Here is a 287,595-nt window from a genome sequence, read left to right as displayed (position 1 = left end):
ATGGCTACAGTGTGAACTTGTACTCAAGGCTTCCACTTTCTGAGCCTTTTTGAGCCTTTCTGGACTAACCACGGGCAGGTATTATGCTTGTCAGGTGTCCCTAAGGAACTCCCGCCCCAAGGTTTGATGATTTGCTAAGAGGACTCAGCATTTAGTTGAACTCATGGCTGTGGCTTATTATGAAAAAGGATACAGAGCGAAGTCCACAAAGGGAAGGGCCCTCGGGGCAAAGTCCAGGGGAAACCAGGCTTAAGCATGCAGAGTCCTCTCCCAGTGGAGTCACAAGACAGGCACAGTTTCTCCAGCAACGGGTTGTGACCATGCACCTGCAATGTTACCCACCAGGGAGGCTCATTAGAGCCCAGGGTCTTTATGGGGGCTGGTCACATCCGCACTCTGCCTGGCACGCAACAAATTTCCCAGAAACGACACAAGTGTTCAGCAGAAACCGCATTGGTTGTGCAAATAGTTTAGCTACTCTTATCAGGAAACAATGGGAACCTTCCCGAAGTCCACCTTCCCAGATGCCAGCCAAGAGCCAACCTTGTAAGGAGACCTTTCCAAGGATAGCAGCCAGCCTGCTGTGGTAACTGGGCTTTGCAGAGGGAGGCATTTAAATTTCATGAACCCTCCCAGTAACCCTACAAAGCTGCACAAACATTATTCCCGTTTGAAGGAGAAGAAACTAAGGCTTGGAGAGGGTTCTCGACTAAGAGCTAATAAATGTCAAAACCTGGACGTGGGAGTTCCCTTCCTGGCTCGGCAGTTAACGAATCTGACTAGGATCCATGAGGATGCGGGTTCGATGCCTGGCCTCACTCAGTGGGTTAAGGATCCGGCATTGCCGTGAACTGTGGTGTAGGTTGCAGACGTGGCTCAGATCCTGAGTTGCTGTGGCTGTGGTGTAGGCCAGTAGCTACAGCTCCTATTGGAGCCCCTAACCTCCATATGCCTTGGGTGCGGCCCCAAAATAGCAGGGGGGGGAAAAAAAACCCTGGACGTGGACTATGTGAAATTACTATGTTCTCACCATCCCCCACTGCCTCTGAATGATTTAATTTTAGTATCTAACTACTAATGGCCAACACTTACCGAGTCTTTTCTATGGGCCGGCACTGCGCTGTTTTCCTACACCAGCTCATTTAAGCCTCTTCAGAGTGTGTGTGTTATTACCCCCATTTTACAGATGAAGAGACTGAGGCAGAGAGAGATGGAAAATGGAACATCATCAGGCCATGATCATTGTGGCTACATGTTGGCTGCTTCTGCGGTCCAGACACTGAGGGAAACATTTTACATGCCCATTAATCTTCATGCTGTCTTTCTAAGAGAGACCTCACCAGAATTAGGGGTGGGAAGGAGCTGGGATGGTGGTCTGGCTGGAAGGGAGCTGAACGTTTATATACCCTCTTACCTAAGCCTGAAGAAATCTGATTGTCGGTGTCAGAGAGGAGGGGCTCGCACCTCCAGGGGAGCAGGAGCACTTTTGATCCCAGCTTATGGTGAAGTAAGGGAAATAAAATAAGGCAGTAGAGAGTATCAATTTAGACGTTTGCCAGGGACTCTGGAGGCAGCCCTTGTGAGTGTGTGGGGTTGTTTTAAGAGCCAAGTGATGCTCAGTGGAGAGGCAACTTCTAAGTGAGGACAGCAAAGTGCCACTTTGACTTTTTTGGCCAACATCTTTGGGCACTTCGGCTCTCCCGGCCTCACTTTCCTACTCTGCAAAATGGAAGTAACCATCCTTCCTAAGGCTGTGGTTAAATGAGACAATGAACAGCAAATCTGGGGCCCTGTAGTATCTGGCGCGAGGAAGCGGTTCACAAACCTCAGGTGCTGCTAATGCTACAGTGACCACCAAGTAATACCGAGCGCACGCATGCGTGCTGCCAAGTGATGAAGGCAGGAGGAAAGGCCTCCGGATCAGCTCAGGGGAAGCTGCTCTGATTCCCACCTCAGAGCAGACAGTGGGTGCTTGGCACCAAACCTTCCTTCCTCTCCACCTTTGTCAAGCTCTTAGAATTTCCTTCAGGTAAATACCCCGCCCCAGGCAGTCAGCCCTTTGGGGAAAGCCGACTCCACCTCCTTGCTCCAGCTTGGGCCCTGATTGGCTTACAGGGATAGCCGTGTCCATTTCCTGCCTAGTCATTGGTTCACAGGTAAGCATGTGATCTGGGAGAGGGGTCCAATCAGCATGCACCTTGTTTGCACTCACGCTCACCCGCCGTGGATGTGAAGGTATATTGGGTGGGACGCAGGCAGCCTTGCTAAAGAGTCGCTGAGATGGCAAAGCTGAGAACTAGAAAAACCTGGGTCACAGGTGGCATTGTTAAGCCTCAGGACTCATCCAACCGGAAGCTCGTTTTACCTGCACTCTCCATTTACAGGCAACATCTCCGTGATTTCACCAGCCAGGGCAAGTTATCTTTCTCAGTTACTTGCAGCTAGAAACACCCTGTCGTGATGCGCTTCTACAGGGGCAGTTGTTTCGCTTTCACGTTTGTCTTAGAGAGGACAGTGACCTTTTTTAATCCTCTGTGTTTGCAGCTTCTTGGCAGCGTCTAGGACACTTCAGGCCCTTCATCGTCGTTTGTTGAATTCATAGGACTTGACTTTCCTCCTGGAACTTGTCGTCTCCTTGGAAAATGAAACACATGGGTCTGAATCTAAATAAGAAGTGAGACATGCTGGGACCGGGTCCTGGTGCTAGCTCTGTAAGCCACCGATGCTGTCATACTTGATCCTTCTTGAAGTGACCTTATAATGCTGTTGTGAATGGGCAGGGCAAACAACAGATGACAAAACCACCCATACAGACCACCTGGGCTTAGGAAAAGATTCGTGGAGAGGAAGGGAGACCTTTTTCCTTAAAAGGTGAAGTTGGAACTGTTATTGAAAGTAGAAGACAGGCCCCATGCAAGGTGTCCACGAGAACACTTTTTGTTTAAATGGGGCAGAAAAAAAAAAAGGTCACAAAATGACTTGAGCAAAAAAAGAGAGAGAGGGGGAGAAAATTATTGGTAAGTGAAAGAAAAATCCAGGGGTAGCTCCGTCCTCAGGGACACAAATGTGAGCGGAATCTGAGTGCTTCTCTGTTGCTCTGCATGCTCCGCTGAGTTGGCTTCAGTCTCTCGCTCTGCCCGGGAGCAAGATCATGACAGCATCTCCCCCTGGTCCCCATGGGCTCCCAGTAAATGGGAAAAAGCAGCATCTCCTTCTACCACCTCACTGGCCCAGGGGCTGGTCCTGGTCCCAGTCCCCGTCACTGTGGGTGATGTGATGATTAATTTAGGCTTGGCACACATGCTTCACCTCTCTGGTAGAGTCCTATTGGCCGGTCCCTGAGACATTAGGACACTCTTGCCCAAATGGTAAGAGGTCTTGGAGACAAAAGCCAGAAGTGTCCATGGTACATGGCATTTGCTCATTTCACAGTACACACTATAGAAGGCCTGCCATTCCCCAGACTCTGTGCCGGGAATAAGGGGATAGATGGGGGACAGGACCTGGCTTTGAGGAGCTCACTCTCCAGAGGACAGGTGAGAGTTTATTCCTGTCTGGGCTAGAATAAGGATGCAGCCAGAGCTGGGCAGGACCTCTGATGTCTGCCAGCCCCTCTTCCCTGCTCTTTCCGAAGAAAAAATGGACGTCCCTATAGCCTTCATCAGAGTGTCACATGAATGTGCTTAGGATGGGGCAAGCTTCTTGTCCTCTCTGCCTCGGCTCCCTCATCTGTAACCTCAGGATGGCAGCAGAGAGGGAGAAGAGACATCTTGCACGCAGAACACTGAGCAGGGAACGAGGCCCCCAGGGAGGGCGCCGTGAATGTTAACTCGTTCTCTTTGGTTGTGGCGATGTCAACGGTATTGGGACAAGTCTGCCATCACGTGCTTCTTCACATTCTTGCAGGGGAGGGGTGAAGACGATGGAGACAGACTCCAGGTTTTGCCTTTGGGTCTTAGTTTGCGTGGGCTGTCACAGTCAATTACCAGACTGGGCAGCTCAAACAACACACGTGTATTTTCTCACAGTTCTGGCTGCTGGAAGGAGGTGATCGTGGTGCCAGTATGATTGGGGTTCTGGTGAGAGCTCTCTTCCTAACCCACAGATGGGTACCTTCTTTTTTTTTTTTTTTTTGTCTTTTCTAGGGCCGCTCCCTCGGCATACGGAGGTTCCCAGGCTAGGGGTCTAATTGGAGCTGTAGCCGCCGGCCTACTCCAGAGCCACAGCAATGCAGGATCTGAGCTGCGTCTGTGACCTACACCACAGCTCAGGGCCATGCCAGATCCTTAACCCACTGAGCAAAGCCAGGGATCGAACCTGCAACCTCATGGTTCCTAGTCGGATTCGTTAACCTTTGTGCCACGATGGGAACTCCAATGGCTACCTTCTTGCTGTGACCTCGCAGGGCAGGGGTCAAGAGGGGTGGGGGAGGGGCAGGGAAGGACGGAGAGAGACAGAGGCATCTCTTCCTCTTTTATAGGTTCTAGCAGATTAGGACCCTGCACGTATTATTTCATTTAACCTTAATTACCTCCGAAAGATCTTATCTCCAAATACAGTCACATTGAGGGATTGGGGCTTCAACAGGTCAATTTTAGGGGGACAGAATTCAGTCCAGAGCAAACAACCTAACCTTCCTAGCCCTCAGTTTGCCCATCTGTGCAGTGGGGGTATTTGTGGAGCGTATCTTCCAGGTCTGCTGTGTGTATAGAGAGAGTGCCCAGTGTATCTTTAATGCTACTCTCTGCTTCCCTTACTAACTGGCAGCCGAGGACTTGGACTTATCTCAGTGGCCCCTTACAGCATCTGGCTCCATCCCCAGCACATACAAAGTATTCAGCAAACGTTGGTTTAATGAATCCATCACGTGCTGCTCGGCGTGCACTGTGCAGTGTTTGGTGGGGAGATGTTATCGTATCAGGCCACTCTGCGTGATGCTAACGTTAGCTCAAGATTCACATTCAGCTCTCATTCCAAAGAAACCAGAATAACAGTAGCTGAATCAAGGCAGTTTATTTCTTCACCACGTGACAGGCTGGGTGAGGCCACCCAGAGCTGGGACAGTGGCTTCATGGCATCAGGGACCCAGGCACCTTTGCTGTTGTGGCTCCCTGATGCCTCGGCTATGCCTCCCATTTGAATAACCACAGGTGTCTTCCTGTCATCTGCATGGTCCGCATTCCAGGCAAGGGGAGAAAGAGATGAAGGAAGAGGGTACCACCTCCCCCAAAGACATCTCATTGGCCAGAGCTTAGTTGTGCAACCATGCCTGGCACAGGACACCGGGCGGTGCACTTGTGGTTGGGTACCCCTGTGTTCCATCCGAAAGTGGGGATTGTGTCACTAGCAGTGACAAGTGGGGAAAGGCCCTCGGGGTGGGATTTGCAGCCTCTGCCCTAGACTTCTGCTTCTCCAGGGACGGGGGCCACAACTCTGCCTGGGGGATAAAAAAGAGTGCAGGTGGGGGGTGAACTGGGTTTTGTCCAGAGAGACATGTCCTTTAGGAGGACAAAGGCGATGGAGAAGGTCTTGCTTATGAGCCACATGGGATTTTCAGGCCAGGACCCCCCTCTTCTCACCCCTCAGCTCTGGGACCCTGCTAAGGCCCTTCTCAGGTAAAGGAAGGCCCCAGTTCCCCAGGGCCCATTGAGGAGATGGAGGGGACATAAGCTTTGCCTGGGGGCTCTGGAGGGACCCGAGGTGAATTGCGCTTCTGCTTCCCTCTGAGACAGAGACGTGGCTCCAAGGACAGGGAGAAATTTAGAAACTGAGAGAAAATAGCATCTCTAGGCAGTGACTTTTTAAAAGGCAAGCTTGCTTCTTATGCCTCTGGGCAGCCCCAGCGCTGGACAAGGCCTGGCACGTAGTAGGTGTGCTGTTGAACAAATAATTGCTCACAGGTTCCCTCCCCTTCTTTAGAGCTCAAAGACTTGGCCTCGGGGTGAGTATTGCCTTAGTTTTATTTTTATAAGTTCCCTCAGCAGCGTGAAGCCCCGTGCCTGGCACATAGTCATCACTCAGCTGTATGGTTTCCCAGCACCTCTATAAATGCATCATATATCATCGGGGGCCTTTCGGAAAAGGAGGGTCTCTACCCTCACAACCTCCTTGCTATGGAGTCAGGGCTGACCGATTCTTAAACATGCGGGAAGGGAGAGCAGTGAGAGCAGTTTTAAGGGCAGTGATCACCAACCGAGCACCCACTATGTGCTAGACATTGTGCCAGGCACTTGACAAGTTCTTTCAAATTGTCTACGGGCCCTTCCACGTGAGGATTATCATCCCCATTTTCCAGATGGAGCAACTGAGATGTGGAGAAGGCGAGGAATTAGCTCATCCCTCTATTTATTTAGTTATCTATTTACTTATTGCTTTTTAGGGCCACACCCATGGCATATGGAGGTTCCCAGGCTGAGGGTTGAATCAGAGCTACAGCTGCCAGCCTATGTCACAGCCACAGCAACACGGCATCCAAGCCACATCTGCAACCTACAACCATGGCTCACAGCAATGCCGGATCCTTAACCCACAGAGGGAGGCCAGGGATTGAACCTGGATCCTCGTGGATACTAGTCAGATTCCTTTCTGTCACGCCACAACGGGAACCCGCCGGCCCATCCCTTTAGAACAGAGACTGGCAAACTGTGGCTCGTGGGTCAAGTCCAGCCCACCACCTGTTTCTGTAAATAAAGTTTTATTGGCCCACGGCCACGGCCATTCATTTACGTAATGCCTGCAGCTGCCTTCCCACTACGATGGCAGCAGCATAGTTGCGACAGAGACCATATGGCCCACAAAGCCTAAAATATTTACTATCTGGCCCTTTACTGAAAAAGTTTCTCTGGCTTAGAGGAAACATGTGCATACTTTCTTTCTGCCAGGCTGGAAATCAGATCAGGAAAGGACCCGTGAGCCCTGGTAAGGAATGAGCCTTGTTGGACTGACAAAGGATCATCTGTGCAGGGCATTGAATGTGTGTCTCGGGACAGCCAGTGGCTGCTGAGTGGAGCATGGCTAGCCGCGAGCAAGGGAGACCTGTTAGGAGTCTGCAGAAATGTTCCAGGCAAGAGGAGACTGAGCTGGAAGTTCCAGGGGCGAGTGTGAGGGATTTAGGAGGGAGAATCCATGGGAGTCCAGGACTGATGATCTGGAGGGGAAGAGAGGCAACAAGAATCAGGGGAAACGTCAGTTTGGGGAGGTGTTAGAGGTGCTGAGCCAGGAGGCGCGGAAGCGGCGGTGTTGGGAGCAGGGAGTTTCACTGGGAGGTGTGGAGTTCGAGGTGTCTGTTGGCTGTCTCAGCCCAGGTGTCCACCTGGTGGCTGGCCCTGTGGGTCCGGAGCTCAGAAGGGAGGGCCAGGTATGCTCTGCAGGGTAGAGATTTCAGGGTCCCAAGCAGAGCGATGTCCGTGGCATAGAGAATGAACTGGGAGTTCCTGTTGTGGCTCAGCAGGCTAAGAACCCAGCTACTATCCATGAGGATGTGGGTTCCATCCCTGGCTTTGCACAGGGAGTTAAGGATCTGATATTGTTGTAGCTGTGTTATAGGCTGGCAGCTGTAGCTCCTACTTGACCCCTCGCCTGGGAATTTCCATATGCTGCAGGTACAACCCTAAAAAGATTTTTAAAAATAAATAAATAAATAAAAAGAATGGACTGAACAAGGGTGGGATTCAGACGTGGGGCTGAGTTTTTGCAAACCCATACCCTCATAGCCCCAGGACCGTGTTTCTCCCCCTCTCTGCCTGAGACCGTCTCTTGAGCATTGGCTGGAGCTGCAGCCAGGAGGGGAAAATCCAGAACCAAACCCAACCCAGCCCATCCCCCAAACAGCCGGGTTCTACTCCATACCTCAGAACCCAGGAGGGAATTATCTGTCTCCTAGAGTCAGAGATCCGGGAGGAGCTAAAGGCTGTCACTTCCTGAGGGCTTGACACCTGTCCCACTGATGAAGCCTCTGCTGGTACCTCACACCCCCAGCTGTGTTTCTGCTCTGAATCAAGGCTTGCGGAGGAGGGAGAGGGGGGTTGGACAGGCTGCACCCCCACAGGGACATTTCTCTAGAGTTGTTTCTTTCCATGGGCTCAGGTGAGCGCTTGCCTGTTGGAGAGGCTGGAACGGGCCCCAGCTAGCCCCAGGTACCATGTTGAGTGTACGGCGCATCCAGGAGGCGTCCCTGCTATGGGCCTGGAAACCGATGGCAGGTAGGAGGCCTGCATGCTGGAAATTCTTTGCAGCTGAAAGAAGGCCAAGGAAGTATTTTTCCTCCAAAGATAGGACTACTACCCCAGATTTCTTTTTTGCCTTGAAAGATTTCGAGGCTGCCTGCTTTTGGGGTGAGGGGAAACAGGGCCCCCAAGCTGGCTGGGTACCTCCAGCAGAGAGCAGCTCAGGAGCAAGGAACAGGCGGGTTTTCCTGGTGAAAGCCGGGATTGACTTCTGGTCTAATCTGCTGGGGAGTTTTGTTTGCCTTCTCCCCTTTCCAGCAGGGATGGTGCCCTCTGTCCCCCTGGCTGCCTCCTCCCGTGTCTCGTCTAGCCCACCGTTGACCAGTGCTTGCTAATGTCAGAACCATTTTAGGGGCAAGCGACAAATGCAAATCCTCCTTCCACCAGGGTGATCAAGGAGGGCTTCCTGGAAGAGGTGAAGTTCGGTAGAGGCTGAATGATGAGAAAGAGCCGCCCCTGAGAAAAGTGGGGGTAGGTGAGGGAGGGACAATGAGCACGGTGGCCTTGAGGTAGCAAAGGGCCCAGGGTACGGCAGAAGCAGGTAACCGCCCACATGGGTGGAACCAGGGGATGGAGAATGTGTTAGAGGCCAAAGCAGGGCTGGCAGGAGCAGAAGGGGCAGGCATGGAACTCTGGGTAAGGAGTTTGGATCCCGGGGACCCTGAATGGGAGTTGAGCTCTGCTGCCTGCTGGTCTGGATGGTGGGGGGTGATGGCGCTGGAGCTCCAGAGGCCCAACCTGACAGGAGGAGAAAAAGAAGGATCAGTATCCTTCAGCCAGCCCTGGACCAGCTGCCATGTATCTGCCATGTACCCTTAACCTTCAGAAGGACCCTGCGAAGGCATGATCCCCATTTAACAGATGGGGAAACTGAGGCTCAGAGGGATGAGTGGCCCAGGGTCTCTTGCCAGCTGTGGTGGGGCTGTCATTTGAACTCAGGTCTTTTCAACTCCCTAACTTTTCCTCCTACACGGATCTGCCTCTTTCCACACGGCATGCAGTGAGGCAGCAATCCCAAAGTGATTCATCGCTTTCCTTTTCCTCCCACTGCCTCTCGTTTCCTTTCTTAATTTCCACATTTTTTGAGCTGAAACGGGCTGGTATTTGAATTTGCCAGTAGCCAAGGAGCAGATGGGGGTGGGGGATGGGAAGCTGAACCCCGCCTGGCCACTGAGGCTGGCAGGATCCCCCCAAGGCCAGATGCTCCCACAGCCTAAAAGACGGTTGGGGTGACATTTACCAGCAAACCAGCCCCCCCCCCTTCCTTCCCAAGGTCCAGAAATGGTTTTGGAGTCAGAAAGAAAATATGCTTCTCCTAGCAAGTAAATGTCACTTTACTTCATGCCTTCCTTTTTTATCAGCGCAAGTGGAAAGTAGCTGTTATCTCCAAAGGAAAGGTGTTGGTTTCATCTTCCAAATGTGCCTCAGTCGGGATGGCGCGGGGCTTAATAGCAGATTATTTTTTTACAGCTTGTGCTCTCCAGAGCCTGTGAATTCCGATATCATCTTAGCCAGACACAGGCGAGGGCGGGTGGAAGATGGCCATCATAAATGACCCATGTGTCCCACATGATGGCGACTTTAGGGCCCCTTCACAAGAATCCCGAGTTCTGGGATTCTGGGGTCCCCGGCATGGGCTCAGGCTTGAGTAATTGACTGTGGAGGAAAGAGTTCCTATTTTATCGAGACAGTTGGTAGTAGATATCGGCTGATTTTTTTGCTTCTGCCCAGTCCCTGCTGAAAATAGGCCCTTGGTTCCTTTGGTTCCTGCGTTTGGGGTAGGGGTGAAATCTACCTCTACTCACTCAGATGTGCACATTTTGGGAGTGGCCAAATGACCCAGGCCTGGCCAGACATATGTATTCTCTCTCTGAGCTGTCTTGACGATTCAGACATGAACAGGAAACCCAAGCCAGGCCAGCAAGATTTGGATTGGGGACTTTTAACAATAACTAGGAAAAAGAAGCCTTGCTAGGAGCTGACAGAATGGGTAAGATGCAAAGCAGGAGCTGCTGGCAGCCAGAGCTGGGAGAATCTTTTTGATAATGAGCCCAACACAGAGGGAAAGCAGTGCTAAAACTTGAGGGAGAGGGAGGGAAAGATGGAGTTCTGATGACATCACTTGAGAACCTGGATCCAGCCATTCCTGAAGCACATTAGTTTTGAACTAGATAGTATAGGAGTTCATAAATTCAGTTCGATGGCAAGATTACTGACTAATACCTATTGGTGTGGCCCTGGCTGTATAAAGCGACTTTATCTCTGAGTTCCCCTACCCTCACATGTTGCCCCAAAGGTACAGCTTGTAGCAAGGAGGAGGGGTAGGAGCAAAGTGTAGACTCCACTCCTTCCTACCTATGCAAACCTCATGGGGGCCATCTCATGTCTGCAAATTTCCACTATGCCCTTGGGAGCCCTGAGAAGGATGTTCAGAGTAACAGGGCAGGGCTACCTGCTGGGACCAAGTTGGCAGTTGTGGGGGAGGGGCAGGATTCTGGGGACCACAGAGTGAAGAGCCCTTTGCTGGCCCCTTCCCTTGCTTTAACACAGGGGCTCAGTCCTCCCAGGTTGCACAGCAAGGTGGTCTTACCGACACCTTCATTCTGCTTATTCATGCTCAGAATTGCACTTGATTCAGCACAAGTTGACCAAGGACCATGCCAGGTACTCCTCCATCTTAGTGACTAAGTAGTGTTGACTGTGTCCCTAACCTCTCAGAACAGGAATAACAATATCACCTGCTTCAAAGGACTGTTAGAAGGACCCTATGTGCTGCCCTAGGGCTGGCAAAGACTAAGCCACTTATGAGCGTTTGGCAGCGTTACTGTTCCAAAGATGATGGTATCCTAGGACCAGAGGGAAACTTTGAAGTTCAGTCCAATATGTGTGTGTGTGTGTGTGTGTGTGTGTGTGTGTGTGTGTGTGTGTTGGGGTTTGGGGGGGAAGATGGGGGTGGCTCAGATTATAAAGCGAATTATGTAAATGGACTATTTCTGTGAATGGAGAGTTGCTGGTAAGATGGAAAAAGCCACGAGTCCAAACAGTTCCAGGATCCCAGAAGGAGAGCTGTCCAGCCTATAGGTGGGATGCGGGCAAGCCTTCCTGGAGGAGGGGAACACTGAGCTGAGTCTTGAGAATTGAGTAGAAGTTGAACGAGGGAATAGCAGGGGCAGATGCTTAGAGGCGTGGCGTGAGCAGGAAATGTGCCCCATGTTATATTACCGGACAGTGGCATATGATGGAACATGAGCATCAGAGGGTGAACTTGGAAAGGGCAGCGGGGAAAGATGTAGGCAGGAGTTTGGGGTCGAGCCTGGGAGCGGTGCTCAGTCCTGGGAGGGTTTTCTAAGATGATAGCTTTAGGTCTACCCCATCCTCTGTGCGGCGGGAAGATTAGAGGGAGAGCTCCTCTTTGAGGGAGAAGGTTATTGCCGGCATCTGGAGAAAAGCTAAGGAGGTCCAGGACCTGGCAGAGGTGATGGTCCGGAGGTGAGGGACAGGGAGAGGCAGAAAGAGGACTCAGCTGGACTAACTTCAAGGTGCCAAGTTTCCTCTGGTTCTTGGTTTCCTTGGGTGCTGATGTGAAAACATATCCCATGTGCCTTATAGAACAATGGGTTGTTTACCAGGATCGCTAAACACTGACAATCAGCTCTCCCCAAATTAGCCTCATCTTTCTCAGCTGATCTGCTGTATCTGAATATGTTTTGCCATGATCAACAGTTGCCTTATTTTCATTTTTTTTTCTGTCCTCAAATACTGATCCCAACTTTTAGCTGTAAATCAGATTTTTCCAGTTCTTTCTTTTTTTTTTTTGCCTCATGGTCACAAGATGTCTCCTGCAGGTCCAGGCATCACATGTATGCTCAGGCAAGAAAAAGGCTAGTCTTAGCATATCAATCTCTTTTAATCAAAAGGGCAAAACTTTTCCCATATGTCTCCCCATCAGATTTCCTTTTGGGTTTGATTAGCCAGAAGTAAGTCATGGCACCACCCCTAGTTGCAAGGGAATCTGGGAAATTTGGGGACATAATTATTATAATTGCTTTAAATTAGTCACGGCCTAAGCACATTGTCTTCCTGACAAAATAAGAGTTCTGTTAACAAGGAAAAAAGGAGAATGGTTATTGGGCAGATTATTAACTGTGCTAGGTGTACCAGCAAACATTTTCTAGCTGTTTCCTAGGGGCCAAGCATTGTGTTAGGCCTTCTAAGAGATTCCAAAAAGGATAAAAAACAGTCCCCACCCTCAAGTCCTTGAATCAAGGACATGTGTCATTGGAAACAAGGAGACAGGTATAAGGGACAGAAAGACAACTCAAACTGACCCAAGAAGAAAGGAATGTATAGATTCATGTAAATGAAAAGTCAAGGATATACTGGCTTCAGGCATGGTTGGATCCAGGTGTTCATATAATACCCAAAACCATTTGCCTTTGGGCTCTGCCATTCTCTGTGTTCACTTAGTTCTTGGGCAAGCTCTCTGCATAGTGTGACAAGGAGGCTGGTAGTAGCTACAGACCTATGTCCCACACATTCAGTAACTGCAGGCACAGCTCAGGTTCAGGATTGGCACCCTTCAGTTAGATTGGCCATCTCTGAGTCCTGATCAGATCAAGAATAGTTGGATTGCCTGCCTGAAAGGAAGCAGGGTGCCATTACAGAAAAAGGGCAACCTCTTTTCTAGGAGGGATGCCAGACAGGGAAAAACAATGACAGTTTCAACCGAAGACAAGGTGGAAACAGAGAAGTCCCAGCCACTCAGCAGTGAATGGTCCAGACAAGAGGTCAGTTGTCCTTCTTGCAGGTGATAGACTTTGCTTAGTGACATAAACACACAAGGGCTCCGCCTGTCTGCTGAGAAAGCCTTCCTTTCTATTGCTCCCTTTGCTCTGGTTTGGCCAAGATGGCCTGAGCTCCCATAGCCCCATTTGCACCGGATGCCAGCCAGCAGCAGCCATGACCAGCACCACTGCCTTGAGCCACGGCTGCCTCAATGACTAAGGCAAGCACTGATGATGGCAATTTATAGTCATTTCAGCCATAAAAACTGATCCCAAGAAGCACATGAGAAGCAAAATCACGTGCCTCAAAATATGAGGAGGAATATTGATCTGGTCAGCTCAGCTCTGGAGTCTTGGTCTCCGGTGTGATGCTTGCTGCTTCCTCCCTGACCCCGCCAGGTTCATCACTTCTGCCCAGATCTGACCATTTCCCTGCAGAATGGCCCTCATCTGTACCTGTTTCCTTATGGAAAGCGAAGATACTTTAACTCTAGGGTTTATTTCCTACGGCTGAAATCTCAAGGGGCTGTAGGCAAGAGTTAATGGGATAAAGCACGTTACTCCCTTCGCCCAGGGCCCGACCCTACGTGGGCTTTCCCGTTCGGTGTTGGGAGGGAGAGGAGACGCATGTTCAGCCAGAAGAGCCCCTTACACTCAGGTGACCACAGTTAAGGAGTATTTACGTCCCTCACCTCATTTCACCCAGCCTGGCAGGTACCACCACCCCTGTGTTGCAGGCAAATTAACTGGGGTTCAGAAAGGCCAAGCAGTTTGCTCGGGGTCACATAGATCTGTACACAGCAGAGCCAGGACTAGAACCCAGACCCTCCAACGGAAGCACCAGGGCTGGGAAGAGGATGAGGCAGTGAGGCATGCACCTTGGATGCAAAAAGGAAGGGGGGGCATCCCAGAAGTCCAACGATTGAGATAAATTTTGGTTGAATGCAATATTTTTAAAAATCCAAATCGAGTTCCCGTTGGGGCTCCGAGGATTAAGAACCCAGCTAGTATCCATGAGAATGTGGGTTTGATCCCCGGTCTCACTCAGTGAATTACAGATCCAGCGTTGCTGCAAACTGCGGCATATGTTGCAGATGTGACCCTGATCTGGTGTGGCTGTGGCTGTGGCATAGGCTGGCAGCTGTTGTCCAATTCAACCCCTTGCCCAGGAGATTACATATGCTGCAGGTGCAGCCCTAAAAAGACAAAAAACTAAAAATAAATAAGTAAAATAGAAAATTGGAATCAGTGCAAAAAAAAAAAAAAGTCCAGAGCAAATATCCACAAGGCAAATATATCATATTTTGAAATGAAACTAGGCTCATTCTGCCTGATTGTTGCTTTTACTCAGACTTCACTCCAGCTGGGCACAGGCTGTGACTGACCCCTACTGACTGCAGGCTCCTCGCTAGTGGCTGAGGTGGCACCAGCAGCCTCAGGTCAGCATCCTCCTCCATGAAATGCAAACAGAAGCTGTGAGCTGGATTCTCGCCTCCTGCGCATCTCCAAAACTGGGGGCGAGACCAGCCCTACCTGATCACAGGCAGTGACCTTTGGGAAGAGGGCACACCCAGAGTGTTGGGGTGCTGTTTCAGTTCTGAAAAGAGGAATGGATGTTTAGCAGGTGAAAAGGACCGATGCAAAGAACTTTCGCTCCCGTGGCGGGGGAGCAGGCTTGAGGCAGAGCCAGACTTTGGCCTGAGATCCTGCCTGATGCCCACAGGTTGGCATGGGTCTCAGAAGCTGCTGGCACTTGGGTCCTTTTCCAGCCCTCATCCTCTGGAGTCACAGACTTCTGCTCAAGGCTGTTTAATCTGTGGTTAGCATTTTACTCTCGCCTCCTCCCCTTCCTCCTACAAAGCAATCTTGCTGAACTTTCAGGCCAATTAGTTATAATTCGAATCTCTTTTGATCAAACCTGCCTATTTTTGCTCTACTAATGAATGGGTTTGTGCCTCGGTCCCTCCCCTCAGTGAAGAATTCCCACTTCCTGGGGAAAGAGCCCAGCGAGGCATAATGAGGGGCCTGGGGCAGACATCCAGCAGCGCAGAGAATGCCTCTTTGTGCAATACCGCAAGAATGGCAGCCAGTTGCTTCTGGAATGTTGCTTCTGGGAACCTCACCTTTGCCACAAGGCGGGTGGGAGGCTTGGGACATGGAGCCACGCCGGCAAGGATGGCAGAGTCAGCGGAGTGGCTGCACTTCTGTCAATGGTCCTCGGGAGCCGAGGAGCAGCTGCCCCCGACCCCGCAGTTGGCCACAGCCCCCACCCCTCTCTATTGCTCCACATCCTGTCTGTGTTACTTGTTTATAGCGCCTGTCTGGCTGTCGCAGAATTCAGATCTTCTCTTCTCCCCCAGAGAAACTAAGCATTTGGCATTCTAGCATCAGAGCATCTGAAAACATCACAGGAACGGGGGGCCATTCGTTCTCAGACGCCCCAGCTCAGCCTTTGGGGTCTTTTTCAGCAAATGTTTATTTTCTTCCTATTTCCCCAGCCTCTGTTGAAGGGGTATATTCCCCACCCCACCGCTCTTGGGCTTGACCTTGTGATTTGGTCCAGTCAACGGCATGGGGGTGAAAGTGACCTTGTGCCAATTCTGAGCCCAGACTGTAAGAGTAATCTCATATTTCCATTTGCCCTTCGGTAGCTTCTGATTTTAACCATGAGCACAACAAGCTCTTGGATTGTTGTTGCCCTTTCACCCTGGACCCCAGAACAAACGTGTGTGGAGAAAAGCCATGGCATGGAGCTCCCCTTGTGGCTCAGCAGTAATGAACCTGACTAGTATCCATGAGGATGCGGGTTCAATCCCTGGCCTCACTCAGTGGGTTAAGGATCCGGTGTTGCTGTGAGCTATGGTGTAGGTGGCAGGCATGGCCTGGATCTGGTGTTGCTGTGGCTGTGATGTAGGCTGGCAGCTACAGCTCTGTTTCAACCCCTAGACTGGGGACCTCCATGTGCTGTGTGTGCGTGCACCCCCCCCCCCAAAAAAAAGCCATGTCAGTTTTCCTGCCTACCTTTGAGTGCGAGAATAAATGCTTATTGCAAGCTGCTGAGTTCTGGGAGGGTTTGTTACACAGCAGAAACTGACAGATACAGAGCTTAGGTCCTTTCAAGTTCAAGAGTGGGGCAGCCATGAGTCTCAGGGGCATTGGAATAAAGGCACTGACTTGGGGCCAGACCAACCTTGGCTTGATCCTAATGGGACCTAGGGTCCTATAAAACCTTGTGACCTTAGGCATCTTCCTTAACCTCTGTGTTTCTGGGGTGGCTTCATTTGATAAATGGGAGCAGTCATCCCTACCTCCAGGGGCTGTGGTGAGGTGACAGAGGTTGTACCTAAGGCATCTGAGATGCAGTAAGTTCTTGGCACCTTAGTTTCCTTTTTTTTTCTTTCCAAGTGTGGGAAAACTGTTAAGCCCTGAGAATGACTGTGTGAACCTCTGTGTCCCCAGAAGCCACTTGATAATAAGCTTTAGGTTGAAAGGCTCCAGAGTGAGGCTGTCTTGCTCCAATTCCAGCGGCACCATTTCCTAGCAGGATGATGTTGGGAAAGCTCCTTGACCCCCCAGATCTCCTGACCCTCAGCAAGAAATGGGGGGGAGGGTGACATTTCCTAGCTCAGGGCCACAGGGGTGGGAGGATTCCTAAGACAGGACAGTGTCAGGAGCGCAGGTAGGCGCTGCATGGTAACCTGCAGCCTGGCCACTGTTGTAATGAGGGCGGGACTCCAGTGTTTCCAGTCCTACCTCTTCACCCTTTCCTTCTGGCCACCGCTTCCCCAGGTTGGAACCATGCACCCCCTGCCACAATATGTTGAATTGTTAGAATTCAGACTCCTGGGCCCCGTCTCTGATCTGTAGCGACATCTCTCAGTCTCCCCGGGGATTGTTTTGCACCCTGGCCCGGGGGGCCCACTGCTCCTCAGTCACCTCACTGGCTCAGGGGCTCAGAGGCCGTTCAGGACTCAGGTTGGAGGCTCTTCCTTCCAGTCAGACCAGAGCCCTGCGCTCTATCTGCACTGACGCTGTGTCCACAGCACGTGCCTGGAGTCACTGCTTTTCTCCACGTGCCTCATGGTGTTGGTCACGTCCCCCAGCGGCTACCTGGGTGGTTGAGAGATGAGGGCAGGTTTCCAGGGATGGTCCAGGAGGGCCTGGGGTGACCCACCCAGGTGTCAGCAAAGGACAGCCCAGCGACCAAGTTCAGCCCCCTGCTGGGTTTTACACACCCTGAAAGCTAAGGATGGTTTGGCACTTTTCTAGTGGTTGGGAGCCAGTCAAATACTTGCCACTGGTTTCAGGGCCGAGGATTTGAGTGACGAGGAACAGGAATGCCGACTTCAAGGAAAATGCGCTCTCCTGCATCCCCCACCCTCCTCTTCCTCACCCCGAGTTGCTGTTTACACTGGGTTTTCCAGCGTGTTATTGGAAGTGGGCTTGGGGTGCTGTGTGGAGGCCAAAGAGAGAGCTGGTTTCTGCAACGAGAAAAGTTAGTATTGTCATATTTTGTTGTTATACAACCCTCGGTTATGATAGTATTTTGAATTTCATCAATTGAAAATATATGGAGATTCATTTTACCTTGTGATATTCGTATATAATTTCTTCAGTTTTGCCTCTCGGTCCACAAAGCCTGAAGTATCAACTCTGTGGCCCTCTGTAGAAAAATCTGGGCAACTTGCGGTCTCCTCCTCTCCTCGTGGATTATTCAGCTGAGTCTGAAGAGTCAGGAAATCAGGCCTCAACGCTCTGAATCAGAACTACTTTCTGGCCTCAACAGGATTTTCTCTCTCTCTCTGTCTCTCTCTCTTCCCCCCAGGAGTCTGTTGTATAAATGGATTTCTTTTTTTTTTTTTTTTAAGTATAGTTGATTGACTATGTTGTGCCAATTTCTGCTGTACAGAAAAGTGACCCAGTCATATATACACACATTCTTTTTCTCATACTCTCTTCCATCATGTTCTGTCCCAAGAGGTCGGATACAGTGCCCTGTGGGATTCTCTTTGTTTCGGTCCTTTCTGTAATATCTGTAGCGATTTTTAAAACATTCATGCACCCCTGTCAATTGAAAAGAGGCGTTAACAGGGCCGAATGAGAAGCATTGTTTAGAAAATGAGCTTTCAAGAGCTTGGGTGACGAGAGATGAGAGCGATGCCCCCAGCCCATCATGCTCCAGGTACCTCTACACCTGTACCCTTCCGCACATCCACTAGGCTGCAGGGTTGGGCTTTTCCTCAGTCCCACCTGCCTCCCTTCCCAGAGTTCGGGCTTCCCAAGGCAGAGGGACAGCAGGTGGTTTTAAGATGTGGCTCAGGCCGGGAAGGGATGGCGAGAAGCTTGTGGGCTTCACAGAGGGACCTTGTCCCCACTGCTGACCTCTGAGGAACCCACCCCCAAGCCACCCAGGGGCTTCTTCCTCAGTCCTGATCATCACACGTGGCCTTTCCTTCCTTTCTTTTCTCCACCTTCAGAATTTTAAGCACCCCCCTCCGCCCCCCGCCCGGTGAGAACCGACAGCAGAAAATCAACAACCCACAGTCCCAGCCGGGAAGAGAGGAGGGGGCAGAGGAGATGCATCCAAACCACTGAGCAAGAAAAGAGACGTAGGAGAGAGGGTCCCCGGGGTGGCCCTTCGGATTCCTGGCACCCTGGAGGCCTCCTGCCAGCAAGTGGATCCCCAGGTCTAAGTCCCCTTCACCCTGGCAATGCAGTGAGGCTTGGATTCTGCCACTTGACTCTGAGGTAGACGCAGTGGGTGTTCCTTCAGGGCTTCGTGTGCTTTCTCACTGGGGCTCCGCTCCCTGCACCCCTCCCACCCCTTCCCATCAGCAGCAGGTGCGGGAGGGACCAGGGGAACTGTGGGTGCAGCTGGCCATGTGGGCGGCGGGCAGGCTGCCCTGCCTGTGAAACCACCTGTGCCTCCCATGGCACGGGGTGCGGAGCCCAGAAAGCGTGAGTATAAGTAGCAAATCTATGAACACACCGCGTATGGTTCCCCCCCACAATGGAAAGGAATCATGTCATACCCTTGACCTAAAGTTTGCTGTTCTCACTTATCTTGAGTCTTCCAGTGAGTGTGGCCTCAGCCATTGAACGGTTCTGTACGTTTCCAGTTTCCTTTGGGGACCAGAAGGTCTTTAACCCACAGGCCTGTTGATGGACATTCCGGGGCCTTCTGTGCGTGTGAGTGTGTGTGCGCACAGCACAGAATCCTTGCGGTGGTGTCATGTGAACATTCTCAAGCAGAAGTCTTCCTCCAGCCTGGATTCCTAGTGGTGAAATTGTGGCATTAAAGGAGTTTTGAGAATTTCATTTTAATGGATTCTAAGTCACTCTCCAAAGAGGCCGGATCACTTGTACTTCCAGCAACAGAGGATCTGGAAGGTCGTTTCCCAGTCCCATGACAGAGACTCAGTCTGATTCAGGGAGTTCCCATCATGGCTCAGTGGTTAATGAACCCGACTAGCATCCATGAGGCTGCAGATTCCATCCCTGGCCTTTCTCAGTGGATTAAGGATCTGGCATTGCCTTGAGCTGTGGTGTAGGTCACAGATGCAGTTCAGATGCTGCATTGCTGTGGCTGTGGCGTAGGCCGGCAGCCACAGCTCCAGTTCAAACCCTAGCCTGGGAACCTCCATATGCTGCGGGTGCAGCCATAAAAAGACAAAAAAGACCCCAAAAAAGAGAAAGAAAAAAGATTCAATCTGATTGGTCCTCGAAGTTTTAGCCAATTTGTTAGTTTTTTGCTTTTCGGGTTTTTTTTTTGAAAAAAGGTGATCGTGTCAGAATTGGCCCTTTTGCATTTTGAGTCTGCTTTCCTATCTTTTTGTATAGGTCTGGCTATGGGTAGTTCTGTGAATTGCCTGTTTCTGGCCTTCGTTCATTTTTATTTCGAGTTAGTTGGAGTTTTTCTGGCTGTGTGATAACGCACTGGATTCGGAATATACAAACGTGCTCGCCATAGATTATCGCTTCTCTCTTAGGCTCTCATTTGTCTTTTATGTTGTTTACAGAACCTTTTGGTGGGTCAATACTTCAAGTTTTGGTTGTGAAGGGGCTGTAAAGCTTACAGGAGCCTCTATAGTCTGTCTCCTGCTTTGCTTAGGAAGGCCTCTCCTACGTAAGGTGATGCAATGACCCTCGAAGATGTTCTTCTCTTACTCTCACCACTTAACATTGCCATTTAAATCACTAATGGGAGTTCCCGTTGGGGCTTAGCAGCAACAAACCTGACTAGTATCAAACTAGGACGTGGGTTCGATCCCTGGCCTTGCTCAGTGGGTTAAAGATCTGGCGTCGCCGTGAGCCATGATGTAGGTTGCAGACAGGGCTTGGATCCTGCAAGGCTGAGGCTGCGTGCTGTGGCTCTAGCTCCGATGAGACCCTTAACCTGGGAACTTCCATGTGCCATGGGTGTGGCCCTAAAAAGCAAAAAGACACAAATCATGAATGTATCGGAGTTCACGTTTGTGTGTCCTGGAGCCCAGGAGTGTGTTTCACTGAGATATGACTCGGGGATGAATACAATTTCTTCTACATCAGGGATCCATGGACTTTTTCCATAAAGGGCCAGATAGGAATATTTTAGGCGTCGTGGGCTTTGTGTTCTCGGTCATAACCACTAGCCTTTGCAGTGGTAGCTTGAAAGCAGGGGTGAGATGCCCCCAGGAGGCGATTGGCAAATCAACGGGCAGCGAGGGGAGCGGCGAGCAGGGCTGAAGGATGGTGGCCGCCTGGTCCAGCACAGCACTATCCTGCTCCTGACAGTGTTTGCGGATTGTATGTAAAGAGGTGATTAAGTGGAGACGAAGTCATTAGGATGGGCCCTGCTCCAGTCTGACTGGTGTCCTCATAAGAAGAGATGAGGACTCAGTCACACACAGGGGGAGAACCACGCGACAAAGGCATAGGGAGAAGACGGCCATCGACAAGCCCAGGAGAGAGGCCTCAGGGGAAACAAGCCTGCAGACCCCTGGTTCTTGGACTTCCAGCCTCTAGAATTGCAAGAAAAAAATGTCTGTCCTATAAACCACCCCCTCTGGCTCCGGGTCCAAGCAGCCCCAGCAGATGACTCCCCACCCCCCACCCGCTGTCTGAGCAGGAAACCCCTGCCACGCACAGAGTGCATTTGTACAAGGAAACCAAAGTTACCCTCACACGAACGTCTTCACAGATGGACTCCTGCTTAACCATTCTCCCCGGGTTCATACCAGCTCTTGTCCCTGTCTGTTCACACCTGTTAGTCCAGCTTGCCCTCGGTGTTGGATGTTGCAGATACCAGGCAGTACTATATCAACGCAAAATTGGAGGTATGGCCAAAAATGTAGGATTCCATGGAACTGATAAAAGCGACATTGGAAAGGACTCGGTTTCTATCCAAAGACTTTGACAAGCCAGAATCTGGTGGATTCGGTCCACTTACAAATCAAAGGAGAGGGAGTTCCCGTCGTGGCGCAGTGGTTAACCAATCCGACTAGGAACCATGAGGTTGCGGGTTCGGTCCCTGCCCTTGCTCAGTGGGTTAACGATCTGGCGTTGCTGTGGGCTGTGGTGTAGGTTGCAGACGCGGCTCGGATCCCGCATTGCTGTGGCTCTGGAGTAGGCCAGTGGCTACAGCTCTGATTCGACCCCTAGCCTGGGAACCTCCATATGCCGCGGGAGCGGCCCAAAGAAATAGCAAAAAAAGCCAAAAAAAAAAAAAAAATCTAAAAAAAAATCTTAAAAAACAAATCAAAGGAGAGGAAAAATGGATAAATAACCGGCTCGCCTGCTTTGAATAAGACCTGCCCGAGTGTGGCAAAGTTCTTAAGAGTGTGCTTTGAGAAGATCCATCTCGCCTTGAAATGACCCTTTTCATAACATGGTTTAAAAATCAAATCTTGGCGTTCCCATCGTGGCTCTGTGGTTAATGAAGAGAACTAGTATCCACGAGGGCGCAGGTTCGATCCCCGGCCTCACTCAGTGGGTTAAAGGATCCTGCTTTGCCGTGAGCTGTGGTGTAGGTCGGCGGCTGCAGCTCCAATTCGACCCCCAGCCTGGCAACTTCTATATGCCGTGCGTGCAGCCCCAAAAAAAAACAAAACAAAACAAAACAAAATCAAATCTTGAGTAAAGGATGTTGTTTGTTTTGTGCTATCCAAAATTTTGTCTCTTAGGAAATTACTCCAAAAGAAAACACTGAGTCCACTCCTTCTGTTGTTCACACTAAGAATTTAGTACATAAACGTTAATTATCACTTAGCATTTTGAAAGGCTTTTAAACAGTTGTCTTAATTTTATATCGCATATTTCAAAATAAACCATAGCATTTGCTGTTGTTACTAAGAAATTTAGACCCAAGTTTTAAGGGGGATCTTCTTAGGAGGTCATTTTTCAAGTATGAAGAACCTGCCACACTCTCCAGCACGTGCATCAGAAAGAGGTGGACTTCATCTGCTGCCGTGCATCGTCCAACCCTGAGCAGTGATGACCACTGTCACTTGTTGGAGGTATGGATGTGAATGATGCCCCTCAGACCATTCCATCTGGTGGATGGGTGAACCTGGCCCACTGCCCAGCATCTGTACCTTAATAGCACATCCTCTTAAAAAAAAAAAAAAAAAAAAAAAAGCTATTGGAGTTCCCTTCGTGGCGCAGTGGTTAACAAATCCGACTAGGAACCATGAGGTCGTGGGTCCAATCCCTGGCCTTGCTCAGTGGGTTAAGGGTCCGGTGTTGCCATGAGCTGTAGTGTAGGTCACAGGCTCGGATGGCGCATTGCTGTGGCTGTGGTGTAGGCCAGGGTCTACAGCTCTGATTCAACCCCTAGCCTGGGAACCTCCATATGTTGCGGGAGTGGCCCTAGAAAAGGTAAAAAGACAAATTAAATAAATAAATAAATAAATAAATAAAACAAACTATTGCGATAGAATTTAACATGCAATAAAATATACATTTGTAATGTGTATTTTAACAAATTCTGAAGACTGTCACCACTGCCCCCAGTCAAGATAAAGAACATCTCCGTCACCCCCGGAGTTCCCTCATGTCCCTTTGCAGCCAGCCTCCTGCTCCCTTTCCCCCCTTAGGTAACCACGGGTCTGACTTCTGTCACTCTAGGTTCATTTTGCCCATTTTAGAACTTCATTTAAATAGAAACATAAGGGGATGTAACCCTTTGTGCCTGGCTGCTGTGGCTCAACTTGTTTTTGAGATTCCTCCATGTTGCCGTTTGAATCATGATCTCCTTCCTGTTCATCACCAGGTGGGATTGTGTGGACATGAAGAGTGACATTGGCAAGTGTTGGCAAGGACATGGAGCCACCGGAACTGCCACACACACGCGTCTAGGGAGTGCGAAACAGTACAGTGACTCTGAAAAGCCTTTTGGCCATTTCTCAAAAGTTAAACATACGCTTACTCCATGCCCCAGCTGTCCAACTCCTTGGCATTTACCCAAGAGAAATGAAAAATACAACATCTGCACGGAGACTTGCACCACTGTTCGTGACAGCATTACTCATAAGAGCCCTCAAGTCGAAACAGCCTGTAACTGTCAGGGTCCAGTCAGGGGTCAGAAGCCACCCCGGTGTGAAGTAAAATATCTTATGGCAAGACAAGAAAAATTTAAACAAAAAATATTCTCTGCCCTTTGGCCTCCTAACTCCCCACTGGGATTCATTGTGTATTTGCATTAGGCGTGGATCAAACCTTCCCCCTGGGCAGAAACACCTGCTCGACCATAAAGAGCAAGAGCAGCATTCTCCCAGCGCCAAGAAGACAGCTCCTTAAAAGCTAATGTTCCTTTTCGACCTTGTAAGGGGCCACTAAGATGCTTCGGTCTGGGTTGTGTAAACTATTGATGATACGTCTTTTAATGTACAGCCCTCTGTCTCAAAAAGCTTATATGACTGTCCTTTGACTTCTCCTGGGTGGAACGGTCCTTGGAGCTTCCAGAGATGCTCTTCCTGGGTTATAATCCTCACCTGGGGCTCAAAGTGTTCTATTTCTTTCTTAGACTGATTAATTTTTTGTCGGCGCCACTAATCTGAGTATTAATGAGGAAAAAACAATTAACTACCAAAGGCGTAAAAGAGGGCTTTGAAGCATACAGAGAGGGCAAGTCCAGAAAGCAGCAAGCAGGGCTGAGGGATAGTCAACAAGAAAGAAGCAGGAAGGCCACAGAGGCTGCCCCATGCACAGGGCAGGCAGAGACCTCGCCTAGGAGAGGGTGCAGCCACCAAGGGCCACGTGAGGCCATCAGAGGGTGGGGGTGAGATGGTCCCTGGGTTGGTCTGGAAACTTGCTGCAGGGTGTGTGGGCCAGACCTGGGCCTGAGGGTTGCTGGGTGAGTGCAGCTGTCCTGCGCATGGAACTGCTAGCATCCAGGCCACAAAAGCGTCACATGACCTGGAACCAGGACAGGAAGTACTCTCTCACTCTGGACCATGGTGCCCCCTCCCCCCAGCTTCCTCTCCTGATGAAGCCTAACATGAGGCCAGCTTGCAAAGGGGAAGTGTTGACAGGGTCCAGTGTCCCAAAGCAGGGCAGAGAAGAGCAGATTCGGTGCTGAGAAGCAATACATCGATAGTCCATAGCCCCCACATTGCATCAACAAGGGAATGCATTAAAAGAACTGTGCTATGTCCACACAGCGTGATTCCATTTTGTCCCTTCGTGTTCCTCTGTGCCATGACTCTTGTGTAGTGAGCATGGCTTTGAGTCTTGGGAGATGGAAGTGGAGAAGAAGTAACCAGCTTTCCCGGGATGATGGGTTTAGATGGTGGAGGCAGTAAGTCAGCAGTGGTGCTGACATAGCACAGAGGGCATAGCAGTTAACCCCAAGGCTCTGGAGTCACACAGTGCTGGGTTCCAATCCTGCCTTCATAGCTACCAGCTGTGTGGTCTTGGGAAAGTCACTCAACCTCTCTGAGACATTATTTCCACTCTTACTTACTCTTCCACAAGTAATAGTATTTGCTCACCTTGTGATGCTGTAAGGATTGAATGATAAAAAGCAGGGATCAAAAAACCACAGCCTGCAGGCCAACTCTATGTTGCTGTTTCTGAGACCAGTGACCTAAGAGTGTTTTGTTCACCCTCTTTTTTTAGATGGTTACCTTTTAAACAGTTCCGAAAGTACCTACATAGCAGCCTCAGTGTTTGCCTCTGGCCTATAAAGCTTAAAGTCCTGGAATCTGGGGTTAATAGATGCAAACTCTTGCATTTGGAATGGGTAAGCAATGAGATCCTGCTGTAAAGCACTGGGAACTATGGCTAGTCACTTGTGATGGAGCATGATGGAGGATAATGTGAGAAAAAGAATTATATATATATATATATATGACTGGATCACTTTGCTGCACAGTAGAAAATTGACAGAACACTGTAAACCAACTATAATGGAAAAAGTAAAAATCATTTTAAAAAAAGAAAAAGCCGATCAACCCTTGATAGAAAACACGTGGGCAGAGAAGGAGGGCTCAGGGGATATTATGCTGCTTCAGGTCTCAAGGAGCATAGGTATCCTCAAGGCCTTCCTGTGTAGCTCAGGAAAGTCAAGCGTACTTTAAAAACAGCCACGGATAACGGATAAGTACTAGATGGCACTCACCATGGCCCAGGTATTATTCTCAGTCCTGTGTATATAGCAACTCACTTAATCCTTAAAACAGCTCCACGAGGTCGGTAACATTATTATCCCCATCTTAAAGGTGGAGAAACAGAGGCACAGAGAGGGCGGTGTCTTCCTAAGTTCACCCCGCAGTGAATAAGGGAGCTAGTGTTGGATCTCATCGCTACCCAATCCTGCTACGCTTGACAGAGCTGTGTTGGCCCCTAGAGGGCGCTCAGTGGACATCTGTTGACGGCGCTCACGCGTGGGGGCCAAACCAGCACTTTGCTCAGCTTGTAAGAGAGGCGCTGGAGCGTCCTCGGGGCTTGGGTGCCTGGCGTGGCCGATGGGAGCACAGATTCACACAACCACACAGGCTTCTGCTCTGACCGACTAGCCTCTTCCGACCCGCCTACATTCAAGATGTGCCCACCTTTCACAGGCGATGGTTTTCTCTTCTGCATCCATCACGTTGCTCCAACTGTGATGTCCACTTTCAGATGGGAAAACCCAGGCACAGAGAAGTTAAGTGACCAGCCAGATATCACACAGCTAACACATGGTTGGTTCTCGACACCCAGGTCCGCGAGACCACGTGTCCAAGCCTCTTGCAGGCAAGAGAGCTGGTGACTGGCCACGGCGCTATCTGTGAAAGTGAGGGCAGCGTGAGTTTTCATGGACCCCTCCCCCCCGCCCCTACACGAGCAAATTCTGCATTTATATAACTGCATGGTTTGGGCCGCCATTCAGGTTTCCTCTGGGAGCCTTCCCTTTTAAAAGCCTGCCCTCCGATGCATCTCAGCACAGGGCTCTGTAAAAATTCGCTCTTATATACTTTTCTAGAAGCCATCAGCTGGGGCAATCAGGGTTCACCTGTGAGCCCAGAGGGCTCTGCGGGCTGCCAGGCCTTCATCTATTTTGATGAACATCTGGGAATGAGATGCTGATGTTTGGCACCTAATTCAAAAGAAGGCCTCTCCCCGGAAGGGGAGCAGCAGCGCCACCGGTGACGTCCAAAGGGAAGAGAGACATGCGTGTGTTGGAGGGAGAAGAAGTTGGGAAGGACAGAGAGCTGAGCCCTCAGCTTACAACATGCAATGGCTGGTTTGGGGTTAATTTTTTTGCACCATTATCTTGGTCAAGAATTTTATAATCACAAAGAAGAGAAACCTACGTAAAGGAAATCTAGCAAAAAGAAGACATATTTGTTTACTCACCAAATATTATTTGTGTACCTACCCTGTGCCACCCACTGTGCCCTCCAGGTTCTCATCGGGAGGAAGTAACCAGGTGCCACGCAAATAAGCCAGGCAGTTGCAGATAGTGCTACGTGCTCTGGAGGGATTGGACAAGGCATGGGTGGAGCGGGAGGTCAGGGGAATTGCTTTGGGGATGGGAACCTCTAAGCTGAAGGCAACTGATGAGAACCAGCCATTGGCAATTCGGATGAAGACCTTTCCAGACAGAGGGATTAGCAAGTGCAAATGCCCTGAGGCAGGAATGGACTCTGCACTATGGAGCCGCACAAAAGAAGGGCAGGCTGTGGCCGGATGGGAGGAAGGAAGGGTCAGGAGACCAGGTTGGGGTAGGGCCTTTGGGGCCTCAGTTTGGATTTTGTCCCAGGGGCAGTGGCAGCTGTGGGAGGTGAGAAGGCCAGTGGGCATTAGAGCATCCAGGGGAGGCACAGGAAGTCTGGAGGCAGGTGCAGGCTGGCTTTTTGCCTGGTCACTTCACAGTCCCAAGGTGGCCACTACGGCTGCCAGCATCCAAGACCGGAAGGATGCCTGTAAAGCAAACAGGAAGCAGAGCTTTTCCAGAAGCCCCAGTGAGCTCCCATGTCCATGCCCTTGACCAGAACCAGGTCAGATGGGCCTCCTGGCTGTGAGCAGGCCAGGAGATGAAGCACCCAGGGAGGAAGAGGGCCGCGGCCAGTCCTGATTTGTCACACAGCTGGGACAGGTTAGGATGCAAAGGATGAGAAGGAAGAGAGGACCTGTTGTTGATTCTAGTGGAGAAGAACCTTCAGGCCAAGTCCTCAGCTGTCAATTTAGAGGCCTGCCCTGGAGGGTCAAAGTGAGGAAGCACGGAAGCGAGGCCCCTCCCTCCCGCCACCCCACCCTGGGCTGTTGTTGGGTCAGAGGGTTCTGGGTCAGGACCCCTTGTCTGGGAGTCAGGGGTCCGGCAGGTCCCCAGCGGGAGGCTGGCAGGCGCCAGGCCTACGTGTCGGGAAAGGCAGGTGCTCCCTCTAGTGGCTGCAAGGAGGTGAGCCCGGCATCCTCCCAGCAGGGCAGGAGCCAGAGGCCGGCCATAGGCTTGATCCTTCTGCTCTCAGTACCTGGAAGGAGAAGGGAACCAGTGATGCTGGTACGAGCTACCATTTCTGGGGCACTTAGGGCATGCCCTCCCTGCACCTTACAAGCATTAGCCTGTTCCTCCTGACAGCTCTGCGAGTCAGGTCCCGTTCATGTTTCTGTTTGAATGATGGTGTCATTTGCCCAATATCAGAGGGACAAGACCTGGACCCACTCCCATCTCACAGAGATGTTGTGCTTCCAGCCGGTGAATTTAGGGCCTGCAGAATACACCCCACATAGCACCTTTGGGAGAAATCGCACAGATCCTGAATTACCTCTCTGTATTATTTTTAATGTGCTTATTTAAACAAAGTTGTTATTTTTAACTTGCTTCTTGGGGACGTAAGTGGTCCAGGGCTAGAGTCTGGGAAGCCTTGGGGTTGGATGTGAAGTTCTGGGCACCTCTTCACATCTCTTTGGAGAGCAGCCCAGAGCAGCCATGAGACAGGCCAAGGGGCCGGGACCCAAAGAAGTCACAGAGGCTGTTTCGTATTCATTTGATGTTGTGTTGACTCTTTCGAGACTTTTGGAGCGGGGAGGAATGGAACAGATGAGAAGATGTTTGTCACAAGACTTGTCTGCGCCTCATTGACTTGTGAGGAGCTTCGATGCGGCATAAACTGGCTTTTGTTTAGCTTTGGAAACATCTTGATTTTGACACCTCATCAGGGCCTCTCAGAGGCTGAGGAAGGCAAAAACTGTTTTAAAATATTTCGGTTTTCCTTTAAAGCTAGAAGGGATGTGAAGGTTGGGGTAGATTTTAAGTTTTTGTGTTTAATAAAGTCATGCTTTTCCCATAAAGGTCAGCGATTACTCATCTAAATTACAGATAATGTCAGAAGTCTGAGTTGGAGGAATTTAACTGTCAAGGTACCAAGTCGCTGAATTGCTTCAACCCCGGTGCTGGATTCCTGCAGCGCTGGCACAGCATCCACCGTCTCTCCAGTTTCTGGAGAAGCGAGGCCACCTCTGCTTCAGACAAGTGGGGTGCTCTGGGTGGGGGCATCCTGGGGCCAGAGGCTGGGGGGTGTTGAGACCAAGGAACCCTCTTACTCCCCAAGTGGAATTCTCCACCATCCGGCCTCAGAGCTGGGGTTGAGGTTAATCCCGAGCCCCGAGCCCTCTTTCAAGGGGCGCACCCAAGTGCATCCCCCAAACAGAAGACATGGCTTTGAATGTCCACCTGTTTGGGCCATAATGGGAGGAGTTGGGCAATGGATTTGGTTTCCGTCTCTGTCCCCCCCCCCGGGGGGGGGGTCTGTGACTTTGGGTTAACCTTGAACTTCCGAGTGCTCACCTTTGGGGTCGGATGGATCACAGCCCCCTCCCCAGGCCGCCGTAGGAGAACATGGGCTTCCTTCTGCTGACATTGAGGATGGGGTTCTACCTGGCACTTGGGACTCAGGGGCATGGAAGTGCCAGCCCTGACCTCAGGGTCGTGGCGGGATGTGGGAGACACACCAGACATCAGGGTTTTGAGGGAGATCAGTGCAGAGGTGGGGAACCTAGAGCAGGGCTGCTGATCGTACCTCCCGTGGCTCCGAGAAGGGGTCCTGGGAAAATGCTGCCAGCGTAGTGAGGACAGGGGGAGCCAGCGCCCGGCGAGCAGTTCCTGCGGCCGTTCATCTCTGCCGCAGCCTGTGATTTAGGTAAGGTTTTCCTCATGTTTCGGGAAAGCTCAGGTCACACCAGAGGCCAAGCTGACCGCAGAGCAGCTCTGCGTCTCCCTGCCCGACCCCTGAGCCCCCTGGACTGTCAGAGCAGCGGTGTGTGGGGGGGAGGGTTGGAGTGGGAAGAGCTCATGCCAGGGCAGGTGTAAATTATGTGAGCTGAGCGGAAGGAGACTCTGCCTTTGGATCAGGCCAGAAGCGGGGTGTGAGCAGTAGCAGGCGCCCCTAAAGGCTCTTTACAGGGAGAGGGGGAGAAGTGTCGCCGTCAACAGGGGTAAGGCTTAATGAGATGTGTAGTTTGGAGTTCCTGTCGTGGCTCAGCGGTTTAAGAACCCAACTAGCATCCATGAGGAATCTGCTTAGTATCCATGAGGATGCAGGTTTGCTCCCTGGCCTCTCTCAGTGGGTTAAGGATCCGGCGTTTCTATGAGCTGTGGTGTAGGTCTTGGACATGGCTCAGATCTTGTGTTGCTGTGGCTGTGGTATAGGCCAGCGGCTATAGCTCCGATTGGACCCCTAGTCTGGGAACCTCCATATGCCATGGGTGTGGCCCTAAAAAGAAAAAAGAAAAAAAGATTCGTACACCCTAACTCATCTGAATGGGGTCTAGAAAGCCTATTTTTGACCCTGCTCCACAGCTTGCAGAGGGGCCCCAGGCTGCCTCCACAGGATCACCTGCTGCCCCTGCTTACAGTTGTCTCACCTTCCTGCTGGTCCTGCTGCTGCTCCAGGTCACGGTCGAGGGAAGGAGTGCTGAACTCTTGGGGAACTTCACGCAGACACGCACGCCACTGTCAAGAGGCATTTGGGAGCAGGGCGGAAGGGCTGGAACGGAGGAGGGATTTACATCTCAGGAACCAAAGACAGCTCACGCTTCCGTGTTGGACATTCTTTGTCTTCGGGCTCCCGGCTGCCTCCTGTCTCCAGCTCGTCTTCCCTCTCCCTCCCTCCCCCTCTCTTTGCAACTTTGGCTTTCTTCTGAATTCCTCTTTAGCACAGAGCATCTCAGCACTGTCTCCCACTGGCCTGGCTTCCAGGGTCCCCACAAACAGCTGGGAAGATAGAAGCCCAGAGGGCGCTGATTGCATCATGGTCCCTCTCAGGGGCCTGCAGACTGGAGCCCATGGATGCCATCCAGCCCCCTGCCTGTTTTGGTAAATAAAGGTTTTTTGTAACATAGCCACATCTATTTATTTATGTATTGTAAATTGTGGCTGCTTTCGCTATTCAGCTGACGAATTGAAGAGTTATGGTACGATGGAGACGGTATGGCCTGCACACCTAAAGTGTTTATCTTTGCAATTTGACATTTTCATTAAGTGGCTGGAAGCGGTGAGGGGGCTGGTGAAGGGTCACTGTCGTGTTCCTTCCGGTAACTTAATGTCTCATTCATTAACAAGATGTGGTTCAGATCGGCTGTGGCTGTGGCCAGGAGCTGCAGCTCCAATTTGACCCCTAGCCTGGGTACATCCATAGGCCGTGGGTGCAGCCCTAAAAGAAAAAAAGAAAAAAAGAAAGCTCAAAATCAAGTAGAAGAGGTACAGGAAGATGAGGTTATGGGGGTGACCCCTGTCAGCTCCCGTAGTGGCTGGGTTTGGCTAATAGGAGGCCCTGCAAAAGGGAGAGAGAAGCAGGCCCTCGTTTTCTGCCTCAAGAAGCACATCTGTAGCCCTCTGCGCCCAGCATTGTCAAGCTTTTCGGCTTTTCACAAAAAGCTAGCATGTACATTTTGTGTGAAATCTTCCCATTTGTGAATATTAATTATTCAGATATCATGCAGACCTTTTCAGCTTTACAGGCTGACACTCTGTAACTTTTGGACAGGAGGCCAGTGATACTGTCCCCAGTTCAAAATCTCTGTGATTCTAATACAGCCCCTGTGGAAAGTGAGATGGCATACACACGTATGTCAGGAAACGTCAGTTCCACCCCCAGTGTACCCTGGAAAACCTCACTCCCATGTACAGGAGCCATATGCTCAAGGATGCGCATCTCCGCATTGTGTGCACACAGGGATCACAGAGAAATGCAGGAAATTATCCAAGTGTTTATTGGTAGGAGGATGAAGAAATACCGTGTGACATATTTGCAGTGAAAATGAACCACGGCTACATTTATTAACACAGACAGATCTCAAACTATCATTTTAGAATGAAAAATGCATAGTATTTTATTTATGTATGTAAAATTTATTCACATGAAGTTTTAAGCATGAAAAGCAATTACGTATCTTTTACGTATAGGACCATGTGTTCTATAAAGCGGAAAGGCAACTGTGGGACTGATTGTTGTGATTCAGGAGGTGCTGCTGGCATCTAGTGGCTGGAGGTCAGGGTTGCAGCTCAACATCCCAGGGTGCACAGGACAGCCTCCCAGCCTGAAGTGCTGAGGTTGACGCCCTTGAGGGGCTAGAGAATAGAAACCCCTGGAAAAAGCTGTCATCTCATCAGATGTGCTGATGGGCTGTCATGGATTGGAAGTATCTTCTAAAGCCCAGCTTCTCTGTAGTTCCATCTGCAGAGAGACCTAGCCCAACTTCCCTGTAATTATCAGGGCTGCCATCGTGGGAGGCAGACCTCTAGCTCAGCTTGACTGGCTGCCACTGGGTCAGAGCTGGTGGGGCGGGGGGTCAGGGGAGCAGGCTGGTTCCCGTACAAAACCTTATTAGGACAAATTCCAGCATTGGCTTTCTCACGCCCCCGAGGCATGATTTCACATTTGGCTAAGCAATAACGCGTTAGATACCCATCGCGGCCAGGGGCTGGGGTGGATATTATCCTCACCATGCGACAGACAAGGAACTTGATGCTCAGAGAGGTGAGGCTCCTGCTGCAGTAAGAAACTTGAACTCAGGCCCAAGACTCTGGACTTCAGAGCCGTCCCTGCAGACACTACCTCTCAGGCCCAGCGTCTCCAGGGTCGGGACACTGGGACAGGATGCTCTGAGCCATGAGTTAGAGGAAGTGGGAGCAGATTAAAGATTTTCTTCATGTGAGCTGATGTGTAACAGCTCAGCCCTGAGCTGAGCTCACTTACACACAGGGCAGTTACTCCGGCCTCCCAGAAACACACATGAAAAGCCATGAATGTGGCTTTTCTCCATTTTCTAGAAGGAAGTAAGATGGAACCTTCCCCCATGACCCAAATAAATACAAAGGGGCAGAGGCCAGATTTGAACGCAGGCCTCCGGTTCTGTACCCAGGGGCTGACCTACCGCCCAACGTAGCCCACACCTCTAAACTGTCCCTCTGGTCCCTCTCTGGCCAGTTAGGACCTCGAAATCCTTGCCGACTCCTTGGGAAGCGGAAGTGCCCAGGAAAGAGACTTGAAGTCTTCCGTTTTGAGTTCTGCGCCTTAGCTTTTGTGCCTCTGCCGAAAGCATTTTAGAAAGGTTTCAGGGGAACTGGCTGTGTGTGTGTGTGTGTGTGTGTGTGTGTGTTTAAAGAACAGAGCTGAAATGCTCTTTGCTCAGAGGGGTGTGGAAATTTTTCCACGTTTCCTTGGCTACACGCTCGTCTGGTGTGCTAGCCATGGCTCCACCAAGTTATGTTCGGTGTATTTTATGCATTTATAAATCTTTAACCTGAAACCCCTCCACTCCAAAGTCCATAGAATTGGACACTGATCTTGGTTCATGGCAAGTCCATTAACAGCCAATTGCTTTCCACAACCACCAAATCCATCTTCGCTCGGTGCCAGAAATAGAAGCGCCTGGCTTTCGGTGGGCAGCCGGCAGGGACCCTCCCAGAGACACGCCAGGTCCGGCCTCCTCGAGGGTTGCCCTCACGTCATGTCTCGGACACAAGCCGCAGTGATGTCAGCTGCGGCCACGGTGCAGAGCTCCCCTCCGCGGTGTCTGTGGTCAGCCCAGGGCGCAGAAGTGTCTCCCTTCCTGGGCTTCGGCGTCCCAGTGAAGTCAGATTTCCTGGGCTGTGGATTCAGTTACCAGTAATTGCCTTGTGAACAGGCAGATGCAAAAATAAACATTTCTGGAGCCTGAAGCACACGGAGCTCTGGGGGTGGCCCGGCAGGCGGGCCGGGGGGAGAGCTGCGGGGAAGCCATCTGGCGATGGTGGCGCGGTGTCCGTCAGGCCCCGCACTCTGGGTCCATAACACACGCCAGGAAGAAACCCAGCCCGGGTGCGAGCAGGAGGGCTGGCTTTCCCTGACTTGGAGCTGTGGGGAGGGAAAGACGAGGCCTGGGTCCCTGGCGGAGTGTGGGCTTCCGCCGTCACACGGAAGGTGGAGTGGCAGTGGGGGGACTGTGCCAGGACCAGCAGTGAGTCACTTTTTCCACCACTTCCTGTCCCCCCTCCAAGTCTGCTGTCTCACGCTGTGGTTGCTCTGGGGAGGGAGAGCAGAGTCCGCCCTGGGGAAAAAAGGCAGATGCTGAGCCAGGGTTACAGGGATTGGCATCTTTCTCACTGGCCAGGTGTGAGGAAAGGAGGACCCCCCACCCCAAACACTCTCACACAAAAACCATCATTGCATAAGAATGGGCCTCCCTTCGCACAGAGGATAAAATCCTAATTCCCAAAATGTGGGCCCCGCCTCGCACTCCCCTGCCTGCCATCTGGGGCCTCAGCCCTAATATCTGTCCCCTGCTGTTCCTCACATTCCCTGGGCCCTTCCCACCATCCGACTGCAGGGCGTTTGCACTGGCTGTGCCCTCTGCCTAGGATGTGGGTGTCAGGTCTCCGCCCACTTGTCACCACCTCAAGGAAACGCTCCGTGATCGCTCTCTCTAAAATAGCACCCCCTGAATTTGATTCTGCTCCTCTCACCCTGTTTTTCTCCCCAGAGCTTTTGTCATTACGTGGCATGATGCCACCTAGCAGATGACTTACTGATGATCTGTCTCCCCCAATAAAACGCCAGCTCCGTGAAGGCGGGGATTTCTGCCTATCTTGTTCGCTGGTGGGTCCTCGTGCCTGGAACAGAGCCTGGCGTGGTAGATGCTCCGTAAAGCACGGTGGATGTGGGATGAGTGTTGAATGTGTAATACGCAACCAGAGAAGAAGGCACGGAGCTGGGAGCTGCCCTGTGGGGTCCTGGACAGAAAAGGGCACTGGGGGCAGATGCAGCTGTGCTCACCTTGATTTGGGGAAACCAGGGTTGGGGGGCGGGGGATGCCAGGAAGAACCTTGCCTCCCAGGAGCAGTGATATGTTATGAAACTCATCTGTGGCAGCAGGGACACATGAAGAGGGAGGGCTTTGGAGTCTGACTGCTTTGCTTAAATCCCAGCCTTACCCCTTCCCCGCTGTGTGACCCTGAGCAAGTCAGACAGCCTCTCTGAATCTTTTTCTGCATCTGAAAACTAAAGCTGATAGTACCACCTGACAAGAGACTGGGGGTGGATCTAATGAGATCATACAGCTAGTGCGTTTAGCCCCATGCCTGGCACATGGGATGGCTGCAGTAATGTTAGCTTTAAAAAGATTTGGTTGTATGAGGGACTATCTCAATCTATTCTGGTTGGTATTACAAAATATCATAGACTGAGTGGCTTACAAACAACAGAAATTCACTCCTCCCCGTTCTGGAGGCTGGGAAGGCCAAGATCAAGGCTCTGGCAGATGTGCTCACTAGTGAGGGCCTGCGTCCTGCTTCCTAGCCAGTGGGGTTCTCACTGTGGCGGAAGGGGAAAGGGAGCTCTCTAGGGCCTCTTTTATAAGGGCATGAATCCCATCCCGAGGGCTCCAGCCTCATGATCTAATCACCTCCCACAGGCCCCACCTCCTAATACCGTCACGTGGGGGCTAGGATGTCCACATATGCATTAGGAGGGGGCAGAACATTCAATCTGTAACACCACCCAACATATGGGCCGAGGAGGAAGATTAAGCCACTTGTTACTCTCTTTAGACTTTCACAGTCAGGCAATCCCAAATGTTCAACTGCTTAAGTCATGCTTCTTCTTTTTATGGGAAATCTTTTTACTTGCATGCCACTCTACTGAAAAATGCAGACCTCTTAAAAGGTAGATACAGTTATCAAACCTAACAGCTTTTCATGTATTTGGTGCATCTAAGGTCTGGAGACGGGTGTACTAATTATTGCTGCATAACAAATGACCACAAACTTAGTGGCTTTAACACCACCCAGATGAAACACACGCTGTTTGTGTGGGTCAGGAATCTGGCCACAGCTTGGCTGGGTCCACTGCTTCAGCATCTTGTGGGGTTACAATCAAGACGTCAGCCAGGGCTGGGGTCTCATCTGAAGACTCAGCTGGGGACAGATTCATTCCAAGCTCCCACATGTGGTTGTTGGCAGGAGTCAGAGCCTCAGCCCCTCCCTGGCTGCTGGGTGGGGCCCTCTCAGATCCTTGCCACATTGGCCTCCCCAACATGAGCTGGCTGTTGGCCGCATCAGCCTCCCCAACCTTGCTTCATCACAGCCAGCCAGCAGGAGAGTCTGCCAGCACGACTGAAGTCAGAACCTTTTGTAACCTAATCATAGTCGTGACCTCCCCCGCCACCCCCGACCTTGAGATATTCTGTTGCTTAGACACGAGTTACTCAAGGGGAAGGGATTACTCCAAGACACAAAAATGGGAGTCGTTGGGGTCATCCTAGAATCTGCAGGCAACAGAGAAGAGCTTGGGAGGTGTGAGCAAAGGTTCAGCTAAGTGGCCTCAACGTTATCACCTCTTTTGATTCGTAATAAGGTCCCTGAACCTGCCTACACGTTTCCTTAGGTCACCTCACAAGAAACCTTTGCTTTTTGGCAAAAGAACTGTCTCTCTTAGTTCATGTAAACAGGAGGCAGTAGATACCCATTGCTTGAGGGTGGTTGTGAAGGAACTTCTGTGACATAACAAAGGCAGGCTTCTCACCCTAAAGACCTGGTTGGTGGCGGGGTGGCGGGGAGTGTGCTGGATTACCTTGCACATGGAGCCAGGGTCTCCAGGGAAGGGAGGGACTTAGATACCCAACCATGGCCCCTCAAGAAATGAAATCAGGCAGGCACGTCCATCCGAGTAGGCTCTGAAACTCCCTCCTAACACCCACTGGCTGATAAGAAACCCACCTGCCAAAGTTCGAGAGCCCAGGTGAGCTTTGGGGAGGGCTGCTTCTGACAAGGCAAGTGGAGAAGCTGGAATCCCATCAGGACCCAGCAATCCTAGTATGATTGATTGTGTCTGGGATCCGTGGCTGACCACTAACTAGGAGAGGAGGGATGGACATGTGTGGCCCATGGCCAACAGTGACCCCTAGTGGCAAGAAGAATTGATGCATGTAGCACATGGTTCAGACTTGCCCAGTTCTGCTGTTTAGAAGCAGGTCTGGTCCTGTCTTTGGACCAAGTAAATCCCAGGGATCTTGGACAATGGGAGTGGTGAGGAAGTAGGAGGCTCAGCGGTGTTAGATTTCCTGCTGATGAGGCTTCATATATATATACTGAAAACATGAAAGCAGTAGGGAAATATTTGGGTACCTCATTGGTCATCAAGATTATAGAATATGCCAGAGGTCAAAAAACTTTTATTTAAAAATCATGTATGGGAATTCCCTGGTGGCCTAGTGGTTAAGGATTCGGCATTGTCACTGCTATGATTCAGGTTTGATCCCAGGCCTGGGATCTTCCACATGCTGTAGGCACAGCCAAATATATATATATATGTGTGTGTGTGTGTGTGTGTGTGTAAAAAATATTTTAGCTCTGTCCCAGCCAATGAACACTGCTCTTGTAACCTGGCATCAGCCATAGACACTAAGTGAAAGAATGAGCATGGTTGTGTTTGAGTAAAACTTTATATACAATCAGCCAGCCAGCCCTGGTCCATAGTTCACTGACCCCTGGAATAAACAGTTGAGGCTAGTCTTTCCACCTTTATAAAATGAATAAATAAATAAACATTAAAAAATTAATTAAATGAACGAATAAATGAAAGTTATCATAAACTGTTCTTTCCGCTTTGGGGTAAATGAAGCCCCATCCATGGATTTGCTAAGTATCCTTTTCTGCTTTAAATAAAATAGGGGTTCCTCGACACATTTTCAAATTGCTATGTCTTTCCTTATATACATGAGTTATTTATTAATTATTATTTTCTCTTTTAGGCTGATGGAAGCTCGGTTGTGGATGAGAGGAACGATGAGCTTTCAACTTTCGTGAGTTATCCTCAATTCAGTCATTTTCATACATATACACACACGTACGCGCTTAGGAATGTACTATTTGTGGTTGTGAAAGTGCAGTGGCTCATCTTCTGCCCTGAGAGTCTGGAAAAGTTTATGAATCTCAAATAGTACCCGCTGGCATTGTCCGGTACCACACATCACTTCCCTTTCGTCTCGCCGCATGCTTACAATACAGGCTCAAGTTGGCATCAGAATTTTCCACTAGACAGTCTGCGAGTTCCAGCAGCGACTCGGAGGTGTTCCTCCCTCAAAGCCACAGCCAAGTTCAGGGCCCCGGGGGAGAAACCACCTAGTGAATTGGGAAAGGAGTCTGGGTCACAGGCAGAGGAATTTCCTTCCACTTTCCCCCTTTGCTCCTCTCCGGACAGGCCTGCCTTTCCTCTTGGGTGTTATTTCTTAAAAACTTCAAGCAAAGCATTTAACCACAGGTAGATGTTCCTTACAGGGCCATAGATTCTGGATATGGGTATTTGGAAACTGTGGAGTTATTCTTTGTTAAAGTATATGAAATGAGAATTAGCTTCTAAATATTGTATAAGGGTTTGATCAGAGAAAGTAAATTACCTGGAGCCATTTCCCTGGGGAATCGGACCTTATGCAAATGTGGGAGCTGGCTCTCTGGCACATGTGAGCCTCTTTCTTTGAACATGATGCTGGGTGTCCAAGAAAGGAAGGATGGATGAGAACTGGGAGCAGGTGAGGATGAGCCAGAAGCCACAGACTAGAAGCCCCGCCCAAGTGACCTGCAGGAGAAGGTGGCCTCCTTCCTCCCAGAACCAAATAGGCACCTGCCAGGATTCGAGGAGCTGGAGGCTGCGGGCTCGTTGCTGCCCCTGGCCAGGCTGCGTGCCCCCTGCACCCACCCTCCAAGCATAAAAGCTGTAGATCTGCTTCTCCACGTCTACCTTCCAAATCTTGCCTCAAATGCCTCCTGTGGCCCATGCTAACCAGAAACTATGCAGGGAAAGGAATTCTGCAAATTCCAACTTCGCTGAGTTGACACAATCCAAACCCGCCACAATGAGTACATCAAAAAGTAAATGGCGCTAAGTGAATTGATTTGGCCTTTTAGCAGAAATGTCACTCCCCAGCTGTCAGCTTAAATGTAGACATTGAAAATATACATATGAAAAAGTTCTGCTATTGTAGGAAAGGCTTAGGGGTCAGAAAACGTAGATTCTGACTTTTAGAATTACTAGCTGTGTGACCTAGAACAAGTTACTTAACCTCTCTGAAAGTGCATTGCCTCACTTGTAAAAAGGGGGATTAAAAATACCTACTGTATATAGGTAATACGTATAAGATTTAGGACAATGATGACATACAGTAAATGCTGAATTCATCCAGGCACATAACATGTGTCCGATTGCGTGGTGCTGGTTTTAGAAGGTCATCACCCCATCTGAGGCTCTCCCTGAACTGAATCCGTGACGTCAAGGGTGAGGATTAAGTGACCAACATAAATGAACCAATGGACTATACCCCTGGGTACTAGGAAGAATGGGTGGGTTGCCCCATTTTAAAATAAGCTAAACTTTAGTAGTTTATCAATTAAGTGGCTGAGCCGGGACAAGATGCTTGACCTTCTTCTGATAGCTCACCCAGAGCCCTTTACCACACAGCCTCGAATCTCCTGCGTAGTGGAACATGTTGGGGGTACCACGAGGAAGCGGCTTTGTATTCAGAAGCGGTTGCTATTTACTTTCTCATCATTGCAAAGTTGTAGCAAATGATTGGAGTTCTTCACAGGCTGCCCTGGAGAAAGGCTTCTTAGAGACACGGAGACAACGGAGCTCTACTTCCCTTCAGAGAAGTCTGGATGTTCTGCTTTGGCCAAGTCCCCTCTGGTCGTGTTCCTTCCTTCCGTCAGTCAGCCAGTCATCCAACAAAGTAGGTTAATAATCTACTATGAGCCAAGCACTGTTCTAGAATCTGCAAACACAGCAGTGAACAAAACAGACATGGTTGGTCCTGCTGTCACGGTATTTACATGCTTCTAAGGCTGTGGTGACCAGGCTCCAAGATGGTCCCCAGTGATCCTTGCCTCCTGGTGTTCAGACCCATCTGTGGTCCCCTCCCACACTGGATAGGGATGAGTTACGTCTGCCTCTCTTTGTCTCACACACACACACACACACACACACACACACACACACACGTGTTGGAAATGCCTTCTGGGTGAGGTTGTGGAGACATCATGCCTTCTCTCATGCTCTCCCAAATCCCTCACCCTGAGAAGCCCCGGCTGCCGTGTTGTGAGGACACAGGAGCAGCCCGACGTGGCCGGCTCCCGCAGGGTGAGGATCCCACGCCGTGTGAGGGAGCCATCTTGGAAACAGACCCTCCAGCCCCGGTCAAGCCTTCAAATGAGGCTGCAGCCCCAGAGACACCTTGATTGCAGCCTTAGGAAAGAGCCTGAGCCAGAACTGCCCACCTAAGCTGCCGCCACATTCCTGACCCACAAAAGCTATAAGACAATCAGTGTTTGTTGTCTTAAGCCACTACGTTTGGGAGTAATTTGTTATGCACCAATGGATAATGAAGATGTGCAGAGAGACGCAAAAAGCCGAGAAGAATCCCAGAGGAAGGTTAAGTCCTATGGAGAAAAGATAAAGCAGGAAGGGGACCAGGCAGGTGGTGAAAATCGCAGCTTTTAATAAGCCAGGCAGGCAAGGCCTCACTAAGGAGGTGACAGGTGATTACAGTCTGAAAGGAGATGGAGGGTTTAACTGGGTGGAAGAGTGTTCCAGGCAGAGGGATCAGCAAGTGCAGAGGCTCTGGGGCAGGGGCTTGAGTGTGTTCGAGGGTCAGCAAAGAAGCTGATGAGGCTGGACCAGGTAAAAGGGGAGATGATAAAGATGAGGTCAGAGAGATGACAAGGGGCCTGGCCGTGAGGCACGGAAAGCTCCGTGATGAGCTGAGGGTCATAATGGCTTGTGACTTGGGTGTGCCTCAGTGCCGGCCGTGGCCCTTCCATCATTGCTTCCTTCAGTCCTCATCAGGGGGACTAGCCCCATTTGCCAGAGGAGGAAACTGAGGCCCACAGAAGTTAACTTACTTATTTAAGGCCACACAGTCAAGAGGTGACAGAGCCAGGAATTACACCTGTGTCTTAATCAAACTCGGGTCCTCCAGCCTGTGGGCTGGAATTTGGCCGGGGAGGCAGAAGCAGGGGCCCTGCCTGCCTCCCTGAGGCATCATGACACTTCAGATGCTCTTTGTTTAAACTGGGATCTGCGGAATCCGTGTGGAGAGAGTTAAGTGCACATGTCTCAAGCCCGGGAGTGAGCACAGGCCATCAATGACCCGCTGGGGTGGAATTTGGGGCGCGCCCACAGTTCTGAGGATCAGCGAAGAAGCTTGGAGACGCTCCAGCCCCAGGGACAGCAGGACCAGCCGAGGCCCCCTTGGCAGCGGGCACGGCGGCTCCGGTGCCGGCTCCCCACAGACATGCATGAGTCAGCGCCGGGCAGCCCCGCGCGGTCTGCCGGGGACACGCCGTTCTGCGGGGCCGCAGCTCCCACGGGGAGCCGGGGCTGAGCGGGCAGGGCCTCTGGAAAAATGCTGCGGTGGGTACACCCTGGCACTCCTCTGTGTTCCGTGCTGCCCCAAATTCGCCCGTGGCCTCCTGCCAGCCAAGTGGGTTTCAGTACATTGGTTTTTTCAAAAAGCCAGTAGAGCACTTTTTGAGAAGTCCCAGGCCCAGATGTTAGGCTTTGCTGCTTTCTCTCCCCGGGTCAGAACAGCAGCATCGTGTGGACGGAGTGCCAGGTGCTGGGTGGAGATGCGTGTTGTTCTGTCACGTTTGGCCTTCGGCCCAGTCTTGGGGGTGGGGGTGGGCTGTCTCTATTATTCCCATTTTCCAAGTGATGAAACGGAGGTGCAGAGAGCTGAGAAAACCCGACTGAGGGTAGGAGGGAGTTCTCCTGCTGTGCAGTGTGACCCTTCTAGGGACCTTGGGTTAATCCAAGGTCACAGGGAGGGGCAGGGAGGGAGCTGAGGGCACCCCACCCCTCCCGCTTCCACGCGAATGCCCTGTTCTTATAGGTGGGGCTTCTGGTTAATAGCATTCGTCTAAATAAACAAGACTCCCCTTGATAATTTGTGCGAATAATTTTTTTTTTTTTTTTTTTTTTACTTTCCCACTGTACAGCAAGGGGGTCAGGTTATCCTTACATGTATACATTACAATTACATTTTTTCCCCCACCCTTTCTTCTGTTGCAACATGAGTATCTAGACAAAGTTCTCCATGCTATTCAGCAGGATCTCCTTGTAAATCTATTCTAAGTTGTGTCTGATAAGCCCAAGCTTGTGCAAATAATTTAAAGTGTACAAAGCAGACTCTCAGTTGCCGCCTAATCAACATCCACTCTTTCTTTCTTCCAGAGTAAAGCCCCAGTTTTCATCAGTGTGGCATTGTGTCCAGTTAAAAGACCCCACTCCCAGCAGAGTCTTGACTCCTGACCCCTGGAAGCCTGAGATTAAAAATGTCTTAAGCTACTAGGTTTGGGGGCAAGTCGTTATGCAGCAGGAGATGACCTATACAGATGGCAGGAATTAGCCAAGTGTCAGGAGGGACGAGAAGGAGGGTGGGAGGCCCTTCTGGGCATGGGGCCCAGGTTGCAGGGGCCTAGAAGGAAGAGAGATTGGTATGAGCGGGACCCCAGGGGTCTGGCTGGGTTAGAGAGCAGGCTGCAGATGTCCATTCCACGAGGTCAGGAACTTGACCTGTTCACCCACCAACATATCTCCAGTGCCGGGAATGTGAAGCCTGGCCATGCAGTAGGTGCTCAATAAATGTACAGGAGGGGTGGTCAAGGAAACTGAATGCAAAGAACCCCCCCCCCTTTTTTGGCTCGCCCGCAGCATTCGTCTAAATAAACAAGACTCCCCTTGATGGAAGTTCCTGGGCCAGAGATGGAATCTCAGCTGGAGCTGTGCTCTATGCCACAGCTGCAGCAATACCAGAACCTTAACCCACTGCACCGGACCAGGGATTGAACCGGTGCCTCCACGGAGACAAGCTGGATCATTAACCCATGTGCCACAGCAGGAACTCCAAAGAAGAATCTTGAGAGGATTGCTCAGGGTACAAAGCTGAGGCCGTCCTCCTCTCTGAGCCTGGACTGGTCCTCCAGCCCAAGGGTGCCTCAGCTGGCATTTCAGCAGGATGATTGCCACCCGGGGAGGGTGGCCTGGGCAGAGGGGCTAAGGTTCAAGAAGCGGGAGCAGAGGGGGTGCTGACACAGGCCTGCGGGCCAGGGGTGGCCTGGACCAGGCTGGCCATTGGGGAGGGGAGAACATGACCGGAGGGGAAGCATCAATTAGGAGGAGAGCCCACAGGACCTGCCCACGGATGGGCTGTGTGGGCCACAGGAAATGGGAGCCCCAAGGGACCTACCTCTGTGGTACTGGGAGGATGCTGGGGCCGTTTTGGGGCGATGGAATACATTGGGGGCGTGATTTTGGGCAGGTCACTTAGCCTCTGTGTCCTCAGTTTTAGTCATCAGTAAAGTCGGGTGAGCAGATCCTACCTGGTAGGGCTGTTGCAAAAATTAAATGCGATAATGGCTAAAGACAGCTGGAAAAAAAAAAAAAAAAAAAAAACAAGAAAAAGAGACCTTCATCATTTATATGTCATGTGTGCTTTATATGTTATACGTGTGACCTTTTTTTGAAGGGTAGTTGATTTACACGGTAATTTAGTTTCAGGTGTACAACATAGTGGTTCGATATTTTTATAGATGGTATTCCATTTAACGTTGTTATAAAACATTGACTCGAGTCCCTGCGCTGTACAGGGCATGCTCGTGTCTTATTTATTTTGTATTAAATTCTGGAGAAGGAGCAAGTTGGGGTGCTGCCAGGCACCAAGAGAGGTGTTCGCTTTTGGAATCTTTCCTCCCCCCAACTTTATCACTGGGAAGAGACAAGCCACTCGAAGGAAACAAGAACCCTCTTGCTGAAAACTCACTTTTGCCAGCTGTGGCAAAAGCAAATTACATTATGTTTTTTTCCTGCCTTCTGCAAATGGCACCCTCCTGAGACATGGCCTCTGCTCAAACCAGCAGAACCTCTGAAATAGGATGCTTCTTGGAACCACCACGTCCAGGCCCGCTCACATCTTGACATCATTCAGGGTCTAACTGTTCTGTCTCGCCACTACTGATGTATAGATTTCAGGGTTTCGAGGGCTAACGGGGAACTGCAACATATTTGTGGGCTCAAGTCATTTCTTAGTTTTCAGACCCAATCGTGCTTGCTCACATAACGGCTGGCTCAGGAGCCTGACGTAGGTACCAGCTCTCCCGAGTGTCAGAGCTGCGTTATGTCAGTTTCTCCGATGCTCTTAAGGTCCCGACTCCCAGGCGAGTGTGCTCATCATCATGTGGCCGCTCTGAGACTCTAGATCAGGAATTTGGCTCCCCAGGAACATGTGGCCATCAGAGACATTTTTGGTTGTCACAGCCTTGGGGGATGGAGAGGAGAGGGGTGCCACTGTCCTCTAGAGGGTGGGGACCAGGGATGCTGCTCAACACCTGCAGGTTCAGCCGTCCAGCTAACACTGTGAATGAGACCAGCGAGTTTCCTCCCCTTCATGAAACCAACATTCTAATGGAGAAGACAGAGAAGAAACCAGCATACAGTGTGTGTCCTAAGCCCGCTTCGGGTGATGAAAATTGCTGTGGGAACAGGATCCGTGTGCGTTTTTGTATGCAGTTGTTTCCCTTGTACTTGGCTTGGTGCTTGGCAGGGGCAGGGCTCGGGGATTTTTTTTCACTGTTTTCGTAGTGGCTAAGACTCTGTTAACTGTATGCCCTTGGTCAAGGGCATCTCTGTGCCTCAGTTTCTTCATCTGTAAAATGGGGATTATCACAGGACCCGCCTTGTAGAATTGTGGGGATCAGATGAAAGGATATGTCTAGAGGGCCTGGAACATTCCTGGCTCCCGGTAAATGTTCAGCAATGTTGCCAACATTCATTCATCCGTTCCTCCCTTCGCCATGGCTCCACAGAAACCACCTCTGCTCGGACCCCTGGTTCTATCTCTGCCCTTCGCCTTTGGCAGCTGTCATTGGTTATGTGCCCAGCTGGTATAAAGAATGGTGACAAAAAGACTTGGAGAAGAAATGGGTATGATTGAGTGTGGTCCACGCCATCACTGGGGAGAGCACAGATGCAGCTCCATGGCGACAGATGGCCCTTCAGAGCCATCACGATGGACGTGAGTGACGACCATCTTTCATGTCCTGGCATGTTGGCAGCTTCCACAGGTCCCCCGCTGGCTTCTGACCTCCAAGTGAGGTTTTCTCTTCTTCCACTGCCAACTTCTTATCTGTGGCCAGTTCCCAAGGGGGAGCTGTGATCTGAGATCTCGGTTTTCTGCCTAGATGAGTTTAAGAGCGTTTTGGTCACAAGTAAGAGGAAATCAGTTGAAATGGACTTAAGCCAAAAAAGGAAATGCATCAGCTCCTGTAACAGAAAATCAGGAGATGGCAGCATTCAGGATGCAGTGTTTCCAGGCATCTCTCTCCTTTGATCTCGCTTCCCCTCCCTGGGCTATGTTCTCAGGCAAGTTCTTCCTAAACGCTGGCTCAGCCTTCCTACCCCATCCTCACCAGCAACTCTGGACTCACGTTAAACAAGTTCAGGAACCTCAGCTGAAAGAGAGCATCCCTTTCCCAATAGTTCCAGCAAAAATCCTGGGGTCAACTGTGACTGCCCCATCTTGGGTCATGTGCTCATTCCTGAACCAGTTGCTGTAGCCGTAGGGATGTGCTGTTTTGATTGGTCAGACCTGGGTCAGGTGCCTGCCCTTCTGACCCTCTGGCCTGGAATAGGGGTGACCCCACCCATACAACCTAGATTGAGAACAGAGGAGAGGTGTCCCCGCCCAAAGTAAAGGAGAGAGCTGTTACAGCCCAAACGACAGATCCTTCTATTCCATCTCATTGAGCATAAAACCCAAAGGCTCAAGTTCCCAATTCCTCCCGGCTTAACCAGATAGTGGGTTGACACTGTCAGCCAGCTTTCTTTTTTGATGATCAGATGTCAGCATGGTGGACCTTCCCACAAAAGATGGACGGCTTCAGGAAGGGTAGCACCCAGCTAGACCCGCCAGCCTCCCCAGCACCAACGGCTTCCTGGGTATGGACCAGAGAGCACACCTGACCCCACTGCATCTGCCCTGGAATGACCTCCTGGCCTTTCCGCAGAGCAAACGTTCCATGGGTTCCTTTCTCTCCATGTAAAACTCACCTAAATTTGAAGCAAACTCATGAAACTTTTGCTAAGCAAGCGATCTGGGTATGCCTGCAATTATTTTGCTGATCTGTTTTAAAAATTTAAATCCACTGGTATCTGATGTTTTTAAACTTCTCCCAGTGTCATCTGCTTTAAATAAGAACAGGAGTTAGAAATGACACTCTGGGAGTTCCCGTCGTGGCGCAGCGGAAACGAATCCAACTAGGAACCATGAGGTTGCAGGTTCGATCCCTGGCCTCGCTCAATGGGTTAAGGATCCGCCATTGCCGTGAGCTGTGGTGCAGGCCGGCAGCTGTAGCTCCTATTCAACCCCCTAGCCTGGGACCCTTCATATGCCGTGGGTGTGGCCATAAAAAGCAAAAAAAAAAAAAAAAGAAAAAAAAGAAATGACTCTCTGAACTTTCCTCATGTTCAGTTGTTAATGGACTAAATAGGTACAAACTAAACTTCTTCATGCCATTAAAAACAAACACACCACACAATCTTTTCAGGACTGGCTTGGAATAGAAGCCATGGAATAACAACAACAGTAACAGTAGTTCACGTATATTGCACACCTTCTATGAGTCAGGCATTGGTCTAAGCATTTTATCAGTTTGAGCTATCTACTAATATTGTCCCAATTTTATAGCTGAGGACACTGAGGCACAGAGAGGTGAAGTGACTTGGCTGGGGGATAATGGCTGGTGAATGACAGAACAGGAACGTGAAGCTAGCTGATCCAACTCCACTGGCCCGCAGGCCTAGGGCAGTCTGGTTCCCAGCCATTGACTGCATCTTAAGATGACTTCACTCTTGCTAGATGGTTGAGAGGTCACCCCGTTTTCAGGTTCATTCAGCAAAGGCCGCCTTTCATGACTGCTTGATGTTCTTAGAGTTAAGGCTGAGGACTCATATTGGTAAATGGGCACTCAAAACTTCTTCCTCTGCCAAAGTTCTGTTAGCCTGCAATCCTCAAAGGCACTTCGCATATACAAACTTCAAAGCCAATTACATTCAGCCTGATGTGACCGGAGGGCGCCTCCCAAGGCCCTGGCAGAGAAGACAATTGGCAGAGGAGCTGTTTTTAATGATGTTTCATTTTGATCGAAGCAGAATAAATGTGCGAGTGCTCCAACAGCTGTTTACCAATTCCAGCTATGGCCACTGACCCGCATCTAATGCTGCTAATCACATAAACACAAGTTTTGTCCCGTGGAATGCATTTCCAGCTCATCCCCACCTTCCACCCCCTCCCATTCCCATTGCCATCCCACCCTCCAGCCAAGAAACCACTTTTGTTTGTTACTGACAATTGCCCTAATTAGTATTGTCTACACAGCAATACCAAGCCTGTTCCCTTTATTGCTCCTTGTCCCAAAATGTGCCGTTAAAACAGAGAGCTTTGAATTTTTGTAAAGTCTAAACAATCCTAAATGTGTAGGGCTGCATTTGTAAAAAAAAAAAAAAAAAAAAAAATTCAAAGAATGAGCCCAACTTCAGATTTCCATCTCTAACCAATTATATCTGTTAGGATTAGGTTTCACTAAATATAACAGAACCTCCACCCCAAATATGTTATGCCTGAAATAAGATCAAAGTTTATTTTTCTCTCATAAAATATCAGAGATCCAGATGACTGTCTTTCTGTTCTGCCATCTTCAGCCTGTGGCTGCCATCCTCAAGGTCCTCTTAGGATTCAAAGTGGCTGCCTCAGCTCCAGCCTTCACATCTACCTTCTGGGATAGCATCCAGAAGAGACCGAGGAGCAAAAGGACACTCACACCCTCTCTTTTACAGAGCCTTCCTGGCAATAACCCTACCCAAGTTCCTTTTTTGTCTCCTGGGCCAACTCATAATCGTATGGCCATATCTACCTGGAAGGGATCCCCAGAAATGCAGTCTGGACATTGGCTGACAATCGGCAGTCTCTGTCACCATCAGAGATGCAGTGTGACTAGATCAGCCCAGAAGTGCTGACCCCCCAGAACAGTGCTGGGGACCAGGGGGTCCCCCTGGTACGTCTCCCCTCACTCATTGACCCCCGAGTCTTCATTACTCTGGACAGACTCCCTTTTGCCAGGTCTGGGGGTAGGAGCGATTATTGGTTCTAGATAAATCTGGCTCAGCAACACCAGAGGAGCAGAATCCTTGGGGTCAGGAGTGTCTGTCCACACCCCACCCCCGAGGCAGCCCTGATCTCCGTAGTGGAGCATCTGCCCACTTTCACAGTCTTCCTGCCTCTACCCCATGCACCCCAAAAGAAAAATGTTTCAAGGCTCTGCTTTGCATTTCTTTGTCTCCCTCAAGGTGGCAGTGCCAACATGTCGGCTTTTCTGCCATCTCCTTTACCTTCCTCCTCTTATCCTTAACCCTCCATCAGCTCTTTCTATCATCCTAGAGGCTGGTTTACAGGAGGGGGCTCCTTCAAGGGGAGCCCGGTGGGATGGCCATGGAGGGGTGGACAGTGGAGTTGATCAAAGACCAGAGGGGAGAACTTGGGTTAAATCGCAGGTTCTCATCCAGGGCGATTTTGCCTCCCGGGGAAGTTTGGCAATATCCGAAGGCATTTTCAATGGGGTGGGGGGGTCCTGGCATCTAAAGGGTAGAGGCCAGGAATGGCGCCAAATACTCTGCAGAGGTGAGCACAGGCCCCACAGCAAAGCATCCTGTGGCCCAGGATATCCAGAGCATTGAGGCTGAGATATTCTGGCTTAAAAGGACCTGAGATAATGTAGCTTCAGAGTTCAGAGCACGTGTCCTGAGGTCAAAAGTTTCGGCTCAAATCCCAGCTCTGCCACGTGGCAACTTGGTGACTTTGGACAGGCCCCCTGACCCCTCCAGCTGGTCTGCACATCTGGAGTGTTTGGGGCTTTCCGAGAGTCGAAGGAGCTCGTGGCCACAAAGTGTGCTGTACGGTACCTGCCGCCCAGACCTCCCCCAGGTTTGCAGAGTGGAATTAAGAGAAATCTATGTACTCTGGGGTTTCCAGGCTGAGGTTTATAACGCTTACATCCTGTCCTGCAACTCAAAAGAAAGCAAAAGGTTACGTCTACAGGGGAAGAACAAGGAACATATCTAACGGGATTATGCAAATATGGTTCTGGGCTGGAACCGAGAGGCGAGAAGGAAATGCTGCTGCAGACACCCACCCCCGCCCCCCCCCAAAGCCAGGTGGAGGAGGGTGCTCAGAACAGCCGGCCCCCTGTGACCCTCTTCTCCTGTAATTCTCCACTTAGGATTGTTGGGGGTGTGGACTGGGCCTTTCCCTGGCCACATTTCGGATTTGATTTGGTCTCACTGAGATGGGGTTATTGCAGGTGAGAGAAGAAAGTGAGTGTTCCAGAAAAAGCAGTCCAGGCAGAGGGACCAGCAAGGAGAAAGGCCCTGAGCGGAAGCGGGAGCATATTCCAGGTGGGAGGGGATGGGGGGAGGAAGATACTGAGGGAATCTCTTGAAGCTGAGGCCAAGGGGATTTGCTGATGGATTGGATGTGGGCTACAAGAGAGTCACCAAGAGTGACCCCCAATTTTTTTTTTTTTGGTCTTTTTGCCATTTCTTGGGCTGCTCCCACAGCATATGGAGGTTCCCAGGCTAGGGGTCAAATCGGAGCTGTAGCCGCCGGCCTATGCCAGAACCACAGCAACACGGGATCCGAGCCACGTCTGCAACCTACACCACAGCTCGTGGCAACACTGGATCCTTAACCCACTGAGCAAGGCCAGGGATCGAACCCGCAACCAAATGGTTCTTAGTCAGATTCGTTAACCACTGAGCCATGATGGGAACTCCAGGAGTGACCCCAAATGTTTTGACCTGAGAAACTGTAGTGGGTTCAGTAGTGCCCCCTGAAAGGATATGCCCAAGTTCTAATCTCTGGGAACCAGTGAAAATGACCTTATTTGGGACAAGGGTCCTTTCAGATATGATTAAGTTTCTCAGGTTGAGGTGTTCCCTTCATGGCTCAGCGGAAATGTACCTGACTAGTATCTGTGAGGATGCAGGTTCAATCCTTGGCCTTGCTCAGTGGGTTAAGGATCCAGCGTTGCCATGAGCTATGGTGTAGGTCACAGACGTGGCTCAGATCTGGTATTTCTGTGGCTGTGGCATAGGTTGCAGATGTGGCTCAGATTCCATGTTGCTGTGGCTGGGGCGTAGGCCCACAGCTACAGCTCCCATTGACCCACAGCCTGGGAACCTCCATATACTCCAGGTGCAGCCATAAAAAGACAGAAAAAAAAAAAAAAAAAAGAGGGAGAGAGATGACCCTGGATCTCGGGTGGGCCCTAAATGCAATGGCAAACGTCTGTAAGAAGCAAGGGCCCAGAGGTACATGGGAAGGGCGCGTGAAGATAGGGCAGATATTGGCATGATGTCTCCATGGGTCAATGGGTGCACCAAGAATGGCCAGGCAGCCACCAGAAGCTGTGGGTGGCATGGGATGGCTTGGCCCCAGAGCTTCCAGAAGGAACCAACCCTGTGGACACCTTGACGTTTGGACTTCTAGCCTGCAGAACTGGGAGAGGATGAATTTTGGTTGTTTTAGCTACCTAGGCTATGCTTCCTTGTTTCAGCTGCCACAGGAAACACACACAAACGGGAAAGATGGAGTCCCTGATGGAGGTGAAGAGTCTAGAAGGACGTTTGTGTAAAAACAGGTAAAAACAGGTGGAGGGGAGGCACCCTACTAAATTCTGTTCAGGGAAGCCATGAGTGCCCATGGCTTGGACCGGGGGCGGGGGGTGGGGGGGTTGGACGTGCCTGGCCTCACGGCTTGGACCTCTGCCTAGTGCCCGCCAGGAAGGCCTTCCTCATCTGCCGTCTGAACCAGCCCTGCCTCCTCCTGGGCCCCGTCATCCACCTCATCTCCCCCCAGCATGTGATACTCTCTGCAAGAATCTTATTCTTTGTTGGCTTTTTGTCATCTCTTTCCCTAACACCAGGGCGCACGCATGCACGCCTTACACTGAAATTGACACAGGGCCCGGGGCTTTCTCTGTCTTTATTTCATTTTATCTTTCATTTCTTGGTTTTGCTCTTCATGCGTTGTCTTCTTTTATGACTCCCAGGGGTCAGGGCAGTGCCTGGCCCACCACTGGCCCCTGGGGAGCCTTCCCTGAAGCCCTGAGCTGGGGTTTGGTGACTGTACAGTCCCTTTTGCATCCTAGGCCAAGGGGTTGACGGTCCCGAAGCCCCCAGGGTGGAGATTCTTATTCACCAGGACTGGCTTAGGACTCAGATATCCACAATTTTAGCATAGTTCTGATGCTGGTGGCCTGGAGGGGCTCAGGCTTTGTCAAACACCATCATCCAGCCTGCTCCGGGGAGGGAACCGCCACCGAGACGCCACCCTCCCAGGAGGCTCCTGCCTACTGGGACCTGGTGGTTTTATCACTGGCCTATCACCTTGCCAGCTGGATGGTCCAGAGCTTGCACCCATGTCCAGCTCTAGGTCCTCCTGAGCCCTGTTGGGTGGGGCTTTGGACATACATAGGGTGTTTCTGCCCATCTCTCTCTGACTCACCGGACGTGCGCTGGAGCAGGAAGGAGACTCCCAGCAGGACGCCCACTCTAGCGCCAGCCCTGCGATACCATCACCCCAGATGCCTGGTGACTAACCCACGGCCCCAAGGGCATCCCTGCGTGACAAGGGCCAGCATCCCTGGAGTTGAACCTCTCAAGACTTTCCACTCTGGGGAGAGTCAGATAAAGGCCAGGGCTTGAGGGATGGAGGCGGGGAATGGTGGGCAGGAAGTGGACTGGCAAGCTTGACCAGTGAGGGGCATGGCTTCCAGGGCTTTTGGCGTAGCTGACCTTCAAACTGATGTTTGACCCTGGAAAGCAGTGAGTGGCATGATGAGTTCCCGATGGCAGAGCTTCCAGCTTCGGGGAGCCGTAGGGCCTTTCTGTCCTGAGACGCCTGTCTGCTCGGCTGACGTCAGCTGCTTCTGCCAGAATGCCGTGTGGCATCCTGTCCTGTGAGCTGGCGTTGCTGGGGGCAGTCGGCCTCCTGGGAGGACACTGGGCTGATAAAGACTTGGGATCTGAGGGTTGCAGCTGGTCCTAGGTTTGGGGTGACTACACATGGATCCATATATAAGGGTAACTTGGGTTGGCCTGCAGGGATGAGGCTGGGGAGAAGCAGAAGCCAGAGGGATGGGAGGTGGGTCGTTGACTTATTTCTGTTTCTACTTGGACTGAGCAAAAGTGGCAGCTAGGATTGATGGAGGGGCCCCCGGCTATGCCAGACTGAACAGGGAAAATTCAGTTCTCAGTTTTTTCTCTGCCTAGTGCCTGCCAGGAAGGCCTTCCTCATCTACTTACAACACTTCAGATGCCAGATGGGTGGGTTTTTCCCACCTCAGGTAATTCTGTGACACCAGCTGCGTGTCCTGCAGTTCAATCCTGACACTAACCAGAGTCAGCACAGACCCCGCAGGTCAAGGGCTGAGTCCCGCCAGATGGTCCCTCCCCCTCTTTCAATGCTAATCTCAAGTCCAGATTGTCGCCTGTGCTTCTGACGGACTGGCAATGAATGGATGTTCCCACACTCCTGCTTGGGTTTGATGACTTGCTAGAGCATCTCACGGAACTCAGGAAAACAGTTTTCTTACTATTGCCAGTGTATTAGAAAGGGTATTTTAAAGGATCTGGGAGTTCCCGTCGTGGCTCAGTGGTTAACAAATCCATCTAAGAACCGTGAATTTGCGGGTTCAATCCCTGGCCTTGCTCAGTGGCTTAAGGATCTGGTGTTGCCATGAACTGTGGTGTAGGTTGCAGATGTGGCTCAGATCCTGTGTTGCTCTGGCAGTAGTGTAGGCTGGCAGCTGTAGCTCTGATTCGACCCCTAGCCTGGGAACCTCCATATGCCACGGGAACAGCCCTAGAAAAGGGGGAGGAAAAAAAAAGGCTCTGAACGAGCAGATGAAGAGATACATAGGGGGTCCAGAAGCCTCCCAAGGGCAGGCGCTTCTGTCCCTGTGCAGCTGGGATGCGCCGCCCTCCTGGCACACGGATGTGTTCACCAACTCTGCATCCTTTACCTCGGGGGTTTTTGTGGCGCTTTATCACATAGGCGTGACTGATTACGAACTCACTTTCCAGCCAGCCCCTCGCCTCTCTCTGAAGGGCGGGGGTGGGGCTGGAAGTTCCAAGTTTCCAATCACAGCTTGGTCTTTGTGGTGACCAGCCTGTATCCAGAGGCCACCCAGAGTCACCTCCTTAGAACAAAAGATGCTGCTTTCAGCCAGGAAATTCTGAGGGACTTAGGAACTTTGTGTCAGGAGCTGGGGTCAGACGCCACATATTAGAAGAAAGAGTGCTCCTAGCACCCCTGTTTACGAGGGCTTTGGGAGCTCTGTGTCAGGAACCAGGGTGAGCGACCTCTGTATATATATCCTCTATTATTTGACATGCCCTGCAAACATCTCACCTCATCTGTCTTCAGAGGTGGGGGAGAAGGAAAGGCTTGGGGCTAAGAATCGGAGGACTTAAGCTGAAGACCCACTTGGCTCAATTGTTGGGGAGCCTTGGGAAGCTTACAGAAACGATAGCAATGGCAGTGACCACAGCAGGGACAACAGGCCCCATTGCTTGGTCCAAGGTCTGGGCTCAGCCCTTTGGATGTACCCTCACACTGCGAAGGGCAAAGAGGCTCTGGAGTTGAACAGAGGTGAGATTCTGTCCCTTATGAGCTCATGAGGACCTTGAACGTGTCACTTAACCTTTGCAGGGTTAAAAGACAGCCATGATTTATTCACTAATCTCATTAATCTGAAGTCTAGGCAGGGCTCGGCGGGGACAGCTTGTCCTTGCTCTACATGGTGTCAGCCAGGGTGGCTTGCACGAAAGCTGGCTTCTAGAATCCCTGAAGGCTCGCTACTTACCACCGGTGCTGATGCAGATGCTGCTGAATGATGCAGAAGCTGATGCAGATGCTACTGAGTGATGCTGATGCAAATGCTGCTGAATGATGCAGAAGCTGATGCAGACGTTGCTGAATGATACAGAAGCTGATGCTGCTCTGGCTGTGGGCTCAAACAGCTGGGGCTCCCCAGGCAGCTCTCTATCTGTAGGTAATCTCTCCATGGTCTGTCTAGTTTGGTGGCTTTAATGTGGCTGGATTTTCTTACGTGGCAGCTCAGGGCTTCAAAAGTCTATGGCCCCAAAGAAACCTACAAACTGTGTGGCCTTAGAAGTCCCTCTGTGTCACTTCTGCCACATCCTATTGTTAGAGGCAGTCAAAAATCCATGTAATTTTCACATTATGAGCTGTTGCTCTTCTTTCAATTTTTTCCAACCACTTAAAAATGTGAAAACCACTCTCAGCTCATGTGTGGTGCAAAAATAGGCAGTGGGCCCGATTTGGCACTTGGGCAGTAGTTTGCAGACACCTGAGCTAGATAACCAGCCTCGGGTTTGTTTGTTGGTTTGTTATGGAATTGGGGATACAGTGAGAGAGACGGGTGGGGGCTAGCAGACCGTGCCAGGGACCACTGCCCAGGTAGAAATTACGGAGCTATCCCCTTACCCAGCCTGACTACTCTCCCCAAAGGCAAAAGTCTCTGTGTTTAGGACGTTCAGCCTGTGGGTTCAGGAAATCGAGAAATGGGGTCACTCCTCCATGGCCATGTAAATAAGCCATGGCCTTGGGTGTGGAGGCGGGGGTTACCAGTTGGTTTCAGCGGTCAGCTGGTTGGCAGGTCTGAGAAAAGATGAAAGCCACCCCTGGGCAAATGGATAAGTCTTCTTAGAGCAGCAGACACCATCACCTCTCCCCCGCACACCTGTCTCCATCTGGGAGGGGGGCTGGGGGGAGCATATCTGCTCTGTTGACATGCTGGGGGATTATGAGTTTAAATATATGCAAAGGGCCTTATTGAGCCCTTGGCATAAAGAGAGCACTCAGAAAATGGTAGCAGTTGCAATTTGGGGTTGGCAAAGTCGTGTCCTGAAGAGTGTTGACCTCAGATAATCTTGAGTTCAACTTTGCTAGCTGCGTGACCCTGGCAAAATTACTTAACCCCTCTGAGGCTCAATTTCTTCAATGAAGTTATAAAACCAACCTTTCAGGATTAAACCAGATCATGCAAGGGGTGTGCTTATGGATTGGAAGCAAGTAAGCAATGAGTAACTCTCCATTGTGAGGTTGTTGTTGTTGTTGTTATTATTATTATTAGGCTGAGTAGAGCCCGCTTACAGTGTTGGATGGTAGCGACTCAGAGAGCATCATGGTATTATCTGTTGTTGCAATTTGAAACACTCTTTCCCCCAAGCCCTGAGCCTTGTGAAATACAGACACAAAAGGCAGTTAAGGACCAAAAACTTAGCCTCATTCTGATAAAACCAGCTGGAGGAGAGGCAGCCCCTTCCCACGGCAAGTTACCTTCCTGAAGCTGGGAGTGCCCCCAGTTCCTGGAGGTCAGAATTAGTCATGTGATCACACTACACGCTGGGGTGGCTGGGAAATGTAGTCATTATTCTGGGCAGCCCTGTGCGCTGTGAAAGCAGGGAGTTTGACGGATCCTCAGCTTCAATGATAGTCTGTCCAACGTAGGAGAAAACAACAACAACAAATTCATGATGCCTTGGATGTGTGGCCACAGTCGGACCTCTTTCTACTCCGCCGGCACTGAATTTAGTTCTCCGCCAGGACGCTAAATTCTCTAAGTGGCCACTGCAGCCTCCCTGCAAGGGAGAGGGAGGAAGGGGGTGGGGCAGGGAGAGTCCAGCTAAATCCTCAGCTGTTTTCCTCTCTCCCACTGCTTGGGTGCCACTGTTCCCTTAGGAAGGGGTGTTTGTCCAGCGGGGGCACAGCTTCCTCTGCCTGGGCAGGAGTGAGGGGACGTAGATCCACCTGCTTTTGTCTTTAGACCACGACCTATCCCTCCCCTCAAAGCCCCCAGCGACCTTCCTTTGGATGGGTAGCAGTGAAAGAAATTTCTGGAAAGAGGTCATAGCCAGGCTTAAAGGCCCCTCAATTTCTGAAAGACTCTGGGGCCCGGTTCCCTATGCCATGTGGTGCCGCGGAAGTGCTGAAAGCCAAGGAGAGGCAGCATGGGGCCGGGGCAGGTGCAGGAACCACACCTGAGGTGCCGGAGCACATGGGGCAGTGAGCCTGTTGGGAGGCTGCCGACCAGGGAGGTCTGGGTTTTCTACCTCTAGGGGACGGGTGGGGTTAGGAAGGAGGCTGACAGGTTGCTCAGCTCCTCCTAATTCATTGCACGTGCTGCTGAGGACTGTGGCTTCACTTCCAGGAAAAACTCCCTTAGGGGCTGGGAGAAAATCTCCGTAAAATCCAGCTACCCGCCTTCCCATCTCCTGGCTTGCTGGTCGCGGTGCGGGAGTGAGTTCAAGGAAGAGAAGCCGGGAGGCAGGAGGCAGAGCCTAGGCCACTAGAGGGCGTTTGGGAGATGTGGCAGGTTCGGTTCCGGGTCCACGTATCTGCATGGCCTCGGATGCACCTTCGTGTGCCAGGTCCTGAATCCCAAAGGGTGGACACGTGGCTCTGGTGGACCAGGGACAGTCCTGGTGGACCAGGGTGCATTAATGGGTATGTTTAACCGCGTGGTTGTGCGTTTTTATGTTTGCCCTCCTTATATCACAGGATTGAGAGTAATGATTTTGTTTCCTTTTTTGGTCATTTTTATTTTCATTTTTGTAAGTAAAAAAAAAATGAGTCCACTTATATGCAGAACATAATAGGGGAGCTGGCAGTCAGCCATGGCCCCAATCCCAAGGGCAGGCTGGGCAATTGACCAGCACCCATGTAGGTGATGCTGTGGGCCCAGCACAGACCTGCAGGTGCTCTAGGATGGGAATGTTTTAAGTGGATTTTATAAAAGAAGGTGACAGGCATTAAAGTGGTTTTGCCAGGTCCATCCATGAAACCCTCTCCTGGCCAAGAGTTGCTAGAAAAAGGATTCTTTGGAGGCTCTCAGCAGCCGTGCCAACATTGGGAATGGGCCCCAGCTGTCTCTCTCCCATCCCCAGTCCCCTGCCTCTGCTGCCCCATCCAGAGAACCCTTCCATCCTACTCTTTGATGGGCAATTTGGGCCGGCGTGTTGCTTCTCCCTGGGGAGGTGGACTCATGGTTTTTCTCCCCAAGTGCAGGACAAAACACTTGGTTTTGGTTGAAAAGTTCACAGTGACATCCAACAGGTGCAAGAGGGGGAGTTGTGTTTGGGATTTTTTTAACCCTCTCAAATCATCCCAGAGCCTCACAGGCCAGTCCCGCAGTGCCACATGGAGCGCCCTTCCCCAGCACCCCCCTCCCAGGTTGGCCACGTAATACAGGACCCCTCAGATCTGAGTCCCTGCTCAGCCACAGACGGGCTGTGTGACCTTGAGTGAGTGACTGTGCATCTCTGAGCCTCCATTGCCTCAGTGTAAAAGGGCAGCCATAGGAGTTCCCCTTGTGGTTCAGTGGGTTACGATCCTGGCTAGTATCCCTGAGGATGCGGGTTTGACCCCCAACCTCACTCAGTGGATTAAGGATCCGGCCGTGAGCTGTGGTAAAGGTCACAGATGTGGCTCAGATCTGGTGTTGCTGTGGCTGTAGTGTAGGTTGGCAGTTGCAGCTCTGATTGGACTCCTAGCCTGGGAACCTCCATATGCCACAGGTGCAGCCCTAAAAAGCAAAAAACAGGGAGGAGGGGGCAGCAATAAAGTCAACCTCCCAAGTGTGACATGAGGCTGCCGTGACCCACGATGGACCCCTCCACCAACAGCAGCCTTCTGGGTGGCCAGGCTCCACAGCATCTCAAGAGGCCTCTGCTTCCCTTGGAAGCTGAGGCCAGACTTCAGGCTCCCCACCCAGCCTGGAAGGTGACAGAGGTGGCTACCCTAGGAGGACGGCTCGGGCCGGTTACTGCGACCACCAGTCTAGGTAAGAAAATGTAGGAGGGGTTCCAGAGATGTGTGTCTATGGATGTGCATCACAGTAGCATTTGTAGTGGCAAAAATTTTGAGGTACTCTAGATGTCACTTCTTATTAAGGTTCACTAAACGAATCACAGCACCGCTATTAAGGGGAACACGCTTTGTTTATGCCGGTCTTTGCTGTACCTGCTGGCTGACGGCTCAGCTTTCACCTCCCCTTCCTCCTTCTTGGCGCCCCCACTTTGTTTAGGTATTACCTCTTTTTTGTGTGTGTGTGTGCTTTTTTAGGGCTGCACCTACAGCACATGGAAGTTCCCAGGCTAGGGATCAAATCAGTGCTTTAGCCAACAGCCTAGACACAGCCACAGCAATGCAGGATCTGAGCCAAGTCTGCAACCTACACCACAGTTCATGGCAATGCTGGATCCTTAACCCGCTGGGCGAGGCCAGAAATCAATCCCGCGTCCTCATGGATATTAGTCAGATTCATTTCTGCTGAGCCACAACAGGAACTCCCAAATTGACTCCTTTCTAATGCAGCCATGATGCTCCAGAGAAGCTGACCCCATCCCCAGACCCAGCAGTAAGCTCTAGCTAATCAAACCCGGGGGTGGGCAAATATACCCGGTGAAGGACCAGAGAGTAAATGCCCAAGGCTTCACAACCACGCGGTGTTACACTCATCAACTCTGATGCTGCAGCAGGACAGCAGCCTCAGATGATACAGACACAAATACCCCTGGCTTCTTTTGATAAAACTTGACTAGGAAAGCCAGCGGGCCAGGTGTGGCCCATCGGCTGTAGATGGCACCAGGCCTCAGCCAGCGCTGAACATCTAACTCCGCATCGGTGATTGGTTTAGAAACCCCGTCTGAGCCCCGTCAGCACCAAGCGTAGCGCTGGTGGGAGTTACTGGTCTAACCTGTGATCAAGAGTGACTGAGAGGCCCTCTGTGGTCAGAGCAGGGCTCTCAGAAGAGGTGACAGTGGATCTGGGACCTGAAGGCTGAAGAGCCAGTGACATAGGAGTGGTGGAGGGGGGTCCCTGGTGCAGGCAACGGCAGGTGCAAAAGCAGAAAGGCTTTGTTCTGAGAAAGAAGCCCAGGGCCTGGGGCAGAGGGAGGGAGGGACAGAGAAGGGGCCGGGAGGCGGGCCAGTGCTGGGCCTGCTGGTCTGGCGGGGAGAGTCCGCGTGACCTAGGTGGGATGGGAGGCCGTTAGAGAATTCATCAGAGGGTTCCCATAAGTTGTCTTGTGTCATAGCCCTCACGAAACACCCAGAAAGCTACATGACCTATGGTAGTGGTAGTTATCACTAGGAGATAATGATCACATTCATATTTTTGCTTGACTGTGCTGCTTAATTTTTCTACAATAATCTTATCGCAAGAGTCAGAAAAATGTGGTCTCAGCATCCACTTTGTGGCTATGCAGCTTGTGCTCTTTCACTAGGCCTCGTGCTCAGAAAAGCCCCACATTTGGCACTTTTGTCGTCTTAAACCTCCTAGTAATGTTATCCTTGAATTTGCACTTTGTAAGTGACGTCTGATGGGACAAGGAGCATGCACGTGAGGGAGACACGCACACAGTGTGTGCAGTGCTCTTCCACACGTGTTTACTGTCCCCTGTGTGTTCCCTGCTCCCCATGACATCAGAATCCTGCGGCACCCACCATGCGTGGCAGGTCAGTGAGACTCAAAGCAAATCCAAGAGAAGCGTGTCACATTTGTGACCGAGCCGCGGTGGGGACACTGTCAGCCCTGGGCGACCAGGATTTCCGCCAGAACCAGAACTCGCTTTGAATGCTGAACAAAGGCAAAGGCAGAAAGAAACACAGATGACCCAGGAGCGCCTTCTGATGTGCGTTGCTTCCCTGTATCAGTGAACCGTTTACACGGAAAAGGATGGCCTGGAAGGAAAGGGGAAGATGGGGTGAAACATCCAGCCCCTTCTCCTCTCAGTCCTTCCTTCCTTCCTTGCCAGGAAGGGGAAGGCGGAGTGTTGGTCGATGGGCCCCAAGAAGTGAAAGACACTCGCCCTCAGTATCAAGACGAACTGGTTCCAGGACCTGCTGTGGGTCCCAAGTCCATCTGCTGACGGTCAATCTCACCATCAGCCCATCTCTCCTTGGTTCTACTTCCATGGATTCAGCCAACCGGGGATCATGCAGAACTGTAGGTATTTACTGAAACCCCGCCCCCATACAAGTGGTTCAAACCCTGTTGTCCAGGTGTCACCTATAGAAACAGATTGAATTCATTTGGTATGTGTTTCTACTCTTCTGGTGAGGAATGGAGTACACGTGCATGTGCAAGCTGCAAAACAGACACTGTGTCACCTGGGTGGTTCTGCTTCCAGGTCAGATGCTCTTCTATTTGAATTTAGAATTGGGATCGTGCCATGAAAAATGGTTAGTAGAGTTCCCGTTGTGGCTCAGCGAGTTAAGAACCTGACCTAGTGTCTGTGAGTATGTGGGTTTGATCCCTGACCTCCCTTGGTGGTTAAGGATCTGCCGTTGCCATGAGCTGCGGTGCAGTGTGCACATGTGGCTCGGATCCAGTATTGCTGTGGCTATGGTGTAGGCTGGCGTCTGCGGCTCCAATTCGACCCCTAGCCTGGGAACATCCATATGCAGTGGGTGTGGCCCAAAAAAGAAAAAAGAAAAAGGGGTGGCAAAAATACATGCCATCTATGAATTTAATATCTTATGAATTTAATATAGTGAAAAAATTAAATGTTTTCCTATATGTAGAACATTAAATAGCAAATAAAAAAACACCATAGCAAATGAAGGGAGATCACAGAAGAAAGAGAAAAGCTTTGTATTTTAGTGCCTTGAGTACCCGGAATGCTACTTTTTGAACAAGGGCCCTGCCTTTTCACTTCACACTGGGCCCTGCAGGTTCTGTGGTGAGTCCTGTGTCCCGTGTCAGAGAAACAAGGGACAAAATGGGGTTGGGGTTGGGGGGGGGGCACCGAGTGGTGCTTGGCTGGCAAGAAGTTGGCTCTGAGCCCGGGCTGGCCTCCTCCCACCCACCTTCCCAGAGAGGAAGGAGCCAGGAGGTTTGTTTGCACTCAATTCAGTTAATCAAGTGGCTGGCCAGGCATCAGCGGTAACTGAGACTTTATCACAATATTTTCTTTGGCTCCCGGCTTCACCTTGAAGGTGAAGTGTGGGGAGGGGAAGCGGCTGCTCTGAGCTCACTCTCTGGGGTCCTTCTGGAGACGTGCGAGCACAAAGAAAGCTCATTCTTCTGCTCTTAAAAACAATCAGGCCCTTTCCCTCTTTTATTTATTTTTTTCATTTTCAGTCCAATTTAGAAAGAGCTGGGGGCCGTGACTCAGTCCTGCCTCGGGCCCCTTGGAGAGGCCGCAGACGGGAGCAGGGGGCCCGGCTAATCTCCGGGAGCGGTATTTATGACCCTCTGGGAGGTGGAAGCAGACGCTGCCCCTCTGCCCCTGTCAGAGCAGCCGGGAGCTGTGGCCCTGGGGTGGCCCTGCATCCTTCCACAGCGACACCCTTGCCACGGCCAGCTTGGCTCCTCCAAAAGGTTCCTCTGCCTCTGGGGCTGGCGGGGCAGGGGAGCAAGGATGACAGGTGGCCTTTTCAAGGGCTGAGGGCGGGGTGATGCCCACAGTACCTTCGAACACCTTCCATGATCCCCCAGCCTCCCACTGAGGACCAGATGGGAGCAGGCATACGCTGGAAGATAAGCCCTGTGCCCGGCAGACCCTCATGGTCAGGAGGAGAGGAATCAAGAGCAGGAAACACTACCCCAGACGCTGGGATGATGTCACCCTCTGCGGGCGGGGCTGTGGCATTTACTCACTGCGCCTTTCTGAAGCTTCCTCCCGGCTGGGCATCTGTCCGTCCGGCCGGCACACAGACAGAGTCGGGGAAGGAGCTTGGCTGTGCCCTCACTGCGGGTTAGTTTGAATGTCAGCACATGGTCTGTGGTGCCCTCCCTCACACGCATAGGGGTGCCCCATGCACGTTAGTTCTGCTTATAATCAAGGTACCCCGAATCTAAAATGTCCCAGTTTTTAAATGACAGTCTGTCACAGGTTTCTCTTTGTCCCACCAATTGATTTTCTCCTTTTTCTTTGATAATAGCACTTCTGGATTTTAGCTGGGCTCATGGCCATCCTGAATCAGCTGCATCTTCAGCATGTATTCGTGGCCAAATGACCAGACTCAGGCCAACGTGCTGGCTATGAGTTAAAGTGATACGGGCAGCTGCCAGGCTTTGCCCTCAAAGGCAGGACAGCCCTTTCTTCCCCTCTTGCTGTTGGCTGAAAGCAGGCCCAGATGATGTGATGGTGGCCCTTCTAGAGGGTCACGCCCTGGAAAGGAGGCAGAACGACAAGTGGGAGGTAGCCTGGGTCCCGCGGCTCCCTGCTGCCTCCATGTCCATCTGCTTATCCTTGAACTGTCTTGGGAGAGAGAGATAAAATGAACTCTTCGTTAAAATGCTCATACTTGGGGTCTCCAGGTTCGCAGCTGGACCTGTACCCTAAGCGATTCCTTTGGCACCTGTCTCAAGTTTTAAAACAATAATATATCTGCAGGCTGGACACTCTTGGTGGGACCACTAGTTTACAACCTCTGCCTTAGACTTGAAAATCTGACCAGTGGGGGGGATAAGACAAGTAAGTCAGTTTGGTTAGAGAGGATCAATGTATAAGAGTCATAATAATTAAAAGCTCAATAGGCTCTCGTGAGCTGTCTATGCCAAGGTGGTGCTAGGTGCTTTCCCTGAAGAATTTCCTTGAGATCATCAAGCCGAATCCTCAAATAATCCTATGAGGTAGGCCCTTTCAAAGATGAGGGTATGAGGGCATGTGACATTAACTGTGAACTAAGACATGCCTTGCCTGGGGTCAGTGAGCACCTCTGGGCACCTGGGGCCAACAGGAGGCACAGGGGTCTCTGATGTGGTGCGTCCTAATCACCCCCTCTCATGTCACAGATGATGGGGGGCTGGAGTCCAGATAGAGAGGGAAGGGGACCTGCCCCTGAGCAGACACCCAGGTCGTGGCAGCATTAGTCCTTGAGAGAGGTGTCACTGCAGGGGGAAGAACAAACAGAGCAAACCTGCATGGGACCTGGCGATCCCCTTTCTCATGGGCTGGATATCAGAACTCCCACCAGCTCGTTGGTAAGCAGCCCTGACGGGGAGCCATCCAAATGGTCCCCAGGGTGTGTTGTGATGGAGTGGGGACCTCTCACTTAGTCCCCAGGCCCCAGGCCCCCATTCGCACCTCTGACTCAGGAGAGCGCTCCCCCAAAACAGAGGGGAGAAAGAGGCTGCAGTGCTCGTGGGCGGCTGCAAATGAGGGGTCTCTGAGCCACCAAACTTCTGCCGAGCAAAGCTATTTTTTCCAATTTTTATTGTTTATTTAATGGCCGCAGCCCAGCTTGTGGAAGTTTCCCAGGCCAGGGATTGAATCCGAGCCACAGCTGTGGCAATGCCAGATCCTTAAATCCACTCCGCCAGTCTGAAGATCGAACCCGAGCCTCCGCAGAGACCCGAGTCACTACAATTGGATTCTTAACCCACTGCCCCACACCAGGAACTTCGAGCAAAGGCTATTTTTAACCAGAAGAAGGAGGCTTAGGGCATTGGAAGGATGTTCTGACAAATCCTTTGTTCCCAAGTGGACTCACAGGTGGTGGGTTTCACCCCACACTGTTCCCTCCTGAACCTCCTAGGTTTTTTGCAGATGGAACATATGGGAACATATCCCGGCTCTGCTGCTTACTGGCTGTGTGACCTTGGATGATTTCTCTAACCTCTCTGAGCCTCAACTTCCTCATCTGTACAATGGGGGAGATAGGAGTAGTGCCTTGGCAGGGTTGTGAGGACTAAATGAGTAATGCACATAGCTCATCTGTTTATGAATTTGCATTAGGAGTATTGGCTGAAACATTCTAGAAATAGCTATTTTTATTTTCTTATGGACCATGTCCTTAACTAGTTTGTTAGTTCCCATGGCTGGTTTCCTGGTGTAAGCCACAAACTCAGTGGCTTTAAACAAAAAATTAGGATCTTACAGTTCTGGAGTTCAGAAATCCTGAAGTCAAGGTGTCAAAATTTCCTCCTTGAGGGGGAAGATCCCTTCTCTTGCCTATTCTGCCTCCTTGGCTCATGGCTCCTCCCTCCATCTTCAAAGCCAGGAGCATCTTGAAGTCTCTCTGTCACATCTCCCTCCCTCCGATCCTCTCATCTCTCTCTCTCTCTCTCTCTCTCTTTTTTTTTTTTTTTTTTGCTATTTTTCGGGCCACACCCAAGGCATATGGAGGTTCCCAGGCTAGGGGTCTAATTGGAGCTGTAGCTGCTGGCCTATGTCCCAGCCATGCCAGATCCAAGCCGTGTCTGCAACCTACACCACAGCTCACGGCAACACAAGATCCTTAACCCACTGAGCGACGCCAGGGATCAAACCTGTGTCCTCATGGATGCCAGTCAGGTTCATTTCTGCTGAGCCACGACGGGAACTCCGCGTTTCCCTCTTGTAAGGAGCCTTGTGATTCCATGGAGCCGACCCTGATAATCCAGGGTAATCTCAAAATCCTTCAGTTAATCGCATCTGCAAAGCCCCTTTTGCCGCGAAAGGGAACATTCAGGTTCTGGGGATTAGCACGTGGACACATTTAGGGGCCATTATTCTGCCTTCCACAACCAGTGATGGTGATTTAAGACTAGAATCGGACCTGAGAAGACATCTTTAAGGTGGCTGTTTGGACTGCAAACATTTTTTAGAGACATATGCAACAAAGTCCCAAATATCAGTGGTTCAAACAAGACTCACGTCTCATTCTCTCTCTCCCTCGCTCACTCTATCAGGTCCTCACTCTCTCGGCCCTGAGGCTGTGCCATCCCCAGGGTGTTCCAGATGCCCCAGGTGTTCACTCCTGCAGCCTGGCCCATGGGAAGGAAGGAAGGGGGGAGCACACACCCTCTTTTTTTTATGGACACGCCCAGAGGTCAGATCCTTCACTTCTTCCACCATCCTGTTGGCTAGAGCTTGGCCACACAGGCACGCCTAGCTGCAAGGAGATTGGGAAATGTAGTCATTTTAGGTGGCCATGTGCCCAGGAAAAATGGGGGTCCTCATGCTAAAGAGGAAAGGAGAAAATTGATATTAGTGGACAAAGAGCAATTCTGCCACGGGGCTAAAAGAAGAGAGCAAATTGAGAGCTCTGTCACAGACATGGGGCTGGAGGGGAGGAGAAGCAGCCCCTCCCTGGGGGGAGGCATAGAAATATCCATCACACACACGGTTAATAGCTTAGTCTATATCTCATCGCTTTCCTCCTTCCTAAGTGGAACCCTGCTTAGGTCTAGATCACGAAGGACTTGACTAAAAGTTTTAGCTCAAGGAGTTCCCACTGTGGCTCAGTGGGTTAAGAACCTGATTGACTAATCATGAGGATGTGGGTTCCATCCCTGCCCTTGCTCAGTGGGTTAGGGATCCTGCGTGGCTGCAAGCTGTGGCATAGGTCGCACATGCGGCTTGGAACCGGTGTTGCTGTGACTGCAGCATAGGCCTATAACTACAACTCCGATTCAACCCCTGGCCTGGGAACTTCCATATGCTAGATGCAGCTGTAAAAAGAAAAAAAAAAGTTTGATCTCCCAGTCTCCCTGGAGACAATGAATGTGAGCAGAAATCTGCTGGGGATTTCTGGAACAGCTTTCAGTTTTCTGGTAGGTATACCCTCCCTTCTTGCTTCTCTAGCCTTCTTCTTCCAGAAGCTCAAGGGTTCTGCAGGTGCAGCAGCCACCTAACAGACATGATGTGTGAGCCTCCAGGAGAGCCTGGGTCCTTGATGGTAACACTGAGCCCCTACCATCTGCGGACTGCCTACCTACGGACTTCCTTCTACCAGAGAAAAGTGAACCCCCTGTTTGCTTAATCCTCTTTGCTTTGGCAATTTGGGGTCTCCCTGGCCTGTGTATTTGTTATCTTCCCTTGTACATTACAGGGAGGCTTGGATGGTAGGTTCTGCCCCTGTTTACACAGCCGGTGGCTTATCCCACCAGCCGAGGGAGCCGCCTATGGAGGAGAGAAAGAAGAGACAGTTGCAGTAGAAACCCATGCTTCTTCCCATCATTAACCAACTTGATCCTTTATTTATTTATTTATAAATGTGAAAACGATGTTCAAGGGATCTCAGGACATTTGGAGAAAACAAACGGCAGAAAAGGGAAGGATCAGAGTTGATAAACAGAATGCTTCACTCTGGAGTAGGCAGAGAGAAGTCAGGGAGAAGAAGAAAAATGATTTCCATTCTACTTTTTATCTTTAGGAGCGTTCGGGAGACTGTTGCCTTGACAAGAGTAGGTTGTGAAACTGGAGGAGTCAGAGGAGAAGGAGTCATTCTCGAAAGTGACAAACATGAGTACCTCTGAAAAGCTGGGTGTCTTATTTCTCAGGGGGCTGAGAATAAGACACCGCCAGTGATCGAGTTAGTAATCTGGAGCACAGAACTGAAGAAATCTCCCCGAATAGAGAAAGACGCAGCTGGGAAATGTGAGAGAAATGTCGAAACAAAGAGGATATAACTCCAGGAGTTCAACTGCTGTGAAATGGGAATTTTGAAAGGGGAGAGACTGAAGGGGAGGAAAGGCAGGAATTAAAGAAATGAGAGGAGACACTCCCCTGCACCCCCAGAAAGACTCGCGTCTTCAATTACACGCTCCACCCGGTTCCATTTCCGACACATACTTATAGACATCAAGGGAAAATTTTGACACACTAAGAATAAAGAGCCTACCCTACAGGCTTTTGGAAGTAATAATTTTGAAAGTGGTAAACTACCAGAGACTGAGGATCAGATCAACATCAGTTTTGTCCTCTGCTCGGATGCCGGAAGTCGATAGGATGTGTCTTCTGTGTTCTCAGGGTGAAAGATTCTCAATCTAGGGCTCTTTATACAGCTAAGGAAAATTAATATATTCTTAGACAGTCAGGAATTTGGAAATTCACAATCCATGCGTTCTATGCAAAAAATTACCCAAAGATTTAGGTCAACCTGCTGACAATCTCAGAAAGAGGATGGCGTATACAATATTTAAAAGTGGCAGTTGATAATTATACAGAAGAAGCAAAGACTTCGAGAAAGAAACTAAGAATATATGTTAGATCTGGCCCTCGGGGGATTCTCCTTTGAGCGGGAAAATTTCAGGGACTCGGGGTCACATTTCCTTCTTCATGGGTCTGCTCACCCTTAACAAATATGATTTACCTGGTGATGTCGTAAGGGCTGTTTACTAGTTTTCAATTTTTTGAGTCAGCCTATTGACAGTTGAAAGAAGATTTCATTCTAAATTCTAGAACAGGATAATGAGAAGCGATAGTAACACATGGAGACATTACATATCCAGGCCCTGTTCTAAGCACGTGGCATGAAGTAACACTTTTAATCTTCATGGCAACTTTATGAAGGAGCAGCTATGCGTATCTCCATTTTTTACCAATAAGGAAACGGGAACACAGAGAGGTTAAGCAACTTGCCCAAAGGTAACACAACAAAAAGTGGCAGAGGTGGGATTTGAATTCAGGCATACTGACCTCAGGGTCCATGAAGTAAAAGTAATACGATGACATGCATAGGAGGAAAAGTACAGGAGTCAGAGGAACTTTGCCAATTTCCTCATCTTTCACTGGAAGGAATTGTTTGATATCATCTAAAGTTGATAAATCAAGAGGTGGAAGTGGACATACTGTTAAATCAGAAAAACTAGAGGAGTTCCCACTGTGGTAGAGTGGGTAAAGGATCTAACTGCAGTGGCTGAGGTCACGGTGGAGGCACGAGTTCAATCCCCCACCCCGTGCCGTGGTTAAGGATTGGGCACTGCTGCTGTGTGGCACGGGTTGCTGCTGAGGCTCGGATTCAGTTCCTGGCCCGGGAACATTCCAGAAGGGAACCCCCGGACTCCTGGGAAATGGCTGCGTGCCCCTCCCCCAGAGGGCAAGGGGGTTGGATGGTGGCACCCTGGGGGAGTCCAGAGAAGAGATTGCTGGCATTGCACCTAGAATCATCCTTACAGGCATCTGGGACATTTGTAAAACCCTGCCTGGGCCTGGCAGCACCTCCCCAGGTCCCTGGAAGATATTGGGGAGGAGGGAGCCCTGCAGTGTCAGGGTCTCTCCACCCTCAGCCCTTGTCCGCTCCTGGCTCTGCAGTCCCTTGGCCTCCAGGCCCCTTACCCCTCGGTGCCAGTCTCTCAGAGCCCCCTTTGGAGCCGCTGCCCCGGCCTCGGCCCCTCGGAGGGGTCCAGACTCTGCCCAGAGCCGCCCCTTCCCTGCGGCTCTGGCCGTGAGTCACGCGGCCAGCCGTGCCGCCTGCACTATCTGGGGAACCCGAGATCCCCTTTAATTCCCTCCAGCTGCGTCTCTGCAGGACTGAGGTAATCCGTTCTTGCGCAAGAGGAAAGCAGAGGGCTTGTTGTGTCTTTGTTTCATTCAAATGGTTTGGAGGATGACTCACTCGTTTTCTTCTTTCTTTCTTTTTAAACCAGGGCACCGTCTAGAAGTCGTTTTTGATTAGAAGTTGACCTCAGAAGTATGCGCGCATCATTTTGAAAACATCTGCCGGCACCACAGAAACCGACTCCGAATGAGAAAGGACAGAGTGGACCACGTCCAGGACCAGCGCCTTCCCACACGGCGCTCGGGGGTATCGCTGGCCTGGACCAAGGCTGGGATGTTGTCCCCGGCGTGAGCCCGGATCCCCGTAGTGACCTGGGGCCAGCTGGGGGTGATGAGAGTGTCCCCATCGAGGTCGTCATCGCCCAGGACACTGGCTAATATTATCGAGTCCTTATTATGGCCCATGCGGATCTAAGGGAGTCATCCATCCTCGGAGCTTCCTGTCAGGCGGGAGTCTACAGGCTGAGTGGCATTGTCAGGTACCGCTCAGAAGCTGGGAGGTTGGGGTCTAAGATCAATGCCCTTGACCCACCTGGGCGGGACAATCTAGTGGGTGGAGTCAGAGGTCTCCTTAGGAACAGGAAGCCGCCAGGCAAAGCCTGCTCAGCCCCGAGGCTGTGAACCTGGTACCCGGTGGGGTGGGAGAGGGCAGCCAGAGGTAGGGGGCGGGGCATGAGTGGGGTCGGTGACAGGAAAGGGGGGGTGAGAGGTGGGTGGCACAGGGGTGGAGGGCAGCAGAGCACGGGGGCTGACCGAGGACACGGTCCCTGTTACCTGCTGCACCACTACTCTGTGCCAGGTGGCGGGTAGAGACAGGTGGGGCAGGCCGTGGTCATTCCCAGAGTTCGGTGGCTGGAAGGACTCGGGCCAGAAAACCCAAGGGGGAGAGAGAAGCACCTCCAAGCAGGGGGTTCTGGAAAGCTCCCAGCGGGAGGGGCTTTGGCAGAGGACAGGCTGGCAGGGGAGGGCCTGCGCAGGAGGGGAGCGAGCACCTGTGCGCTTAGGTGAGTTGCACACCTGTGGGTAAGAGGGTTGCTCCCTTTGGCAGTTCTAGGCCATCCACGAGGTGGGTTAGCCTAGACGGGGACGATGGGTCATAGCAGAGTGATGACCGATACTGCGAGGGGGGCAGGTGTCTCGCATCTCTGCCAGGAAAGGCGTGGAGGGCTGAGCGCCCCCCACCCCAGAGGGCCCTCGGCTGGCACCCCTAGTGGCCAGGCCTGTGCACCCCTCTGTGGGGTGTTCACATGTTGATAAACCACCTGTGCCTGCTCAGGGCGTTCTTCCCCGGCATTGCCATAACAAGTTGCCACAAGCCAGTGGCCTGAAACAACCAAAATCTGTTCTCTTACAGACCCGGAGGCTGAAGTCCTGAGTCGAGGTGTCAGCGGGGCCAGGCTCCCTCCAAAGGCTCTATCGAGGGAGGAATCTTTCATCACCTTTTTTTTTCTAGCTTCTGGTGGCTTCAGATGTCCCTTGGCTTGTCACAGCAGAACCCCAGTCTCTGCCTCCATCTTCGTGTGGCCTTCTTTGTGTCTGTGCCTTTTCCTCCTCTCATAAGGACCCTTGTCACTGGACACCCCCCGCCCCCGCCGCCCAGTAATCCAGGATGAGCTCATCTTGAGATTATTAACTTCATTACATCCCCATGGACGCTTTTTCCAAATAAGGTGCCATCTCACAGGTTCCTGGAGGACATCGGGATCGGGGGCAGGTGCCATTCAACCTACTCCACAGAAAGGCCCATTTCCCTCCAGGGGGTGGGCGCTTGCTGAGAAGAGGAGCTGTATGTCTTCATTCATTCATTCATTCATTCATTCCACACATGTTGAGGGACCTCCCCTTCCACGTTCCGGGCACGCTGCTGGGGATACGGAAGCAAGGCAGACAGATCCCGTTCCTGCCCACACGGATCTGCCTTTGCACTGGGGGTGGCAGACCCAACCAGAACAGAGCCATACACACACCCCCACCCCCCACCCCTGCCGCTGCAGGTGGAGCTGCAAAGGAAGCCAGGGAGGGGCTAGACCAGCAGCACTGGGGGCAGGTGGAGCAGAGCAGCTCCAGCTGGGATGGGGGCTCAGGGAAGGCTTCTCAGAAGAGGGGGCACTGAAGCTGGACCCTGGATGCTGAGAAGGACCAGGTTGGGACCTCTCCCTCACTTCTTGGCCATGCAACCTTGGCCAGTGGCTTCATCCCTCTGCGCCTCGCTTTCATAGCCTATAAAATGGGGACAGCAGCCACACAACTGCCTAGAACCATCATCCTGAGGTCTCAGTGAGTGAACCCACGGGGAGCCTTCACACCTGCAGAGTTCCTGGGACTCGCTGAATAGGCGGGAGCGAATCCTCCGAAAAGAATCCTTAAATGTTAACATTATTGGCGCATGGGCAGAGCCATGCACCCAAACATTTTGTTCATAATTTGAGGGATATTTATTTTAAAAAACCAAACGAGGCCCAGAGGTCGCCACCACGCAAAACTCTGCGCCTTCCACCTTCCTCATTTTACAGCTTAATGTGAGGCTTGTTTGAATCAGGTTTGGGGCCTGGGGCACTGTGTTTTTTTTGGGGGGGTTAGGGCTCTATGGTCTTCACCGAGGCTGGGCAGAAGTACCTGTGGATGTTGGCTGCCACTTGGGGCAGAGCAAGTTGGGTCCTTGGGACCGGCCAGTGGAGCCAGAGGTCCCCTACATCATGCTGACTTCTGGGGATAGACAGAGGTCAGGCTAAAGGTTGTTCTGGGGTGAGAAGCGGAGGAGGGGCAGAGAAGCAGAGGAGCTGCAGGAGGTCCCCCCCACCTGGGCTCTGGGATTCCGCCCTCTAGGGGGCAGTAGGGCTCCACGGAGAGCCTGGCTCCAGCTCCCAGGGGCCTCTTCTTCACCTTAGAATGCGCCCCAGGATTCAGCATCAGGGAAATTTCTGCACAAACTTTGCCTTGGCTGGGCCGGGAGGATGTATCTTTTCCGACTCGGATGTGTGGGGGGAAATGCTCATTAGGAAGGAAAGGATTTAGTGTCTCGGTAACGTGAATGTTTCTAAAGAGGGATGCCTGACAGCTGTGCCCACTTAGGGGGCACCATGGGCACCCCGCCCGGCCGCCTGACCGTGGAAGGAAGTTGGATTCCTGAGGCTCACAATAGCCACAGGCGAAGGCATGGGTTCACGGCCAGATTCAGGGGTGTAGACCCTCAAAACAAATCTCCGTGATCGGTTCTCCCCACGCATCTGAGGAGACACCTGCTTCTCCTCCTCTCTTCTGGGGGAACCGGGATAGCCTCCAGTGTAGCACTGTGACCCCAAAGATCTGAGATTCAGGGGTCACACCCCCTGTGGCCTCGTGGTCCCCTCTGGGGGGGAGGGGCAGCATGATGCGTACATGTGCCTGAGGCACATAGACCTGGGTTCAGATCTTAACTCTGCCACTTCCTGCTGTGTGCTCATCAGCAGGGGGCCTTTCTGAGCCCCCAGCCTCACCTGAAAAACAGGGAGAGTCCTACCTCGCAGGGTGGCTGCCCTTCCTGGCCGTGGTTCCAGTGACACGATTTGTGTGGTCCAGGCACATGCTGAGGACTCGCCATCCCACTGCCTGCCGCCCTCCCTGCTCCGTCCCCCGCCTACTCCAGCGCCTCCCCTAACCTGCCCGCCCCCCCCACTTACTCCATCCCTTCTGCGCCTTCTGTTTACAGTCTGTCTCCTGCTGGAACGTGAGCTCTCCCCCGCTGTAGCCAGGACACACATTCAACACCAGGAAATCCTGTCCAGGGCTCTCTTATCCAGTTCAGTCCCAATAAATCCTGGGGCTTGCTCACATGAATGGAGGGGGTTCTTAGCCAGTTATCCAGGCCTCAGTTTCCCCGGCCGTGTGCTGAGGCTGCCGGGAGGCTTTGGAGCAGGTGAGCACACAGGTGTGCGAGCACCTGGCCCAGGCACTCGCCAAGGCAGGTTCACTTCCACCATCTTTGGGTTTCCAGGGTTTCCCACGGCGTTATGGTGCATCAGGGGCATCGCCACCCGCCGGCCCCCGAGGCCAGCTCAGGGCTACAGGCCACCGGCCACCTTCCATACAGACTCAACCAGTGAGGCCTGAGTGAGGTCTCTGCACCAGACACTCTCACACTGGCTCCTTCCACACACCAGTGGTGTGTGTGTGCGGAGGGGCAGGTCAGGGAGGAGGCCCCTGAGGCTCAGAGAAGTGGGTCCCTTGCCTGTGTAAGTGACACGTGGAACCTAGGACTGCCCCCACTATTCTGCATGCAGTACCAGGGGAGGAGGTGGCCTATGATGGGTGACAGAGGCCCCCCCCACTCCCATGGTGGCCAAGGGCAGGGGCTCCTGTGGCACATGGGTGGAGGTGGGCCTGAGTCCCAGCTTGGCAGTTTTCCCACCGAGTGGCCTCTGGCAGGTGACTTCACGCCTCTGATACCCCTTTCCTGTCGGTTGGGGTGATGGGGGCCCCCCAGCTGTGGTGAGAACGTAACTAGCCCAGGGACACACATCATTATGTGCTGAGTTCAGAGCTGAGCAAAGGAGGTGAGGAAAGCAGGTAACTGCCCCCCAAAGACGGGCAGGCCCCGCTCCCCAGCCCCTGTGCGTGGACATTACAAGGCACGGGGGTGGGGGGGATTAAGGCTACCGATGAAATGAAGCTCACTGAGCAGCTGACCTTATGATGCTGAGACCAGAACTGGGGGATCCAGGTGGGTCCAGTGGAACCACAGGGAAGTGGAAGAGGGAGCAGCAAGAAAGGCTGGACCTGCCACAGCTGGTTCTGAAGGCGGAGGAGGGGGCTGGGAGCCAGGGAAGGCAGAGTGGCCACCAGAAGCTGGAAGAGGCAGGCACACCCTCGAGCCTCCAGAAGGAACACAGCCCTGCCAATGCCCCGATGGTAGCCCAGGGGCCTCTGACCTCCCGACTGTCAGATGGTGACTCGTCGTCTTAAGGCATAAGTTGGTGGCAGTTGGTTAATGCAGTGACAGGACGCTCACACAGGACGGCTGAGTGACGGCAGCCTCTCAGGAGCAGGACTTGGCAGGATGAGGCTCGGCCTCAGACCTGCTGACAGTGGGTTAAAGCTTGTAGAACTTTACAAACAAGAGGAGATCCTTGAGATCACCCGGTTTAGCCTTTCAGAGCAGGACGTCCCCGGATTGGTCCCGAGCGCTGTCCCACGCAAAATGGCCCATGGGTGGGGAAATGCTGTGTACACGGTCCACCTTTCAAACAGTCACAGCACCCTTTTCTCTCTTAGAAGCTCCGAGAAGGTCTGCAGCAAAATGCAAGACAGGCTTTCTAATGTCAACTCAGCACTTGTGCCAAAAACCTATTTCCCCTAATGTCACCCCCCCTCCCCACCCCCGTAACATCGACCAACAAGTCACAGAGCCTGTGTTCTCTGGATGGGCTAATCTAGACAAGTCGATTCACGAGACAAATGGAGAAATTGAAGCCCAGTGAGGTGAAAGTACCTTGGAAAAGCCCGGCGGTTTGGAGGGGAATATAGGCTTCGGAGTCAAGGACACCCGGGTTTGCAGCCTGTCTTTGCTGCACCGGCCTCGGGGTCGTGGGGAAGCCACGTCACCTCTCAGAGCCTGATTCCTGTGGAGAAAATGCAGGTGATAAGAGTGGCTGCTTTGCACGGGCCCACGACGGGCAGTGTCCATCCATTTGAGCTGCTGTAACCAAGTGCCCTGGACTGGGGGGCTTGTAATCACCAGAAGCTTCTTCCTTCCGGTGTCAGAGGCTAGGAGTCTGAGCCCAGGGTCTGCAGAGAGCCCTCTCTCCTTGTTTCCTCATGGGGTGGAAGGAGAGCTTTCGGCACCCCAACACTCGCAGGCCATCACCCCGGGCCGTGCAGCTGGCAGTGGAAAAGCATCTCCGAAGCCAGAGTTCCAGAGAGAACTGATTGCACAATGTATCCATTCATTCATCAAAGACGGGCGTGCCTGCCACACGCCTGGCTCTTCTTGGCGCTGTGAGCACAGCTGTGGACTAGACAGACTGTGCCCTGCCCTCCAGGAGCTGATCTTCTCATGGGGACAAAGAACAGTCGTGGAAAAGATCGTGCCATGGGCCCTAGACGAAAAACGAGACACTGGGGTCTGGAGAAGGAGGGCGGCAGAGGGGTGCCCAGTGCACCATATGGGCTGGGAGGGGAGGGCAGTGCGGCTGAATCCTAGGGTTCTAAGTGTGGGCAACAGGGTAGATGGTGATGTCATCTTGTGAGACGGCTTCATGGGAGGAGAACGATGCTTTGCAGGTCTGGGGCCATGTGATGAGCTCCGTTAGGTGTCAGGGTGAGGGAAGACCTGGCTGGAGCCAACGCACCTGGGCGTCGTTCGTCTCAGGATGGGAATCAAAGGAACGAGGTCCCGGTGGATGAGAAGACAGAGAGTCCTGGGGCGGATGCCTGGGGAGCCTCCACTTGGGCTGTGGAGGGAGGATGAGGGGCTGGTGGGTGGAAGGAGGGAGACAGGTGCACAGGTGTCCAGAAAACCAAGGGCAAGGGCACAGGCTCACAAGGCGGAGGGAACCCAACAGAGCTGAGAAGCCCAGGAAGGAGAGAATCCAGAAGAATCCATTTGGTTCAGCTGGGGGAGGGCCCTGGTGGCTCCACAGGCCCTGGTTTTGGTGGCAGGCTGGGGGCAGAGGTGGAGGGGTGGGCAGGAGGAGAGGAAGCAGGGACAAGACTCATCAACAGCTCTTTGCTTTTCTGGGAGGCCGGGAGAGAGCCAGGCCAGTAGCTGGAGATGGGGGTGATGGCTTTTTCTATTTTTACTTCTGGTTTATTTAGACAGGGGACACCCAGCATGTTTAAATGCTGATGGTGGGGTGCCAAGAGGGGGGAGGGTGAATATAAAGGGGGAGGTTGACCAAGGGCAGAGGGGCAGGAGGGGGCTCCCCCAGAATCCTAAAACAGGGGTGGGACGGCCACCCAGGAGGAAGAGCCCAGACCAGGGATAGAGCCAGCACATGGGCACCGGCTTAGGGGGCGGGTACAGAGCTGGGCAGGGTGGATGGCAGCCCTGAGAGCCCTGGGGACAGCTCATCACAGGCCTTTAAGAGGGATGGAGTCTGACTTGAGCCTTAGAACGAACATCTGGCAGCTGCGCTAGTGGGTGGAGGCGGCACAGACCAGTTAGAAACAGGGCTCACAAGCATCCATCTGCTTTGTGGAGATGCTGGTGGGAACGTCAAGATGCAGAGCCATCTGAGAGGTGGTGTGATTTGAAATTTAAAAGCACAGGATCTAGGGGACAGGCTGGGCTTGGATTCTGACCTCTTCCAACAGGCTGTGTGACCCCAAGCTGGTGCCTCGACCAGTGTGTGTGTGTGTGCGCGCGTGCGCGTGTGATTGCTATAAAACAAATGACCTCAAAACTTAGTAGCTGAAAACAACACAGGTTTATCATCCCATCATCTGTGAGCTGGAATCAGGAGCAGCTTAACAGCGTCTTCTGCTCAGGGTCACTCCGGGGGCTGTGATCAAGGCGGCACAGGGGCCAGAATTCACTCAAGGCTCCACTGCGTAGCATCCACTTCCAGGCAAAATCAGCAGCTGTTCAGCTCTTCTTCAGTCCCTTACTGTCCAAGGCCAGAAGCTGCCCTGAGTTCCAAATGGAGTTTATCAAGTAGGCGGGGGATAAATGAGTCTGGAATTCAGGAGAAGGATCCAGGCAGGTGACATCAGTCTGGGAGTTCTAGGCATGCAAATGGTATTTAAAAGCATGCGGTCCAGGAGTTCCTATTGTGGCTCAGTGGGTTAAGAACCCAACTAGTATCCATGAGGACGTGGGTTCGATCCCTGGCCTTGCTCAGTAGGTTAAAGGATCCGGCATTGTCGTGAGCTGTGGTGTTCGTTGCAGATGCGGCTCAGATCCTGCGTTGCTGTGGCTCCAGCTCTGATTGGACCCCTAGCCTGGGAACTTCCATATATTGCAGGTGCAGCCCTAAAACAAACAAACAAACAAACAAACAAAAACATGTGATTGGAAGACATCACCAAGGAAATAGGTGCAGATAGAAAAGAGGCTCAGGGGCTGAGCCCGGGGTCTCCCAGAGTTGGGGAGATGAGGAACCCACACTAAATGGTGTGGAAAGGCCAGTGGGAGAGAAGAAGGCCTGGGGCCGTGGGGCCCGTGGGAGCCCCTTGGAGGAAGCGTGTTAGGAAAACAGGTGTGATTGGTCGACTGGTGCTGCAGCCCAGGCCAGTGAGATGAGGATGCACAACGGGCCGCTGACTTAACAGCCAACTGGGGTTGCTGGTGACTTTGACTACGTGGTGTCGGTGGGTGTGGAGGCTGATGGGAGTGAGTTCCAGAGAGGATGGGGGAGAGAGGCAGAGAGGCGTGGGAGCAAGGGGACACGGCCCGGACATCGAGGAGTTTTCTGTGAAGGAGAACAGAGGAATAAGACCACAGCTGAAGGGGGGCTTGTAAGATCAGCAGGTATTAAAGTGGGAGAAGTCACTGCACGTTCATGTTCTGATCAGAATTGACCTAGTGGAGAAGGATGCTGGGCGGTGTTTTGCGAAGCAGGGGTGGTAGGGTGGTCTAAGGTGGGACCCCTGGAAGTATCGCGAGGCAAAGCCGAGGGAGCACAGGGGCCCTGATGTGAAGGGAGCTCACGGCAGCTCCTTCCAGCTGCTTCCATTTTCTTCACTAAATAGGGAGCAGGGCTGGGGTGGTGGGGGCTGGGGACTGGGGGCTGGGGGGTGAGGAGGTGGTGAAGCTAGGAGTTTAAGGACAGAGGAGAAGCTGTGAAAGAGTCACCCAGAAGAGTCAAGAGTAGAGGTCAAGGAGCAATGGGCTCTGGTGTCCAGGTGGTGACAGAAGCCCTGCATCACTGATGTCACAGGTGCACAGTGCATTTATGTTTTTCTGTGGCCAAGCTCACGGGTACAGGCGCAGAGGAAATGGAGCATTGGATTTAACCAGCTTGGGTGGGTGGATGATGCTTGGCCATGGGATCTAAGCAGGGAAGGGGAGGAGGGAAAGGTGAGAGCAAAAAGATGGAAGGAGCCAAGGGTTATAGGTGGGAGGTGGGATTATTGGCGTCAGGAGCTCGAGAGAGATGAGTGTCAATGAGGGGGTTTTGGAGACTGAGACAATGGGGCCTCCAGTTATTAGTCATTCAGTAATTTCAAGGTTTACAGCCACGGTTCTAAGGGCTGTCTCAGGGCCGGGAGCACAGGCATGGTCTGGGACCTTGTCAGAAATGCAGGTTCTCTGGCCCCTCCCCAGACCCACTGAGTCAGAATCTCTGGGGGTGGAGCCAGCAATCTGTGTTTTCACAAGACCCTGCCCCCCAGGCTTTCTGATGGGCATGAAGCTTTCAGAACCACTGCTCTGGGGTTTGATGGCTGGAGAAGGAGGAGACGTGTCCCAAGACCAGAAGAATTTTAGACACTGAGAAGTTGGGAAGGGAGAAGGATCCTTTGTGGAAGATGAAACTGCTGAAAATTAAGACAGGAGTAGCACTGAAGAAAGTGCCCTGACCCAGGAGCTAAAATTACTGAGACGCGAGGATAATGAGTGGGTGGAGAATAGTCTAGAAATGGCAAAAAAAAAAAAAAAAAAAAGTAAGGAAGACCTCTACCCCGGAGCCCAGTGATATAAGGGCTGTGGGAGACCCCAGCCCCTCTGAGGGCATAGCAGACAGGACCATGGTCTCCAATGATGCCCCAACTCCTGGCGCTCATGTGTGTTACCTGAGGCAGCATTGGGAAGTTGGCAGGTGTGATCACTAATCTCCAGATGGGAAGGCAGCCCCACCGCCCAGGTGGGCCCAGTGTAATCAGGGTCCTCATAAGAGGAGGCGGGGGCGTCTAGAGGCTCAGTGGTGCCTGGCACGATGGGTGCTGCTTTGAAGATGGTGGCAGGCCCACGAGGCCCGGAAGCGGATTTTCTCCAAGAGCCTCCAGAGTGGACACAGCCCGGGGACACCTCGAGTGTAGCCAGGTGAGACCATTGTGGATTTCTGGCCTCTGTGAGCTGTAAGGTGACGAATTTGCGTTGTGTTAAACCACTGTGTTTGGGCCCTGTATCCTGGATGCCAGCGGGGGCGGAGGGGGGTGGGGTCTTGGGAGGGCTGTGGGTTTCAGAGCAAAAACAGCAGGCACGACTGGGAGGAAAGCTCTGAGAATGTGCGGACTTGTGTCCAGGGGGTCGTGAGAAGAGGGCGAAGGTGCGGCAACTGTGTTTCAGGGCCTGGGGGGCAGGAAGCTGGGGGGGGGGGTGTTGAAGAGCCTCCAGGGAGCCTGCAAGTGGGAGATGCGGGCAGCCTGAGGGCCTGACACTAACAGGGATAAAGTCCAAAGTCATTAGCCCTGAGGGTGAGGCCGTGGGTGGTGGGTGATGGGAAGGAGAGGCGTGTCCCCCACCACCACCGCTGCCATGACTCTCAGAGGGGCCTGCACCCACTCTGGGCAGCGTGGGTCCCTGTCAGGGCAGCAGAGGTGCCACAGCGTGAACATCTGCAAGGCTGGTGTGGGAGGCGGCCCCGCCCACAGGTGCCCTGGCTGCTCCGCATCCCCTGGGATATGCGAGTGTGGGTTTGGGGGCGCAGCAGGGCTGCAGGTGTGTCTGGGAGGGATTAGATGGAGAAGAGCTGCCTCCAGAGCACATTAACCATAGAACGTGGCGAGCAGGAGCACCAAGCCCGCCGCAGCATCCCGTTACCTTGTCAAACAGACTCCCTGGGGAGATCGTGGTTCACATTTGGCTTGTAAATGGCAGCTGGCTGGCCGCCCTGCTCTTACCTGTCCCCGAGGAGCTGTTGGGCCACAGCAGCCAGCATTTTACAGGCAGGAGGGCCCCAGGTGATGGCAGGATGCCAGAAGGCAGATAAGAGCCTGGTGGGCTCCTGCATCCAGAGGGCGTGATGGTCTTTCGGACTATGGGCAGCAAAGAGAGAGGGCTCTTTCTAAAAGACAGCTTGGAATCCACGGGTGTGTAATTAGAGGTGCATAAACTGAGCCACATGGGACAGAAGAAATGTCTCTCTGAAGAAATGTCAGATGTTCGGCTTTTTCAAATGTGTTAAATATTAGGAAATGAGGAATTTTCCATGCATTCCGGATGCGTCTATTGTTCCCACTGTCACTTGCATGTATGACTTTTGGACATGTTTGTTCATTCAGCACACTCTTCCGGAGGGCATCCCCAGGGCAGGGTCTGGGCACATGGCACTGAACCAAAACAAAGACTGTCTTTGCCCTCCTGGAATGTACAGGTGCACGCGAGAGGCTGTAAACAAGCAAATGGTTCTGCAAACGAGGGTTCTGTGTAGGTGACACGGGTGTCTGTGTGGGTGGGGTGGGTGTGGACTCCTCATTCCCTGTGGTGGTCAGGGGGACGTCCTCAGAGGATGAGATGTCTGGGGACCTGTAGGGTCGGGGAGAGCCAGGTCCACCAACCTCTGGGGTCAGAGCGTTGCAGGTCTCGGGAAAGCAGAGGCAGAGGTGGCAAGGCATTTGGACTGGGTGAGGAACAGAAAGGGAGGCTGGTGTGTGGTGAGAGGTGAGTCTGCAGAAGTGGTGGGTAGGGAAGGTTTTCGAAGAGCTCGACAGAAATCTAGATCATTCTAAAAGCAAAGGATTTTGCCCTGTGATTGGTGGGACCTTAAGGCTGTACACTGTTTCAGACCTGAGTGGCCAAGCTGCCTGCTTCTAGAAAGAAAAAAAAATAGTGTCTGCAAGATGGCAGAAGAGCAATCGTCTGCATATCATTCTCCCAGCGAACATTGATTTTTTTTTTTTCTGCTTTACTGAGGTGTGACAAAGTTATAAAGTATTTAAAGTATAACTGACAGGAGTCTCCCATCTAACAAGCACACCCATTACTTTGTTACTTTGCCGTGATCTTTTTGGAATGTAAAAACCTTCAGGCTGTACTGTCAGCAGAGTTGAATCTACAAGAGCGTTATCAACTAGTCACCCTGCTTTACATTAGATCCTCACTCAGAACTTTTATTGCATCTGAAACTTTGTACCCTTTTACCAACTGCTTCAGATTTTCCCTGGTTTCCCCTGGGAACCACGTTTTTTCTGTTTCTTTTCTGTTTCCCCCCCCCCCCCCCCGCCCCATTCCACATATAAGTGAAACCATGCGGTAGTTGTGTCTCAGTGTCTGATTTATTTCACTTAGCATAATGTCCTCCAGTTTCATCTGTGTTGTTGCAAACAGCAAGATATCTTTCTCATGGCTGAATGCTATTTTATTTGTATATATACATGTATGTGTATATATGTGTGTGTATACATACCTACCACATTTTCGTTACCTATTAATCCATTGACAGATACTTAGTTTCCATATCTTGGCTATTGTGAATAACGCTGCAATAGGGAGCATGGGTGTGCATACCTATTTTGATATTCTGTTTTCACGTCCTTTGGATACGTACCCCAAAGTGGGATTGCTAGGTCATATGGTAGTTTCTTTAATTTTTCGAGAACCCTCCATACTGTTTTCCACAGTGTCTGTACCAATTTACATTCCCACCAACAATACTTTTATAAGGGTTCTCTTTGCTCCACATCCTTGCCAATGCCTAATACCTTTGACTTTTTTTTTAATCTGAGTTTTATTGAAGTAAAGTTAATTCATGAGGTTGTGATAATTTCTGCTGTACAATAAAGTGACCCAGTCAGACATAGACACATATCCATTCTCTCTCAGATTCTTTTCCCACATAGATTATCATAGAATACTGGGTAGAATTCTCTGTGCTATAAGGCAGGTCTCTGTTGGCCAGTCACTCCATATACCTCGGTGTGCACATGCCAATCCCAACCCCCAGTCCGTGCCTCCCACCCCCCCATACCTGTCCCCTTTGGTAACTAGAAGTTTTTCAAAATCTGTGAGTCTGTTTCTGTTCTGCAGCTAAGTTCATTTGTATCCTTTTTTTTTTTTTTTTTAAGATTCCACATATAGGTGATGTATGATATTTGTCTTTCACTGACTAACTTCACTTAGTATGATATTTTCTAGGTCCATCCATGTTGCTACAAATGGCATTATTTCATTCTTTTTTAAGGCTGAGTAATATTCCATCCTATATATGCACCATGTCGTCTTCATCCATTCCTCTGTTGATGCACATTTAACTTGCTTTCATGTCTTGGCTATTGCAAATAGTGTTGTGATGAATGTTGGGGTACATGTATCTTTTCAAATGATGGTTTTCTGTGGATAGATGCCCAGGAGTGGGACTGCTGGGTCATGTGGGAGTTGTATTTTTTGGTGAGGAACTTCCATACCATTTTCCATAGTGGTTGCACCAGTTTACATTCCCACCAACAGTCTAAGAGGATTCCCTTTTCTCCACAACTTCTCTGGAATTTTTTTTAATTTTATTTTTTATTTATTTTTTTTAGGGCCACACCCATGGCATATGGAGGTTTCCAGGCTAGGGGTCAAATCAGAGCTGTAGTTGCTGGCCTACACCAAAGCCACAGCAATGCTAGATCCAAGCCATGTCTGTGACCTACACCACAGCTCACGGCAACACCAGAGCCTTCACCCACTGAGAAAGGCCAGGGATTGAACCTGCATCCTCATGAATACTAATCAGATTTGTTTCCACTGATCCATGACGTGAACTCCTCCAGCTTCTATATAATTGTAGACTTTTGGATGACGGCCATTCTGGCTGGTGTAAGGTCATGCATCGTAGTAGTTTTAACTTACGTTTCTCTAATACTTAGTGATAATGAGCATCTTTTCATGCGTTTTTTTGGCCATCCATATGTTGTCTTTGGAAAAATGTTGATTTAGATCTTCTGCTCTTTTTTTTTTATTGGGTTGTTTGTTTTTTTGATATTGAGCTGCAGGAGGTGTTTGTATGTTTTGGAGATTAATCCTTTGTCAGCTGCTTCTTTTGCAAATATTTTCACCCATTCTATGGGTTGTCTTTTTGTTTTGTTTATGGTTTCCTTTGCTGTGCAAAAACTTTAAGTTTAATTAGGTCCCATTTGTTTATTTTTGTTTTTATTGTCCTTGCTCTAGGAGGTGAATCTGAGAAGATAGTGCTGCAGTTTATGTCAGAGAGTGTTCAGCCTATGTTTTCCTCTAAGAGTTTTATAGTATCTGGCCTTAACATTTAGGTCTTTAATCCATTTTGAGTTTTATTTTTTGTATGGTGTTAGAGAGTATTCTAATTTCATTATTTTGCATGTAGCTATCAGTTTTCCCAGCACCATTTATTGAAGGGAATGTCTTTTCTCCATTTCTCAAGGTACGTTCTTGCCTCCTTTGTCATAGGTTAATTAACCATAGATGCTTGGGTTTATTTCTGGAATTTCTATCCTGTTCCATTGATCTGTGTTTGTTTTTGTGCCAGTACCATACTGTTTTGATGACTGTAGCTTTTTAGTATAACCTGAAGTCAGGGAGTCTGATTCCTCCAGCTCCACTTTTCTTTCTCAGGATTGCTTTGGCTAGATGTGGTCTTTTATGTTTGTCTACAAATTTAAAAAATTTTTTATCTGGTTCTGTGAAAAATGCCATTGGTAATTTGATAGAGATTATGTTGAATCTGTAGATTGCCTTGGGTAGTATACTCATTTTGATTATATTGATTCTCCCAATCCAAGAACATGATATACCTTTCCATCTGTTTGTATTATCTTTGATTTCTTTCATCAGTGTCTTAGTTTTCAGAGTACAGATCTTTTATCTCTTTAGGTAGGTTTATGCCTAGGTATTTTATTCTTGTTGATGTGATGGTAAATGGGATTGTTTCCCTAATTTCTCTTTCTGACCTTTCATTGTTGGCATCTAGAAATGTAATTTATTTCTATGTATTAATTTTGTATCCTGCAACTTTAGCAAATTCATTAATGAGCTCTAATAGTTTTCTGGTAGTGCCTTTAGGATTTTCTAGGTACAGTATCATGTCATCTGCAAACAGAGTTTTACTTCTTCCTTTTCCAATTTGGATTCCTTTTATTTCTTCTCTGATTGCTATGGCTAGGACTTCTAAGGCTATATTGAATAGTAGTGAGAGCAGACATCCTTGCCTTTTTCCTGATTTTATCCAAAATTCTTTCAGCTTTTCACCATTAAGAATGATGTTATCTGTGGTTTTGTTATATATGGCCTTCATTAAGATGAGGTTCCCTTTATGCCCACTTTTTGGAGGGTTTTTATCAGAAATGGGTGTTGGATTTTGTCAAAAGCTTCTTCTACATCTATTGAGATCATCATATACTTTTTATTCTTCAATTTGTTAATGTGGTTATTACACTGATTGATTTATGGATATTGAAAAAAATCCTTGCATCCCTGGGATAAATCCCACTTGATCATGGCATATGATCCTTTTAATGTATTGCTGGATTTGGTTTGCTAGTATTTTGTTGAGGATTTTTGCATCTATGTTCATCAGTGATATTGGCCTGTGATTTTCTTTTCATGTGGTATCTTTGTCTGGTTTTGTTCTCAGGGTGATGGTGGCCTCATAGAATGAGTTTGGGAGTGTTTCTCCCTCTGCAGTTTTTTGGAATAGTTTCAGAAAGATGGGTATTAACTCTTCTCTAATTTTTGATAGAATTCTCCTGTGAAGCCATCTGGACGAACAGACTTTTGTTTGTTGAAGTTTTTAAATCATATTGTCAATTTCAGTACTTGTGATTGGTCTGTTCATCTTTTCTACTTCTTCCGGGGTTAGTCTTGGGAGATTGTACCCTTCTAAGAATTTGTCCCTTTCTTCAGAGTTGTTTATTTTATTGGCATATAGTTGCCTGTAGTAGTTTCTTATAATCCTTTGTATTTCTGTGATGTCCTTTCTCCTTTCTCATTTTATTGATTTGAATCTGCTCCCTCTTTTTCTTGATGAGTCTGGATAAGGGTTTATCAATTTTGTTGATCTTTTGAAAGAACCAGCTTTTAGTTTCATTGATCTTTTCTACTGTTTTCCTCATTTCTCCCATCCAAGTGCTAACCAGGCCCGACTCTGTTTAACTTCCAAGATCAGACGAGATAAGGCACATTTGGGGTGGTATGGCCATAGACCTTCATTTCTACTTCATTTATTTCTGCTCTCATCTTTATGATTTTTTTTCCTCCTGCTAACTTTGGGTTTTGTTTGTTCTTCTTTCTCTAGTTGCTTTAGGTATAAAGTTTATACCTAAACTTTATATTGTTTATTTGGGATTTTTCTCATTTCCTGAGGTAGGCTTGTACTGCTATAAACTTCCCTCTTAGAACTGCTTTTGCTGCATCCCATAGATTTTGAGTTGTAGTGTCTTCATTGTCATTTGCTTATAGGTATTTTTTAGTTTCCTCTTTGATGTCTTCAATGATTCATTGGCTGTATAGTAGCATGTTGTTTAGTCTCTATGTGTTTCGGGGGGGTTGCAGTTTTTTTGTTGTCATTGATTTCTAATCTTATAGTGTTGTGGTCAGAAATGATGGTTGATACCATTTCAATTTTTTAAAATTTACTGAGGCTTGATCTGTGACCCAGAGAATGTCCCATGTGTGCTTGAGAAGAAAGTGTATTCTGCTGCTTTAGGGTGGAATGTTCCATAAATATCCATTAAATCCATTTTGTCTAATGAATCATTTAAGGCCTGTGTTTCCTTGTTGATTTTCTGTCTGGATGATCTGTCCCTTGTTGTAAATGAGGTGTTAAAGTCCCCCACCATTATTGTGTTATTGTCAGTTTCTCCTTTTAAGGATGTTAGCAGTTGCCTTATATACTGAGGTACTCCTATGTTGGGAGCATATTTATAATTGCTATATTTTCTTCATAGATTCATCCTTTGATCATTGTGTAATGACCTTCTTTGTCTCTTGTAACATTCTTTAAGATCTCTTTTTCTGATATGAGTTTTGCTGCTCCAGCTTTCTTTTGATTTCCATTAGCATGGAATATTTTCTTCCATCCTCTCTCAGATTTATGTGTCTTCAGAGCTGAAGTGGGTCTCTTGTAGATAGCATATATATGGGCCCTGTTTTTTGTATCCATTCAGCCAGTCTATGTCTTTTGGTTGGAGGATTTAGTCTATTTACATTTAAGGTTATTATTGATAGAAGGAGTTCTTTTTTTTTTTTCGGTCTTTTTGTCTTTTTAGGGCTGCACCCATGGTATATGGAGTTCCCAGGCTAGGGCTCCAATCGGAGCTGTAGCCTCCGACCTATGCCAGAGCCACAATAACCCAGGATCTGAGCTCAGCCTGTGACCTACACCACAGCTCACAGCAACACCAGATCCTTAACCCACTGAGCAAGGCTAGGGATTGAACCCATGTCCTCATCAATGCTAGTTGGGTGAGTTAACTGCTGAGGCACGATGGGAACTCCAGATATAAAAAGATCTTAATGCCATTTTGTTAATTGTTTTGAATTTGTTTTTGTTGGTCTTTTTTCTTCCCTTCTCTTGTTCTCCTCTCTTGTAGTTTGATGGATATCTTTAGAGTTGTGTATGGATTGCTTTTTCTTATTTGTGTGTGTATCTATTTTGCAGATTTTTGGTTTGTGGTTACCATGAGGTTTTGATATAGGAGTCTATAGATATACACAATATTGTTTTTAAGTTGCTGATCTCTTAATTGCAAATGCATCTCCAGTACTGTGCATTTGTACCCATATCTTCTCATGATTGCTGGTTTTGACATCAGATTTTTGTGTGGATGATTTCCTACCTTTACTATATGTTTGCCTTTACAGGTGAGCTTTCTCCTTTGTTATTGTTTTGCTTCTGTTTGTGACCTTTTCTTTTCCATCTAGAGACGTTCCCTTAGTAGCTGTTGCAAAGCTAGTTTAGTGGTGCTGAATTCTCTTAGCTTTTACTTGTCTGTAAAGCTTTCAATTTCTCCGTCAAATCTGAATAAGAGCCTTGCTGGGTAGAGTATTCTTGGTTGAAGGTTTTTCCTTTCATCACTTTAAGTATATGGTGCCACTCCCTTCTGGCCTGCAGGGCTTCTGCTGAGAAATCAGCTGAAAACCTTATGGGAGTTCCCTCGTATGTTATTTGTTGCTTTTCCCTAGCTGCTTTCAATATTTTCTCTGTCTTTAATTTTGGCAAGTTTGATTATGATGTGCCTCAGGGGTGTCCCTCCTTGGGTTTATTTTATATGGTATTCATTATGCTTCCTGAATTTGAGTGAGTGATTCCTTTCCGGTGTTAGGGAAGTTTTCATATATTATCTAGTCAAATATTTTCTCTGACTCTTTTTATCTTCTCCTTCTGATACCCCTTTAATGTGAATGTTGGTGTGTTTAAGGTTGTCCCAGAGTTTGTAGACTCTCCTCATTTCTTTTCATTCTTTTTTCTTTATTCTTTTCCACATCAGTGATTTATACCAGTCTGTCTTCCACCTCACTTATTCTTTCTCTGCCTCCTCTAATCTGTTATTAGTTCATTCTAGTGATTTTTTTTTTTGGTTATTGTATTTTGGAGCTCTATTTGTTTAATCTTTAATCTTCTATTTCTTTCTAATTTATCAATCCTGGCCTCCAGTTCCCCCCCCCCAAGATCTTGGATTATCTTTACTATCATTATTCTTTTTTTTTTTTTTGTCTTTTTGCTATTTCTTGGCCCGCTCCCACGGCACATGGAGATTCCAAGGCCAGGGGTCTAATCGGAGCTGTAGCCACCAGCCTATGCCAGAGCCACAGCAATGCAGGATCCGAGCCGAGTCTGCAACCCGCACCATAGCTCATGGCAACGCCGGATCATCAACCCACTGAGCAAGGGCAGGGACCGAACCCACAACCCCATGGTTCCTAGTTGGATTCGTTAACCACTGTGCCATGACAGGAACTCCTACTATCATTATTCTAAAGTCTTTTTCATGGAGGCTGCTAATCTCCAGTTCACTTAGCTGTTTTTTTCTGGGGTTTTGTCTAGTTCCCTCAACTGGCTTGTATTTCTCCGCTTTTTCATTTCACATAGCTTTTTGTCTGGTCTCCTTTTTGCAAGCTAGGGGGTTGTATCCTCTTTTGCTTCTGGTGTCTGCCTCCTTGTGGGAGAATTTAACACAGGGGCTTGTTACAGGCTTCCTGATGGAAGGGACTGGTGCCTTCCCACTGGTGGGTGGAGCTGAGTCTTATCCCTCTGGTGGGTAGGGCTTTGTCTCTGGGCATTGATTAGAGGCACCTGAGTGCCTAGGAGGACTTTAGGCAGTCTGTTTGCTGATGGGTGGAGCTGTGTTCCCACCTTGTGTTGTTTGGCCTGGGGCTTCTCAGCCCTGATGGGTGGTGCCAGATTTTTCCAAAATGGCTACCTCCAAGAGAGTGCACACCAATGAATATTCCCAGCACTTCTGCCTCCAATGTCTTGTGCCCAAAACAAACCACAGCTGCCCCTTGCTTTCCCAGGATACACTCCAAGGCCTGCAGATAGGTCTGACCCAGATTCTTAGGGAGTCCCTGATTTGCTCTGGGGCCCAGTGCACATAGAATCCTGTGTACATCCTCCAAGAGTAGAGTCTTTGTTTCCTCCAGTCCTGTGAGGCTCTTGTGCACATGCCCCAATGGTCTTCAATGCCAAATGCTCTGGGGGGCTCTTCCTCCCAATGCCAGACCCCTGGGGAACCTGATGTGGGTTTTGGAACTCTCCTGTGGGAGACCCTCTGTGATATAGTTATTTTCTAGTTTGTGAGGTGCCCACCCAGTGAGTATGGTATTGCTTATATCATAAAAGCACCCCTCCTACCATCTCGATGTGGCTTCTTCTTTGTCTTTGGGTGCAGGGTATCTTTTTTGGTAGTTTTCAGCCTATTTTATTGATGGTCGTTCAGTGGTTAGTTGTAATTTTGGGGTTTTCATGAGGAAAGGTGAGCTTAAGTGCTTATACTCCACCATCTTGTCCCAATCCCATGCTACCTTTGACTTTTTGATAATGGCCATCCTAACAGGTATGAGGTGATGTCCCATTGATCTTGACTTGCATTTCACTGGTGACCATTGATGTTGATCATCACTGTATTCTATTCCATTAATCCATGTGTCCGTTTTTATGCTAGTACAATTTTGTTTTGATTACTATGGCTTTAAATGTAATTTGAAATCAGGAAGTATGGTGCCTCTGGCTTTGTTCCTTTTGCTCAAGATTGCTTTGGCTATCTGGGGTCTTTTGTCATTCTGTACAAATTGTAGGATTTTCTAGTGCTGTGAAAAATATCATTGTAATTTCAATAGGGTTTGCATTGAACTTGTAGATTGCTTTGGGTGGAATGGACACAGGATAGCTTTCCATTTCTTTGTGTCACCTTCAATTTCTTTCATCAATATCTTACAGTTTTAAGTATATAGATTTTTCACTCCCTTGGGTAAATTTATTTCTCTTGATATGTTATAAATGAGATTAGTTTTAATCTTTCAGATAGTTTGTTAGTGTATAGAGATACAACTTATTTTTGTATATTGATTTTTTTTTTTTATCCTGCAACTTTACTGAATTTGTTATAATAGGTTTTTGGTGGAATCTTTTAGGGTTTTCTCTATATAATATCATGTTATGACTATTATGAACAGTTATACACTAACATATTGGATAACTAGAAGAAATTCCTATAAACACCCAACATAACAAGACAATCATGAAGGAAGAAAAGTCTGAAAAAACTGATGACTCATTCAATCGGTAATCAAAATGGCTTCACTGGTGACTTCTGTAAAACATTTAGAGAAGAATATGAGTTCCTGTTGTGGCTCAGTGGGTTAAGAATCTGATATAGTGTCTGTGAGGATGTGGTTTCAATCCCTGGCCTCGCTCAGTGGGTTAAGGATCCAACATTGCTGTAAGTTGCGGCAGAAGTAACATGTGGCTCAGATCTGGTGTGGCTGTGGCATAGGCCTGCAGCTGCAGCTCCAATTCAACCCCTAGCCTGCTAATTTCCATATGCCATGGGTGCAGCCATAGAAAGAAAAAAAGAAGAGTTAATGCTGATTCTTCTCAAGCTCTTCCAAAAAACTGTGGAGCAGGGAACATTTCTAAACTCATTTTATGAGGCCAACATTACCCTGATAACAAAGTCAGATAAGGACACTATAAGGAAATTTGAGGCCAAAATTCCTGATGAACATTGTGATATATCACTTTAACAAAATTAAGGATAAAAAATATATCATTATCTCGGTAGACACACAAAAAGCATTTGACAAGATCTGAGATACTTTCATGATTAAAAACTCTCAACAAATTACGTATAAATGGAATGTACCTCAATATGTCCAAGACCACATGAGAGAAGCCTATAGCTAACATTATATTCAACAATTAAAGATTTTCCTCTTAAGTTAGGAACAAGATGATTTCACTCTCACCACTTCTATTCAACAAAGTACTAGAGTTCCTAGTCAGAGCAATTAGACAAGAAAAATAAAAGGCATCTGAATCAGAAAGGAAATGAAATTGTCTGTTTACAGATGACATGATCTTATATAGAGAAAGCTCTGTGATTCTACCAATAAATCTGTTAGAGTAAATGAATTCAGCAAAGTTGCAGGATACAAAATTAGCAAAAATATTTTGTTTCTATATACTAACAATGAACTATCCCAAATTTACAAGAGCATTAAAAAGAAAAATATACTTAGGGATAAATTTAATCAAAGAGTATAAAGGTCTAGTCACTGAAAATTATGAGACACTGAGGAACTGAAGGCACAGATAAATGGAGAGATATCCCATGCTCAAGAATTTGAAAAATTAATCTTGTTTAAATGTTTATACTACATAAGATGAATGGCATATTCAGTGTAAACCCTATCAAAATTCCAATAGCATTCTTTAGAGAAATAGCCTTTGTTTTCACTATAAAAGACCCCAGATAGTTTGAGCAAGAAGAACAAAGCTAGAGGCATCACACTTCCTGATTTCAAATTATATTATAAAGCTATAGTAATAAAGCAGTGTGGTATTGGCGTAAAAAGAGACACACAGACTAATGGAACAGAATGGTGAGCCCATAATAAACCTGTGCATAAATAGTCAATTAATCTTCAATAAATGCACTAAGAATAGATAATGGGGAAAAGAAGTCTCTACAATAAATGGTGGCATTGCGAAACCTGGATAGCCACGTGCAAAAGAACAAAAAAGGACTCATTTCATACCAAAATCAACCCAAAATGGCTTAAAGACTTGAATGTAAGACCTGAAACTATTAAGATTCCTAGAAAAAAATAGGGGAAAACTTAATGACATTTGTCTTCACAATGATTTTTTGGATTTGGCACCAGTGCACAAGAACAAAAAAGCAAAAATCAGCAAGTGGGACTACATCACACCACAAAATTTCTACACAGCAAAGGAAACCATTATCAAAACGAAAAGGCAACCTACTGAATGGTAGAAAGTATTTGAAAGTCCCCATATCCTGAAGGGTTTAATACTCATAGTGTATAAGGAACTCATACCACTCAAAAGCAAAACAAAACAAAACAGAAGTTCAATTTAAAAATAGGCAAGGGATCTGAATATTTTTTCTTAAGACATACAAATGGCCAACAGGTGTATGAAAGAATGCTCAACATCACTAATCACCAGAGAAATGAAAGTGAAAAACACATTAGGATATCCTCTCACACCTGTTAGGACAGCCATTCTCCAAAAGTCAAAGACAGTTAAGTGTTGATGAGGATGTGGAGACAAGCGAACCCCTTACATACTGTCGGCAGGAGTGTAGAGTCACACAGTCACTATAGTGTGGAAGGTCCTCAAAAAAAATTAAACGACCACATGACCCAGCAATCCCACTTTTGGGTAGATGTTTGAAGGAAATGAAAATAGGATCTTGAAGAGAGAGCTGTACGCCCACGATCATTGCAGCGTTATTCACAAGAGCCAAGGTATGGAAACGACCTAAGTGTCTGTCTGTGGATGAATAGACAGAGGAAAATGTGGCAGGTGTGTGTGTGTACATACATACACATACAGAATGGAATATTACTCAGCCATAAGAAGGACATCCTGCTACTTGCAACAACATGGACGAAGTTACGCTATGGGAAATAAATCAGAGAGACACAGATGCTGTATGATCCCACTTATATGTGGAATCTAAAGAAAGTCAAACTCTTGGGGTTAGTAGATGCAAACTATTAATTTAAAATGGATGAACAACAAGGCCCTACCGTGTAGCACAGGGAACTTTATGCAATCTTCTGGGATAGGCCACGTTGGAAAATATTTTTTAGAAGCATGTATATATATATATATATATATATATGGATGGGTCACATTGCTATACACCAGAAATTGGTACAACATCGTAAATCAGTTACACTTTAATTAAAAAATAAAGTCAGATTCATGATGGCAGATGAGTAGAATAGTGGTTACTGTGGCTGGGGTTTGGGGAAACAGGGACATTCGGTCGAAGGGGACAAACTTCAATTTCCGAGACCAATAAGCTGGAAACCTAATGTGCATCATGGTGACAGGAGTTAACAAAAATGCGTATTTGCAACTTGCTAAGAGAGTAGATCTCAAGTGTTCTTACCACCAAAAGAAGGTGTCTGGGTGAGGTGATGTGTGTGTTAAAGTGATTTTGATGATCATTTTATAATTTTTAATATATCAAGATACTATGTTATGTATCTTCAGTATATATACTTTGTCGATCATACCGCAGTAACGTTGGGGAAAAAATAAATGCCAAGGAACAGGTGGAAGGCTTTACGTACGAGTGTGAGCATGAGTGTGCTATGTCGTGGCCTCTGTGCAAGCAGGGAGGGATGGAGGGAACCAGGGCAGTGAAGTGGCTGCTCTGTCGTCCAGGCTGTAGATAAAGGTGGTCCAGGGAGCGTGAAGCAAAGAGGTGTGATTTCAGAGTTGGTAGATCCACCAAAACTTGCTGATGTGTGGGGGCTTGGGGGCAGTGAGGGGTCTAGGACTACTCCCAGGTTTTTGACTATGCAACTGCTTAGATGCCGTTGCCATAAACGGCTGGGGAACAGCAGGTGTGCTAGAGGGTCAGGGTGGGGAGAGGAGATTGGGGAGTAGGAAGATGGGGGTTATCAAAGTGGAGACAAGAGAGTTACATGAGTCGAGAGTGTGTAGGTGAGGGTGTAAGTAAAATCTGCTGCCGGGACTGTCCTATGAATGCTTTTCCTCAAGAGCCGTCCTGATGGTATTAACTGCAAAGGGCTCTTGATCACATCTCCATAGCAACCTTAATGCTTTGAGGTCTGGTGGAAACCAGCAGCCCTGTGATCTGGAGGTATATTTCTTAGGAAGTCCCATCGGTAGCTCATAGCTGATAGAAAGCCCTGAGCTGCTCCCACCTCGCTAAAAGAAAGGGGAAAACAAAAAGCTACAATCAGATTGTCATTGTTCTTTGTGTCTGGAGTTCAGTGCAGAATTTAAGATTTCTAGTAAACCAAGAATTCCTGGAAACCCTGGGATGGGGCAGGGGGTTCCATCTCTTTGGTGGTAACTCCACATTGGACCGTTTACCAAGCTTTACTTCTGAATTGTACCAGGAGGATGAAGGCAAAGATTTTAGAGTAGAAAACTCTTTTGCGAAAAGCTTGGTCCAGGCTTATCTTAACATGGAGTGCAGCTTACAGCACCCTTGACTCACCCAGCTCATCCTGGCACCCAGGGCTCCTCACACAAAAGAAATGACTCTGCTTTCATTTGTGAATCGTCCTTTGGGGCTATGCCTCTTTCACGGTTTTAACTCTTACTCAAGCTGGTCCTGCAAGAAACTAGTTTCCTCCCCCTTCAGGAACCTGAAAAGGCTGTGTAGGAGTCAGCATTGTGTTTTCTCTGGGGAGGCCTGTTACTTCTTAAATTCCCATTTGTTCCTAAGCCAGTGCTCTATTCCTACTCCTTAGGACAGAAGAACACTATGCTGCTGGGTGGAGCAAAGGATGCTCACAGATTTCAAAGTCTCCCCAGGGAGTAGAGATTGGATACCCCCAAGTGTGTTTCCCTTTCATTTCAGGATTTGAAGATTGGATAAGCTCAAGTCTGGGGCTTTAACGACTTGACTAGAGTCTCGAGTAGCTATTGAGTGAGCGAAACTCAAGACTTACTGTCAAAGCTCCGAATGTTTCCTTCTAGATATTGGGGAAATGAGCCTTGGGTGAATCAAATCCATTAGCTAACTGATGGGAGAGTGTATCCATAGCTAACATTTATTAAGCATGCCCGGTCTCTGAGGTGGGGACACTTACCTTCATCTTACATCCGGAGAGACCGAGCCACAGGTGGAATTTGATGGTGTGGCTCATGTAAATGGAGAACACAGACTTATTTATTATTATTATTTTTTTTTTTTGCCTTTTCTAGGGCCGCTCCTGTGGCATATGGAGATTCCCGGGCTAGGGGTCTAATCAGAGCTGTAGCCGCCAGCCTATGCCAGAGCCACAGCAATGCAGGATCAGAGCCACATCTGCGATCTACACCACAGCTCACGACAACACTGGATCCTTAACCCACTGAGCAAGGCCAGGAATCGAACCCACAACCTCATGGTTCCTAGTCGGATTCGTTAACCACTGCGCTATGACAGGAACTCCAAACACAGACTTATTTTTTATATGGCTGTATCATTATATCTTTGTTTTCTGCTTGAGATGGTTCTGGTTCTATTCTGGTTCTGGTCCAAGATGGTTCTATTCCGAAAAAGCGGCATAAGGTTTTCAGAAAGTGAGCTAACAGCCAGTTGTAGACAACTACAGCAAAAATCATAAGGGGGCAGAGTTGCCCCCTAGGGTGGGTGGATGGGGCTGGGGAAACATTTTCCGTGGGGCTTCTGTTATAAGCAATTTGAGTCCTCCTCGAATCACCATTTCAGCACCGTTCTGGTGGCCCAGTCTTGCACAATCCCACGAAAACAAAATATACTGTGCCTTTTATCAGGAGAAGTCTGCTCAACCAGGAAGTTCTCCTGGAAACTGGCTTGAACCCTAGAGGTGTGGGTGCTGGAACTTTTGGGGGCATCTGGTTGACCTTGTGCTCTGAAGGAAAGAAATAGGAACTAGGCGGCTCCCAGCCACTGGAGGGGGCCCAGGGGTGTTTGAAGCCAGAGCTCCTGTATATGCTTGGAACACCTTACCCACGTGGTACCTCTGGTTCCAGGCACTAGAAGGGCGCTTGGAAAAATCCCCAAGAAGGTGGACCCCAAGTGCAGAGTTACGGTGGGCGGACTTGTCCCCAAAGGCTAGGGCCTGAGGCAGGGGCCCCACTTCCCTAGAGTTCGAGGGTAATGCTGAAGAGGTGGGGTGGAGTTTGAACAATATTATGTTAAGACTTAAATAGCAATGATTTCCTAACCCCTTAGGTGCTCCAGCCATAGGGGGAAAAAAGGTGTTGTTAAGAAGGAAGAGGGAGATCCCATTGGGACGTAGTGGAAATGAACCCGACCAGTATCCATGAGGATGCCAGTTCGATCCCCAGCCCCGCTCAGTGGGTTAGGGATCTGGGGTTCCCAGGAGCTGTGGTGTAGGTCGCAGATGTGGGTTGGATTCTGCGTGGCTGTGGCTGGCAGCTGCAGCTCCAATTCGACTCCTAGCCTGGGAACTTCCACATGCTGTGTGGGTGCAGCCCTCATAGGAAAAAAAAAAAGAATGCAGATGGAAACTCTAGTATTTACGATATCTAATTCTTTTTTTTTTTTCGGTATCTAATTCTGTATGCGAATTTAAAGATTAAAAAAGACTACTTTTTTTTTTTTTTTTTAACTTTGGGATTTTGTAAGACGTTCACGCAGCAGACTGTTTCTGCCTTCCAAGTGACTAGTTTGGCCCTGTTCTCTGTAAATGCTCTGTGAGTCAGCCCAAGGTGGACATGATATGTCTATTTCCCTGGGTGCTACTTCTAACGCAGTCAAGAGAGAGATTACATCCAGTGGCGCTGCCGTGGAAGAAGCAGGGGGAGAAGGGGACAAACCCAGGCTGACCTCCTTGCTCTGTCACCTTGGGCTTCTGGTATAAAATGGAAACGTCGGAGGTTAGACGGAGAATGGACAGGACCGACCCCACAGGGCAGAGACGGGCACTAAACCCACATACGGGTGCATGTACCCCCCACAAAATGTCCCATGCTGTATGACCTCAAAATGTGAGAGAGTGGAGCATCTCTAGAGAAGAAAAGGCACACCAAAGCAGCCACTGCTTTCAACTGTTTTATTGCTAAACTATCATGATACAAGCCGTATAAAAATACTTTACATATAGCAAAAATAAACTACATTAAACTGGAGATTTAAAACGTTTTGCATAGGAATGTGATGTATTCAAACTCCGTTTTTAACAGTCAAGATTTTCAAAACCTAAGCCTTCCAGCGCCACCGCATGGGAGAGACTTGTTTGCTGGAGAACGAGCAAGGACCCTCTCAACCTTTTCTCCCCTCGGGGGGCTGTAGAGGCGACAGGGGTAAGTGAGGTTTTTGACAAGGCGTGTGTCAGGATGCTTAGCTTGTCCCTGCGACAGCCCCCATCTGCTCAGGCCAGTCAGAGTGCTGAAAACACCTGCTAATAGGAACAGCAACATTTGTACCCAAAGCCTGAACCAGGCAGGCAGAGTTTATTTTAGTTAGCCAACTGCGTAAGGGCAGGCTGTTAAACCTTTCTTCCAGCACCCAACGCCCCAGCTCATTTTCAGAGGGGCCGGCTTAGGGAACACCACTAGCTCCCCAATCACCAAAAAAGTTGGTTTTTAAACTGAGTCAAGACTGTGATGTTGGCTATAACTCAATGCACTCTTGAAAGCTGAGAGAAACTGATGCGTGTGATCAGTTTCGAGTGATGTGGATTTTTCTCAAACGTTTAGTTGGAAAACAGGGAAACCACTTGGACTGGCTTGTTTGGCTCCAGGAGATTTAATGCACAAGCCCCAAGCTTGGAAGATTCAGGGTTACGATGCTTTGGGTGCCGGCTGAGGAGCTGGCCCTCCAAAAGGGAGTTCAGGGAGGTTTACCCCAGCTTGTCAATGTCACAACCCCCGCGCCTCTTGTAAACGTAAAGCGAACAAAGTCGTTCACCAGACCCCTGACACTCTTTTGATTCCGAACAAAGAAAGCACTTGGAAAGGGTCTGACATGAAAACAAACAGACTCAGCCTCCCTCTAGTCCGGAGCAACAAATGAGAACACGTCCGCTTCCCATCTGTCTGTACCTGACAGCTCCGGCACAGGCCAAGGCTGGCTTCCTGAGAGGGCTGGCTTGGCCACTGGATGTCATCAAGAGAGGCCACACCAGTGCCTCCCAGTTCTGAGAGGGAATGGACTTGACTCCTCTAGGCTGGGTCTTTGCTGGAAAACTCTGGATGTCCTTTGGGTAATGCATATGGCGGTGTACCCGCCAGGACTCGGTCAGTTCCGTAAATGCCGAGGTGCACACCTGTTCCGTGAACATGAACTGTGTTAAATCCCCCACCACAGCAAGGCGGGTTTGTTAGCTCAAAGTCACCGACTAGGTCACTTATTGGGGGCATCTAAACACTTTCCACTTCTCCTCAGTGACATGATGGAGACGCGAAGCTGAGGTCGGCAGCACCCTCAAATCACAAACAGGTGCTTTCTTGCTCTGCAGAGCCCCCCCCCCGCCCCGTCTCCCCGCCCCCATCGTTTCTCTGGAGATGCATTCTTTTGGGAGACAGGTGGGCAACAGGCTCTGAGGTGGGATTTTGGTTTTTTGGTTTTTTTCTGGAATGATTAACAAATTTCTAAGAATACATCCTTTTCTCTTAGGGAAAAAATCATCCACCAATATGTAAAAAGAGGCACTTGACAAAGATTTCTGACCACTTATAAATATCTTCTAATTCCAATAAGGATGCGGTATTTTGAGACAGATGAAAAAGCATAAAAATACAGATAAGAAAATAAAATTTAATAACATACGAATGAATTTGGGTCGCTATTATATATTATCAAGCAGCAGTATTTTTGTACAATACAGGAAGACTTGCAAACTTTGGAAATATACTACATTCAGCAACAGGCTAGGTGTCTGTCAGAAGTGCTACATATTTACATGACCTTGGCCCTAGCAAGTGCAAACCTCCACCTAATAGATCCTTCTAACCCACGTGCAACACACCCATCAATAGTTCACACATCCTTATTGTCTTTCTCTCTGAGGACCTATTGCCTCTTCTCATCCTGAAAATATTTCATGAGCAGTTTACTCTTGGCAAAACCTCCTCCTGGCATGGGTAACTGACAAAACTTTCTCGATTGCTGTCCGAGTCTTCACACACGTTCTTTGGCCTGTTTGTCTCCAAACTAATGCTTTTCTCTTTCCTTTGCTATTTGGTATAGTTGTTTATAAAAGTGCTTCCTATAATATCCAGCTGGATGTCTTAGAACAAGAGCTCGTGAGTGTATTATACACACACGCACACACACACGTACATATATACGTACAGGAATTTGAACTACTAGGAGGCCCTTTGCACTAACACGGTTAGAAGAGTGATGGAAAATGCGTTAGTCCGTTTTCACCCCATGCACAATGAAGCTGAGCAACTTTGCTACAATAGCAGGAAGGCGCTTGGGTAAAACATTCAGATAACTGAGGAAAGGCCAAATTCCCTCATGTGCAAAAAATGGCTCCTAGCCAGGTCAAGTGAGAACAGATCGCTCACCAAACACTTTAACCCTTCCCCCGCGAAGTCAGTATGGCTGGAGAGAAAGTTCTTTAGGTAAAGCTGCTTGTATAAAGGACTTTTGATTAAGGAGCAAGGATTCTAAGAAGCTTTGTGTGGCGGTCAGCTTCTTACTGGCATTCTGCTCATTTAAAAGAATTGTGCTAAACTCGGCTTGGGGTGGGCAGAAAAGTCCCCTGGTGTTGGGGGAAAAGAAATGACCAAAAGGTTACATACACATGGCTGCCAAGGCCGCAGCCTGGACATTCGGCCCTCTCCCGGGAGCTGGGGTCCCCAGGGCCCAAGTTCCCAGCCCAGGTCTCGGGAAGGTTGTACCTCTGGGTGATGAGAAAGCCAGGGCATAGAAAATCCACAGTGGGCCCTTAGCTGCCGCGATTCTCTTCTTAGCAGGAAGAGGAGGCCTAAGTACAGCCTTTTGGAGAGGCTAGGGCTATTTACACTCTGTGCTGATTACTAGGGAAGCAATTAAATAGCTAAAAAGGAGTCCCCGGCTGCTCCTGGGGTGTCCACAAGAAATGTAAACACATCTGTGTGATAAAAACTCACCTGCCAGGAACTGAGAGGCTTTTATCTATCTGTAAAAATTGCACCAAAGGAGGAAGACGCTCGTGGGTCACAGGTGCGCTCCACAGAGTGAAGCGCTGGGAGAAAAATCACGCGTCCCAGACAAGCGGTCTGAGCGGAGCGCTTCCCACTGAGGGCTGGGCGTGAGTGGGTCTGCTTCTCTTGGGGTCCCTTTTTGTGTTGTTTGAAGCAGCGAATGCAGATGTGTCGTTGAGGCCGAGGAGGTGGTGGTGGGGGGGGCGTTACATGGGTTCTGGTGAAAATAACCCGTCACCTTTGGGGTCAGATCCTGAGCTTGACCGCTTTGAGTCTAGGCCCGAAAGGGACTTCCGCCCTCTTCCCTGGCGGGGGGCGGGAACCTACCCACGGAAACACTTGGGCCCGCCAACTGCCACACTGCTTAACTATTTCACTTAGCAAAAGTACCTGCACTTATTGTTCTACTTATTTCGGTGGCTTTAGTCCTTCTGCCATTTCTTCTCAAAAGTCAATGCACAAGCTTGAGATACTTCACTGCTTCTGGAGAAGCGTTCTGGCTGTTAGAAAGCGGGAGCATCAAAAAGCCAGGGAGCCTGTTGGGCGGCAGCAGACTGGGGTTCGCCCAGTGACGGGAGCCTGTGACCTCCAGGCCGAGACCAGGCGCTGCAGGGGTGCGGGGCCGGGGCGGGGGGAGGGCATCCAGCGCCCCCACCCCGGGCCAGCTCTTGGAAGCAGAGAAGAAAAAAAAAAAGCATACACATGTCATAACTTAAGGCTGAGAAATTGTAACAGGTGATCTTGTCGGAGTCGGTCAGTTTTTGCGTCTGAATCAGACCCTTTTAAATCAGGCTGTGGACCAGGCGATCCCGATGGAGGACCGGCCGGCTTCTCTGGTTTTCATCAGCCGGGAAGCTGGGTCACGTTCCTTGGGTGGCTCCGTCGGAGAACTCCTTTCCTTCAAAGCGTACGAGGACAGCGGGGCCTGAAGAGATGAAGCCGAGGGGCTGGGGGGCAATCGCAGCGCCCCCTCCCCGCCCCCCCGCCCCCCACAGGCTGTCTACTCTCAGGCACGTGCCGGCGGCAGCAGTCTTGTGCAGAGTGCATTTGGGGTCAGCAGGCACTTGAGGATCAGATGGGACACCCGTGAAGTCAACCAGGATGCTCTTGGGGATTCAGAACAGAACTCAGCATGCAGGGGGCTCTCTGGCGTCTGCAGAGAGAGGTGGTGCTCCTGCACGGGGAGGTGGCTCGTGGTCAGTACGTGCGTGGTCCCGCGTGGCCTCCGGGCCAGGAGGTGGACCCCAGGGAGGGCGGGGGGATGGGGAGAAGGCTCGGGGGGCGGCTGTGGACGGTGTCTTGCTGATGGCTGCTTCTACGTCTGAGTCCGGGCGGGAGGTCCTGAAAACTCCTTCCTGATAATTTCATTGACTACAAAAGGAGAGAGAGAGAGAGAGGGAGAGGCGAGTGAGAGGACACCAAACACACAGATCAGGTTAGCCTTCTCGAACCTAAAACGACCCGGCTATCTCTGAAAAAGACATTTGGGTTCCTTGCAATAATGCATGTGACACTCTTCGACGTAAGAAATGCCTTCCTACCTTGTGACTTCCCCACCCCCACCCCATGATGACCTTTTGCGGTACAAGTGTATGAGTGAAAATTGCCCAAACGGTAACTTAAAAACTGCAGTGGCAGAAATGGGGTTGGGCCACGGGGCGTGATGGCATCAGGAACATTCTCCTTCTTAGTATTGAATGCTCTCCTGTTATTACGATGCCCGGAAAACACCTGCTGCCGTATGACTACAAGGCACTTCCGCGACCCACAAAACCTACGGCTCTCAAGAGAAAGACCTTTAAAAAGAGTGGGTGGGCAAAGACTAGCCACCCCAAAGACTAGCCATCCACACAAACCTGATCTCTCTCCCTTTTGGCACAACCAGGAATTCCTCCCCCTCCACTGGTGGACAGTCAGCCATGAGCCTTCTCAAGTACCAAGAGTCTGCCAGGGGCTCTGGGAAGTTCAGTCACCCCCTACCCCAGAAAGATGCATGGCATTTAGCAGGGAATCAAGAATGCCAGGCCAGCCACTGGCGTCAAGGAGCCAGCTCTCCTCTTCCATCCTGGCCGCCCACCCGACCCCCGGTTCTTAGCAGCAAGGCAGTAAGATCTGAGAACAGGGGCTGTTGCAAAAAGGTTTCCTCAGTGTTCTTGGGGGAAAAGTCTCCACCAAGAGCAGCCCAGGAACCAGGCAAGGCTGTGCCCATGCCTTAAGCTGTGTGTGTGCACCTTCGGTTTTGCAGCTGGATTGTGCTGACTGGTCCCAGGAGCAGAAAAGGAGACAAGCCCCAGCAAAGGCGCATGACTCTCCCCTGCCCTCCTTCCAACACTCAATTCTTCCCACGGGCTCTTCCCACTTTGTTTTCTCATCTCGGCCTTATCCTGACATTACGGGGGGAAGACGAGCCGTGAGAGTTAACTGCCCAGATGTGTTCGGAGTCTCTCCAAGGTCAAGCTGGGCTCTCCTACGTCCAGGGTGCTCTTCCCTGGAAAACCCCTGCCTGGATGAGTCTGCAACCCCCAGCAGCAGGAGAAAGCAAATACGAACAGCTCTGGAACTGGATTAGCCAGGTTTGGCTCTCGGCTCCCTCACGATCAGGCTGTGTGGCTTTACCTCTCTGCCTCAGTTTTCTCAGCTGTAAAGTGGGAATCATCAGCATGAGTCAGGACTGTTGTGAGGATGTTGAGCATTGGTGTCTATACCTGCTCCTAGCATGAAGCCAGGAAACGAGTGTTGAGTAGCTGTTGGCTCTGGTGGGTAGGAACGCCCCCGGGCTTTATGTGGGACTCTGTACCCATGGGCTGTTTTGTGGCAGAGGCCAGCCAGGCATCTCTCACGGTTCTTCAGGTCTGTGCTGAAAGCATGTGCAGGTTCTAGAGCCAGGGGGCCAGGGCTAGAACCCCACCTCTGCCGCTTCCTCGCCTGGTGAACCTTGCCTGGGTGATGTAACGGCTTTGGGTCTCAGTTTCCCCATCTGTAAACTGTGTATAAAACTCTGGCCTTCCTTCCGTGGTTGTGGAGGCGCTTAAATGAGATAATCCAAGGAAGGAAATACTCACAGTGCCCGCTGGAGAGCAGGCGCTGGTTCTTAGAGCGCTGTGGACACAGCCTCTGTTCCGACACATTATGCGGATCTTTGGGTGTGAACGTATGAGGATGTGTGAGAATAACGGCCATTTCTGACGTGTGGACCTGGATCTACTACGAGGAACTCAGAGGGCTGAACTCCTGTATTCAGCTAACCGTCGTTAATTGTGCACTGACTGTGTACCAGCTTCCAGGCAGCTCCCAGGGCCCCTGAACCAGGATCTGGATCAAGAAGGGCCCCATGTGGGGTAGGGCAGCCAGGGTCTTCGGGGAGGACAGTGAGGCAGGAGTGAAAGCAGAGTGCGGGGAGATGGGGGGGCGGGAGACGGGGGGGGGGGTGTCAGTGTGGCTTCAGGCGATGCTTTTCAAAGCCCGGATTCTGAAGGGTTTCCTGTTTTCTCAACCTAGGAAACGAGAGGAGTCAATCCTCAATGGAAACTTTCCACAGGCTCAGCTTTCTAAAAATAGCTGGTGGGCAGAGATGCTGGCACCAGAGCACTTGCCAAAGGGTCGGTTCCCTTCTAAGCTCGGGGCCGGGTTCAGGGCTGGGAGGTGGGAGTCTGGCAGGCTGTCCCCTCTCCATGGATGGAAACCATCCTGGCTTTCTGAAAGCTACTTTCAGGTAGGGACTAACAGTCGAATCTAGAAACATGCTGTGTCAGGACCTTCATGTGGCCGGGCATGGGGCAGTGGCTGTGCACCCCGGCCCCCCTGAAACCTCTCTGGGCAGAGGAACCTTCCCTTTTTGAAACCTCAGAGCTCGCTGTGGACAAGGAGAAAGTTCTAGAGCAGAAGCTTCTGCAACCTCAAGAAGTCACACTGGAAGGGAGAAGAGGGGTCTCAAGCTGCCCTTTCTTTGTGTCAATTTCATGATTGTCACCGTGGAATCCCTCCCTCGTAGGGAAAGGATGCTCCCCACTCAGCCCTGCCGCCTTGCGTCTCACTTCCTCACTCTGCGCCCCTGCGTGCTTAAGTCTCCTTTATCCACCCCCCCCCCACCCCCTGCCCTGGGCGGTCTTCCCCTGATCTGGTTCCTGCTCTGACCTCGCCTCCTGCTGCCCTCCCCACCCCTGCTGCAGCAGACCGCACCAGCTTCCGTTCAATGTGCTCCCCACGCCCAGCTCCTGCCTCAGAGCCTCTGTACTTGTTGGTCTCCCCCACCCCCTCCGGGTCTCCCCCCTCCCCCCGCAATGCTCTTCTTCCCCACTTCATTCAAGGCTCTGCTCCGTCTTGGGGGAGGTCTGCCTGGGGGGCCATCCCCAGCGCCCTCACCCTTGCCTGCCGTGCTTGGTCCCCCTATCTCCTGCATTGATCAGTTAATCATCTAGAGCTTTAGTTTCTGGCTCCCCCGCTATGTCCCTAGCTCCTGAAGAAGGCCTCCGTACATTAGCAAGGGCTCAGCAATTTGTACTCAGGAAGGAGAAACCTGGGATTTGGCCCCAGGTCCGACTCTGAGGTCTGAGTGTTGAAACCCGCTATTCTTGATCACAGTCATCAGCACTTCGTTTCTTTGAGCATCTAGCCTGTGCCCAGCTCTGGACCTTTCTTCTCACCTCTTCCCAAATGGGGCCCCGGGCAGTTCTCCAAATAGCATCTCTCCTTGTCCGAACCCTAACTTCCCTCCTGCCCCATTCCAGCACCACCTTCCCCCACATTCCTCTCATGGGGGTCCCACCTCCAGCAGCAAATACCAAAATGTCCTAATGCTTTGCTTGCCCCTCCTACACCACGTTACTGGAGTCACCTGTAACCCCACTGTACCATGCATAGCAGCACGCACAGAGCAGGTGCCCAATGCATGCATCTTAGCCCACTGCAAGGCCCCCACACCATGAGCCTTGGTCATTTGGTTTAGGGAGGCGGATTTTCCTGTGACCCAACGTACACATGGGTGGTCTGTTTGCCTGTCTGGAGCCTTTTCCTCCACAAAAGAATTTAAGCCGTTCACATTTTTTGAGGGCTAACGATATGGCAGGCACTATGCTCATTAAGCCCTGAGTTACTTCTCAGACCAAACCCAGGAATTTAGTCACCCTCCTTTTATAGATGGAGAAGTAGAGACAGGCAGGCACTTGCCATGGCAGGTGAAGGGGAGGGGTCAGGATTTGAACCTACGGCCCCTTTTATTAACCTGTACGCTATATGGCTCAACCATCTAGGCAAAAGGGCTGTGCTACGAAATTTGCTAGCCATCACCTTTCTTCTGGGCCCCGGGAGCCTCGGCCTCTTGTATGTGACTCAGGAAAAGCCCAAGGGCAGCCTCTAAGTTAACAAAGCAGAGGAGGCCATGTGCTGAGTGGTTAAGGTGGTCACTGAGCATCACTTTCTCAGAAGAGAATTGAGGCCAGCAGTGTTCGGTCTGCCCCAAGCACCCTGACCTTTTGTTACCCTTAGCGAGAGACACGATGATGAAAACACGGCTGCGGCACACGGCTACAACCTCAGGGGCACTGTTAAGCCTGCTGCCCAAGGCCGAAGCCAGAAAGAAAAGGCAGACAGCTCGAAGTACATCAAAATTATTATGCATTTCTCTTTGAAAGTTCAAAAAAGAAATCTAATAGTTTCAGTATATATGACAAAGGTTGTACATATATAAAGAGGTGTGACAAATCAAGAGCTATTCTTTAAAAAATGGCTATGGGCAAATACATACACACACATACACACACACACACCAGGGGTCAACAAACTATTTCTGTAAAGAGTCAGATAAGAGTATTTTCAGCTTGGTGGGCTATGTAGTCCCTTAGACCCTCACTCAACGCCTCTGCCATGGCTGTGTGCTAATAAAACTTTACTTAACAAAACAGGCCGGGGGCTGCCTTTAGCCTGAGACGTAGTTGCCAGCCTCTAGTGTGTACACCAGTGGCACAGAAGAAAGGAAAGCAGCGCATGCTCACATCCCTAGTTTGGGGGGTTGGCACTGTGGGGAAGCCAATGCTTTTACCAACATCGTTCCTCCAACGACTCTCGGTTGACTCGTGTTAAACCTCTTAAAAGCGATGTCCGCGAGCATCCCCCGGAATTTTCGGGTTCACTTGCAGGCCCGGCCGCCCATGTGCTGACTTTTAGCCGAGCTCAGAGGTTCTGAAACTTCACCTGGCAGAAGAATGGCTCTCGGGGTTACCCACAGAAACCCACACAGACAGGCTTCAGGGACCATTTAAGAGACTTTCCAGGGAATTTTGACTCTTCTAAGCCTTCTCGCCTTGAACTGCTGCCGTTGGAACTTTGTCCCCTGAGAAAGCAGCAACAGGAAGGAGAGGCCAGGCCTCATCCTGTTTCTCTCCCAAACCTCAAGCATGTTTTCTAAAGTCTGGTTACACCATGTGGGGGCCCTCGAGGGCTGTGGGGGGCCGGCCGGGGAGTCACTCCTGATCAGGGAGGCAGAGGCTGAGCTCTGGGGACCAAATGGGAGCATCTGAGAGTGAACGCCTTGCTTCATAGACCCTCGGGGCCCCTGCCAGGGCGGGAGGGGGGTGAACCAGAATGCCCACGCAGTGTTCTCTGGATGGTCCGCCCCTGTCCTAACCGCTATTACAGCAACGCGACTCTGAAGGCCAAGGGCAAACTCTGGGGCCCAAACTCTGCCCTGAGCGCCAGGCCTGTTTCCCCCACAAGAGGCTAAGGAGGAAAGTCACCCCTGTGACTTGGGTATCAAAATGCTTTCCACTCGCTAAGTGAAGCCCAACCTTCCCTCCCCTCCCGGCCCTCCCCCATGCTCCAGGGGGATTTGGGAACTTGGGAGAAGATCTTTCCAGAAGGGCCCAGCCAGGCCAGACTTTAGAGGCTCAGTGGAAAGGACAAAAAACCCTTGATAGGCCTGTGGCCCAAAGCTGTGGGTGGGGTCCGCAGAGTTACGTGATGGTCAAAATTCCCTCTGAGGCTGTGCAGATCAGAGCCAGCTCGCCCCGGTTCCCGGGCCCCCCAAGGTCAGGAGCACTGCCAACTTCTGACAGCGGGAAGGAAGAAGCGCGTGAAAAAGGCCCTTTGACTGAGGGGCTGACACTCAGCACTGATACTGCGGCTGCCTTTCTATCACCCTGATGCCCTGGGTATGAAACCCTCGGGAGGTACTCGGGCACCTGGTGGGTATCCAGCCAATGTGCGCTGGGTTCCTGCTGCCTTTTGGCTGCTAATGGGGTTGGAGAGTCACCAGGGGAGAATGTGCCAGGGACCCTCCCCCCATGAAGGTCGGAGGGTGGGGGAGCTGGCTCACATCTCCCTGGCCCCCACCCTCTGGGAAAGGCTTCGGGGATGTCAGCCCCGCTGCCGCCGCCCTGTGCACTAATGCACGCGGCAGCTGATGGTTATTTTTCCAGGGTTTTCACAATGGGACATCAGTGTGATGCTGCGGGGTCTGGCTTGGGAGGCCGTGAACCCCTTTTCACGGACAGATGGACAATTTGAAAGTCACTGCCCAGCAGGACAGCAGGAGGCCCGTAACCCAGCAACACTGATGCTGGCTGACTTCCGGCCAGCGAGTGCTCGCCACGTGCTAGGCGCAGTGGGCACCGAAGCTGAGGAACAGCAGTAGCAGCCAAACAGCCAAGGCAAAGAAAGGTAGTGACACCCTCCCTGTCCCAGGTGGACTCTTCCCCCCTCAGAGCCTCCTGCTCCCTGTGCTATAAAGTCTATGGTAGCGCCCAGGCTCTTCTGTGAGGGCCCAGAATCCGGAGTGGATGGAGGGGCTCCCCTGCTTGTAGCTAAGGCGAGGGGCTCGGCTAAGAAAACCACACTCGGCTCTAGCCCAGTTCCTGAGGCCGGTTTCACATCCAGAACCTAAGCGGTGAACGAACACCTTCCAAAGGGCACAAGAGAGCCCCCGGGGAGGTGGGGCTGAGAGCTGATGAGCCCACGACTAGAAATTACCTAAGGCCCCGGGGAATAGGAGGCTTCTGGGCTACCTGCCCCTTCTCGTTCCCCCAGTGCAGACTGTCCCACCACGGATGGAGAGCATTCCTTAACTGGGAACACCAAGCAAAGTGTACAAAACCAAAAAGGAGCTGGACAGGGCAGGAGCGGAACTTCCACAGACTGGAACCCAACCCGGCACTGCTGTCGGCATAGGGGGAGGGGCCCCTGGGAGAGCATGCAAGTTCCCAGAGCCTCCTCGCCACCCCCGACTCCCCACCCCAGCCCTGGAGAACCTCAGGTTTGCCCCCCAGGGCTGTCCCCTTACAGAGGAGTGGGGTCGAACCCTCTAGGAAATGCTGGAAGATGAGAGAGGGCCTTCAGATGGTAAAGTTTTGTTTTACTAAAAAAAAAAAAAAATTCAAGTTAAGGAAACACACAGCTGGAAAACACAAGGAAAGGCAGAAGATATCAATTACCTTTAACTTTGATTTCTCGGATCAAAGATCACAGTCATTCTGTTTCATAATATGTTTTGTATCCAGCTAAGGTGTGTGTCTATCAGCTCTGAAAAAGATTTGCAAAACCATTTTTGAGAAGAAAAAAAATCACCTTCGACCTCTATTATGCTCCCAACTCACGCTAATAGTATCCATTTCCGGAGCAGCTCTTAACCCAGGGCCACTCAAAACCCAGGATCGAACTCAACCCTCTGGCTCTAGTTTAAGCCCCGCGTCTGTCTCATTTTAACAATTGTGCCAGAATTAACCCCCGAACCAGGCTAATCATCACCGAGATGAGGGACTTTGAGTTCAGACAGAGATCCCTAGTTCTTTGCACAAAATTCAGTGGCAAGAAGATGGTGGCTTGAGGTGTTTTTTGTTGTTGTTGTTGTTGTTTTTTGTTGTTTTTTTTTTTTTTTAAGCCAGACAAAAATGGCTCAGTTGCTGGTCTATCATAGGGTTTCAAATCATGGCCAACTAAAGGGATAGAATAACACTGGCATCAGTTGCAAAGAAAATCAGAATTTCTTGATGGATCTACTCAAATGTAATCCTCCTCCTTCAGGCTTTGATATAGGCTACATTTGACCCCTGCTTCCTTATGAGTGATACAACCTCAGTGCACATGCAAATTCCTAAGACTGTACGCTTTCTTCCTGTTTTTCTTTGGTCGACAGCACCCTTCAGAAGTGTAGTTGACAGGCGTTCAATTATATCAGATTCTCTATTCCCTTTTAAATAACCCTGGTCTACAGCTTTTAAAACACTGGCTTTTCCCATTCTTTTTTTTTTTTTTTTTTTTTTTTTTTTTTTTTTTTTTTTTGCTTTTTAGGGCCACACCCACGGCATATGGAGGCTCCCAGGCTAGGGGTCCAATCGGAGCTGTAGCTGCCAACCACAGCCACAGCAACGCCAGATCCGAGCCGCATCTGCGACCTGCACTACAGTGCATGGCAATGCCAGATCCTTAACCCACTGAGCGAGGCCAGGGATCAAATCCACAATCTCACGGTTCCTAGTTGGATTCATTTCCGCAGCACATGACGGGAACTCCCCCATTCCTTTTAAATGGCCAAATTAGAAGGCCAGAGTCTGTTTTGAATACTTGCTTTAGAAAGACTTTCTGGGATTAATTTCTTGCAGGGAGGGGTCCAGCGTTTTACGAGACGCAGCTTTATCTGCATCATTAGGACAAAATAACCAGCTTCCTGCTGCTCCTCCTTAGTGGGTGGGAACGCAGTTTGGACCAGGCATTTCGGGCCATCTCCTGAAGCAAAAAGGCCCCTGGCCAGTCCCAGGTGCTTGTGGCGGGACGGCAGCTCCCGTGCCGTGCTTGCCTGTCTGTCCTACATGCCGGCCAGTTCCCAGTCTGAGAGCAGAGGCCTTCTCTGACCACTCAGAGCCTTAAAATAACACCTCTGTCCCATCAAGGGCCAAATTAATGTTTCCAGCCCAGCCCTCACTCCTGAATTTCAACCTTGGAGCTCTAACTGCCCCCTGGGCATCTCCAACTCAACAGGGTCAGAACCACTCTGCTGACTGTCACTCTTACCGCCCCCCAGTAATCCTGTGCCACTTGTTCCATCATAGGAAACAGGAACGCCCCCCGCTTCCGGTTGTTCAGGTCAATCTCGGTCACAGCCCACATCCCCTCCAGATGCAAATGCTTCTGGATTTACCCTCAAAATAGAGCCGGAAACCAAGAGCCTCTACCTCCTTCTGTCTGGCTCCCTCAACTGTCTCCCCGCCTCTGTGCTGGGCTCTCTGGTTGCCACCCAACAGCAGGCGGTACAGTTGGAATTTAAAGTAGAGCACATGGCTCACTTGAGGGGAGAAAAAAACCAGCTCCAAGGTGCTAAAATGGCCAAGACGTTTGCACTTGACCCATGTGGACCCTTCAGTTAGCAAGTGCCCTGCAGGTGTCCTAGGTCACACCCTTGGAGCAGCAGTTTCAATCAAAGTGGAACCCTGGGGACCAGGCTCTTCGTGCCATCTGCCGGTCCCCAGGAAGCCCAGGCCCGCTCTGTCTCCACCCCACCCCACCCCCCATCAAGTGTTCTGAGCGTTTCTAAAGCATCATCCTGATCAGTTTGTCTGCAGCCTTTTGAGGTGCAGCTTCATGTTTAGTCATGAAGTTTCATTCTTGAATTCTCTGCTTCCTGGGGGAAGGCTGGCACCAAGAGCCGAAGGAAGGGTCTGTTTTAATTCAACTAAGGCCCTGATCTCCACCACTCACCTCCCTGCAACCACCCCGCTTGGGAGGGGGCTGATCACGTGCTGTATTTAATCCTCCCAGCTCTCTCTGGGGAGGCGGGGGGTTGGGGGGAGGCTCATTTCTCAGGTCAAGTGTCTGAGGCACAGAAAGATGGAGTGACTTGCCCAGGAATGACCCTGGCTCTACGGGTGCCAGGCCCGGGTCAGGGCTTCTACCTGCGTTTGGAAGGTCATCAAGCCTGGGGGAAAATGCCGTTTTGCATCCGAAGGGCTTGACACAAAAGCACTGTGTCAATCCACCCCGTAAGTCTCACGACCTCTCCCTGAGCCTCAGTTTCCCCGCCAAATGGGATCAGTGAACCTCCCTGGAGAGACGGCTGCGAGGACTTGATGAGATGACGGTGCTGGCTTATTAGTCCTGGGCAGGTGTTTATGGACCGGTAAAGAAGGAGAACAGAAGAATGCGAGTGAAAAGGCAGGGAAGGAGACAGGCCAGGCCAGGCAGAGCACAATTCTATTTCTCTAGTCTCACGGATTAGAGGGTAAGTTAGGGTACGGATTGGAAACGGTTCACCAATGAATCAACACAGATAAACACGAAAGCACAAGGTATCAACAGCTAAGATACAGAAATACACAATCTGTCACCTTGACCAAGCACACAACTAGCTTCCAGCCACCTGAGAGCATAGACACATGTCTTTGAGCGGGATGGCGTTAGAGCAGAAGGCCTGTTGTACACCTGTGTCACAGGAATTAGAACGGGTCCAAGGTCCACTGAGTTTAATGGTTCTATAATGAAAATACCAGTGTCCCGACCAGTGTGGAACATGCATCTTCTCCATTCTCCACTTTTTCCGTGATGACATCAACTTACAAACAACTCAGACCTTCTCTAGGCTCAGCTGCCCTGCCTGGGAAGACTAAGCAACTGCATGAATGCAGATCTGAGCTGAGCTCATCTGCCGGCCCTTTCCTCCAATTCAGCAGAATTTCTTCCGATGACATGCAGCAAAGAGGCACCTCTCCTCTCGAGCAACCACACAGCTTCTAAGGCAGCGACCACAGGCAGGAAAGCATTCTAAACAAACCACACTGGCTTCCGCGTCCTCTGCCGTTTTATCACTGCCCTGGCCCCAAACCTCTGCTGAGAGGCAGCAGCCACCAAGCCAGCCCTGTAAAAGGAGCCGTTGTTGCCTTTTTTAAAAACAAAAAGAATAATGGTAAAAAAAAAAAAAACAGAAGCACAAGAAAAGCACTTGTTACTATATCCAGTCGAGATTCGGGAAAGAAACAGTGCTCCAAACCCATAGCTCAGCCTGCAGTCGCAAATGAGATGCTAAGATTGATCCCGAAACATTTGGGAAGCCGTTGTCCTCTCTGGGGGTGGGAGGGAATTCAGCAAGCATTTACGATAAGACATGTGCGTGTCCTTGGCCTTGCTGATGCAGGAGAGGGGGCAGTGAAGCAGGCGGGTCGGGCGCTCCAGGTGGATGAGGGGCTGGAAGCCCAGAGCAGGAGGTCACCTCTCTTGTCACACAGTGCCACAGAAGTTCCTCGTGAACTCTCAGAAGGGGCCCCAATCCCCAGGCCTGCCTCTGGAGACCTCTCCTTCGAAAACCAGCACCACCCCTGCTGCTTAGAAAGGACTCGCTGGCTATTTACCGACCCTTCCAGCCTCGTCTCTGCCTCACCCTGCCATAAATTCACCCTCCAGATCATTCGATGTCCTTCCGTACATGTCACAACCTGCTGACAGCACAGGGCCCCCCAACCCCAGCCAAGAAGGTTACCCCTCCAGACACCCACCTGTTCCAAAGCCCCACAGAAGCCCGCATCCCGAGAGGAGGCAGTCCCTTCTTCATGGTCACATAAGCCTTAGGCATTTTGTCCTGAAACCTTCCCCCAAATGATTTGAGTCACATCTGCTTCCCTCTCAGGTCCCTCCGCCCAGTTTGGTGTGAGAATTGATGGACCTGCAGACTGTCCCCAACAAGCACCTGGCAAGCCCTCACCCTGGGGCCCGCCGACTGGCACCAACACCCCCCACCAGCCTGAGGAGGGGGAGGAGGGTGCCAGGCCAAGCACCCGAGGGACAGCAGATAAACCTGGGACCCCTGGGCTCCCCAGCCGACCCCGCCCAGGCCCAAGAAGTCACTAGCTGCCTGGAAAGAAACTTCACCAGGTTCAAGCAGGAACCAGACCTGCTCCTACATCTCTCTGAAAGAGAGTCAGAGGCCCGGGCCTGACACTGATGGCTCTCAATGCAAAGGCTGCCTGGAGTGACCAGCACAGACTGTGTGTGTCTGTGACACTACTACGCCAGCTCTCCCGCAGGTACCTTAACCCTCCCAGGTCACAACAGGCAGACAGAGCCCCAACTCCTGCCTCACCCCCGATGAAACCTTTCGGCGATACAGTCCTTGCTCTGGACTGAACTGTGCGCCCAGCTTGCCATGCTGAGGCCCTGGCCCTCCCAGTGACAGTGTCTGGAGGTGGGCCTCTGAGAGGCAATGAGGGTTAGATGAGACCGTGAGGGTGGGCCCTCCTGATGGCATCAGTGGAGACACCAGAGAGCTTGTGCGCTCGGGCCCTGGGCTCAGCCGGAAGGCAACCAGTCACCAGAACCCCATCACGCTGGAGCCTGATCGCAGATGCCCAGCCTCCAGAGCTGCGAGAAGACTCATTTCTGCTGTTGACGCCGCTCAGTCTGTGGACGCGGTCATGGCGGCCTGAGCTACGACACTCCTGCAAGCCCCATTCTGCCCGAGAGCATTTCTAAGATCCCCGTGGCTCACAGGGCAGGCTGCCAGCGAAGCCGCTGAGCTTAAGAGACTTGCCCAAGGTCACACTCAGGGGCAGGGTTGGAACTGGGAGCAGGTGCGGGTGCGGCCCCACCCCCAGCCCTTCTGGCCACCTGGCACTGTGCCGGGAACGCTGCCTCTTCCCGTTATGTGTCTGAATCCTAGAATCCTACTCCTCTGCCTACATCCAGCCTCAAGGGCTGCCTGGGTTCCCCTGGCCACCAGCCCCTTCTCCTGTGCCTGCCCTCTGCTGATCTCACAGAGGCAGCCCTTCTGTGCCTGATAAGGCTGCATGGCTCTGCAGGTGGTGGCCAGAAATGACGCAGATGAGGGGCTGAAGCGCAGCCGAGAGGAGCTCACACCTGGGACAGGCTGGGGTCGAATCCAGCCTGCCGTGGACTTGATCCCCTGGCCCCATCTCCACCTGCCTACAGAAAGTGGGCAATGATGGTTCTTAATTTTAGAGGGAATTTTAACAACTTTAGAGGGAATCAATGAGTTGACCCATGATGCTGTGAACAGCATCTGGCATGTGAGCCAATTGTTTAACGTCTTGGGCCTCAGTTTCCTCATCTGTAAAATGGGAATTAACAACGTGCATCCCAGAGATGCTGGGCACTGCGTACAGTTGACACGATGCCAAGTTTAAAAAAAAAAGTGTTAATAGCTATTAATATTAACATCATCAGTACACACATCCGTCCACCCCACAGAGAACACGTGGTTGACAGACTGGATTGCCTGGTGGCCAGACCACCTTCTTTCACCAAAGCACTTTCACCATGGAAGCCATTGCTGAGTTTTCAGAACGGGTGGGTCTGAGGTCAGCTCAGCTGCCACAGATGTCACATCCTGCCGAGCGGGGGGGGGGGGGGGGGCACTCCCAGGCCACCCTACCCCGTGCACTGCCTGCCTGGGCCAGCGACACACAGAACAGCCTCTGAGTCACCAGTATTCTGCACAACCAGAGGTCCCCGGAAGCCAGCCCTGGCAGCAGGCCTGCTTGGTCCCCAGCAGCCCCCACATCTTCCCAGCAAGACCATGGGGCTTACGAGAAAAATGCCACACCTCGTCCCAACCTGTCCTCAGCTCTCGGGATGAGTAAACATGGCAGTTCTGAGGCTCCTGTTTCGAGTAAGAAGCTGAGGTGCTAACTGGCAGGAGGGCAGATGGGGTGCCGCCTGGTGGGTGGAGGAGGCCCTCTGCCTGAGCCAGCCTCCGGGGAGGCACACTCATCCTGCTCTGGTCGAGTCCACGTCTCTCATCTCCATTCCCCAGGGCCTCAGTCCCAGCAACCTCCCCCAGGCCTACCCTTCACCGAGTCAGACTTCAGGATGCAGCATTCCAAATCCACATGCAGCGCCACTCCATCGAGTCCGAGAAGGCAGTGCCTGAGCTGCTCCCCAAGCCTGGGAGCTTGGCTGCTTGGAAAGACAGGGGCAGGAGGTCAAGTCCATCTCCTCCACAGTTTCTAAAGGACCGCATGTGCACAGTGGGCGCCTTCTATGCTTGTATGCAGGGCCCACTCTCTCGCAGGTATCACCTCATTTACAGCTGCTGACAGTTCTGTAAGCACGTGCCAGTGTTCACGGAAGCTTCGCATTAGCTGGATCAGGGCGAACCCCACAGGTGCAGGCATTGGCACAGCCCTTCTGTGGCACGTGATTACCATGGTGATGGATCCTGGTTCGGGGGGAGGGTTAGCATGGCTCAGGCTTTAAGGACCCTGAATCTTGAAGCCCAAGACAAGGCAACGCCAATGCCTCACTGGGACTTCATCTCGCCTTTGCTGCCATAGCCCCAGCACCAGGGACAGAGCCCAGCACATAGTAGGTGCTCAATAAAAATCTCATGGCAAAATGGTTGAATGAATGAACGAAACACAAACTCCTAACCGACTAGGATATAATCAGAATTTGCCCAGTTAGGTCTGGTTTTCAACGGTTTCCAGGGAACTGGTCTGAAACTCCAGGAAGGAAGTTGCTGGCCAGCTGTTCTATTAGTTGTACACGAAACCTCCTCATACATGTAGTAGAATAAAAATTACCATTATTTTATTATTTATATGGCACTTTTCTACAAAGCACGTCACAAAATATTACTGTAATCCTCACAGTAATCCCAGAGAGTAGGTTAACTGTCCCTATTTTAGAGATGAAGAATCTGAGGCACAGAGAGATTAAGGAATATACCCAGCTTCTATAACTATGAGGTAGCCGAGCCAGGATTCAAACCTACCCAGTCTGGCTCAAGCTATTGAAGATGGGAATTCTTTTGCAATTATCATCTGGCCACCAGAACCTACTTCTTCTCATGCAACTCAGAACAAAGGCTGGTCCTTGGGAGACCTCAACTTTCATCGGGGTTACACAGTAGAAGTCACCCATATAGTATTTCAAGGAAAAATAGAGGTGAGATAGCATGCATCTGGGGGGATGAACTGTAAGCAGCAAAGAGTGGCCTGGCCCCTTTCGGACCGTGATGCCAAGCCTGAGGCACATATCTAAGGGGTGAGATGGTGCTAGAGTATCATCAGCCTTAAAGTAGAACCAAGTCCTGAGATTCAGAGAAAAAAGGCAGCTTCCCAGATGTAACTGGAGGCTCCCAGCTTGCTTCTGTTGGCAGTATTCTCCAGCAAAAGAGGAAAATTGAAGCTCACTCCCCACAAAACCACCGGCAACCTGTATTTCTGGACTCAAGGTGGTGGTACTCTGATTCTGGCGTTGGGCTCTGATAGCATAAAAGGCATCCTCTCTCCAAAGAAAAGAATAACCATCTCAGCCTCCGGTCAGGGACCTATCTGATGGGGAAACCCAGGTTATCCCAGAGGGCGACAGAGGTGAGTGGCCACCAGACTGCAGCTACCCACAGCTGGATACTACTGGCCTTCTAGTTAGAATTCCCCTTGGATGGATTTTTCCATCCCACCCAACCCACTGCTGGGACCCAGGGGATCCCACTTGGCTTGGAACAAGGCCACTCCTTTAAGACGGAGGATTATTTTCTTCCTTACTCTCCTCTAGTCCCTCCAGCCTTCCTTCTACACTCTAAATGCACCAAGCTCGCCCCAGGGCCTTTGCACTTGCTGTTCTCTCTACCAAGGCTGCTCTTTCCTTAGATATTTGCAAGGCTCTATCAGCCAGATCTCTGCTCAAATGTCACCTCCTCTCGGAGGCTCCCCTTATGGAATAGCACCCATGCCACCCACCACTCTGTTCCCCTCTACCCTGCTTTGCCTTTTTTCATAGCGCTTGCTCTGTCTGGTGTTATTGTTTATGTTTAGACCGAAGAGGGCAAGGACTCGGAGCCTTGTTGTTGCCTGCGGTCCCCAGCAGGGCACAATAAATAGCTGGTGGGTGAACAAATGATTAAGGAAAGACGGAACAAATGAATGGATAAGCTATGGTTTCGGAGGATTGGCAGCCCAGCATGAACGTCATCGAGGCCAAACACGGGGGCTCTAACCTCTGTCTCTGCAGAGCAGATTCCGAGACAAACAGCGACAAATCATGCTCCGCTGTCATAAGGGAGAAGCCAGGGCCTCTAAGTGCTCGGTCGCGGGTCCCCGCCTGGCTCCTGACTAGTGAAATCCCCGCTCAGAACCTGCACACCCACAGAGCACCTGGCGCCCCGCGAGGCGCTCAGCCGGCAGAGCGAACTGGGCCATGAATGGGCTGACGACACGGCTGTGGGGCTGGGCCCCCAACCTCAAGCTTTGTTTTCCACTCAGTCCGACTTCAAGGAGAAAGTGTCTCTCCACTTGCGAACAACTCTATCCTGAGCCCATTTCACATGCCAGCTGGGATGTGGCTGGAAATTGCCCATGAAAAGACTGCAGCGGGAGGCCGGTTTTAAGAGCAGCGCGTCCTCAGGAAACCGGAAAGTCTCAGAGTCGGAGGGTGGGCCTTTGCAGCCACAGCCCCTGCCATCCTGGCCCTGAGTGCACGCACGCCTGCTGGGCTTTCGGGGGCAGGGGACAGGTTTAGGGAGCAGCCTGGTGACCTGGGAAGGGTACCCCGGCCCGCGCAGCAGAGTCAGAGGCCAGAACGACAGTGAGAGGTGGCTCCAGCTTGACCTCTGTTACAAAAGGTGACCTTGAGCAGATTTTAGAAGAACCCCACAGAACGTCAGCACTGCACAAGGTCCATTTCCCCCCACTGAGGCTGAGGATTTGAGGCCATTCTGTGCAGCTTGACAGGCTGACTCTCCGTGTCTGCAGAAAAGCACAAGGATGCTTTCTGGGGAGCAACGAGCTGGAGACCAAACCTACCAGAAAATCAAGACCATCTACAAAGCGGCCGTAATCAAGAATGGTCGCAGGGGACCAACTCATCCGGGAATAAAGCCAAGGGACCGGCAACGCAGGGACGAGGCCTGCGCTTATGTGGAAGCTGTATTTACAGCATGGATGGATTGCAGGCCTGTGGGGAAGGGATGACTTCGCAGTAGATGGTCTGGGGCCACTGCTTATCCCCAAGGAAAACAATGAACTTAGAACCATAGGCTATACTGGCTACAAAACTCAAGTTCAGGGAGTTCCCATCGTGGCACAGCAGAAACAAATCCAACTAGGATCCGTGAGGTTGTGGGTTCCATCCCTGGCCTCACTCAGTGGGTTAAGGATCCAGCATTACCGTGAGCTGTGGTGTAGGTTGCAGACGTGGCTTCGATCCAGCATTGCTGTGGCTATGGTGTAGGCCGGCAGCTACCGCTCTGATTTGACCCCTAGCCTGGGAACCTCCATATGCCACAGGTGCAGCCCTAAAAAGCAAAAGGAAAAACAAAACACAAACCCAAGTCTAGGTGGATTACAAACTTAAGTGCGAAAGATAAGACTGGAACGTATCTGGAAGACAATGCAGGAGAAGCTCTCTTTATAAGGTCAGGGTGAGAAAGGACTTCCTAAGCCCTGCCCGTCCAGTCTTGAGGGGCATCAGATTCACTGCAGGCCTCACACAAGCGCAGCTTCCTGGGCCCAACCCTGGCATTGCAGATGCAGTGGGTCTATGGGTGAGGCCCGAGAATTTGCATTTCTAACAAGTGCCCAAGTGACGCAGATGCTGCCAGTTCAGTAGGACTTTTCCAGTAGCACGGTCCCAAAAGACACTCAAAAAAGCGCAAACCTTGCCCAAACTCAACTACATTAAGAGTCTGTTTGGGGAAAGATACCCACGTTACACCCAGAGCTTTGCAAACACTTTGTTATTTTTTCTTGTCTTTTTATGGCTGTACCTGCATATGAAAGTTCCCAGGCTAGGGGTCAAATCAGAGCTACAGCTGCCAGCCTGTGCCACAGCCATAGCAAAGCAGGACACAAGCCAAGTCTGTGACCTACACCACAGTTCATGGCAACGCCGGCTCCTTAACCCACTGAGCAAGGCCAGGGATTGAACCTGTGGCCTCATGGATCCTAGGCGGGTTCGCTACCGCTGAGCCATGACAGGAACTCCTGCAAACACTTTAAAGACCTTACAGAATCAAACACTGGGAGGATGCAGAGCCAGGAAATTAGCTCACTGTGGCTGATGGGAGTATGAACTGGTACAACCGCTTTGGAAGACAATGAGCATTGTCTAACCACGCAGCAGATGTGCAGCCCAGTGACCAAGCAGTTTCACAGGTAGCAACTCCTCTGTGTGGGTGCCCTGGGAGACAGAGAAAGAACATTCTGGAAAGCACGGTCTGTACCAGCATGGGGGGGAAAAATCTGGAAACAGCCAACTGTCCACCATCGGCAGAATGGGAAAATGAGCTCTCCCATGAACGACGACGCAATGGAGAAGAGGAAAGAACTACAAAAACGACAACATACGAATACCAAGAACATCCCAGGAAAGCAAGCGGCCAGAAGACTGCAGAACGGCTGCATTTATGTGAAGCTCACAAGCATGCAACATCAAGTGGTAAAACCATTTGGAAAAGGGAAAATCACAAAGGCGCAAGAGAGCGAGCAGTGAGTCTAAGGTGGGAGGGAAGAAACCACATTCCAAACGGCAGGTTACATCCGGTGCCTCCACGGGAGGAACACACGAGGGAGCCTCGCCCCAAACCTCCAACTCAGTCTGATCCAGCTGCTGGTCTCCCTCCTGAGGGACAGGAAGTGCCGAGGACAAGGCAACACCCATCGACGGCACGTCAGGGCTGCCATCAGCCAAACCCAGCCTGCGTGCAAACCACCGGGCTCCTTCGACGCCAAGACGGCGAGAGGGGAAGGACGAGGGGGACCCGGACGGATAAGAGAAACAGAAAACCCATTTCAAACAACCCCCGTGGGCGAGCCTGCCCTGGATCCAGAGTCTGACAAACGGGGAAAGAAAACTTCGGGTATGTATGAGGCAGTTGAGAATTTGAGCGCCGAGTTTGCTATTAAGGAATTGTTTTAACACACAACTGTACCTAAAATAGGTAAACAACAAGGACCTACTCTACAGCACAGGGAACTATATCAGGATCTCATAATAACCGAGAAAAGAATCTGATGAAGAATATTCGTATGACTGAATCACTCTGTTGACCACCTTAAACGAAGATATGGTAAATCCATTATATTTCAATTTCTCAAAAAAAAAGTTTTAAATACAAAAACCAATTAGGCAAAAAAAGAATTATTTTAGGTATGAGAATGAAAATCAAAGAAAAGTTTTTTAATGAATCCTCTTGTAGAGAAACACAGCTGGAAGGTTTGCAAATAAAATGTTTTCAAAAGCAGACAAGCGCAAAAGCAACGCTGGTGTTCTTTTTCCTTAAGCTCGGGGTAGGTACATGGTATTTTCCTGTGTTGTTATTTTTTATTTCTCACTTATATTTAATGAAGACAATCTGCTATTTCAAGGAAGGAAGAAGGAAGAGAAGAGGGAGGGAGGAGGTGGGGAAGGAAACGGCAAGAAGCAAGAAGGAAGACAAGACAGACCACCTCGTGCCTACCGTGCAAGAACTGGCCTGGGGAACAACCACAGCGTGCCCCGTGGGGAGTCGGGGAGGGGGCCTCCTGGTACACTTGGGGCAGGAGAAGGTCGCCTCCTCTGAGAAGCCCTCCCTGATAGACCCTGTCCCAAATCTCTCGTAGCACCTATTTCTCTCCTTCACGGCATGCCTCTCCATCAGATACATGTCTCTGTTGTATTTGTGATCCTCCCATTACACTGTAAGATTCACAGAGCAGGGACCGCCCCTCAGTGACCCAGCACCTGTCAGTTGACTCAGCTGGCCATGCCCGTCGAGTGGCTGGGGGCTGGCATGTTCCAAGCACTCGCTCTGTGCTGGGTCCTGGCCTAAGAAAGCTACATGCATTAGCCACGCCGGATTCACAAGCCCTGGCGAGTTGGCCCTATTATCCTTTATTCCCATTTTGCAGTTCAGTAAACCAAGACTCGCAGGGACACAGCAGCAGGTGTCCGGGCCAGGATTTAAACGCAGGTGGGGATTCCAGGGCGCCAACTTGAGACCACTCTACCCTGCCTTCCTGCCTCGCCAAAAAAATGTTGGCTTAATGCAAAAAAGACAGAAGCCTTTTGTTCAAGCCTAAAATGACCAGCGTCAACCACTGAGGACCTGATTGATTGGGCCAGTTTTTCCCTTCCGCTAGCCCATTCTAGGTCCTGGGCTGTTCCTTTGCATGCACATTTTCAGCTGCACTCGCGAGCCTGCACACCACACACACACACACACTCACACATGCACACAACTACATGTAGCCATATTAACAAACCATTCATGTAAGTTACCAAGTCAACACTCTTCGACTTGCTTTCTGCCTGGCACTTAACAGGTAGGTACCCAGCAAAAGCGGTGAGTGAAACTGACTAAACTGCAGGAAATTTGGGCCAGGGTGCCAAACCTTCCAACATAGAAACTAGAGGTGGCAGCCTCCGTGGGCAAACACCCCCGCCTATTCTCGCTACAAGCCCCCTGGCATGCATGAGCCCTCGTGGAAACTCGAAGCTCCCACAGGAGGGGGCCCTAACCTTATCAGTCACTCCTATTTTAGCAGGAATTACTTTCAACAGATTGCTCTCCCTCCTGCCCTGCAGCCAACACCAGCCATGCAGAGGGAACTGCTAAAGGTTAGCAGCTCCCTCGGAGCAGCAGGTGCCCCAGGGCTGTGATCCAGAGTTTGCATTCGGGAAACTCTTCCCAGGGGGGTCCTGACCACGGTCGGTGCCCGGAGCCCACAGTGGGGTGAGCGCCCAAGACCTGCACACTCCGACATCAAAGAGCAGCGGGGATGGGCTGGGGGGGGCCAGCGACCAAAGGGGTGGCGACTGCAAATGGGGCCAAAGACCTCGCCCCCTCCCCAGAAGCGACAGGAAGCCAGCCTGGGGCCGGTCCCCTCAGCTCTGGACGGGGGTGAGAGGGAGAAGGGAGTTCCTGGGCGGAGGTGTGAATTTCTCAGAAGTCTGGAAAACACAAGGCTGGTTTCTGGTTTCTGCCCACAGAAACACCTGGAACCACAGGGGGAGGGAGGCCCCGCTGGCTGGGAGAGCCCAGGCCAGGCCCGGGGTGCAAACACCACACTGTTAACAGGGGGAGGGAAGCCCCGGGCCAGCTCTGATGCCCAGTCCAGCACATCCCAGGCCACCGCCTCAGGCTCCCACCAGCTGGGCCCACGGGGATGCTGCCTTCATGAGGGTTAGGGGGCTGGAAGGCGGCAGGTAGCCAGAGCAATGGGGACACAAGAGCCCGTGGCCGGCTTCCTGGCATGCAAAGCGGGAGAGCGATATGGGTCTCCCTGCAAAAAAAAAAAAAAAAGCGCTTCTGAGTCCAAAGGGAGCCGAGGCCAAGCAAACAAGGAAACAGGGGACCGGGAGGGCAGCACGAGGCTGCACCGACCCAGCGAGAGCAGCTGCCCCGCTCTTCAGGGAGCCTGCTCCTGGGTTGCACAACCGTTTCCATGGCACTTGGTTTTGCTGTCACAACAACCTCAGGATGGCCCGGCGCTGGGCAGCGCAGAGGCTGGAGGTGAGAAATGGCTTTTCTAGCAGGCCCCGCAGCCAGCACATTTTTGAAGGCCTGCCCTACCTGGTCCTCAGACTGCCTCTGTCAAGTCCGTCGGGGGGCTGTCTGAGGCCTGGGGAGCATGACAGGAGGGGCGAGGGAGGGGGCATGGACCCACTGGAGCCTTCCAGGCTGTGCCCACGGAGGCGTGCTGCCCTCACTGCCACCCCACAAAGGACCAGCACCTTCACTTTTGAAAATGCCAGGCCGGCCAGATCATGCCCCACGCATCGTAAGATGCCCCGATTGTTACAATGAACAGAATTTAAACGTTGCCAGAGAGGTTGAAGGTGACTGGCTAACATGTTACATTTAAAGCCTATTATTAAACATTTATCACTTCACTTCTGCGATTCTCCTTTTGGATTAGTCTATTCCTCCACCCCTACCCCTGCATTTCTCGGACTTTTTCTCAGGCCTTTTGAAAAGCTCACAGCCCTTGCTTCCAAAGCTGTCCGGATGAGGCCTGATTTTAGGACCAGGACACAAACCGTCTCCCCAGGTTGTGTACGCTGTCCCACCCTGCCAGCAGGTGCTTCAGAGTTGTTTATTTGTACTCCTGAAGGAATACATGGCATCTTTCCCCCCAGAAAACCTAGACAAGGTACATCTACGTAATTACTTGCTGGCTGTGCCACCTTGGGTCAATTACTTAACCTCTCTGGACCAGTTTCCTCATTTATAAAGCGGGAACAGTCCTTGCCTCATGGGGCTCTTATGAGTATTAAATGAGTTAATACAATGATGTCTTAGAAGAGTGCCTAATAAGTATTAGGTGCTATCATCATCATTAAAAAGAAGTATTATTGCGGCAGTTGCATGGTGACTAGTTTTAAATCAGGGAAACCTCAGGCAGCACGTGATCTCGGTTTCACTCTGGGGTACTCGTTCAACTCCACGGATGTGTGGTGAGCGTCTCACATGTAGGGAAGTGCGCTAGACTCTGCTCAAAGGGGACATTGGAAAATGCAGTTGAGGGTCCCCTAGCATGTGCAGAGTCAGCCCAGGGGCAGGCAGTCCTTAGCACGTGGACTTGAGCGGGGGAGGGAAAAAATACACAGAAACACCTGACAGGTGTGTGTAATCAATAGCAACTCCAGGGACCAGGTGTGTCTCCAGGCTCCGAGGAAGAGGAGAAGCCCATGGCCGCACAGAGAAGAGCCTCAAAATGCCAGTCCGATTTCAAGAGGCACCAGAGGGAGGGGAGGGCGTCCAGGCGGAGGTTACGGTGCAGGCATAGGCTCAGGGGCAAGAAGATCGCAGCACAGTCCCGTGTCCTCCACTCAAAGCCGGGAGGGGTGGGCGAGAAGGACGGATGATTCTGCATCCAAACCGTGGGAGATGTGCCCCTGAGTGGAATGAAAACTGTCTACTTCTAAATTCCTTTTTAAAAACATTAGCTTCTAGGGTCATTTCTAGAACCTGAAATGTGTCCCTTCCTTGTAATTTTCCTTAAAAGTAAATATGAGCATATGACAAAGACGGAAAAGCATCCGGAAGCATGAGAACGCAAACATCAGAAGGTCCCCCCTTTTGCTCCTGTCCCCAGCTGCTTGGTACCCCCTGCTGACTCTTTTTTTTTTTTGTCTTTTTGTCTTTTTTTTTTAGGGCCACTCCTGCAGCATATGGAGGTTCCCAGGCTAAGGGTCTAATTGGAGCTGTTGCCACCAGCCTACACCACAGCCACAGCAATGCGGGATCCAAGCTGTGTCTGCGACCTACACCACAGCTCACGGCAACACCGAATCCTTAACCCACTGAGCGAGGCCAGGGATCAAACCCTCAACCTCATGGTTCCTAGTCGGATTCGTTAACCACCGAGCCACAACGGGAACTGCTGCCGACTCTTATTCACAGATACTTAGGTTGCTTCTGATTGTCTGCTGGTATGAACAAGACTGCAAGCAACGTCCTGCAGCCCACACGCAGCAGGGGCCCAGAGGGCCGGGGCCAGGATCCCTGACATCAAGGCTCACTGTCCTGCCTGAGCAGACGGCCTCAACCTGGAACTGGAGGGAAGATATTAAAGAAGGGTTGGCAGGTCCCAAAGGCAGAGACTAGGTCCTTTCTATGACCCTGGACGGAGGATGACGATGGCGAGGAAGACGACAAGCCGACAGGCCCTCTACCCACCGTGGGCAGACCCTGCTACAGGCGCTTTCCTAGGTCATTTCACCTAAGCCTGAAGCACTGCTGTTATCCCCATCTTAATACAGATGGGACACTGAGGTCGCAGACACTACATCACTTGCCTAAGGCCACACCTTGGGGGAAGGGACAGAAAGAGCAGGGTTGGGTGTGAGCTCCCTTTAGCTCTGGTTGAACCTGGAATTCTTGCAGGGTATCCACGCAGATGTGTCTGGGCAGGCAGGCAGCTTGGTGAGTCTGGAGGGCGAGCTACTTTTCTGGAGTCTCGGCCGATACGGCCAGTGAAGGGCCCAAGGTGAATGCTCCATTCTGTGTATGAATTGAATCCCGATCGTTCTCTCACACAAGTGCCTCCAACAGCTCACACCCCTGGGCCTCGAGCTTTGTGACCTGAGACAAACCTCGGCCTTGCACCTCCCTCGCTGGTCTCACAGGTGTGATTCGGAGATGAAGATTAGTCTCTGCCTTCCCGAGGTGCTCATTAAGTTGGGGGGGGACTGTTGTTAGGTTATAATTATTTCCGGTACTTGCCCGCCTGGCAAACACACCCTCAACCTGCAACCTTCCACCTGCCAGCAGCTTCCTTTCCCTCCCGGAGTCAAACCCAAAGTTCCCGCTGCGGCCGCTGAGGCCGTCTGCCGTCCAGCCTGCCCTCAGAATCGCCCTTGCACGCATCTCCTGGTCAAGAATCTCAGCTGCCCAGCCCTTTCTGCAACCCTCCACACAAACCAGGCTTCTTCCTAGCACTGGTCCGTTGACACGCTGTTCCCTCTGCCCGGAATGCCCTTCCCCCGGGTCCTCCTGCAGCTCTCAGCTCTCAGCTCAGGGCGCCTCCTCAAGGAGCCTGTCCCATGACTGCCTCGGCCGAAGCTGCACCCTCCCTCCATCACCTGGCTTGCTTTATTCGGAGCATTGAGCACCGCTGCAGTTCTCCTGACATAGTGGTTGGCTTTTAACGTCATCTCTGGAGGCTTGCTCGGTCCCCTGGATTCACGGCTGTGTCCCTGCACCTGGCACAAAGCCCAGAAGCAGCTGGTGCCCAGTGAAGCGTCTTTCAAAGAAGGGAGGCACGAAGGGGCACCTGTTGACAAACCGAGACGGCAAGTGCCCAGACGACATGGCTCCTGGCAGGTTCCCGAGGCGGCCAGCCTGCCCCACCCTTGCGCTAAAGGAGGCTCTTCCCGGTATCTGTGGGCAGCCTCGCCATCTCTAAACTGCTTTTCACACATGCCTCACCCAAGGCCACAAGCAAGGAAGAGGCAAAGCGGGGCTCCAGGGCAGGCTTCCTTTGACAGCGACTATTCATCAGCATCTTCTGACCCTGAAACTGCTGTCCTGGGGAACTCACTCACCAGGGATTACACTGAGCTCAGCAACAGAGACGTTCCCAGCGGCTTCCCAACCCAGAGAGCTAAGAATTCTGCAGTGTGTGATACAGGCCTTTTCTGGACTGGACCCCCTCCCCACCTCCAAAAAACCCCCCCAGCATTGTAACGCTGCTGTTTCCACCAGAATCAGACACTAAACCCTTCAGACTGGCGGCTCCTGACTGGGGGGCACTTCCGCCTGCCGGGCATATTTGGCAATCTTTGGAGGCGTTTTTGGTGGTCACAACTGGGGTGTGTTGGGGCTGGGGTGCTACTGGCACCTGGTGAGCAGAGCCCAGGGATCCTGCTAAATATCCTACAGCACACAGGATGGTCCCACAGCAAAGGACCCAGCCCAGATGTCAAGAGCGCTGAGAGTGAAAAACGCACTTGAGGAAAAAAGCTAATAAAATATTTGGGGGGCTCCTGGACTGAGCCTGAGGAGAAGGGCTCCCTGAATATGGGGAGAATCAGCAATAACTGGACCCTTACGGCCTCTTTTGTTTTAGATTGTCTTCATACACTATAACCATCCGACATTATAACATACAGTCAGCCCTCCCTGTCCACCCTTCCAAACCCACAGATTCCACAACTGCGGGCTGAAAATATTCAAGGAAAAAAAACTCCAGACATTCCCAGATGCTTGGCAACTATTTACACAGCATTTACCTGGTATCAGGTACTACAGTTAATCGAGACATGATTTAAAGTATACGTGAGGCTATGTGTCCACTATATTCAAATACCATGCCCTCTGGACTCTGGTATCCGCAGAGGCCCTGGAACCAATCCCTTGCAGGTAGAGAGAGATGACGATATATTTATTTAGCTGTTTGTTTGCTTTCCTAACGAGGAGGGAAGCTTCATAAAACCAGGGACTTGTTTCATGTACCGCTGTGTCATTATGACCTAAAAACTGCACTTGGCATATCAGGAGCCTTCAACAGACATTTGTGAAAATAGATGAAGAAACGCCTAAGGATATTAAACAATACAAAATATCCCACCTCCTTTTGGCACTATTTTCCCATTACGATCATGTTTCCTGTGCAGAGACTCCAAATCCATTCTCCCTGTCTTCCACAGGAACAGGCTTTATTGAGCACTGCACAAGGTTAGGTAAATATAAAAACTACATTGTCCAGCCTCCTTTGCAGCTCACTGCAGTCACATGATAAGGCTCTGGCCAATGAGGTATCAGGTGCAGGGCTAGAGGAAACTTGCAGGTCACGTACTTAAAGGGAAGGGGCATACATTTCTTCCTCCTTTCCTCTATCCTTTCTTCCCATCCAGGAGCCAACTTGGATGGTGCAGATGAGGGTACCACCCTAAGGATGGCTGAATGAGTGATAAGAGAGAAAGAGCCTAGTCTTGGCACCATGGAACCAGGATACCAGTCCTGGTATAAGCCCATGCTTATACCTGTGCTGTTACATGAGAAAAAAGATCATCTATTCGGTTTAAGCTACTGTACTTTGGGTTTCAGTTATAGAAGCCTTTTACATTCTCATTGATATCTAACTTCCTCCTGCCATGCAAACTACCCTTAAACCACATTTTGGAGTGCCTGCGGTGGTGCAGGAGGTTAAGCATCCAGCACCGTCACTGCAGCAGGTTGGGTTGCTGCTGTGGCATGGGTTTGATCGCTGGCCAGGGAACTTCCACATGCCATGGGTGTGGCCAAAAAAACAATATTAAAAAAATATTTTAAAACCACACTTAAAGACCCCTTAATGCTGCAAGAAATTTCTGAGCCAGCTGGCACTCGAGTTACTTTATGATTTCCCCTCGACACATGTAAGGAAGAGAACCCTTAGTGTACACAAGATTCTTCCCTTCCTGACGCCTCAGAATATCTGAGCACGTTGCTAAGCCAGAGGGGGGAGAGGGGAGGAAGTCATATTATTGAGATCCACCAAATGGTAAGGACAAAGGGACAAGCAAAAAAGCCCATTAAAATCTTAAAACATCAATTATGCTTAAATTTATGAGCTCATGATGATACCAAAAAAACACAACAGCAACAATCCTTAATTGATCAGCATTGGAGGATGTTAATGAACCAACCCATTATTTTAAAAACTGGTAAATACAGGGAAAGAATCGAGCATTCATCCCGCTTTTCCTATATGAATTCTACCATTGTTGATGAAGGCAAGTTTCTCTTTACAGAAGTTTTCCAGTGAACAGAAGAGGAAGGGAAGACGGACTTGGAACAGAATAGCACCATTTTGCAATTCACACACCACTGAATTCATGGAGTTTGGCATCGACTATCAGCAGCTGCTAATGTCACCAGGAGGAGGGCAACCTGAGGGCATGTGCTTCCTGACAGAAAGATGCACCAGCACCTGAGAAGCAGCTGCACCCCAATGAAACCTGAATCAATGCGATCACTAGAAACAACTGGGCATTAACTGGAAATAGGGATGACAGAGGAACAGGCTAAAGCTCACCATGAGGACGTAACTGGTAAAAGCCAGACTGTGAGAGGTTTTACAGGGTGAACAACCTGGTCTTTTTCAACCAAAAAAATTGCAAAATAATAATAATAATAAAACCAAAAAGGGGCTCTCTTATTTAATTGAGAGGGAAACCTCTAGATGACAGCAGTCTTAGAAACCAGGCATCCAAAAGCGTTGTGTGGGTCTGGTCTGAATCCTGACTCAAACTATAAAATGATAAAAAATAATAATAATAATAACAAAGAAGAAAAAACCTTGTGATCTATATGAGACAACTGGAAATTTCAACACCAGATATTTCATTGGTTTTGGTTTTTGTTTTTTGGCTTTTTAGGGCCTCACTTGTCGCTTACAGAGGTTCCCAGGCTAGGGAATGAATGGGAGCTGCAGCTGCCGGCCTACACCACAGCCACAGCCACAGGGGCTCTGAGCCTCCTCTGTGACCTACACCACAGCTCACGGCAATGCAGATCCTTAACCCACTGAGCGAGGCCAGGGATCGAACCCATGTCCTCATGGATACTAGCTGGGTTCGTTACTGCTAAACCACAAATGGGAACTCTGAAATTTCATGACTTTAAGGAATTTTCATTAAGTTTCATGCTGTTAATGGCATTACAAGTATTTTCAGAATCCTTTCCTTTTAGAGATATATACTGAATGAACATTTACACACAAAATTATATGGTTTTGGTATCTAGGGTTTGGGATGTGCAGGATTTGCTTCAGACTATTTTGTGAAATGGACGTGGTTGAAGACAAAGGCACAGAAGAAACCAAATTGGCTGGGAATTGACCGCAACTGAAGCTGAATGGTGGCTAAGGGGGTACCTTGTGTTAGTTTATGTATATTTACAACATTTCATCAAAAAAAAAAAAAAGATGTTTTTAAATCTTGCCCCCAGCCACAAGGAGTGGAAGGGAGCTAACACCTTCCAAATCCCCACTGTGCACCAAGGGCTGGGCTAGGCGGCCACAGATGTGAGTGATGTCACTTTCAGAAGAGTGATAACAATTGCAGGGGCCAAAGAGGGGTGGATAGAAATTGCCTGAGGCCAGCCAAGTGGAAGAGGAGCAGTGACACCGGAGTGCTGGTGAATTACTGACGGACACGGCTTCCATCTTCAGGACACAAGAGGGAGTGCGGGGGGCTCCAGGCAAGGACATGCTCTGTCTAAAGGAGGCGATCTCTGCTCCCGGCCCGCTTTGACTTTGACTCCAGGTAGCCGCCGCGCAGAATGTGGGGCCCAGGGTGGCCAAATCCTCGGATTTTCCAAGGAAAGCCGGAAATCTGCATTTTTACGTGCAATCTCCTGGTTTTTAAGTGTTGGCATCTAATCCAAATATTTTTTTAAATACTGTGTGGGCCAAACAAAATATCTGCAGGCGAAATGCAGCCCACGGAACACCAGTTGGCCGCCCCGGTTCCCAGTCCCAGAGCAGACCACAACTCAATCCATCTGTAAGAAGTGGGAAGGGTGCATTAATCAACTCTAGGTCCCTTCTTTTTTTAGGCTTCCAATAAATCTGAGAATTCAAAAGACACCATCATCTTCCAGAAATCTATAAGCGACGGCTGTGGAACATTTCAAAGGCGTTCCCCACGTCGTCGGCTCCTACAACAGAACCTCCACTCTGTCCAGCGTTTTGGAAACTGACAACCAGGGAGTGGCCTTTCAGCTTGCCCGGGATGGTGGAACTAACAGGCTTCAGATGAAACCCATTTGCTGGTTTGCTGGATGCCTGGGACTTGGGTCCAAACCACTTGCAACAGGCCATCCCATCATAAAATCGAGCTGGGGTGCTCAGCGCTCATTATGAAATGACCAAGGAGCACTCTGCTCCACTTGCCCGGCCAGAGATCTGATTCCATGGCAGGTGAAAGGGATGAGGTGACTGAAAGTGGCAGGACTGGCTGCCAGGGACCTGAACAGACTCCCTCTTCACACTCAACCCCCGGTGTGCCTTTGACTTCACCTTGACCTCCTGGATGGGCAAAACAGGCCCCTGCCCTGCCTTTACAGTCACGGGCTCAGCTAACCGATCCCAGGGTCAATAACAAATTAAAGAGGTGTCAGGAATGCAGTGGAGACGAGCCAGAGAAATGGTTTCATCATTTCCCAAGAACAAAGCTCCCCCCCCAACCCTTTTTTTTTTTTTTTTTTTGAAAGGATGGAAAGAAAGAGAAAATGGTGCTAAAATAAAGTTAAATAGGTCCAGGACCAGAAAAGAGTCCCGAACCATACTCGAGGGCAACAAAAGACCAAATGCACCCAAATTTCAACTCTGCAGAATGGAATAAACCCGAGCTATTTCGTTACAGAAAGGTGGTTTTCTAATGAGAAAAATTAACTTTACTATTGATGTGAAATGGGCTTACTGATGCAGGAGAAGGTAGGGAGTACAGAGAAAAAAAATCTGGTATTAAGATTTGATGAACTGCCCATCTCCCCACCCCCCATCTAAGTCACAGCTTCAACTAACTCAATTGCTTTTCAAGTTCTAACTGTTCTAGAAGGAACCACATTACAGCTCAAGCTGGCGTTGGGAAGTTATGTATTTTTTAACACACAAAATCACAGGCCCATCACAAGGACAGACCTGCATGGCATGAAGTTCAAAATAGTCACTGAGTCACTGCATCATTCTGAAACAGGCCACCTCTCAGGCGTGTCCAGCTCATCCGCTAAGGCAGGAAGGACGCCTGGCACTTCTGCAGGCTGTGCCAGTAAGAGTCAAAGTCTAGAAGGGCCTTGGGGGGAAAACGGCCTGGATGCTGGCCTTCTTGTACATTTTGCTTCCTTCCCAAGGACAGTCACTTGTTTCCACCAGAGAAGAGCCTCATTCTGGAAGTGGAGATTAGACACAACCCCGATGACTCAGAATAGTTAAAAGCACGGGCTCTGACAGTGGGGCCATCAGATGACACCAAAGGATGTCTCCTTTGTCCTCTTTCTTGGGCCCTGTCTGCTCTTTGTGGGTCAGCTGCGGCTCTGGAATGCAGGCTGAGTGGACAGCAAGTCTGAGAACCGACTTTCTTGTGGTTTGGTAGCTTCTGACCTCGAAATGCAAGAGCACATTCCTTCGGAAACATCTGCTTTGCAGAATTTCGAAAAGATGGCTGAGCCTCTCTGGGTGTGGAGTCAGCTGGAAGGTGGCTCTTTGTACTGATGTAGGCCAGCAATGCTGAGCACACGTGATTGGGAATGAAAGGACATCAAAGCGGATGCCCAGCTAGAAATCTGGGGTTCCGAGAAGGTAGGGAACCATCAGGAGGGGCAAAACAAAGATGCCCTTAGGGACAGAGACCTTCCTGAGGTTTTCTCCCCAGGAGGAGGCACCCAGACCTACCACTGGCTCGGTGAAGTCTTCAACCAGGAGCTCTCGCAACTCTTGTGGGCTTGTGTCTAGGCAAGCCGTTTTCTGGGCTTTGGCATCTTCCTGTGAGACATCTAAACATCCTTGGCTGAATTAACAAGTAGGAGCCCAGCAGGGGGACAAGGACCCAGACTAAGGGGCAGCCTCAGGACTCATCTCCAAAGACCAGCTCTGCCCCTACTACCTGTAGGCTGTCTTAGTCTAGTCAGGCTGCTGTAACAAAAAAAAAGCCACTGGGTGGCTTATCAACAACAAACATTCATTTCTCACGGGTCTGGGAGCAGAGACGTCCAAGATCAAAGTGCCAGCAGCCAGGGGCTGCTTCCTCAGACGGCTGCCTTCGCATGAGAACCCCGCATGGTGAAAGGGAGCTCTGTGCGGTCTCTTTTCTAAGGGCGCTAATCCCCTTCAAGTCGCTTCACCCTGAGGACCCAAGCACTCCCCCAAAAGGCCCCACTTCCTAATACCAGCACAGTCAGGGGGTTAGGCTTCAACACATAAATTGCAAGAAACACAGACACTGAGACTCTAGCAATGGCCCCAAATTGACGACAATGATACTGCTGGTGGCCGATGGCAGAAGAGTATAGGAGCAACTACTGAGCACTCACCATTCTCACCAGGTACAGGTCAAAGCGCTTTCCTTGCAGGGAGGCTCCCATTTCCACGCAAAAACCCTCACAGTTGGAAGCCATTATCATAAGTGACTTGCCTGAGGCCCCAAAAGAGTGAAGTGGGGAGGCCGGACTAAAAGCCAGGCAGGACAACTCCAGAAACGCTACACCCAAAGGCCCCGAATGCAGGCTGGACCCTCGGACCAGACATTGCATTCCTGGGAAGTGGCCCCTGACATGCCCGTCCATCCACTGAGTGACACGTTGGGTCTGAGCTGCTGGTGAGAGGACTTGGCCATCCACGGGGGACCTGTGGGTACACTCTGCTACCTTTCGTAGAATAAAGGGGGGGCGTAAGACAGTATATTGACATGTGCTCACGATTCCATACAGAAACTGCTACATGCTTCCCAGTGGGGAAGACACCACGCCCAAGAGGGTGGTAAATGAAAAGTCTTACACACGACAATGGTCTGTGGCCCTGCAAAGGCTCCCGGTCCAAAAAGAGGTATCTCGTCCAGCTACAGGCCTAGCAGTTCAGGAGGGTGGGAGTTAGGAAAAACTGCCTTAAAAAGGAGCCTGAGTGGAAAAGGTGGCAACAGTGATAAAAAGGTGGAGAAATACTGCTCTAGAAAGTTAGGGAAAACTAGTATTGGGGAGCAGGGCTGCGATGGAGTAAGTCCTTACTGGATGTTTTTAATATTGTTTTGTTTTGTTGAGCGTGTGAATGTATCACGTACATAAAATACGGATCTTTTTAGATGAACTTTTACAAGAATGCTGACCAAAGCCCTCGGCAGGGGCCTTGACTCTTGTCTGTGCCCACTAGAGACAGCTGTGTGAATTAAACTTGGCATTGGAGGTTTCGGGTGCCCGGCCCAGCCCCACATCCTGACACCGGAATCAGGCTCTCTGTGGCGCCAGAGGCCAGGTGACCATTTTGCTTGGTTGTCATCAGAGTAAGAGTCCCCTGGATTTTACTCTCCACCAGCGCCACCGCCCCCAGGGAGCAGCCGGGAGGCCCAGCCCACACGGGGCCACCATGGCAGCCGGGCACTCGGCCATGCTTGGCAGCAGTCTGGCTGTCTGTGGGCTTTTTGCACGCCTCTCCAAACAGGAGCTGCTTGTCACAGGCTTGCCGTGGGCACCAAGCAGCCCCAGTGAAAGCTCCCTGAGCTGCTGAACAAAGCCCGTCCCAGAAGGCTTTCCCACCCTTGGCTCCTCTCCTACCTCCTGCACGTGGCAGGGTGTGTCCCTCTGTCCATTCTCCCCCTGACCCGGTTCTCACGTGCTGGCACGTCCAGCCTCTGGGTAAAGAGTCTTCAAAAGGACACCCTGGGACCCTCCGCTCATGGCACAACTAGCAAAACATGGGCCCATGGTTCCCGCTCCACCAGGGCCACACAGCAGGAAACGAGCTAACTGGACCTTCCAGCAGTCCCTGGGGCCAAGGCATCACCTCCTTGTGCAGGTAGACATCCCAGGGTCCCTGAAAGAAGCCTGGAAAGGAAGCCCTAAGCCTGTGCCCTGGGACCCGGTCCCCTGCTTCTGCCCACACGGAAGAGAAGGGCCTCAGGGTCAGCGGACCCTATTACCAAAGACCAGAATAGCCAATGTTTTAATTCTCCGACGCAAATATAGTCTCAAAAATTCGAACCAGGTCCTCCAAGAAGTCTCCTGAATTCATAAACAAAAACAGCAGCTCACGTTTATCAAGGAGTACCCCTGGGCCGAGCCCTGTTCTAAAGCTGGGATGTGCATGAAGTCAATACACTGTCACCGCAGCCCCGTGAAGATGGTGCTGGGATCGTCCCCATCCCCTGGACGGGACATCGAGGCACCTCGAGGCTGGTCAGCTGCCCAAGACCCCAAGTAAGTACAATGCTGATATTCAAAGCTCCCTTCAAGGCGTCTCAGGGAGACAGGGTGAGTGAATTGGAAAACTGGAAACAGGGCAGGAGGAGTCCTACAAACAAGACCAGAGGCAGGAAGGCGCGTGCGCAGCAGCTGCACCGCCCACAAAGACCGAAAGCAGTAAGGAGCATGCGCGGAGGCGGCCCCTGAGCCCACCTTGTCTTAAGCGCCGGAGCTGAACTTTCAGCCCCACGCTGCCTGCCAGCCCCGGGGCAACCGCCTCCTGAGAGCGCACAAGGTGTGGCCAGCTCCTCCCAGTGGCCGAGCAGCTTCCCAGAGTCAAGGGCAGGCTCCTGGCGGCTGCCCACACTTCATGGGTGGGGGTTCAGGGTTCACGCTAACCAGCCATGGTCTCTCAGGGGCGGGAGGACAGCTGGCGGCAGCAGGTGAAGCTGGGGCTCGGCTGGGTGGACCGCACATCTACACTCGGCTTCTCTGTGGCCTGTAAGGCGGACCCTGTGGGCCGCAGGCCGGTTCTCTCTCTGGGGCCTTTCCCTACCCTTTTTCCACGTGGAGTATTCTCACCAAACAACAGAGGCCCAGGTATTCAAGCAGCCAAGAGAAAGGAGAGGCTGGAAAAGATACCACCAGAAACTTGAGGGGAAACATGATTATTATGGTTTTTTTTTTTTTTTTTCTTTTCCGGCTGCCCCGCAGTACATGGCATTCCCAGGCCAAGGATCAGACCTGAGCCGCAGCTGTGACCTGTCTCGCAGCTGTGGCAAAGCTGGATCCTTTAACCCAGGGTGCCAGGCCAGGGATGGAACCTGCTTCCTGGTGCTGCAGAGATGCTGCTGATCTCATTGCACCACAGTGAGAACTCCACCATCACTATTAATGGTGCAAATATTAATCGCTGAAGGTGTTTTGCTTCCTTTGCTGACAACTTCAAGTTCAGATCTTAATGCCTGTTTGGCAGGTGGAGTATCTGAGCAGGAGATACGGTTTTCATGGGTGAGAAAACAGAGCCCCAGAGAGTTTAAGTAGCTGGTTCAGGCAAAGGTCAGAGCAGCCAACACCCAAACAGCTTGAAGCCCCTGGGTCTACAGCCTGGAACCCCCATAACTAGGCACCTTCATTAGAAGTGAGGGCAGGTCCCAAAGCTGGAAGATACAAAGTGAAGTACTTTTAAAACCACTTCGTAGGATCCCCTGGCACTGCTGTGAGCGTACACACTGGTACCACCACTTCCAAAACCCATCTGGCAAGGGCTCCAGTGCCAACCTTCTGTGTGGGCAGCAAGGGAAGAGTTCAAGAGTCTTCACAGAAGGTTTATTCATTAGACTGGCAACAGCCCAAACGTCCACCAACAGGAACACAGACACAGAGGTCACAGAATATCCCCCCAAGGGAATAATCCGTGACAACAGAATGAATGGACCTCAACTACACCCAACAACATTGCCGGATCTCACATCAAGCTAGTGGCTGATGGAAAGAAGCCAGTCGTGAGAGAGTACGGCCATGTGGTTCTATTTCTGCAAGAAGGCAAAGTGAACCTCGGGGGTCAGACGGCAGGATAACGGCCACCTTTCTGCAGAAGGCCAAAGATGACATGGGGGCTCCTGGGGTGCTAAGATTCAGTGTCAGGCATGGTCCAGGTGGTAATCACACAGGCGGTCCTGGTGAAAGGCAGAACCCACCAGCAATGTCTGAGTGTGCCTATACTTCCACATACAGAGACACTCAAATGTAGTCAGTGGGTTTCAATGAGTGGCTTTTCAGTAGTTCGCATGAAGAAGAGAAAAGCAGACTGTAAGACAGCTTTGTGCTCTTCCTACAGGTACACACACACACACACACACACACACACACACACCATCTGCCGCCCTTGCAGGCTCTGGCCCTCACTGGAACCTCATCCTTCCCCTAAGACCTTCACGGAAGGGGATGGAAGACCTCCTATGAGTCCCAGGCCTCGCCCCGTCCCCTGGTTCCTCTTGCCTGTGGCTGATTCTCGAGATGCCAGGGTGGGCCCATCCCCCCAGAGCCTGTGCTCAGGTGGCCTGATGACCTGCAGAGTCCCAGCTCTTTAGAGAACCTGCTACCTGCACCACCCTGCAGGAGTCCCCTCTGAGTCCCAGGTCCCCAGTGCCTCTCCTGTGGGCCGGGGTCCTGCCCACCCCCTGCACAGCGCAAACACTCCCTGCCTGCTCAGCGAAGGCGCCCTGGGCAGGAGAGGGTGCAGCCGCCCTTCTGCTCTGGGCAATGACGGTGGTCAGAACGCCCTGGAAACTCATCACATTTGGCAGTTCCACTGATAATTCCAAATAACCGCACTAGTGAGAGGATGCATAGGGCAGCCTCTTGTAAAATGTGTCCCCTACCCCACCCCCATAAGACTCCTGCCATGGGAGTCACAGTCTTCCTATCTGGGTTTATCTAAAATGAAATAAACCCCCTGTGTGCCAGCTCTTGCCTCCCTACTGTCCATTTTCTTTCTCTGTTTTTTGTTTTTTAGGGCTGCACCCAAGGCATATGGAGATTCCCGAGCTAGGGGTCGAAATGGAGCTGTGGCCTCTGGCCTGCACCACAGCCACAGCAACGTGGGATCCGAGCTGCATCTGCCACCTACACCACAGCTTACAGCAATGCTGGATCCTTAACCCAATGAGCGAGGCCAGGGATTGAACTCGCATCCTCATGGATCCTAGTCAGGTTCATTAACCACTGAGCCATGAAGGGAACTCCCCTACTGTCCATTTTCCATATGCAGCCAGTGCTTTTTTCAAAAGGTAAAGCAGATCACAGAGCCCTGCTGCCAAAAACCCACCAATAGCAGCCCAGGCCCCTGACCTCATGGCCTATGCCACCTGCTGTTCCCTCTCCCTGAAAGACCCTTCCCTCACATCTTCCCCAAAGCCCACCTCCTCAGGGCCGGCCTTGCTGTGCACTTGGTCTGAGGGGCCAACGCCCCCCATCCAGCCTCACTCAGGCTCCTAGCCTGCATGCTCTCCTCATGGCTTTTTATCACCATCTGAAATACGCTTCTTTATCACCTGACACTCCGGAGTCTGCCTCCTTTACCAAAAAAAAAGAAAAAAGAAAAAAGATAGCCCAAGAGAGCAAGGACTTTTGACTTGCTCCAGTGCATCTCTGAGCCCCAGGACGGTGCCTGGCACAGAGAAGGCAGCCTGTTAATCCCAGTGGGTGACAGGAAGGGGGCTTGAGAGGGAGCAAAGGAGGGTCAGGCGAGGTGGTGGGGGGAAGGTTCGGAGGAGAGAGGAGGGCAGGCAGGGGGAGAGAGGGAAAAATTTGTTCCCAGTGGATGGGATCCGGCCACTGTTAGGGGCTGCTGGTCTTTCCCAGGTATAACCTGGGACTTTAGGACAAGAAACTAGTTACAAAAGGGGAGAAGGGAACAAAGAAAAAAAACCACAGTGAGTGTGTGTGCAAAGCATGCCTTTCCGAAGGACTGTGAAAGAGTGTCTGCGCTGGGGCGGGCAGAGAAACACAAGGAGGGAGGGTACGGTCACACTGGAATATCGCTTATTTTGCTATTAGCTCAAAAAAGACTCTTGGAAAATGTCTCCGAGTCCTTGGAGTGGAGAAAGTAGAAGCTGCATTTTGGAGTTCCAAGAAAAAACAAAAAAAAAAACAACGGGGCCAAGACAGACAGTGTCTGTGTGCAGGAATGCAGTTTGGAAGAAGAGAGAGGGACCAGGTGGGAGCGCCAGACAAGACGTTCTGGATCATCAGCAAAGGTCGGGGGAAGATAACCCAGCGCTGGGACTTCCCGAGACCACAGTCGAGCCACGCAGTCAGCTTCTAAGTGATCTGCTTGCATCTGGACCCGAGTCCTCTGGTGACCCCTTTCTTTTCCAGTTGGCGGAACCTTCCTTTGACCCTCAAAACACTCAAGCTCAGCTCTCACAAACTTTCCAAGGAAAGTCAGCTTTGCCAAAATCTCCAGGCAAGTGAATGGCACAGGAGAACCAGCCCCCACCTTGGAGGCGTGCTTTGCTGGAGTTTGTGCAGCCAGATCTGTAGGAGAGACCTCTTTTGGGGACTAGGTGAAAGGGACAGAAGAGGACCGAGGATGCCTCCCAAACAGACTAGAGAAATGACCCAGGGGGTTCCAGTTTATCTGTCGAGAAAGAAATGCCGAAGAGCTGGATCCCGTCTTTATAAGGCCCACGGTGGAACCTGAGACGGCTCTGTGAGCGCAGAGGCCAGAAGGCATCTGTTAGACCCGAAACCCAGCAAACCAGGGGCCAAAGCTGCACCCACCTCTTCTTGGCACCTCCATCAATGGTGCAGCTTAGAGCTCATCACTGGGCACCACAGGCCACCAGGCACCTCCCCATCCGAGGGACCCAGGCTGGGCAGAGCCTTGGGGACAATGCCAGTCAAGCACGGAGCATCTAACCAGCAGCCACTTTGCTGCCTTTTGGGGACCACATGGGTAGAAATGATTCTCCTGCCCACTCGGGGCTTGGGCTCTAGGAACGTGAAGCCTGAATCCGGCATGTGAGATGGGGTGCTGGCTCTGAACTCTGAGACTCCTTCACCTCATTCTTCCCAAATGTCGGGGAGAGGGTCCCAGGCCTGCCACACTGTACAACTCCAAGGGCTTCATTCACACACAATGTGAACAGTGCACCCCTGGAGCTGTGTGGTCTCTCGCCTGTGATGGAGTAGTGGTTTTTTGTTTTGTTTTTTTGTCTTTTGTCTTTTGTCTTTTTAGGGCTGCTCCTGCGGCATGCGGAGGTTCCCAGGCTAGGGGTCGAGTCGGAGCTGTAGGTGCCGGCCTACGCCACAGCCACAGCCACACAGGATCTGAGCCATGTCTGTAACCTACACCACAGCTCATAGCAACTCCAGATCCTTAATCCACTAGGTGAGGCCAGGGATCAAACCTGCAACCTCATGGTTCCTAGTCAGGTTCATTAACCACAGAGCCACGATGGGAACTCCGGATGGAGTAATTTTGCTAAGTGCCGCATCCCCCTCACTTTAGAGATTTATAATGTCCCCTAGCTCAGTAAAGGCTCTGAGAAGTCCTGCAGGAAACAAGTTTTTTAAAAACTGGTTTTATCAAGTATTTTTCCCTTTTGCAGCCATGGAACCCTCCCAAAAGCCCAGGAAACTGGGCTTGTGCAGAATGTATCTAAGAAAAGGTTCTATCAGAAGAAGCAATTTCACTGTACCAGGTTCTCCGAGACAGCCTTAGAGTCAGCTCAGGTTACGGACCTGCTCGGAGATCACCCTCACCGTGACCGTGAACCTCCCTGTGTTCAGAAAGACACTTAGGAGGCCCAAGAGGGTCTCCACTCTCGGCTGCTGTCTCCATAACTCAAGCTTCTGTGAAAGCAGGAGGTGCCCCGTGGGTCTGGGGCTACAGTGGACACTCAGAGGTTACCCCAGACCACCGCAGGCCACCTGGATAGCGACACATCGTGGATAACCAGGGACTGACCCCCCCCCCCTCAGCCTGAGATGCTCGCCATTGGTCTGTGGCCTGGGGTGACAGGCAGGGTGGGAGGGGCTGGCACACCTCTCGCTCTAGCGACTCAACCAACCCCCAACAGGGAGTCAGCAGGGGAAAGTTCCAGGCTCTGCTCGGGCCTCATTTATTGATGAAGCACCTCTGCCCTGACGCAGCCCCCAAGTGCACATGTGGAGAGAGGTCCGATTACAGCCGCGTCTCATTTATCCGCTCGCTCGGGTAAGGCATTCTGCACTCGCTGAATTTTCCACACGATATACCCCCCTTTCGGATAAGCACCCAAATTCTATCTTCACCATTTCAGGTGTGAATTGTTTCAGAATGGACGGCACTGGGGTCTGTCTTTGAAAACTGAACACAGTGACCCTAATTCAACCTGTATTTGATTATTCAGGATAAGACAGATCAATTATTAACTCAGCAAAACGCTGAGGTCGGCCCTGTAAAGCACGTGGGGCTGTCTGGCCCTATGCTAAGTGGTTCTAAGGATCTTTGTCGGATGTACTTGGAGGAAGTTTTTCAAAGTTAATTTTACTAGAGAGACGACATGGAGAGTACAAGTCGCAGAAGCCACAGATAACTAACCCGCATCATCAAAATTCTCTAAAGTCAAAGTCAACAATATCTGAGTGAGCACCCAAGGAGACCTGCCCCTGACAGGTCTGGGATCCAACCCCTGGTCTTTGCTTAACTACTGTGGCTCTTTCCAAGCTTTCTGCCTTATTTCCTACCCCTTGGCTGGGTTCCTGAGAGTAAGTGTTCCTGAACAATTGAGGTTTAAGGGTACATTAGATGCTACTGCCTGCAACACGCGAGGCTGGAGCTGCGGGTGGCAGCCAGCGGAGAAGGCTCTCCTTCTCCCGTTAAGAAATTCAAACCTCCGTTTTCCTGTTTCTGAGCCTTTTCGGGGAAGGCTGCTCTGTCTGCCCCGCCCTCTCCGTCCTTCACCAGCACCTGGCTGACCCCAGGTGAGTGCTGCCAACACCACGGGGCCCTCCTCCCTGCCGTCACAGACCAATGTCACATGCAGAGCCACTCCAACAAGGCTACCCTCCAGCTGGGCCCCCGCCCGCAAACTCAGGCACCTACGGACACACAAAGCTGCCTCTGCATCTGTTCCTTGGCCCAGGCACACCATCGGCCGGGCTCACCCCAACGGAAGCCCGCCGCTCCCCTCCCATCAATGAGCTGCTCTGTTCCGCTGGCACGGGGCAGATATGCCCGCAGCCTGCCTGCAAGCCCCCGATTCATGCACCCTTCTGATAGAGACACTTTTCAACGAAATTTCTCCCTCCACCCCGGCCTCCCCTAGATACACAAAAGAGGGCTATAGACTTTTTTTCTCTCTCTCTCCAGGAATAAAAGGTTGGCTTTCCTTCCTTTCTGTTTCCCTATCCTTGGTCTAAACTTGGCAAACGGAAAGAGAGTGGAAGTGGTTAAACTGACCCAGTTCGTGACCCAGGGGACACTCCTGGGGCCAGAACTGCCCTCATTTGCTCTTTGTGTTGCAGTGGTTGTGGGGGGGAGGGCGAGGTAACTAAAACTCACCACCCACCCCAAACCCCTGCTGGGAAATGATTCAGGCACCGGAGCTGGGTGAGGTTTTAAAGGCTTTCTTCTTTAACCCTTTTAAATGAAACAGGGGGACGCTGGGGCCCAAATAGGTGAATGAAGACACCCAGGCTGCAGGGTGAACTTGCGGGGGCGGGGGCGATGCTTCAGGGCACCGAACTCATGGGCAATGAGAAAAATAAACATCTTACCATCATCCAAGTAGGTCTGGTCCAAGTTCTGCTCCTGTTTGATCGTCACGCCCGAGGGTAATACTTCCTTTTGGTCACTGACTGGGGGTCCATTTTTGGCGGCTCTTTGGTTTGTGGCATTCTGCTGCTGAATGACCGTGGGGTAGGACCCGGGGCTCAGCCTCTGACCTTGACTGACAGGGGGTGGGCCGGGCCTGGTGGTGCCGGGTGCGAAGTTCTCGCAGTACATGATGTGCTGGAACTCCTGGTGGCTCCCACAGCGCAGCTGCTGGTTGGTGGGTGAGTAGTGGATCACGGGTGAGGCCTGCTGGTTGGCCGGACCGGAGTGGAGCAGGGCCGAGCTCTGGCCCTGGGAGCCGGTGTGCACCAGCACGGAGCGGTGGGCATCCGCGAGGGCCAGTGGGGTGGCCATGAGGGCCGGCTGCTGGTAGCCCAGCAGGCTGGGGCTCAGGCTCTTGCTCCGCTGGTAGAGGACGGCCGCTGGGTTCTGCTGCTGGTAGCGGGCGTCGGGGGACGAGAGCCCTGAGCGGAATTGCTGGCAGGGAGCCATGGTGGCCACGAGGCAGGAAGGGGACTCAGCCACCATTGGGTGCTGTGGGTAGTAAGGCTGGCTCCCCAGGCCCCCGTGGGCGGGGCTGCAGATCAAAGTGGGGTCATACTCGTCAGTGGGCTCTGTCTTGATGGCTGGGACTGTGAGAGGAGAAAAGCACACGCGTGCATCACTCTTAGGGCTGCAGGAGTACACAGAGGGTTAGCAGACAGTGGCTGGGCGCATGGCCTTGGGAGCCCAGGTGGGACCAAAGAATTGGACTCTGTCATCTATCAGCCTTGGGCAAGAGGCTCGCAGGGCAACTGTCTTAGGTTAGAAATTTTACCCTGGGTGATAATCCTGAACTACAGGCCTTTCTGACAGTGGGAAGTGGCTGGTGGGGTCTGAGTCAGCCCTGGGAGGTGGGCAGCCTTTCTGCCTAGGGGGAGAGCTCAGGAAAGAGCGCTTGACCAATGTAAAATGATGCCTCCGCCTCCCTCCTCTGCCCTTGCAGCTGCCATTCCTCTTCCCTGCTCGTGGTCCCTCCTAACACTCAGCATCTGAAACACCAGTGAGCACGTGCAATGTACTCGGATGTCAGCTCCCCCACTGGAACGTCAGCTCCTCAAAGGGAGGATTTTTTTTTTGTCTTCTTTGTTCAATGCTGGGTCCCCAGCAGGTAAAATACTATCTGGTACTTAACCGGTGCTCGATGTTTTTGGGACAAAGGGATGGCCAAACTGCGAGGGTCAGCCTTCCTCGTTAGTTCTGTATACTTTGGAGCAGTGAGGCTTGTGGCTTGGGCCTCAGCTTCCCCATCAGCTGGCAGGAAAAATCACATCTACCCAGTGGAGCTGTTGGCAAGATTAAATGAACTATATCCCATCTCTTGGGGTAGAATGTGATGAAAGAGAGTATGGGAAAAAGAATGTACCTCTCTGTATGACTGGTCACTATGCTGCACAGCAGCAATTGACACAACACTGTAAATCAAATACTCTAAAAAAAAAAAAAAAAAAGATGAGGAGTTCCCGTCATGGTGCAGCAGAAACAAATCCAACTAGGAACCATGAGGTTGCAGGTTCGATCCCTGGCCTCGCTCAGTGTGTTAAGGATCTGGCATTGCCGTGAGCTGTGGTGTAGGTCACAGACGAGCTTGGATCTGGCATTGCTGTGGCTGTGGTGTAGGCTGGCGGCTGTAGCTCCAATTGGACCCCTAGCCTGGGAACCTCCATGTGCCATGGGTGTAGCCCTAAAAAGACAAAAAAGACAAAAAAAAATATGAAATGAGATGGTGTGAACTGTATGCACAGCGACTGTATACAGTAAGTGCTCCCTGCTTGCTGTCATTGCTCTTTTTTCTATACTACTATGCTTAGTGTTGGTGAGGTCACTGCTCACCTCTCCCTACCCAGGACGTCCACCAGGATTCGTACTTCGCCAACATCCTTTACTGAAGCAGCAGCTGCCTCATGAGCTGGGCATTAGTTTCCTTTCACTGGAGTAAATCAGTCAGTGACAGGACTGTCATCAAGCCGGGGGACTCCCGAGTGTTGGGGGCGGAGGAGGCAAAGGAGGTTCAGCCTCTACAGCCAAAAGGCAGCTTTGACACCAACCACAGAAACCCCTTCTCAGGAAGCCACTCAAAGACTGTCCCCAGGCACCTGGGCCCTGCGTCCTCTCTCGAGCCAAGTTCAGACAACCAAGTGTCAGCGCCGCGGGCTCAGGGCGGGGGCTCGTCACCACACTGGAGAGGTGAGAGCACATGACACCTAAGTGAAAACCTCTCCATTACAAAGGAAGGCTGAGCGGGAGATTCCCCAGATCCGGGTCCCATCAGGCCTCTGCCACCCATGGTGCATCACACCAGTCCCGGGAATGCTCACAGGGGCCACACGCACCTGTGGACAAAGCCAGCCCCTGGCCTCTGTGCTTCTGGCCACCTGGAGGCGCCATGTGAAACTGTCACGGGGTGAAAGTTAGACCCTGGCGAACATTCTCAGATTCTAAGTTTCCTGGGAAGGGGGCTGCAGGCCCATCTCGGCTTTAGGACATTTGCAGCCTCTTTCTGCAGCTCTAACCACACGCCAACACACCAGTGATCTCAGTGTTACCTGAAGCCCGTCAACTCGCTATTATCTTTCATCTGAATCCCTTCGGTTAGACCATCAGCCCCACCAGGACGGGACTGGTATCTGCTCCCTGCTGCACCTTCAAGTCGAGCACAGCGCCCGGCGCGCAGACACTTTCCAGACAAATGAATGAATGAGAAGTGGCGCTCGGCCCCTTCTTGGCACCGGCGAGCTTGGGTGGGGATGAGGCCTCTGGGCCTGTTATCCACCAGTAACTCCATTTGGCCACCAGCTGACCCCCCACCGTGGGGTCCCTAAGATTCCACAGCTTTAGAGCACAATCAGCTTCTACTCCTGTCGTGACCAAATCTCATCTCAATCAGGGACAAGAAGTCGTTTGCTTTGCCACCTTCTGGTGAACAAGTCTATAGGTGCCCCTTTCCGATTCTGACCTCGCGAAGGAAGATGTTAATAACAACAGCAGCTCACATTGTTGACGTGCCCTGTGCCAGGCACTTTACGTGCATGTGATTTCTGTAACTCTTAGAATAGGAAGGCGCCGTATGACAGATGAGGAAACTGGCGCTCAGAGAGGTTGAGTCACCGGCCCGAGGTTGCCCCGCAGATCACGGGTCCTCACCCACATGCCGGAGCCGCCTCTCCACACCCAAGGGGCCTTCAGAGAGCACTCCTTACCTGGGTGGTAGGTAAAGTGCTGAGGCTGACTTCGTTTTCTTTTCCCGTTGATGACGTAGAAGTTCACCTTCACCGATGCCCGAATGTGCTTGTTCCGATACTCGGGGATCTCCACAAAAAGCATGTTCTGGAGGAGAGGCGTTGTCCACAAGGTCACTACAACCACATCTCCACTCCTGTCCCAGGCCCCAGGCTCGGCGAGCCGGCCCACCCCAAAGGACCCGGGGCACGACCCCTGTGTTTCCAGGCAAAATGCTAGTGGAGGGAGCTTGGCCTTGCAGCTGCAGAGAAGACAACGTAACCACTTACCCTCTCAAAGCAAATTAAGATGCCCCTGGCCCTGTCACAGAGCAGAGGGCCTGATAAACACTTAATCCACTCATCAACTCAGTACCTACTGAGCACCTGTTAGGTCCAAAGCCCTGGCACCGTGATGAAGGCAGGAAAAAAAGAGGAGCAAAGACAGCACAGGGGAGGCGGGGGAGGGGTGAAACAGGGCCGGGCGGGCGGCGCGTCCGGATGCTTACGGGCTGGCTCTTGTCTTTATCCACCGTGGCCTCCATCTCCCAAATCTGCTGCCCATCTGGAAAAATGGAAAAATGACCGACTTTGAAGGAACTCTCGGCAACCAAAGATGTGAGACAAAAACTCACCAACTCCTATGGGTCTTGGCTTCCATATTAGATCATTTCAGTAAAGGATATCGGTGCCTTTGTGCTACATGTGTAAACCTGTGCATATATGTATTTTTGTTTCTATAGATGAATATTCCTTTTTGCAAAGGGAATGCACGTTGATGACGGCAAACCAGGCAATGACACCAAAATAAGGAAAAATAGAAATTACCCATCATCCCTACACCATTATCTTTTTTCTCTATATCTGAATGTCTATGTATCTTTCTTTTTTTATTAAAAAAAAAAAAAGTGTTGTTATACACTTTTACTTTATAACATGCTTTGTTCGACCAAAGACCATTTCCAAAATGTTCTACATATGCCAAGACTATCACAGGGGCCCCATGACAGATCCCTGGCTGTCCCAGACACGGCTTCTTCGTTGTCTGAGAACACAGGTGGCTTACATATTCTGTCCTAAGAGGCTTAAATGACGTCCTGGCTCTGAGGCCCTGGAGAGGGTGGAAACACAGGCATCCAACCCTCCACCTTTCAGTCAACAGAGAGCCTGGATCTCCCAGGACTCATTTCAACAAGTGCCGAGAGCTTTCGCGCAAGAGTAAACGCCCCTTCCTTGGAGTGGAGCGCTCGTTCCCCAGTTTGGGGCCAAGAAGTTGGGCCAAACAAAACCCTGCATTTGAAAATAATAGAATTCTTTTGCTGACCACCTACGTTGGCCAGTGGGCAGTTTTCAGCTGAAACAAATCGTTTCCACAAGTGTTTCCAGGGTGTTTGGTGGAACACTGGCTCTGAAGAATATTAGATGGGTTTACGAGAAAGGGAAGCGAGTTCGGCAAGCTAATAAGCAGCCGGAAAGTGCTGAGTCAAAGTCCAGTTGGGTTGCTTTACTGCAGGACTTCTCAGAGCCTTTAATCTGCTCAGGTATAGCGTAACCCTCCAAGGTGGACTAGAGCATGTGCCATGTATCATCCGGCCAAAGAACCCCCTCTCTTTGTAAGCACGACTATGAGCAGCTTCTGCAGTAGGTTAGATTTGAACCCATGTGGTCTTAGCTCTTAAGGTTCAAAGACCTGAAGACATCTGGTTTTTATCATTATTTGAAGTTTCTACTACCTCGTATAAAACCTATTTCCCCAAATAATAATCAATAAAACGTCTCGTAATTGCTACCAAAGATGATGCCATCTAGATGACCGGAAGAAAGAAGCACGGAGCCGGAGGAGCGCCCTCCAACGAGCCAAGGCTGCACATCTCGGCCTTAGGTGCGATTCCTGAAGTGACTGAGGAAGACACGGGTTGCTGTCCAAGCGGGAGAAGAAAAGGGCCATGCCACCCACGCTCGCTAGAGTGGAAGAGCCCTGGGGGAGGGACCACGTTATAATCATCACCGTCTCCCCAACACCCAGCCCAGTGCCGGTGCCTAGTGAACCTCTCCTGCCCAAGCGTACGCAGGGTCAGCAGCTCCAGAGGCTGCCACTGGGGCCGGGAAAAACCCAGCAGCTGACATCAGCCACTGCGCAAAAGCACAGATGGACAGACATCAAGGAATTGAAAGTTAAGACATCAAGACAGGGTGCTTGCCGTGTGCAAAGCCCTGGACAGAAGACAGAAAATCCCCATGTCTTTATTAAAGGCAGGTCAAAGGTCATCCGAGAGACACTCCCCCCGCCCAGATGGCAGTACGCGCTAGACGCGGATCCTCATAAAAAACACACTTATTCACCACCTGCAGAAGATGAAGAAATTAAACTGCAGAGATGAACATTGTGCTGGTGTGTCGCCCTCCTTTTTAGCCTCTCACTGGCTGAACAGCTCTGCCATCAGTGGCGCCAGGGCCCCAGGGCTCCAGGGGCTTGGTTCATGACCACGTGGGAGCCTCCCTCACTTGGAAAAGAAAGGACCGTTTTCAGACGCTTCCCAACTGGGAGGAAAGAGAGAGAAGTACCTGGAAATGAGATTTCACCTAAAAATACAGATCTTGTTCTTCTGAAAAGAAAGAAACCAATCAGATGACCGAACCACGTGGGGCTCCCACGTGGGAACTTGACCATGGTGGCCTTTTCTGAGAGCGCTGTGCACCGCGCCTTCCCACAGCCCCACCCCGGCCCCGCATCTCCCATCTTCTTTCCAGGCCCCGTCTTGCGGGGGGTGGGGGGGTGGGGGTCTTTGAGGGAAAGAGGCAGGTGCCGCCCCCAGAACGGAAGGAGGGGACCCGGCTGGGTTTCTGCAGAATGGCCCTCAGCTAGGACGCGCCTGATGTGTTCTCACGATGGTACGGCAACTCAGCTGGAAAAAGCCACCCCCCAATACTATTGCGGGCAGCATCCCCCCTGTGCCGCTGCACACTTGTCCCCAAAGCGAGGAGCCCGGCCCCTCCTGTCAGGACAGAACAACCCTTCCTGCTGGACCGCAGGCCCTTGACTCCAAGGACTTGACCTTCTCTCTGCTTCAGAATCAGGAGCACGTGCCCAGGAGGCCCTCGGCCACCAGGTATCCCAGCCCCCTGAGCTCCCACGTCAGCTCCGCTAAGAAGCCTGTGAGACTTAGAAGGAAATGCCGGCTCACCCCCGTGTCCTGTGTCACATTTACGGCAACCCCAAGCCTTCTCAGCGTGTCCCAGAGCCAGAATGGACCTCTCCTCTGTGTGTCACCAGAACACTTCCCATTTCATTCCTATGTACCCCAAACTCGGGAGCAGAGAGACCCAGCTTTGAGTTCCTGTGTTGCCCCCAATTAGCTGTGTGAGCCTGGATGAGATACTTGACCTCTCTGTGCCTCTCATCCAAAATACGATCATCATGGATTATCATAACACGTGCACACCACAGGCTCATCCCGGGAGAAGGGACCAGGCAGAGTGTAGGTGTTAGACAGACTTTGACAAGCGCTGTTATCAGGGCTGGTGGGGACAGATTATTTAAATATCACCTCCTTTATCATTTTTTTGCATGTGTTCCATAATGTGTTAATATTGGGGAAAAGAAAACACAAGCATTTTTCAATCAGAAAATAATATACATTCTTGAAGTTCCCGTTACCATTCTCAGCGGTAACGAACCCAACGAAGATGCAGGAGGACGCAGGTTCAATCCCTGGCCTCACTCAGTGGGTTAAGGATCTGGTGTTGCCAGGAGCTGTGGCCTAGGTCAAAGATGAGGCTCAGATCCTATGTTGCTGTGGCTGTGGTATAGGCCGGCAGCTACAGCTCCGATTCAACCCCTAGTCTGGGAACCTCCATATGTTATAAACACAGCCCTCAGAAAGAAAGGAAGGAAGGAAGAGGAAAAAGAAAATAATACACATTCTCTGATTGTGTTCATAAACACCTCTGCCTGTAGGCGCGAGCGGAGGGAATTAACAAAGGCATGATGTCTGTGTGTCTGTGGATGGGAGACAGGGAGCAGGGTGCCTGGGTGTCTTTCCCTTCAAAAATGGGTCTTTTCACCATTATCTCAACTTTTTAAAAGCCCCATGGGTAGCTTCAGGCATCTAGCCTGGCTGTACCCCTCCTATGGTGCCTGGACTCCTTGCTGAGCCAGTAAGTCCCCGACGGGAAGGGAACCCTGCTGTGGCCCTCCTCAGTGCTCCAGCACGTGCTGGGGACACCCCAAGGGGGCTGGGCTCTAAGGGAACCGTGTGGTGTGCAAAATACGTCCAGCCCATTTTCCTGGGCTCTTCTCCATTTCCACACCTCGCAGAGAACCTCAGCTCACAGGTCCTGGGGTTTCACCAAGAAAACATAGTAATCCCATCCTCTGAACGGAGCTTCCGGGAGGCAGTGAATGCTGGCAGGACTCTCCAGTCTAGCATCACTCTGTCTGCCTTCAGGTCCTGTCACTGCCATTTACTCGCTGTGTGGCCTCTGAGTGGTAGCTTAACCTCTCTGTGCCTCGCTTTCCTCATAGGCCAACTATAAGAGTTAATTGATTGACTTCAAAGAGCTATGGCCAAAACTCAAATAGAAACAAGTATAGGTCAAATCCTTAGCAAAACACCCAGCCCATAGCAAAAGCTGTTATTGCTATTGTTCTTTGAGAATTTGGTGTCTCAGGTGCAACTTCAGGGAGAAAGACTTGGCTGACCCAAGTATTCTGGCGGGTACCACAGCCTCTTGTTTCATTTCTCTGCATTACACTTCTCATTGCACATTAATATAATGGCATGAGAAATATCCACTGATGGAGACTGGTTGAGTTCATCATGGGCCACCCATACTTGGTATGTGACACCAGGTATAGAAGGTATAGAAATAGCTTCAAAAAAGGACGATCATGTTTTCTGACCTGGAAACGTTTTCTGACCTGCTATATTACTGTTTCAAGAGTGGCAGGAGCGTGTGTGCGTCACGACATCACTTCATGAGTCTCTAAGCATCTCTGCTTGTGCCTGGGGAGCCTGCGCCCCGAGCGGCCCGATGGCCATCCCGCTCCCCCTCCTGGGACCAGAGGATGCAGCGAGACCTTCACGACTTCCTTCACGTGGCTCAAGAAACATGCTAGAATTACGGACGATTTTAATTGCTGTGCCTTTTTTGTGCATTTTGAAAATAAAGTTTTCTCTGAAGAAGAAGGTATGTTACAACTGCCTGTTGACCAGCTGGCTCCCAGGGACCTTCTGGGGCCGCGATCTTAGCGGGAGGCCGGGAGTGGACTCCCAGCACTGACCAATCTCGTACCGCACAGCAGGGCCTCTGCAGGCTGCTGGGGCCTTCATAGGAGCCACAGCTGTCTCCCTGCTCTCTGGGCCCCCCCCCCCCCCCCCGACAAGGAAGCAGGGCCCTGAGTCCCACCAGGGTTCAGGAGAGAAATGGACTCAAGATCCCTCCCCTCGCCTGGGACAGGACGCTGCTTCCTTCGTCAGCTTCCCTCCTGGCTCAGCCCTGGGACACACCACCTTCCCTTTCCCTCCAACAGCCACGCCTGCCTTTCTCCACCTTCACCTGGACCAGTTCCTCCCCATCCTTCAGGACCAGCTCTGGGAGTTCCCCATCCTCTGTCATTTTCCACGCCCACCTTCCACTCTCTGACATCATTCGATCTGCCCACTGGTTTTCCAGCTCGCCCCCTGCGAGCCTCCGGGCACCCAGAGAGTGGGCCGCACAGCTGTCTTGTTCTCTGTTTTCTCCCTGGCACTACCTCTCTGGCGCTCAATAGTTGCTCAGTAAACGCTGGCGGAATAAACGAACAGACAGACCTCAGGATTTGCCAGTGCTTGGCCCACAGCCAGGGCTCAGGAAATGCCTGACCCCTGGCCTCTCCAGCCAGAAGAGGAATCACCTACCCTTGATGAAGAGTCCTTTTGGGGAAACGCCTGAGAAGGCAGGAGCCTGGATACAGGGGCAGACAAGCAATCAGACTCAACTGGACCCACTCAGCCTGAGTTCCATATAATCCACCTGCCACTCCCCACCCCACGCCTGGGGCTCTGGGAGAAGCTGCCCAAAACACAAGAGGCCCAAGAAGACCACGTTTGCTTCTACTGCTCTGGGCTGAGATGAAATAAAGGACTTCGGACTCTCGGAGCAGATGTTCGGGCAAACTTCCCCCGTCCTAAATTGAGAGGGGCTGGCAGCCAGCATGCAATCGGCTCTTCCAGTTCTTTACTCAGAGGGGAAGAGAAAAGAGCCAACTTCTTTGGGCAGAGAGGTTGGGTCTAGAGAAGACTTAGCAAGACTCTGCAAGAGAAGAAAGAAATGGGGGGTGGGGAGCGATGCACGGCTCAAGCTTCATTACAGCCTTGGTGTTAACTTGGCCGCGGAGCCGGGAGAACCCGCCTCAGGAGCCAGCATGTGTGCAGACGACAGCCCTCATGCTTGGGTTGGTTGAGTGGTTTCTCTTTGCGGGCAGCTCTGGGACCTGATGACGGAGCAAAGCATCAGGAAGCGGCAGGGCTGGCACGGGGTCCGTCTCGTGTCGTGTCAGCGGCGGGCTCGAGTCAGCGCTCAGAGCAGAAGGGAGGGCGCTCGGACAAGGAGGGCAGCAAAGCCATCCTCGCCGGGCATGAGTGCGCCGCGGGGCTCGGGGCAAGCGGGCAGGAAAGCCAAGTGTGCGTTTGGATTAGGAAACTGGGTGTGATGCTTCCCAGGCTTGGCTCTGCTTTTACAAATTAGCTAAATGAAGACGGCTGAAGTCAAGGCCAGCTGCGCTTTACGATGGTTAACTAGCCGAGAAACGCATCCTCCGTGGACTTAACGAGTGGAGCAGATGGGGGATCGGGAGGCGCCCCTTAGTTAGAATTTCAACACCCCCCCTGCCCCGCCACAGGGTACAACGTTGGTCTTTACTGAAAGCTGGGGGGAAAACACCTCCATTCCCCAATCCCTCCCCCTCTCACCTGCCCACCCCTTCCTTGGAGGGCTCACCCACCCTATCCCCACATACACAACTGCAGCGGCTGCTCAGTCACCCCCCCAGCTTCCACTTGTCCCCGCCTCCCCTCCCCCACCCCCCACCATCCATTCTCCACCCAGATTGCCAGAGCAATCTTCAAAATGTAAATGGGATCGTGGCACTCCCCTGTTTGAAAGCTTCGCACGGCTACTTGCTTTTGGAATGAAATCCGAACTCCTCCCCATGCCTATATGGCCCAGCCCCCTCCCTCCATGACTTCTCCAGGCTTGACGGGTATCACACTCTGCCCTGGCTCTCACCCTGCACCAGCTGCCTGCATCCACTTTCAGTTCCCCAAACACCCCTAGCTCTTCCCCACGCAGGGACCCTGGCACGGGGCAGTTCCTTCTGCCTGGGACATTCTTCCCACCATCCACGTGGCTCCCTACTTCCCACCTTAAGGGTTCTGCTCAAAGCCACCTCCTCAGGGAAGTCCTCCCTGATTGCTCAGTCCATGGTTGCCAGATTTAATGAACTAAAGCATAGACCATCCAGTTGAATCTGAATTTCAGAAAACAATGAATATCTTTTAACCTATCCGTATGTCCCAAACTCTGCCACTGCATGGGACACATCCATACTAAAGAAGTTAGTTGTCTGAGATTTTAATTTAACTCCACATTTTCTATTTTTCTCCTGACCACCAGATCCTTCGTTCTTGCTCCTACTTATGGTTTCCCTGCACTCTCCCCATCTCAAGGTGGCCTGCTTACAAACAAGTTTGAGACTGTCCAGCCCGAGGGCAGGAACCTCATCTGTCACATGCCTCCCCCTGCCCCGCCAGTGCTTGGCACAGCACGTGCACACAGTAGGTATTCAATGAATGTCTAGGGAGCACCTATGGAAGTCCTGGGGGCTGAGTGAGCAGAGCGAGGCCAAAAGAGCATGGACAGGTCATTTAATGTGGAGGCTGGACTTCAGCTCCTCTTGCATCCCATCCTAGAGGCGCCTCTTCTCAGCGATGCCCCACCCCAGCTCACAGAGCCGGTCCCTCTGGGAACGAGGAAGTGGGGGGTGTGGGACCCAGTCTTCCTCTGATGTGCTCCATCGCCTCAAGCAAGTCAGCCAACCTCATTCTGCGAGCGAGCAAGTGGCCTCCCCATCTGTTAGTTGGGGGCAGGGGGTGGGCTGTCACTGAGGCGTGACAGCAGGAGCCTGATGGCTCCGGGGTGAGAGGAGGGGAGAAACTCGTGCCAGGAAAGGTTCTTCTCCCGGACAAGAAACCAACACAGGCCTGCCTTCCCTGCTTCCAGGGGACACGTGCAAGGTCAGCTGACTTTTCTGGGCACCTTCCATGGTCCGACCCTTTCAGATCTTTGATCTCCTTTTAGTGCTAAAATAACTACCGACTCCCTCTTAAAGATGGGGAAACTGAATCCCAAAGCACAAAATATGAGGCCTATCCAGGCTTCAAGCCCAGTCTGCATGATCCACAATCCAGCCTGCTTACGGCTTAGATATCTGCAATTTTTACTTTAACAACAACAACAAAAAAAGGCGTTCGACCAAACATAAAGGAAAAAATAGGACAACAGGGTGTCAGACCGTTCATTAATAAAAGATACTATGATTTTCTTGACCAGGGTGGAAATGCCCACCTGCTAATTGCAAATCACAGAACATCTGTTGGTGCCAAGAGCAATTTCTGATGGGGAAACACTACAACCCCAGTTAATTAGAAACCTCATTTCTCCGTGTCCTCTTTTGAAGGCATTTAAACAGCAGGATTCTTTCACTCCAAAGTCTGTTCTCTCATGCAAAAGGACTGAAATTTGGGCAACAGTTCAGGCCTCTGAAAATAAGGCCATTTTCTCTGTCTCCAGTGGGGCTTCAGAGCAGCGAGCTGGCCTCTGCCTTTGGAGCGAAGCTTCACATCCCAGCCAGCTGTATCTAAGTGGTGGGCTCCAGCCCAGGGGACCGATGACACTGTGGACATGAGTCACCAAGGGCAAAGGTCTCCAGAGCCTTAGTCATGGTCAAGCCCAGCTTGGAGTCTGACCTTTCCCAGAGGGGAGTCCAAGGCAGAGAGGCTCCCAGACGAGGTCTATTGTTTCAGCAAACACCAGACCGCGTGGAAGCAAAGCCGTGGAGAAAAACAGGTGGGAAGAGAAGGTGTTTTCTCGAAGTCTGTTCCAGCGTTTCCAGGGTACTAATTCATGGAAAACTACTTAATTTAGCAAAAAATTTTTATTTTAAGCCTATGCATTTATATTTATTAAACAAAGCTCAAAATACAACCTTTGGGAACCTCCAAGTCATAAAATGACTCATATTCGGATGATGACTCAGTGGGAAAGAGGGAATTCCACCACCCACGCCTCCTTTCGAAAAAGTCAGTTTGCCCTCTCAACAGGTGATAGAAGCCTCTGCCATCAGACTGTTCCAAGAAAATCGTCCAACAAAACAAAACAAGTCCTCTTCAAACAATTTAAGTTTCAAAGCTGAGTAATCCAACACAGGCACGTTTCCAACCTACGCCCCCGCGGGACACAGAGAGCCAGGGAGCTCCTTGGCGGGGGCCGGGGGCCCTGAATTAAGAAAGATTTACCAGCTGAAAAATTCCAAAACCCTGTGTCATGTGGAGGAACCTTCCAAAACACTGGATCCCACCCAGGCGCGGCGAGTCGCTCAGAGCCATGGCAACCCCGTTTCCGCTGCCACATCACTTTTATTTTTGTGTCCTTAGATTTTTTCCTGTTTTGCAATGTTTTGCTGGGACCCCCGACTCCGCCTGAGGCCTGGGTGGCCGGGGGCCAGGGTTCCCAGCTGAAGTCAGGAACAGCCTGGACTTCCCGGCGTGAACTTCGCCTGGAAGGTTACACATTTTTTCAGTTGCAGAGACTATAGAACGGCTTTTCAGCAATTGCTGAAAACAGTAAATAGGAAAGGTCCTGATCTGTTTGGTTCCTCTTCGTCCTCTTGAATGTGACTGGAGAGATTTCGGGGGGGGGGGGGTGACAATAATAAATGCTGCTTGGGATTCCAGCTCTGTCACTAGCAGTGAGCTGACCTGGGGTCCATGGCTTGACCTCTGTGAGCCTCCGTTACCTTATCTATAAAATGGGGCTAAGGCTGCCAGCCTCTCAGGGCCCATGTGATTATTAAAGGAGATGACATGTTCATTCAACAATATGTATAAGCACCTATGAAGTGCCAGGGACTGTTCTAGATTCTGCAGATACCAGAGCAAACACCAAGTCTTCTTCCTCAAGGAACCCTAACCGGGGGGGGGGGGGGACAAGAAAACAAATGAGTGAACAAATAGACAAGGCAAATCCAATAGAGCTAAGGGCTACCAAGAAAAGAGGGCAGGACAATGGGACGGAAGGGGACAGAGTGTGAGAGGTGATGGTCAAGGAGGAGCCTGTCAAGAAAATCCCCTGGGTGTAGAGAAAAGGGAACCCTCCTGCACTGTTGGTGGGAATGTCAGTTGGTACCACAACTATGGCAAACAGTATGACCGTTCCTCAGAAAACTAAATAAAGAACTACCATGTGACCCAGCAATGCCACTCCTGGGCATATAGCTGGACAAAACTATAATTCAAAAAGACACATGCACCCACATGTTCACAGCAGCACTATTCACAATAGCCAAGACATGGAAGCAACCCAAATGCCCACAGACAGATGAATGGATTATATATACAAGGGAATATTACCCAGCTATAAAAAAGAACGAAACAATGCCATATGCAGCAACTTGGATGCAACCAGAGATGCTCATGCTAAGTGAAGCAAGACCAAAAGAGAAAGATAAATACCATATGATATCACTTATATGTGGAATCTAAACTATGGCACAGATGAACCTAACTACAAAGCAGAAACAGACTCACAGACGCGGAGAACAGACTTGTGGTTGCCAAGGGGGAGGGGGGAGGGAGTGGAATGGCCGGGGAGTTTGAGGTTAGTAGATGCAAGCGATGACATTTAAAACGGATGAGCAAGGAGGTCCTGCTGTATAGCACAGGGAGCTAGAACTCCATCCAGTCTCCTGGGATAGACCACGGCGGAAGATAAAATGAGAAAAGGAAAGTATATGTATGTATGCCTAGATCCCTTTTGCTGTACAGAGGAAGTTGCCCCACACTGTAAGTCAACTGTACTCGAAAAAAATTTTTTTAATCTAAAAATAAAAAAGAAAGAAAAAGTAAAGAAAGTCACCTCAGAGCTGAGACTTGTAGGAACAGAAGGATGCAACCCAGGAGGAAATAGCAAAAGCAAAGGTCCTGGGACAGAAAGGCATGTGGGGTGTTTGAGGACAAAGTGAAGATGGTACAGCTACAGCCCAAGGAGCAAGGGGGCCGGTGAAAAGAGCCGCCATCCGAGAGGTGGGCAAGGGCCAGATCCTACAGGCTCTTGGGAGTCGTGCAAATAATCAAAAATAGTAATAAAAATAATATAATAAGCATTATTATTACTGCTGCTATAAATAAGATGCCATTTTCCAAAACACCAAGCTTTTTCTAACTTAAGAAACACCACGCTACCCCTCTCCTACTGTTTTTCCACCGTTCTCCAATTTGTCATCCCGCTGGAGTGGAAACTGCCAATTCCATTTCAGTCCACAGCTATAAAAAGAACTTTGGAGCTGGTGGTGCCGATGACCCAACACGGGGGCTAAGATTAGCCCAGGAGGCTGTCACCTTTTCTTAATGTGAGAACCAGCTGGGGTTCCCCTGCCTTGGAAAACCTCAACTGTTCCACTCCGCCCCACCCCGCAGCAGCCCTGCCGGCCAAACTGTCCATGGAGATGGGAACGGGGATGCGTTTTGGAAAAAAGAAGTTGAGCAACAGGGATTCCCCCTGCAGAAGGCGGTCCTGGGCTGAGAGGCAAGTTCTTGGGGTCAAAAGAGCAGGACCAGCTCTCTGCAAATACGAGGCAATTCCCCCTTATCTGTCAGAGCCACCGGGAGCCAGACATCCCACGAGGGAAGCCCACTGCCTGTCTGGGGGCTGGGGGCACCTCGGATACCCTGGCTTGTCTGCTGGCATCGATCCAGGAACGGCATTCACCCAGGATTCTTTTCACAGAATGATCTGAAACAGGCCCTGCTGCCCTCAGTGACCACGGCAGAATTCAAGAGCCTGTCTCACCACAAAAGCGCTTAAGTCGGTGGCTCCAAGCTGCTGAAGGATCTTCAGGCAAAGTAACCTGGTTTGGGGCTTTTTCAGAGTAGAGCAACTGATGACCAAGGGTACAGACCCCAGAGCCAGGCTGCCTGGGATCCAACCCAGCACTGCCCTTTACCAGCTGCTGCGATGGCTAAGTTCTTTAACTTCTCTGTCCTCAGTTTCTCATCAGAAAAATGGGAGAAGAGTAGCTAGCTTGTAGGAATGTCACGAGTGATCAGGTTAATATATACAAAGTGCCTAGAAAAAAGCCAGGCGCATGGTTTATAATTATTACTTATAACTGTTTTTCAATGTCTCTTGCATCCATGAGATAAACTCTTACCCGTCTTTGTCTTTCTACAGGCTAAATATGATAATAATCATAGCAGCTAGCATTTCATGAGAATCTACAACATGCCGAGCTCTACGTGAAGAGCCTCATCTGGTTCATCTTATTTAATCTCCTCATCTCAAGAGAAGTAAATCACCTGTATTTTACAAAAGAAAAAATGCTGGCTCAGAGAGCTGCCGGGACTCACCCAGGATGACAGAGCTACTACATGCAGATCATAGATTCGAATCCACTGCTTGTGGAAGTCAGAGGAAGGCCAGAGGATGCTGTCCTGGTGGGCCAGCTGTCCTGGTCCTGGAGGGCCACCAAAGCTGGGGAAGCTCACGCTTACTTGGTCATGCCAAGTAAGAACCACTCTCTCCTGCTCAGGAACCTACCATGACTCCCTATTACCTTACTCATGTGCAGACTAAACCAAGGCCATGTCTCTACCTGGCACTGGGAGACCTCTTGGGTTCTGGGCTCATCAAAACAGTTCCTGGTATGAACCAGTTCTACTGCAGCCCCACAGCTTTGCTCTCAATCTCACAAGAGCCTCGCAAATTCTTGCCACAGAGTATTTTATACTGTTCCACCACCTGAGAAATAAGGCTCCCCCAAAATGAATCAAGATGCTTAAAAACATGCATGCTCCTTGAATCGACTACCACATGCAGGCCTTAACCCTAGGAAATCAAAAGGAATATTAGCTAATATAAAACAAGCATTTACTATATATATTCACAGGTTCCATACTCACAGAGACAACCAACTACAGATTAAAATATTCAAAAGAACACCCAGAAATATCCAAAAAGCAAAACTTTGAATTTGCCACTCGTTGGCAACTATTTACATAGCAGTGACATGAGCTAAGTCCATGTCAACTACACCCTCCTAAGTCATTGTCCATGTCAATTACACCCTCCTAAGTACTCTAGGGTGATCTAAACTATATGGGAGGATGTGCCTGGGTTCTCCCAAGTACCACACCACTGTATGCAAAGGATTTGAGCATCCTCAGACTGTGGTACCCACTGGGGTCCTGGAACCAAGCCTTGCAGACACTGAGGGACCAACAGCTGCACCAAAGCTTCTGAACCCTTGATCTCATGACCATCCTGGGAGGTAGGACTGTCACCATCCTCATGCATTATACAGACGAGGAAACCATTGCCCAGAGAGGTTAAGTAACTTGTCCGAGGCCCCACAGCTAGAACGTAGCAGAACTGGTCTTTGAACACAAGCAGACTGGCTGGAGAGCATGAGTCCTTACCTGGCCGACAAAAGGAAGGCAGAGGCAGTTACACACATGCCTGAGTTGCCGACGACAGCACAAAGCTGGAAGCGGCCTAATGCCCAACAAAAGGGGAATGGTTAAATCAGGTGCCCAACAAGCAGGCGAGAGAACGCGCTGCGTCCACTTACACGTCATTCCTCCTCTCCCCTCACGACACCATCACGGCTCCTCATGGCTGCAGACACTGCCCACGTGCCTCCTAAACCACCCGCAAGCCCATCCATCCATCTCCCCTCTGCCACAGTCTGGATGAGTTTTTTTTCCTCAGTGGCTTCATTAAACCTCTTTAAGGTGTTCCTGTTGTGGCGCAGCAAAAACGAGCCCAACTAGCATCCATAAAGATGTGGGTTCGATCCCTGGCCTTGCTCAGAGAGTCAATGATCCAGCATTGCCGTGAGCTGTGGTGGAGGTCACAGACATGGCTCGGATCTGGCGGTGCTGTGGCTGTAGCTCAGGCCAGCAGCTGCAGCTCCGATTCAGCCCCTAGCTGGGAACCTCCATGTGCCGCGGGTGTGGCCCGAAAAAGAAAAAAAAGAAAAAGAAAAAAATCCTCTTTAAGATCACCTTCCATCTCTTGTGCTTTCAAAGTGTCAGGAGGCAATTCTCACACCCTGGTCACCGGGCCGGCCCACCCCGAGAGGAGGTTTTGCGTGCGTTGGGAAGAAGCAGCCCTTTCCCAAGACGCTCTGCCTCCTCCCGTCAGAAGCTGTCTTAGCAGCAGGGCTGGATGATGTGAGCAGTTTGAATGGCAGCCCCTGGGTTACTCCCACGCAGGGCAAACCCCACAGGCAGACAAGCTGCCTCTTACACTCCGGAGCATCCAAGGGCAATGAGCTAACAAACATCAACACCCCCTAGAATTAACCTACTGAAATCATGTCCATGGGGGGGGGGTGGGGGGGGAACAGGCAAGGCCCAGCGTCCGTAACGAACTGTATAACCTGCCAGTTTCGCTCCTCCAGGTCATTGTCTTTTTACCACGTCTGCGTCGGTAAACACACTAACAGCCCCTAGCCAGAAAGCAGATACACGTCCCGTAAACAGGAATACTAAATCTCTCATAGCAAGGAGTGCCACGTCAAAACAGTACCAATTCAGCCGATTTTTTTAAATTAAAAAACATGGCACTTCTGGGATAGGGTGAACCCATCACTGCTGAGGTATTAAAGGAAGTTTTCCATTTGTTTATTTCTGGAAGGGTAATCTGAATTCTGGAAGCAGTATGTATTTAAAGCTCTCATAATACCTATCCAAAATTCCACTCTAGGAATAAACTCTAAATAAACAAGAAAGATACACATGGAGATTCATGTAAACGAAGATTAATTAATCCTACAAATATACCAAGATTAACTGCATCACTATTTATAATAAAAAATATAAGCAGCCAGATGTTTATTGATTTACAGTGTATCTGGTCCTGTTATAATGACCTGACATGTATCATCTCATTTAACGTCTATGAAACCCCTATGGAGTAAGAACTCTTGTTATTATCATTAAATACCTAAAGCAATGGAGGCCCAAAAAGGTAGCAAAAGCAAGATCTGAACCCAGGATATCCAGGCCCAGAGCATGTGTGATGAATCACTGCGATCAATGCCCCCCTCTTTTTTGTCTTTTTAGGGCCACACCCACGGCATATGGAGGTTCCCAGGCTAGGGGTTGAATCGGAGCTGCAGCTACTGGCCTACACCAGAGCCACAGCAATGCAGGATCTGAGCCGGGTCTGCGGCCTACACCACAGCTCACGGCAACAGAAGATCCTTAACCCGCTGAGCGAGGCCAGGGATCGAACCTGCGTCCTCATGGATACTAGTCAGGTTCATTACCACTGAGCCACAGTGGGAAATCCCTTTCCCGTTGATAATAATAAAAAGTGGGAAAAACTGTGTCTCTTTATGTGAAAAAAATAATAATTAAAAAAAAAAGACTTGGGGTGGGAAAAACCTTATCATCTAACAAACCAGCCCAGGACCAGTTAAAATACATTAAGAGACATTCACACAGCAGTGACCCATGGGGACGGCAGATCACTGCCGTCACAGGGAACTTCTCACGGTAAGGAGAGCAGGGCAGAAAAGTCCACACAAAAGGATCCACCCCCCAAATCAATGCCCCCGGGAAGAAACAGGTGGTCACTTCTGTACAACGTGCAAAGGGCCCCCTGACCTGTGGTCTTCTCGGTGAACACGACTTTGGACTCGGCCGTGAAGTTCTGCCCCGTGAGGATCATCTGCTGGCCCCCGTAGACCAGGCAGCTGTCGATGTCTTGTCTTTCCACCATGGGCAGCTCGTGGGCGGACCGCTGGGCTGAGGGCGAGAGAAGAAGGAGACACCGTGGTGACGGGGCCGCCCACTCCGAAGAGGCGTTCCCATTCCACGGGAACGGGACACGACACGCTCTGCCCACCCTGGCCCACTTACTGTCACTGCAAAGTGGAGCCCTCATCCCTGCCCACCAGTGACCCTGCCAACGTTATGTTCTCATCAAAGTGCCCTGAGCTACTTGGGCTTGTTTTTCCTAAGGATGTTTCACTTCCATGAATCAAGGGATGGATGTCTTTCCTCTTTTTAAAAGGAAAGGAGAGTAAGAATTTGATTTTTTTAATAAATGGATGGACAGATCAACTTTTTCACTTGAGAGTTCCTTTGCGAGAGTGTCCTTTCTTCTCCTGCATTTGACGTCAGCCAACACGCGAAGGAAGGGCTCACGCACGTAAACTTGAGGACCTGATTCCTGAGGGATTCCTGACTCCTGATTCCATCTTCGCTTTGGAATTCATTCGCAGTCCTGAACATGATCTGCCCCCGTCACTTCTCTGACCACACTTCCTAGAACGACCCCCTTGCTCACTCCGCTCCAGTCACACCTGCAGCATGTTTTCACCGTCTCTCGGATGTACACAACACACCCCTGCCTTGAAATGTTTGCACTTTCAACTTGCTGTCTCTGGAAGGTTCTTCCCCAATCACCTGCCTGGCTGCCTTTCTCACTTCTTGCAGCTTTCTAGGCAGATGCCACCTGTCCTCAGAGAGGCTTCTTTACCCCTCACAGCTAAAACAGCAGTACCCACTCTGCGTCCATCTGGCTGGCTGGCCAGGTCTCTCCTTCTCGTTCCCCTTTATTTTGCTCTATCCTGCTTAGCTCATCTCCAAAGAACTTCCTACTTTCAGATACACTGCATGTAGCTCTATCGGTTCCTCTGTCTCTCATCTCTTCCCCACAAGAATGGAAGCCCAGGAGGGAGGAGCACTCCTTGGTGCATGCTGTAAGCCCAGGGCAGGGGACAGAAGACAGGACTCAGCCAGAGGTGCTTGGGATGGGTGGGTGGATGGATGGATGGATGGATGGGAGGGAGGGAGGGAGAAGATATGGATACAGATGTATCTCAATGCATCTTGACACACACACATCTCTTGCTGGCTCTGCAGGTCCATATCTACATCCTCTTCTGCATCTACAGTGAGAAATGGGACAGGCTGAGGGTTTAACCACAATGATATACTCGAATGCTCACAGCAACCTTCTGAGGGAAGAAGTACTAGAATTATTCATCCTCGGGCAGGGAAACGAATGCCTAGAACAAAGTCAGGTCAAGGGCATGTGCTGATGTAGATCTGAAGCCTCGAGACCTGGTCTGACCGGCTCCAGAGCCTCATCTCTCAGCCCCTGCAGCCCACCCCCGCCTCCCCGGATTCTTCAGGAAGGGTTGCAGGAAAGAATCAAGACCCTCTCCAGATGCCTTTCCGGGGCAGGGTGAGAAATAGGTCCCAGCCAGCACCAGGGACCATCTCCTCGGCCTCGCCTTGGCAGCGTGGGCTGAAGAGGCCGGCCCTCCTCCTGGGTGAGTCAGCCTGAGCTCCTGGCGTTCCTCCCAGAGCCCGAGAACTGGGCAGGGGGCCAACGCTCTCCGTGCCAGGGCCGCAGACCTCCCCATCCGGGAGCCAGGGCTGCAGCCACAAGAGGCCCAAGGCTCAAACCTAACCCTGCCCTCCTGGCCGGCCCGGGCCTCCAGGTCCAGCACCCTGTCCCATCTGCCCTGGAGTCACAATGAAACCTGTCCCTTGAAGAGCAACCATGAACTTGCCAACATTTACGGAGCCCGCTGTGGACCAGTCACACCGAGACACTTTATGTCGACCATGCAGCCCCACAACTTGCAATGACCCAGCCCCAGGATGGTCTTTCCCCAGCCCAGGCTCAGCCCAGGCCCTCTGTCTCCAGGGCCCCGCCAGCCAGTGTGGTTCTAAAGCGCTGCCAGTTAAGAGCACATATTAAAAGGACCTCTCTGCAGAAGCTGCTAATTTCTCCCACATGGGCTGGGCTATTAATCCTTTCTTTCAATAGGGGAGTTTTGTGTGGCTTCCTAATTGAGCTGCCACAAATGGAGATTTATTAGCAGTGAAAACAGCAGCCACACCACCCAGAAGAACAGGTCCAGGCTTTTAAGATCTGCCTTTGATGAGTTTGGGGGGCACGTGGGGGCTTTCGGTCCCGGGGATGGGTGGGGAGGCAGCAAGAGCCATCCCTCCCATTTTGCAGGTGGAAAGCCTGAGTCATCGCGCCTGGGCAAACTGGCCAATGGCTCCCAGCCAGCCAGGCCGGGGACTGGACGTGGCCGTGAGCTCTCAGCGCTGGGCGGGAGGCTGGCCTGAAGCTGCTCTGTGAATCACTGTGCATGGCTGTGAACACGACTCGGCTATTTCCTGTAGCAACCTCGTTGCTTCTCCCTCCAAAGCCTCACAGACTCAAGCACCCCACGGACTCTCCCTTTGCCAAATCGGCATTTCCCGCCCTTTCTCTTTCCCTGAAAGAAAACCATCTTTTCTAATGAACATTTAAAGAGAGAGGACGAAAGAGTCCAGTCTGGCTTCCAGTCAGCTTTTACCTGGACTCCAGTCTTGTCCAGTCCAGTGCGGGGACTTCAGCATCACTGGATCACTGGGCAGAGGGGGCCAGGGATTAACTGCAGACCCGAGAGCCCCACCCCAGACCCACTGAACTCAACTCTGCAGCTTAAGCAGGAATCCAGGTGATCCGTGTGCACCATCCAGCCCGAGACGCACTTCTTAGTGCTGGTTTACAGTCGAATCCTCTGGCCCTGATCCTAGCACAGTGTTTCTTAGACCGGGCACTCTTGACATCTGGGCAGGGTAACTCCTTGCGGGGGTGGGGAGGGGGGGGGGTCCTGTGCTCGGAGGATGTTGAACAGTATCCCTGGCCTCCACCCACCACGTGCCAGTGGCACCTCCCCCACGTGACAACCCAAACTGCCTCTAGACAGAGCTGGATGTCCCCTGGGGAAAAAATGGCCACAATCGTCCAAGGCTGAGAATCACCGTTCTAGAGATTCTGACTTCAGTGGTCTGCAGGGTGGACCCCAGCATAGTTTTTTTTCCCAACAATCCTTGCTGATTCCAGTGGCCAAACCACGTTTGACCCAAGGCGCCATCATGCTAGGATAATGCAGGACCAGGGGACCACAGTGTCCCCTCTTTACTGCCGCTCGAGCCCTGGGGTCAGAAAGTCATGGTTTCAAGTCCTGCCTCTGCCAATTCCTTGCTGTGTGACCCTGGGCAAGGCCCTTCACCTCTCTGAGTCACCCGTGCCTCCTCTGTAAAATCCTAAGACGACCTGCCCTGGCAGGTAAGCAGCACAAGAGATGCTGCGTGTAAACGTGTGCACGTGGGTGGAAAACACGTGGTGAAATATGTTATCAAGCACCCGAAGGTCCATCGACGGATGGATGAACAAAACGTGGTCTATCTATACAGAAATATTAGTCACACTGCCACACGCTCCACATGGACGAAGCTCAAAAACATGATGCTAAGTGAAAGAAGCCCGACAGAAAAGGGCACATATTGTCTGATCCCATTGATACGACGTGTCCAGGACTGGCTAATACAGAGGCAGAAAGCAGGCTGGGGGTTGCTGGGGGCTGGGGAGGGACCCGGCTCACGGGTTTCTTTTGGAGGGGGCGAAAAAGTTCTGAAACTAGACAGTGGTGCTGAGTGCACAACATTGTAAGTGCACTTGATGCCACTGAGTTGTGTGCTTTAAAATGGTCAATCGTGTGCCTCGTACCACAATTTTTAAAAATCTATCTCATATAAGACAAAAAAACAGCTAGCAGGTGCCTGACACATGGTAACCATGCCAGCAACTCGTCTTTCCCATTGTTAATTTGCAAAATGCTGCTCTTGCCTTCTCGCTGGGTCATTTTCAAAGTGTCCTTTTCATCTGTTATCTGGCTGACACCAGAGCCCTCCCAGGTAATCAAGGAAGACACTGCTGGTGCCGTTTTGCAGACAGAACGACAGGTGTTTGGAACCTGGCTTCGTGGAGGGGCAGCTCTGGCCTGTGGGAGGCCGCCGTGCTGGACAGTCCTCGGCCCCAGCTCAAGTCCCCCCAGGGTGACCCTTGCCCAGGGCTCCCCAGCTCTAAACCTCACTTTTCCCATCAGAAAAATGGGGCTGTTCACAGACCCACTGCACAGGCTGCTGTGAGGACTACGTGGGAGACAGCGCGTTAGGCTTGATAGATATTGGCCAGTATGGTGACAGCAAGAGCTGGCGTTCCTGGAGCAGCTGCCCCATGCTCAGTACCACTGCTGTCCCGTCTTCGATATTTCACCAAGTCCGTGTGGCCCACATCCACGTGTTTACACACATTACTGATCTTGTCCCTGCTGTTCTTGATGGATCCCGAACCGTAACCCAGGTTTCCTGGTCCCGACTCCCAGTATTTTTCAAAGGGAGGTTTCCAGGTCACCTGCGGCCAAATCACCTAGCGGGGCAGGGGGGAGCTTAATGAAAATGCAGCTGCCCAGGCCACACCCCAACCCACAGCCCCAGAAGCTCCTAGAGGAGGAGGCTGGATATTTGCATTTTGACAATCTTTCCAGGTGATTTGTTACACGCAGTCTGTTTGTGAGCCAAGTCCCACACTCAGAGGCCACCTGAGGCCAAGGGGACCTCCTCCAGGGGGGTGCCCAGCCTCCTCAGAGAGCCCAGAGGCAAAGCAAATGGATCCAATTAGCCTCTGAAAGAGGAACTGAAGAGAGGCAAACAGCAACCAAAATTACCCTCCTGGGGTCCACTTCCCTCTCGCTCTCTGATGCAACCTCCAACACCCATGGCCACCAATTGGGGTGACACGGCCAGCACCTAGGGGAGGATGCCCCACCAACCCACTGGGCCTCCCAGGCCTGCAGCCCCCACTGCATCCCACTCAGCTCTTTAACCCTCCGAGGGTCCAGGCCCTACAAACCCCACACCCTGCAGCACTCTAACCAAAGCCGGGCCACCATCCCGAGGCCATCCTCGGCCTGCTCTCACCTGGGGTGGGATCTACTCCCCCTGCCCCCACATAAGCATGGAGGTGGCCCTCAAAGCCAGGCGACTCCTCCAGGCTTCCCTCCTGCCCCCGGAATCCGGCACTTCATAAAGTGGCTCGGGGCTCCTAGGTTTTATGAGCTCTGAATCACCGGGGCGCTGTTGGTTTAGCCTGCGCCGGTGTTTATTTTCACTAGCGACGGTGGCTGATGGCGAGCAGAGCCCGGTGGCAAAGGGAAATTCACACCTCGAGGGGGTCCTCCAGGTCAGCCTGGAGAGGGGACATTACCGCCCACCTGTCTGCCACATGCCTGTCATGGGGCGCCTGGCCGAGAACCACGATCTCCCCAAGAACCTCAGGACGGAGGCGGGAGGGGCCGGTTGGGCGAACTGGGCTGTGCAGAGTGGGTGGGTTTCGCTAATAAGAGCGGATCGTTAGAGCGGCCACAGAGAGCGCCTTGGACTCCAGCACTGCCAGTGCACACTTGTGCTGACATGACAGAACTCACATGTGAGAGGCAATTGATGGTCACGGGTCAAAGGATGCTGCCACATGACTGGCTGCGTTTGAAGCCCAGCTCAGTGAGACCTAGCTCTGGGGCCTTGGGCAAATCACTTGCTCTCTTTGCGCCTCTGTTTTCTCACCTAGAGAATGGGACTTAGTCGTGGTGCTCAAACTCGGAAGGCTGGCTGCAGAGTAACTGAGCTAATGCACCAGGAAGTGTGCGGCACCTCAGCAGGGCTCCGGGCAGGTGGGTTGTGTTTATTTTTATTGCTAAACCTCATGAGACCACAAGGCAGGAGTTATTTCCATTTTGAAGTGGAGGGTGCGGAGTTTCCCAGAGGAGAAGTCACGTGCTCACAGCCACGTAAGGCGGACAGGCTGAACTTGAACCCAGACTGTGGGATTCCCCTACCCAGAGGGGCCCCTTTTGAGTAACACAGGGAAGGACCCAGGGAAAGCCTCCAGCCAGCCTGGGGAAGGAGGGGCCCTCCTGTCTGTCTCGTTCTGGCCCATGCACCGACCACCCCTGGCCGCCGCGCCCCAGCTGCTGTAACCCTTCTTGTCTGCACACCGGGCCCCTGTCCTTGGCTGTGAACCTGGCCGGCCTGAGCCTGGCTTGGCCCAGAGTGTGGTGCTGACTCAGGCCTTGCCCCGGGGGGGCGGCGGGGGATGTGAGCAGGGCCAGCAGACTGGCCCCTGAGGCCCCCTCAGCCCCCCACCCTGGCCACAGCTGGGTCTTCCTGGGGAAGAGGGAGGGTGGGACAGAAGAACCCAATTCTCCCTGAGAACGGGCTTCCTATCTGTAAGGGACCTGTCCACATTCGCAGCACAGGCACGGGGTGGGGTGTGTGCGGAACCAGGGTCCACGGTGCTTGAGGCCACCTTCTCTCTCTGGACCCCACGGAAAATGGAGCAGTGACAGCAGCCCTGCAAGACTGCAAGCCCCTCCTGTCCAATCCGCGCAGTCTGGAGCCGCAGGAGGATAATTAGGGTACCTCTCCAATGGACTAGCCCCTCGAAAGCCTCCAGCAAACAAGGCCCCTCCAGGGATCTCCTCTAACTAATGAGCTCCCAGGTCACTGGGGGGCCAGGCAGCCTGGACAGAGAAGAGGACGTGGGTTTAATGCCCAGCTCTGGCCCTTCCCTTGTCAGCAAGGTGACTAGCAAAGCATTCAGTCCTTCTGAAGTTCAACCTGCTAGACAGAAGCCCAGAGTCTTTAGGATATGTCTTGAGGTTATGAGGAGGATAAAAGCGAGTGACATGACAGCGGGCAGCACCCAGTAGCTCTTCGATAAAGGGCATTTGGCCTTCACCACTGCTGCAGAACCAGCTCAGTCACAGGCCATGATCACATGGCTGGGACCATATCCATCAGAGGAGAAGCCACCCCAATCCTGGGCTCCCCCAAATCCAGCTTTCCTGTAACTGCCAACCCACAGCACTGGTCAGATAATCATCTAAGTTCTTTCTTAGCAGCAGGGCACGCTGCTTGCTGCCAGCTGACCTGAAACAATCAGTGTTTGTAAAACTCCCACACAGACCTCCTGCTGCCTGGGCTGGGAGCTCTCGGCTGTGACAGAGTGGCAGCCAGAGGTATGTGACATCTGCTTTGCAAGGCTACAAGGAGGCCCATGGGTGGGAAAGGATGAGACACACCACAAGAGAGGTACTGAGGCTATTCTACTGCACCGACGTGGGTACCATGACCTTCCCCATTTTATAGAGGAGAAAACTGAGGCCCAGCACGCTCAGTCACGTCCCTGGGACTAAAGAGCTCATAAGTGGCAGAGGCAGGAAGGTGAACCCAGGCCCCCAGTCCTAACCGTCACTCGAACCTGCTGCTTTCCATCATGTCAGTTTCTGACATTTCTCAAGTGCAGTCCCTTGCTTCCTGCCTAAAAGCCACCTTGGAGAGCAAGGGCTGACAAAGGCTGGCTTACTTGCCCTCTGCCAGGTGCCCAAATTTCACCCAAGATTTAGCCCTACAGCATCTCGAGAAAAACAATCCACGGCTGAGCGGTGGGAGGGCGCCTCAGCCTCTAAGGGTCCCTGAGCTGGTCTCTCTGCAGTTTATAGGAGATGATGTCACCCGTTGGGGTTCTGGTTCAAATGAACCTGTCACTGGTGAGGGGGCTCAACCTTGGTGTCTGGCAGGCGGGGGATGTCACAGCTGGCGTGACCCTTTCTTCGCTGTGTGACCACAGGCAATTAGTTGAATGTCTCTATGCTTCAGTTTGCCCATCTATAAAATGGGAACAGATGCTGAGTCCATGGTGTCCTTACGATGACTCAGCAGCCACAGAGAAAGTGACAGATAATTGCTCCTTTTCCCTCACCTCGTCCCAGCCTGTCCCCCTCATCTCCTTGCTTCCTTCCTTTGGTCTTCAAGCATTTATTAGCATCACTCTGTGCCAGACACTGTGCCAAATGAATTTCAAAATATAAATCACAACATGCCAGGCCCTTACCTAGAACTGAAGGCTTCCTACTTCCCTTAGAATAAAAGCCAAAGTCTCCAGCTTCCTCTCAGACCTCATCCCCGACACCTCTCCCCGCCCCGTCACTCTGCACAGCCTCCTTGGCTGCCTTTCCGCTGCCTGAAGACAGCAAGCTTATCCCTGCCTCAGGGCCTTTGCACGTGCCCTACCCTCCGGCTGGGCCACCCTCCCCCGTCACTCAGGTCCAGGTTAACATGCCATCTCTTCAGGGAGCTCTTCCCTGAGCAGCAGGACCAAGGCTGCTGCTCCCCCAGCCCCCAGCCACCAACACATGGTCCTTGTGACTTTCATCACGACACCTGGCTCTGTTTGAAACGAGGTCTTTGCCTGCTTGGTGACTGTGGGTTTTCCTCACTGGAACGTGACCTCCATGATGGCCAAGACTTTGGTTCATCGCTGAATCCCCAGTTCCTCACCTCCAAAATGCACGCCAAATAGATTTGCAATTGAAAGAATGAACGCGAAGGAGCCTGGGAACTTCCATATGCCGTGGGTGCGGCCCAAAAAAGACCAATAAAAAAAAAGTTTCTGAAAGAGAAGAGAAGATCTCTGCTACCTTCAGATAGGTGGCAAATTCTTGTGGGAATGTAAAGAGAAATAGCCCCAAAGGAAAAGAAAAGAATAAACTTCATCCAAATAAAATACTGATGCTCATAATAAAAAATTGGGAACATAACCAGGCAAGACACAGACTGGCAGAAAATAGTCATGATACATAAATCTGACAATGGATTTGTATCCACAGGCATAAGGAACCACTGCACAATCCGGACAGAACTCTACTTAAAAGAGACACGTGCACCCGCATGTTCATTGCAGCACTATTCACAATAGCCAAGACATGGAAACAACCCAAATGCCCATCGACAGAGGATTGGATTCGGAAGATGTGGTATATATACACAATGGAATACTACTCAGCCATAAAAAAGAATGACATAATGCCATTTGCAGCAACATGGATGGAAATAGAGAATCTCATACTGAGTGAAATGAGCCAGAAAGACAAAGACAAATACCATATGATATCACTTATAACTGGAGTCTAATATCCAGCACAAATGAACATCTCCTCAGAAAAGAAAATCATGGACTTGGAGAAGAGACTTGTGGCTGCCTGATGGGAGGGGGAGGGGGAGAGGGAGGGAGTGGGAGGGATCGGGAGCTTGGGCTTATCAGACACAACTTAGAATAGATTTACAAGGAGATCCTGCTGAATAGCATTGAGAACTTTGTCTAGATACTCATGTTGCAACAGAAAAAAGGGTGGGGGAAGAAATGTAATTGTAATGTATACATGTAAGGATAACCTGACCCCCTTGCTATACAGTGGGAAAATAAAAAAAATTATATATATATAAAAAAAAAGAACCACTGCACAGAAATACAAGTAACAATAGAAAACAGGCAATATCTTTGAACACTTCACCTGAGAAGACATATGTCAGCCAATAAGCATAGAGGTTAGGGCTCAGCATCATTAGTCTGCAGGGAAATGCAAATTATGGGTTACACACAATGAGATACAATTTTACACCCACCAGAATGGCTACAATTAAAAAGACTGACAAACGAGTTCCCTTGTGATGCAGTGGGTTAAGGATCTGGTGTCATCACTACAGCTTGGGTCACTGCTGTGGTGGCCCAGGAACTTGTACAAGCCATGGGTGCAACCAAATAAATTAATTAAACTAAAAAAATAATAAAATCACTGACAAAGCCAAATACTGATGAGCATATGGAGTGAGTAGGATTCTCATTCACTTTTTTTTTTCTTTTTAGGGCTTCCCTGCCTCGTACGGAGGTTCCCAGGCTCAGGGTCGAATAAGAGCTGTAGCCACTGGTCTACACCACAGCCAGAGCAATGCCAGATCTGAGCTGCATCTGTGACCTACACCACAGCTCATGGCAACACGGGCTCCTTAACCCACCGAGCAAGGCCAGGGATCGAACCCGGATCTTCATGGATACTAGTTGGGTTCTTAACCCCCTGAGCAATAACAGGAACTCCTTATCCGCTCTTCACAGAGTGTAAAATGATTCAGAAAATACACAAATCGGAACGTGTATTTTCCCCAGCGATTCCGTCCCCAGGTATTTACTCAAAAGACATCAGAGCATCTGTCCACCAAACGCCTTGAAGGAGAATGTTCAGAGCAGCCTTATTCAGGATCTCCAAACCTCGGAAACAACCCGAATGTCTATCCATGGGAAAGAAACAATTGAATACTGCTCAGCAATGAAAAAAGAAAAAAAAGAATGAAGCACCGATCATGCCCTAACAGTGATGGCTCTCGGAAATGTCCTACTGAGGAAAACAAACCAGACACAAACGAGTCCGTGCTGTGCTATTCCCCACCATGAAGTTCTAGAACAGGGAAAGCAAGCTCATCTCTGGTGACAGAAAGCAGCCCAGGGCTTGCCTGTGGGGGGGCTGGGGCGGGGGCACCACTCGAGGGCCACACGGACTCTCAGGACTCAAGGAAAACACCCAAAACACCCCGAATCGTCTTCTGCTGCTCACGAGGGCGCAGGCAACTGTCCAAGCAGCAGAACGGAAGACTTGCCGTCTAATTTACTGTGCCTGCATCACACTTCAGTAAAACACATTTATGTCACGAAGTGGGTGAGACTGACAAGAGCACGTGAGAAATTCCATGGTTGAGTCCACACCTCATACCCGCGCCCCCACTTCCAGCAAAACGAGCAAAGTGAATTTACACTCCGTGCCCCGAGCAGGCCTGGCTCGGTGGTAAATTGCTCGAGATGGTTCCTGAAATGTGATGAGCAGAGGGGCCCCTCGCAGGGCAGGGAGAAAACCCACAGGAGGTTCTCGCTGGATACGTCCGTTCCAGCTCATCGCTGCCCTCCTCTCCCGCTGCACAGCCTGCGGAGGCTGGTTTTCACGCTGTCATTTTTTTCAGCAGAAGTTCTAGAGACAGTTGCTATGTGCCAGGCCCTGACTAACACCCGCTGGTCCCTAACCTTCCCTGAGACAGGCTGACAAGCAAGGTGGGCGGTCAGGGCACAGGGAGAGGCACATGTAGCTAAGACCAGGAACCAGTGCTCTGGGTGGAGGTGACAGCAGAGGCAAAGCCTAGGAATCAGAGGCAGATCGGACCGGGGAACTGAGGGCCAGAGAGGGGAGTGCAGTCGAGAAGTGCAGCCACGGGGAGCAGGGCAGTGGGTAGAAGAGCACCCCCACCAAGACTTCTCGTCCACCCAGAACCTCAGGTGACCTCACTCACCATCGGGGTCTTCGGCGACATAAATAAGGATGCAGATAGTCACCCTGGATGAGAATGCACCCTACAGGCAGGGGGAGTGTCCTGAGAAGAGACCCACAGGGCACACAGAGGAAGCCCCGGGGCGATGGGGACAGAGAGTGCAGCGTTGCATCTCCAAGCCAAGGAACACTGGGGATCAACGGCCACCCCCAGAGGCCAGGAGAGAGGCTGCAACAGAGCCTCCAGAGCGAACTAAGCCGACACCTGCCTCCAGATCAGAGAGAACCCGTTGCCATTGCTGTAAGGCTCCCAGGTGGGGGCTGGTTATGCCAGCCCTGGAAAACTCGCGCAAGGACGCCAGGGCTCCACCACCACAGGGAACTTGGCGTTGAACTTGGAGTGGACGCTGAGCACTCTGGGGAAAGGAGAACTGTCCCGTTTCAAGGGGGCCGCCTGAAACTGCCACTGTGTGGACGTTTCTTGTTGGGCAAGATGAGGGCGCTGCCTTCCGGCCTCTCCCATGTGCTCGGACAAGTGGGAGGCAGGTGATCTGCCTGGAGCAGGGCAGGTGTAGCGGCCTCTAGAGCTGGGACTACTGCAGAAGATTCGAAATAATCTCTGCCGAGATTAAGGGAGGGAACTCAGAGTAGCTCCGTGGCAACACTGAAGAAATAGTGGAAACAGAAGCCCAGGAGTCTTGACCCCTGGCACACCGGCCTGTAAATAAACATAAGGAATCTGCATTCCAGCAAGTAACTCCTTTTCCAAGAGGGAGCTCCAGCGGCTCGTGCAAGATTTTTCTACTAGATTCTAAGAATTCTCCCTTGATCTCTGAGGCATCGGATGAAAGATGCTTCCAAGGTAAATAAGTTAGCCTTGGAAATAAGTACCAGCCCAACGAGTGTTTTTCTCACCCACTCACCTTCCCCCACGGGTATACCCTAAGTCACTTAGTCCAACAACTATTTGTCATACGCACACCGTGTCAATGCATATTAGAGACTAATTTGTTTCTGGACTATTTCCCTAAGGACCACACAAACAGTAAGTCCATCAGTCCATAAATATTTACAGAACAGCCAGGCACTGATCCAGGAAAAGAGAACAAAGAAGGAGATTAAAATGACAGAAGCATCTGTCTTCCCTCTGTGAGAGGGAAAGTGGCCCTTTGGCAGCTCGGCTTGGTACTGCAAGAAGGGCTGGTGGCATAGAAACCAAAAGAAGGTGTTTCACGGAACTGGAAGGCTGCAGACCCTGTCCGTGCTGCCTACCAAGTAAAAATGAGTGAATCACTTTACCGAGAACGTCTCGGTTTCCTTATCTGTCAGAGCACAGCAGTTGAATCAGCCAAACACTTTTTTAAAAGAATCCAAAAAACAAAAAAATGAAAAAACCCACTCTGTCTGTTCAATGTGCCAACAACTTTATAACGCCCCGAGGATCTTGCTGGCGAGGCACGCAGTTCGGTGATGCTCCCTAGTCTCAGACTGACGCGAGCTAAAGATGGGGAGGGACCCAAAGATGGGGAGGAAGTGCGGATGGTCCCCCCCGGAGGCCTCCTGCACCCCACCTGACTCCAAACCGCAGCCCCATCCTGGAGACTGAGTCATTTGCCAGAAAGAAGAGACCGTATCTTCTCAAAATCCCCCAAATCACGGAGGAAGAGCCCGAGGTTCCTTCCCCAAACATCTTGAGATGCTCAAAACCAAGGCCAGGGCGGGGCAGCCACCACGACTAGCGCTTGGGGGCCGGGGTGGGGTCTGCCGGGTAGAGGAGGGGAATTCCAGTGTTTCTGAGCTGATGTTTTCTCAAACCCTTGGGTGTCCTCGCTGTCTGCCACTGGGTCCTCTGCCTCCACCATCAGAGCACAACCTCACCACCACACCGGCCTGATCCGCATCCTGACTCACCAGCTGGAAGACATCACAGGCTTCCTTCATCCTTTTCCAAAGACCAATTGAGACCAAGATCTGACTTCTCTCCCCACAAGGGTCCGCCCTCTCCCCCTGCTGCCTGAGCGCCAGCCTTCCTGAACCCTCTCTGCCTAAAATACTCACCCTTTCCCTCTCCTCATTAGTGTCTGATGAAGGTACCTCTGATGAATCCGAGCCACGTGCAGTTCCCAGCTGATCCACAGAGTATTTTTGAATTTGTTCCCACTTTTTAAAAATCAGGAGATGATTGGTTCATCTTGAAAAATCAGAAGATTTGGAATTCCCTTCATGGCGCAGCGGAAACAAATCTGACTAGAATCCATGAGGATGCGGGTTTGATCCCTGGCCTCGCTCAGTGGATTAAGGATCTGGGGTTGCTGGGAGCTGTGGTGTAGGTTGCAGACATGACTCGGATCCTGTGTTGCTGTGGCTGTGGTGTAGGCCGGCAGCTGCAGCTCTGATTAGACTCCTAGCCTGGGAACTTCCATATGCCGTGAGTGCAGCCCTAAAAAGAGAAAGAAGGAAGGAAGGAAGGAGAGGGAAGAAGGAAGGAAAGAAAGAGAGAGAGAGAGAAAGAAAGAAGAGGAAAGGAAAGAAAAGGAAAGGAAAGGAGGAGTTCCCGTCGTGGCGCAGTGGTTAACGAATCCGACTAGGAACCATGAGGTTGCGGGTTCTGTCCCTGCCCTTGCTCAGTGGGTTAACAATCCGGCGTTGCCATGAGCTGTGGTATAGGTTGCAGACGCGGCTCGGATCCCGCGTTGCTGTGGCTCTGGTGTAGGCCGGTGGCTGCAGCTCCGATTCGACCCCTAGCCTGGGAACCTCCATATGCCGAGGGAGCGGCCCAAGAAATAGCAAAAAGCCAAAAAAAAAAAAAAGGAAAGGAAAGGAAAGGAAAGAAGGTTTGGCCACACTGGGTCTACACTGCCACACAGAAACACTGGCTGCATTTGAGTAACTGCCTCCCGGTCTCGTCTCCACCACCTCCTGCTGCTGCCTGCCCACCCGCTTCACTCATATCCACGACCTCCCTACATGTCCAGTATAAAGGGGGGGGGACCTGAAATGAAACTGCATATGAAATATGATCTTAACAACATGAAAAAAAATTCTTAGAGGAAAGAGACTCAAAATAATATTAACAGCTTTTGTTTCTGAAGCAATGCTTACTTCTTTCCTTCTTTATGCCTTTAAAACTGACTTCTGAACTCTCAAAAGCTGAACAGACCATCAGCTTTGTCATGTCGCACTGCAAGATCCCACAACAAACTTGCCCAAACTCCCTAAGAGTGAGCAAAGCAGCTTCTTTTGAAGCCTGGGAGAGCCGAGCAAGGTCTCTGCTCAGAGCCCTTCCAAATGCCTCTCCATACGAGACTCTGAAAATCTTCGGCATCTTTGTTTGGGTATCTTTATCTCCACCAGATATCATCTTGGTGAGGACAGAGGAAACATCCTGCTCACCTGCAGACCCGCAGCCCCGCACCCGACACTGAGCGGATTCTCAATAAACCCCCGGGGATGGGCTGGGGATGATGGGGACGCGTGGGTCCTGCATGCCAAAGCTCCTGTTCAAATCCCAGCCCTGCTGGGACAAATTACCCAACCCTTCATCTCTCTCCTGCCTCTTCTGTAAAAGGGGCATCATGACACCAGCGATTGCCAAGGACTGCTGAATGGTTAATGAGCACTTAGCCCAGTGACTGGTGGAGTCACAGTTCTGTAAGCAAGGGCCACCACGACAGTATGATTATTCTATTGAAAGAAGAGAGGAGAAAATAAAAGAAGGACCTTAAATACCGTGAGCTCAACGCAACTCCATCTACCCTGTTGGAGACCAACACAGCATTCACACATTTCAAACCTCCTCAGCTAAGCTGTAGGCTACTTATTAGCCACATTATTTTTTACATTAAACCCTCCACAGGTAAAATGAAGCAGAGTGAAACCCTTAAATGTGCTCTGGCCCTGGCCTCTCTGGTCAGCTTGGGCTCACTATTGATCCCTGGGGGTCCTGCCCATTCTTGCTGGGTGCTTTGCCCAGGCTACCTCGCCCAGGCTAGAAGGTCACGTTGGGTGCACCTGCCAAGACGGACGGCGCCCAGAAGCCAACTTACAGCACTCAATGGGGTTAGAGGCCGTCTGCAGGGAGATGATCCTTCCGCTGGCCTCTGGAATGTGCACCCGGAAAACCAGCCTCACGCGCGTGTTCTTTCTCCCAATGTCGGTCTCGCCTTTCCGCAGCTCGATGTCCGCGTTCCTCAGCTTCAGGATCCCCGCGCAGTCGATGCTGCCAGAAAGCGGGGGACCCATTTACAACCCACCATCTCGGGGAACGGGAAAGGTCAGCCACAGGACCGGCCCAGTCAGAGGACCGAAATAATTCCACCGCCAGCCCCGCGCTGGGGTGGGGGTGGGGGGACTGCAATTCCCTGAGACAAATATTTCAGCCAGGAATTTAGACTAAGATGGGGGGGAAACACTTACCAAGTAATTAGCAAAAGTCCCCAGTGTCAAGTACTTCCCTAGGGAGATTCTGCCTGCCAACTGTTCTACTCTCAAAAATATCTGAGGCATTCCTGCTGTGACTGCAGCGGCTTGGGTCACTACAGAGGCGCAAGTTCAATTCCTGGCCCAGTGCAGTTGGGTTAAGGATCTAGCGTTACCACAGCTGCAGCACAGGTCACAGCAGCAGCTGAGATTCAATCCCTGGCCTGGGAACTTCCATATGCTCCAGGTGTGGCCATTAAAAAAAGGGGGGGGGGGTATCTGAAAACCTCAAATACACAACTGGTGAAAATTTGATTACGGACTATTCAATAGTAAGAGTGGTGTATGGACACAAAGTACCTTCCACCGGATCAGTGTGCCATGGTCACGTGAGAGCATGCTTGTTCTCAGGAAGTGCACGCTCAAGAGTGTGGCAGTAAAAAGGTATGATGTTTGCCATTAACTCTCAAACAGTTCAGGGACAAATGGAGAGAGAAGGATGCAGAGTAACAGAGCAAATGTGAAATTTGGTAGCAATTGGTCAATCTGAGCAGACAGTACAACAGGAGCCCTTGGCATGTTTCTCGCAGTTCTCACGTTCGCGATCATTCTCTAATCATGTTTTTTAAACGCCAATACGGGGGTGCAAGGTTTCCCACACTTTAGCCATAGCCATATTAGCTCTGGGAGGTTAGATCTATCTAACCTAATCATCATTACCTAATAATTTTCATTGAGTCAAAATTTTAAATGTAAATAAATTTGGCCTCATCCCAAGCAACGTAATCCGAAGTTTCCTAAGCATTCTTTTTCTCAAGGCACTTGAAAAAAAAAGCTAGGTCTAGGACTTTCAAAACAGAAGCTTTAAAAGCCAGAACTCTCTATGGGTCCATCACAGATTGGGAACTATCATCCACAGCTGCTTCCATCCGTGTCACAGCGTCCCCTCTCCCAAAGCCCTGCCACGTGGCCCCCCTCACTTCCCCACGAAGACCCACGGCCCTCGGCCCCCAGCCCTTACGTGGCCCTCATGTTGTTTTTTGGCTCCAGCGGAATCTCCAGGACTTTGGTGTTGCCCACGATCTTCTCATAGCTGGTGGTGGTGACAGTTTTCCCCGTGATTCGGTGCACTTGATAGAAGGCGTGGGGCTTAAGGATCCGCTCGTCAGCCGTCCCGATGAAGATCTGAAGCCCCAGGGGCTTGTTTTCCATGTAGCCATGGAGCTGGGGGGGGGGGAAGAGAAAACAGAATTATTGAAGGGTATGGCGGCTACTGTCCGACACACACAAAATATCAGAGATGCTCAGGGGTAGCAGAAACAACCACAGGACTGACTGCTGCATTGTCTAGAGGCATGGACAACTGGGAGCAACTGTGATGCCCAGCCAGAGGGGACTGCTCGGATAAATACAGGGATCCTCTCTAAAATAGGATATTAAGCAGCCATGAGCCATGAGCTCTACAGTAGACAGAACTGCACTTCTGGAGAAACACCCAGAAACTATGGTTGTTGGGGGTGGCGTGGCAGGGATGAGAGTGAGGATAAGCGATTGGAACAGGCAATTAACAGAAAGACGAATGATGATTAGCACAGAAGAGATGTTCAATCTGACTTGTGAGCAGAAAAATACAAATTAAATAACCAAGGGATACCATTTTTCTCCCATTAGGTGGACACCCATGTAGATATTTAAAACTGTCAAGTGTTTGGGAAGCTATAAGGACACTTATAGCCACTCTCCCGCAGCCAAAAGAAACATAAATTGGTATAATTATTTTAAATCATATTGAAGTAGCAGCTATTAAAAGTACATATTCCAGAGTTCCCGTTGTGGCTCAATGGAAAACGAATCTGACTAGCATTCACGAGGACACAGGTTGGATCCCTGGCCTCGCTCAGAGGGTTAAGGATCTGGTGTTGCTGTGAGCTGTGGTGTACGTCACAGATGCTGTTCAGATCTGGCTGTGGCTGTGGCGTAGGTCAGTTGGCTCCAGCTCCAATTGGACCCCTAGCCTGGGAACCTCCATATGCCATGGGTGTGGCCTTGAAAAAAAAAAGTACATATTCCCTATGAACTAATACATCCACTTGTTGGTATGTACCCTGGATGAAATGTAGTGTATGCAGGAAATATGCACCAAAATGTTTGCTGAAACAAACGGAATAATGAAAGAAGAGTTTTCCCTGATTGTGCTTATGAGTGATGAGATGACATGTCCAGATCAGGAAAGACTACAACAGGAAAAGAACAGTGTGGGGAAGACCCATGAATTCACCCGGGAAGATCTAAACACAGTGCTGAGAAAGTAAAGCAATTTGTAGGACAATATGGATGGCAGAATACAGCTTCTTTTTTTTTTTTTTTTTTAATGCTAAATGTTTGTAATCCATTCATTTACACTCACGGGAATACAAGACAAAAAGGTGTGGAAGGATGCACTCCAGACAGACCACACTGCCCTCATTTCTAGGGATGGAGGAGGAGATCAAGTTGAGAAGGTGGTCAACCAGGACTTGAACTCACAAAGTTAGAAGCAGCAGCTATGTGGGGAAAGAATTTGCAAGAGAATGGATGTGTGTATATGCATAACTGAATCACTCTGTTGACAGCAGAACTTAACACAACCTTGTAAAAACCCTAAGTTTTTCAAAGTCTGTGAGTCAGTATCTGTTCTGCAAAGGAGGAGACAGTTTGCGGGGTGGGGGGATGCGCTGGGGGTGTGGGATGGAAATCCTATAAAATTGGATTGTGATGATCATTGTACAACTAGAAATGTAATAAATTCATTGAGTAATTAAAAAATTAAGTTTTATTGAAGTATTAAAAAAACACAATCTTGTAAATCAACGGTATCTCAATAAAACATTAAAAATGAAAAAACTTAAAGAACGGTCTAACCAAGATGTCAGATCATTAAGAGTATTTTTGATGTAAAAAAAAACTAGAAGCAGAAGAGCTTCGTGGCAACTTGTGAAATTTAACACTGGTTTTGAAAACTATACATAAGAAAAGAAAAAAAAGGGTGTTGAGCTGAAAGATGGGTTTCTGCCTTGCCACTCCCAGCTGAGAAATGCTTGGCAAAGCATGTAATCCCTCTGCGCGCCCCTGCTCCTTGGTGGTGGTGGTGGTGGCGGGTGGGCATGACAAGTGACAACTCGGTGAGATCGCATCCGTCCACAGAGTTCTACAAAATTTCAGCAGGATCTAGTCAACTGCCAAAACCCCAAGACCCCAGGATGATAGACAACTTCACAGGGTCTAGAATTGCACCGTCCAACACAGTAAATACCACAATTAAACTGACAGTTTAGTTTCTCCGTCACGCACGCCACACATTTCAAATGCTTGGTAGCCACCACTGGCTGGTGGCTACTGGAATGGATGGATGGCACAGTTCTGGACATGGCCATCCTCGAGAAGAGTTCTCCAGGACAGCGCCGGTCCAGAGAGATGGCATCCTCGCGAGCCCTCCCAAATGCTACGCTGAGAGGCAGGCAAGCTAAGGGTGGGGCAGAGCCAGATGGCAGCCTTCTTCATCACCCGCCAGGCTGCCACCCACAAAATTTACATACGTGTCTGATACACACCCGAGAGGCACCCTCGGGCAGAGGTGGCAATGAAGTCGGTCTCTTACCCTCCCCCCATGCAAATTGAAGAGTAGGGCGCTGTTCGTGACCAAAAATCAAAGAAGAAGCGCAGCACTGAAAAGAGATTTTGTCTTTGTTGTTCTGGCTCTGCATTTGGACCCAAGATCACTACCTCTCCTCGAGTCCCCTCCTGGATCCATCAGGAGCCGGTAAACACAGTTATCACACAGCAGCAAGGAGGAGAGTAGAGAAGAGACAGTGAGCCGAAGGGCGCGCAGTTCCTCCCGCCTCACTGGGACCGGAGAGCAGAAATTGCAGGCTGTGTGGACTCAGAGGAAACAGCCAGAGAACACCTGGAGATAAAATCTGTCACGTCCCCCAGGCTCCACCTGCATCCGGCCACCTCTGTCCCCTCGCCTGATGGCACGCCAGCCCAAGCCACCACTGCCTCTCCCTGGAGTGACCGGCCCCGCTCCCTCACTGACCTCTTGCTGGTCTTTAACGGAACAGTCCACTCATCTTTAACAAATGCAAATCAGACCCAGATGTTCCTCTGCTAACAACCCTCCAAAGACTTCCTGGGGCCAGAGAATAAAGTCCAGTCTTGGTGCACGGTCTATGAGGCTTCCACAGGCCAGCCTGTGCCTCCCCGGCCTGCCACGGCACTAGGCTCCTCGCAACACCAGCTGTCCTTCCGTTCCCTGAGCACACCACGTGCTCTTCAACCTCAGGGCCTTTGCACAGCCATCCTGCTGCCTGGCACACTCTTCCACGGGCACACTGAGCTCTCGGATCTTCAGGTCTTTCCCAAAGCACATTATTTACAAACACCCAGTGCCAGAGCAGCTCTTTCAGCCTTGCAAGAGCCAGTGGGTTACAATTTCAGGAATTTTAAGAGCTATGAGATGTCACTTTGGGAGCCTGAAATCAGCCACGGTGAGAATTTCTGCACCACAAAAACTGGCCAATGCTACACATTGGGGCTCTTGATTTCCAGAGGACTGGCTCTTACACATTCGCTGGCACACCCCTAGAAGAGTTGTTCATTACCATCTGAAATTGTCTTGTTGGTTGTTTATTCGCTGAGCAGCTCTCTTTCTCACCTGAGCAGGAAGTCCATGGCAGCAGGAAGTGTGTGTGTTTTTGGTTCAACGTGATCAGTGAGCACATGGGATCCACGGTCACCAGTGACAGGAGGGCGAAAGAGCTAAGCGTACACTGCCCACCGGCCAAGCACACGCGCCCCACATTTTACAAGCATCCCCACGATTCTCGGGAGGGAGGATGGGCCTGTTTTATAGACGAGGAAACGGAGGCTGGCAGAGGCCTGGCAACTTGCCCTAACAGCCCCTGTGAGCACAGGGCAGAGCCAGATGTGAACTCTGAGCCTTCCACCTCTAAGTCCACTCCCAGCACACTGTCTGTGCCCTTGGCATCTGGTCCACAGCGGCTCTCTGATCCACAGCCACAGGTCACAGAATGCAGATCAGGTCCCCAAAGGAAACACAAGCAAGTGCTAAATTATAAGATCAAGAGCATTCTTCCTGCTGAACAAGAGAGAAAGGGAAGGAGGAGGAGGAGGAGAGAGGGGAGGGGGAGAGAGAGGAGGGAGGGGGCGGGGGAGGGGGGAAGAGAAACAGGCAACAGCATCCAAAACAAATAATGCTGCCCCTTGAGAGAGGAACCTGCATCTCTCGGCAGAACCTCTCTGAGTCCCAGAGCAGCCCCTGCCTGAGCTGAACTAGCTGACGCCATCTGAGCAGATGGAACCCCCTCACCTCGTGCGGGCCCCCGTCCCGGGGACAGCAGAAAGGAGAAAGGATTTCACTCTGGGTCACACATACCCGGCTGTCGGTCCAGGCTCTGCTTCTTACTAGCAGCTGTGTGACCCCAGAGCAGTGACCCCACCTCTCTCAGTTTCCATTTACTCACATAAAACAAGGACATCAGCATCCACCACCCGGGGCTCTTTCAAAGGCTAGAAAAGATGACCTGGTAGGGCCCCAAAGCAAGCGCACGGGAGGTGCCCACGAAATGAGAAGTGTCCCTGTCATTGGAGGATGACACAAGCCACACCATGGAGGTGATGTGACAGAATTGAATGGAGAAGCAAAGAACGAGTGGGAAAGACTCACGATAGGAAAAACAACCCGAAACGACCTCGTGCACGGTGGAAGCCCGACACTCACTCTGACTCCTCTGTGGGCAGTTAAACAGCCCCTGACATGGGGGCCCAGGGTGGGGGCAGGGAGAAGCCTCTTTGCATGGAAAGCACACTTCCCCCACCCCCATCTCCACCCTCCCCTTCCCCAGAAGGTGGGAGAAGGTGCCCAGAGCATGTTCATCCTGGAGGAGCCTTGCCAGCCCTCTGGAGGTTTGCTAAGAGCACAGGGCTATTTACCTGTGTCTAAAAACTGAGTGATTTGGGTCCTGCAAACAGAACTTAATGTCGTGGGATGGCGTGCCCTGCTCCCGAGGTCCCAAACACCCTGCTGTCCTCGTTTTAGGGAGACCTGGGTCTCGAGGCCTCTCTCCAGGCTTCTCCAAAGGTAGGGCCACCTCAGGAACGTGGCAAGCAGGGTCACCTCCCAGGCACAGCAGACGCCAGCCCACTGCAATCTAGAAGCTCAAGGTCAGCCAGCCTCCAAAGGAGAAGTGGTTCCACTTCCTGCAGCCGAGGTGAGAGCGAAAGTTTTCTGCTTCTTGCCATTTCCCAGACAGTCTACAAGGTTCCAGGAAGAAGGGGGGCTTCTGAGGCACATCGCAGGGGCCTGATGCCCAGGGCGGGGGTATCAGAGCTGCTTTCATCTGCCTAGCAACGCACAGAGGGGGACACAGGGTGGTCCCTTTCTTGGATGAGAGAGCTGAGGCTCAGCAGGGTTAAGCAACTTGCTCAGGACCCTATAGTTCATAAGCACCAGGTAGAATCCTGGGGACGTGGCCACACGGTCTTCCTCTGTGTCCCAGCTGACTCCTGACTCCCCCAGATCCTGGACTGGGTATATTAAGACAGGCAGGTCCATCCCGCCAGCTCTGCCAGAGGAATCTAGAAGTAAACACGGTCTCCGCATCTCAGAGACTGCCCCCCGCCAGGTTCCCAGAGAAACTCCGCAGGCACACCCCTAGCCCCCAGTTCAAGCTCTGCCCATTCTCAGCAGCAAGGTAACTGTCCTGATGCACAGATCGAAGGGTACTGGTGGGGCTGATACTTACTTTCCCTTCGTCTTATTATAAAAGTAATAAACGTTCACCAATCACTGTACAAACAAGAGATGATATCAAAATACATAAAGAAAATACTCCCTCAGAGTAAGCAAGCATTTTAGCTTCCTTAGTCTCTCCTTCTCGACTCTTCTTCTAGGCACAGAGAGAAACATACCTGGGGTTCTATTTTAGATATTGTTGCCACTAAATATAATGTGACCATTTTTCTTTGCCATTAAATGCCGTTTGATGAGACCATGAGACCATCTCAAACGACTGCATACTCTCCCCCTGGGCTTAGATGGACAGAAGGCAAGGGAGAAGCCTGGGCACACAATTTGAGGAAGCCCTGGCTCTCAGGGCCGAGCAGATGCAAACTGGGTCCCTGAGAGCAAGTGCTGCCTTAAATTCTGCCCCCTCCCCCCCATTTCCATCCTCTTTTGGACCCACAGTTTTAACCCCTACAGTTGGGCGTTTAGGTTGTTCAAACAGTCCCCATTATATAATGATGCAATAAGAACTCACAGATGACACTTTCTTGAAAATGATTTTTCTATCAACTCTGCTCTGAGCTTTCTAAATACTCTCAGATGGACGAGGCTGCCATCTCATCGGAAATGTGGGATTGATTTTCAAAATGGCAACTGGCCAAGGACACTGTTTTGAATTTGACTAAAATCAAACTTTAACAATGTTAAGTAGCATTTTTTTTCCTGTTGTTGAATTGGGAATATGAGGAAATTGGTATCATCCTCAAAGATTACATTCTGAAAGAAGGGAAAGCCCACGGGGACGTTTTATTGTAATTCCCAATTGCCACACAGAGCATGGGGAGAAGGATTTCACAAATACACACGGATCTCAAATTCTGCCTTTATTTTTGGGTGCAAAAATTGCAGAACATAGCTGCTACCTCAACCCCATGTCCATCACACACACACACACAGTAGCCCATGATTTTACTCTCACCCCAGGGATCCCAACAAGCATTCTGTATCCACCTAATGAACACATATTAATAAAATCATTAAAAATCCAAATTCATGATACCTTCCTCTGCCTCACCTCCATATGGGATCCATCTGAAAGTCCCATCCATTTGAGTTCCTAAAGTGCACTCACGCCTACCGTCCTTTCCGCATCCATCACTTCCACCCTGGTCCAAACCACCCCTGTTTCCTTCCTAACGAGTTCCCCAGCATTCCCTCTAGTCCCCCCCCCCCCACTGTTTTCCACCTGGTGACCAGAAGGACCTTTTGTAAATTTCAGTTGGCCATTAGTCACTTGCACTGGCTCCAAGGCCACGCTGATCTGGCCCCGCCCCACATCATGCTCCACCCCTTACCATGGGCTCCCTGTGTCTGATCTTTCAGGAACAACCCACCTCCTACACCCTGCCACCCTCACCCCACCTCCACCCTAGTTAATTCCTAGTCATACTGCAGAGTGTGGCGCAAATATTACTTCCTAAAAAAGTCTTTCCTTGTTCCCTGGACAAGGTGGGGCCTCCCAGTAATAGTCTTCTCTGTTGTTTTTCTCATAATTGGCAAGAAATAATTAGTTGCCCAAATTATTTGTTGCGTTTCTGTCCCCTTTTCATCCTCCTAAAGCTCCATGAACTATTCAACTGCCATTTTATAGATGAGGAAACTGGGACTCAGAGACATGAGGTCCCCAACCAAGCAAGCGGCAGTGTAGGAGTTTGAGCCCAGGTCTGATGGCAGGAGGGATATTTCCTTCCTCTGCCTGATGTGTGACTGATACAAAAGGCAGAACAAGGGTGTCTTCCAGGCAAAACCTTCTGGTTGAAATACGTAAACCTGGGAGCAGAGTCTGCAGAAATAGGGTGTGCCCAGATCTGTGGTAGACAATTTCGCAGTTATCTTTCAAAATTACAATGTACCCTCCCTTGGATGTAGTAATTTTGATACTAGTGAGTGGGTTATCCTATGGATGTCCTGGCAGGTATGCAGGAAAAAAACAACTGACAAAGTTATTCAATGCAGCACTTTTAAAATAGCAACAGATTGGAAACAACCTAAAGGTCCATCAAAAGAGTAGTGGTTAAATCAGGAGTGGTACATTATGGACTATAACACTGTTATTTTCAAAAGAATGAGTATGTGGGGACCAGCATGACAGTTAACATGAATGGCAACCCCTGGAGTTGTGCAGTGCACAATCTGGGCAACCATATGGGGCACCTCAAGGAAGCTGGTCATATACTGATATAGAATAATCTCCAAAATATACCATAACTATAGAAGGAACATATCTCAACATAATAAAGCCATTTATGACAAACCCATCATTAATATAATACTCAACAGAGAAAAGCATAAAGCCTTCCCACTAAAATCTGAAACAAGACAAGGATGCCCACTCTCGTCACTTTTATTCAACACAGTACTGTAAGTCCTAGCCACAGCAAGAAGGAAGGAAGGAAGGAAGGAAGGGAGGGAGGGAGGAAGAGAGAAAGAGAGAGAGAGAGAGAGAGAGAGAGAGAGAAAGAAAGAAAGAAAGAAAGAAAGAAAGAAAGAAAGAAAGAAAGAGAGAGAGAGAGAGAGACAGACAGACAGACAGACAGACAGACAGACAATCCAAATTGGTAGAGGGAAAATTGTCACTACATGCAGATGACATGATACTATATATAGAAAACCCTAAGGAGGCCACACAAAAACTACTTGAGGTGATAAATGAATTCATCAAAGTAGGAGGATACAAGATTAACATTCAGAAATTAGTTGCATTTCTGTATACTAAATAATAGAAAAAGGAATATATAAAAAATAATAAAATAATAGAAAAGGAATATATAAAAAAATCACACCCTTTAAAATCCACCAAAAAAAAATAATAATAATACTTGGGAATAAACCTGACCAAGGAGGTGACTTATGTGCTGAGAACCATAAAACATTACTAAGGAAATTAAGGAGGGTTTGAAGAAATGGAAAGATATCACATGTTCCTGGATTGGAAGAATTAATATTATGAAAATGGCCAGACTACCCAAAACAATCCACAGATTTAATGTGATCAAATTACCTGTGACATTTTTTACAGAATTAGAACAAATAATCCAAAAATTTATATGGTGCCATTAAAGACCCAGAATTGCAAAAGCTATTCTGAGGAAAAAAAATAAAACAGGAGGCATACCTCTCCAGACTTCAGACACTATTACAAAGCTACAGTAATCAAGACAGTGTGGTACTGATACAAAAACAGACATACAGACCAGTGGAACAGAGAGGACCCAGATACCTATGGTCAATTAATCTTCAGCAAAGGAGGCAAGAATATAAAATGAGAAAGACACAGTCCCTTCAGCAAGTGGTACTGGGGAAATTGGACAGCTGCATGTAAATTAATGAAACTAACTAAACACGCCCTCACACCACGCACAAAAATAAACTGAAAACGGCTTAAAGACTTAAACATAAGACATGACACCATAAAACTCCTAGAAGAGCGCACAGGCAAAACATTCTCTGACATAAACTGTACAAATGTTGTCTTAGGTCAGTCTCCCAAGGCAATAAAAATAAAAACAAAAACAAATAAATGGGACCTAATCAAATTTACAAGCTTTTGCACAGCAAAGGAAACCATTAACAAAATGAAAAGACAACCTACAGACTGGGAGAAAAGAGTTGCAAGTGCTGCAATGGACAAGGGCTTAATCTTCAAAATATACAAACAACTCACACAACTCAACCAAAAAAAACCAAACAATCCAATCAAAAACATGGGCGTAAGTAGACATTTCTCCAAAGAAGACACACGGATGGCCAGTAGGCACATGGAAAGATGCTTAACATCACTAATTATTGGAGAAATGCAAATCAAAACCACAATACGGTACCACCTCACACCAGTCAGAGTGGCATCATTAATATGTCTACAAATAACCAATGCTAGAGAAGCTGTGGACAAAAGAGAACCCTCCTACACTGTTGGTGGGAATGTAAATTGGTATAATGACTGAGAAAACAGTCCAAAGATTCCCCAGAAAACTAAATATGTAAGTACCATACGGTCCAGCAATCCCATTCCTGGGAATATATCCGGACAAAACTACAATTCAAAAAGATACATATTTACAGCAGCACTATTCACAATAGCCAAGACATGGAAACAACCTAGATGACCATGGACAGATGATTGGATTAGGAAGACGTGATACATATCTACAATGGAATACTAGTCAGGCATAAAAAAGAACGAAATAATGCCATTCACAGCAACATGGATACAACTAGAGATTCTCACACTAAGTGTAGGAAGTCAGAAAGAGAAAGACAAATACCATATGGTATCACTTATACATGGAATCTAAAGTATGGCACCAACAAACCAACCTACAAAACAGAAACAGACTCATAGACATAAAGAACAGACTTGTGGTTGCCAAGAGGAGGGGGGACGGAGTGGGATGGATGGGGAGTTTGGGGTTAATAGACGCAAACTACTACATTTATAAGGGATGGTCAGTAAGGTCCTGCTGTAGAGCACAGGGAACAATACCCAATTCCTGGGACAGACCATGATTAAAAACAATATATTTGTGTGTGTGTCTTTTTCAGGGCCGCACCTGCAGCATGTGGAGGTTCCCAGAGCTGTAGCCACCGGCCTACACCAGAGCCACAGCAACGCCGGATCCTTAACCCACTGAGCGAGGCCAGGGGTTGAACCCACAACCTCATGGTTCCTAGTCAGATTCGTTATATTGGTATAACATTGTAAATCAACTATACTCTAATAAAAAAAAATACTATAACCATGAAAACAATCATATCCATTTGTGTTTTTAAAGTGGGGGGATGGGAGAGTGTGTGTGTGTGTGTGTGTGTGTGTGTGTGTGTGTGTATCAAAAATAAAAGCAGAAATCAGGCCTTAATTGAAATAGCCACTGAATTTTGATCATTCCCAAAAAAAGGAGTTCTATAGTCCCAGGACCCATGGTTGCAGCTCTCCTGAACCCAAAACCTTGGTTACAATTTAACACAAATGAATGTAACATAAAAAATAAAGCCAAAACATTCATTCAAAGAAAGTGACCCCTCTGCTTTCCTCTTTGTGAGCCTTGACATTGCTCTTAAAGGCCACAAGGAAGAAAAACTAACGCAACCCAGGTATAGATGCATGTGCAATGTCCCATCCCATCCTGTAGGAAAAGACCCAGGACCCACCCATGGAAACCTCAAGAGCAACAGTCCAAGGTGGAGGGCTTCAGCAAAGGAAGAAGCAGGCAGAGGTGCCAGGAGGCTCCCTTCCAGGTCAGGGTTGGGGGCCCACACCAAGAGAGAAGCAAACCACACCCCACATCCAGTGGAGCAGGGTGTAGGTGGCTCAATGTTCCAATCTAGGGAGAATTAAACAGCTTCGCACAAGCTCTATCACCACCGCTAGGGTCTGAGCTCCCATCATCTCTTCTCTGAGCTCCTCCCTGGCCCGTCTCCTACCCAGACTGTTGCAGTAACCTCCTTCCTGGTCTCCCTGCTTCCATCTTTGCCCACCCTTTCCCCTCCCCTGTCACAGAGTCTTCTCCACACAATTGCTAGAATGATCTTTAAAACTGTACCCTAGACCTAGCCGCTCCTCTGCTCAAATCCCCCAAAAGCAAACATCTTATTTGGATCAAAAAGCCAATGCCTTTAACAGGACTCCAAAGACCCTATATGATCTGACGCCTCTTCTCCGTCTCCTTCCCAGCCTCCCCTCTCCCGCCACTGCAGCCACACTGGCCTTGTCTTCACACAAGCCAGGCACCCACCCCGCAGACCCCAGTCTCGTGGTCTCAACACACAGGGTCTCCTCTGCTTAGAGGGCTCTTCTGCCATCTCCCCAGGGCCCAGTCCCCCTCTTCACTCAAACCTCTCCCCACATGACCCCTTAGCAGAGAGGCCTTCCCCCTACCACTCGCCCCAATGGGTCACCCACTCCCATCTCACTCATCCACCCAGCCCGCTTTATGTTGCAATAACCGTGTATCATCGTCTGATCTTCCGTGACATGTTTATTGGATTGTTTTCTGCCTCCCCGACCGGAGCATCAGCCACTCATCTGTCTGGTTCGCCAAGGCATCTGCGGTGCCTAGGGTGCCACACAGGAGGGCTCGACACGTGAGCAATCCTGGGAGGGCAGTGAGTGACCCGGGAGGGGTCTGAGGGGCTACCAGCCCTCCCCACCCTCCCCTTCCCCATGACAAAGGGCGGTTCTGCTGCCCGCGCTGGCTTCTCTCCAGCCCCGGCGGTTACCTCCCTGGCCCACAGCGACCATTGCGTCCTGCTCAGCCTGGGCAGGACTCGGCCGGTTGGACCACTCGTACCTGGACTACCCTGTGCCCAAAAGAGGTGGCAGCATCTCCAGGGTGTGGTGGAAAGGAGCCCCATGTTGGTTTTCTCACCCAGGTGGGGATCCTGCTGGCCAGGTATGTCCGGTCCAGCCTGGCTGGAGACCTCTGCGACCAGATGCCTCTGTGACAGAGCCACGTGCTATTTTAGTTTTCATTTGAATTGGTGTCTAGTTGAGGTACAGTATTATATAACTTTCAAGAGCACAAAATAGTGACTCACAATTTGTAAAGGTTACATTCCATTGGGACGTCGTATAAAATATTGGCTCCATCCCCCGTGCGGTACAATATTTGAGCGCAGCCGTTTGTCCCTCTTAATCCTCTCCCCATCCTGCCCCACCCCGCGTTGATAAGGCCACATTTTAAAATCACACGGTGAGCCCTTAAAAGAGACTGAGACACTTTGCACAGGCTCAAAAGCAAAAGCAGTCTGTCTCTCCCGGTTATTCTAAATTAAGAATCAAGTCATTCTATATTTCTCACATCACTGGAAATTAAAAACAGACATATCTACCACACAGTGAGCCCGCTGACTGCAGAGGGAGGCTTGATGGCCTGAAACATGCTAAATTTGTTTCCAATTACCATGTCCACATTTGAAACCCCGAGGAAGCCATAGAAAACAGTGTGGGGAGATCAGAGGCAAGGCACATTAGCCTAATGGGATTCTGAGTCCAAGGCTGCACCCCACCCCCCTCCCCACAGCTCCCCGCCCCAGGGGTCTCTGAACAAAGAAACGGGATCACTTTGCCCCCCTCCCTCCCATACACACCCTTCTTTGCCATCTCTGGTCCCTCCCATCCCTCTCCCCTCTCAGCCCCCCGGCTTCTGGTCCACTCGACAGAAACATCCGCTCAGCGTGGCTCCCCACCAGCACCCCCAGCCTGACCAACAAGCTCTCCACGCCAAGGAGCGACTGAGTCATAGAGGAGATGAGTCTGGAAGTCCTGGACTGAAATACGCAAGCCTTTTCAGAGTCGACCTTTGGAAGGAGTTTTGTTTTTTTGTTGTTGTCAGACGCTAAACAAGTCCTTTTCACATCTTCTCTCTGTACTCCTCCGTGGGCAGAACCAGCGCCATCACCAGTGTGAACGCCGGAGAAGCCAGACCATCCGGGGTCACAGCCCCGCACAGGCACTGACTGTCATGGTGGGGAAGCTGGTTTACCTCTCGGGCCTCAGTTTCTCCATCTGTAAATGGGACTGAGGACCACACACATCTCACTGGGTTGCTGGGAGGCTCAAGTGAGTTACACACAAAGCGCGTCACAAGCATGCAGGAGATGTCAACTTTTTAAAAATAATTTTTCACCCACGGCTGGGTGACTTTGAGCAATTAAAGTCCCCCTCCTAGTCTAAGTTCTTGGAAGAAATCATCCTGAAGGTTATCGTTCAGCCCTAAAGCACAATGACCCGAGGATACATTTAGGATAACATGCAAATGCCTCATCACAGTGCACCAAACCCTGCACAGTGTGGCCGTTGCCCGTGTCCCCGACGTCATCCTCCCCACTCTGGTCCAGCCACGTGGGCCTCCTGCTGCTCCTTCAATGGGCTGAGTCTGCTCCTACCTCGGGCCTTTGCACTTGTGCTCCCTCAGCCCAGAACATTCTTTCCCCAGGTCTTCCCATGACTGGTACCCTCTAGACTCCTTGGCTCTCAGCCTAAATTCAGCGCCTGCTTTGAGCAGCCCAGCTGAAGTCAAGCCTCCCCACTGTCACTCCCCCATTCCTGTTGATTTCCTTTGATAAGCATTATCTTGTGCCTTTGCTCATTGGTCATTGTCCGTCCCCTGACTTGAATGAAGGCTTATTCATCCCCGTGTCCCAGCACCTCGAACAGGACCTGGCATATAGCAGATGTTCAATAAATATTTGCTGAGTAAATAAATGAACAGATTAATTCTCGGGTTCCTATGTGGCCCAACATACTGCCAAGTGATTCATCCTCCAGCGACCCTGAGAAAGGAGGCTTATTCATGTCTCGAAGAGAATCCCCATGTTTGGAGTCTGCCTAAACTCACTACCGCTTGAGCCAGTCTGCAGGAATGTGTCTCACCATGAAAGAGACATGGTACAGCAGGCCAATTCCACTGAAGTCAAAGAGGAGACAAGCTCGGGCTGGAAAAATGAAGTGTACCATCCCTTCTCCAGGCAGCACGGAGGGGTCAACCCAGGGGGAGACTGAGGTGAAAGTGCAGTGACGTGGCAGCCTCTTGGAGATGATGAGGAAAACTGGGGGGCACAGGCAAGGCCCTCTGCTGCCTGTGTGTTCTCCCAAAGACCAGACAAGGGAGAACATGCTTCAGAAACATTTCCCCGGGAATCTCTGACTCAGAGCATCGAGTGACATTGAAGATCGAAGTGTCTGATGTCTGCAGGGGACCCGGGCTCTGGGAGCAGAGAAGGGGGAACAATTGAGCCACCCTGGGGCGGGGGCAACTGAGGACTGAAGGCAGCTCAAGAAAACCTTGTGCCTGTATCTGACCCTGACCAGTGGTACCCAGATGCTGGGATGAGAACTCTGTAGCCAGCTCTGACCGCAGCCCCTCTGAACACCTTGATAAAACATCCCAAAGAAACTGCAGCTGAGCCTCACAGAAACGCTCCACCAAAGACAGGGCCATCTGGGTGAGGCATAAACTTCGGCTCCTCCTCTTTCGCTTGGGCCAAAAGCTGAAAAAGAACCCTGGGGTTGGTGGGGTGGGAAAAGCCAGACCTTGTGAAATGCAAGAGAGTCAGCTGAGCCAGTCCAGGCATTAAAAAGGTGAGTTCTTCCCATCAAATGAGCACCCTCCTGCCCCCACTGCAAAGGCCACGCAGGTCTCTCTGGATCCAGACCAAGAATTCTGAGTCACTTTTGCCACAAAGGGGAAAAAAGGAGAAGGCAGACGTGATGTGTACCTTTCCGCACTCTATTTTGGGATTTTAAGATCCAATTTCTTTCGTTTCAAAGGGTGGGTTTTTGGAGGGCCCTGCATAACTCCTGTACCGTGCACACGGCGAGACGGCGCGGAGACGGGCCTCTGTCGGTGACCTGGGGAGAGGCGGGGCCCCTTTGGCAGATCAACAAATCGCATCATCCAGGAACAAGGAGCCCGTTCTTGTGTGCAGCCGCACGGGGCCGGCTTTCATAACATGATGGAAGCATGTGGGCCGATCCGAGCTGACTCACCTCTTTCTGGAGGCAGCTCTGCATTCAGTCCCTCGTTCGTCTATTCATTCATTCAGCAGAGGCCTCCCGGGAAGGGCTCCTCAGCTGAAAGCTGCTTCCAGAACATTTACTATACATCCCTTTGGTGGAGAATCGGGTACCTCTCTGGATGGATGGCAACCTCTGCGATTATCCTCATCCCACAATTTAAGATGTGGGTTAAAAACAAACCAAAAAAAGCTAGTGAATCAGGATTTTTCAGCCTCAGTACTAGTGACCAAGGCTGACTTGGGGGCCAGATCTTTCTCTGTGGTGGGGACCGCTGTGCATGCTGGGATGTTTAGTGGCATCTCTGGCTTCCGCCCACTAGGTGCCAGTAACCTGCTCCCATTGCCCAACCCAGCTGTGAGGGCCAAAAATGTCTCTGGATGTTTGTCAAATGTCCCCTAAGGGATAAACTCACTCCATTGAGAACCAGGCTTCAATTGCATTGACATCTGCGGGGAAGGGTGTTTTTCTGCAGAAAGTCTGTACTGGAATGGGATCCCCTGTCCATCAGAAGGGACGCTGGGCAGGATCTTCAATGGACCCCTCTGATCCTTCAGTTTCTCACCTTTTCTTCCACCTTCCCTGGGTCCCACCAGCATCATCTCTTGCCCTGCCCGCTGCACCCACCTCCCCAGTTTCCTCTTGCCCTGCCTCTGCCTCACCATCCGAGGTACATTCTCTACAAGCAGCCAGAGGGATCTTTTTAAAGCCAATCATCTCACATCACTCCTCTACCTAAAACGCACCCATGGGCTTCCTGGTGCGTGAAGAATCAAGTTCAACTTCCACAGCCTGCAAGGTCCTGCACCATCCAATTCCTCTTCTCCCTCCAGCTTTAATCCCCACTGCTCCTTCCCTCATCCATTGCAGGCAGCCATACAGGCCTCCTTGTCGGTCCTCAAACACCCAAGCTCTCCTGCCTCAGGGCCTTTGCACGTGCTGTGCCTTCTACTGAAAAGGCTCCTTCCCTGGTTCTCACCTGCCTGGTTCCTTACTGTCATTCAAATAGCCGTTAAGAGTCATTCAAACTTCAATGAACCCGCACCTGAGGAGGAAGCCCCTGACAGCCCCACCAGAAAGTAAACCCTCTCCCCAGGCATGCTCTCCCATCACCGACTTTTTCCCCTGAAAACACGTCACCACAATCCGACATGGCCCTATTTACGGTTTAATCTCTTCAATGTCCATTTCCTCATTGGAATGAACACCTCATTTTTCTCCTTTACTGGGACGTAGAGTCGGGCACACAAAAGGTGCCTTATAAATAATCAATGAGTGAGTAATCCGTATATGCCAAACATCGTACAACGAGCACAAGTTACCTCTGTTACAAGAAAAACAACTTGTAGAAAGTAACGCTAGCCTCACTTGTGAGCACTGGCTTTCAAGGCCCCTGGCCCTTGCCACCTCCGTGGCTCCTAGAACATGCACCACCTCTGAAGTCCAGAAGGAGCAGAAGGCTCACCTGGGTTTTACAGATAAAGAAACCAAGGTCCAGACTCATTTATCCTTTTACTAACTATAGATAAAGTGCCTAGGATGTGCCACGCCGAGTCCTAAGTGCTGGAAAACTCAGCGCTGAAAGAGACGGGATTAGCGGCAAGGAGGCTGGGGGTTGGGACAACCTCGGTGCACATCTCCCAAAGCCCTGGTACATCTGCAGGTTTAACATCCACCGCCCTAGACCACGGGCTATGGCAAATCAGATGATACATGGAGGACCACGTCTCTCAAAACTTCAACACTGTTTTCTAAAAACAGTGTTACCCTATCTTTTTCCAAGGCCATCTGCTGTGGCAGAAACCACCTGCTCCCTATCGGGTCTCCATCTTCCCTTCCTTCGTAACAGGATCCCAATTGGGTGGCAAGGGTCCCAGCTGAGAGTCCACACCTCCCAGCACCCCTTGCAGATGAACGTGGCCACATCACTAGGCTGAAGTCAGTGAGATGTAGGCGAAAGCATGGAGGGGACTTGCAGAAAGGTTCCTGGGAGGGAGCTAACCCCGCTGCGGAGCAGGCCCCTTTGCCCTGTCTTCTTTCCTCCTTGGAATATGGATGTGATACAGAGGCTCCAGCAATCATTTTGGACCATGAGGTGACCTTGAGTAGAACAGGACAGAGGAGGAGCCTGGATTCCTGATGACTTCGTAGCACTTTGGACAACTCAGCTCTAGACTTCCACCATAAGAGAATAAGGTTTGGAGTGTTTAAAGCAACTGTTTCAGGGGGATTTCTGATAGAAGCAACTAAACCAAAGCCTAATTGAAAGATCCATCATCCCACCACCGTAACATCATTTCCTCCACACCTGCGTGTCCCTCGGCTGCATCTCAGTGGAAATAAGATGATCATGCTTAAGTTAGCCTCAGCTAAAGAAAAAAAAAAAAAAAAAGGAAAAGGAAAGAAACTCAAGATTCAAAGAGTAGGTGGAGATCCCACTGTGGCTCAGTGGTAATGAACCCGACTAGTATCCACGAGGATGTGGGTTCGATCCCTGGCCCTGTTCAGTGGGTTAAGAATCTGGCATTGTTGAGAGCTGCGGTGTAGGTTGTAGATGCAGCTCGGATCTGGCGTTGCTGTGGCAGTGGCGTAGGCCGGCAGCTGTAGCTCTGATTTGACCCCTACCCTGGGAACTTCCATATGCCAAGCAGACGTGGCCCTAAAAAAAAAGTAGGTAGTATTGCTGCACAAATCTACTTTAGAAAAGGCTTCAAAAAAATGATTTCTCTAAAAAGCCAGGACTGAAAGCAAATCTGAAAGAAACTGCCATATACAAAGGGTCGAATGATCCAACTGCTCAGAAACATTTTGGGTAACGAAACCCCAGTCAGTCTGCGAGGCCGTGAGCCCTCTTTTGCACAACTGGAATGGGTGTCTGGAAAGGCTGTCTGACACACACGGGGTGACGAAGGTGCTCATTAGAAATAAAAGTGCTGCTTACTTTCTGTCTGGTTTCCGAATTGCTTTTTCCTGGTTGAAAGGTGCCAGGCCTGGCAGCTTTCTAAAAATTTAAAATTCAAGTCAACAAATATTTGTTGAGCACTGTCTATTCACAAAAAAAAAAAAAAAAGCCATGCAGGGGCAAACTCATATAAAGGGAAGATGCTATAATTCATCATCATAATAACAAAAAGGACAACAAAAGCCACTAATCACTTAGTGAGGACTTGCTAAATATCGGGCATAGTTCTAGATGCCAATATCTTTTGACTCATTCAAGGATAACTCTGTGAGGCAGATACTATTACTTTAGATAAGAGGGAACTGAGACACAGAGAGGTTAGGTAATTTCTTCAAAGTCACACAGCCAGGAAAGGAGAAGCCAGGTTTCCAAGCAGGGAGGTCTGGCCCCAAGGCCCATTCTCCTAACCCCGATATGATATTCTGCTCCTATTGCCTCAGTATGGGGGAGACGCCACACCCGCAAGTGGCCCCAGAGTGTCCCCACATCTCAGTCGTTCTCTGGCCACATTCCCGAGCTTTTCCTGGACCATTAGTTACTGAATCTTTCTCTTTTGGCTATGACTTGTGTTTTTACTTATAGAAACTTATTTTTAAATAAATGTTCTATTTCTTACATAATATATAGCTAACAAATATTTATACAATGTATATTATATGCATACCATAAACAGTTATACGACCACTCTACATAACAAATAAGCCATAAGGATATATTGTACAACACAGGGAACATAGCCAATATTTCATAATAACTAAAAATAGGATATAACCTTAAAAAGTGACTCCTTATGTTGTATACTTGTAACATATAATACTGTACCTCAACTAAATCTCCAACTTCAAAAGAATTGGTGAACTCTGAGCCCTCCTGCACTGTTGGTGGGGAATGTAAATTGGTACAACCACGATGGAAAATAGAATGGAGGTTCCTTGGAAAACTAAATATAGAACTATCATATGATCCAGCAATCCCACTCCTGGGCATAAAACCAGACAAAACTTTCACTGAAAATGATACATGCCCCCGTATGTTCACTGCAGCACTATTCACAATAGCCCAGACGCGGAAACAACCCAAATGTCCATCGACAGATGAATGGATTAAGAAGATGTGGTACAGGGGAGTTCCTGTCGTGGCTCAGTGGTTAACGAATCCGACTAGGAACCATGAGGTTTCGGGTTTGGTCCCTGGCCTTGCTCAGTGGGTTAAGGATCCGGCATTGCCATGAGCTGTGGTGTAGGTTGCAGATGTGGCTAGGATCCCACGTTGCTGTGGCTCTGGTGTAGGCCAGTGGCTACAGCTCTGATTAGACCCCTAGCCTGGGAACCTCCATATGCTGTGGGAGCGGCCCAAGAAAATGGCAAAAAAACACACACAAAAAAGAAGATGTGGTATATATACACAATGGAATACTACTCTGCCATTAAAAAGAATGAAATAATGCTGTTTGCAGTAACATGGATAGAACTAGAGATTCTTGTACTAAGTGAGGTTAAGTCAGAAAGAGAAAGACAAATACCATATGATATCACTTATATCTGGAATCTAATATGGCACAAATGAACCTATCTACAGAAAAGAAACAAACCCATGGACATGGAGAACAGACTTGTGGCTGCCAAAGGGGAGGGGGAGGGAGTGGGATGGACTGGGAGTCTGGGGTTAGTAGATGCAAACTACTGCATTTGGAATAGATAAGCAATGAGATCCTTCTGTACTGCACAGGGAACTGTATCTAGTCACTTGTGATGGAACATGATGGAGGATAATGTGAGAAAAAGAAGGTATATATCGTATAACTGGATCACTTTGCTGTACAGCAGAAATTGACACAATGCTGTAAATCAACAATAATAAAAAAAGAATCAACAAACTCTTGAGTTAAAGCTACTAAAAATATTTGGATCCATAATAACCCTCTTCAAAAGCCATCAATAGACAATGCTGGCAAAATGCAGAAAGTTGTTGAGTGATGGGCATAGGGGGTTCATTGTGCCATTCTAAGTTTACGTATGTTTGAAATTTTCCATAACTGAATTTTTAATTTTCTTATTATTTTTTTTATTAGGGCCACACCCACAGCATATGAAGTTGCCAAGTTAGGGGCTGAATTTGAGCTACAGCTGCTGGCCTACACACAGCCACAGCAACACCAGATCCTAGCTGCGTCTGCAACCTACATCACAGCTTACGGCAACGCCGGATCCTTGATCCACTGAGCGAGGCCAGGGATTGAACCTGCGTCCTCATGGATACGAGTCGGGTTCATTACCACTGAGCCACAACAGAACTCCTAAATTTTTTAAAGAATAGCAATAAATAAATAAATAAGATAAACTTTATGTCACTACTACAAATAGGAAGCCAGGAGCAATTGGCAATTGAAGGTGCACATAAATACACAACAAAATTAAGGTGCCAAGGAAGTAATTATACTTTTTTTTTTACATACTTATTAAGTACTACAGAATTCATCAACCAGTAAACCCCAGGGAACCCCAGTCTGCAGAACACGGACTGACACATAAAGTGTATCACAGGTGGTCCCAGCGAACAGCACAACCAGGGGTGGGAAACCAGGCAATCATCAGGGGACTGGTTAAGAAACTACCCAGGTTGGCACGCAGACGCAGGAGAGGCTCAGCAAACATTTTGCTCAAGGTGCCGAGAAAAAAAAACATACCCTGGCCCTGCCCAGTGCTAGGAGACAGGTCCTATGTGCAGAGAAGCCGTGGAAGAAGACAACTGACCCATGTATACAAAAATGATGTACTTTTCCTGAAATCAAAAGCGGCAATCCTTCAGGCAGCCACCTGCTGCCTGCCTGCCTGCCTTCCTCGTGCTGCGTGTGCACCTGCAGGGTCTCCAGGGGTGGGCTGAGTGTTTAACAACCGGTTCTCCACAATTTGTCACATTTGCCCATTTCTGTGGTGTAAACACTCCTAGCTTGGCTGATTTCAACCGACCCATACGATGTCACCCGAGCTGGGAAGAGGTGTCCAACGGCAGACCATTACTGACCATTGCCACTGCTCGGAGCCAATGCGTGTAAATGACTCCAGGGGTGCAGACTGTGGGAAAACATAGTAGAATTCCTGAAAAATTAACAGTCAGCTCCCGTGAACCAGGACACACTGGCAGGGGCCCGTCCCTGAGCTCACATGGGTCTCCACGCATATCTGTTGATGTGCCCATCTGCTCACGTAGCCAACTGTCCACTTCTCCCTCTCTTCTCCCACCGACGGAGGGCATGCACACACACACACGTGCCCCTGGCCCCACTCTCTGTGAAAGGTCTACGGAGCTGGCCGTGGTCTGGCCCCCTCTCTGCTCTGCCCACCCTCATCTCCCTGCCGCTCCTGCCTCCTGCGCCCCCAGCAGCGCCACAAACGCCCTGCCTTCACCAGCCTGCGCTCCCGTGGCCCTGATGCTCCAGGCTCCTTCTCACTCCAGCAAGAGCTAAGCCTGGTCTTTCAATCCAATCACACACATCTTCCTGTCTAGACGAGGCCACTGGCTGCCAGGGCCCCTGAGTGAATGAATTCACAGCCCTCCACGCCCTGGCACCGCCGTGCTCTCGGCTGAGCTCCACGCGGCAAACCTGGGGGCCTGAGGTCCCTGCTCAGACCTGGCACGGCCCCGGGATTGTCCCAGAGACGCAGAGGAGACGCTGCACCGCCGCTGGGAGCGAGCATGCGTGAGTGTGACCTGGCGTGTGGCGTGCCACCCCCCGAGAACCAGGCGCCGGCAACACCAAGGTTCATCCATCATCCTCGCGCTGAAAAGTGGGAAAACAAACAACAAAAACCTGGCCCAGCCTCATTTACTGTGTACCAAATACAAAAGCCACAGGAGAAAGGCCTTCCTCTTTGTGCTTCCCTTTTCCGGCCCAGAAACACCAACAGGCCAAGATAAGGGCAGCGTGCGTCCCCCGCCCCCCACCCCCCGGATGGTTTCAAAGGGTTGGCAACCACCCACGCCCAGGCCCAGTCCCCCTGCGAATGGCCTCCCCCCTCCAGAGCCCGCGCTGGGAGCGGGAGGCGGCCGAGGCCCCACGCCAGGGACTTGGAAGAGGTTTAAGGCTCACGCAGCAGAAGGGAGGAAGCACAGCCTGTCACGAAGCGTGATAAAGCATCTCCTTATCTGGAGCTTTCCTTTTAACTGCCTCCAGTGAGCGCCAGGGCTGGGCCCCTGTCAAGGCCAAGCGTGTTCCTTTCATGTCGCCCTGTGTCACCCGGTCACCGCCGTGTCTGCGTGCACACCGAACTGGAGCATCAGCGCTGGTGTCCTCAGCTTGGGGCCAGCACCTCCGAGGGGACTGGATACTGAGCCTGCGAGCCTGGACCTCTGGTTGACCGTGTGGCCTTTGCAAAGTCACCCAGACCTTCTGGGCCCTGGTTTTGTCATCAGGCCACCAGAAGAAGAGGTGTCGAAGCAGTGGAACCCAGCCGTGTAGACAGGGGCTTGGGAGCTGGCCGACCGAGATCAAGTCCCGGTAGCTAAACTCACTGGCTGGTGACCTTGGGCATGTCGAGCCAGGCCCTTGGAAAATGCTTCCATGTGTGTCAAGTGGAAACAGCACCTATTTCATAGAACCTGGAGGAGGAAAGGAGTTGTTCCACGTGCAGCTCTTAAAACAGGGCCAGCACGTCGTCAGTGTCCACTAAACAGGATCCATCCTCTCTACTGTCCATTCAAGGGGTTGTGGACACAGAACAAGGTTTGCAGGCATCGCATTGCATCTGCATGATATGAAATCAATGAGATACTAAGAACTCATTTTTCTCTTACAGGCCGTTCTGCTGACCTTGCCACTCATGGGGCAAAGGCCTCAGATGGACGAGTGACTCTACCATCCCCTCGGGGAAGGGGCCCTCTGGGTACGGGATTCTCAGTTGCCTGGTCCTGGACGCAGGCGCACTCCTCCACCTGAGGCTGCTCTTCAGGAACAGGACCCTGGCCCAGCGCCCGAGGAAGGCAGCGGCCAGCCCCGCGAGGCCAGGGTGCACGCAGGCAGGACAGAGTCCAGCCCAGTCCACGCACAGCTACCTCCTCTGCGCCTAAGTCAGCACCAGGTCCCCAGGCAGGACACTTTCCCGCTGGGACAGGCAGAAACACAGAGCCAAGAGCCTGGCCTGGGACACGGTGGCTCTGACCAGCAGCTTTCTCAGGCCCCCTGTGTCTTAGATCTAAGACTTGTCAGGGCCACAGAACACGGGTCCCCATCTGGCCAAGGGAGAAAATGGCCGATACCCACGGGGTGTCCTCTGTGCCATGAGGACTGAGTAACATCATACGCGTAAGGGGCTGAGAACGGCCCCTGGCACACAGTAAGTGCTCAATAAATGGCAGCCTTACCGTCGCCACCAGCACCACTGCCGGCAATTTCAAACCTTTCTCTACAGCAGCTCGGCGTCATCATTCATTTCTTTGGTTCACTGGTCCTCCTCAGAACAGAGAGGAAGGGTGGGGCCCCCGCTGCCAACCATGCCAAGCCCTGAACCAGGCACTGCGCCTCTCGATCTTAGCTCAGAGAGGCTGAGTAAGCTGCCTAAGGGGCCCAGCTCCCAAGGGCTACAACTGGGAACCGCAAGCACATCCAGAGGCTTCCCTGGCCCCTTGCTTTTCTGCTACACCTGCTCCTCTGATTTCCTCTCTGTTTAAAAATCTCCTTTTACTTTCAAGTGGAAACGCAGGCAGCACACATCAGTGACTCTCACACGTCACTCTTCAGAGGTTTGTTACTTCAGGCTCCAGAGCTCTTTCCTCTGCTACTATTTTCCGATCTTTATTCGTTCCATCAGCGACCTACCCCACCAAGAGCTGAGCAGGGCTCCATCCGCGTCCGGAGATGCGGGGCCTGCGAGGGGCGAGGGGCTGGAACTTGGCTGCTGGCAGTGGGGCCTCAGCAGGCCTCTCACAGCGAGGGAGAGCTTGTCACCTCCCGCGGCAGGGAGGTGAGAGGCTGAGAAGCCACAGCTTGCCAAGAAGGACTTTGGGAGAAAGGGAAATGGTTCGTTGTAGGAAGGCACAGTCACTCCGTAAAGATTAGCGAGGCCTGGGTGGCCGCCCAACCCCTGAGGTCCTCTGTTCACAGACAGATGGTAGCGAGAGGACAGCCACTTACTGTACCAAACGTGACGGCACACGGGTGTGCCCGCCGCCGGCCAGTCGGGCACACTTGGCGGTGAGGCCCTAATGGACACCCAGGCCCTGGGTCGTAGAGGTGACCTCCAGACAGGCCAAGAAAGACCCCACTTAAACCCTGCGGGGCCGGAATCCCAGCGAGCCCCCAGCCTCCTTTCTTACAGGGGTTCGAGCGTGACCCTGATAATTCAGCTCAAATAGAATGTGGCTCTCCGTCCTTTCAGATGCAGAGAGAGAGGGGACGCAAATGCCATCTTGAATGCCCGAGGTGAAGCTGGGCGCTGTGTCAGGGCTGTACGGTGGACGTCGCCCGGGCGGGGTCCGGCCTCGTCCAGCTCTGAGCTGGGGTCTCCTTTGCTGGCTGGCAGAATGCAAATCCATTCTGCAGCACCCGGTTTTAGCAAGAGTGGCATCTGGAGGGACCAAGGGAGGCAAGCTGGCTCCCTGCTGTAAAGCTGTGCAATTCAACTCCATTGCTTTCTGACCTCGAGGCCGACAATAAACGCACCTGTCCCCACTCCCAGGTGTAGGAGCTCACGCCAACTGTGCCGGCCAGTTAGACACCCCAGGAGGTCATCTGGAGAGGAAGGCAAGTCAGGCCTCGATTATCCCTCCTTTTTCCTGTGGAAAATCTGTGGGTCAGGATAGACCCCCCCCCCCCCCAAACAGAGGACAGTGCTGAGAGGGGGAAAGGCCAGCTTTATAATTCAAAGTCTCACTTCTACATTCAAAACAAACAAAAAAAGATTGCACTAAATGCTTGGGCGTTAAAGTCAGCGGGATCTGGGTTTATTTTTTCAAGCCTTTCGGGGAAGAGGGAACAAATCCCCATCCAGGGTCACCCACGGGGTGCCCAGGGGAATGAGGTAAGGGACGTGAACAAGCAAATCGGGCCTGGTTAGAACTTGGGGGGGGGGGGCCCTAGGAGCCCAGGGCAGCCCCTAATTTCTGACCACTACGACATGCAGGAAATGGGCCCAGTTGGCCAGATCTTCTGATTATTAACAGTAGCCAGAAATCCGGCTCCTTATGAGAAATCTCCTAATTCATAAGTGAGGGTAACTAGTGTCACTAGTTTGAAATCCTGACCATCTGTGCACAGACTCTGGCCTCAGGCTCTCAGCATGCTGTCACCTCGGCACGCTGACCGGGCTGGTCCTGAAGCTGGAACATTCTTCCTTTACATCTCTCAACACACCCCCTCAAATGTCACCTCCTCCCAGAAGCTGGCCCAGATTCCCAGAGGCAGAGGGAGCCACGCCGCCCCTACCCCATCACATCCCTGATGTACTCAGCCTTCACCTCGGGAAGCAATAATAATAATAATAATAATAATAATAATAACCAGCATTTATGGGACTCACCCTCCCAGGCCCTCCGCGTGATGCCTCACAGTCGCATCTTTTTGAGCACCATCATCATCCCACTCTGTAGCCACAGAGAGGTTAAGTAACTTGCCCAGCATCACACAGCCAGTAAGTGGCAGAGTCAGGATTCAAACCCAGGCCCCCTGGCTCCATCCCCCGCTGCTATTAACCTCTTTGTTAAACCGCCTCCCTCATACCCAGTTCTCCCAGCAGACCGAGCACTCCCGGAGGGCGGGCACTGAGCACATTTCTCGCTCCATCCTGGACGCACGGCTGACGCTCAGTAAATAGCTGCTGACTGAATGAAGGCTGCTGCCCAGCCCAGCCTCCGAGATATGCTGGAAGGTTCCGGGGGCGGGTGTTAGGGTGCCATTCCAGGGTCCTTCATTCTCAGCTGCTCGGCTGGGGGGTTGGCAGATGGGCACGAGAAATGACGAAAAACACCACTCCCATCCCAGCCCTGAGAGGGGACATAGCTCTGACCACAAGGCAGGGCTTGCACCCAGGTCCCCAGCAAGTCACAGCCTCCTGAAGTCCACCTGCCACCTGGCGATGCACTTTCCAAGGCTGTGCCTCTGCCCTAGGTGGGGGCAGCAACATGCCTCCCTACCCTCCTCGCCCACCAAGGGGTCAACATCAAGGAACCCATTCTGCTGCTCCCCTGGCAAGAAAAAGACCAAATCTACCCCCAAAAAATAGACACAAAAAGAAAAAATGCGTGGGAGCAGGGGCCACGGGTGTGAAAGAAAGTGCAAGAGCACAGCTCTCTAGACACACACTCGAGGCTGTGTTGGGGACACGGTGTGAACTTGACGTGATCCCACTTCTGTACAACCAGCCCTCCGTAGAGATTAATCCGCCTTTAACACCTGCACCCGAGCCCACACTCGGACGGCCCCCCAACGGGCAGCCACCCCACGCGGGTCCTGCCACCTCTTCCACCCGCTCCATCCCCCCAACCCCTGCCCAGGCAGGAGGGGCCGTGGAGGGTTAGTGGGAGCAGGAAGAAGATGAGGTAGGAGGCAAGAGGTGGCCTGTGTGGAGGGGGCACTTGGGACACAATAAACAAGCCTGTCGCCTTGTTCAGGGATGGACCCCAAGACCCCAATCCCAGCGCCGCCCTAAAAGCACGCGTTCAAAGTCCAGCACACGCAAAGCTGCAGCCCCCGGGGGAACTCGGGCTCAACAACAATCCTCTCTTTGACTCAAAACCACAAGGAAACACCCACGGCATACTTCTTGATTAAAAAAGGAAAGTGAAAAATAGGGTTTTTTTTCTCTTCTTCTTAATCATTATAAAACTAACTTGTGCCCGTTCCATCAAGGCACGACTTCTGTTTGCCTTGGGCGAGCCCAAGCCACGGGGCCGTGGAAGCCTGAGCACGTCCCAGGGCTCTGAATTGGTCCTTCTTAATTGTTGTCACTTCCTTCCTCCATTTCCTTTAGCACAGGAAAGCCACGGAGGGGCCGCCCGTGTCAGCACATCCATCACCCAGGCTCCCCAGGCGCCGGGCACTGTTGGTCCCAGAGGCTGAGGCATCAGTGACGCTCGCTCAGCTGTCGTTCATGCACAGATGAAGTGTGCTCTGGACTGAGATGGTGCAGTGATGGAGGGTGATGGGTGGATAATTGGGAAAGGGGGATAGAGCGGGAGGGGAGGGAAGAATCTATCAGGCTATAGAAAAAAAAAAAAACACCCCAAGGAGAGTGGCAGTGGATGGCAGAGGAGGGGGTAGCTTGGGGGGTGTGTGGGGGGGGGTGCCCACGGCACACAGGAGTTCCCAGGCCACGGATCAAACCTGAGCCACAACAGTGACAACACTGGCTCCTTAACCCACTGAGCCACCAGGGAACTCCAGGGGTAGTTATTTTGATAGAGGAATCAGGGAAAGCTTCTTTGAGGCAACAACTCAAGCGAGATTTGAGGGGAGCAGAGAAGAGGGCTGTGCAGATATTGGGGAAGTGAATGGCAAGTGAAAAGGCCCTGAGACAAGAGCAGACTTGGAGTGTTGGATGAACAGCGAGAGGCTGGTGGGTGAAAGCGGAGGCAAGCGAGGAAGAACAGAGGCGGGCAGGGCCCAGACGACAAGGGGCCTCACAGTCCATGGTGTGGAGTCTCTGCATCCTGAGTGAGAGGGAGATAGGAGAATTCAGTACAAGGGGCACTGTGGACTCAGTCGCATTTCAAACAGCTCCTCTGGCCGCTGTGTGTGTGTGGAGCAGACTGGACGAAGGGCATAAACAGAGGTGGGAAACCAGATGGGAGGCTGTAGCTGTCACCCAGACAAGGGAAGATGATGGCTCAGCCGCAGAGAGCAGAGGGAAGGGGGTAAGACATGGGAAGCCGGGGCCACCAAAGTATCAGCCTTACCCTCCCTGGCACAGACCCACAGACCTGTGACAGAGGCCAACAGGTAAACAGGATGCACGTAAAAGTTCACAAAGCAAAGAGAAGTGCATGAGAGGGACAACAAGAGCCAAAATCTGAAATGCTTCCGCTTGCTACCTGCATAAGCCTTGCCCTGGGTTAGTCACATATGTCCTGGGAGCTCTGTTTTCTCATTACAAAACAGCAGGAACCAATTCACAGGGTAGCTATGGGGAATGCAAGCTGATACTTAATGCCTGGCACGTTGCACGTGCTTGATTAAAAAAAAAAAAAATACATTCCTGGAGTTCCTGTCGTGGCTCAGCAGAAACGAATCTGACTAGTAACCACGAGGATGCAGATTCAGTCCTTTGCCTTGCTCAGTGGGCTGTGGTGTAGGTTGCACATGCGGCTCAGATCTGGTGGTGGTGTGGCTGTGGCGTAGGCCAGTGGCTACAGCTCCAATTTGACCCCTAGCCTGATAACCTCCATATGCCTTGAGTGCAGCCCTAAAAAACAAACAAACCAAAAAATTCCTAACCTTTGCTTTTAACAGCCTGTGTGGTGCCAATTTAGTCACTGTGTAATCTACAGTTCACATCATTTCTCTGAGCCTCCATCTAATAAATACAAACTAATGACGATGGTTAGCTACCTCAAGTACTCAGTGGGAGACTGAATTAGACATTAACTTAGCAAAAAGCCTGGCCCTCAGTCAAATGGTAACTGAAGCCCTCAATAAAATGGTAGCTGAAACCCTCAGTAAGATGGTACCCAAAACCCTCAGTAAAATGGCACATGAATCTGATACGCCAGTCATTCAGCTAGATGATTCTAAGTCTCTTTCTAGCTCAACCATCTCCAAACTCTAAAAAAGCCAGCTTCGAGTCCATGAATGAGTCCACTCTGTCGATAGGAAGCGATGCAAGTTAAGGCAGACCAAGGTGAAGAGAAGCTGGAGCTCCCACCACAAAGAGAACAGAACTAAAGGCAGGCACCTCTGCTCAGGTGATACCTACTGATCTAAGTCACAGAATCATGTAAGTTTAGAAGTGAGAGGGAGCTTATGGCCCCTCACTTTGGAGCCACAGCTCAGAGAAGAGAAGTGTGTGGGCTGAAGCTGCACAGCCAGACAGGGGCAGGGGTGGGAGCTGACGAGGCTCCCCCCGCCGTCTGAGCCAATTTGGTCGGTTGGAGGGTAAGAAAGAGAAAGCAATAAAAATCCCATCTGCAAGAAAGAAAGTAATGAAGTAGAGCTATCTTTAGACTCGCAGAATTGCCTTTCTTGCTATCAAGAGTTAATTCAAATGCTTTAAAGGGCCAGGTAAGGTAAATGAGCTGAGAAATCAGGGCAAAGACTGAGGAATACCAACCTAAGGATATTCACAGTCAGATTTTTTTTCTCTCTTTAAGAATTATACCGGAGTTCCCATCGTGGCGCAGTGGTTAATGAATCCGACTAGGAACCATGAGGTTTCGGTTCGATCCCTGCCCTTGCTCAGTGAGTTAACGATCCGGCGTTGCCGTGAGCTGTGGTGTGGGTCGCAGACGTGGCTCGGACCCTGCGTTGCTGTGGCTCTGGCGTAGGCTGGCCAGATTAGACCCCTAGCTCCGATTAGACCGCTAGCCTGGGAACCTCCATATGTCACGGGAGCGGCCCAAGAAATGGCAAAAAGACCAAAAAAAAAAAAAAAAAAGAATTATACCAACGGAGGTCCCGTTGTGGCACAGCAGAAATGAATCCAACCAGCATCCATGAGGATGCAAGGTCTATCCCTGGCCTCGCTCAATGAGTCAGAGATCCAGCGCTGCCATGAGCTGTGGTGTAGGTTGCAGACATGGCTCAGATTCCACATTGCTGTGGCTGTGGCAGAGGCCGGAAGCTGTAACTCTGATTATACCACCATGGTCACTGCTAAGTTGCCTGGCATTTTTGTACAAATTAGAACAAGACACCCATTCCTCTGCACCCTTTGAAGACATGTGTCAGAACCCTGTCTTGATAAATATGCAAATATGAAAGGTGTCCTCATGATATGCAGTGCCTTGTGCAGTGCACAGTCTGTGCAACCATACCCAATGACACAGAAGACTTCCCTGGGCTACAAGTTGAGGACCTCTGCCTCCATTCCACGGTCATATAAAAGGCACTGATACGCCACAGCAAAGGTCATGAGAAAACCAACAAACCAACAAAAACGTCATCACTGTCAATACTTAACTCCTAATCAGACCCCACCTCAGAACCAGTATCCAAAGTCACATCAAGAAGGCTTCTGCCTCAGGGCCTTTGCACTAGCTCCCTCTCCTACACTGCTTTCCCCCAGAGCAGTGACACAGCTTACTTTCTCAGTGCACTCAAAATTCTGGTTAAATGTCATGTCTTCAGAAAGTTCTTCCCTAAAGAGCATGCTCACCACCTCACAATCCTCTTCCACCACCCCCTGTGCAGCCTTGTCTTTCTTTGTATTCCTTTTGTATCACCTGACAGCCTGTCAACTTATTGGTTTGCTGTATGTTTCCTTCCATGGCTCCGTGAGAACACCGGCTTTTGTCTGTTCTGTTCACCAGTCTAACCCCACCTTCACTCAGCAAACTTTTCCCATAAAGGACAAGACAGTAGCCATATTGGGCTTTGCAGGCCATACAGCCTCTGTCGCAAAGACTCAACTCTGCCACTGTAGCACAACAGCAGCCACTGATAGTATGTAAACCAATGAGCACGACTATGTTCCAATAAAACTTTATTTAAAGAGGTAGGTGGCAGGCCAGACTTGGATAGCATAGTTTGATGATCTGTGTTCTGGAAGAATGTGCCTCAGGCTCCAACATGCACACCAACCCCCAGGCGTTCTTGTAAGAGGCAGACTCCGACTCTGTGGGCTGCAGTGAAGCCTGGGATTCTGTGTTTTGAACAAGCCCCCAAGGGAGGTCTGGGCCGCTGGTCTGTGGACCAAACTGAGTGGGGAGCACCCAGCATGCGGCCTGGCATGTGGTGGAAGCTCATTCAATATTTGTCTGATAAATAAGAGCTAAGTGGAAAACCACTGCCCAGCTCAACACTTTTCTTGCAACTTTTTCTACCATTGTGTCCTGCCCCTGCTGATGCCTCAATTGCTTTTATCTTCAATGTATCATTTTCTCATGGAAGAGAAAGGATACAGGCAGAGATACGGGATACAGCCAGGGTATATGATGGATTGTGTTACATCAGCAAGCCTGGGGTCAGGCAAGGCCAAGGCTTAACAAATGTTTGCTTGAGGCAGGTTCCAAGAACTTTCTTCATTAGAACAGTATTTATAGTTTTATAATAAATGTCAAATTAGGAAAATGGGATTCACATAACAGAAACCTGGTTTCATGGGGAGAGGTCGAGTGGCTTCAAGAAACGATGCCAAGAAGATCAACTCGGCCTCACTTCCTATTCGGAAAATCAAAATACAAGGCTTTTTTAAGCTCAACAGTAATATCCGCCTTGATCATTTATTGGGAATTTAAAACGGGCAGGGCACTCTGTCGAGTCCTTCATAAGTCGCAATGTTGATGACGCTGCTGAGAAGAGCAATACGTCCAACCACGAGGGCAGACGCGAACCTCTTAAAGAAAATTTAAGAAGCTGGTGACCCCGGGAAGGGGAGAGAGGCAGGTGTGGCCCTGCGCAGCTCTTGAACCTTTCAAATTCTTCATCATGAGAATGCATTCCCCCCCCCAAAAAAAAAAAAATAAGCTATAAAGAACCAGAGCAGCCTGCACTTGGCGCTGTCTCACACACATTCTCATCTCCTGCAGAAACCCTAAAAGAGCAGTACCATTCTGTCCCATTTGCCACTGGGGACACGGAGGCCCCAAGAGGTCGGATTGTCCATGTTCGCAGTCACACCACCAGTGTGATGAGACCAAGGCAGGCTGAAGGGCTAGGATGGTCAGGTAGGTCCCGGGACCAGCTAGACGCAGGTCTGATGAGCATGGATCACATGTGGGAGCCGTGCCGACATCTCAGAGGCCAAGTGCAGGCTACTCCGGCCTCTCTGGGCTCTCGGGCTCTGGCGCTCACACCAGGACATGCTCAGGACCATCCACAGGGGCCCCCCGTCCACGACAAACCCCCTCCTCCGCCACAAGCCGGCTCTTGTTCGGCACCTGGGAGGGGCCTGCACTGCTGTGGCCAGACCCCCAGAGAGAAGGAAGCCAGGTGGCGGGGGCGACAGCGATGGCCGGCATGAGCCCGAACCCCCTGACATGGGGAAATCTGTCTTGCTGCTCGACCGGACTAGATTCATGTCCTGGCTTTTTTCAAAATACCTAAGCAACAACAAAAAGCCCCTAGGAACCAGCTGGAAAACTAGCTCAGGATGATCAAAGATGTTTGTCTTTTCTTGGTGGCTTTACCAGTTAAGTGTGCAGGCTTTGACCTAGACCCTCTAGGTTCAGTTCAAGCCTCATATACTTTCTGTGTGACCTTAGGCAAGTTACACAACCTCTCTGTGCCTCCAAGCACTGCCTGGAAATAAGCTAACTTTATATCCGTTTATACATAGGAGATACTTAAAACAATTCCCAACCTGACTCAGATCTTGGTAAATGCTGTTTTTCCCCTAATGTCATGATAAAACCTGATATAGACCCAACTAAGTCAGGCAGGAGCAGGCACTCCGAGCTTAAGGGTGCAAGCATGTTGAAAAGACTGAAGGGAAATACGAGGACGCCATGGGATCAGCTTCTCTCCAGGTGACAAAGGCTGTTGTTTGGTTTCTTTTTTATACTTTTCAAACAGTGAATACACACTAAGAAAAATGACGGAATAAAAACTACGTATATATGTGTGTATTTGATGCACAGATGCACATACATACATATTGTGTCTGTATATACACGTGTGTATATTTATAGGTACATATATTTACATATTTATATAAAATAAAATAAAATATGTATAATCTATGCAGGTCTAGGGTGTATATATATATGTGTGTGTGTGTGTGTTTACACAGGCACCCACACACGCTTTTCCAACATGTGTCAGAGGGTTCAGAATGAGCCACGCCTAAGCAGTGAGCCTGAGGACCATACACAGCAATGGAGATAGTCTGGCCAAGAAGCCCAAGAGATGTGCCTTGAAATTCAGCTCCACTGCCTCCGGGCTGCATGACCTCTGACCTCACAGAGGGCACGTGTTCCGTAAGTGATGGGCACTCATGTCGTCTCTCTATCATCAGTATCTAGCTCACGGCCACTCCGGCTCCGGGGTCACAGCATGAAATCAAAACTTCCATGAGAGAACAAAGGCCCCCTTTTCTATCCTAACAGGACAGTTTGGAGGAAAATAAACAACAACAGGAAAGAGCGGCCATGCACGCACACTGGGCACTCGGGACATGCCAGGCCCCGTTCTGGGCACTTTACCCCTGAAGCCGTCCATCTCCGCAGAGACCCTAGGGCGCAGGCATTCGTATCGTCCCCTCTGCTGAGTGGTGTGACCCTGAGCCTCAGCTTCCTCATCTGTAAATGGGGTTCATCAGAGCACCCCGACCTCCTGCAGGTGGCACACAGGGGAGCCTGGTCAGGGTTACTCATGACCATGTGCTCCCTGGGGCAGTCACTCAGTGTGTCCGAGCCTCCTTCACAGAGCAGAGCCAGCGGGCCTGCCCCAGCCACTCCACGTGACATGCTTGTCGCATAGTAAGTGCTCAATAAACAGATAAATTGTGAGTAGAGTCAGCCCACAGTCTTTCAGGAGGCGCAGAATAAGCAGCTCTGACTTCCACGCTGCCTCCCAGGGTCCCGAGAATGACTCTGCTGCTCGCATGGAGGGAACAGGGCCCCTGTGAGAAGCCATCACCTCCCCTTTCTCTCTGGGCACGTGGGAGCCAACAGGTGCTTGCAAAGATTATGCTGAGTGCTCTTGTTTAGAATCCTAACAACTCTTCCCCCCCCCCCCCCACTTTATCAGCCACCCCCGTGGCATATGGACGTTCCTGGGCCAGGGATCAAATCCGAGTTGCAGATACGACCTGCGCCACAGCTGTGGCAACGCCACATCCTTGACCCGCTGCACCACAGTGGGAACTCCTAGAATCCTAACAACTCAATAAAACAAAACAAATAATCTGAAAGATGTAGGTCCTCGTTACTTTCTCACTGAAGAAACTGCAGCTCGGCCAGTGACCCCGAGGGCCAAAGCTAATGAACGCTAGGACCGCCTTGCTCCAAACAGCCTGCTCTGCTTCCCAAAGGGCAGCCCTGAGTGACAGTTCAGTGTGGGCTCTGGCTTTAAGCCTCCTAGGTCCAAATCAAAGCCACTGTTCACCAGCTGGGTGACATCAGCGAAGCTGCTTAACCTCTCTGTGCCCCAATTTCCCTGTCTGTAAAATGAGAGTAGTAAGTCTACCACCTACAGCCCATGGCACCACTGCAAAGATTAAGTAGGTCACTTGAAGGCAAGTACACAGTAGGCACTCAGTAAGTGTAGCTATCACTGTCACCCCACCGTGCCTAGCCCGTAAGAGAGACTCAAAATTGTGTTTGTAGAACAAATGAACTTTCTTCTCTATGTTCCCACTGGTTGCCAGACACACTGCAAGCCTCAGGGTTAAGGTCTCCTTTTCCAACAGTTATGTCACTAAGATTCTAGAAGCTTTCTTTTTTCTGCTTACGCAGCGGGGGTAACGTCTGATGCTCATCCAGGACCACTTATATCCTCACAGGAGCTGAGAGCACCTCCTGTTTACCTCCGTGTGTTTCTGGCTTGCAGACATGTTAGCACAGGTGCCAGCCAACCCTGTGCCACTGCAACCCGAGCCTGTGCAGGCCCCGCCCCCGGACACCCTCCCTCCCCACCCGGCTCCCCCTCGGAGGCCAGCACCCATCCCCATGCTTCTACGAGCACGACCACTCCGGCCTCAGCCAGGGTTACAGGCAGGGGCCACAGCTGGCCCACGGCTGCACTCGGTTTGGATCCTACTCTCTTAAAAGATGTTTTAATTAATGGCCAGTATTGTAACCAAGACACTGGTAGAGACCAACCGCAGGGGGTAAGGACAGTTCCTCCCGATTTGGCCTCAGCATCCCCATCCTGGCCCCGCTCCTCGCCCTTCAATGAAAAGGCTGGGTCAAGCCACCCCTGGGGGATGTCTTCCTACTGCAAACAGGAGAATCTCGGTGGGGTGGGCAGAGCTGTTCAACCCTGAGGACTCCTGCCTTCTGACAACCACACGCACCCATCTCTCAAAAAATCCAATTAGCCTGATTTTCAAAATATACCCAGAATCCAACCGCGTCTCATGCCCTCCACTTCCCAATCCTGGTCTAGTCACTTCCTCTCTCGCCCAGACCACTGCAGAAGGCCCTGGATAGCTCCCGGCCTCTTCCTGCAGCCCCTCCACAGCCTGCCCGCCTCAGCCGGGCCTCCAGCAGGATCCTGCTTACACCTAAGTCACGCCCAGTCTCCCTGGCTCCCACCTTCCTGCGAGTCACAGTACTCACTGTCCGAGGCCCAAGTCGGCCCATCTTCCTTCCCCGGGGCTGCCAGCCCCCACTCGTCTGCCTGACTCAGCCTGCCCTTCCCACGCAGGCCCCGGCTGGCCCTCCACGGGGAGCACCCGTCTCCAGAAACCCCCGCCTCCGAGTCCCTTATCTCCTTCTCGGCTCCAGTGCCACCTTCCCAGGAAGGCCTCTCTGACCACGCCCAGTTCCCCTCACCCTGGTCGTTTTTCCAATCGTACTTATCACCCCCCAACATCCTATCACATTTTCCTCTTTACCAGATTTATTGTTTATCTCGCCGCAGCCAGAACATCAGCACCACAGGGGCAGGAATTTTTGTCTGTGTTGTTCACGGCCGTATTCCCAGCGCCTGGAGCAGTGCCAGGCCCTAGCAGGCGCGTGGTAAACAATTACAACAAACTGGATGAATGAGCAGAATAAACCCCGGTGATCTCAGAGCACACCTCCTCCTCCGAGGCTGGAGGAGCACCGTTGCTCTTCTCTTTCCCTGTCCTCCTGCAGGTCTGGCTGAACCTCCCGCAGAAGCAAACGCAGCAGCCCTGATCAAGACGAATAAGCATCTGCAAGACCCGCTTCCTCTCTCACCGAGGCGGCCTCGCCAAGCACAAAATTTTACTCATCGGTGGAAGCCAGCACGCTCCGCCAAGTGCCAAAGAAGCGCGGCACCCTGCCACAGCTTCAGGTTCGCCTGGTAAGGAGAAAACCCCACCTGGCTTCTCTCTCCCCTGTCTGAGATATCATTTAAAGTGAGTCACAGATAGTATAAACGCTGAGATCCGACAGGCTGAGCAGCACTGCCCCACAATCTGTTTTACGAGATGAAAGCTGGGAGACTTTACTGGCCTCCTCCGGGCCGGGCAGGCGGTACCCCGGACAGGTGCGCCGCCACCCCCACCCCCCTTGTCCCCGTGAAGCTCACGACTGGTACCCAGGATGAAACTGAGCTCAGGTTTCCGCATCTGCAAGGAATTTCTCCTCAAGGAACTGCCCATGTTTTTTCCATATGTCTGAACATCTGTGTGAAAGAATCAGGAATATTGTCTTTGGAGGTGTGTACTGCGGTTAAACAAGCCATGTTTTGATTACTTTATAACTAAAAGGATGGCTTTCCAATCTTTCTTTGAGTTGAAAACATGTCCCAGAGAGTGGTAAAAATAACATTTATTGAAAGCTTCAGCACAAAGATGGATGAAGAAAATAACCAAGTGTCCTCCCTGGGGAATTTCTACCCAGGATTCTGGTTGAAGGGTCTGGAAGCAGGCAGGGGAAGGATTAAATGACAATGGCATGATACAGGCAAATCTCAACCGGAGTATAATTAGATCCCATAAGCTGAAGAGCTATGGAAACGCTTAAAGCCCAACTTTGCAAAGCTGCCTTTAAATGGAAGTTTTTGTCCAAAGGACCACTGCTTGCTGCCCTGAAATAGAACGAGGAAATGATGGCGGGGTTCCACCAAAAGGCATGTGGCTTTTTCGAGGTGAATTGAGTAGTTCCCTTTCTCTGATCCCCACAGGTCAAAGTCAGGTCAAAGAATTAAGGTTCCCAGGCTCCTCAGAAAGAATCATGAATGTGCTCTAGTCCCAGGGACTTGGAGCTTTATGGGACACTGCCCGGCCTGGCTGCTAGCAGTGCTCCTTCTCTAACTGGACGAGTCTTAGAATTCATATAAATATAGCCTCTCTCTTATCTCCCTTTCTTTTGATAAACCTTGAAGCAGTACAGTCCTTATTAACCCCCAGAAGATATGAACGTAAGGATATTTGCCCTAAGCCAAATCTAACCCAAACTTTGCTTTAGTAGCCAAAACATAAACAATTCTATTTCACATAAGAATTCAGATTCCCAGCTCCCCTTAAAAAAATAAATAAATAAACTGTAAAACCTGGCAACTTTGGACCCACATTCCCACATGGCATAACCAAGGGGGGGCTGAGCAGTTGCTGTCTCCTTAAGACAAGGTACATACTGTGCTGTGCCCTACTCCCCACTATTCCCTATCGCACCCTGTCTGGCCAGTGCAGTTGTTTCCTTTCACTGTCCGGCCCCCATGAGCTGTCAGTGTGTAATCCTGTTTCTCCAATCTCTGCTTTGGTTCTCTCCTTGGTCCACTGCTTCTGGAGAGATGCAGCTTGCTGTTGAGGGTGTGGGAAGTAGATTCTTACACGTGGATACGTGCTAAGCCCTGTAGTGATGGCGTGTGTGGTCCTGGGCTGTTCCACAGGCCTGTGAGTTAGACAGTCTAGGGCTTTGCTTCTGAGCTCCAGGCTCATATACCCAGCTGCCTACTTGCCATCCTTGCCTGGATGCCTCACAGGCCCTTCCTAACTCCTGCACCCAAACGGAACTCGTTATCCTCTGCAAGTCTCACCACGTGGCATATGACCCCATCCTCTGCCCAGGGGTTCCTCGGCCTCCCGCATCTAGGCCAGACCATGTGCTGGAAATCACACCATGGAATCCATCCTCACTGCCACCTCCTTGGCCTCGCCACCTGGATCTTCTACCTGGTGCGGCCACAGCCTATCAAATTCATCTCCCTGCTTCCTCCCTCTTAGGTACCCACGCCTTAGAAGGAAGCCCAAGTGATCCTAAAAATATTAAATCAAAGTCACACTCCTTCCTTATGCAGAACTCACCACTCTTCCCCTTCCCCTGCAATCAAACCCTAGTTCCTCATCTCTGCTTATGAGTCCTGCCAGCTACCACTCTCCAAGCTAAACTCAAGTGACACTGGCCCTCCTTCAGCTCCCCAGACACACTACGTTCTTGCCTGCCTCAGGACCTTTGCACGTGCTGTGTCTTGTGCCCAGAACACTCTCCCACCACCTCCGAAAGAGACAGAGACTGAGAGAAGAAGTGCAACATTCTGCTCATTGCTGCCTCAATCACCTGCTCCAGGCCTCAGCTGGCAAGTCACCTCCTCAGCGAGACTCACCCTCTAAAGCAGGTTACCCAAGGAGTACTTTCTTGGCATAGTTTGTTTTGTTGAAGCAGTTACCCCCAAATTGTGAATCCAACAGATGAATCCCTAATCATCATCACGTCCGACCTTGACGTCCAGATGTGACCTCAGACTGCCCTTGTCTGGCCTCTTTGACCCCCTGACATCTCAGCAATGGTCACACCAACTCATCCGGGCCTCCTTGGCATGTCCCAGTGCCCCCCAGAGTTCCCTCAGGGCAGGGACTGTGTCCCTTTCACCCATCACTACATCATGAGCACCTAGCACAGTGCCTGGCACACAGCAGGTCCTCGCCAAAACTGTCGCCAAACGAATGAGGCATGAGATCTGAAAAGTATTCAAGGTTTGGCACAAACTTTCTTCCATGACCAAGTGACATTCAAGAGAGAGAGAAGAAAGAGAAACAGCTGAACACAGCATATGCTTAAGATTTTACATTTTGTATTTAAAGAAAGGGAATGAAATGGCCATGTACTCATTTTATTTTCACATAAAGAGGAGCAGAAAACCACCAGGCATGCAAAAAAAAAAACAGTGCAGTTTTATAGTGTGGCAAATAAAAAAGAGAAGCGCGGGACCAATCACCAAGAGGGGAAAAAGCAGCCACGGTGCAGCACAGAAATAGAAACAGATGTAGAGATAAAGAGAGACAGAGATCAAGAGAGAAACCAGCAGAAACATCTAGACAAGGTACAAAACTGGGCTTCGCTGCTCTTCTGGGAATGAAAGGGCAACCCTCCAGATCGGGAAAGGGGTGTTTGCACCTACTTAAAGGTTAAGCGCCCCTGTCTTCTTAAAGTCCCCTCTTCATTTTTTCAAAGCAGTTTTTTAAAAACTGGCTTCCTATGTTAAACATTAGGAGTTAGCACATTTCATTTTGAAGAGAACCCAATCTATCCAAATGATTTAAAAAAAAAAAAAAAAAAAGGAGTTCCCGTCGTGGCGCAGTGGTTAATGAATCCGACTAGGAACCATGAGGTTGCAGGTTCGGTCCCTGCCCTCGCTCAGTGGGCTAATGATCCGGCATTGCCGTGAGCTGTGGTGTAGGTTGCAGACGCGGCTCAGATCCCGCGTTGCTGTGGCTCTGGCATAGGCCGGTGGCTACAGCTGCAATTCGACCCCTGGCCTGGGAACCTCCATATGCCGTGGAAGCAGCCCAAAGAAATAGCAAAAAGACAAAAAAAAAAAAAAAAGAAGACCACACTTTGGGTCTTTTGAGGATATGGCTACAAATTTCTAAGTCCTACCCTGGGTTTTCAAAGTTATAAGGTAGAAGAAGGGTGGATCCACGGAGGCTGTTGGAAGGAGGGGCGAGCACTTCAAGCACAGGGTCGTGGGCATCAGATCTGAGCATCCAGCCCATTCCCTTCCCTCGAACCCTCCGTGGCCGCAGCCCTGATGAACGGGTAACCAGCACCACACAGGGACAAGCTCACTGGACCAGTGGGGGGCACCCTTTCCAACCGAGGCCAACTAGAACCTCTCTGAGGATCAGAATTGGGTCCAATGAGCTGGCAAGGGAGCTAGAATTGGGACAGCATAGAAAATTGATAGGCGGGAAGTGGCGGCATTTTTCCCCAGGCTTTCTGTGCCGAGAAAGCTGGTCGGCAGAGAGCATGTAGAGCAGGCAAAGCCAAACACCCAAGTCCAAACCCCAGGCCACCGTTCAAAAGCTGTGACCTTGAACAAGTTCCCTGATGTCTCCTTGACCCGCCTGTAACTGCTTCATAGGGCTCTTTTTGAGGATTCAATACCTTAACACAGATGGCGCTTAGAACGGGGTCTGACATGCAGTAAATGCTAAGTGTTAACGATTATTCACGTCATCTTGCTAAACTGTAAGTTCCTGAAGAGAAGGGTTGCTGGCTGTTTCGCTCATACCATATCCCAGAATCTAGAACCATGCCTGGTACATGGCAGTGCTCAACGAACATTTGTTGAGCCATCAGAGAACAAAGACATCGCACACTGAGCCCCAAAAGGACAGACACCATGGACAGAGCCTCCTAACTCTTCTCACTGTTTCTTCCCTGCTTTTCCCATCCCGGGAGGGAAGCCGGATTCTCCCGCATGGCTACCCAGGCTCCGAATGCTCTGGGCCCCTCCTCTCTCTCTCTGGTCCTGCACGGCCAAGCACACTGTCTTCCTCAAGCTCCCCTGACTTAGTCTACTTCCTTCTGCCTCCAGGCATTTGCACAAGCTGCTCGGCCTATTCCTTCTCAGCCCCAGTCTCTTCTTCAAGGAAATCTTCCCCCATCCACACTGGCTTCTCCAGTGTACACGCCTAGAACCCCAGGCGCTTTTTCTTCCTGCCACTTGCCACAGTTGGTACTTGTATCATTTGCATGATTATGTAGTCAATAACTTTTTAGCTCCTAGATCACGCGCTCCATAGAGAAGAAGACCATAACTTCTCTTTTCTTCTTCATTGTATCTCAGCATCACGCACAGTATAGAGCAAAAAGTAGGTGCTCAACAAATACCTGAAGAATGAATCCACTTTTTGAATGGATTGACTGAGCAAAGCCCATGACTTCCTAAGTCCAGGCTCTTCTGGAGTTGAATCTCCCAGCCTGATTATATGCTACCCCAGTGGCCTTCGCATATAATCCCCTTTTTCTAATCCGCTTTGAGTGAGTTTCTCTCTCCATTCCAACCAAAGGCTTTGACTCCAACACACACTAACACCAGCCCCCAGGCCAGGAGGCTCCCATCCTAGAATAGGTAAGCCTAGATCAATAATGATATGAAGACTTTCTTTCCCAATAATCAGTTCTCAAGCATGATGTGGTAAATAGAGCCAGACTAGTCCCACCGCCATAAACAACTATAAAATAGGACAAAAGTTTATCCGTCCACGGCTTTCAGGCATTAGACAGCAAGCAACGTAAGACTGTGGTCCACGAAGAAAGGAAACAGGAGGTGAGCCCATGTTCACTCCAACTCGCTGCCTGGGGAGTTTCCCTACCATGTGCAGGGAGTGGAGTTCACTGGTTGGGGGGAGGGACAGAGTTCAGCGTCCCAGGCAGTGGAAGCAGCTAGAATCTGTGGGCAAAGCGTCAGAGAGGAGGAAGGTGCTAGGGGAGCTCTCCGAGGCCTTGGCCAAGGGCTGGGCGGTGTTGTGAGCACAGAGAAAGAACGTGCAGAGTTTACAGACAGAGGCAGCAATGGGGTGAAAAAGAGGAGCAGAGAGACTAGAGGCCGAGTGGGGCTGGCATGTCGGAACTCCAGCCCACCAGAGAGGGGGTCACCTCCCCACCTAGTATCCCAAAAGGCTAGCCCTTAAGCACGAGGTCATGCCTTAGAGGAAGGGCCATTCTAGACCTGCCCTGACCTGGTCTAAAACCAAGGCTCAACTAGATCCACAAAAGCAGGAATCGAAGGCTAATTCCATGAAATCGAAGGGCATGGGAAACACCCCGGGCTTCCCACAGGTCTCTCCTAACAAAGGGTAAAATCAAGCCTACAAAAGTTCAAAGTGATCAGCCAGCAACTGAATTACCTTTAGAGGAAGATAACAAAATCAGGTCTCTATGATATCCAGTACCCACCAACGTCACAATGTCAGAATATGGTCAACAATTACCAGAGATGCAAAGACAGAGGAAATCGTGACTCATGGTCAATGAAAAAAAGCAACAAACAGAAACACATCTCCAAAAAGGTGTGATGTTAGATTTAGAGAAAGCAGCTGCCAGGATGTATCCGCTCCTAATATTATCACTGAAGTCCTCAACCAGGTGTCCACCGTCAAAGCTACCTGTGGAGACTTTAGGGTTTGGGGTTTGTGTGTTTGTTTTTTGTCTGAATGCACTTCATGTCCTGTAGCTCCTAACTAGTTTCAGGGGATGCTCAAGAATCTGCATTTTTAACAGCTCCTCTGAAGGGTTTTGATGCACGATCAGATTCTTATCATAGAATACTTTCGCTTTAAGGCAAATACAAAAAAAGAAAAATAGAGTTAAATTAACTTAAATATACTAAGAGTCCAGTTAATCGAGTTGGTTGGTGGGTACCAGTCAGCAGTTCTTGGCTAACCAGACTACACAATTAAGAATATTTCAACCCTAATTATTTTGGAGAAAAAAAGAACAGTTTTCTGCTTATTTTGGGAAAAAAAAAATCTGAGGTTCAATCAAAAGCCACAGACATAAAAGATAATGATTAAGGAAAAAACAGGAGGAAATGCTCATGGTATAATGTAAAGTGAAAAAAAAATCAAAGAACAAACGCCTATAACATCAAATATATAAATGTACAGTGCTAGACATTGCCATGTTTGTGAATAGGAAAAAAAAAAGCAACAGGAAATATATCAAGATATTAATAAGAGTATTTTATTTTAGGTAGTTTGACTATGTGTAGTTTTAACTTTTTCCTACTTCTCAATATATTGATTCTCCTGAATTGACTCTCATGTGAAATTTAAACACAAAATGACGGCTTCAGAAACCTTCAATACAGGAACCTCGGCAAAAATCTAGTCATTTCTCAATCAGAAAGAGAAGGAAGAAGTAGCCGGAACATGAATATCATTTCTATCCTTATCCAGCTCAGGAAGACTTTTTTCTCTGGCTTCTGACTAGCTGGATTAGCTTCTGATACTAATTCAATCTCAAATTTCCCATCACTCAGAAGAATAAGGGGCTGAGACACACATCTCAACCCAATAAGCACCCGACAGTAGCTTAAGCAGAAGTGAATCAGCCAGTGACAAATAAGGAAACAAAAGGAAAAAAAAACTCAAGTCCATACCTGAACCACAGGGTGGCCACCAGTTGGAGCTTTGACAGCTCCTCGGCTACCTTCTGTCTCGTAGTGGGCCCGGTGATGTGGCTTGGGCTGCACTTCAATCCGCAGCTCATAGGAGCCTGACTGGTGGGAGAGCGGCCACTCAAGAGGAGGGAGGGATGCAGTCACTGGGATGCTGAAGGAGGAAGCAGAATAAGTCATTCGTATAATAAATCACAACCAGTCGACCTGTATAATAAATATAAATGGCCCCTTTTCTGAAAATCACATCCAATGGGCATATGATAAAATGCTGGCTATTGGGGGGCACACATTTTTCAAACATAATAAGTAGGGCTCTTCGTAAGGTAGAGACCTTTTTCATTCTCTTTCTTTGCTCTTCCATCCTGATGAAGACAGCATGACTGACTTCTCAATTTAGGAAGCAAATTTCATGATATATTGGTTCTAGTGTCTGTCTAACCATTGTACCTTCTTTTCCTCTGGGAATTTTGAAGAATACCACTTCCCACCTCTTAAAAAAAAAAAAAACCCTTAGCCAGGATGGTTTTCTTTTTCATGGCAGTGACTGTGGGAGAAGGAACACTGAAACAGAAATCAGGGGCCCCACTATGTCACTCATCCGTCATGTGACTTGAGGTAATCAGCAATTTCATCTTTCTTATCCCCGGTCTCTATCATCACAAATGGACATGGCATCTGAGAGTTGTTTTTGCTCTTATTTCTGTGTCTGATGATCTTGACTAAAAGCAAATTTGGGGAGAGGCCATCCCGGTCACAGTTACTACTTCTCAGGCCAAGTGCAGAACATCTAACCACAGAGAAGTGTCTGGTTTTGGTATAGATGCGCCAAACTACTCAGACTCGCCTCAATTAAATGAGGAGTAAAGGTCAAGAACATGACTGGAGTTACATACCCAAGTTCAAGTCCCACCTGTAACGACCTGTGTGGCTTTGAGCAAATGCCTCCATCTCCCTAGTCTCCTCAACGGTGAAATGGTGATACTAAGATCATATAAAGAGCTTAAGCACAGTAACCGCTCAATAAATATCAGCTATAACTATTTTTGTGCTATATTGTATCTTTCACATAAAGTTACTTCCTGTAGATGATCTGACTACAGCATTAATGGCATTGAATAAGCATGCCTTTGCCTTTGAAGTTTAAGATCTTTGAGGGCATGCCATTAAGTTTTGGGGTTTTTTTCCCATACAGTCTCAAGCCTACCCAGCACACACAACAGGTACTTGATGTGAGGTTATGATTATGTCGCTGAAGAGTTGACTGAGATCTTGACAATCTATCCAGCCCATTGCCTCAGAGCCCTGGAGAACCTAAAGGCATTTTCCCAAGATCACAGAGAAAGATACAGCCAAAGCTCCAACTTGGTCTCCTGACTCCCAGGTCAGTGTTCCTTCCACACCTCTACCCTGTCTCCTACAAGTTCATTTAAAATAGGTCCAAGAAAATATCTCATTTATGGAATGAGTTTAGAGCAATGCCTGACATTTGATGGGTCCTCAGTAAATATTCAGAGGGTAGGTGGCGGAATAAATGGAAGGATAACTGAATGAATGAATGAATGATCAGTTTTATTTCAAAGAACCCCTGTATGTTCAAAGTCGCTTTGAAATTGTAAATGCAGGAATCTGTGTCACTAAGTCCTGATTTTTCACATGCAGCAGAAAAAATTGATCCAACAAGGCTATCTTTTTCTTGCTAAGCCCAGAACTGCTAGAAGCTAACACTATCAACTGGACTTAATTAAGCATTTGCAATGAAGCCAATTCCATTCCTTATCTATTACAGCAGTACCAAGGGGAGGATGGAGGGGGTGGTACCCCTGTAAACTCCATCAGTGCTGGAGCCGAACTTGAACAGACAATGCAACTTACAATTACATCCTCACTGTGCAAGCAGATCTCCAGCCCTTCTTTCCAACCACATTGCCTCCTGAAGCCTCTCTAATCCTCAAGTCTCAGGGTGCCCAAAGTGCCTTAATTTCTGCCTTAGTAATAATTCCAAGATGCCTTCAACCTTCTGCCTAAAACCAAGGTGCCAAGTTTAAATACGCTTATTCTCATGCATGCAAAATAAAGACTTTTTAAGTTTGCAAAATAAGGCTCATTAAAACATCACTTCACTCCTGTATTAGTAACATTTAAAGTATCAAAAACTTCAGTGAGTAGAAGATTCAGTGGAATATCTCTAAGTATCAACTCCTAATTTAGTTTGGCTCTGGAATAGGTCTTCGACAATGAAATTCCATCTTAAGACTCAGACCATGGGAGCCAGTCCGAAATTCTGCATTTGAATTCCAGCTGCTTGCCAAGTTGTCCACACTCCTTGAGATAAACATCATCACGAGACTTCTTTGAAGGCCCATCCCTCTCAATCTTCTAGAAAATTCTTGCAAACCTCTCATTGGCTGGTACAGATTGAAGGGACCAAAGGATTCCAATTTGTCAGACTCTCTCAGATCAAGAAGGAAGGATTTGCAACTACACTTTAATTTTTAAAAATTCTATGTTGTGAAAAAATAGAGAGGTAGCAAGGCCCTAGTACATGGCATAGGGTCACTGTATAATAACCTATATGGGAAAAGAATCTGAAAAGGAACAGATATATGCATTTGTATAACTGAGTCACTTTGCTGTGCACCGGGAACTAACACAACTTTCTAAGTCAACTCTATTCCAATAAAGTTTACTTTTTAAAGTGGGGGGGGGACGATTTTACATACAATAAAGTCTCAGAAAAATGCCTCTCAATCATACTTTATAACAATGTTCCTCCTCACTCCCAATCACTAAATAAGTCACGTTTTGGAGATCCATCTGTAGCAGAAAGAACAAGGAGTCAGGCATCTCAAATTCTGATTTCCAACTTGGTCATTAACTAGCTGGGGGATGATGGGTCTGTCGCTTCACCTCTGTGAGCCCAGCTTTCTCAACCTGCACCAGGCACGGATCCTGAGGCGGCTCCGGGAAACGTTAAGCCTCAGAACTTCATGGCCCAATGGCCTGTGAAATCGCCAGACATACTGGCCACAGCTGGGAGTGGGCCCTCCACAAAGGCATCTAGGAAACTATTAGACCCAGAAACTCCTTTTCTTAAGAGACACGGACGGATCTACGATGGCAGTCGTGTTCTCAGAACCTGCTTTGGAGGAACGGCCAGCCCAGAAGCTCCATATGGTCGGGGGGATCCACTTCAGTCGGTCAGGGGATGGGGAGGGCGAGGGGAGTAAGCCAGGCCCAGTGGACAGGGCTCTGGGCTACTCTCAACCCCACGGCAATCCAAACGGCTCTACGTGACCTATTTTGGCATTCGACATTTCACTTGGAAAAAAAAAAAAAAAAAGAAGCTTCCATTCTGCTAAAAGTAAATGACACTTTTGGGAAAACACTGGGAAAATGGTACCAGCATAAGGCTCCCATTCTTCATCTAACAAAACAATAGGGTAATATCTGTTCCTAATCTCCTTTCTCATCAGCCAATTGAAGATAAATGTAATACCAAACCAGGAGCATGTGAGAACTAAACGAAGTAATCCCAGGAGAGTACTTAGAATCGTGCCCAGCACATCACAAGCATCCTTAAGCGCTGGTAACTGTTGCTGTCCCGACATTAGTGTCCTAATGGCTACTGGGAGCTCAGTCTCCCAGCATATGGCTCATCAATGAGGAAGCAAGAAAGTGCTTCCTCTATAAGGATACGATTCCCCAATACCAGTAACAGCTGGCTCTTTTGTGAGCTTCTACTTTGCGCAAATTCTGCGCCAAGAGTCTGGTATGTGTTAGGTCATCTAATCCCGAAAAAAAAAAAAAAAAAACCACATCACGAAGTAGTACTATTATCATCCTCACCTCACAGGGGACGAACCAGGACCCAGAAAGGTGCTCAGTGAGAGCAAAGGACCTGATTGATTCACACTGCCTGCCCTTGGCATGGCCTTAAAAAGGGACCCAACGAGGAGTTCCCGTTGTGGCGCAGCATAAACAAATCCAACTAGTATCCATGAGGATGCAGGTTTGATCCCTGGCCCCACTCAGCGGGTCGGGGATCTGGCGTTACTGTGAGCTGTGGTATAGGTCACAGACGCGGCTCAGATCCTGTGTTGCTGCGGCTGTGGCACAGGCCGGCTGTTGTAGCTCCAGTGCAACTGCACGATGAGTGATGTCTGCTATGGGCACAGCAGGATGGCAGCAGCAGACATGCCCCTTACCACACAGCCGGTGAGTGGCAGAGCCAGGACTCAGATCCAGTCCTAGAGACCCCAAGCCTACATGCTGCTATTCATGCATCTCTTCAGCCTGCCAAGATTTTAAGCCCCTTGAGGATTATGACTCACACATTTTCTGAAGGCCTTCACGTCAGTGACTGCAGTACTGAGGCACACAGCAGATGCCAAGAAACATCCATTCCTTTCATATAAGATCACAGATGCCACGTGTTAAGGCTTTTGCTCTGTGCTTTACTAGAACATCAGCTCCATGAAGGCAGAATTCTGATCCTGTTTTGTTCACCACTGTCTCCCCAGCACCTGTAACAGTGTCTGGCACGTAGCAGGTGTTTGATAAACACTCATTAAATAAGTGAACAAATGAATGAGCCAGGTGTCCTATGAGCAATCCCATGTGTCCCATGACTGCAGCCTCACTCCAACCACCCTGTAAGTTGGGGACACATACCCGTTTTACAGATTGGAAAACTGCAGCTCAGAGTTTTTTTTTTTTTCCCCTTTTCAGAGAATTTAACTTCCCTTTTAAGGTCTCACAGCCAGAAAATGGGGAGCCGGGATTTAAAACCAGCCTAGACAAGTCTGAATCCCATGCTCATCACCAGAAAACCTTCTGTTAAAACTAGACCATGGAATCAATCATTTCGAAGCCGGACTCACCTGCAGATAGGAATGGCAGGCACCAGCTGCTTGGGCCAAGTTGGCGGTACCAGCAGGATGGACTCCGGGGCCGAGTTCCTCCTCTCCTCCTGCTCGCAGGGCCCCAGGAACTCCACGGCCGGGTAGATGTGGCGCGGCAGGCCGGCCTTGGGTGGGGCAGCAGACACGGGCGACGGGTCAGGGCTGGTCTTCCACATCTTGGGAGGGATCCCACAGGACGAGTCGGCGGCGAGGCTGTTCAGGGCATCCATGAGGACGGCAGAGCCAGCCGCGGGGGGGTACCCGGCGGGGGCGCCGTCGTCCCGGGGCTGTGGCGAGGGGCTCCGCGAGCGCTGGGGTGAGGCTCCCGGCAGCGGGGCAACCAAGGCCCCGGCGCACGAATGCCTCCGCTTGGCACCAGGCGACGAGGAGCGGGAGGCCGGACGGGGCACGGGCGAGTGGCGGCCCAGGCAGCTGTCCTCAGCGAGGCCGGTTCGAGGTGACATTATTGGCGAGGTTCTGGGGGAATAATGAGCGGGGATGTTTTGAAACTGGGGACACAGGTCGTCGGGCCCGCCGTTATTGGGCGAGACGCAGGGCGAGGTGTAGGGGGAGAAGGTGTCGGAAATGAAGCTGGCAGAGGAGCCGCTGCTAGCGGGGCTCAAGCAAAGCGGCTCGCGGTAGCCCTCGAAGCCGGGCACGGGCAGCGTGAACCTCGGGCTGGCGGCCACCCCCGGCGGGGGCGGCTGCTCCACCAGGAGGCCAGTGTCTCTCACGCGGAAGGGGCCCCCTGCCTGTATCAGTTCGTGGGATGGAGTGATCTCGATGCGCGGGCTCAGGCCCGAGGCCCCCGCTGGCTTGGCCGGGCTCAGAAAGCTCTGGGGCCCTACCCTATCCGGCTCTCCCAATCGGCCGGGGGGCTCGCCAGAGAGACTGGCTAGGGGGCTGTATGGCTTGAGGCCATAGTCCAGTACATCGTCGGGTCCGGAGGGTGGGCTGGCGACCTTATGTGCATTCGGTTCTTCTGGAAAGAGAAGGGGGGAGGGAGGGGTCTTTTTAAGCCTCTAAAACAGAACTCCCGATGCAGAGCAGTCACAGGTTGGGTTTTTGTCTCCTGTTTGGTTTTCCTTTAATCCCCACCACACCAAACCCCAAGCTAGAATCTCCTTTCCCCAAAGAAGGAAAGGGAGGCTACTTCATCCCAGATTCCTTGGGCACAGAGATCAAAGCGTTAAGACTGCAGGGCAGGTGCAGGAGCACAGCTGGTCCGAGCCAGGCAGCCTCCGCCAGCGACCTAATGGCTTCCAAACTTTTGTTTCAATGCAACCCTTGCAAGAAATGCAATTTCATTTCACAGTTCAGTTCACACCGTCATAGTCACTGGCAACTGAAACAAAAGCTTCACAAAACAACAGTTACCCTGCTACCTGTGATGCACTATGCGCTCTTATCTAGCCCCTGTCTGGGGCGCTTTTGTTTCAATGCGGGTCCTAACTCATGAAACAGATTTCCTGTCCCACCAGTGGGTCATGACCCACAGTTTGAAAAACACTGATCTAAGCCCATCTGATCATCCTCATGCCCAGTCCAGCTACTGGATACAACAGGAGGCCACACCAGCTCTGGCGGCCAGGAAGCTCTGGGTTCAAATCCCAGCTGTTTATGCTCACATGTTAAAAGTGGCTTAATTGAGAACCAGGACTCGGTGAGTCGTGTCTCATTGTGTGCCATTTTATGGATGAGAAAACTGAGGTCCAGGGCAGGGAAGAAATTCACCTGAATACAGAACCAACAGGGCTAGAAATCCCATCCACAAGCCTCTTGGCCCCTAAAAAGCAGAGGCATCGCTACAGAGAGTTTCCCAAACTATCCAAATCCGTTGGATACAGAATGACCTAATTTCTTCTTTAATCGTGGCCACCTAGGCACAGGCTTCCGCTGCCGCCTGGAGAGAACCCCCAGCTGGAGAGTGAAATTAGTGAGGGAACTAGCAACTTGTTCCAGCCACCCCTCGCCCCTCCTCCTTCAAGCTCCCCCAGCTCAACAGAGGCTCCCCCCCAACTCTCTCGGGCACCTTAGGGTACTTGGGTCAGCCTTGACTCCCCCTTCTCATGCCCTTACATCCAATCCGTCAGCGAAGCCTGACCACTCTATTAAAATATAAACCAAGTTCATGTGTCGCCCCTCCCCCACCCTCCCCCCTGAACTGTTGCAGTCACCTCCTCCCTCATCTCCCCATTTCCACCCTCACACTCCATGGTCCATCCACTCCCGCCCCCCTCTGCCACAGCAGTCTATTGAAAAGTGAAATCCACTTGAATGCCTTCTCCAGATGTCCCCAGCCTGTCCTGCCACTCCCACTCTCCCCACTTCTCCCCACGCCTGCTGACATCTCCTCTACCCCTTAAGCAGCTCCTGCTGTGGAGTTCTCGAGTGTGCCGTGCCCTCTCCCTGGAAACTCTCCCCCCAAGCTCTTCACCTGCTGCTTCCTTTAATCCCTTCACGTGTCCGCTCAGTCAGCAGCCCCTGCAACAGGCCCATCAAAAAGATCATTGCCGTCCCCACGCCTGTGTCCTTCTCCACCCCATCTCCTTGCCACCTTTTCTCCAGCGACACCTGTTACCAGCTCATGTCACATCAGATATTATCTCTCCAGGGAATCGCATCCTGCTAGATCAGGGGCAAGCAAACCACAGCCTGAGGGCCAAAGCTGGCCCACAGATTGTGTGTATAAATAAAGTTTTAATGGAACATATCCACTCCTATTTGTTTAGACATGGGCACAGCTGGCTTCTGCACTCTAATAGCAGAGTTGGTGGTTGTGCACAGGTGATCCTTAGCCTTCTCAGTGCCCTCTCTGGGCTAACCTGGAGTAAGTGCTGCCTAGTTTAGCTGAGCTGATCTCACGGGATTCAGATGGTGCCCTACCCCAGGTGAGAGCCCAGAAGTGGATTTGCACAGCTCTTAGGGTAAAGGTAACCTTAACTAGACCAGACCCGAGCCTCACCTCTCTAGCTGCACCTCTTTTGACCCTCTCCTCACTCTCTGGACTCCAGCCAAACTGGTGGTCTTTCTCTTCTCAGAAAGCACCAAACTCATTTCTGCCTCAGGACCTTTGCACTTGCTGTTCCCTCTGCTCTCAGTAGCTCCTCCCCCACACTCTTCTCTAAGTAACTAAAGCTGCTCCTTCACCGGAGTTTGCCTAAAGTGTCATGTCCTCCCAGATGTCTTTCTTGACAGATCAAACCCCACTCACACTTCCCTACTCTGCTCCACCACAATTATGTAATTCTGACGTGATTTGTCCATTGTCGGCCTCTCCTGCAACCTCCTGCCCCACCCACACCAATCAGTCAATTCCTTGAGGACGCTCACCTCTATTGTATTCCCAACACCTGGACAAGACCTGCTATGAGGCAGACCCTCCAAGAATATTTATTTGGTGGTCTGCTGCATAAATGAATAACGTATGAAATATTTAAACTACTACTCAAAGATGCTAACATCTGAACCAAAAGGTAAAAAGCTATAACCTCAACAGAGGGTGATTTGGCACTATCAAAATCCCAAACGCGTGCATCTTTGGAACCAAGCAATGTTGCTTTTAGATATTTATCCTGCAGATACACTCTCATGGGTGCAAAATGAGGTGTGCGTAAATTTGGTTAGTCCAGCCCTGTTCATAATCCCCAAAGACTGGGAGCAACCTACTGCCCATCAGCCGGGGGCAGGTTAAATTCTGTCATTCACACAGTGAGATGCAATACAGCTATGAAAAAGGTTGAAGAAGTTCCTTTTGCATTGATAGAGAATGAGCACAAGGTAGTGTTAAAGAGGCATAGAGTATGTATGGTATACAAACAGAGGACAAGCAAGGATACACACACACACACACACAAAATGCTGATGGATGCATAGGCTTGCTCTGGAAGTTACAGGTAACAGTGACCTCCTCCAGCAACGAGAGCAGGAGCAGCAAGGAGACCCTGATTTCTGTGTAACTTGGATTTCCAAAAGACACACTGTTATTTTACTTTAAGGTGGGGGGTGACATACATGATATACAGTAATGACACCCTGGTTTAGGAAGCAGGAAATGCAGTTCTGGTCCTCCTCTGCCACTCACTAGTTGTGTGACCTTGGAAAAGTCCCCCACCCACTCTAGGTCTCAACTTTCTCATTTATAAACCAGATCGGTCTCCTTGGCTGCTTCTGGCTTTGAAATCCTATCGTTTTTCTAGCTAGAGTCTGTGTGGTCCGGGCTGCTCGTGAAGCTGAAGTTCAACGTAACTTTGTATTGGTGCTTGCAAACACACACACACACACACCGCTTCCTAGCAGGTAACAGAACATAGATTTTTTAATCTAGGAGGAGATCAATGTCAAATCCATGTCCAACCACATTGTGATGATCCATCGACCTGTGAACCAGCAAAACAAAACACAGAACGCCTCTGAGTGAAAATTCCACCCTTATCAGAAAAACTGCATTACGTCTTATCAGAAACACCCCCTCGGGGGCTGATATGAACATGCACAGAAACTCGCCATCCAAACACACATGGCTCAGACGGCCAGGCAGCACTGAAAAGCAGCAAGGCCCACTTGCTGAGCAAAAGCATTTAAAGTATTTACATTGGTTTTAATGAGTCCAAGCAGCAGAGGTTCTTTTTCTTCTCTTTTCTCTGAGATTTTGAAAGTTCAACCACAAGCTGGGAATGTGGAGGTAATTTATTATTGTTTAATTCTCAGTCCCCTGGGCACTTGACAGTAAATCTCACAGACAAAAGGCTCATCGTTAAAATGTCTGTAAGTAGCTAGGATTCTTCGCTATTTCTCCGTAGAAAAGTGCCACCCTTGCAGACAGCTCCCTTATGGCCCTGGCAGTGCCCACACAGCACTGGGCCAAGTTGCCTTCATCTCAGAAGCACCAGCTTCTCTCCGAAGGGCTTCCACAAAGCTTGCTTTTCTCACCACTTGTTTGATCTTCGCTATATTCATGTACCAGCAGTAAAGATTATTCACTTAATATTTCTATCTAAATTCATTCACCTATTTAATTTTTTTTTTAAGGAAACGACACCGCTGCCACAAATGGAAAATTGGTGTCACCTCCATAAATAGAAGGTAGGGTGAAAATACAATAAAAATAAAAGTTACCAAGTTCAAGCGAGACAGGGTTGCTGGCCAAAGGCTCTGAGGCTGAGCCCCACTTTTTTCTTCCTCGGTCCTTTTTTTCTTAAGGTATCATTTTCACATACAGACGTTGAGGGCAGAGTTCAAAGAATTGCGCCAAATGTTATACACCCTGGTAACCATCACCTTCATCTTAGGATGTAGGATATTTCCACAACCCCAGAAAGCCTAGCTTTTCTAAAGCTAGAGGTGGCAAGAGGAAATGACGTCAAAAAAGAAAGGCGTTAAAGACACCGCAGCGCCGGACCGAGGCGCCACGCCTTCTGATTCAGGAGGAGGCGCTCTGCCAGGGGAATGGCGCTCACGCACAATGATCTCATCTGTGGGTCCTGCAACCCACCCCACTTGCCACGGGAGGTACCCGTGGCCTCGGTATTCCAGAAGAGGCAGAAGGTGGAAGCAGGTGCAGCTCCAGAGGTGGCTGCCATAGGTCCTCTGGGCCTCCATGCCTTTGCACATGCCATTCCTCTTACGCAGAACTCCCTTCCATGCCTCCGTGCTCACGTCGCCTGGTAAGTCACTATTTGTCCATCAAGATTTCACTTGGGCCACCTCCTCCTGAAAGCCCTCCCTGATTCCGTGGGCTGGACCAGACGCTACAGGCAATATAGTGTTGCCAGAACCTACAGAGTCATGCAGTGAAGTCTGTTAAGTATAGATTCACTCGACGGTCCCTACTAGACTGTGAGCCTTTTGAAGCAGATCAAGGTCAATAACAAGCAGCAGCAACATTTATTGAGAATTTACATGGCAGGCTCGGCTGTAAGCACATTACACGTAGTAAATTATTTATTCTCACAACCTATGAGATGGGTGCTGTTTATTCCCCTCTTATAGATGTGTTAACTGAGGCACAGAGAGGTGAATTAACGTGCCCACGGTCTCACAGCTTGAACCCAACAGACCTGAGACCAGGGCTTCTCAACCTCAGAACTATTGACATTTGGGGAGAGAAAATTCTTTGTTATGCGGGCTGATGGGTGTTTGGCAGAATCCCTGGCCTCTACCCACTAGACGCCAGTAGCATCCTCACTCCCTTCTCAGTTCTAACAACCAGAAACGTCTCCAAGCACAGCCAGATTTTTCCTGCAAGGCAGACTCGCTCCCAGCTGAGAACCACTGCTCTAGGCCCTACAACCCCGGGCCACACCCGGGGCCTGAGCACCAGCATAGGTGCCAAAGACAGCTGGGAGCATCGATCCAACAGCAATGAGACACCTGCTCCCCATCAGCCAGGCAGGTCAAGCATTTCTGCAGCAGACGCCTGAAAGTTCCAGGACCATCGCCCTTCCTCTCCTCAAGCTCCCAGGCACTCACCCCAACACCTGGGCCCCACGAATATTTGTGGAGATCCCTGGCCACTTTCAGAAATGGCACACAAGACTGGAGGCCCCTCCAGCCCCGCCTCAGCAAGGCATCTGCACTAGATCCCGGTCTCGGTCAAGGCACAGTGTTAGGGGCCCCCAGCTCTACAAGCCCCCTGCCCCCCACCCCCCAGCTGTGGGGGCTGGGGACCTCTGAGTCTTCATGCACAACACGGCGCAGAGGTTGGTGACAACACCCACCTCTTCGTTCACATAATCCACGTGAAGCCCCAAACCCACAAAATAAACAATAAATGAGGCCTACCAGTATATCATTATTATTATTATGGGAAGAATGATCTTTTAAGTGGGAATTCTACACTCTGTTTTCATTGCTTCATTTTACAACTTGAACATGTGACACCCACTAGCCCCCCAATGCCTTTAAAAAGCATTTTTTAAAAGAAAAAGGGAAGAAATGTTTATACAAACAAAATGGATTGGTCAGCAGTTTGGGAATTCTCTTTTTCTGCCAGCCTTCAGAAAAAACATGGAGTAGGTAAAACATGCCTTCTGTTCCATGCTTTGTACCCTTTCTTCTGGGCTATACCTGGCGCTGATCAACTAAATCTTACTAAAGTGTTAGTGGTACAGTGAGCTAGTTGCAATAACAAAAATGATTCTTGCTAACACGTCTCTACCAGTTACTTTATATCAAGATCCACTATGTATGCATTTAACATCTGCTAATGTTTGTCTTACAAGAACCCTACCAAGCAGGTGAGTCTTACAATAACCCTACCAAGCAGGTGATAGAGTTTCCTCATTTTATAAATGGAAAAAGTGAGGTTCAGAGAGGGTGAGTTATCTGCCCAAAGTCACACAGCTTCTAAGGGGCAAAGCTGGATTCAGTCTCAGGCAGCTTGGCTCCTCCACCCCCACAGCCATCACTCTGCCCCGCTTCTCCTGAAAGGGGATATTTCCTGGATAGTGTCACCTTACACCCACCCCATGGAAAGGAGGTACCCCCAGAATAGGAACTGCTCCGGAGCCCCATCAGGAGGCAGGCTGCCCTTGACAACTAAAGACATGGGTTCCTTTCTCCTGGAATACTCATTTGCCCCAGGAAATCCCTCCTCTGCCCCAGGAGTGAGTCAAGGATTACTTTAAAGATCCCACTCAGGCCACACGGAGCTCTCTGCCAGAGCCTGCTCTCCTGGAGCCTCTCTCAGGCCTGTTGCTCACCCTCAGGACACACGGCCAAGCCTGAGGCAGCTGTCGGTGCCAACCCGCCCGCCAAGAGATGGCTTTTGAAAAAAAAAAAAAAAAAGGAACAGCAAGAGAACGTCCTCTCCGCCTAGAACTACAGGCGGGTGGAATTTTCAGGAAGCAGAACAGAATGACCAAAATAGAAACCCAGCTAAGGAACCTCCACAAGGCGTCTGTCCTTTGGGGGAGGGGGAGGGGGAGGGACAGCATGAACCAGTGCTTTCAGGCTTGAAGGACTTGGAGGAGAGAAGGCAGGGCCTGGCCCTGAGGCCAGATGCCCTTCGGGAGGGCAGCGGGGGCCCCAAAGCTGTGTCTGTCCCTGAGGGGACAGACCCACTGCTGGAGGAGCTCACGGCCCGAGATGCTGTGAGGCTCCGGCCCTGGGTTTGAGACATCACAGTCTGTTGCCATGGCAGCGTTCGGATGCCACAACCTGGCACAGCACATGTGCCGAGGGAGGACGGGGGATGAGATGGAGAGTAAGAATCCTGCCTGCCTCTGCGCCGCCCTCCCCTCCCTCCCGTGTGCCGGGGGCTGCACGGACACGCCAGGAGAGGCAGAGGGTGGATGCATTTCTCATCTGGCGGCTTGCATCACCTATAGGAAAGGCCTTCATTGAAAAGTTACAGATCGCCCTCGAGGACTAAAGTCGGTGCTTGGCACACTTTCCGCAGGGCTCCCCCTTGCCCCTGCTGCCGCCACCAAGCACACATGCCAAACAGTAACTGGATTCCCCATCCATGAAGCGTGTGTACTAATAATGACGGAGAATCAGGTGGTCACGCCCGTCAGTCAGAGATGACACACACAGACGCAGGGCGTGAGAGGTGAGAAATTCCATCCAGATAAGTCAGATCCAGAAATGCCAGAAAGGGAAGGAAGGCAGTTTACCATCCGTCTCGTCAACGTGGAACCACTGGAAAAAGTCACCTTGAACACTAAGCTCTCCGCTGACCTTGCCCCCGGCTAAGGCAGCTGTCTGCCTCCACCAGACAGGGCAGAAAGGAAGGCTCAGTCCTGCCTCTCGGGCAGCTGGCCATGAGGCCAGGCGCCAGCGACACAGGGCCCAGGACAATTTGCAAGCGACAAGCCTTCCAGACTGGCTACTGGCGTGGCTGTTTGCAAAAACACACGCACCCACAGGCTGACACGTGTTCCTTTCGAAGAGAAGCGAAGAAATGTAGGGACTCGGCAAACCGTGCACCTCGAGGTCAGCTCAGCTTCTGGACGGGGCAGTGGGGCCCGGGCATCTGGCAGACAGGAAACCTCACCTCCAACCTCAACATAGGATGGAAAGAACCAATTTAAAGTCACTCCAGGGGGGCCTCCTGCTTTCAAGAGGTTCAAAGACCTTCCTCTTTTGATTCATTCAAACAGGCGCTGTTCCCCGTGCCTCTCCCGTGTCTTCTGTCTCTGCAACTTACCGGCACTCTCCAGTCCCCTGTGTTACGGGCGGGACTCTGAGGTCAGGGGTGCAGGGATTCACCCAGCATCACAAAAAAAGTCAGGGGCAGAGCGGGGGTTCAAATCGAGACATCCTTCAAATGCAGTCCAGTGCCTTTGGTATGCACTGTATGCAGCCATCATTCAAGAGAGAAAATATCTCCATCCCGCCAGAGGGCTCCCTGGCGGCCCCACCCGGCCAATAACCCAAGTTCAGGGGACCCGCTAGCCTGTCTTCGTGGCCTGCTCTTGCCCATCTCCTAAAGAAAATCACACGGGACATACACGTCCCTTCATTCGTCCACCTCATGCCTGAGATTGAACCACACTGTATGCAGCTTCGGTTCCTTTTTTTAATTGCTGCGCAATAGACCCTCAAAGGACTCCATCGAATGCTACTTATCTGGTCCCCTTGCTATCCTGCCCCGTGTTTTTCTTTCAAGAAGAAAGCCGTTGGAGATGGCACTTGGGATTCAGGGAAGCCCAACTCTAACGGGAGAGACTGCCTTCCACATTTGCCAGGCAACACGCGACAGACAGCAGGGCTCTGCGGGGCTCGGCGGGGCTCCGCTTCCTCGCCAAAAGGAGAAGGAAGGAATCTGGTCAGAAGAATTAACCAGAAATAGACCTCAGATAATCCTCCCTCAGAGACAGGGCTCGCCAAGGCTAACCCATCCCTCGGGCAAAGGCCTGCACAGAGACACGTCAGCAAGGTCCCCCCACCTTTATGCCAGCACCTCCAAGAGCAGTCCCCATACTGAGTCGCCCAACCCCTGGCACAGCCTGCAAAGCTGATTTCCACCTTTTTCTCAGCCAACTTGAAATCCAAGTGGAAACTTCCCCTTGAAGACAGCCGGGCTCCTGGAACCCTCGGCCAGGGGCAGAGACTTAAAATTAACACCCGATGGACGGGTGGGCTCTTTATTTACACTTGTCCCCAGGAGCTTTCACGTCGGTGCCATGTTCCCAGGGGTGGGCACACTTCATCAGTGGCCCCTGCCAACCCCAGTCATTAGTGACATTCCTTTCTCCATGGCAACGGAGGTGATGTCACCCGTCGCGGATTTCAGACCTGCAGCCCACCTTCTCCAGATCACGCAGGTAAACAGCCCCTCTCTGTCTGTACAATGACTTTCGCAGGCACTGCAGATTTCAAGGCTTCCGCCCCCTCGTTGAACAGCCCCCCTTTTTCAGGCAGGCCCAAGCAGGTTTGTTTTGATAAGGACCTTTATAAATCCTGAGCTTTGCAGGCAACTTTCTTACCTTCAGAAAGCTCACTCAGGCGTGGCCCAATTAAAATTCGCATAGAAGGACTGGCTTTTAGAAACACATCTTACTAACACACACAGGCCCAGCTGAGAAAATGCTTTTTTTCCAAAACCTCAGGCTGGGATGCAGGGAGGGTCCCCAGTGCCAACTCAGGAAACACACTCTCGCTGCTTTTCCTATAGCTTCCAATCTACCTTCAACATGTTTCTCTTGCAGGGGGGAAAAAAAAGGCATTAAAATTAGATCTAAAGCAAGACTTTAGAGCTAAATGTCAGTCTGTAGGAAAGGCAGGGGACAGAGGAACAGGTTAAAAAAACACCAGAGGGATGCCACTGGCAAAATTCACCGTGTAGACAACAAACAGCACAGGAAAAATGACCCTGTTTCTTCAACCAATAAATGGCAAGAAAACAGACCGATGGGGATTTTTATAAAATAAAAGACATAATAACGGCCATGTCAACCAACTACAACGTGAAGCTCTTGTTTGGATTTTGGTTCAAACAAATTAACCACAAAGAGGTACTTGTGAGACAAGCAGGAAATTTAAACACTAGATATTTGAAATTAAGTATTGGGGTTTTAAGGTTTGATGATGGGACGCTCAACAGTCTGTTCAGGCTAGGGGTTGAATCGGAGCTGCAGCTGCCGGCCTACACCACAGCCACAGCAATGCAGGATGCAAGCCGCGTCTGCAACCTACACCACAGCTCACGGCAATGCCAGATCCTGAACCCACTGAGCGAGGCCAGGGATTGAACCTGCAACCTCGTGATTCCTAGTCAAGTTCGTTAACCACAGAACCACAACAGGAACTCCAAGAGTCCTTATTTTTGAGAGCTACATACTAATCTATTTATTAATCAAACATTAACCATCTGGTATGTGATTTAAAATCAGCAAGGGTGGGGATGCAGAGAATATGCTGAGGTTGGGTTGAAATAAGACCGGCCGTGCGCTGATGACTGCTGAAGCTGGGTGATGAGAACATGGGAAGTAATTATACCATCGTCTCTACTTTTCCTTATTTTGGAAAAAGTTCATAATAAAAGTTCGGGAAAAAGTCAAAGGCAGTTCCCTTTGCTCTGGGGGAACCCGTGTCGGGCTCTGCCCCCAGTCCATCCCAGGAAGAGTTGAGCCTTCTTCCCTGAGCTCAGCTTGGGAACAATCAGCAAAAAACCTCACACCGGCCCCAGGGAAGCCGAGTTTGGTCAGAACTCTTCGGAGCCAGGGGCGATTTCCTGTGCTGGGGACCGAGGAAAGCGGAAGTCCCTCCGTGGGGGAAACCACAAGACATCCACCACGCGGCACTTCCCAAGGCTGCCCCTTCCTGGCCCTGGCTCAGGGGGTTCCGGGGGCCAGAGCAGCACCACGGGGGAGGGCCTGTGAGAGAGGCAGCCCAGGGAACCCTGCAGCCGAGGCAGCTGAGAAGGTTTCTGCAGCCAGCCGAGTTCCAGGGTGCAGGCAGGGGCCCGATGAAAGTTTTTAAAGTCAGAACTGATTGCATGTCTGTTAGGTAACTTGCTACAATGCCAACGTAAGCCTGGCAGCCAGTGGCTCCTCTCCAAAGACCATCTTCCCTTAAGGCTCAGGATTCATCAAAGGCCAAGGCAAAGACTCCTCCGAGGAGCCAATGCTCTCCCGAAGTCAGGTGAGCCAGATTTCTCAGAGCCCATCACTGCTGGCCCCAGCACTGCCGCTGGATGGATGGTCACACAGTCCACGCTTCGTCGCGCCACTCCAAGAAAACCTGCCGTCAGCCCTCGCAAGAGCACTAGCCTCGTTTCATTCACAGGTGAGAAACAAGTACAGGGAACCAAAACCACCGCCCTGAGGCACGCGGCTAATAAGGAATTATGCAACTTTTCATCCATTTATCTGGCAATGATTTATTGCATGCTTGCTAAATCCAGGCACTTTTGCTTGGCCAAGGTCATGCAGGTAGAAGACAACTAAGTCAGAATTTCAAGCCAGGATTGGTGCTCTAACTCGCCTGGCCAATGGCCTCTGGAGGTGGGGGGCCGTGTACCCCAGAAGGCATGCCCAACAATCCAGTGGGGCGTAGAAGGAAATATTTTTAAAAAATAGCAGAATACCCGTTTATATTCTGTCCTTTCCACTTTGATTTTTATTGCATGTTTTATAATGAATATAATCCCTCAGGACAGGCGTGAACACACCATTGATAATAAGTATCAAACCTCCAGGGTCAAAGCACCCCATGCTAGCGTAGGCAGGACCCTCAAAAGCTGGAGTCAGTGACATTCTGGCTGAACTGTAGGGGTGAGGACAGAGACTTGGGAGCCCAACAGCCTGGGTTCAAGCCCTGCTCTGCCACGTGCCCCTGAATGACTCCAAGCAAAAGGCAGCTGACCCCTCAAAGAATATGACTTCATGGGGCCTTCGTATGACTGGAAGATTCTAGTGCACAGCCAGGATTGAGAACCACTGGCCACAGATGCTGCATTTTTCCAGTTTATTCAACCCCATCACCTACAGGACTAAAAAGCCTTGGGAACCAACCCAAATAATACAGCTCTGAGATCTGAAGCGCCTCCACCCCCCAATCAAAATCTGAGGCCACCTCGAGAACAGAAGGCCTTTAATTTGGAAGCAGGGATGACATGTGTTTACTGGTAAAGAAGGATTGAGGCAACTTTCTTCCTAGTTCTTTGGCCCCTTTGAGAGGGTCAGGGCTCAGGTCAGCCCTCAGTTCACCTCTCCAGCTGCACCTGGAGACACTATTTGTACAAAGCAGGCTTATTAAGGCCTGTCCTTAACTCGATACAGACGGCAACGTCTCTGAATGTCACATGTGTTTAGCAAACCTGCTTGCTTAGGGTAGAGCTCTATTTTTAGCAAGCACCAAAAAAAGCTGCCTGAGACTACATCCCAGCACCTCGTTTGTCCCCATTTGTTTACCAGGCTGTGCCCCACACTGGCCTGGGGGCCAGATGAGGGCAGGAGCACATCTCATTCGTCTCTCTACCCCCACAGGGCCTGGCACAGAACCAGCACTCCGTGAATGGTTGCTGAGAGAAGGAGGTTTTGATTGTCCCCTGCGAATGGGTGGAGGCCAGGTGGCCCTGAGTTGAAGTGCTGGTGACATTAGGAAATGGGCCACAGCGGGGTCTGTGACTCTACTTGAAAATGGTATAAGAGGTGGGCTGGGGGCAGAGGGGGAGGCCTGTGGGCCATGGGGGTGGGGAGTGCAAGGGGGTCTGCACATGAGCGGTGCGCTCCTACGGTGTATGGGACCTGTGGCTTTATCAGCCTTTCAAAGCGCTGTGACCCAACACGTTGAAACTCTACAAGCAATGGCCAGGAGTCCCTTTTCCTGTCTGAAAGGTCACAGTTGATGCCGCAGGCATCAGCTTACCAGGAATCGGCAGAGGGACACGCCAGACCCACTGAGCCAGGTGAGAAATGAGCACTTCAGAAAGGTCGGTCCCCAGCACGGCCCAGAGGAGATCTGGCGCCTCTGCAGGTGACCTGGGATTGCCAGTACCCGCCCGTCTCTCAAGTAAAAACGGACTGGCTGAATCACAAGCACACAGGAAGCAATGAGAGCCAGCACACCCCTCTGCTCCAAGGTGGCGGCAGCAGCCCTGGGCACGGCTCCCTTAGCCCTGTGCCCATCCTTCCTACTGCCATGTACTTAGCCGTCTCCCTCAGTAGAAAAAAGCGACAGTCTACTTTGCATATCTCTAGGCAAATAAATCTGAAAACCTAGATAGGCAAAATGGATACTTTCTTAGAAAGATAAAGTTTACCAAAATTGACTCCAGTAGAAGTAGAAAATGTAAACGGACCGACTCCCATCGAGACCATCGAGAAAGCCGTCGTAGCCCAGGCCCGTAAAAAGGCACCAGGTCCTGGAGCTCCCGTCGTGGCGCAGTGGTTAACGAATCCGACTAGGAACCATGAGGTTGCGGGTTCGGTCCCTGCCCTTGCTCAGTGGGTTAAGGATCTGGTGTTGCCATGAGCTGTGGTGTAGGTTGCAGACACGGCTCAGATCCCACATTGCTGTGGCTCTGGCGAAGGCCGGTGGCTCCAGCTCTGATTGGACCCCTGGCCAGGGAACCTCCATGTGCCACCAGAGCAGCTCAAGAAAATGCAAAAAGACAAAAAAAAAAAAAGGCACCAGGTCCAGATGGCTTCACAGGGGACTTTTATCACAACTTTAGAAACTGGACACCCCCAACAATCCACACATTGTCCCTGAACATAGAGAAGGAAAGACACTTAAGCCTAACAGCATACCGAAAAGTGAAAAGCACACTGTAGACATATCTCACTCGCAAACACTGCTGAAAGAAATCTTTAATAAAACACATCGAGTAGATGCCAGCCCCACCACCATAAGAAAATGTGCAGTGACAAGGGGGGTTAATGACAGGAATGTTTCAATATTAGGAAATTTATTACTATAAGTGAACATATTAATAAATTTTAGAAGAATAAAACCCTATTTTTCTGTAGGCACTTGTCATTATCTCTGACATAACATGACTATCTATGAGTATGACTCTCATTCCTAATCAAAACTCTCCACAAAACAGAAACAGAGGAATACGTCCGCCACAAAATTAAATCCATGTGCCCTCATCCTAAAGCCAACGCTGGAAGGTACTCCTGCTGGGGTCAGGAACAAAGCAAGGATGCCTACTTTCCACTAGGAGGTGGATGCTACTGGAGGTACTGGTCAATGCAATTAAACAGGAGAAAACCATTAGAGGCTCAATTAGAGGCTCTAACTCCATGCCGGCAGGGACTAGGTCTTACTTCCTATTATATCCCTAGGATCCAGCACTGTAGGTGCTCTATAATCGGTTGGATGAGAACATGAATAATGACTCACATTAACTGACGCCTCTATTAACAAAATCGAGGATTTAATAAATGCTAGTAACAAATCACGCTATGTTAATAGATCTAAATGTGCTAACCCATTCGAGGCAAAGACCCCTACCGAGGTGAGTAGTCTCTTTTCAGCCATGTGACAGCTCTACTGAGATCCAGAGAGGTTAAGTGACGGGCCCAAGACCGTAAATGCTTTAAATTCCAGCCTTGCATGGTTCCCTTACCACCTGCTTTACATATGTTCCTCATCAAATGAGGGAATGAGGAACCCTCACCCAGTAGATCGGAAAGCAGCCTCCGGAGCAGGGCTGCCAGGTTCCTATTTCGGCTCTGCCATTTACCAGCTCCGCTTCCTTAGGAAAATTCCTTTCCCTCTCTGGGCCTTAGCATCCTCCTCTGTAAAACGGGAGTAACAACAGTGCCTACCTGCTAAGGCTGGAGGGTAACGCAGGAGCTAATAAACGTCTGCCGCATGTTCAAGTTCCACAAAACGAGCATCTGACCTCCCCAAAACACCGAAGAGCCATCACCAATTTCGGACAAGGTCTGGCCCATGAGCAGTCCTCTTCCCATCTTGGTTTTTTGCCAAGTCCATGCCTGGAGTGAAGGATAACACCTCGCGTGCATCACCCACGTCCCATCACCTGGGACAAGGCCCGAGAGCACGAGAGAAGCTAGCAGTGGCCCTTAGGGAGTTCCCTCCTGCGGAAGCAGAGAGAGAGGTGACTGCTATTAACATCTGGGTGAGCCAGAATCCGACCCTGGACATCTGGAAGAGCTCGCTGTAGCCTCTCAAGGCTCATGACATCCTCTCTCCCTGAGCCGTGATGTTTCTGGGCTGCTGACTTCCCAGCAAGGAGTCGTTATTTTATAGATTCCAAAGCATAACTCCTCACTCCCAAAGCAGGGCTGCACATAATGACTTCTTTCCAGAGAACACAGTTTGCAAAGGAGAAACTTGACGGTGGAGGAACCTGTCAAACGCTACCTCGGCCACTTGATCAAGACCAACCTCCACAGTGCTAACGACCCTTGACGGTAGCGACCCTTGATGTGACATGATGGAAATGGTCGCTGTACCTCTGCAGCCTCCCTCCTCCAAACCCACAGCCCTGTCTACCCATGAGAAAAACGTTAAGATCCTACTGGAGGGATAGGCTACAATGTCCCGAATCAGTGCTCCTCAAAACTTCAAGCTCATAAAAAAAACAAGGACAGTCTGAATCCAAATAAATTATGGACTTGGGTTCATCACACTGCATGATACTGGCTCATAAATTATAACAAGTACATCCCATCTACCAATGTAAGATGTTAATCCTAAGACACCTCTTGTACTATCTTTACAACTCTTTTGTAAATCGAAAGCTGTTCCAAAAAATAAAGTTTATCAATAAGAAATAGACTCAGGGGCCTTCCCTGTGGTCACTTAGAGACCCATCTGGCAGCCACCGAGCACCACTTGCCAAGAAAAACTATAAAAAGCACCTCCCATCAGATTTGGCTTGGAAACTATTTCCCCGGAAATCTCCCCTGCTGCAGGGAAAGAAAAAAAAAAAAAAAAGTGCGTTGATTGTGAATCTGGGAGGGGTGTAAGTATTAGTTCCCTGCAAAATACGGCTTTAATCTTAAGGAACAGAAAGACCACTGATGCTAAAAGGATCGTTTGCAGATTCTTAATTGTATCTTTTCAAAGGAAAGGATGGCCTCCAGATTGCAACTCGAGAAGACTGGTCTCTTTGGCTGGCTAATTAGTTCCATCTCCAGCCAAAATACAGAATAAGGACTAATTACCAGCTTCACTTGGTATCTGAGTGAAGGGCATCCTCCAAAGTCAGAGCCAACCCCTCCCTCGAAGATCGCCAGGGAAGCCGTGGTGGAAGCACAGTTAAAACTTCTCCGTCACCCGCCTAACACAGCATCTCTGGGAAACAGTAAGCCTGGGAGAATCCAGAAACGGCCGCCTACACACACCAGCCAGCACAATCCCTTCCTACTCTGTGGCCGCAGCCAAGCCCAAGTGCCTCTGGAAGGTACCAACAGGCCTGCCCCTGAGGCTCCAGTAAGCAATGGCTGGGCTAGGCTGTCACAATCAGGAAGCCTGGCTGGGGTTTTGTTTTTTTTTTTTTCTTGTTTTGTTCCAAGACAACCTGCTACCCAGAAAAATACAGTGAGGTTGGTGTGCGACCTCCTCGTTTTGACCAAGGCTCCTGCGAAACACGTGAAATGCAGGCCCGGCCTGGGGAAATCCCCGCGCAGAGGGCACCAGGGGGCACAGACTGGCAGCTGCCCGCATCACAGGCCAGCTCCCCCCAGCCCCCACAGCCATCGTAACTCGTGCGGGTAAAGGGATCACTCAACGAAGCTCAGGCTGAGCCGGTCGGGGGGATTTGCAAAGGCAGCAGAACCCGGGGAGGAAATGGGCCAGCCGCCTGACCTGAAGTCGAACCCCCCTCCCGCATCAGACACAGCCAGCCTCTTCCTAGTGTCAACACACAGTCCTCCACCACGCGCGCGCGCGGCTCACACGCGGTGGTGCCCCGAAGGTAGGAGGGCCGCTTCACACGCCCTCTTTTTGCACCGGCCCCTCCCCACGAACGCCATTCTTTGGCTTCCTCACCGCCTCCCTCCAAAGGCAAACTCACAGCTTTCGCTGCCCTCAGAGGACCCAGCAGCACGCAAGAGGCCAGCGGAGACCCCCGGCCACCCTCTGCTTTGCTACCACCTACCCTCAGGCAGAAGTAACTGGAAACTGACGCCCTACGGGCGGAATGAGCCTAGCGCCCCCTAAAGGTGGCTGCAGTCGCTGCCGCCTCGCGCCTTCCCTCCACCTGGAGAGAGGCAGCCCCTCTTCAGGTCCCCCAGGAAGTGTGACATCTGGAGCAAAAGAGGGCCCTCTGCCCACTGCTCAGGCCCAAGCCCCAGCCCAGGCTCGAGGGCCAGGCCGGGGGGAGCCTCCACCGACCTTCGATAGGATTCAAATAGTCATAATCGAAGAGGATGGAGAAGTCGAACTCGTCTTGAGAACCGCCTCCAGGCTCGTGGCCCGGGGCGTCCCCGCCGTCGGGGTCCGGCTGCGGCTCCGGGGCGTCCATGGCGCGCAAAGCGGCGAGAGGGCGGCGGGCCGGGGGCGAGGGCAGACTCGGCTCTCTCCTGGGCCCCTCGCCGAGGGTGGCGACGGTGGCAGGAAGCGGGGCGGAGGGGCGGCTCGAGCGGCGGGGTCACTGTCCTCGTGGGGACGCACGCCGGGTCCGGGGATGGCGCGCCTGGCGCGGCGGGTCCTGGACGCGCCCCGGGGAGCAGAGCGGCGGCGCGAGCTTCCTGCTCCGGAGGCACCTGTTGCAGCCCGGGAGGGGGGGCGGGGACAGCGCGGCCGGGCCGGCGGGGGCGGGGCCGCCACCCGGGGACCAGCGGAGGGAGGGAGGGAGGAAGGGAGGGAGGGAAGGAGAGGCGCGCGGCCCCGGCGGCCTGGCGCCCGGGAGGAAGGAGGCCGCCCCCTGGGCCTGGCCGCACCGCCCGGGCACCGCGCGCAGCCAGCCGCCGCCAGGCGCTCGGGCGAGGCCGCCGCTCCCACCGTCCTCGCGTTGAGCGCTGCGCCCTTGCGGGACCCAGGCTCTAGAGGACAAAGCCGCCGCCACTTGTTTTGCCCTCCGTGACTGGCTGAGCTCAAGCTTTTTCCTCTTTTCTTCCCTGAGGGGGAGGGGCTGCACCCACTCCCTTCTATCGCGGACCCGTGTCTCCAGGTGCCTCTGCGCGCCCACAGCTGTGGCATGATTTTCACCTGCATCAGTCACCTGTGTGCCCTGCGCTCAATTCCCCAAGGCCTGGCGAAGAACCACAGAGACGCTGAAAAGCGCGAGTCCCACCTTTACATCTATACTTCCTGGTCACTATCCTGTGCCAGGTGCCGGGGACCTAGCACGGGACTAGACACTTGCCCTGGGAAGCTCAGGTTCTGGTCGGGGAAGAAGGAATCAAGACCATCCCTGCAGAGTGTCAGGAGAAAACTCACCAGAGATACAGGGTAAAGGCTGGGGCCTGGGGAGGCTCTGGTCCCTTCCTTGGTCAGGTAGGGCCTCTCTAGGAAGGGGGCATTTGGACAACCCTGACTGACGGATGGGAAGATCTGGGGGAAGAATATTCGGGCAGCGGAAACCCAAAGAAAGCAAAAGCCAGGAGTTCATGTGTGGGAGCTGGAGCAAGGGGGGCAGTGCCGCTGGAGAGGCAGCAGGTGGCAAGCACCCCTGGATGCTTGTTAAAAGGGCAAATTCCCAGAACCTTCACTGGAGCGCCTGAGTCCATAAGCCTGGAGTAGAGGCTCAGAAATGCGTATTTTTAAGCAAGCACCCAAGGGGAACATTATGAACAGGTACCCTTGGGGAAGACTACCTAAGAACCCACTACTGCTCGCATGAAACACTTCCAGGGGGTCTCAGATCAAGTTAGCCAAAGTCAGGAAGCAGACTCACAGAGGTAGAAGGGAGATGAGAACAGGGGCCTTCAATGCTTACAGCACATTACGTTCACCTGGGACACTTTTTTGAACATCTGTGCCCAGGCTTCAATCCAAACCCTCTGAACAAGGACATCCTAAAGTGTATTTTTTTTTTTTAATGACCTCGGATGAATCTAAGAGGCCACGAGTGTTGAAAATCACAGGCTCAGAAACGTAGGTGGGTGAGGTTCAGAGATTCCCTGAGAAGCACAGCTTGACCTCACATGGGGACTGGACTCCTTCCCCAAGTGCCAGCAGCATGGAGGACATGCACTCTTCAGGGAGAGGCATCTCTGGTCCATTAAGGGATTTGTGCGAAGCTATCAATCATCATTCGTCCCACAAATCTTGGCTGGGCACCTACGAGGCACCTGGCACTGCTACCGACCTTGGGGGTGTAGCCATTGGCAAAACATGGTCACTACCCTCATCCTACTTATATCCTGTTAGCAAAGAGGCACAGCAATAAACAGGGTTTTCCAAATTGCACTTAGACCAGTGGGTCTTAACCCAAGCTACACCTAGACTCCCCTGGAGAGCTGTTTAAGAAAAAAAAAAAAAAGTGGCTGGGCCCTGGGAGAAACTAGTTATAACGGTTGAGGCCTGAGCAGCACTATTTTGTAAGAGCACCATCCCCACCTGCCCAGTGCTTCCAGTGTGTAGCCCAGGGTGAGAATCAGGGGTTTAGACACAAATTCCATTCCAGGAGCCTCGGTCTGGCTCAAGACTCATGAACTTTCAGCGTCTTGGGAAGCACTTTCTAGTTGGCAGAGCATAAGCAAACCCTCTTTTTGGTTTCCTAAGCATCAACATACCTATACTGGGTGGATCCAACAAGCATCTTAGGGGAGGCTGATAAATTTAGGTGGAGGAGGGGAGACAGCTCAGATAGGTATCCAGAAGGAGATGGGTGTTCTTGAGCCCCTGTGGCAGGACTCAAACTCCAAACCCTCAAATTTGGTCAGGGATAAACAAAAGAACCAGCCTGCCCTTGAGCTATAGAAGAGGAGAAAGGCTGGTGTCCCCCACATGTGTCCCTTCTCATCCCCCTGCCCATAATGATCAGTGCCTCTCCTCTAATGGACATCTGTTCATTGGGCCCACCTGGAATCTCTCCCCAGTGTGTTCCTTTGGGAAACTACTCTTGATAGGATCTTGGCAAAATTATCAACCAAGTTGTCACACACTCTGCTGGCAAAGAGGTGAACAAATGACCCAGGCTTGGCCAATAAGAGATTTTGATCTCCACTAGCCTACGAGATCCACTAGGGCAGTGGTCATGATTGCCTCATTCACAGCTTTGTGTACAATTGATGTGTGGATGTGCGGATGGATGGATGAAAAGTGGATGGAATGATGGAGAGATGGATGGATGGAAGGATAGTTGGATAAGGGAATTTGATTGTCCTTGCCTACATAAGGTCCTTATATTTTTCTTTAAAAGCCTTTCTCCCTAAGGCTTACTCTGGCCACCCAGTTTTTAGGGCAAGAATCTAAGTTCTTACCCCCTATTGACATCCTCTTGAGATACTTAATAAGATGAGATAACAAAGGTAAAATCACTTTACAACTGATTTAACCACTACAAAAACTGCTGCCTTACAAGAATGATTCGGGACATTCTGAATAATATCCTAATTGCCTAAGTTGTTCCTCTAAACAGTGGATATATATTTAAAGTTTCTAGGAGCAGAGTTCTTTAAAGAGAAGAGGTTCAGACGATGCCCTGACCCATAACAGAGCTTCTGCTGGAGCAGATGGAAGTCGGAGGCTCTTCTTCTCTAAAGGCTGCTTTAGAAGGGTGGGACCTGGGGGAGAGGAATATTTTCATTTCCAAAATAAATACTTTGTGCTGTTAGCAGCAGGGGCTAGGAGCAGAATGCATGACCTTTCTCCATCCAGAGGCCACACCAGCAGGGTAGGAGTGAGATGGAAGCCTTGCCAGTACAGCTCTGCCAACCTTCCCTCTGCCTTGCTGCTAATCATCTTGCAAAGGCCCAGGCCTTTTAGTTTCTCTCCAGTCTCTCCAACCAGAGTGCAATGGGAAGCTAGGGAGACCACTGAGAGTTTGAAATTCCTAGCACATGCTGGTCCTGTCTGACCCTGACCCAGGAATTCAGTTGCCTTCAAAAGCATTTACTCTAGTATATATTTACCAACTGAGACAAGTGCAGTGAAATGAAAGAAGAAAATCCAACAGAGGTTATACCAAGGAAACCTGATGTCCACAGGGAATTCAGGGAAGGCTTCTCTGGAGAGGTGATATTTAAGCTGAGACCAGAAAGTTGAGCAGAAGTTAGCCAGAGAATAGTGAGGGGAAGAACCAACAGCCAGCTGGGAAAGTATGTGCAAAGGCCCTGAGGCAGGAGCAAGTATGAAGTATTAGAGGAACTGAAAAAAGACTGGAGGGGCAGGTGCTTAGGGATGGACCAGCAGAAGGTGTGAGGTAAGGAAGGAAGGTTAGAGGGGCCTGGAGAATTTTTGGACCTAAGACCAATGAGGAGTGATTGAAGTTTATTAGGCAAGCACATGACAAGATCATATTGGGTTTTTAAACAGTTGCTCTGGGTTCTGTAGGGGGTGAGGTTGAAGCACAAAGACCAAAGTAGCAGCTTTGTTCACACAGCCATCCCGGCAAGACATAACGGAGACGGCAGTCAAGAGAGAAATCATAGACGCATATGAAAGGCGGACATACTCTCATCCTTGGGTCCATCCTCAAAGTATCTCTTTTCCTTTTCCTCTTAAAATGCAGCCTAACGTGAGTCCATGTGAATATAATTATCTAAGATGAACTGCCCTCTGGGCCCCTCCCACCCTACCCCAAGTGGCTCTGAGTCCTGAGACCCCCTCAAGTCAGCCCTGGCAGGAGCCTCCCACGAAGAGCTCTGCCCTCATTTCCCCCTTTTGGTATAAAGCTCGTTTTTAATCACAGCCTGGAGTTCTCCCCTGAAATCTGGATTCGCATAACCTGCTGTCCATCCAGCATCTCCATCGGGGCATCCAAAAGGCTTCTCAAAGTGAGTGTGTCCAAGTCAAACTCTCTCATCCTCTAAAACTGCTCAAGTGTCACCCTCCCATTTATCCCACTCTCTGGCTGAAAACCAAGAAGTCCTTTATTCCTCTTCTCTGCTCACACTCACCTGCAAACTCTTGGCAAATACAGGAAGCCCTATCCTCAAAGCATAACCAAATGCAACCAAGCATGCTTTTTTAGTCCAAGTGGGTCCCCAATACTGTATGGGACACATTTAAATTAAAAACTCATTCATTTTTTTTCTGAAATTCAAAGTTAACCAGACATCCAGTATTTTTACATAGCAACTCTGGCTGTATCTCCAGATCCTTGAAGAATATCCAGCACGTGGTGGGTACCTGGCATTAAAAAGAAGCTAAAGGAGGACTTCCCACTGTGGCTCCGTCAGTTAAGAACCCGACTAGTATCCATGAGGATGTGGGTTCCATCCCTGGCCTCACTCATTGGGTTAAAGATCCGGTGTGGCTGTAGCTGGCAGCCATAGCTCCAATTTGACCCCTAGCCTGGGAACGTCCATGAGCCATATGTGCAGCCATAAAAGACAAAAAAATAAAAAATAAAAAGGAGCTGAGGAATGAGTGAAACAGCAGTGCCCATCAAAGACTGCACGTGAGAGATCCCTGAGAACATGAAGTTGCATCAAAAGGAAAACCTGAGTCCCTGCTTCCCTCGGTTTCATGGGACTCATCAGGAATGTCTGGAAATCTGGTGTTTTGCACAATCAGAGGCCCAACCTCTAGCGTGGTTATAATACCTGTAATCATTTTTATGTAAACGACATTTCATCTGACTCAATGGCTTCAGGGAAATTCTGCCTGTACCTTTTTTTTTTTTTTTTTAAGAGAAAAGGAAAAAAAATGACATCTAGAAAATGTTCTGTTACAGGAAATATGTTCTTGGGGTCATTATAACAAAACTGGTGGATTTGAATCCAACCACTGCCCCCCTCTTCCAAGACAACCTTCGTGAGAGTCAGTGGCCCCCACAGACAGGAAGACCTCATTGTTTGGCCCAGGTAGGGGTGAATCTGTGGCACGATAAGGAAAGTCAAAGAACCAGGGGGGCCCAGGATCCAATCCAAGTGCTTCTTCTAACTCAATCTGTGACTTTTAAGCAAGTCACCTGGCCTTTCTGTGCCTCAGTTATTCCATCGATAAAATGGGGGCAGTGACTTCGATACTATCTGAGGCCCTGTCCCAACTCTAATGTTCAAGGATGCTCGGATGTTAACCCGAGTCGCAGCCGGGGCCATCTTCACGGGGGTACAACCCGTGCAGTCACACAGGGTCCCACTCTCAGAGGACCGCACACTGGGTCTAATTCTCTGCCATCATCACCTTAAAATTCTTAATAATCTTTGAGCCAGGAGCTGCGAATATTCCTTTTACACTGGGCCCGGCAACTATGTCGTCCGCCCCTGTTAGCAGTATGTAACAAATAAATCACACATTCTTATCACCAACTCCACATCCTGACAAGCCCCATCATAATAAAAGCCTGACCATAAAATGTGTTTAAATCTAATCCAGAAAGTAGGAGCATTCTTTACCAGAGTCCAGACACCATCTCCCCTTAATTTAAGCACATCCTGGGATTATCACCCTAGATGTTAATATTTTAATTTATAGATGGGTGCATTTGACTCCACTGGGGCTGGAACCAGAGTGAGCCAAGTGAGGCAAAATTCAAGAGAGCACCAAAAACTCAGTAGCTAAATCTATTTACTATTTTCGGAATTCCTGCAAAGGCACAGCAGGTTAAGGATCTGCTGTTGCCACAGCTGTGGTGTGGCTTGCATCTGCAGCTTGGATTCCCTGGCCCAGCAACTTCCATATTCTGAGGGTGCAACCGAAAAAAGAAAGAAAAAGATATATATATCTATATATATAATGTTTTCATGAAATGTTTTTTAAAAACCAAAATAAATGAAAAATAATCCACGGTGAGCAAACCACTACAATTTGAATAAAGACAGGACCAGTAACAGCGCCTTGGAGAGCCATACAGGACCCTGAGGACAAAGGAAAAATGAATACTAGCAATCCTGTCTTTATTTAAAATTTTTATTTCTGCTTTTTATTGTGGATTTTTTGCATCAATTTTGATTTCTAAAATATTACAGGAAATATTATTCATTTTGATTGTTGCGTTTTGGGGCCCCTCCCTTGCGTGTTGCCTCCCCCCAAAACCATCTTTCAGGAATGAGCTCCTTATGAGTTGGAAAAACAGCAAGACAGTTTCAAACATGACTTTCATTCTAATCTACAATCGACCTCACCTTTTAAAGCCTGAACAGGACTCCCCAGCTCTGAGAAAATTATTTTCCAGGATGGAGGTTGCAGCCAAAGGCAGTCTGTTGAAATTGGTGCCCCTCTTGGCGGGCACTGAAGGGACAAGCTCTAGGAAAGCAGGGATCTACCAAAAGCCAGAACCCAAATCAAGGTGTGGGTGGTAGAAAGACGCCCCATCTGACAGCAGCTGCAGCCGCAGGTCTGCAGCGGCTTGGTCAAGCCCATCCTGCAGGCATATTATGTTTGGCCTGGCCCGTAATTTTTTTTTAACCTAAACTAACATTTTTTAGTTGGGAAGTTTCATAGAAAAATCCGGGTTGCCAATGTCTCCCCCAAATGGGAAGATCAGGCCACTGTGAGCTCGTATCCCCACATGGACTCGCCAGCTGGAGCTGCGTAGGGGCTTCTTCCTCCAAACGATCCCATTGCCAGGTCACCACCAGCCCCACCCAGTTGTCCGCATCCATCCCCCTGAGCACCCGAGCTCCAGACCCTGGTCCCAAGCTCTTGACTCCTCCCCGGTCCCTGCTCACCTACTTTGTCCTGGCTTTGCTGGTCCTCTTCATCCCTTGCTTCATAGCACATTCCCCTCCGCCTTGTGGAACTGACATTTAATGGGAAAGCACGGTCAGCACACTCACCCAGCCCTAAACTACCGTCCTTGCCTTTAATTAAGCAGGAGGTGCCACCGTCCCTCTGCCAGGGGAGCTTCATCTTCTACTGAATCAGAGCCTTCATGGCAGGCAGCAGAGGGCTGGTTGGTTAGGGGATGGAGCGTGGGTTAGTCTTTGCCCAACCCCACGACTATTTCTCAACCATCCACCATTTCCCTCCCTCCACGGTCACCCTGCGTCACCCAAGTTGTCTTCCTAAAGGGTCACACCCCCAGGATCCTGAGCCTCAATTCCATCCTCTCCCCTGCTGTGGTTCCGCAGGCTCGATGTCATCTACGTCCGTGTCATCATCTTTGGGGATGACGAGTGATGCGGACAAGGAACCTGGCTTCAAGGATCTCAAAGCCACGCACCTCCAGCCTCCCTCCAGCTGGACCACATCCCGGGGCTTCCCACCTCCCCGCCCCCCACCCCACACCAAGCACAGGGCATCTGCTCTTGCCCGCTCCCCTGCCCCCACCATTCCTTGGTCAACACAATCACTAGACTTCATCAAAACTTCTAGTTATTTTGCATGTAAATGACTTCACACCTGATTGTTTTTTCTCTCTCTTCTTTTTCTTTTTACAGCTGCACCCACGTTATATGGAAGTTCCCAGGCTAGGGGTTGAATCAGAGCTGCAGTGGCCCGCCTACACCACAGCCACAGCAGCGCCAGATCTGAGCTATGTCTGTGACCTACACTGCCACTTGCAGCAATGCCAGATCCTTAAGCCACTGAGCGAGGCCAGGGATCAAACCCACATCTTCATGGATACTAATCGGGTTCTTAATGCACTGAGCCAATGGGAACTCCCTGATTGTGTCCCTTTATCTGACTTGCCACAAGGGAAAAAAAAAAATCTGTATCTGGCTTTCAAATGCAAGTGAGCATTCCTTATGTTTTTGTTTTGTTTCGTTTTTTCATTTTTGGCCACCCTGCAGCATATGGAGTTCCTGGGCCAGGGGTCAGAGCTGAGCCACAGTCATAACCTAAGCTGCAGCTGTGGCAACGCTGGATCCTCCACCCACTGTGCCAGGCTGGAGATCAAACCTGCCACCCAGTTCTCCCAAGACACTGCCGATCCCGTTGCACCACAGCAGGAACTCCATTTCTTATGTATCTCGGGTGTTCTCCCTACCACCTACCATACCTGGCATGAGCAGATCCCCCACAGACACCCCTGAACTCATTGGTTGAGTGACTGAACTAGGTCATCCAGAAAAGGCCCCAAAGATTTGGGAGAAAATGGATTTATCCCAATCAGGAAGGATGCTTGGCGGTGAGTTGGCCGAAGGAAAGTACTAACTTGAATTTAATACCGTAAAGTAAGAGGGAAATGGCAGCTAACAGGAACCGACTGCTTCATAGACACGGAGAGCGCCCTGGCCACGATTTTGAAAGCTCCAAGCACTGCCATGTGTCACGGTCACTATCACCCCCACGGTTCAGTTAAAGAAACTAAGGCAGGGGGTAGGTTGTGATGTTACTTTTGAAGTCGCACATACCGCCACGGAAGTGGTTTTGTCCCACGGCAAGTCTGATACTCATTACTGAGTCACCCTGCTCCTGGGTTACTGGCTAAGGGTGGATGGGCTAAGGGACATTTTTGGACCAAGATGAAACGCTGAGAAAAGTCTTATGACTCCCAGTGAGAGCAGAGAGGGGAGAAGGCGCTGACGAGGGGGTCCAGGCCGGGCTAAGAGGAAGACACATCTGAAAGGGTTCATATTCTTCACGAAATGAATGGCATCTACCCAGGGGGTGCCCCAAACAGGGACCATCCCTGTAGAAGCCCAGGACTCAGGGAACACAGTTTGAGAACCAACGAGGAGAAGGCACCACGACAGGGAAGTACCAACTTCTCCCACCTGCTCCTCCCCGCACAGGCCCCTGCAGTAGCCTCCCACCGGGGTCTAAGCAGCCCCTCTTCCTGGCTACAGGCCACGGTGGTCAGTAAGATCCCAGGGAGAGATGAATCGATCACACCCTCTCCCCAAAGTCTCCCCGTTACCACAAGAATACGCTTCCAACTGCCCACCAGAGCCGGGTCATCCTGCCCCCGGCCTGTTTCCCTGCTCTGTCTCCTCTCCTCCTCCGCTCTCCCCACTTCGGTTCCAGCCACACTGGTCTTGCTGGTCACGGAAGGTGCCAAGCACACGTCTCTCCTCAGGGCTTTGCACTCCCGGGGGCATCTGCCTGCGGCGCTTCTCCGGGCAGATTCCTCTGCGCTCAGAGACCATGAGCAGGACATCTCTTTAGAGAGGAAGGGACCACGAGTTAGCAACCCCCACCGCTGTGGGTGGAACGACGTCCCCCGCCCAGAACACGCTCAAGTCCTGATCTCAGGCCGCAGGGCCCTTGCTGATGTGACCAAGGTCACGTGCAGCTCTTAGCGCTAAAGGCTCTGATCCGAGGACTGGCGTCCTTATGAGAAGAGGCGAGAACACACAGACACCCAGGAAGAGGCCGTGTGACGACAGAGGAGGAGAGAGGAGGGCAGCCGGGAGCCCAGGGATGGAGCGCAGGGAGCCCCAGGAGCCCCAGAAGCTAAAAGCGCCGGGGAAGGGGCCTACCCTAGAGAGAGAGAGAGAGAGAGAGAGAGAGAGAGAGAGAGAGAGAGAGAGAGAGCAGGCCCTGCCGACACCCTGATTTCACACGTTCAGTCTCTGAAGCTGTGAGAGCACAGATCCCTGTCGTTTCAGGCCGCCCGGTTTGTGGTGACTTGTGATGGCAGCCACAGGAAGCTCGTACACCCACGCACCACACACGTATACAGCGAGTCACTTGCCACCCTGTTCGCCTCTTTGGGTCCTGAGCCCGTCACAGCCCCTGCGTTATCTGGGACACTCCTGCTCGGCTCGCTGGGTGTTGGCTGGCTGAGTTGAGCCGCTGGTCGGTCTTGGTCCCTTTCTCCGGGCCCTTTGGAAGGGAACCGGCACAAAAGATGCTCTAACATGAAGAAAATGAGTTAAATGGTCAAGGAGGCTTCTAACAGGGGATGGGAGTGAGCTGGGCCTTGTGGAAAGATGTGAAACAGGGGGAGCAGGGACCCCAGGTGGGAAGACTGGCAGAGCCAAGATGGAGGGGAGGAGGGAACAGTGCCGGGGTGCAAGCCGACAGGTGTGGACCCAGCCCCAAGAGCAGAGGCAGCGCACGAAATGGAAGCACTGGATCATCAGGCCAAATGAGCACCCAGCTGGGTGTTGGCCACTCAGAGAGGCTTTAAGAAAATGGGTCCCTCTTGGCAGGTCCCACTGGGAAAAGGAGGGGAGAGAGGCCACCAGAAGCTCCTGGGTGGGAGTTTCTGCTGTGGCACAGTGGGTTGAGAATCCGACCGCAGAGGCTCAGATCACAGCAGAGGCACAGGTTTGATCCCTGGCTCCGGGGTGGTGGGTTAAATATCCAGCGTTGCCATAGCTACGGCATAGGTCAAGCTGCCGCTCAGGTTCAACCCCTGGCCCAGGAAATTCCATGTGCTGCAGGTATGGCCATAAAAAATAAAAAATAATTCGTGAATTAATTAAAGAAGCTCCTGGGTGGCCCAGAAAAGCAAAGTAGAAGAGAGAGAGACCCCCCACCGCAGACTGTGGAGGGCTGGCTCCTGGAGGGACTATGGCCCATCTCCAGCTCCCCATCCAAGCAGCTGGTCCTGCTGTAGGAAGCAGAAGGGACAGGACCATACGGCCCTCAAATGCCAAGTTTCGGCATCAGCTCGGTCCTCTAGAGGTACCTTGATCGTGCTCCACCTTGGTTTCTTCCTCTCTCAATGGAGGGTCATCTTCAGCGTATTCTGAGGTTATTTCGTGAGAATTCAGTAAAATAAATACCTGTAGAGTTCTTGGCCCTGCAGGCTGGGTCTGGCAGGAAAAACAGATGGTCCTCTTGCTATGATTATCCAGCCTACCAGGGAGCCACATGGCAGCGTGGCATGGGTTCCAAGCTTCCCATTGAGCGATATGACCCTGGGGCACTGGCTGCCCCTCCCTGTGCAACATTGGGTAGTCACTGGCTGGCTGAGGACTAAGGAGGAGACCCATGGGAAACCCTGGGGATGGCGCCTGGCACAGAGGTGGCACTCAATAAGTGGTTGCTGCTGTCATGGTCGTCACTGTTGGCCGTAGCTGCTGTTGAGGGCTGATTCCTTCCAGACAACGACATGAAAGCGTGTGACTGTTGGATGACCCAGGAGGAAGCCTGCTTGGGTCCCCAGCCCTTGGTGGGAAAACCTGGAAGTCAAAACCACTGTCATTGTCAAAAGGAGGCAGGAGTGAAGGACCCAGAAAGATGGCACCATGCCTTGGAGTTGAAGTCTTCATTCTGTGGCCGTAACAGGCAGCATCACCCCTACTGTGCATCATTCATTCTTTGGTTCATTCCTCCAACCATTTAACAAAACAAGGACCAAGCACCTTCTACGTACCAGGCTCTGTTCCAGGCACTGGAGCCACAGAGGCGAACTGGACAGTTGTGGTTTCTGGTGGCCAGAGTTCAGGTCTGGAGGAGGACACAGACACAGCCTGGACAATGGCCACCAGTGTGATGAGCACAAGACAGGATGGAGCAAGCAGAGGGTGGAGGCCCAGGGAACTCAGAGGAGGCCTCCAGCCCAGTCTGGGTGGTCCGAGTCCCAGATTCCCTGTCCAGCAAAGGAGCAAAAAGAGGAAACTGCCCGGCTTCTTCCAGGCCAGATGTGAAATCAGTCACTCACTTGTGTCGCGAGTGAGAGCCAGCCAGTGAGAGGCTGTGTGGGGAAGCATTTGGTGATTGGTTTAGGTTGGATGATGGCGGCGGGGGCAGGGGGAGGTTAAATATTGAACTAACGCATTGTACCCTAATAATAATGGCAGTTATTAATTATGTGGGTACTTTGAGCTTCCTGTTGTTTAGGAAAAGATCAAAACTCTCCAAGGACTGGTAAGTGATTTGCTGTCATTCGCCCCCTTTGCTGCCTTGGGTGGGACCTCCCCCACAATTCAGCAAATAAAGGGTTAAAGGCTGGCCTAGCAGGGGAGTCCCTGGGGACCCTGCTCTGGTTGTTCTGACTGGTTGATATCTCAGTTGTTACATGTATTAACAGATACTCCAGACAAACACACTGTCACTTCTTAACATGTGGGGAAACCGAGGCAGGGGGGAAGGTACTGGCACGAGGTCATGCAGCCAGCAGGTGGCAGAGCCAAGACGTGAACCCCTGGCTCAGATCTCAAGCTGTGGACATCCTGGGTGTAGAAATGTCACCCAGGGTTCCCTGAGAGTCCCAGACACAGGAGACCCGCTTCTGTTCTCAGGGGGCTTACAATCTGGCTAGGAAAGTTCTTAATGAAGGCAGAGGAGCATCTGGGAGCGTGGGTGACTCTCTCGGAAGTCCTGGGAATAGAGGGAGCGACCAGGAGGACTTTCTGGAGGAGGGGCTGTCTTGGGAGCCGGAGGGGGGACTCGGCTCTGTGCGGACAGAAAGCAGTGCTGGCTTTGGCACTCCTGGCCGCCTGGGGGTCTTGTCTTCCTCTGGCAGAAGCGGCAGCCCCGTGCTTTGGTCTCCCTGAGGCCAGGGAGGCATCCTCCCTTGACTCAACCTCCACTCGGGATGAAGCAGCTGCTGCCTCAGTCTCCGGCCTCTAACAGTGACGCTTAAACCCTTCCACCCTCCTACCCCTCTCTCTTTCTCCTCCAGGGTAGGTTAAGGAAAAACGTGGGACTGGCAAGAGCCCAGGACAAGATCTGCCTCAGTTTCCTCACCTGTCAAATGGTGTGATGAAAAAATTACAATAATATTAGTAAGTTCCAGGGCCAACAGAGCATATGGTCAAGAGCCTGGGTTTGAATTACAGCCTCCATCACAACAGGAACTTCCTGATTAAGTCAAAACTTTCCTTAAAAAAGACACATGCACCTGCATGTTCATTGCAGCACTATTCACAATAGCCAAGACATGGAAACAACCCAAATGGCCATCGACAGATGATTGGATTTGGAAGATGTAGTATATATACACAATGGAATACTACTCAGCCATAAAAAAGAACAAAATAATGCCATCTGCAGCAACATGGATGGAACTAGAGACTCTCATACTGAGTAAAGTCAGAAAGAGAAAGACAAATACCACATGATATCACTTATATCTGGAATCTAATATACAGCACAAATAGATCTTTCCACAGAAAAGAAAATCGTGGACTTGAAGAACAGACTTGTGGTTGCCAAGGGGGAGGGAGTGGGATGGTTTGGGAGCGTGGGATTAACAGATGCAGACTGTTGCCTTTGGAATGAATTAGCAATGAGGTCCTGCTGTGTAGCCCTGGGAACTATGTCTGGTCACTTATGATGGAGCCTGATAATGTGAGAAAAAGAATGTATACATGTATGTGTACCTGGGTCACCATGCTACACAGTAGGAAAAAATAAAAATAAAAATTTTAAACCCTATTAAGTCTTAATACCTAGAAAGCACTTGGCCCTGCCCCTCGCAGTCAATGCTCCTAATAGGTCTGCTCACCCGGCCCCCCCGGCCCACCGAGGACGGCAAGAGCACGCTCCCCAGGTGCTAGGTGTTGTGCTAGGCACTTATGGTGTAACCACGGGTGAAGCTGGCTGTCATTGTCCTCCACTGTCAGAAAATAATAACATGTAATGTATGTTAAGTGCATATAAAGCACAGAGTAAGTGTTTTATGTGCATGATTTCATACGATGCTCAGACACCCCTGTGAGGTCAGCACTGCTATTATTCCCTTTCACAGATCAGGAAAGGAAGGCCTCACAAGCCATAATTTTAGCCCAACCTGTGTCCCTGTGAAGCTCTAGTAAGTCACAAAGTACCTTGAGAGGCTGAAAGTACTGCCTCTCTTCAAAGAATTTTTGCCCTGAAACCCAGGTCCTATAGCAACATAAGTGACTGTTTGCTTCTCTAATAGGCACTGCAGCTAATGTTTATCAAGCGTTGATGATAAGCACAGCAGCGCCTACGATCCCACTGATTCAGGTGCTATCCCACCGAATCGCACAACTTCCTGGAAGGGAGACACTATTATTGGCTCCATTTTATAGATGTGGAAACTGAGGCACAGAGAGGTTAAGTCACTTGCCCAAGATCACACAGCTGCCATGCATGCCAAGCAGAAATTGTAACCCAGGCACAAGGCAGGGGGTTTGGGTCCGGGAATGAGCAGAGCTCACCCTGGGTTTGTTTATTCCTGAAATACTTTCCATCACCCCACTTCAGCTAAAACTGAACACACCTCTTTCGGATCATTTGTTTTTCCCAGGGCCTCGACCCACAACTGCACAGCAAGGTCAGTATCTTCTTACCAGGCAAATATTTCTATTCCCTATTTAATGACCCCACCCATCCACGTGTACCCTCAGATCTGTCCCTGTGCTTGTGGCAGTGTTTGAGTTAAAGGGGCATTCGGGGTTTCCTCTGGAGACCCCTGTGCGGGGCACGGTCGAAGCGCCTCTCATGCCAGCTGCCTTTGATGCCTGGAATTGCATTCTGCGCGCCCAGGGGCCGCGGCGTGCCAAATGTCGTTCGCCGGGAACAATGCGGTGCCCTGTCTCCCACATGTGTACACACACTCGCTGGCACGCACGTCCTCACACCCCCTGCACACATGAGAGTGGGCTGCGGGCGGCTGGGTGATGCATGCGCACACCCAGAATCCACACACTTCAAAACCTTGAGAGAGGACCCAGCTCACACACCTGGCGCAGAGGTGTAGCTGCCTCAGTGAAATGTGAGGACTGCGTGAGGCCACACAGTAAAACAGAAGCCCAGCTTCTCTTCCCAGCTCCCTCTCTCGTAACTAATAGACCCAAATTTGGCATTAGTCCGTGCCCCCGCCCCTACCTCCAAACATCCGACACCGTGTTTCAGTATATACGACAGTAAAAACCAGTTCGCGTCCGTAATATATCTGTCGCCTGTCTCCGAGTATCACTTTTACAGACGAGGTGGTATTAGTAATGTTTCTTGGCCATTATGTCATAGGCTTGACCACTAGCAGAGGACAGGATAAACTGGTACCAGTTAAAATGTTCAAAGTGCTGGCAGGGTCTTGCTTTCAAAAGTGCAACTCAGCTAAAAATACATGTCATTGAGGTCCGCTGTGGCAAAGCACACCATTTACCTAACCCGAGGCATCTGGCCCCACGCCCATTTTCAAAAAAAGCCCCTCAGGTTTATTTACTGAAATTGTCATTTCTTCCCCCCTAGAACTTTAATCAGCCACGCAGAGCACAAAACCTACATTCAACTCTGATTTTATGACACGAGGCTAACTCCTCCTACGCATATTTATTTCATTTAACTCTTGCAGCCCTGCCCTCTGGGCAGTGCCCCCCACTAGTCAAACGGGCTGGCCTCTGAAAAACACATCACACCGCCTGCTTTCCACGTTTCAAGTCCGATTCATTAGTCTCCAGCCTAAACCCCTCTGAAATCCCAACCAGATGGGATATTTTCATATCATATCCGTATATGTTAAGCCCCTCCCGAAAGATCCAAGCAGTACGACTCCAGGACTAACTCTAGAGGAGGGGAAAGAGACAGAAACGCGGCAAGCAGAATGTAATCAGACCGCAAACAAACTGATGGTACATTGCACTTTAAAGGGGGAGCTGGAGGACTGTATCCATCAGGCACATCAAAAAAAAGGGGGGGAAAGAAAATTGCTTAAATGTCCCAGAGCAGCTGCTGCTGTAACTGCTAAAAAGCAAACTCTTCATTACTAGATGTACTAGCTAGTAAAATGCCAAGCCTGTTCTCCTAAAAGAAAAGAAGGGGAAAAAAAGCGAAATAATGACAATAATGAGGAGGGGGGGTGATAACGACAACACTAATACCGCGGAACCGCATCTGCTGTCAAAAGCCGAGCGCCGAAATGGTTAAGCAGCCCCTGGAGAGCAGCGAGAATCCCTCCCGGTGTCCCATGGAGGAGACAGTCCTTACGACAGACTGGCCTGGGGAATCCCGCCCGGAGCCACTCCACCGCCCCCGCGCGAAGTGGTCTGGAGTTGGCTTCCCCATGTCCCCTCCTCGGCCAGGGCGAGGGCGCTCTCCTCCCGGCCACGCTACCTGTGCGCCCTGGGACACCGGAGTCCCCGGGCCTCCCCGCGACCTCAGCCAGGAGCTGGAAGCGCTGCCCGGGAAAGAGCAGAAGGGAAAGGGCTGGGAGGCGGGAGGAGGAAGCGGCCGGAATAGAGGGCGAGTCAGTTACCTTGGTCCACAGACCCCATGATGCGGAGGGGCTGGCAGTGCCCCAGTCTGAACGCAGCCTCTCTCTGCATCTGGAGGGGACGGGGGCTCGGTGCGCGGGGTGAGAGGGGTCTGTTTGGGTAGACCACGAGCCAAGGGGGCGCCGTCCTCTCTAAAGCATGCTCGCGGGGCTGCCCTGGCCGAGGAGCCTGCGAGCGGCCCGGGAGCTGCGCGCCTCCCGCCTCCCGGCTCCCGGCTCCCGGCGCGGCGGAGTCGGCGCGGCTCGGCGCTCGGGCTTACTCGAGAGGGAACGCGACTTCCTTCCCCGCGCTCCGTGTTTATAGGCTTTCAATGCAGTAAAATAACGGGATTCCCTCACTGTTTCCTCCTGTTTATCCAGCGCCATGGAAACCACTGGATCCCGTCCATCTCCAAAACTAAGGGCTTTCCTGCAAACTTCACACTCAGGAATCCATGACGTCGCCTCCTCCGCGGCCAGCCAGCTCCGTGGCTCCCTCAGCCGCCAGCACAAGTCCCTGATTGTTTGGGAGAAAAGTCAGGGAGAGGGAGCGATGCGGGCGACGGCGAGGAGAAGGGGGTGGGGGCGTGGGAGTGTCCAAGTCGGCCTTGCAGGAGCTCCAGGCGGCGGTTTGCAAGGATTGCCCCAGCCACCGCCTTCCCTTTCCCGCTGCAGCTTCGCAGAAATCCTGCGCGAGGCACCCGAGCCCCCCGTTTCCCCAGCGGGGATCTCCCAGAGAAAGTCGCCCAGGGCTCAAACCAACACCCCAGGTGGTCGGGACCCCTGGACACCAACCCAGGGGCTCTTCCCAGTCCCTCGAGACTTCTGGCTGCCCAGATTTTTTCTGTGCTCTGGGCTGATGGGATGGGGGGGCGGGGTAGGAGGGAAAAGAAATAAATAACGGTGCCTTGTGTCAACTCTCCAAGATTTTTTTTTCAAAGAAGTCTATTTTTAGATTCATTTAGAAAACCCAAGGTTTCCAGTGATGCTCAGAGGCTCCAGCAATAATGAAATGGCCAAAGAGACGCCGAAACCAGGCAACCCATGTGTTTACACATGTTCTGAATAAACAGGAAAATAAAGGCAAGGGATGTCATGAACTTTGCACGGTCTCCAGAAGAAGGTCCGTGGGATGCCACGCATGGCTGCCGTCGGTGGGCCCCGGACCCCGGAAGGCCAGTGGGGAGGGGGAGAGGTGCTGCTGTCACACCGCTCTTTCTGAACCTAGCCTGGTTCTGCCTCTTCACCTGCCTGCGGGGTGGGAAATTAGGGGCCCGCAGCTGAAGCCAGCTTTGAAAAGAGCCATTTCAGATACCGTTGTGGGCTCTGATAAAACTGCGGGGAGCACCAAGGCTGGTGACTCAGCGGCCCCTCCCCACTTTCTTACAGACAGACTTGAACTTTAAGAGGCATTGAGAGGCGCTGGCTCCGTCTGCGGGACCACTCGGTGTTCCACGCCCTGGCCCACAAGCGCCTCTCGGGGCTCTCAGACATGACCAGTCCTGCTGCAGACGTCGTCCCAGTAACTGGAAAAGCCCTCCATCCCCACCCAGGCTTCGCCCACCCATCGCGCCCCAAAGCCTGCCTCAGCCAGGGTGGCTTCCAGCCTGAGTAATGCTCTCCCTGCAAGAGCAGCCCCATCTGCCCACCTCCTGTGCTCCCAGCCTTGTGCGGCCTTACCTTGAACTCCCAGCAGCTGCCTCACAAGCAGAGGACCCCTCTCTCCCCCTTTCCAAAGGGGAAATGGAGGCACAGAGAAAGTGGGTGGCTTGCAGTTCCCGTTGTGGCGCAGAGGAAAGGAATCCAACTAGGAACCACGGGGTGGTGGGTTCGATCCCTGGCCTCGCCCAGTGGGTTAAGGATCTGGCATTGCCGTGAGCTGTGGTGTGGGTTGCAGCTACAGCTCGGATCCTGCGTTGCTGTGTCTGTGGCGTAGGTGGGCACCTGTAGCTCTGATTCAACCCTTAGCCTGGGAATTTCCATATGCCACAGGTGTGGCCCTAAAAAGCCAAACAAAAAAAAAACAAAAACAAAAAAAACCAGATGGTTTGCCTGTTGGTTTCCTTGGCAAATACGGGAGTGTAGCCTAGAAGGCCCTGGAAGAGATTCTTTTCAGGGAACCCTGCAGAGGCAGCCCCATCCCCTGAGACAAGCCCCATCCCTCTGTACCCCATCATCTGAGGCAAGAACAGGGTGACCCAGCATCCTGGTCTGCCTGGCATTGAGGTGGTTCCTAGGACACAAGACTTTCAGTTTTAAAACCAGGGAAGTCTGAGGCATGTTGGGACCCGCTGGTCACCCCAGGCTCGAAAGAGATTCAGCACTCAACTTCCTCCTGCAGTGATGCACGTGCAGGCAATTCCACAAACCATCGTCGCTGAACACAAGCCCTAGCCCAGCACCTACCATGTGCCAGGCCCCGACCTAGGCTCCTGCCCCTTGACCCCCTGCAGAGTGATACCCTGACATGGTGAGAGGTCAGCCCCGCACCAGGCAACAGGGTAGCCACCTGCCACGTGTAGCCCTTAAAATTTAAAGTAATTAACAATTCAATAAAAGGTCAGTCAGTTCTTTGATGCACAGGCCACATTTCAACTGCTCAAAAGCCACACGTGGCTTGTGGCTCCCGAGGTGGACAGCACAGAAGAGACCATTTCCGTCACTGTAGAAAGTTCTACAGGGTAACATGGGGCTAGGCAACCCGAGAGGCAGGATAAAGTCCAGGCTTTGGAATCAGATGCTTGGCCCTGCCAGGGAGTCAGCTACCCACTCTGCAAGACGGGGATGCTATTAGTGCCTTCCTAGGAGTTGATGTCAGGATGTGATGTCAGGATAATAAATGCCTAAAGTACACACACACACACACACACACACGTATATGTATATACATTTATGCATATATGTATATTATACATAACATATGCATATGCACATGTGTATATATTATATTTACACACATATGTATTTTAAGCTTTTCTACCCTCAAAGAGTGAGTCATGCTTAAGCCAGAATTAATCTGGGTTGACCCTGTAGTCCATGGCCTTCCACTCCAGGCTTCCCTTTATTAAACCCTGTTGCAGCCTCTTTGCAACATCTGGTCCATTTCACCCTCCCCCCGAGGCTCATGCTGGGAGCCCGGTTTATGGATGAGCAAACTGAGGCCCTGTGAGTTGATGTCCCCACAGCCAATCCGGCTTGGAACTCACTTCTGTCTGGCCACAAAGCCCGTGTTCTTGGCACCACAGCCCCTGCCTCCTGGAGGCCTCCCTGGGCACCGAGGTCTTGGAGGCCAGAGGTGCGGCAGGAAACGAGCACGCGGGGCCTCCTCTGCCAGGCTCATTATCGGGGATAATTTTAGACTCGGTCCCACCCAGGCTCAGGTCTCAGAGGCGAGTCCCGATCTCCACAGGTGCCCAGCGCTGCCGAGAGGGGGACGCCTTTGGAACGTGGTAGAAGCAGCATTAGCCACATTTTTATAGAGCCCACTCTTTGTCTCAGTTAAGCATTTTTCCCTTTTAAAGCACGTTAATACTACAAGGGCCAGAGCGGGGGAGTCTCAGCTGAGTCACCTAATTTGCCCTTAGGAGCTGCAGCTTTCGGCTTCTCAGTTTAGCTGCTCTTCGGTTCCTCAGACAATTTCTTTCCTCTCGCGGTGCCAGGGCCAGAACTATTTTGTCCTTTTGAACTGAACCACCCACTGCTTTTCACTTCTCTCGAGCACTCTCCCTTTTTTTTAGGGATGCTCCGAGGGGGGTGGGTGGGGAGCTTCCGCCCACTAAATTATCCACGAAAACTCCCCAAAATAGAAGCTCTCAGCTGGGGTGGGAGCGCGCCAGCATGTGAGGAAAAAGCCAAAGAGAGTCTGAATCAAAGCAAATAGAAGGCGTCCAGGTGGCCGTGGGGAGAAAGGCCCAGGGAGCCCGCAAGACATCTGGGCTGGAGGAGACCTTGACTCACCGGGGAAGCCTTTTATTAGAATCGCTTCCCTCCGAAGGCCTCATAAATAAGAAACGCAGGTATTTCTGCTGAGGCATCACTTCCTGGGGCTGCCCCAACCACTGCTCCAGCACCAGGAGGATGTCAGAGGACCCGGGCCCCTTGGAGGAGGGCAGCTGGCATCTATACTCCGGGGGTCCTCTTCACCTTGGTCGCCGACCCCTTCCTGGCTGAGAGGTCAACGGCCATCAAAATGGACCTGGACGCGCCCGTGTCTCAAACACAGAAAGTGGGAAGGACCCAGATGTATGAAAACCAGAAGGGGGAGGGTTACGGATCTTTGTCACATGGTCAATCATCTACCGAGCTCTTGCTGTGGGGCAGGTGTGAACCCGTAGAATCCTCTTACCAATCCTTCCATTATCAGTGTACAGAGGGGGAAACTGCAGCCCAGAGAGGTTTTGCAGCTTGCTCTAGGTTGCACAGCCAGCACGTGGCAGAGACGGGATTTGAACCCCAACCACCTGGCTCTAGAGCCCAGGTTCTGATCCACGAGGCAATGCTGCCTCTCAAGTGTTATCTCAATTGCTCCACTGGATTAGAATTACCTTCAGCATAAAGTCCAGAAACCTATATGTGGCCCGCAAAGATCTATCAGACTCCCCCCACCCCTTCCAGCCTCATCGCTCGCCTCTTACACCTTTGAACGCCATGCTTCAGCCTCCAGACATCCTCAGCTTCCTCGTCCATAAAATGGATCCGTATCAACCTCTTAGGGAGACATGAGGCTCTGATGACACTTTGCCTAATGAAGCACTACGTGCAGTGCCTGGTATGGCGGAAGCACTCGATAACGGTACTAAAATTGTTACCTGGCCACTTCGTACAACAGTTCTGCAAGGTCTCAGATGGACCAAAGGTAGCATTGCAGAGGTTTCCCATCCCCCTGAGGATACAAGCCAGCTTCCTCACCATGGCTGTCCCCGGCCAGCCTCCAGGTCGGTCCCAGGGGCGCCTATCTGGGGAGTCCTAGTCTCGTCCAGTCCCCTCCCACCCGGTGTAACACTAGGACATTGCCGAAACGGTGGCGTGTGACTCCGGAGGCTAGGTTAGAGAAGAAGTGTGGCTTCTGCCTTGCTGTCTTGGATCCCTCACCCTGGGGGCAGCCAGCTGCCCTGCTGGGAGGACTCTCAGGCAGCCCTCTGGAGAGCTCGCATGGTGAGGAACTGAGGCCTCCCACCAAGAGCCAAAACCTCAGATGATGCAGCCACATCAGTCAACGCAGCGCTCCAGGCCCACGGAGATAGTACACACTTCTTTAAGTCACTAAGTGTGGAGGGAACAGCAGGTAACTAATACAATGGCCTCTGAGACCCTCCTGCCCCACCTGTCTGACCCCATGGCCCTCCCGGCCCATCCACTGCCCCACTGCAGCCTCACTGTCCTTCCCTACCTGGTCCCACCGCGTGGCTTTTATGCTTCCTCATCCCTTTGCCAGGAACCCTTTGTACCTGGATCTCTCATGGCCGGTGGCTTTCACCCTCTTGGTCTCAGTTCAGATGTCATCCTATGAACATATTCTTCCACGACCCTCATCTCCAAAATCGGGCCCTCTGCCCTAAAGCCTGACCCCTCCCCACAGATCTCAATCACAACACCTGCTGTATTGCTGCAGCGCCTTCACCACTTACCACAAATAAATTATATATTCACTTTGGTACCATAGGTCTCCCCTGCCTCCCAACTGAAACATAAACTCTACCAGGGCAGGGCTTTATTTCATTCGCTGCTGTCTCCTCAGCCCCAAGAATGATGCCTGGCATGTGGCTGGACCTCAACAAGGTTTGTTGAGTGAATAACAGAATACGAACATTGTCTCATCGGTTTGTTTACTCGGTTATGACTCATCTCCCCACTAGACTAAGAAAAGAGGACCATGCCCGCTTTACTTGGGGCTTGGAGTGATGTCTGGAAGCAGTGGGTACTCGGCAAATAATCCTGTCATGTGTCTACAGCGTGATGTCTCCGAGACAGGCTCTCTCCCAAGCCCTCCGCACATCCTAACTCATTTGTCCACCGGAGGAAAACAACTATTATCCCCATTTTACAGGTGAGGAAACTGAGGCACAGAGCCCCACGGTGACCAGAGAGTAAGCCCGGACAGTGGCCCCTGGCTCTGGAGCCGGACTCCCGGGTCCTCTCAATGACTGTCGAATGATTGGCCTGAGTGTCTGGCCCCCTGCTCGGCTGGCTGGGGAGGCCCCTGGCTCCATCACATGGCCTGGGAGGTGGAGGAGAGGAGGCTCAGCTGGGGCTGGCAGGGCCGGAGGAACGGGGCGGTGGCCGGGCAGCTGGAGAGGCTTTCCCCGTTTCCAAGCAATGGAAAGGTTCGCCTCATCTGGAAAGAACTCCCAGTTCCGTGGTTGTGGCAGGGACCAAGGTGTCTCCCCGGCCTGGTTCATTTCAAAATACATTGTCTTGCTTTTAATAGCCTCCCTGATCTGCTCTTGGAGGCTCTCATGACTGACTGTTCCCAAAATAATACCCAGCGCCGCTTTTTCCAACGCAGAAGTGCTGAATCTCACTACCTCCCAATCCGCCGCTGGCTGCCACCCAGAGCCCTGGTCATCCCAGGGTCCCCCGAGCCGGAATGTGCCCCAACAGGGAGATTTCCGAGGCATCTGGAGAGAACCCCGGACGCTGCCTGCCAGCTCATCGGGCTGCTTGCTGACTGCGAGTTTCCAGGGAGAGCCTGCCCCTCGGAGGGGCTCCCTCGGCTGCTCTGACTGCGGAGCCGGGATGGGACCCGGGGCCAGCGGAGCCCTCGGCGGGCCCCGGCCCTCCTCGGAGGCGGGAGGTTTTTCCTAGAAGCGGAGAGCTGACGTGGAGAGAGAGGGAACCGGCTTGGCTGGTCAGGAGAAAGGGGAAGGTGGCGAGAAGGCACCGTTTATCTCGTCTGCATCTTTCGGAGAGCGAAGCGGGGAGGAGTCAGGCCTTTCTCTTGTTTAAAAAAATGAGGGACATGGACCTAGAATTTTTCTTTTTTTTTTTTGTCTTTCTTTTTTTGTAGGGCTGCACTCCTGCGACATATAGAGGTTCCCAGGCTAGGGGCTGAATCGGAGCTGCTGCTGCTGGCCTACACCACAGCCACAGCAATGCCAGATCTTTAACCCACTGATGGAGGCCAGGGATCGAACCCGCCACCTCATGGTTACCAGTTGGGTTTGTTAACCGCTGAGCCGTGACGGAAACTCATGTTTTAAAAGTCAATCAGCCTATCTTGTTGCTTTGTTTATTCATTCTACAACCATTGTCACATACTTGCAATATTCTGGGCGCCGGGAGTGCACCCAGGAGAAAAACAGATGCAGAATGCTGTCCTCATGGGGCTTACAGTCCAGTGGGAGACTGAGCCACCACACAGGAGTTCCCACTGTGGCACAACAGGATCGGCAGCATCTCTGCAGCATCAGGATGCAGCTCGAGCCCCGGCCCTCACAGTGGGTTACAGGATCCAGCGCTGCCACAGCTGCAGCATAGGGCACAACTGAGGCTCGAATCTGATTTCTGGTCTGAGAACTCTGTATGTTTCAGGGCGGCCAAAAAAAGAAAATAATAAAAATAAAAAGAGTGACCGCACGAATACAGACAACATAGATGAGAAGTAACATGTGCCAAGGAAGAAACAGAAAGCAGAGGAGTTCCCGTCGTGGTGCAGCAGAAACGAATCCGACAAGGAACCCTGAGGTTGTGAGTTTGATCCCTGGCCTCACTCAGTGGGTTAAGGATCCGGTGTTGCTGTGAGCTGTGGTGTAGGTCGCAGACTCGGCTCGGATCTGGCGTTGCTGTGGCTCTGGTGTAGGCCGGAAGCTGTAGCTCCGATTAGACCCCCCAGCCTGGGAACCTCCATATGCCACAAGTGCGGCCCTAAAAAGATAAAAGACAAAAAAAGAGAAAGAGAGAGAAAAGAAACAGAAAGTGGAGTGTGAAGGTAGAAAAGGATGGGGGAAAAGGAGCCAGGTTTATCCAGGGTGGTCAAGGAGGACTTCACTGAAGAGGTGATATGAGCAGGACCGAATGACATTGAGAACCAGCTATGCAGCTAGCTGGGAAACGCCTTGAGAGCAGAGGGAACAGCATGTGCAAAGGCCCTGAGGAAGTCTCCTTTATAGTCGTGAGCCTGCTGTCACTGGAAATATTCATTCTTTCTTACATTCAGCTAGTTTGCTGGGTACCTGTCACGTGACCCTTGCTGCTGGGGATAGAGCAGGAAAACAAGACAGCGAATGCATGTCTTCATGGAACCCTCCATCCAATGGGGGCAAGAGAGGTCAACACGCATGACAAAGTGAAGTTCTAGTGCTGTGACAGGAGAGGCTTGGGGAGCCACAAACACCTAAGAGAGCATCATAACCCAGTCACGGGGGTGGGGACTCCCAGGAACAATGTCATCTACATGGCAACAATAATAATAGTCACTAAAATTTATTGAGTGTTAAGACTTTGCCCTTTTCCCAAGTGTATGACTTCTATTAACTCATCTAATCCTCATAACCTTTAAAAGAAATTCAAATATTTTTTTCAAAAATGATAAAAGAGGTTAAATCACTTGCCCTTGTTCACATGATGGAAGAGACTGGAATCAAATCCCTAAAGAGACAGGAGATACACTTCACTTCCCCTTCTCCCCTTTCTGCTGACATGGGGACCTGATGGCAGGAGCTCAAGCAGCCCTTTTGGGCTGTGAGGTGGAAATGGTGCTAATGAAAACCAAGCTTCCAGTTGGAAGGAGCTCAGGTCCCTAAGGATCATGGGGCCTCCATATCAACCCTGGACCTCCCACCTAGAAAAACAAACATCTAACTTGTTGAAGTTACTGCTATTTGTGGATCTTCAACACAACAGCTAAACTTGCTTTCTAGTCCTTACGGGATTTACTTTAAGAGTACAAAAACATCAAGTACACAAACACTGAGTAAGCTGATCAGATGTGCACTTCAGAAAGACAGCCACAGGTGAGGTTAAGAGTCAGGCTGCAGAGCCAGCTGGCCTGGGTGCAAATCCCAGCTCCACCCCTCCTCAACGTTGTGACCAAGTTACTGAACTTCCCTGTACCTCGGTTTCCTCATCTGCAAAATGGGGCTAATGGTATGTAACTGGAGAGCTGTCGTGAGGAGCTAGCATGGACCTGGTGCATGTACGGGAGCCCCCGGCTCTGGGGGTGCAGCTGTGGAGGGATATCCCCCACCTGTGCCCTCTGGTCTCGGTGAGGCAGGTGGGCACCCCCTCTCCCAGTGGGCACTGGTACATACCTGGAAGCCTGGAAAGATATCTGGCAGCAGCTCCAGTCCATCACTTGCAGCAGAGGAAACGGGCCATGAAGGAAACGCCCGGAAGGGGCGGTCACCCAAGATAATGCCACTGGGCCCCGACGAGCTGCATCCAGAGTGGGGTGTGGACCAGGCCACGTGGCAGGGAGCTGCCTCCGCACAATCCAGCCCAGGAAGCCGGGCCTGGGAGCCCTGCACGGAAATGGGCAGGCGCCCGGCCGGGAGCAGCGTGCTGCCCTCTCCCCACAGCGGACTCCCTAGGAGATAAGAAGCCCCCGCTTCCTGAGGATGTGCTCTGAACCTTGCCGCTGGCTCCTCTGGGCTTGTCCAAATATTTCTTTGTGGAGCCATCCCTGTTTTTCCATTAATAAAAGTATTTTTGGGCTCCTGGCAACAATGAGTGAGTGTTACAAAAGAGGTCGGGCCTTCCAAGGTAAACACAGCTCATCCCGGACCCGGGTCAGCCGGCTCTGGGCCGCCAAGGGGGAAGCAGTGTTCTTATTCTGGGGCTCTCTGCGTCCTGAGCTGTGTGCCCGTCCAGGAGAGGAGGCTCTGGTGCCTCTGCTGGGGAGGACAGAGTCTCACACTCGAGCCGAAGGGCAGGGCTGTTCAGGATCCCCGGGCCTTTCCTAGGGCAATGCATGCCACATCCAGCCAGCCCCGCTCCAGCGGTCAGTCAGTCAGTCAACACACATGTGTTGATGTCTTACTCTGGGTCCAGCGCCACACAGACGGAAAAGACATGGCCTCCCGCCTGGAGGAGCACAAGCCTTGAAGACGTGTTAGCAGGGAGACCTACACGCGCAGGGTAAACGTCTTCCTGAAGAAGACTGTGGGTCCTGGGTCCAATTCGGTTCCGCCACTTACTGACCATGGGACACTGGGCAAGTGACTCAGCCTCTCAGAGAGCCAGTTTCTGCATCTGCAAAGTGGGGGCGGTAATGAAAGCTAACACAAAGAACATGCTCAGGGGAGTTCCCTGGTAGCTCAGCAGGTTAAGGATCTGGTGTCAGTGCTGTGGCACAGGTTTGATCCCTGGCCCAGGAACTTCCACATGCCACAGGCACAGCAAATTTAAACAAAATGGAACAAACAAACAAACAAAACCATGCTCAGAGGAGAACAGTACACAGTGCAGGATGGGTTATTAAATTATTACTGTTAGAGAACTGAAGCATACTCTGTCAAGGAAGCATTAGCCCTCAAAAATGCCTGCATGATTTTTATAGAAACCTTTCTAAATTTCATTAAACTTTATAAACTGTAAAAAAAAAAAGTTAAAGAAATAAATATTTGTTGAACAAAGGAGTTAAAAAGTGAACAGATGAATGGAGGGACTCGATGTGTCAGTAGCATATTAGTAATTAATCGCTGTGTAACAAATCACCCCAAAATTTAGTCCTCAAACAACAATAAAAATTTACTCTCACATAAAGTGGGCAAGAATTCAGAAGCAGCCTGGTTGGGGCCAGCGTCTTTATCGCGCTGAAATCAAGGGTTGCATCATCAGAAGGCTTGACTGGGGTGGGGGCTCTGCTTCCAAGGAGGCTCCCTCTGGGGCTGGCACATGGGCCCCAGGTGCCGGCAGGGGCCTCAGTTCCTCCCCCACAGGCCCCTCCTCAGGCTACTTGAGCTTCCTCCGAGTGTGGCAGCCGCTTCCCTCAGCGCGAAGAGACAGAACCAGACGCTGTGACCAATCCCAGAGGCTGCTTCCATCACTCCGACCACATCCTGCTCCTCGATGCAAGTTGCAAAGTCCAGCCCACATTCCTGGGCCAAGGAATGTGGCCCCCCCTTTGCCTTTTGAAGGGCAGTGTGTCACAGCACACACAGATTAGTTGAAAATCATCACAGTGGCCAAAAAGACTCCTTGGACCAGAAGGGCTTCAAATACCAGCTTCTGCGGACCAGATGAGAACACACTGCAGGAACCTTTTTACATGAAATGCTGGAATGGCCCAGACAAATCTGCAGTTGGCTGGGTAGACAGTGGGTGAAGGTATTTTGACTGAGGAGGTGTTGGTCAAAACGGATGGAACTGTGCACTCAAAATGTGCATTTCATTATATGCAAATTATGATTTAGTAAAATTGACTTTTAAAAAAATCCCAGCTTCCTGACTCAGGCTACTAACTGTTCCTACAGTTTGGTCTAGGTCAGGGGTGGACAAACTATGAACAAATCTGGCCCATTGCCTGTTTTTGTAAATAAAGTTTTATTGGAACGCAGCCATGTACATTTACATCTAGACTGTCTGTGGCTGTCTTCCTGATAAAATGGTTGAGTGGTACAATCGAGTCGCAGCAGAGACCAGATGGCCAGCAAAGCTGAAAACATCAACTGCTGGCCCCAAATATGTTTGTTGACTGAGCTTTAGAGGAAAATGAGAAACTTAATACTACTTAGATGCATTTATTCTTGAACCAAATGGATCCAATTCCCCAATCTTTTTATCCCAAAACTGCTCAGCTGCCATGTGTGCATGGCAACTTCTCCCAGAGGCTGGCAGATGCCAGAAGATCCACATCGTCCTCTGGAAGAGCCCTCGATTTGCCCCATTTGGGAACCATTTGATGTTTCTTTAGAAATGCCTTCTGGGGAGTTCCCATGGTGGTTCAGCAGAAACGAACCCGACTAGTAACCATGAGATTGCAGGTTCAATCCCTGGCCTTGCTCCGTGGATGAAGGATCTGGCATTGCTCTGAGCTGTGGTGTAGGTCGCAGACTCGGTCGGCTTGGACCTGGCGTTGCTGTTATGGTGGCTGTGGTGTAGGCCAACAGCTATAGCTCCTATTGGACCCCTAGCCTGGGAACTTCCATATGCCACAGGTGCAGCCCTAAAAACCAAAAAAAAAAGAAGAAGGGCCACTGCAGCCACTCTTTAGTGTGTGGGAACTCTTCCTGGGCTGGTAAATCAAGAAGAGGGTCATCAAATAGAACCTGGCCCCGAGCACCAGGAACCAGCAACATCACTCCTCCAGGAGGGCGTTTATTCCACCAACGGTGATTAACCACCTTCAGCCTGCCTGCCTGCCTGCCTCCTTCCCTCCCTCCCTGCTTTCCACAAAGACATGTCCGTCCCCTGGATTCACTGTGTGGGACAGATTCTCTCAAAGTGAGTTTTTGCATGGCGCTGACTCACTTTGCAGTCAGGCAGGCAGTCTAACATTGCACTGTAATCAGCTTTAAGAGCAAAACTCATTAAAAACCAAAATGGGAGCTATGGGTGGAAGAGCCACAGGGAGAGAGCTGCCTGCCACTGGTCTCTCTCCCCAAACCTGAAAAGTCAGAGCATGGGACACAGGGACAAGCCATCTGCAGGTCCGAGTACCCACAGACCTTAAACTCTGACTGGGAAGGAGGGTCCTGGGGGTGAGAGGGACCTTACGCCATAGCCCGGCGGGGGAGAGGCGTCCTCCCAGGAGGCTCCCTCTAGATACTCGCTGGCATTGCCCCCAGCCCCTAACCTCCCTGCCTTCTTCTTCTGGAAACAGTGTCCCAATTCTTACTTAGAGATCAAAGCTTTTTTTCTTTCTTTTTTTCCTTTTGGTGTGGCGTGTGGCAACTTGATATGGGATCTCCGTTCCCACCAAGGACTGAACCCGGACTGCAATGGTAAAAGCGCCAAATCCTAACTACTAGACCACCAAGGAGCTCCCAGATCAAACTTTTCTGACTCTCAGATCGTGCCATTCAGGCACGTCGGAGGCTGAGTCTATCCCAGTTTGGAGTCTGAGCATGTGACCCAGGTCCAGCTTCTCATCATCCAGAGCGACTGGCTCGGGTCAATGAGCGTCAGCCCTGGGACTGTAGTTTGAACCATTAGAGAAGGAAATCTCGCCCACACATACTTCTTCTCTCGTCCCTCCTGGGAGAGAAGGATGTAAGCCTGGATCTGCTGTCAGCCGCCTCGGTGCACTGCATCTGTACAGCAAGCTGTCAGAAAAGGCGGGCAGCACAGAGGGAAGCCATGAGATAGAAAGGGATTAAGTGCTGCTTGACAACATCTGAGCCCCTGAATCCAGCCACGCCTGAAACCGGGGGAAACTTCATGTCGCTTCTCACACACATGAAAACATTTTCTTTTTCAGTTAAGCCACATTGAATTGGATTTTCTATCATTTGCCACATCTCCTACTCCCTCCCCAAAAATTTGAAGTCGGGAAGTGTTGCCCCAGCTGCTGATAGTAGCCACCTTGTGACCATTAAAACAAGCAAACCAGAAAAAAAAAAAAAAAAAAAAGGGATAAACCAAGGGAAACAGAGAAATAGAGCCGGGCTTTGATGTGCAGTTCCTAAAACTCTCCTAACCACTAACGTGCCTGCTAACAAGATGATACACTTCCTGAGGTTTAAGCCCCTTTGAGTCAGGTTTTGCACTACTTGTGGCCAAAAGTGTGCCCTGTGACACACTCTCACACGTGACACAGACATGATCACATGTATCTCCAGTTGCGCCAGTGAGGAATAGGGACCAGCTATGGAAAGCTCCAGCCCACAGCCTGCAGACTGAGCAGGAGCTCCACAGAGGCTTCCCTTCACTTCTCAGCCTGATTCCTGCCCTCCCCACCCCCCCCCGCCCCACAGGTGGGGGCTGCCGGGTGGCATGGGACCCTTCATGTGCAGTGCTCACTAGTCCCTGAGATGAAATCAAGGGTGACACTTTTAAGGGTGACCCAGGGGACAACTGGGGCTCGGACTTTACCCAGGTTCGCAGGAGCACAGGTCAAACAGCCAAGTCTCTCTCTGGAAATTCCCCTCACCCTCGTCCATACACTTGGAGGGATTCCTCCCCCACTTAAAAGCGCGTCCTGGCTGTCAAAGAATGAGAGCTGGCAGGCCTAGAAGCAGATTTTAAAAGCGCTGTCTCTTCAAACCTTTTTTCCCTACCTCCCAATAAGCACATTGACCCCACCATGGTGATAAGAGCAGTAAAACGGGCGCTACCAAAGAGCCCTCTCATGGAACATTTAATTCCAGTTCCAAGTGGAGCCTTATACCATGTTTTGTCATAAATTCACACATTCTTTTCTTCCAACCAGAGCTTCAAGGTAGAGCTTGCTTTGACATCTGGTGGCAAAGACCCCAGATGCTGCCCATTCTTCTATGGACCTTCCGCACAAACACACAAAATTGAGCCCTCCCCAGATGGTGTGCAGGAGCCTGAGGAATCATAGGACTGCCTGCTGAAGATGTGGTCAGAAGGAAAGGGGAGAACCTCGAGCAGGGAACGCGATAGAACTCAGCGACACGGGGGCCTTCCTAGGCGCCCTCGTATTCTTGGAGATGGTATCCCAGACGCCGCCAGAAACCAGGTTGTCCAAAAGACAGAGGATATTGAGGTTCTCGGGAATCAAAGAGAAATGTTAGCCCATGCTTCATGTGCCATCTGAAAAAATCCAATCTGGTGTAGACACCACTATGCTAGACAGTGAAATAATAATACAACGTCTTTTCATAGGCACATGAAAGACAGAGATAGGAGGAAGACAAAACAGGAGCGAGAGCAGGAGGGAGGAAGAGAGAAAGGAAAGAAGGAAAGAGGGTGGGGCGGGGTATCACGTGATTAGGGCCGACGGCCAATCAGCACGTGAAACTCCCCTGACCACTCTGATTGGCTCAGGGGTGAGCACGTGACCAAGTCGGGGCCAGTGTTTATACTGGGAGCCTTCACCTGAGCTTTCAACAGACTCCCTCTCTCCTACTGGAAATGAAGGCAGAAGGATGTGGCCAACGTGGCAACAGGAGGGGTGAGCTGGCGTAGAGTGAGGTCGGCCGCGCGAGCAGCAACCGGAGAGTGAGAGAGAGACCAAATTCTAGTCACACTGTTTGAACCCCTGAAGGCTCGGGCTGAGCCCGAAGTCCACTCCTGGACATTTTCAACGATAAACTTCCTTTGTATTTAAATCGGTTTGTGAGGTTGCACAGGGCATGGGGTAAATTTGAATTCCAGATGAACAACAAATAATTTTTTTAGCATATGTATGTCCTATGCAATATTGGGGATCTGCTTATACTAAAAAATTATTTATTGTTTACCTAAAATTTAAATTTAACTGGACACCCTATGTTTTATCTGGCAATCTGTACAGCTTGGGCCAGGTTTCAGATTCCTTGAACCTGAGAGTGTCTTAACTCATGTCCAGCCACACACCCTTCAACAGGGGCACAGGCGTACTGGCCCTGCCTCCCTCCACAGACCAGCTTCATGGTCCACCGGCAGGAACTTGCGCTGTCACCGCCCCTCCACAGCCTTCTTTGGCCTGTGATTGGCAAGGATACCACCCTGGAAGTAAAGGCCCACTGCCGACCCTCCTATTTAGAAGTATCTCTAAGGAATCAGACCCTGCCAGGCGTCCTCTCACTTCCTCCCCGGGGCCTTGTTCCAAGAGACACAAATTACAGCCCTCCTTTTACCAAAGAGTAAACTGAGGCTCAAAGGCTTTGTGATTCACATGGGGTCAGCCATGCTTCTTACCAAGTCCAGGTTCCAGGAATTACACTTCTGAGCGGGCGGGACCGGGGACCTAGCTGCTCCCTGAGAATCTTCCAGAGGAAGCCCTCTGGACAGAGGCAGGAGGCCTGGGGCGGACTGAGTCACTGTGGCTGGAATGGCAGAAAACCAGCAGGGTCCTTCCCGGAGGGGTTGCCAGGGCCTGGGCATGGGGTAAGAAGGGGGACATGGAACAAGCCACCCCCAGCAGCCCCGAGGGCAGGAGTCCCCCTCCAACTTCTGGCCTCCGAGTTCCCGGCCCCCTCCCCTTGAAGGCTCCTCACTTTCAACTTGAGTTTTGTTTATTCTTTTCCTTTTTTTCCCCCTCTGTTGTTACTGCTTTCAAAATAAATAAATAAAGCAAACCAACAAAGCAAACATCTGGAAAGCCTTGTGGAAAATGGCCTGTGGCTCTGACGACCCACCCTCCCTGGAGTCAGAACCCAAATCCCTGTGGGATTCGCAAGTGGCCCCCAAATGCTCTCCGAGGAGAGACCCAGGCCCCTCTGTTTTCCTATCTCGTCTGGGGTCACATCCTTCCAAAATCGCCACCTCCAAGGGCATGGCTCCCAATGCCCAGCTGTGACCCAGCGCCCCGCAGGCTCGAGGGCCTCCCTGCCCTGCACTCAGCACATCCCTGATCCCATCCCATCAATGTCCTTCCACTTGGGTCTCGCTTTTCCACTCCCCCACCTCAAACACAGTCTCATTCTTCCTGACCCATTATCCATTCTTCTCCCATTACCTCACCTCCTCCCCCTCCACGCCAACCAACCCCTCTCCCTCCCCCACTGCCAAAAGTATCTTCCCAAAAAATAGCTCGGATGGTAATATCACTCCCCTGCTCAACAACCTTCTATGGCTCCCCATTGCCTCCTGAAATAAGTACCAGCTTCCTCACTGTGATGTTAAACCTCCCTGGGACGGGTGCCTGCCGCTTTGGTTCCCCATCTTTCCTTTTTGCTTCTCTTGGCAACTCCACTCTGGGTTTTCGGGGGAGAAGAGGAAGGATTCACACATCCCCCACTTTGAGTCCGTGTGACCCAGGCTGGGCTGACACATGTGCCACGTTCCCCTGAACACAGGAGTTGGTTCGGACTTGGCCACGTGAGCCGGGTCAGGCCACCACAGTCAACACAGCACCAGGCTTCTGGCACTACAAAGAAGGGTGTCTGTCTGTCTCTCCCTCCCTCTCCTTCCCCTCTCTCTGTTGGTATTGCCAGGCCGAGAAGATGCAGGCCAGAAGCTGCTGAGGGCCACCTAGCCACCACAAAGAGAGCCAACTCAGGAGAACATAGAGTTGTGAGGTCAAGAAAGAAGTGGCCTTCAAAATATCTTAAAGTCCCTGGATGCAGCTATGCCTGAAGCCAATTCTACTCACACACTACATCTCCTGGCCCCCCCCATTTTTGAAAGTCTGAACTGGTTTGGTGTGAGTTTCTGTCACTGGCAACCCAACAACATGGTTTCGGTTTCCTTTTCTAGCTGTACTCCCACTATTTCCCTCCACGTCTTTATACTTCTGAGAAAATGCTGCTGTGAAGAGTTAGCAGAACATAGCCCACCTTCCAGCCTCTGCACCTTTAATCCTGCCCTTTCCTTGACCTGAAAGGCCCTCCTGACATCACTACTGAAACACTACTCTTCTTTAAGGCACTTCTCAGGCAAGCCTCTCTTCCATGAGAATGTCATTGCTGGCATTGCCTTACTTTCTGTCCCTGTAGTGCTCTCAAAGAATCCTTGAACCCTGATCATTTGTGCACCCCTAGCCCTTCTCAGAGACAAGGACCTAGACAACAAGGAGATGTCCTCATTCAGCTCTTTCTAAACACAAGGCATGACATGGAAGAGAAGCTCAGGAAAACGTCCTGCACTCATCAACATCCAAGACTCACTCACCTGAAGCCTTGATTTTGTGGCAGATATTCTACCTGCCCTGCATCTGCTACCGCATCTTTTCAAACCAATACCCTCATTTTCCTCTGGGGGACCACTCCATCTCCATCCCCACTCTTGTGGCTTAGGTGGAGCCCACCCCACCTCTCTCCAGCTCCAGTAAGAGCTGGCCAAGCAGGGCATCCTACACTTCCAGCCACAATGACTGTCTCAGGGTTGGATGTGGGACCAACCAATGACATTCAAACCTAGAACTTTGCTGGAGCTAATAAGAAGGAAGCACTCTGTGGACTGGGGTTGGAAAACTAGCGGGATATGAACCTGGGCTCCTGGGGCCACCAGGAGGAGAGGTTCTGCCTGGGAAAGAGGCAAACAGCAAACCAGAGCCAGGAGACAGAAGCAGATGCCTGATGTCAATTTCATCCTAGATTCATCCATGCCTGAAGCTGACATGATTCTGTGCTTTTGAGGTACAGGAATCAGTAAAATCCCAATTAACCGGGCTCTGTCGCTTGCAACCATGACTCTCAGCTGATACAAGCTTCACATCTTTCTCTCCATCATAATGCCTAACTCAAGCACAGGTGGTCCATAAATACCTAGTCATTCATTAACTGAGGGCAGGCCACACTCCTGCCTTGTCTCTCTCCCCTTCCCCTCCACTCCACATCCCCTACTCTTAATCTAGCTAAGATGTACCCATCAGTTTAACTACGACTTCTAGAAAGCCCTCTCTTAATACTCTCAGAAAAAAAAAAAATTCTCTCCTGGGCCTCATAACACCCCAGGTTTTTCCATAGCACTTCTTATAGTTGGTGATTCCTAGTTGTTGGTGGAAATAGTTAAAAATACCATGTCTGTTTCCCCGAAGACTACACACTCCCCAGGTGAGCTATTGTCTCATTTACCACTGCATCCTCACGGCCGACATGGAGCCCGACACACAGCAGGTGCCCAGTAAATGATCACTGAATTCATAAATGCATTGACGCCACTCAAGAATCAATTAAGAGAAGGTGTCTCCCATGTTTCTCAATGTGAATAATGATGGAACCACATCTCTTATTAGTACCTAGTCCATTGAAGAAGGGTTCCAGGGAGAACCAGGCTGGGGAAGGCTTGAAGAGAAACTGCCTCTTTGTGCAACTCCACAGGGGTCTTAGCATCTTGAACTTGATCAGAAAGCCCAACACAATTTGTGATTCATTACTAGGGACCCTAGCCACGCCCTGAAGCAAATGTCAAATTTCACACTTTTAATGAACTCCATACTTGAAATATGTGGCCTGTAAAATCTGATTTACACTGCTGTTAAAATCCTTGGTGCCTAAAAAGGAATGTGAAAAGTATATATTTGTGCTTAGAGAAGGGCCTTTTTTCCCTGAGACATTAATTCACTCCAAGGCATATAAATGTTCCCTAAAGCATTATTTCAATCGCAATATTTCTTTCAGCACCTTAAATTTAGTTACCAACTTTTGAGAAGAATGGCTGTGTTAGGTCACACGTGAGTGGAAAAGTGCCACCATGTAGTTGTCAGCTCTCTGGAAGGTAAGCGAAGTTGACAGCTGAGCTGGGGACAGCCCCCAACCTGCATTCGAGCTTACTTGGCACTGTAATTAAAACCTGCCTTAAGTTAACACCAGTGCAGCCATCATACCTGGCAAGATAATTTTTTTTTCTTTTTTTTTTTTTTGCAATTCAGCCCAAATCCTTATTTATTGGATGCTTCCACCTGGTGTTTCTTCTCTAGGTTCATAGCAGCTTTGGCACAGTTTAGGTGGGATGGATACTTGGGGCGGCTGAACAACCTGGCAGGTGACAAACAGCCTCCCTCTGGGGTATTCCACAGACCAGTGAGGACACAATCAAATTTTATGGCCACTTCCGGACTAAAAAGGACACCCAGACCTCGCCTTTTCAAGCTTCACTGGTTCAAAGAAATTTATCCAACAAAGAGAAAGCACCACAGACCACTCTGCAGTCAGCCAACTGCAACCTCTCTCTGTGCCGTCATAAGATCAAAGGTCAAATCTGATTGGTCTTCCTCCATATCCCTCTTGCCAGTGATTGGTTTAGGGGTGGGCGTGTATCCCAAAACTGGCCAATGAAATGTAAGCGGGACTTCCGGGTGTTTTCAAAGTTGATTGAAAGAGATGGCCTAGGAGAGCCGGTCCTCATTTTTCTAAAGTTCCAACAGAAATTCTGAAAGTCACCTTGGCGTGGAACTCAGTGCTTTCATTTCAGAGTAGGAACTGAGGCCTGGAGAGGGGAGGTCTTGAGCAGGGAGGTCAGTAGCAAAGCCAGCATTAGTATGTAATGCACACGGTTATCACACTATCACAGACGCTTTGACTACCAAGCATCCATGTGCCTATTGTTCTAGAGGAAACAAAAACAATCCCTTTGAAAAATTACCTCTTCCCCATGGCAGACAATCTGGAGAAACCGTCCATCAAAATACACCACCTTATGATCCAAGCTGGACATATGAGAGTCTCCCACCAGAAGCCATATGGGGTATGGGTCCCGAGTGTAGGTGGATGAAACAGCTGGAGATGATAAAAAAAAACAAGCTGCAGTAACCCAACTGGAGGTGGATGAGCTTCTGCTACCTGCATCCCTAGCACATCCTGGTTCCTGTCCATTCCAAGCCCAAGTTCCAGTTTCTGAATTACTCCGCATCCTGGCAACACATTCCCCTCCCCAATCCTTGGTTTAGCTTTGCCAATAGTGAATTCGGTTACAGGCAGACATGGAGCTGTGACTGATACAAAATGGCTTTACGTGTTCATGAACCAAGCCGGGCATTTCCCATACATCACATTTATTTCTCATGACAAGTATTATCCATTAGGGACTGGACACATGAACACTCACAGACACATGCTCATTCCAGAGAGGAAAAATCTCAGGCCCAGAGTACATGATTTCCCCAGCATTTCACAGTTAATAAGTTAATAAGCCAGGTCTGGAATATAAGTGTATCTTGCTGTCCTTATCTGTCAGACGAGTTTAATTCAACCTAAGCCACATGGTTACTGCAAGGACGCAATGAGACAATACAGGTGGCAGACATAGCATACACACTCCCATTTGGAAGCCGTGTGGTTCTCAGAAGCCTCCTTTTTGAAAGGCATTTACTTCTTCAGCTCAGTGGAATTAACAGAGCTTTTTCATGAGGTTAATCCAACTACTAAAAGCCACAGCCCTGGACCTGAAGAAAGAAATCAGTCATACTTGGGGAAAGCAGTGTGGTCTGGGGTGTGAGCCATGGGCATCTCTGGCTATGGGAGCCCCAGCAAGTCCACAAAGCTGGCCTGGAAAGGTCAGAGGACAGTGAGCTCTGGATGGTGGCGAAAGACCCAGGAGGGCAAATGAATGTCTTCCTACTAGAAAGCAATTCTGACTTCCTGCCACTCATCAGCACTGGATGTCATTTGCTCTTCTTTCTCTTTCTCAATATACCAAACCCTTCCTGCCTCAGGGCATTTGCAAGTGCTGTTTCCTCTGCCTGGAACATTCTCTTCTCATACCTATGAATGCTGGCTTCCCTCATCGTTCAGATTTAAGCACAAAACCCACCCACTCGAGGACACTGTCCTGGTCACCAAGTCTAAAATAGCCATACACCGTCCTCCCCCTTCATCCCCACCCCACTCTATTCAGTCTCCCTAATGGCATCCTGACTTGATTTCATCATAGTAATTATCGCGGTGAAAGGCAGTTGCCTCATGTGTTTAGTTCACTCACTCATTCCGCATTTACTGAACCCCCACCACGTGCCATCTTTTTCTCGGGACCCAGAACAGCATTCATTAGTCTGCCAAAGAGCATTCATTTCCGCGGACTCTAATACTGCTAAGTTCCTGAGGACGATATGGCAGGGTAAGGGGTTAGGGAGTGACCAGGATGTCACATTAGATGAGGCAGTCGGGGAAGCCTCTCTGAGAAGGGACATCTGAGCAAAGACTTAAATGGGGCTCGTTTGTTTCTCCTCTGTCTGTGCTTCAGAGAGCAGGGACCACGAACGTCACATCCCCAGTGTCGAGAAGCCATCTGGTGCCCAGTAGGTGCTTGTGGACACTGAAAGGCGTCTCCAGACAGCCCAGAGGCCCTCGTCCCCGGGTGATGGGTCCCTGCGATGACTCACCACTCAAGGCCTCTCCCCCCGTCCGAGGCTGACTCTGCTCATAATTACAAGGTGGGAACGGCCACAATGACAGCAGCTAGGGAATGTGGCAATTCCCTGGGAACTGCTACGTCAGGGATGGAGGTAAGGAGGGGCCTTGGGAATGATGGGAGTCAGATAAGTGGAGCATTTATTAGTCACCCTCCTTGGCATTTCTCAACTTCTCGTGACATGACATAAAGGAATGCAGCTTGCTGGAGTGAAGTCAGGCTGTTGCTTTTACCAGGAGCACTGAAGGTGAGGGTCAAAGCAAATTACAGCTCCAAAGAGGCAACTGCCTCTAAGACGATGGACTTGGGTTCCAATCTTGGCCCCACCCCCTACGCGGGAGCCTTGTGACCTTGAGCCAGTCACTGAATCTCTTAAAACCTTGCAGGTAGAAAAGATAAGGAGTGTCTCCCCCTCATTAAAAAGACCCTGTGTGTAAAGTGTGTTGCACACACAGCCAGAGCTGCTGTGGAACCAAGACTCCACACGCCAGACTAAAAGATGATTTGATGCAAATTAAAACCACAATGAGATACCACAATGCACCTACCAGAATGGCTAGAATTAGAAACATTGACAATAAAGAGAATGAAACGACAACCTACAAGTGGGGGGGAATTTTTTTTTTTTTGCAGATTACGTATTCAACAATATACTTCTATCCATACAATATAAAGAACTCTCATCAGAGTTCCCACTGTGGCTCACTGGGTTAAGAACCTGACATAGTGTCCATAATGATGCAGGTTTGATCCCTGGCCTCACTCAGAGGGTTACGGATCTAGCATTGCCACAAGCTGTGGCACAGGTCATGGATGCAGCTCGGTTCTGGTGTGGCTGTGGGGCAGGCCAGCAGCTGCAGCTCTGATTTGACCCCCAGCCTAGGATCTTCCATATGCCGCAGGTGCAGCCATAAAAAGAAAAGAAAGGCATTCCTGTTGTGGCTCAGCAGGTTACGAACCCGACTAGTATCCATGAGGATGTGGGTTCGATCCCTGGCCTCACGCAGTGGGTTAAGGATTCAGTGGGTAGGTTGCAGACGCAGCTCTGATTCGACCCCTCGTCCGGGATCTTCTACATGCTGCAGGTGCGGCCCTGAAAAGAAAAAAAGAAAAAATAAGAACTCTCAGAATTCAACGATAAGAAAACAATCTCATTTTTAAGGTGGGGGGAAGACATGAACAACTCAGCAGAGAAGCTATGTGAGCGGTGAGCAAGCACATGAGAAGATGTGCGATGTCGTCAGCCATCGGGAACATGCTATTACAATCAGGAAGGAAGACCACCGTCTATCAGTTAGAAGGACTAAAACAAAAGGACAGACGATGCCAAGTGCTGACAAAGATGTGGAGCAACCGGAACGCTTAAGCAGCTTGGCAGCGTTTGTTTTTTAACAAAGTTACTGAGATATAGGTTACACACTATAAAATTCACCCATTTAGAGGCTATAATGAAATGTGTTTTAGTGTATTTGCAGTTCTGCAACCATCAGCAGAAGCTAATTTTCGAACATTTTCATCACCCCCAAAAGAAACCCCATACCTCTTTGAAGCCAGCCCCATCCCACCTTCCCCAGCCCCAGGCACCCACTAACCTACTTTCTGTCTCTACAGATGTGCGTCTTCCAGACATTTTATATAAATATAGGATCATACAATAGGTGGCCTATAGCGACTGGTTTAGTTCCCTCAGTGTAATGTTTGCGAGGAGCGTTCATGCAATAGCATGTGTCAGTACTTCCTTCTTTTTTATGGCTGGATAGTATTCCACAGTATGGGGAGGCCACATTTTGTTTACCCACTCATCAGTGGAGAAATGGATAACTTGACAATTGGATTGGTTTCACTTTTTGGCTGTTGTGAATAATGCTATGAATGGCTGTGTTGCTATGTGGCCTGTTCAACCTCAGCCTCTCTCCATGTTGCTTTTCTTCTCTGGAAAATGAGGATAATAACTTCATAGTCACAGAATCATGAAGATCAGGTGGGAGAGAAAGCACTTTGCAACCCTGAAACACCATGCCACAGCAAGGCCCACTTTTTCAAGTTGGGTTCTTGAATCTTCCAGAATCCGATGACTTAATGCCACTGAACCATACACTTAAACATAGTTTAAATATGGTACCTTTTGGGTATGTTCTACCACAATTAAAAAAAAAAAGTCTAAGTCACAAAGGTTTACTGAGGCATCACCACGGGCCAGGTCCAGGGATGGCTGAGGCAGAAACCAGAAGCCAGTTCCTCTTCGGCTGCCTCTCCCTATCCGCTAAGAGCCGAGGCAGTGAGCAAGCACCACCCGCATGGGCTCCGGCCACCACCTCCCCCCTCACTTCTCTCAAGCCTCTTATTTTTTCAAACTCAAGCACATTTGGCCTTCTGCTGTATTAATGGATTTGTTTTCATCTTTTAAAAAATGTGTTAAATGACTTGCCAGTTCAATGACCAACTTACTCTCATTCTCCATCCGCCGAGTCAGTGGAACTTGGGGGATGGCCCCCTTCTCCTTGGGCCACATCTACCCCCAGCCCTAAGCCCCAGTTAGGGATGGCCAGGCCAGCCCAGTATAACGCAGGTGGGTTCCCGCTCAGAGCACAGGTGGGGAGAAAAGGAGCCATGCAGAGCAGGGCTAGTTAAAGGCCGATCACCTGCAAAGTCAAGAAAGGGGGAGGAGAAGGAGTCCACGTGGGATACTGCCCCCCATGCCTCAGCTTTGCCATCTTCTAAGGACTCTATCCAGACAGATGACCGCAGTGTTTGGGAAAAAAAAACATGCACGTGAACCCCTTTCTGGGAAGGACTTTGCTTTTTGGGGCCACCCTTGTGGCATATGGAGGTTCCCAGGCTAAGGGTCCCATCGGAGCTACAGCTGCCAGCCCACGCCAGAGCCACAGCAACATCAGATCCAAGCCACGTCTGTGACCTACACCACAGCTCATGGCAACGCCAGATCCTTAACCCATTAATCGAACCCGCAACCTCACGGTTCCTGGTCGGATTCATTTCCGATGTGCCACAATGGGAACTCCATTTACGAAGGACTTTGAGCTTGGAAGAGACACTGCCTTCCTCCGTCTGCAGCCCACCCTCCCCCTAGACGTCTTTAGTGGTGACCACAACTGCACCAGGAGCCTGGCTGCTGGCCCGCAAGAGTGGGGTTCTCACCCCTAAAATCAGGCAGAGACTGAAGCTCAGAGAACTTAAGGAAGTGGTCTCGTATCATTCCGCAGGTGTGGGAAATGGTTCTCAAGCCTCTCTTGATTTCAGCGGGGTCCATGGCACGTTGCCCTTGGTTGCCTAGCCCTCCCCCCACCCCGCCCAATTCCAGCCCATCCCCTAAAACGTCAGGGCATCCATTTTCACTCCCACCGACCCTTAGCCCCAGAGGAAAGTCAGGGCTTTCTCGCGGTGTCTCCTTCAAGCTGAAGCCATTTTAGAGCAACCGTCTCCACGTTTGCATGAGGCAGCCTGGCTAGCAGATTTTTTTCTGGCCTGGTTTTCTCTAATTCTGGTGGTGATGCGCTGCCTAATAAAATTATGCTAAGTTATGTGCATAGAGAGTAGCATCTTGCAATCTAATTACTGGCCACGGCTTTGAAGAATTCCTGTGCAATTTCCAGGGTAATCAACTCACCTCTTTCTTCGGGTCTGATTAGTCACATGGGCCACTTGGAGTCCCCACCCCCCAGCCCCACTCGAATCAGCAGGGTTCTGGATGTCGTTAACTCCTCCAATTGCCTTTTTAAAAATCTGTTTCACATAAAAGGACAAATGAGAATGAATATTTGCCCATCTTTAAGACACTAACTACATTCTTTTCCACAGCCTGTTCTCGTTACTATTTCTTTCTTCAGGAGGAATTTGAACACAGCCTGGGCTCCCGCACGCAGTTCATGACTGCAAAGGGCTTCCTCTTCAAAATCAGACCCACGGGCACACCTTCTGGAAATGTGGCGGCTTCGAAGACCATGACCCAGTTAATTTTTCTCTACCTGTTCTCCCTCCAGACTCACCTTCTAAGTCTGCTTTCCAGGACTCACCCAGAACAATCACCTCCGCCTGCTGTACCCCAGGCAGGGCTGAACAGAGATCCCTCGAAGGATTTGCTGGAAAAGCAAGAGACTTCATCCGAGGACCAGCTTCTCCTCCCCTTAACAGTTAGCATCACTGAGGCTAATAAAGCCATGCAGAAATACTGGGCATGGGAGTGAGCTGAGTCCAGTGGGAGGGGTCTCACCCGAGCCCCCTTGGAACAGAGAGGTGGAAACCAAGACGGGCAGGGATGGGTCAATGAGTAGCAGGGAGGGAGCAAAACAGGTCCCCTCGGACATAGTGCAGGGACGGGGGCCAACTTTGATAATGGCTGCTTGGTTCTCATACAGCACTCAGCCTGAACGCCATGGACTGCGACCAACGCCCCCGTCTCCTCCGTGCCCCGCCTTGGTCTCAGCACTCGAGCCACATGCCCTCCTTTCTGCTCCTTGAACATGCCCAGCCTTTCTGACCCCAGGGCCTTTGCATACTCTGCCGCCTGAACACCACTTCCCCCAGAGCTTTCCACAATTCCCTTCCGCTCACCCTTCAGGCTTCCGATCCAGTGGTCCATCTCCAAGGGCCCTTCTTCTGACCGCCATCACTTTCTCTACCCTCACTTTCGCCAGATCTTCACTCTCTGCCTACTCCTCGCCCTGCTTTCTTCAAAGGCTATCAGAGTCTAAATCTGTATGTCCAATGTCTCTTCCAAGAGGATAATCACCACGAGGGCAGAGCCTGTCCACCTTATTCTCCACTGTGCCTCTAGCCCAAAAAGCAGTCCCCAGAACATAGTAGGTGCTCAGTAAATATTTAGTGAATGAACGAATAAAAACATCAGCATATTCTGATCACATGATTCTGATCCCTCTCTTGGAGTCTGCAATCCTTCTTGAAGGAAATTTTTGAAAAAATATACTTCTGGGTTTCTCAGGACCCAATAAAAGAAAAAAAAAATGTTATCTTAAATCTCTTGAAAATGAGCAGCAGAAGCTTAGAACACCAAGTCCTCAGTGTCAGCAAACAGCATCTGCAGGCTGAGTTCTAAGAAATGAGACCTGGCTGGGTCATGGAGCATAGGCGGTGGGGCTGGTGACTTCGCATACGAGTCAGTTACCCCAAATGGTAAGGGAAACCCATTTCCAAATCAAAACCTCAGTGTGGAAAGCAGAGGGCGGCTTTGCTTTGGCACTCCTACAAGGAGGCAGGCTTTCTGAAAAGATGCTCCGTTGTAGATAGCTCATCCACAAAAGGGGGAGCAGGAGGGAAGGGGAGAAACCCCAGGATCGGGCATGCTTCCCTAAGGCTTCAGATGAAAACCGATCCGGGAGTGCGTGATCCTCCAAAAATCCACCAGCCCCCAAAGTACTTAAGTTACCCCTCCGACCACAGCCACATGGAGGATGAAATTAAATCCCACGGAAAGATTTGACTTTTTTTTTTTAACATTATGCAATGTTTGGGTGAAAAAAGGGGGGGATATCAGAAGAAGAAAAAAACTCATTTTTTTCCCAGAGTTTAGCAAAGCTATTTCTAGCTTCTAAGGATAAATTTCACCATCACTTCATGGGTAGTTCTGAGAGGCGCGAAGGCGGGACTGGTCTGTTATGTAACACATTTCAAGTAGGAAACTAGCAAGTCCTGAATGAATTCTGTTACTGTGCTCCGACTTGTGGAAAGTTTGGAGCGGCTACAGTTCTATTTTGAGGTGAGCAAATCCATCATTTACAGATCTCCTCACAAATACCGCAGAGCTTCATGTCACCCTGCAAAGTTTCATAACAAAAACAGTTAAAGTACTTGGGGTGTTAGAACATTTCGTCTCCAAACCTTATTAGCCTGGACAGCGAGGAGGGCAAGGCTCCCTGGTTGCCAATTATTCAAAAATGCAAATATCTGAGATCAAATAAATATTCATCTCGCCCCCACCCCCATCCTGCTCAGTTTGTGTTGTTGGTTTTTTTTTTTTTTTTTCAAGTTTAGTCCAGCAAAATAGTCTGGTCAACAACATAAAAAGAAATGCCTGTTTTCAACGGAGCCGCTGGCCATGAAATAAATTCTGAAGCTATGAAAGGAGCATCTTGACGCAGAACAGTCGGGCCTGCTGGGCCGGCCGCTTGGTGAAAACAGGAAGCAGAAGCGTCTCTCGGTCCTCAAGTTCCCCCTAGTGGCTCCCCTGGAGGAGGGTCGGCGCGGGCATGGAATTTCACAGCAGGCCAGGGCTGTCTGAAGACTCCACCTTCACG

The 287,595-nt window shown here is 50.7% G+C and overlaps 1 protein-coding gene across 6 annotated transcripts; it reads right to left on the bottom strand.

Annotated features, from left to right (window-relative positions):
- Positions 1-95,422: 95,422 nt before the first annotated feature.
- NFATC2 (nuclear factor of activated T cells 2) lies at positions 95,423-259,782 on the bottom strand. 6 transcript variants are annotated; one of them, XM_047770859.1, is made up of 11 exons: positions 259,490-259,782; positions 224,473-224,970; positions 219,572-219,743; positions 176,165-176,367; positions 174,771-174,943; positions 159,326-159,466; positions 143,906-143,961; positions 143,379-143,505; positions 140,082-140,771; positions 106,945-107,032; positions 95,423-99,892 (listed from the first exon to the last, which is right to left on the bottom strand). In XM_047770859.1, the coding sequence occupies exons 2-10, from the start codon at positions 224,955-224,957 to the stop codon at positions 106,989-106,991; spliced, it is 2,091 nt and encodes a 696-aa protein (XP_047626815.1). In that variant the 5' UTR covers positions 224,958-224,970; positions 259,490-259,782; the 3' UTR covers positions 95,423-99,892; positions 106,945-106,988. The 6 variants fall into 6 exon arrangements, with proteins under 6 accessions (XP_047626815.1, XP_047626811.1, XP_047626812.1 ...); XM_047770855.1 differs by lacking the exon at positions 259,490-259,782 and adding an exon at positions 242,761-243,131 and having other exon boundaries at positions 224,473-225,475; XM_047770856.1 differs by lacking the exon at positions 106,945-107,032 and having other exon boundaries at positions 259,490-259,768.
- Positions 259,783-287,595: the final 27,813 nt, after the last annotated feature.

This window comes from Phacochoerus africanus, chromosome 3 (genome assembly GCF_016906955.1).
Source record: "Phacochoerus africanus isolate WHEZ1 chromosome 3, ROS_Pafr_v1, whole genome shotgun sequence".
Lineage (NCBI taxonomy): Eukaryota > Metazoa > Chordata > Mammalia > Artiodactyla > Suidae > Phacochoerus > Phacochoerus africanus.
The sequence above is the reverse complement of the archived record's forward strand: the minus strand, read 5'-3'. Positions and strand labels throughout refer to the sequence as shown.

Coding starts and splice junctions, on each gene's coding strand:
- NFATC2 (XM_047770854.1), bottom strand. CDS start 242,890: ATGGACGCCCCGGAGCCGCAGCCGGACCCCGACGGCGGGGACGCCCCG. Junction 143,506..143,905: donor ATAAAGACAAGAGCCAGCCC/GTAAGCATCCGG, acceptor CCTCTCCTCCAG/AACATGCTTTTTGTGGAGAT. Junction 140,772..143,378: donor GCACTTTACCTACCACCCAG/GTAAGGAGTGCT, acceptor CTCCTCTCACAG/TCCCAGCCATCAAGACAGAG.